This window comes from Triturus cristatus, chromosome 5_2 (assembly GCF_964204655.1).
Source record: "Triturus cristatus chromosome 5_2, aTriCri1.1, whole genome shotgun sequence".
Taxonomy (NCBI): domain Eukaryota; kingdom Metazoa; phylum Chordata; class Amphibia; order Caudata; family Salamandridae; genus Triturus; species Triturus cristatus.
Window position 1 is genome coordinate 910371429 of NC_140588.1, and position 288358 is coordinate 910659786.

A 288358-nucleotide genomic window follows, 5' to 3' on the forward strand; every position below is an offset into this window, starting at 1 on the left:
TACCCATAGATATCTTGGCGCTGAATAACAGATGTTTATTGCTACCCAACTCATTTTATCAACCTCAGATGGATGAAAGGCAGGACCCGCTGGGATTTGAACCTCTGACCATGAGGTAGAACACAGACCCCTGCAGTGGACGCATTAGTCCACTGAGCCACCAGACCCGGCATGTACACAGTACAAGGGTACAGAGTAGAAAAGCATATGGAAGGAGCTAATCAGGACAGCGCTATTTGGTGTGGAGCAGCTGTTAAACTAAAGGCATCTGAAAGGCTCAGATACAATGGTCAGGCCTGTAGAGAGGGCATGGGCGAGGGGAGGGGCCAGGTTTCAGGTGGGGGCTAGTAGAGCGAGCAGAGAATCAGAGGGCGGGAATAACCTGAAGATTGGGCCAGTGGGCAGAGTCAGGTGTGGCCAGAAAGAGCAAAACTTCCCAATTTTTAGTATTTGTTTGGCATTTCATTGCCCAGTTACAGCTTATTACGTTATTTAATTCAACTAATGGATACACGTGTTTATTTAAGGTTTAATATGAGTTATTGACATTAAAATACATTCACAAAGTGAAATATATTCCCAATCACAGAAATGTTCCAAATAGGTTTAAAAGTGGATTCACAAGCCATTTGTCTCTGTGGCATGCAGTTTCTGTCATCAGTACTTCTCATCCATTTTTCCGCAAGAACAGTTAAAACATGAATGGGAAAATATCCTACTTTGCAAATGTTTTCCACATAATTATGGCCCTGCCATATTTGACACATAATACATCATCTTCTGCTAAATATGACAATTTTAACAAAACATTGTAGCTCAACTTTGCCCTCTTTGCCAGCCGATATCTCTGCTTAATGCAGGTGGAAATTATTTTGCCAAACTACTGCTTGCTGTGCTAATTTCCCTTTTTAGAACAACTGGAGGCCTAGAAGCAGCATTGCTTCATTTCAGGTCATGAGAACTGGACACACCAATTTAGCATTGACACTACTTACTGTGTATGTAGAGAAGCTGTCACAGTAGGTCTCTCTCTTAGACGGGGACACAAAAGCAGCCCTGGCAATTTTTTTCAGACCAGCACTCTACAGAACCCGATCAATCATCAACCATCAATCAATGGCCCTACTTCGTGCAAATTTGCTGCATTCTTAAATATCTTCAGTTAGCTGAAAGTAATAACAAGGATGCAAGGCAAAGCTGCCAAGACTTTAATCCATAAAACATTCAAGGTCACGCACAAAGCTACTTCAAAACAGGATCAAGATGGCTCCATATGCGAAGCCCACCACCCGCATTCATTTTAATGGTCGTCTTACGGCCCTTATTCCCATCCACCGTGGCACTAGACAGGGGTGCCCACTCTCCTCCCTACTATTTGCACTCGTGGTGGAGCCCCTGGCTATTGCTATATGTCGTGATGAAGATATACAGGGTATTCCCATGGGTGGTTATGAGCACAAAGCCTCCCTCTACGCGGATGATCTCCTCTTATCCCTGTCCTCCCCACCGACCTCCCTTTCTGCAGTGGCGACACTCCTGGGGTCCTTTGAAGCCACCTCCGGCTATTGGATCAACCTTGCCAAATCCCACGCCCTTAATCTTACGCTTTCGGCCTCGGAAGTCCGGGAACTGCAGGGTTCGATTCCGGTGCAGTGGACCGATGTGTCAATTTGGTGCCTGGACCTGACTCCTACACTTTCGTCCTGGACTTCATCTAATTGGCCCAGGTATAGGAAATCCATACGGGAGGAAATGCGTAGATGGAAAGGCCTTTCGCTGGCGTGGCTAGGTTGAATTAACACCATTAAAATGTCTCTCCTTCCTAAAATTCTCAATATTTTCCAAACCCTTTCAACCCCTATACCACAAGCGGATATCCTGGTCCTGCAACGGGACTTTACCAAATTCATATGGGGGAACTCTCGCCTTCGCTTCTCTAATAAGATCCTTATGCTTCCCAGATCCCGGCATGGTATGGCCTGCCCTAATCTGCTAGAATACTATTGGGCCTGTCACCTTTGGTTTATCTCAGAATGGATAGTTCGTGAAAGCGAGAAGCATTGGTTCCATTTGGACCGGGCGTTATCTTGTAGACCCTTGTGGGATTTGGCTTGGCTCCCACGTGGAGCTCATCCCTGCAGTGCATATATAGCTATCCCTACGAGAACGGTCTTGGAGATTTGGGATAAGCTGGCAATATCCCGGTGTCTCACGATGTTCCCCTCCCCTAACAATCCTCTAACGCGTAACCCTATGTTTCCCCCTGCTCTACAACCTCAGGCGTTTGATGCGTGGACAGTTGAGGAACGTCGAGTCATCAAGGACTTTTTTCAGGGCTCTGCCCTCCATACATTTGAACACTGCAGACAAGCCATTCACCTCTCGGAAGGAATGCGTATGCAATACTATCAGTTGCGGCATTGGCTTAGCTCCCCGACATATGTCCAGGAGGCTACTCGACAACTCACCCCCTTTGAATCTCTGGTTTGTAGGTTTGAGGGATCAAAGGGGTTGATCTCTAAAACCTATTCTGTTTTACAACATTCTCAACAATCTACGCCCCATGGCTACCAGACGCGTTGGGCCTCAGACCTCGATGACGACATCCCCCTCCCCCAGAGGGGTGGGCCTGCTTGTGGAGGGACATCCCTAAGGTGTACCGCAGTACACCGCAATGCGAATCAGCATACAAACTGATCACACACTGGTACTATACCCCCACTCGCCTTCATCAGATGTTCCGGATCTCCCCTCCGCTTTGCTGGCGGTGCCAGAGCAAGAGGGGGGGCTTTCTGCATATCTGGTGGTCCTGCCCGGGTCTCACTCTATTTTGGAAGGAGGTCCTCAGTCGTATCAAGGAAGTGGTGGGTTTCCCGGTTCCATCTAACCCTTTGCTGGTGATTTTGGGCATTAAACCCGGCATCTTGAAAGCCATGTCTAACGCGGACTGGCATCTGATCCTCCACCTACTAGGAGTGGCTAGGCAGTCCATCTCCTTATGTTGGAAGAAGCCCCCCCCCCCCCCCCCCCAATTGCAACTTGGTTTCTTCGACTGTGGGATTTCCTGGCCTTGGAATTACTTACAGCCCGTTTTAACCACACGGACAAACGCATTTGGCAGCCTCACTAAGACTGAGCATTCCCGACTGGTGCCCCCCCAAACTGCGCGCCCTGCAGCTGTTCGATGATCCCTTGGAACGTCCCACTTGAATTTGCAGGCGGGCCTCTCTTGCCCCTGTAAACCTTTGCGGCCCCCAATTTGGGATCTAATTCCCCACAGCGCATTCAACATCCACCCCTCCCCCTGGGACGGTAGCTCCTTTTGATTGTTTCCTTTTTCTTTTTATGTGATTTCGTCTTTTAAGATCCCTTTCTCTTCTTTCTTTTTGTTGTGTGTTCCTGTTCCTATTCACAATGGAGATGCCCACTAGTATTTCCACAGTGCATGGTATTTCCTCTCCATGATGAGAAGGCCTCATCGTTGATAAGGCTAAGCCTACCAGGTCTCTACTGTATGTCCAGCTGTGGTGCTGTGGCACTCTTCCACAAGGTGTTCATACTCTTGAATGAACTGTGTACCTTAGCTTCTATCATATATTTTCCCTAAGCACTGGGACTGTTACGCTGTTTGCGACCTAGGAGGATATCGCGCTTTATGTTGCCCCAGCCTACTATATTTTGTAGGGACGGGCTTGCTGTTCCTTTCTTTTTTCTTTTACACAGTCTGACCTCTATATTTGGTGGGTTGATTTTATATTGATGTATCAATGTGCGGCTTGGACATTGATGTTATTTCACCGCTTTTCTCATTGGGACATGTGCCTCCTATTTGCTTGGCCTTTGTTTTTCTTGTCGTCTTGTTTTCAATAAACAGACGTTACACAAAAAAAAAAACAGGATCAACCGATATGCACCCATCAATCAAGGACAATTCACTTCACAAAGAAAAGAGAGAAGTCCTATTTGTTAAAAAATAAATCACTACGGGGACAAGAAAAGCAGCAGCAAACAGGAGCAAAAGAATAACCCTGCCACTCTCCAACTAAGCTGAATTCAATCTGTTTTGAAAAACTATATGAACATACACCTTTTCACAAACAACTAAAATGTGACACACCCCCTACTAGAAATAAGAGGAAAACAAAAACTTCAGAACCTTTGGATAGAATCGCTAACCAGCCATAGCAAGCGTTGGGAAAGCACACCTGGTTTATAATTAGGCCTATTTACAATATGGCAACACTTGCACAGTCCCCCAACATAACTAATCAAATCAGTTTTTATTATATGGTTAATAAAAGCTATTAACAGTTAAATACCAAGCAATCCAAAACAATAATGAATTAACAACCATTTTACAATATTGCTAATTGATTAACAAATTGTGGTGATGTGCAATTTTATCTGAAAGGTCAAATGTAAACACTTGTTCGGGTTAAAACATTCCTTCAGTGCAAGTGAGCATGATATAATATTGAGATGCCTGAAGGATAGAAGTAGAAATGTATATCTTTCTGTTACAAAAGCCATGACAGCAACAAATAACATGAGCCAGTGATTCTTTCCAGTAGGGGCAAAAGCGGCAGTTCGTGGAGTTGCAGATGTACTTCCATCGTTGCTTGATCTCACCCACAAAAAAGACAGGCCAAATCTTAGTCACGTACGATCAGGTTTTGTTAGTGCAAGCCTAGCTTATTTTTAATGGCAGCAATGGTCGAGTTGGACGCAATAAGGAGGGTTTCCTGACTGGCTTATGTCATGTTATGTTAAAAGTACTTATTAAGCGCACGTGGTTTCATGGCGCTGAGGATAATAGGAGAGGCGGCATCGACAGGACATTGGCTTACGCATAGGCTTGAGAAAACAACATGGTCTTGAGTAGTTTTCTGAACTGGACATAGGAGGGGGTAGACCTCAGTTCCATAGGAAGTGAATTACAGAATTGTGGGGCCAGGACCGCGAATCTGAGACCCCCGTGTTTTTTACGTTTAAATGCTGGGGTAGTCAGTAGGTTCAGGTAAGAGGAGAACAGCTCCGGGGATGGGCTGTAACACTGAATCCTTGCTTGAAGAAATAAAGACTGGACCAGTGCCAGCAAGGGCTTTAAAAATAGTGCAGCTCAGCTTCAAGGCACAGCGCTTAGCCACCGGAAGCCAATAAAGACTCTTCATTAATGGGGCTCACGAGATAGTGTCTGGGTTGACAATAAATTAGCCTGGCCGCTTGGTTTTGTACCAGCTGCAGGCGATGTAATTGATATGTTATGTTTATTTACTCTTGTATAGCGCATATACACAGACAGGTCTCTTAGCGCTCTGGAAGAAGGAGAAAACATGATCAAAGAGGCGGACAAGGGCTTCAGGTACTGGAAGGACTTTAAGCCATGTCTAAAGCTTCTCTAAAAAGGAAGGTTTTAGTGGTTTCCGGAAAGGGAGAAGTCTGGGTTCTTTCCGGAGATCAACGGGCAACTGATTCCGAAGTTGTGGCAGAAGGACCGAAAAAGCTCTCCCTCCTTTGGCTGTGGTGTTAAAGCGTGGGCAGCTCAGCCGGCCGGCTTCCGCTGAGCGCAGCGGCGCGCCCTGGCACATATTTGAGTAAGCGTTCTTTTATGTACCCTGGGGCTTGTCCGTAAAGAGCTTTGTGGTTAATGCAAAAACCCCTTAAACTTTGCTCTTTGCTTAATGGGCAGCCAGTGCAATTCGCTCAGCAGGGGAGTGGTATGAGTTCTTCTGGGCAGCCTGAAGATGAGCCTGGCTGCGTCATTCAACACTATCTGCAGTTTGTTAGTGAGTTTCTGGGGTAGCCCAACATAAAGCGCGTTGCCATAGTCAAGTCAATAGTTGCTGCTACTATCGTTTTCATTGTCGAGACCGAAAGAAGAGGGACCAGTTTCCTCAGCTGTCTAAGAAGACCTATACATGTTCCGACCACAGAATTAACTTGAATGGTCATAGAAAGCTCCGATTCGATCTTGATACCCAGACTTTTCACCACTGGTACTGGGTTAGGGGTGACCCCTAGCTCCTGGGGCCAGAACTGATCGCTCCAGGGGTTGTTTTTAGTTGAAATGGCTAAGATTTCTGTCTTGTCTGGATTGATTTTTAAGGAATTAGCAGTCATCCAGTTAACTGTGAACCTGAGTATGCTCAGGTCTGACTGTTGGCGTGGCCCGAGTTATCGATCCTTAGGATGAGTTGGGTGTCGTCCGCGTAGTTGAATACTCGGCAGTCCATTTTGGCTAGCGCAGCCACCAGAGGCTGTAGGTATATATTAAAGAGGAGGGGGGGGCAGTGCGGAGCCTTGAGGGACCCCACATGAGATGTTACCCTTTTCCGAAACCTGCTCGCCCAGTTGGATCCTCTGCATTCATCCTGATAGAAAGGATTCTAGCCATTTGTGGACCTGTCCTTGAATGCCCAAGTCCGCCAGCCGGGTGAGTAGTTTTAGGTGGCAGACCGTATCAAACGCCGCTGACAGGTCTAATAAGATCAGGGCGCTCGATTCTTTGTTGTCGCCCTTAATCCTGAGTTCGTCCAGAACTGATAGCATAACCAGCTTCGTACTATGATGGGCTCTGAAGCCTGCCTGGTGGGCATGGAGAAGCTCGTGTTTCTCCAGGAATGCTGAAATGGTCATCAAGACGTGTTTCTCCATAACCTTCGCCAGGAAGGATATGCTGGGATGCCAACATATAACAAGTTGGCATAATCGGTTCGGGAGATTGCCAGGGCAAAAATGACCAGGGTCAAGGCCTCAGTGGTCAAAAATCTGCTGATCTTTCAGATTCTGCATAGATGGGAAAAAACAAGCAGATACCACTGAGCCGATTTGAGCTTTCATGGACAGATCAATGCTAATAATGATTCCTAAGCTTTTGACAGAGTCTGCTGGGCGTGGAGGACTGCCCAGAGATGGAGGCCAAAAGTTGGAGTTCCATGGGTTAGCAGTTCCTCCGGTGAGACTCAACTCAGTTTTATCGGGGTTCAGCTTCAGTTGATTTGCATGCATACATTTGCTAATGAAGCTCATGATAGATGGAAATTGAGCACTGAGAAGGTGGAAGAATCGATGTTGAATACCAACTGGAGGTCATCTGCGTAATTAAAGGTTTCAACTATTTTTGTACACAGAGACCAAATTAAGGGTAGTAAATATAAATTAAAGAGAAGGGGTGAAAGGGAAGAGCCCTGAGGAACTCCACAATTCAATCTTATTATTTTGGCAGAAATGTTGGCAATGCGGACATGCCTGCGATCGGTTACTGAGAAATAAAGAAATCTATTGCAAGGCCAGACCCTGGATCCCAGCACTGCTGACACGGTCGATCAAGAGACCATGATCGACCGTGTCAAAAGCGGCAGACAGGTCCAGGAGGACCAGGGCCTGGGTAAGGCCTTTATTGGTCTCCCTCCTAAGTTCATCCATGACTGTCAGTACGACTGACTCCGTGGAATGAGCGGGTCTAAAACCTGCCTGGTGAGGGTCAAGGAAGTGGGAGTGTTCAATGAATGAGCTAAGGCAGTTTGTGACGTGAGCCTCCAAGATTTTACCTAGATAAGGAAGGAGGGAGATGGGGTGGTAGTTACCAAGGATCAAAGGATCAGTGTGAGAAGTTGGCCTGGCATATGCTGGTCACTAGTTGTAGTGGCAACCTTGCACCAGTCCAATTCGACTCTTATGGTAGATAGGTTTAAGACAACCTTTTAAAGAAAGCTATCCTAGTCGTAGCTGTGGAGAGCAGCCTTCAGGCTAAGTCTCAGAGGAATGTAAAGCAGCTTGTTTTACCTTATAATCTCTTGAATTACCAAATGAAAGGACACCACACAGGTATATATATCAAATATATATGTATTTATTTCTAGACACACTCTACTAATCTCTTTATGAGATTAGAAGTCAGGAACACATTCAAATATCAACGTTTCACAATAAGTTAAGCACAAATATGGCTGGGGCCCTAGGGGTGTACCAGACCATATACTAAAAAAGAAGTTTAGGAAAGTCAACTTGCAAGGGGACAAGGCCTAGGGCCTGTAGAATCACTGGGGCTTCACTAATCCACCCAAGGCACGTAAGTAAACGACCCACGAGAGATGCATGCAGTGTGAGAACACAGCCGCGGGTTCCCTATTGGTTTCAATGGAGCAAGTCGCGGTTGGATTTTTAAAGTTTAAGGGTTCTTCTAGGAAGTCTACAAGCAAGTCACTTACAAGGTTCATAGTTCGAGAGCCAACACCCACAGGAGCACCGAAGTGCACGAGTTACCTCACCCAGGGAAGCCGGGTGCATAGGTGTCTTTTGGTGTCAGGTCGCGTCATCGTTTTCTATGGAAGCTGAAGACGCTTTGCTGCTTGTGAAGACTGAAGAAGTGTCCAGTGGAATCCAAGGCTGGATTCAAGATGAAGAAGACCTGAAAGCAGAAGGGTCAGTGTTCACAGTCACTTGCCAGTGACCCGGGGCCAGGAAGATGGATGCCCACGGAAGTCGGGTGATTTCAGGTGATGAAGGGTGTTTTGACTCTTCATCCACGAGGTCCAGGAGGCATCGACGATGACCAGGAGCTGGATTCGGAGTGTCTCATGAAGTCTGCAGCTTACTGAGGTGTCGGCAACCGGATTGGAGCCAACAAGCCTTGGCAACAGCAAATCTCGTGGTAATCAAAGAAAGTCAGCGGTGCAGACCAGCAAGGTCTGAGGGATTCACCCAGCGAGGGTAAGTCAGGGCAGGCCTGGAGCAACCAGGGAAGCCCTTTGATTTGACAAAGAAGTCTTCAGGGGACCCACAAGCCAGCTGGCAAGGGATCGCGAAGACGCCTCATGAGGATTTGCTTCACAGGAGCCCACGGTCACTCGGGACGAGGTAGGCCTCTGATTTTCGAGGGAAATCCTGCTGGAGGCTTGGACCACACGTGGTCCAATGCACAAGTTCGTAGAACGTCGTGAAGGGGTTGCACTCGACAATAGTGCACGGTACCCAGGTATTGTTGTTCCTCGTCACTCTTGGGGTCCACTCGCCTCAGCTCTGCTGGGGACTCACAATGGCCGTCGAGAAGTCAGGAAATCCACTTCTGGGGCTGCAGGGACTTCGGACTCCAGCGGGAGCGGGAACGTTTGTGACCGTTGATCCAAAGTTTTGGTGCCTGCCAAGCAGGGGGAAAAAACAATAGGGGTATACCAAAATAACCCTTTTTATACTTGGGTAAAGGACATAATCTTACACAATCACAAGTGGTATAAAGGAATCAATACTAGAAAATTTCTGAGTAGAGCACATTTAATTGCCCTCTCCACAATTATTATTTTTGATGAATTATAATAATAAATCATCTTTATTCGGTTATACACAGACAATTATAACCATAAAAGAACATACAAAAATTCATATCTTGCTTAATATAGAGTTACATTCTAATATTTAAAATAACAGGGGATATTTCAGCCAAGATTTGTTCTATGGTTATAAATACATTTTAAAAACGTGGCCACAGTTTTTGTGATCAGTGTGGTATTGAGAAATTGTAGGTGCAGCATAGCAGGACGACATCTTTTAAAACCAAGAGATCTTAACAAAGGAATCAGCCATAAAGTGCGATGTTCAGCATAAAACTTACAAAACAGAACAGTATGCATGGTTGTTTGTTCTGAAATATCATCACATGGACATACTGCTGATGCCTCTTTCCAAGAGTTACGTTTGGGAAAAGCCACAAGTTTATGGAAGATATTCAATCTAAAGCGTGTCAACAGGAAACGCTCAAATCGGAAATCCACATATGTCAGGTATGGCTCAATAAACAGAGTGGTTGCAACAGTCAAGGAGTGTTGGACAGAAGGCTTTCTTATCTCCTTGGTTATCCGTAGTTCTTCCAAATGCGAGAGAGCTCTAATTTTTAATTCTTTTTTAGAGATTTCAGACATAGATTCAGGATTATCATAGTATTTGGGACAACCTAAATCAGTAAAGAATCTTTTTATAAATGTAAGCCACTCGATTTTGCTCACATTCTCCAAAGACATTACGTCTGTTACAATCGCCTTTGTAACTAGATTTCTTGTTGATAACCAGATACGGCGCCATAGTAAGAGGGGTTGGATTTTTGCCAAATCCTCGATGTGGGCCATGCCTAATTCAGCATGGCATGAGAAGGTGGACACACGTTTCGGAGTCATCAAAAGAAATCGTATGAAAATATTCTCTGCAACTTGCAGAGCATGTGTGTTTTTATGGCCCCACAAACCAGCCCCATAGAGTGCTGTTGACTGGCACTTCGCCACATATATGCGTAATAATTCTACGGGAGGTCTTTTCCCCAATTTTTGGGCGAATTTTATAAGGGCCATAATAGCTCGCAGAAGATGATGTTTTCTAGCATCAATTGCAGCTTTCCAATTGAGCTTTTCATCAATCATAACTCCGAGATACGGGTATTGAATAGTAAACTCCAACCTCTCTTTGTCTAAGAAGATGGACTTACCCCGCCTTCTATCTTTCCCTGCCACCATCACGTAGGTTTTTTTGATGTTTATTTTAAGGTCCAAGTTACCCATGAACTTAGAGTACCTATCTAGCGATTTTTGCAACTCTCGCGGAGTACGCGCTATGATTACTGCGTCATCCGCGTAGAGAAGCGCTTGGATGAGGCGATCTTTTATGCGAGGAAGGTCCTGAGCCCCTTGCAACATCTCCACCTCCAGGCCATTTGTGTAGAGAGAGAAAAGGAAGGGGGCCAGGACACAACCCTGCCTCACCCCACGTTCCACCCCAAAAGACTCGGATACCTCGCCCCGGGCCCCGAAACGGACCCGGAACGAGGCACCCGAGTATAGTGCACGTAGGAGATTCACCAGGGCCAAGTCAATGCCTAAGGCAGTAAGAACGGACCATAACTTGGAATGGGAAACACAGTCAAATGCCGCAGAAAGGTCGACATATACCATGTAGAGTTTACTTTCTTTAGCTGATACATATTTTCCCACCAATAGGCTTAAATTTAGGGCCTGCTCTGTAGTGCCAAAGCCCTCCCGGAAGCCAAACTGTAAGTCCGATAAAATATTATGGTCTTCCGCCCACTCTTGCAGTCGCTGTAACACCACCCTCCCCAATACTTTGCCAAGTGAGTCCAACAATGATATTGGCCGATAACACGACACATCGTTTCTATTCCCTTTTTTGAAGACCGGAATCATAATCGATTGGGACCACGTTTCAAGTAGACCACATTGCATGGTGGCATCGAAGACCACCTTTAGAATTGGGGCCCAGAGATCGAGTTTAAACTTAAAGAAATCGATCGGTATTCCATCTGGGCCGGGGGCTTTCCCACTTTTACTTGCCCGGACAGCTTTTATGATTTCCTGGAGATCAAAATTTAGGGCAATCGGAAGTAACGTTTCTGGGAGGATAACGTTTTCTGCCTCTAGTATATCAGGGACTTGCGTTTTCCTGAATACTTTTGAGAAATGATTTACCCATGTTGGGCCATCGATTGCTACCTCAATTGTTGGTTGATCACAACTATCTGACAGGAAAGGAGTCTTTACTACCCTCCAGAACAATGCCCCATTTCTAGATCGTGAGCTTTCTTGTAACTGGTCCCATAAAGATTGTTTTATTTTCTGCTTCCTTGTTTTGCAGGCTAAACGGTATGACCTCCTTAGCCTGCGGATCTCATCTTGATCTTTTTCAGGGTTAGTTAGGGCAGTTTTTAAAAGTTTGTTGGCTGCCGTGCATTCATGATTAAACCATCCTTTTTTCTGATTTGGTTTTCCTTTATTTTTGCGTATTAGTAGGTTTTTTGCTACTTCCAAGATTATACCGAAATTGTACAACACTTCCTCTTGGCTGATGTCACCATCTAAGCACTTCACAATGGCGGGATATGTTGCTTGGATCACCTTCGTGGTTATGACTTCCGGATCTATCTTCCCCCACCCTATAGTAAAACCATTCGTTTTTGCAAGATGGATGTTATTCTGGGCGAGGGCAGTCATCAAGGAATATGGTTTGAGTTTTCCCTTTTCAGTGATCAGGTTAAAAGCCAAGGCTGCGTGGTCACTTAATGCGGTGACTAATAATCTGAAATTCTGAGCTCTGCTTACCAAATGTGTTGAGATCAGGAAATAATCGATCGTTGTAGCCCAACCCCTGCCCAAATAAGTCGCCTGGGGCTGTTCCGAAGAGATATCGAGTTTGTTTAAGATCACTAAATCCAATTCCGACAATATTTCATTCATAAGGTCACCCTTCCTTGTATGACTGAAATGGATCACCTGATTATCGGTTTCATCAGCTACCCCACATATACTACTGTTTTTCACACCACAAGGGTGGAGATTAAAATCCCCACCCCAAACAATGCTCGGAACATCCGTTCCTTGGACTTTACTTGTTAGATTTGAGAGTTTGTTACGTAAAGATCCAAGCAGTTCTAGGCTCTCACACTCCAAGAGGTTATCATAAATATTTACCAAGTATGTTACCCGCCTTCTCGTAAATGAGAGTTTCAATAATTGGTAATTAGGGTGTAGGCTAAGACTAGCTACTTTGAGTCCAGGAATTGTGTTTTTTATATACACCGTCAGACCCCCTTTTGCCCTACCACGCGGACCTGCTGTTGCCGCTGAAAAATATGTTTTGTAGCCCATCAGATGTAGTTCGTTGACGGACCACGTCTCTTGCAAGCAGATTATCTGTAGGTCTTGGACAGAGTCTATTAGGGTCCCGTCTGCTATTTTGGAACTTAGACCCGCAATGTTCCATGACATTATCTTTATTATGTTGTCCACGTTATTTATATCTGGGCTATCATTCGTATGGACTACTTTCATAGCCAGGGAGTTATCTCGGACTTTGTTCGCTACACCCCCCTGTGGCTTAATTATTTTACTGGGAGTATTCCTCATTATGATAGCATCAGCGCTTCTTGGCAATGGTGAATTAGTTGGTAAGGGAGAAGGACCCAGTTTTGTCTTGTGGGACACTGCATTTTTTACTTGAACAGTGTTACTCATAGGGGTGTGATTTGGTACTGGGGAGTTTTGTAAATGAACAAGTGGTGTTCTGAGTCAATCTACATCTTCCAGACCATAAAGAACCGCATAAGAATTAGAGGTAGGGATATTAAATCTCTGGTTAGGCTGGGAATGATTATTCCAATATGCCTGATTTGGGGGCTGAGGAGACTTGTAGCTGTTAAATGGTACCCTTCTAATCGGAAACCTATTTAGTGGCTGGAAACATGAAGAAAGGTTACGAACAGCCGGGTGGGGAAGACGATTATCTACTTCCCTCCAATTGGGTTGAAGATCGTTTATTCTAAAAGGTTTAGGGCGAGAGATCAATTCTCTTGGGTAGAAGTAGTTTACGAAGTGCGTAGTAATCGTGTCCTCCCCCCTGGAATCAAACCAATCTCCTATGCACCTAACCGCTCTGTAGTCTCTAAAATTTATAATTATGGCGTCCCCCTTCTTATCTTTTGGCCTCGTGCCTACCCAGCAGGTGCGTCTAACCATCAATATTTCTCCATTTATGTGAGCTGGGAGGGGTCTATTCTGATTCAGCCAATGAATGGTCTTATTTTTCAGAGCGTAGAAATCCTCCCTTACCCCCTCCGATAGTTCAGGAACCCCAGTCATAATAATCGTGTACGGAGCAGATTCTGGGGGAAGATCCACTCTGTTGTTTATTGGAATATATTGTGGCTTAAGTGACCATTCATCCTTCTCATGAAGCTCAGTTGCCTTTTTTCTCATGTGCTCTAGACCCAGAGGATTTGTTGTGTTTTTACATTTTTGTTCTTCTATAATTACTATGGGATCAGATTTAGGATTATTGGTCGCTGAAACCGCGCGCTCTTCCCCTTGTGTGGTGCACGATGTTGTAGGAATGTCACTAGTCACGAGTCGCGACACCTCTAAAGTGGAAGAGGGAGCTTGATCATTGACACTACTTATCACCTTAGTATTTAGAAGATCTGATAATACTAGGTTATTTTTTCCCATTTGTGAACTTAGATCGTCCAGGTGCAAACTTATTAGTCTAGTTCTTTCTAGAAGGGTCAATAAGAGAGATTTAACCATAGTCTCTATTTTTTCTAATAAATCTGACAACATGGCCTCGGTGGAAGGTAAACCTGAAGCATTAGAATGTGAGGGAAGGGTAAGTGGTGCCGTGGAGACTATATGATTCGATTTATGGATTGAGGGTTGAACCTTGTTCTTTTTGACTATAAGTGTCCTAGTGAGTAACCCTCGTCTCTTTCTCACTGAGCATCGTTTTACCCTCGGGGGGGAAGAAATGACCAAGTTCGGGGATGCTGATAATCCCGACAAGGTTGGGCTACTAGTGATCTCAGGGATAGATATCAGAGAGGGTGTGTTGACCACGCTCACTACCTCGCTCATTCCATGGGTCATACAGGGGGCAGAAATTAAAGTACCCTTGTTCGGCACCTCTGGCGAAACAGCATTACCAATTTTTCCCAATGAGGAGCGTTTACCTGCTAGCAAATCTAAGGATAAGCGCTTTTCTGTGTCCGCTATTTCCTTCTCCAGCACTGTCGATACGCGCTTAAAAAATTGATCAATGGTGCCAGACACAAGACCTTTGGAAGTATTAACTGTTACAACTCGTGATTTGTCTGCGTTTGATGCCATGATTATACGTTTTAACAACAAACAGTAGGGATATAATTAGAACAAATATCCTGAAATAGGCTACTGGTTAAACAACAACATGGAAGAATTGAAGACAACTACCGTTATAAATAGTCTCACCATTAGATGGCAAATGTTAGGGTAGGGGCCCGGCCCGTCCTCAATCGTCCTCGGACGGCCTTAGACGGCCCGCCCTTAGCCCGGGCTTCACCCCGGACTACGCCCCGCACGCGTCCCGCTTACGCGAGACAAGGTAGGAAATATAAAGACTATGATGGAGGCGGGAGTAGAGGCTGGGGGAGGAGCAGGAAGAGGAGCCAGGTGCAGGTCGTCAGAGGTCCCAAGTGCACCCTGGTCCTCGCAGTCCCGTGAGGAAAGATAAAAATGCAAAGTTAAAAGCCCCGGGCCAGTCCCGTCTTCAATCAGCGTAACTGTCCTCGATGATGGCCTTTCTATCAGTAGAAGGCTGTCTCCATCCGAATCTCCAGCGTTTAATTCCTCTGCCTGCGAGCGGCTCCCGCGAAGCGGGGGCCGCGAGGCTTGATAAAGTGGCCGGGGGAGGAGCGGGAAGAGGAGCCAGGTGCAGGTCGTCAGAGGTCCCAAGTGCACCCTGGTCCTCGCAGTCCCGTGAGGAAAGATAAAAATGCAAAGTTAAAAGCCCCGGGCCAGTCCCGTCTTCAATCAGCGTAACTGTCCTCGATGATGGCCTTTCTATCAGTAGAAGGCTGTCTCCATCCGAATCTCCAGCGTTTAATTCCTCTGCCTGCGAGCGGCTCCCGCGAAGCGGGGGCCGCGAGGCTTGATAAAGTGGCCGGGGGAGGAGCGGGAAGAGGAGCCAGGTGCAGGTCGTCAGAGGTCCCAAGTGCACCCTGGTCCTCGCAGTCCCGTGAGGAAAGATAAAAATGCAAAGTTAAAAGCCCCGGGCCAGTCCCGTCTTCAATCAGCGTAACTGTCCTCGATGATGGCCTTTCTATCAGTAGAAGGCTGTCTCCATCCGAATCTCCAGCGTTTAATTCCTCTGCCTGCGAGCGGCTCCCCGATGATGAATTATATCGACACACATTTATACTCTGCATAAAGTGACACTTCGTATGGAGGAGTCAGTGGAAATATAATGATCGTTTATAACTGTATGATGGTACACTAGAATGATTTGTATTAGTTGACTATTTTTAGTGTACTACTTGGACTACCTCTTAGTGGTCCTTCCAGACTTGTAAGGAGGATACTAGTGAGAATAATTTTCTTAGGGTTACTGTGTTATACACTGATGTCTTGTTTTTTGTTTATGTACAGAATGTTGTGATTGATGCCATGTTTTTTTGTATGTATATATGCTTTTGTATTCTTGAGTAGGTGCTATTTTATGAAGAGTATAAATGTGTGTTGATATAATTCATCAAGAATAATAATTGTGGAGAGGGCAATTAAATGTGCTCTACTCAGAAATTTTCTAGTATTGATTCCTTTATACCACTTGTGATTGTGTAAGATTATGCCAAGCAGGGGAGTCACTCCTTGACTCCAAGGGAGATTCTTCTGTCTTCCAAAGGTAGTGGAACATCGAAGGGCCAGGATTCTTCTTGTGGAGCGTCGTCCAGGTATATCTGATTTGCAATGGTAAGGTTTCCCTATCTTATACTAAAGGAAAGGGAGGGACTAGCTCTATGACCACTCCTCTAGGAGGGTCAGGGGGGTGGGTGGTTACACCCACTTCCCTTTTTCCAGTTTCGCGCCAGAGCAGGGGCAGGTAGCCCCTGAACCGGTTTGAGCTGGCATATGCACAGAGGAGCCTACTGCTCCTCCAGTGCAGAACTTCAAAGCACTCTAAGAGTGCACCCACCCAGCTCCAATACACTAAATCCTGTCTGGAAGGTGGTGACACCTCCCTGTGACAGGATGCCTATTGTTGGGCCTCCTCCACTGCGAGTTTCAGTCGGCAGCAGGAGGGCAGCCCAGTGTCTGTGCTGGTGGCATCCATTTTGTGATGCCAGGGCTCTTTCAGATTTCTACTGTGTTTCCACAGTGGGTACATGTCGTCCCCTCTAGAAGGGTGGGATCATACTCCCACACCAGTTACTGGTGTGGGGGTATGATTCCAAGTTGTTTGACACCAAACACGACATGTTTTGATGCAGTCATTCCAAACTTAGCATTTACTGGGAGGTTATAATGCACTTAAGAGTATATGGTTTAACCGCATCCACAGACAGCCACAGGGAATAGACCCTGCCAGTTGCAGAGGGGCCCTGCTCAGGCAAAGGCACCCCTCACATTGTAAACAAAGCACCCTGCCCTCAGGATTGATAGGGCCTGTCTTAGGGGTGACTGATAGGTTTATATGTGTGAGTATGGTGAGATATAGGAAACTATACCTCAGTGAGAAGTGCTAACACTACCTCACCCAGGCTGCAGTAGCAGGCCTGTGGTTTCAGATTTAGTCTGCTTCCCAGGGGTGGCATAATACATACTGCAGCCCCTGGTAGGCCTGTGAAGTACCTATGCCCTTGGTACCTAAGGCACCATATACTAGGGGCTCATAAGGTACCACAGTATCCAATCACTAGTGCATCTAATATGCACACGAGTCATTTAAGGGAGTAAGCAGATAGGCTGGGGTCCTGGATAGCAGGATCCCAGCCAGACTAGTAAAAAACCATTCTAACACCAGGAAAAAAGTGGGGGCAACCATGCAGTCAGATTCCACCTTCCTACAGTCAGCATTGGGTTTCTTCAATATCGGGACAATTTCTGCGCTTTTGAAGATGTCGGGGACAATGCCTAGTTTAAGAGAATTATTCAGAAAAGAGAGGGCTGGGTCTGGACAAGTGAGGAAGGCTGCCTGTAGGATGTGAGAAGGGCAGCAGTCCGTGGGGGATCTAACTTTCTAAAGAAGCTTAAAAAATTCATCTCTAGAGATTGGAGGGATTTGTTCAATAAGAGAAGAGTTTTTACAACTGGTGGGGGGGTCGTAAGAAGAACTGAGGGTAGGGATGCTAGCTTTAATGACGGCAATTCACTCGATAAAGTAGGAGTTGAGGGAGTCACATAAGGATTGTGAGGGGACAGATTTTGCCATAACTCTGTCCAGTTGTGTAAATTCATCAACTATGGAGAAAATGTCCTTGGATTTATTAGCCGAGTTTGTGATTTTTGAGGAGAAGTAAGCTACTTTGGTCTGAAGGATAGCGTTTTTGTAATCTTTAAGCTGAATTATGTAGATGGCTTTTTTTCCCGAAGAATAATCACGTCTCCAGCTGCGTTCAGCTTGCCTTAAGGCTAGTTTCTTGGCTTTAAGGTCATCAGAGAACCAACGTTGGGCATCATGACGTTGTTTAATCGTAATTTTCTTAACTGGGGCGATGCTGTCACTGGCGGATTCAAGCCACAGCTTAATGCTGTTTTCCTGATTGAGGAGTGATTCGTGTGAGGTGGGCATTGTGGCCTTTAATAGTGATCAGAAGTCATCAATGCTGGCCCGATTCCAGTTTCTATCTAGGTGATTTTCTAACTGGACGGTTTTATTTGGGCAAGCCCAGGCCAAAGTGAATGTAATAAGATGATGATCTGACCATGTACATGGGGAGACTTATAACTTGGATATTTCCAGGTTGGATGTCCAAACTTGATCTAGGATATACCCTTTTATGTGGGTGGCAGCGTTCACATGCTGGGTACAGTTCATCCCCAGTAAGAGGTCTGTTAGTTCTATGGAACTAGCGCTTTCTTGTGGGTCGTTTGGCCAATAGTTGAAATCTCCAATTATGATAATTCTAGCATGATTGATGACCAGTAGGGAGATTATTTCACCTAGGAGTTGGGGGAAAGAGGGCATGTGGTGCGGGGGTCGATAGAATAAGGTGCAGATAAAAGAGGACTGAGGTGATTCAAATTTCAGTATGGGACTGTCGACTGATGGTATGCCTGTAATCCCTAATGAGGAAAACTGGAGTCTTTGATGGATGATGGCAGCAACCCCTCCCCCGATCTTGCCCAGGGGACGATTGGCATGGAGGATATAGTAGCCAGAGGGTATTGCGGCTAAAATATCAGGAACCGACTCAGCGGTGAGCCATGTTTCAGAAAGAAGGAGGATATCAGGTTACTCAGAGTCTATGAGCTGGAAGATCTCTAGCTGATGTTTCACCATTGAGCGAGTGCTTAGGTAGCTAATAGCAAGACTCCCTGCCTCATATGTCTCTGGAGCAGATGGAGCAGATGAACTCTTAGCATGGATAAAGGACTCCCTGCGACTAAGTTGGTGAGAGAGCTCTGGATAGGTGTCCTGTGGGCCAAGATCCCTACTTTGTCAGCGATAGCCCTGGTCCCGGGGTTGATAGGCCAATTGACTTGTAGCTGTTTCAATTCAGAGGCAGAGTACGTTAAAAAATTGGCACAATGTATGGCCCCTGGCCCCGGTCGGTTGCGGAAGGGCGCAGATGGGCTTGCCTTTGGCGCGCTGGCGGTGCGCCCGCTGCGCGCATTCGTTACGTGACGAGATTAGCATGCCAATGCTTAAAATATGGCAACACTGATAGGGCATGATGATACATGAAGCATGTGTAACTACAAGACCGGCTTATAACATGGCAGCAAAAGGAGAGCCCATTCACAAGGAGTGTGGGAGGACTAAAAACCAGGCTGATAGCCAGTGGTCGCAATCATACGGGCTACCTGCTGACTGCAGTCGCACTGGGCGAATTCAGGCTCAGGCCAGAGGATGATCCCATAGCGGCAACATAAACGGTCCGCAACCTGGGTGTTATGGTGGACAAGGACCTTCAGATGCAATCTCAGGCCAATAAAACAATCAGCACCTGCTTTGCCCTGTTGAGAGCTCTTCGCCAAATTCTCCCTCTTCTGCCCAGTGAGGCCAGACCCCTGGTGGTTAGAAGTATAATTCTGAGCAGACTGGACTATTGCAACTCCCTGTATTTTGGTGCCCCTCAATACATCCTGCAGGGGCTGCAAAGAGTCCAGTCCATGGCAGCCAAATTAGCTCTTAATAGACAGCGTGGCTCCTCCGCCACCCTGGCTCTGAGGGACCTTCATTAGCTGCTCATCAGAGACAGAATCAGCTTCAAGTCTCTTTGTATGGTACATAGAGCATTGCATAACACAGGCCCGATAGCCTTGCGAGAGAGATTCTCCTGGTATGAGCCTAAAAGACTCCTTCGGTCTACTGGTCAACGCTTGGTTTCTATCGCTAGAGTAAAATTGGCCAGGATGGGAGGCAGAGCCTTTGGCACAGCAGCAGCATGTCTTTGGCACACGCTACCCCAAAACATCAGCCAAGTTGACTCCCTGCTGGGCTTCAGGAAGAACCTTAAGACCTGGCTATTTGCCAGGAATAGGTAGCAATATTCCTGATTAATAGCTCAGCCGTTTTCTGCTGCTCCAGTTCATCATGGTCTCTAAGCGCCAGGATACCCGTTGGGTGACAGCTGCGCTATACAAGAAGTCTATACAATACAATACAATACTCATAGCATCGAGGTTGGCAGCGTTCACCAACATCTGAAACATGGGCTGAAAGAAAGCATAGTTATACTTTGTCCCTTAAAACTTGGCATTATTAAACGTACCTGCAGGTAAAGTGGCAGTGAAGATTCTCCGGGTGATTACAGGCTACAGTGAAGATTCTCCAGGTCTGCGGGCTGCGAGGACGTCGTCACCACCGACACGGGAAGCTCCCCAAAAGGTCCTTTAAAAGTCAGCTATAAAAGCGGTAGTTACAGCTGACATTTAAAGGGCATGTGCTTCCCGCCGGGTGCAGTCTGTGATGTCACAGAGGCAGGCCAATCAGAGGCAGGCAGTAAACAGAGAAGATGGCCGCAGGAGCCAAAGTAGTGAATATGTATTGAATACGTATTCACTATGTATGCTCCTGCGGCCATCTTCTCTGTTTACTTCCAGGAAGGAACTGGCATACTGGCATATGGCAACAAAGTTTGCGGGCCGCCAATAAAGGCCAGCCAGGCCGCTGGCAGCCCGTGGGCCGTCCTATGAGTACCCGTGGCGTAGAGGACTCTACACCTTTCTTAATATGGCTTTGATTTTACTTAATTTCCTTCCCTTCTTTTTCATTTTTACCTCTGTTTCTATCTGTTTTTGATATAGGTCCCCACAGAAGAGGAACCTGTTCGTTGATGACGTACTGACTGCGGATGGTGTAATTAGAAAGGGATGGTGAACGGACTCTACTATATAGATATGTAACACCCTTTTTTTCAAGTGGTTAGTAGTGGTTTTAGATCGTGAAGAAATGCCACGATCATTTTTGACAATATAGGGCATGAAACATGTCGATCGTCACTTGCACTTAAATACTTGACGAGAGTATTAGCGTCTCCATATTCGAGTATTACCTTTTTTTAATCAGGACATGGAACCCACAAATTAAAGTTAGTTCGAGAGCCTTGTCAAAATTCCCCGGAATGCCTGGTTCTGTTTGATCCAACTGTATTCTATACATAGAGCCTATCCTACCCCTGACACAATAAACAGGTTTTTTGGAGGTGCTGATGCCACCTGCCCCGTTGTCAGTTGATAAATGCAGATCTTCTGCACATGCTATAGGTCTGTTACACTAATATGGAATGGAAAGACATAACAGACTGATTATCACACTGCACAGAGAGGATACTCCTGTCAACATGGGAGGTATTCATTTTGGGGATGTATCGTAGGGACAAGAAATATAAAGTCGCACCTTGATTTATCGATCTGGGGTTAACATTGGCAAAACAACTAATTACTCGCAGATGGAAATCTCCCGATTTCCCCCCCACCCCACATGCTGCGGCTTGGCTCTGCTCATTCACTAACTGGGCACAGGCAGAAAGTACTGCCCTACATAGAGAGGACAATCTGGGTCTACGGAAATATCCCATTGCCACACACTGGGACACTCTCATGACTGACGTACACACTGAAATACTTGCTGCCTCCACAGCTCACAGCGCCTATTCTGATGGAGACGACAAAACACAAGATGGGGACCTCAACGCACCTCTTGCTAATGCAGCCATCATCTCACATACCACTACTAGCTGTACCCTGCCCTCATTAGGCATTTAAACCAATTGTGGTAGCCAAACACATGGGAGCCTACATTCACCTAAATGAACATATACATAATGAATGTAGCATTAGAGAGATTAGATCTGTCAGCTGAGCAAATGCATTTTAAGTAGCTGTATAAAAAGTTAATGTTATATTATGTTGTTTGAAGCAAATACTGTTTGGATCTGTAATTACAAGTGGGTGACACCTGGACCATTTTGGTAGAGACCACTAATGGTAACTTTTTCATGCACTCCAGTGTTATACTGTTGAAGCATAAGTATTAGTGTTGCTGGTAACTTTGCATGTAAAGCTTTCATCTGGCAAATGGCAATATACTATACAAATGATGCTAACACAGTATGTATCATGACTCCGCTTATATGTATTGGAAAAATTAATAAAGCAGATGTAAACAAAAATTAAATGGGACTAGCAAGGAAAAAAAAGTGATATGTACTTTTCTTCTGCTTAACATGCTGTTCCTACTACTTGTTGTAAAACCTTCTTGTTAAAGAGAGTAATGCAATTACATCATATAACAACCTTTAAGTTAATTTGTATAATAAATCCCAGATTCACCAGTCACCAAACTAATCAAACATAACCCTATTCACATACTGATACATTTACATAAACCCAACCAGTGATAAACACCCCCAGACATATTGGCTTTGTCAAAGTTCATTTAAGCATGTTTTACCTTTAGGCATTCTCCTTAATAATTATATTAATAGCCACTAAAGGGGATGTTAAACCATCATATGTTTATTGTGCACAGGGGTCCGAAGGGTCTAATAATAGTGCTTAGCAGGCCTTATTAAACCATCATTTACTATCTGTTTGAGCTTAAAAGCATACTTGAAAATGAAAGTGTTACAGCAGTTTCTTCAAAGAAGAACCTCCAGGCCCCTAAAGATGCTCATCACTATTTGCAGAATCGCGCAGGGTTCCATAGGTCTCTTGTCATCTTCACCCTCCAAATGGAGCCACTTGGCGCTCTACTCATACATAACAGCATCAAGATTTACCAATATGCAAATGATGCACAACTCTACTTGAAAGTCTCCTCAGCATCAGACATCCAATGACTCAAACACTACCTGCCCATAATCCAGCCCTTGATGTCCAGCACCTGCCTGAAGCTCAATCCAACCAAGACAGGATTTCTGTTAATTTGCCAAGAACAACAAGCAAGAAATAGTACAAACCTGACTAATGACAAGAACCTAGATGGCTTTGAGCCCCAGCTTTCACCAAATGCCTAGTCACTTGGATTCACCCTGGACACCAACCTCAAGGAACACATTACCAAAAAACAAAGCTGACCTGGTACCAGCTCTCTCTTCTAAAGAAAGTGAAACTGTTTCTTTTTAGATTGAGACTTCAGAACTGCTGTTCAAGCCATTGTATTCTTGCAACTGGATGGAGATAACACCAAGCCCCATGGCCTTCAAAATTCCACAATGGCACCCCTTAAGCGCATTCTACAGGCCACATGCCTCATCCAGGGCCTGAAGAAATATGATCACAATCTCCCCATCACCACATCCTGATTGAACTCCATTGGCTCCTCTTGCTGATCTGCACAATATTAAAAAACAGTGGTTTCATTTACAAAGCCATAATGACCAGCACCCCCCTCATCTTGCATAATAGCTCAACATCCATCCCAGTTCTCGTCACACCGATAGCCAGGACTCCATCAGATTGCAGACTAAGAAGTGCAAAAAATAAAACAAAAGACAGTAGGCCTTCTCTATCTATGCACACAGGATCTGGAACAACATCCTCATATCCATTAAGACAGCTCCAACACTGCTCCAATTTAGGAAAAAGTTGAAGGCTCACCTCTTTAAAGAACACTATATCACATTAACCATTCACTACCCAGCCTGACTAGATTCATGCGGTAGAAATACAATACATATATATAATGTACTATTGTTCTTCAGTATGGTGAGCTCTTTTTTTCCAGCTAGGTATGTTTCTTCAAATAGGTTTTCCTTATGAGAATTCCCAGTACATCTATAGAATGCTTATTTGTTGGAAGGTGGTTTACTAGTAGTTGCAGGTAGATACCTACAGCTAGCAGTTACACTACAATCACAAATAAGGGCCAGTCAAATTTCAATAAATCATTCCTTGAGAACATGGCAGCAACCTAGGGAGGCTCCGGGCTCCGAGGACACCTTCTAATTAATCCGCAGACTTATCCGGCTGCTCCCTCTCTGCAACTTGCAGCCAGAGACACCGGAGATCCAGGGGAGGACGCCCATCCCGGGCTAAGGCAGATTCAACCTCCCAGGCGGCGCAGACGACGAGCGCGCAAAGTGGGGCCTACCCCGGAGCGGTGAGCCGGGGTGTAAAGTGCCGGCAGGGCTGATCGCGGAGACCCAAAGTGACGGGCGGAGGAGAGCGCAGGATACAGAGGCGTGGGGGAGGACGTGAGGGGCCACCTCCCCACCGGCAGTAATCTGGCAGTGGTGCAAGCCCAGAGGCGGGGACACAATAGTGGAGGACAGCGCAGCGAGGGCGGTGATGAGCTGAGTACCGCTCCGGGGGCGCGCTGCGTCTCCCGTGGCACTGTGAGGAGAAGTGGTGAAGAGTAGGTGCGGGTGCGTGCCCCGCTGTGCCGATACCACGTACGGAGCACACGCCGCCAAGAGACGGTGAAGTGGTGGCGGAGCGAACGTCCCGAAGTACACCCATAGACTACGGCATCACTCCATAACTGCTAGAACGGCAGGACGCGGTGCACGGCGCCATCTTACCTGGACTGTCCTCAACTAAGTTCGGCAGCCCGAGGATCCTTGCGGAGAACAGCCTGAACATGTGCTCCGCCCGGCCCGAGGCGGATTAACGGATGCAGGTGGCGTGAGCGTTTCTCCAGCAGGGGACCTCCTGCGGTGCGGTGAGCCGGGGGTGGAGCGACGGCGGGGATTGCTGCGGGGACTCGTAGTGCAAGGTGGAAGGGGACGAGCGGTGCTGAACACTCGAGGAGGACGGGAGACCTTTCCCCCCCCCCCCCGCCGGCAGACACACAGCAGTGGTACTGCTAACAAAGCAGGAATTAAGCAAAGGGGGAACAACGATAACAGGCTGAAGTTCGTTTATCGAGCGGGGTGCGACTCCCGCGGCTATCCGCAAGGGGGCGGTAAGGTGCCATTGCCGTCGCGTGCCCCCCTATGCCACCACCGCAGACAAGGTTTTAGGAGACAAGGGTACCCCGATATGTGAACCTGGGGTGATAATGAAGAGTTAAGAACAATGGTTCAAGGATGTTGTGGGGTGGTCGACGGCGTTTCGAACCCAATTATTGGGGTTCATCTTCAGGACAGTGGTGAGCATGTATTTTGAAGTTAAACTGCCCGGCTTCAAAGGTTAATTATTTGAAAACAAGCAGCTTGGCAGTACATAGATCCGCCTGGAGAATGTAGTCCCAACAGCTGCAGGACGTCTCTGACTGCTCGGCCTCAGGCTCCCATTCACTGCCCTGTCGCCCCTCTAAAGAAAATTACATTCTCCAGGCGGATCTATGTACTGCCAAGCTGCTTGTTTTCAAATAATTAACCTTTGAAGCCCCTGCCTCCCACTTTGGAGACTCTAGGAACTTTACGGGCAGTTTAACTTCAAAATACATGCTCACCACTGTCCTGAAGATGAACCCCAATAATTGGGTTCGAAACGCCGTCGACCACCCCACAACATGAATTCCTTATAACTTGTAAAGATCAATTATGGAATTCAACTACTATATTGTTGTCAATGCGATGTCTTTTTAAAACTACTATCACTATTTCACACCACGCTTTTCTTATTTTGTGAGCATTCTAAAATTGATTTTGTTTAAATAAATACCTGCTATCTTTTGACCTACATGACCCTTTACGTACTTTATCTCCTGCTCCCTACGGAATTGATTTCACTTATCTTAAAAAACAAGTGACCCTGCCTGGGTCACCTTTTCTATTGGACCCTTTTGGGCCACCACCGCAGACAAGGCGGCGCCACCAAGTGTGAGACTGGTAAATCAACCTTATAGAAATACGCCTTTGAAAGAGCGGCGTTGCCCCTGCGTGTCTGGCAAGGCACCACTGCGTGGGGAAGAGGCTGGTAGACTTGAGCCATCCTTCGATAAGAAGAGGAAATACGAACCGCCAAACCTGCGGACCTCTTAGGACGTGGGGGCAGGGGGAGACACGTAGACGGCGCCAGCCATTGGGAAATTTGACCTGCGCGCTGAGGGAGGAACGGGGGCGAGAAACCCGACAGGCCGCGGGGGCTATAAGAGACCTCTGGCAGGCGGCGGTGATTACCGCCCCTAACCTCCAAATTAGCGCACGTACCTTCCCAACGCAAAGATGAGCGGCAGACATGCAAAAGGGTCGAACCAGACGAAGCTGGAAAAGTACGCATATGCAAAGGCGCTGCCGGATCACGCGGATCAAGATGTGACACCGGGTCCCACCACAGACACCGCTGAAGCCAAGGACGTGACGCTGCAGGATATTATGACTACACTAAATAAAGTACACACGTCCCTGGACTCACGCATTTGGTCGCTATCAGCAGAATTCTCCTTAATCAGGGCTGACCTCAACAAAATGTCCACCAGAGTGTCAGAGGTAGAGGTCACGGCGACAACCCTCACAAACGACACAGATATCCTTAAGAAGCAAATGCAACAGCTTACAGCGGATAACAAACTGCTGGCCGCCAAACTGGAGGACCAGGAAGGACGATCGAGGCGAAATAACATACGCCTTGTAGGCGTACCGGAATGGTCAGGTGGTCCAGCTCTTGACCTGTTTGTTGAGGACCTTATTACAAACCATCTCCGCCCGCGAGGCCTATCTAACTATTTCTCTGCGGAAAGAGCACGTAGAGTCCCGGGAGGCAAGCCCACGCCAGGGGCCACTCCGCGCCCTATCCTGGCCCGCATTTTCAACTACCGAGATAGAGACACAATATTGCAGGCCGCACGAACTGCTCCTCCTCTACGACTCGACAACGCTACTATTAACATATTCCCAGATTATACTGCAGCGGTCACAAAGCAGCGTTGCGGCTTTCTTGATATAAAAAAGACCCTCCGTGAACGCGGGATCAAGTATTCAATGCTGTTCCCCACGAAACTGAGGGTGGAGGCAGAAGGTAAAACATGGTTTTTCCTGTCTCCAGAAGCCGCCAAGGAGTGGTTGGAGGGTTCGCGCAAAGCCCCACGTTCGGATCGCCGGAGGGAAGACCAAGATCGCCGAGAGGGAACTGACAGGCAAGAACAACTGGAATAGCCGGCTCTACGGGGGAGACACCTTGCTTAAGGGAGTGCAGAAGGAATGAACGGAGGTGATAGGGCGAACAAGACAGAGACATGCAATATAACGGAGGCCTTGAATCCGGCCAGTCTTGTTGCCCGAAACGACGATGCTGTAGCTGCACTACAAACTGCGCTTAAGGGCTTGAGAGGATGCTCGTCGGGATGGGGACGGCCCATTGGAAAGGGTCTAGGCCCTTCAATCACTTAATTGCGCTGGCCATCAAAGAGGGAGAAGAGCCGCTATGGATAAAGAGGGACAATAGGTGTCTACGGACAGCGTACGATTGCTCTCACCCCCAAGTTATGGTAATGGGAAGGGACATGAAGCACTCTGCCCTGTTGGGGTGGCGGGTAGTTGTAAGTCCGTCAAGCAGGGAGGCAGGGAGGAGGGTGGGGGGTAAGGGATGGTTAACACAGTTTTGGATGTTATTGGTTAATACTTTGTTGAGAGTAGTGGCTACAAACTGGTTTATAAGGGTTGGTTACAGGAAATGCATGCGATCTACATCCTTGACTACACGCTTTAATTGGGACAGGACTTCTTAATGAAGATCATTCACAGGCTGAGTCCATGGCGTCCCCAGTGTCCCTAATTACTCCTCTGTCATTGGTCACGTGGAATGTCCGTGGGTTGGGGGATAAGATCAAAAGAGGTCTTGTCCTACAGTATCTGAAACGATGTGCACCGGCGGTGGCCCTCCTACAGGAGACACACTTAACGGGAGCAACCTGTAAGGCGCTGGACCGGTGGGGGTTTAAAATGATTGTACACTCCGAGTTCTCCTCTGGATCACGCGGGGTGGGTATATTGGTGAGAAAACAGTTTCCGCTGATAGTTAATCAAAAATGGACAGATGACCAAGGCCGCTTTGCGGCTATATCATGTCAGTGGGAGGGGAGATCCTTTAATGTGATGTCGGTATATATCCCTCCGGCACTCCATGCAGTGGCCCTCCCGGCCTTCAGTAGGTTTCTGCTCGACCTCCCAGAGGGGGAAATTATAATTGGGGGGGTGACTTTAATGTAGCAATCAGCGGTACTCTTGACCAATATCCTTCCAAACCTCTCACCAACACAGTATCCCACATAGAGAGTTTCCTAGAAGCCCTTGGTCTTATGGATGTCTGGAGATGCCGTCACCCCACGACACGCCAGTTCACGTACCAGTCGGGAGTGCACAATAGTCTATCTAGGATAGACTATTTTTTGACAACTGCATTTAGCTTACAAAATGTAGTGGACATAGACATTAGGCCCAGGGGGATATCGGATCATTCCCCAGTGATACTGACATACACATGCTGTCACACGATTAGACGGCGCATTTATCCCATACATCCAGGTTATCTACACAACCCCAAAATCTTTAAAGACCTCCACACAGCAACGCAACACTATTTTAAAGAAAATGAAGTATCGGTCCAGTCTCCAATCACCCTCTGGGAGGCCTATAAAACGTTTCTTCGTGGGCAAGCTATTTCCTCCATAGTAGGTCATAAACGCGAAAAGCGACAAGATGTACTGGACATAGAATTGAGACTGCATCAGGCTGAAGAAAGTCACGCTAAAAACCCGACGGCGGAAACATCCCACTCCCTGTGTATTATGCAGCGAGAGTATAGAGAAAACTTAAAAGAGATGACGCGGTCCAGATTGAAGGCCACGCTCCATAAGATATATGAAATTGGGGATAAGGCGGGTAAGCTTTTGGCCTGGCTGGACAAAAAAGAGCGAGCACGGAACTGGATAGCACAGATAAAAACTCAAGAAGGAGTAACAGTTTCAGACCCTCAAGCTATAGTAAGAGAGTTGGCAACTCACTTCACCCAGGTCTATGCGTCCTCTGCTACGAATACGATTGAGGAGTCGCAAGCTTACCTTAAAGACATCAAGATGCCCACGTTAACATCAGAAGCATACCACACGCTGGAAGCTGACATTACGACAGAAGAACTACAGTTAGCGATCGGCTCCCTGCAGCCAGGGAAGGCGATGGGGCCGAACGGCATACCCATCGAACATTATAAAAGAATGGCGGCAGTGATCTCCCCATACCTACTCAATATGTATCTCCCGCGGGACCAAAGAACAGCCACCATAGTGGCGATTCCTAAACCTGGGAAACCTCCTGAGGAATGTACCTCATATCGCCCAATATCATTGCTTAACACTGAAGCGAAAATACTCGCTAAACTCTTGGCGACTCGGTTAATCCCGCATATGATGGCCCTAATACACCCAGATCAATCAGGATTTATGCCAGGTCGTAACATGGCTCTTAACCTGCGACGCCTTCACGGGGTGATAGCCCGTGTACCCTATATCCAAGAACCAGCTGTGATACTTTCGTTGGATGCATGTATGGCATTCGATATGGTGGAGTGGCCCTTCCTGTTTGCGGTCCTTCGGCATCTGGGCTTTGGCCCTAAATTCTGGGCTTGGGTGCACCTGCTATACTCGAAACCTTTGGCACATGTCACAGCAAATGGTCATATGTCAGAGGACTTCCCGCTAGGGCGCGGAACCCGCCAAGGCTGCCCCCTATCCCCACTACTATTCGCACTTGTGTTGGAGCCAATGGCGGTGGTGATTCGGTGGGAACCGACTATCCGGGGACTTAAGTGGGCTGCGGGATGGTAAGACCGCATATCCTTATATGCTGACAACGTTTTGCTTTACCTGGCCTCCCCCAGGCGTTCAATCTTAGTGCTACTGAATGTCTGTGAGAATTATGGGCGAGTGTCTGGCTACACTATTAATTGGTCCAAGTCGGTAATGTTTGTGCTCTCTGGCCCGGCACCGCATCTTCCTAAAGATTACGATTGTCTAATCGCAACAGAGTGCTTCAAGTACTTGGGTATTTATATTACGCCTAGACCTGATGAATTCCTTAAAAAAAATCTTATACCCCCCTTGGAACGTCTAAAACGAGATACAGCGCACTGGCGCGCTTTGCCCTTATCGCTGCTGGGTAGGGCAGCACTCCTTAAAATAATGGTGCTGCCACGGTTTCTATATGCCTTAGAAAATACCCCATTTCCGGTACCAGCGAGATATTTTAAAACAATAACGGCAGAGGTCTCAAGTCTGCTGTGTAAGAACAAGCCAGCGCGTATTGCAATGGATAAACTGGTGAGGGGTTGGTATGATGGAGGAATAGCACTCCCAAATATACAAATTTATTACTGGGCAGCACAGTTAAAAATAATAAACCAATGGCTTCACGCCCCGCAATCGGACCCGGCATTCCAGGCGGACAGATGCGCGCTGGGAGAGGGGGGCGTTATGGCAGCCCTATACAACAAAAAAACGATCTAACCCATTGATAGGACCGACGGCGCATACAGTGGCCATATGGTACCTGGCACAAAGGAAACTGGGATGGAACGGGGTCATAACACAGCTCACCCCACTCTGGGACACACAGCGACTTAGGAGACTTAGGAAAAGTAAGGGATTCAATAGTTGGGACGCAATAGGCATTTCCACGGTAGGCGACCTCTGGGCTAAAGGTGGGGGGGGGGGTGATTGCGTTTGAGCGCCTACAGGAGCAATACGAACTGGCACCCTCTGAGCAATTTAGATACATGCAGATTAAACATACCCTACAGGCGGCACCGCATTGCCGGAGGCCTCACCCCTAGAGGAGAGGCTGCTGCCTGACTATATGCCCAAAAAGGCCACTTCCTTTACGTACCGGAAATTAATTAATAACCTACCTGATCCGACGCAAGCACTGAGGGCCAAGTGGTCTGCAGACCTTGGGGATCTCGACGAGATAGACTGGCAGACGGCACTATCATCGCCACGAGAAGTTGCAATACCCTCAAGATTAAGATTAATACAGTTAAAGATATTGCACCGGGTGTATTACACTAGGTTAACCCTACACAAAATAGGGAGGACACAACATCAGTATTGCCTGTGAGAATGTGGGGATGAGGGAACATTTTACCACACATTATGGCACTGTCCGAAGATCATGCCATACTGGACGGCAGTGATGAGAACCATATCTCAAACGGGGGGGGAGTCAGTAGTGCCAGAGCCTAAAAGATGTTTGTTAAAAATGAACCATCCAGCGCAGGACTGGGCAACTTTGGGAATGATGATCGCGACGCGAAACATAGCCAGACTATGGGGGTCCAGATACTTGCCGACACTCGCGGAATGGTGTACGGATATGGATGAGGCCATGTTCGCAGAGAAAGCAGTGTATGTCAATCGAGGCTGTCCTCGGAAATGGGAGAAGGTGTGGGGGGCCTGCAACAAGTATAGGGGCTTTATATGTGACCCCCCTGAGTTACCAAGTGAGGACATCTCAGATTGAAACGGGGAAGAAATGTAAAGAATTGTGTGGAATTATTAATGTGATCTATTATGTACTGATTGTAGTAGGGATGGGTATGCAATCTGAGAGAGCTGAACCAACCAAATGCAATAAGTGTTACAGATGTATGACTTTGCTATGCCATAACCTTAATAAAAATTAAAAAAAATCATTCCTTGCTCAACCCTTGATAGCTTGGCTCACAAGCAGTCAGGTTTAACTTAGGAGACAGATGTGTAAAGCATTTAATAACAACAACAAAACAGTAAATAAGTCAGACACAGCTCGTAATAAAATTCCAACACCAATTTATAAAAATAGGAAACATTTTTATGCTTTAAATGATACCAAAATGACAGAGATCCAATGTGGGGAACCAGAGATATGAATTTTTAAAGATTAAAACCAAAACTAGAATTTAGAACCTCGCTCAAGGGGGTTACAAAAAGTCGTGCTTGACCGGAACAAAGTCAAGAGTTCATGCTGCTTGCGATGCCACACCTTTACACTTACTTACAGAAGTGTCTCTTGATGCAGGAGAGTGGTCCACAGTACAAGCCAAGGATTTAGAAGCTTTGGTTTGCCTCTTGGGGTCTGGGACTACAACTGCCACAATGCACCTCGTCAATCCAAGTAAAATCCAGGAGGTGAAGCTTGTCAGCTGAAGCTGTGTTTGGTTGATGTTTGAGGTCGCCCTTCCAGCACTTTTCTACCTGTTGCTGATCGGGGGGTCCACTTCTTATTCTTTAAGACAGGCAAAGGCATTTTGTTGTGAAGCCTTGTGAGTGCCGCAGGTGCAGTCCTTATGAGTGCAATCCTCTCTTGTGCAGTCCAAGGGTCCAGCAAGGCATGTCGTCTTCTCCAGATGTTTTTGTTGGGTCTTTGAGGGTCCACAACACTAGCCAGAGGTCTAGAAGCTCTGATTTGCCTATAAGAGGTTTGGGACAACTAATCCCTCTAAGAGGTTTGGGACTACAATTCCCACAATGCACCTGGCCAAATCGTTTAAAGTACAGGTGATGCTGGTCAGCTGTGCTTGTCTTGATGGCATTGATGCAGGTGACATCTTGAAGCTCTTTTGTACCTGTTGCTTTCAAGGATTGACTAGTTTCAAAAGGAATAAGGATTGCAAAGTCTTCTTTTGTGACTGCAACAGGTGCAGTCCTTATGAATGCAGTCCTCCTGTGGTGCAGACCAGGGGTTCAGCAGGGCAGCCCTTCTTCTTGAGATTTCCAGGCAGAGATCTGAGTTACTCAGCAGCTCTCCTATATTTATCCAGGCTTCTGTGCTTGCAAGCAGGGTTGCACCCCTGACCAATACAGTGCCAGCCTCAATGATGACCTCTTCTCCTGAAGTGTGGCAAATTCTTGTTCCAGAAAGCACTGTTCAATAAAATACAAAATGGAGAAAATCTCTCCTGGAGCTCAAGGTCTGATTACCACCAACCTGCTAACTTTTCCTAACACCCCCCTTCTAGTCCCTCTGCTAATTTAATTACAGGGGCTCGCATCAGGCAGTTTGGAGTAGGCCTGGTTCCTGTCCTCACTGTCTTGCTCCCTGTAAAGACCAGTTTGGCTACCCAGCCCCCTTCCTGCATTTTGCTCTGCTGCCACAGATCTCTTCCCACCAGATGTCTCCTTTGTTTCAGCTCAGGCCACTTCACACCTAATCAAGAGCACTTGGCTTGTGGAAAGTGCCTTTTTAGGGGCACACCGGTGCAGGGTTCACCCTTAAGTTTATCCACAGGTCCTTAGACTAACAAAGAAGAGATTGGCACTGAAGCTGGATTTCAAAATAACAAGTTTATTAATCACTCATGAGTGGGACTACATCAACACAACACCCTCAGGCGCTGTAGGAGGTAGTACATGGAATACAGAAACCATGGGTCTTTTATTCACAGTTTGTTGCAGAGTAAGCATGTAGTTACAAATAGAAGGTACAGGCCTACACAGGAATAGATACTCACAAACCTGGGCAGATGAATATCACTTAAGTCAGCAAAGTGGGAGGGGAAACAGAACTGCTTACATCAATAGGATATGATAGTTACATTCTCAAACATGTGCATTCTAGCAGCTACAGGCCTTTCTGAGCTCATACATTGCTCTGCCTCAGTACAGAAGGAGTTAACTAAGGTTGATGAGTCAAGCAGAATAGAAAAGCAGGCAACAGTGAAGACGGCAGAAGCACAAGGCTAACAAAATGGATGCTGCATACAAGATGGCTTCAGCTCATGCCAACAGCAATTATTTTTGATTTCCACAGTGTGGTAAATATTTTATTACCGGGACTGAATTTAATACGGAATCTAAATAAAACAGCTCAGTGAAATAAGAGGCAGAATCCGTGGTATAAGAGGTTTCTGAATCGGCTTTATTCAAAATGGCCGACTCGAGTCGCGGCCTTCATGTTCCGTCACCACGGGGGTTCAGGAAGTGAAGTACAATATTTTATTGACAGTCAATCGTTTTTATAGAATGTACATTACAATGAAACAAATGCAGAAGGCGTAACAATTGATAAGAAAAGTGACAATTTACATGCGTAACCAAAAATGGGCGTAATGAGGAGTAAAAAGAAACATAATTGGTTATGAGGTTATATGATGTCATATATAGGTGGATCTATAAGATAATACTTGGCATAGATGCGCGCGCAGCTGCATGACGTGTGATTGACGTGCAGCTAGGGGGTGACGGGGACTTGACATTTAGCTCTACATGTGGAGACAAGAAGTCTGGGGGGTCACGTCAACCTAATCCCAAATCATATCTAACATCCTATGTTTAAAGAACTATGTTATCCACGAAGGAAGGACTCTCGGACAGAAACTATTCTATACTGACTGTGTGTGCGTGTACAAGCGTCTAAGTGTCTATATGAGATGCAAGAGGCAGAAACTTTCCATGGTAACGGGGCTATGAATCACTTGCATGAGGACAGAGAGGCCGACCCCTTTGCTCGGTAGCTGAAGGAAATGTTTACCTAAACTACTAGACAGGAATGCATCGGCTGAGGAGCGAAGTAGATAATTCGAAGGTGAAATACGGTTTCTTGGCAGGCAGGCGAAACCGGCCGAGGCAGGCACCGTTAGCCGCACAGGGAGTAGGACAAAGTTCATGGATACAGATGCGAGCTCAAGCTGAAGCTGTCAAAGGCAGAGAAAAAGGAAAGGCTTGATGGTAGAATCAGGGCCTACTCGCCTGAACTGCAAAATGGAGTAACTGAGCCATATAAAGTCGGTGGCCTTTCATACTTAGGAATCGAATATCCAACCCATTCATGGCGGATCTGACAGAGGACATGTTGACGGTGGACGCACATGTGTTTGCGTCTTAGAAACTGGAACTGGAGGGAACATACATGTACTTGTAACATGCACATAGAACCGTTGGGGTCCAAGATAGGGGACATAACTGATCAGGAAAATCCATATTTCCACATTCCCTCCTTGTCCCCTACTTGCCCATCAAGAGACATCAATCTTCATTAATCCATCGATTAGTTCATGGAGCATCATTTCTTCTTCTTTCTTCTTCCGGGATCTTGAGTGAAAACCTTGATGTGGAATACACGATGTGGCACACAGGCCACAAATCGCTGGTCCACATTGCAGGCATAAGCAGCAACTGAATAGTATAAGAAGGCCAATACCTAGGAAGGATAGAACTCTCCATCCCCAGGCTGATATCACACTCCAAAACCACCCGGACCAAGTCCAAGTGCCTGGACTCTCGTGTATCTGGCTCACAATCTTATGAAGGCGCGTTATAGCTTTATATACAGATGGCGAATTTTCTGGTATGAATACGCAGCAGCTTGATCCGATGACCCTACAAGCTCCGCCCCTATCGGCCAGGATGACGTCAAGGACAAGACGATTTTGAAGAACAACAATCCTCATTGCAGATTGCTCCTCTGTCAAGTTGCCTAGGGCGGCAATAGTTTCATTCACTACAGCTTCAAGGGTTCTAGTTAATCTACGTATCAGCTTACTATTAGTAACAGTACCTATATAGGGAAAGATGCCTTTATTAAAATCTACATACTTGTCCCATGCCGTCTCAGTGTAATCGACAATTGGGAGATCTCTCCGCTCTCTATTGTGTACTAAATGAATATTTCTGTAATAATCAGGAGGAGCTAGGAAAACAGGTGGCAAAAGGAATGCAATGTAGCAGGTACCATCCCAATCTAGAGGTAAACGCATATATGCAGTCTGACCACATACAAAGTAGGAATGGCGAGAAGCTCTAAATGAAGATTTGCCTTGATCACTGAATTCTACTATAGTAGTGCATTTACTATGGCCCATATGTATGGAACCACTTTTTCTTACACATAATTCACCCTTTACTGGGAATACTGACATGGTGGGCAAAATTAGTTCAACTTCGGATTCGACATTCAGAATCATGAGATTAGGTGTAAAATTACCTAATCCATATACTTCATTTTCTAGATCAGTTCCTGTTCTTTTGGGGCGACCCTCCTTGTCAGGGTAGCAGACCTTGAGTAAAACTAGGTTCAGGTTTCCCCATACCCAATGATCTTGGTAAACTGCTGTGTCTGAGTCTATGGAATTGATTAAACTAAACCATGCTCCACAGGAGCCATTATGTGTAAATGGATGTGGAAAGAAAGGCAAAACTCCCTTAAAATTCTGATAGGGAGGGAGTCGGCCACACACCCAACAATTAGTGGCATTACTAGTCTGATGGGAATGATGCAACATACTAATGAAAGTGTTATTGCGCAGCGCAAGTCTATAGGACAATTCATGCGGGGGTAGGTCACTAAAAGAATGTTCATCAGTTATATTAAAAACATGTTTAGAAATAGGATAATATATATGCAACAATATACTTGCAGTGATTATTATAAAACTCAAGAAAAACAAAATTAATAACGTCACTATACAGTGGCTACGCAGTAATTTACAATACGCATGTCGTTTCAACATTTTTCGCGATTTTCCATGATTCAGGTCTAAGGGATACATGTCGGAGACAGATTCAACCGCTTCACCTTGGAGAGGACTTAAACAATCAAATCGTCCGACGGTTTGGGCCTAAGTTTTAATTTATAGAGTTCTTTACTGGTAGCCTCAGCCAAAGGTAGTTTTGAGTCAATAGGTGAGGACACACGAGGTGGGCTGTTTACATCTGAAGGAAGTCCATGAAATTTCTTGATATGACTTGAATGTACCCATCCTTTCCTGCCCTCGATCTTCACGGCTGTCCTTGTGGTCAGCAAGACCAACTTGGGTGTCTTCCACCTGGGCTCCAGCTGAGTCTTTCGGTCGAAATTTCTCACAAGCACAAGGTCCCCCGGAACTACGTCATGGGGTTTCACCTCAGTATTGTCGGGAAAGGCTGCAGCTACCTGTGAACGACAAGATTGTAGTGCAGACATCAAGGAAGCCAGGTAATCTGTCAGCATATTACAGTCAACATCAGTTATTTTACGTGGTATAGGCGTCCCCCACATATTTGGTGGTCTTCCAAAGATCACCTCATAAGGGGATAGCCCTGTTCGAGAGTGTGCTACCATTCTCATGTAAAAGAGTGCAACTGGTAAGGCTACTACCCAATCAACCCCTTTTTCCCTACATATTTTGGACAATCTGATTTTCAGAGTTTGATTATGTCGTTCCACGAGACCTGCTGCCTCGGGGTGTCGGACACAATGAAACTTCCACTGATATCCTAGCAAGAGTGAAACATGTTTCATCAGTTCGGATGAGAAGGGCTGGCCGTTATCTGAATAGACAAAACGTGGTAACCCGTACCGTGGGAAGAATTCTCGAACTAGCTGTTTGGCAGTAGTCGAGGCAGTGTAATCTGATACTGGGTAGGCTTCGGTCCAACGGGAAAGAGCACAGACAACTACGAGAACATATTTGAATCCTCGACATCGTTCCATCTGGATATAATCCATCTGGAGGACTTCAAAAGGGTGATCAGGAGGATGAAATCCACCCTGTTCTACGGGAATGCTTTTTCCTGGGTTAAACTGACAACATATCATACAGGTACGGACTTTTTGCTTAGCTGCTGCTCGTAAATGTTTGTTGAACCAAATGTGTTGAATGCTGTCTAGCATAGCTTTCTCCCCTAAGTGTGCCGGACTATGAATTGTAGTTATGATAGCCTGGACCATAGAATCAGGAAGGAACCATACAGATTTCTCCTTCGTCATCCATCCCTGGTCCGTTTGGATCCCTCCTAATTCCGTCCATTTCTTTATTTCGTCTGCGGTAGCATGTGTCTGTATGTCAATTATGTCAAGTGCGGGATCCTTAATCGTCATACAATGTGTTGGTGTCGGAACTATTGGCTTTGTCATGTCGGATGTGCGAGTCTGAGCAGTCTGTTTAGCTGTTCTGTCAGCTAAATCATTGCCTTGAGAAATGGTATCAGTGACTTTCGTATGTGCTTTGCATTTCATAATCGATATAGCAGTGGGCAGATGAATTGCGTCTAACAGAGCATGAATGAGGGACCCGTGCTGAATGTGGGTGCCATGAGAAGTTAAATAACCTCTCTCTCGCCAAAGCACCCCGAAGTCATGTACAACTCCGAATGCATAACGTGAATCAGTGTATATGTTAACTTTCTTACTTGTGGCTTGAATACAGACTTGTGTCAGAGCAATAAGTTCTGCTGCTTGAGCTGACAAAGTATCTATACAGTTTGTTTCGATGACTTCAGTATCTGTCGTGACTGCATACGCGGCCACTAAATCTCCTGTACCTGTCCTCATACATGATCCATCTACATACAACGTCAGGTCTGGATCTAACAATGGAACGTCTGTCAAGTCTTGTCTGGGTTTCGTTGTTATTGTAATAACTTCAACACAATCATGAGCTAGTGGGTCTGTTCCTATTACAGGTAAAAGTGTGGCAGGATTCAATGTATTACAACGTCGGATTTCTATATGTGGCTGAAACAATGTCAGTTCATACCCTGTAAGTCTTGCTATGGTCAAGTGTTGTGTTTGCGTTCGGTTCACAAGAACCTCTACTGCGTGTGGTACTTGTACTGTCAACGGATGTCCTAACACTATGGCATCGCTTTGTCTTATTGCTAAAGCTGTTGCTGCCACTGATTTCAGGCATGCAGGCAAAGCCTGAGCTACGGGATCTAATGTACTAGAGAAATAAGCACATGGCTTGCGTGATCCTGCTTGTTCCTGAGTGAGCACTGACAAAGCAGTACCTTCACGTTCTGTAACAAAGAGTGTAAAATGTTTATAGTAACATGGTGTCGCTAAAACAGGTGCTTGACATAGAGCTTTCTTCAAGCTTTCAAAAGCTAGTGTATGTTCCTGAGTCCAAGGGAGGACAGCCGATGTGGCCGCCTCCTGTGTTGTCAACTGAATGAGTGGTTTTGCTAGAAATGCATACTGAGGGATCCACTGCCTACAATATGAAGTGAGGCCTATAAAAGCCCGCACCTCCTTTTGTGTCTTGGGTGTTGGCATGTTAGCTATTAACTGAATGCGATCGGGTGTGAGCTGCCTTCCCTCCTTGGACAGCGAGTGACCAAGATAAACAACTCGCTGTACACAGAATTGCAGCTTAGAAGGGGATACCTTGTGCCCCTTTTCGGCTAGAAATTGTAAAACCGTCAGTGATGCTTTTTCACATTCTGGTTCGCTTCGGGCGGTGATCAGCAGATCATCGACATATTGAAGCAAGGCGGTGTTAACTGGCATGTGTATACTGTCAAGTTCTCGTTTCAGTGCTTGGCTATAGATGCTGGGGCTTTCTGTGAATCCTTGAGGAGCGCGGGTGAATTTAAAGCTTCGTCCATTTAAACTGAATCCGAACAGATATTGGCTCTCCGGATCTATTGGGACGCTGAAAAAGGCATTCTTGAGATCAATTACTGTAAAGAATGTAGCTTGTGAATCAATGGCTGTCAGTAATGATGAGATATCGGGGACCACAGGAAACTGTGGCACAATGCATTTGTTTAGTTCGCGCAGATCAATAACCAGTCGATATACTGGCGGGGCCATTGGATCAGTTCGTTTAAGAATCGGAATTATCGGGGAATTACATACATTGGAGTCGGTTTCCACAACCACTCCTTGGGCAATGAGCTCATCAATGATTTTCAGTAAAGCCATTACAGCATCTGGTGGTAACTTGTATTGTCGCATTCGTGGTAATACCACTCCTGCCTTCAGTGTGACTCGATATGGTGTAATGTTCATGCAACCAACATCAGTAGGGCCTTGTGCCCATAAATGTGCGGGTAAAGTCTGTAATCGGTGATCCATGTCTCTGGATACATAGTGACCTTTGAAATCTCGTAAAAACAATCTTACTCCTTCCGGAGAACAACATATAATAGCCCCTAGGGCTTTCAATGTCTTTATACCTAACAAGTTTTCTGGGCATGATTTGGTAAGCAATAAATCTGTAGTTCGTGTCAAGGGACCAATCGTAAGTGGAAGTGGCTGTGATACTTCATTAACAATAGGTTTTCCTGAAAAACCAAGGGAAACATTTTGAGAGCCTGAGAGGGGTGCCCCTGGAACTTCACTACGTTTTATTGTTGTTCGACTTGCCCCTGTATCAAGTAAGAATTTTCTGTCTTGACCTAATAATTCACTGTGCACATAAGGTCCTTCTTGATCTACTGGGATTTCAATAAGGGGTAAGCCAACTTCCCTCTCTAGGCTTTTTCATGCGTAATGCTGATACTCAGGATATTCATACTGTGCGGTCTGATACATTTGTCGTGTTGTTGTTTGTGTGGCAGCAACAGGCAACGGTGGTGCAGCTGGCACAAACTGTATTGGCTGTTGTGCGGCTGGCATGGCCTGTGCATGCCGCGGAGCTCCTTGTTCATTCTGATCTTGTCTGAGTGGCCGTGGTCTTTCTTTTGCAATACCTACAGCTATATTACGCTTCAGGACTGGACAATCGTGTACATAATGACCTAGTTGTTTGCAGTAATTGCATGTTCCTTTTATAGGAACTGCTGAATCTCCGGAATGTGTCACACCCTTTTTGTGACCATCCGCTGGTACTGTCTGGGAAACTAGCATTTTCATTTTAGTGTCCTTCATACGTCTTTGTTCGTGTTCTTGTTCATCTCTAATTCTATTGTGATGATACTGTAACATTTGCAACATTTGTGACGGAGTGTTACCCTGCCATGTACTCTCGAATTTCAATACTCTATTCTTCACTTGAGGCAAGGAATTTTCCACTAATTTTGTCACGAATAAATGTGGATATGACTCACTATTTGCTTTTATCCCACTATTTATACCAAAGCATTTTTCAAATCGGGCATAGAAATCACTGGTATCTTCATCTTGTTTCTGTTTACAGGCTGAGATTGCACCCCAATCTTCCTTTTTCGTAGCTAATAAACGTGGCAGTACCTGTACTAGCAAACCTGGTAGTGCTTTAACTTTATCCCCAAGCCCTGAACCTGCAGTTCGACCTCTTTCTTCGGTTTCTAATGCTGTCCAGTCTATCTTTTGGTCCCCCACTTCCCACTCTTTTTCCTTAAGTTTTTCATAAATGCCAGCAGGCATTAGCACCTTTAATATCGTCATAATGTCAGGATAGGTATACTCTCCCATCAGTAACATGTCTTTAATTTCTCGGTGGAAACCCGCTGGATCCTTGTCGTGACTGGGTACCACCTTTTTCATTTCCAACAATTCCATTTTAGATATGGGTGTATATACAAATACACGGTGAAACTGATTATCCTCGCCTTTTATTGGGTGCACTTCTCGTAAAGGATTCTGTCTATCCATGTAATACGGCGTTCTTTCCTTGTGAGGCAGCGAGAAAGGATCTGGGCTTACAAAAAGAATGTACTGCTTTCTGGATACGAGTATTTCTTTGATTAACTTATTACCTGAACCTTTCCATCTATTCGTGAGTAATTCAGTTAATATGTCAGGTAAAGGACCAGGATCGGAATGTTGGTTCTTATATAATATAAGAAGTTGCTGAATCATGTAAATTCCAGCTAAACGCTGTTCATCTGGACTGAGGTTCAAAAACGTATGTGCTACTGTGTCATCACCGTATTTTCCGGGACTATCAATCCAATGAACGGCGGACCTAGCTAATTCTTGCTCATCCATAGAATCGAGGAGGTGGTAACCCCTTCGTTCTCGCAGTATTTTGTCAGCAGCTTGAAACGAATGTTCGGGAGACTTCAGATTTATGATAGGTGTCGGATAAGTTCTGTTATTATCTGGACATATCGAATGAATCGGATCAGTAAAACATCTAGTATTATTGCAGGACCTTCCTCTACCTACATAGGCTATGGTATCTGACTGTCTTACGGGATCCCCTGATTCGGGCACCTTGTTTTGTTCAAACTCGTCTGTCTCTAATCTCTCTTCATGTATACGTTCTATTTCCTTCCTTATTTTTCGACACATGGCTACTATACTTCCTTGTTTATCATGTCTTCCGTCTGATATATTCTGACTCCATCTCGTAAGAGTTTGCATTATTTCCGGGTCCACCCCCGGTCGGTCTTGATTTCTGATCACACAATTTACGAGAAAACGTAGCAATTCCCCCTGTATCTCCACTTTCTGATATTCCATAGCTCTGTTAATGCATTCAGGATCTCTCCCTGTTTGGACAAAATGATATATGTTATCCAGGTGCATAGCCATTCCTGGTAGCTTCCCTAAAAACCCTGCAGCTCTTCTGATACGTAATGATGCCATGACCATTTCATCCTCTTTGCCGGGCACCGGGTCATATCTACAATCTACTAAAAGGTCCTTAAGCATGCGAGTATTTATAAGTTTGGGCGTACGTGTATGTACTGGTTCTTGAAAAGTAAGTTTACTTATTCGGGGTGGCGTAGAATAAATGCTAGTAGCACCTCCGGTAGCCCCATCTGGGGTACTGGGCGCGAAAGGATTAGTTGAACGTGCTACAGCAACTACAGGTGTGGACACAACTATAGAATCGGCTGCGGAGACAGATGCGGAAACAGATGTGCTTGCCGAAGCTTGTGTCGGAGTTTGTTGTTGCACAGAGACAGATACCTGATCTTGACGTTGAGCCCCCCCAGCAGACGGTCTATGTGGTGCGGGGTTAGCATACTCGGGAGCTGCGTCATCTAAATACGAGGAAAGAAAAACATCTTCTGCGGTTCTGGGATGTCTTTTAGGATGTACTTTTATTGGAAACAATGGGGGTGGCAAGTCTTTTGGTATCTCCGTAGTAGCCTTAGGTAATCCTTCGGCCAGAAGGGGATACATACCTTTCATAAGGGCATTTCTTTGCCTATCGGTTTGCTCTGCTTTTACTCGTGTACCCTCTTCAATCAATAAACTTTCTCGGACTTTATTTGCACTTTCTTTGCTTCTTTCTTCCTGTCTTAGCGCTTTCTCGGTACGTCTATGCGATTCTTTACGCCATAACTCAACAGCGTCTTTCTGTGACTGTCTAGCTTTCCTCTTCCACAACTCTTCTTCCACTTTCATAATACATTCTGCATCCCAGGTCCCAGCTACGGGCCATCTCTGACTTTCTGGTAATTCTTTGGTGTAGTCCACCCATAAATCAAGAAATAATATGGCATCTAAGCCATGTTTGTGATACATGAAGTGCCCTGGATTGTCCCTAGGAGGAATAGGAACTGCTTCTTCAAGTACCCCTTTTCTAGTAGTGATCTGTCTTAACTTCGAAAAGAGCGGCATATTGACAACTGATCTGATACTTGAACTTGAACACACTTAGTACAAAAAGTACAACAATGAACAATCATTCATACCACAATATGCAAGACGTTTAACACTTTAAACATTAAACATTTAAACATTTTTCTTTAACCTTTAAAATGACCAACAATGATGATCGTCTGCATAACTAATCACCAAGCAGAATTCTTGACAATAACTAGATACTTCGGAATACTTGATATACTGCTAAACAGTACAGATACACTGCTAAAACAGTGCAGACCGGATTTGTGTACCCAAATCCGTCTTGACCGGCACAACCTAAGTGCACGTCAGAACGCCTCCCCAGCAATGGTACTCACCGGGTAGCTCGGAACGGAAGGCCTCGAAATGGGACTGGACTGGACTCGACACTGCGGACATCGAACTCTCTCTGGACGTCGGGACTTCGAAATCTGGTGGGCCTCTGTATACCTCGGATCTTGCTCTCTCTGCTAGGCTCTGGTCGGGATACTTCGCACTTCTCACCGCCTCGTCTGGGTTGATCGCAGCCTCAGTCGCCCCCGCTTGACCGGAGGGAGCTACAGGAAATCCTGCTGGTACGCGTTATGGTCCGTCCAGCTGTGGCAGGAGACCGGGCCTGCAACGCACCACCGGCGCGTGAGATGAGAAAGTGTCCCTGTTCGGGCGCCAATCATGTGGTAAATATTTTATTACCGGGACTGAATTTAATACGGAATCTAAATAAAACAGCTCAGTGAAATAAGAGGCAGAATCCGTGGTATAAGAGGTTTCTGAATGGGCTTTATTCAAAATGGCCGACTCGAGTCGCGGCCTTCATGTTCCGTCACCACGGGGGTTCAGGAAGTGAAGTACAATATTTTATTGACAGTCAATCGTTTTTATAGAATGTACATTACAATGAAACAAATGCAGAAGGCGTAACAATTGATAAGAAAAGTGACAATTTACATGCGTAACCAAAAATGGGCGTAATGAGGAGTAAAAAGAAACATAATTGGTTATGAGGTTATATGATGTCATATATAGGTGGATCTATAAGATAATACTTGGCATAGATGCGCGCGCAGCTGCATGACGTGTGATTGACGTGCAGCTAGGGGGTGACGGGGACTTGACATTTAGCTCTACATGTGGAGACAAGAAGTCTGGGGGGTCACGTCAACCTAATCCCAAATCATATCTAACATCCTATGTTTAAAGAACTATGTTATCCACGAAGGAAGGACTCTCGGACAGAAACTATTCTATACTGACTGTGTGTGCGTGTACAAGCGTCTAAGTGTCTATATGAGATGCAAGAGGCAGAAACTTTCCATGGTAACGGGGCTATGAATCACTTGCATGAGGACAGAGAGGCCGACCCCTTTGCTCGGTAGCTGAAGGAAATGTTTACCTAAACTACTAGACAGGAATGCATCGGCTGAGGAGCGAAGTAGATAATTCGAAGGTGAAATACGGTTTCTTGGCAGGCAGGCGAAACCGGCCGAGGCAGGCACCGTTAGCCGCACAGGGAGTAGGACAAAGTTCATGGATACAGATGCGAGCTCAAGCTGAAGCTGTCAAAGGCAGAGAAAAAGGAAAGGCTTGATGGCAGAATCAGGGCCTACTCGCCTGAACTGCAAAATGGAGTAACTGAGCCATATAAAGTCGGTGGCCTTTCATACTTAGGAATCGAATATCCAACCCATTCATGGCGGATCTGACAGAGGACATGTTGACGGTGGACGCACATGTGTTTGCGTCTTAGAAACTGGAACTGGAGGGAACATACATGTACTTGTAACATGCACATAGAACCGTTGGGGTCCAAGATAGGGGACATAACTGATCAGGAAAATCCATATTTCCACAACAGGCTCAGCCTGTCAAAAACTGGCCAATTAGAAGAGGCTGCTACAGGGCTGAATTCAGGCACAACAGAAAAGCACATTCTACAACTTTTTTTTCTATAACAGTTATAATAAATTCAACCTTGGCAAGTTTCTGGATTTATTGCAACTATCATTTTCATACTTCGAAGCATTAATTTAGCTCACTCCTGTCAATAAATAGTTAGACTTTATTACATTTCAATACATCCTTCCTATGTTAGCCTATGGAGCTAATGCACTACAATGAGGAAAAACGAAATTGGCAGCTTTCCCCTTACCCAGGGCTTATAAAAAACATTTTATAATGTCCCTGCTTATTTTAACGTAGCACCCTACCCTTGGGGTAGATTGGGTAGACCTTACAGGTGACTGCTGTGTAAAAATATGATAGTTTAAGACTTTGGAAGTACCTTTAATACCAGAGTCGAATTTGAACATCATTTTATTTTAAAAGCAGACTGCAAGGCAGGGATGGCTTGTATAATGACAGCAGGCATCACAACAGTGCACACTTAAGTGCATTAAATCTACTGGGCCTCTAAACCTACATGCCCTACCATATGGTAGGGACTTACAGGTAGGTTGTCAGTACTAATTGTAATTATACCCAATTACCATGTTATTTATATTCTTTGCACCTGCGGATTCTTGGGACAGTTGCCCCTTACAGTAGCAGTTAATTTTGTGGTGCACTAATACTTTGGTCGACACCAGTACATTAAACAACAGTTGAAGGACAGAATGCAGAACAATGGCTGAAGAGGGGTGAAATCCCGAAACCGGTCCTAGGATGCTTGTTTCCAGTCCAGGGACTGTTCCCATGAGGCACAGGGTCAAGACTGATTTGCATATGGCTGGGTTCAAACTGGTGAGCAAAAAAAGGATGGATTTAGGCCCAGATCTCTGTACTGGGGTGAATGTATGACTTTGTTCTACATTCTGTCCATCAACTGTTGTTTTTGCATATTTCTCCCCGAGTGGGAAGGGTATGCCCGGATGTGGGTCCCGTGCTCTCCATGCCACTGGAATCAGGCTATCCTGGCTGAAGAGGGGTGAAACCCCAAAACCGGTCCTAGGAGGCTGGTTTCCAGTCCAGGGAGGACCTGGCTTGGCAGTTTGGGCTGGACTGTTCCCATGAGGAACAGGGTCAAGAGTGATTTGCCTATGGCTGGGTACAAACTGGAACAGCATGTTGAGCAAAAAAACGATGGATTTAGGCCCAGATCTTTGTACTGGGGTGAATGCATGACATTGTTCTACATTCTGTCCATCAACTGTTGTTTTTGCTTTTATTATTAAATAGCTGGTAGATGATTTTGATGGGAGGTTGTTACCATACGTCTGTATGTGTTCTAGCCTAAAATATGGAAGGCAGTGAAAAACACCTATTGACAGCTTTTAACGCACAAAACTGGCAATGTGTTTTGAGGCAGCATGTCTATGAATCTAGATCTAAGGACCAGGTAAAGAGTCTCATCTTTGTAACAATGTACTCCACACCACAACGATGAGAAGATTGCTGTCAGCCTAATGCTTATCTGCCGGATCTATTACAATTTACTTAGCTCTACTTACATTATGATGTTTTTCATTTTTCTTTTTTTATTGCTTTGATACAGCCAGTTACTCGTCGTGAAGAAAGAAATGAAGGTATGTTTATTGTTTGACATAAGACATAACAATCGGATTTACAATAGCAGATGGGCATGTAATATATGTTACAAGCATTACAAAAAAATATAAGAGCGACAAATGCAATAGGATTTCGAAACTACATAACAGCAAATTTACCCCAATTACAAAGTTCCATCCTCGATTTCATCCCTAACTTATACTTCTTAATCTAATACATAAAAAATATATGTTAAGATGCAGAACAGCAAAGGCTATACACTAATTACAGATCTCGCTCAACTAAATCTATCACTGCCAAGCATTTCATGATATTCGCAGAGTATCCTTATTAGGTACTTTTCAAAATGAGCCACGCTGACCAAATATACACTTATACACAAAGTATATTAAAGGGTCATCAGTAGCAGAGACTTAATGTATATATACATCATGTTGTATTAAAGCATATGATCCATTTCTATTGAAGAATTAATATATTGGAACACCAAAGCATCAAATGCATTGTTACAGTTCAACCTCCAATTCATAGACACACAAATCACTGCTCACAGAGGTCCTGGCCTAGCTTGACATGAACACTTCGGTTGGAAAAATACCAAGGACAAACTTGAGATATAAAGTGTGTTATGCTTCTGGCTCAATATGAACAAGATATTGCTAAAACTTAGTATTTTACTTCAAGGAAAAAGAAATGGCTTTTATAGCGGATTACCTGTACCTGGCACCGGCGGCCTTATGTTTCTGGGACCAATATTCCTCACTGACTAGGTTACTAGCATCCAAGCTGATGGTGGCAGGGTTGGGCCAGAAGTGTTCAAACCCAATGTTAGAAATTGGGTTACTGGATGGCAGAGGTCAGATGTAAATTCCAGATGTGTGTGGCAGAGGCAGACTGGTGTAAGTAACAAAATGGCAACTTTCTAAAAGTGGCACTTTCAGACCTGGAATTTAAAAACCAACTTTACTAAAAGCTGGGTTTTTAAATAGTGAGTCCAGAGACACCAAACTTACTCTTCCTATCTTTTCCCAATTGTAAAGTGTTACAAGTCAGCTCCAGTGCTAACCCATGGAAGAGATAGGCCTTGCTGTAGTGAAATACGAATATTCTTTTTTTTTTTTACTACCAGGAATGTAAAACTGAAAAGTACATGTCCTAACGTTTAGATACATGCACCCTTCCCATGGGCCTACCTTAGGGGTAACTTATATGCAATAAAAGGGAAGACTTCGGCATGGCAAGCAGGTGAACTTGCCAGGTCGAAATGGCCATTTAAAACTGCACACACAGGCTCTGCAGTGAGAGGCCAAGATATGTTTGAAGGGCTACTTGTGGGTGGTACAGTCAGTGCTGCAGGTCGACTAGTAGCATTTGATTTACAGACCCTGGGCACATGTAGTGCACTAACTAGGGACGCATCAGTAAATCAAATATAATCATGGAGAAACTAAACGCCATTATATTTTAGACACAAAGCACACACATTTGTATACTTTATTTTCGGTCTGTGAACCATAAAAGAGCAGGTACAATATACATACCATACAAAAAACTGTTAGAAAAAGATAAAAGCCATCTAAAAACAGTATAAATTTGTATAGAAAAAAACACAGATAAAAGAATCAATCAATATTAAATCCATTAGTTAATTTCTAAAAACGACCTGCGTACCCACCACAAAGGTTAATAAATGCGAGACAGCAAATACAATTGGGAGTTGAGTTTTATTTTTCATAAATCTATAGGTCTTTTCACAGCACCTTGAGCCTAAGTCCTACAAAGGTGACCAACCATCTTTGCCTAGCCTTTTTGTAACCAGAACAGAAAAATAATACATGGAGTTCAGTCTCCTCTTCACTACTGCATGCAGGACACCGTAAGAGGGAACTACCAGTCCATTTGTTAGAAAATGCACGCAGGGGAAGAGACCCATGCCTAAACTGAATGCACATGTACTTTAGCACTGGTCAGCAGTGGAAAATGGCACAGAGTCCTAAAGCCAGCAACAACAAAGTTCAGCACACAGTCAAAAACAAGGGGTTAAAAAGCAAAAAGTCAGGGGAAACTACGTCAAAAGATGCCAGGTTTAACACCGCAGATCTGGGATAATAATTCTAAAATGATACACCCAGCTAATATCAGCTGAACCTGTCAGGCAAAAACATCCAACCCGTAACAACTCCCGTTCAGCCCACCCCAGTAGTGCACAGGGCTAAGAGCAATAATTCAGAAAGAGTTTGATGCCAAATTCAGTTTATAAAGATACTAAAGGGGTGCTACGGCCTAGCCTATGTAAAGTTCACAAGAAACTGTTTTCAATTGTTTGCAAATCCCTAAACTTTTTTATAGTGCCATAGTTCAGTGATGTACATAGAAACAGCTACTGTTTTTTGTCAGTACACGTCCAGTTTTATACTGAGTGGTTGGCTGCCAATCTTTTGCTTAAATCTCACTATGGCGTTAGTTGATTTCTTGTATGTGATTGAGGCCTTTTTTCGAGATGGAGGATTCATCCAGTTTCTTATCGAATTATATACCTAGGTAATTACAATTGCTAACACATTCAAGATATTGACGACTAAGTAAAAGTTGGCTTCTCATATTAGATGCTGGTTTTACTACTATGGTCTTAGGTTCAGCAACAATAATCGTCAGGTCTTTTCTTTTCAATACTGCACAAACTTCTCAATCCTATGGAGCATGGAATTTTCAGTCTGGGGGAACAGGACAGCATCGTCAGCCTAGAAAAAAGCTAGAAATCTTATTTCATAGCTTCAGGAAGTCAAGTGTGAACTTGGCCAAATAATCTTTGACGTCCTTTATAAACAGGCTGAATAAGAGTAGAGCTAAGACCCGTCGCAGCCGGCATGGCTCACGGGTGGGGGACGGGGGGTACGGGGAGGAATTAAATTAAACTTACCTTAAGGCTGGTTCACGCCTCTTCTCGGCTTCTGCTCTTCTACCTCCGACATGAACAGGAAGCAGACTGCCAGGCTCCCGCCACTAAGCCAATCACAACGCTTATGATTGGTCGGGACAGCACCCAGCCAGGGGATTATGGGATGGGCATTTTCAAGGGCAAAGTGCGCATGACTGGTTCAGGCAGCCTGAGCAGGCCAACCAAACAGTCTTTGCGCACTCAGGAGTGGGCACACCACTCCGAGCAGAGCAGCCCGCCCACCCGCAACACAAACATAAAATTGTAATAAGTAAGAGGTATTATCATTTTATGTTTCTGCTTCTCACACTGGGAGAAAGCAGTGTGGTGACACTTGTACGCCATAGCGGAGGAGCTGCCCCTGGCTAAGACACAGCCTTGTCGACACCAGTGGAAATATAAATGCCACAACTGGATTCACCCTATTTAAAAAAAAAAATATTTTATTGGTTTTGTTTGATTGTTACAGTGACAGCAACAAGCAGCGTTACATAAACTATGTAAAAGGTCCTTAGATCTCATACAGTAGGTCCATTCTATCGACAAGAACATTGCAATAACTTATTCAATGGACATGCAGATGTGACAGCTCCGATTAAATTGTACTAGGTCGATGCCAGTGTTTAGTGCTCAATCCTCTTAAGCAGTTTATACAATCATTGCTTTCAGAAGGTAACAGTGGGATCCTGGATCCGTATGGAGGACCATGTTAAGCTGCGCATTTAACAACCAGGGGGTGGAGGGCATAGAACTTGGAGCTGAGTTGGAGTGCCTCCACCTGTCAGTGCGTATCTGTGGGGGTGTTACCTGCTGTGCCTACTCCCCTTACTTTAACATAGACTCCCCATAAATATATATGGCGGAGGTATCAGAGTACCAATGTCTGGTGTAGCAGTGGCAGTTCTGGATATCGCAGAGTTTTTATGTACATGCGTGGTGCTACTCATCCTGGTCAGGTGTCGATCTAGTCTTGGTTGGCGGGTTTGCATGTTGTTGTAGTGCTAAAAGGATCACTTCCCAATGTGTGGTAATTGGTATTTTCCTAAGGCCTATGGTTTCTTCACGGTGAATTGATATGCCTTCCGCCCTAGCCCATGCGAGTGTAGAATGCCTCCAAGCTTGGAAGTGCGGGGGGTCAGGCACCCTCCATCGTTTTGTAATTAGCCGCTTGGCTGCTATTATTCCCAGGTCTAAGAATCTGGATGTAACCTTGGTGCTGCATGTCCTGCGGAATCTATGCAGCAAGTACAGTGGTCATTCAAAGGGGAGCTCCCTTTCAGTGCAGTGATGTAACGCTTGCCCTACCTCTCCCCAGTATGTACTAAGGCTGGTGCAGCTCCACATGAGTATCAGGTCTGCATCTAAAACAGAGCATCTAGGACAAGCAGAGTCGGTACGATGAAAATATATGTTGATTTTGGCTGGCGTGTAGTACGCTCTGTGTGTAATGTAAAATTGGATCTGTTGGAACCTCATATTCCTGGGGATCTGAACTGGGCTGGCCAGCACTTGCCCCAATTCTTTGTCCGAGAATTGCCTGCCTAGGTCTCCCTCCCATTTATGTCTGAGGGGGTCTAAATGGACTGCTGCATGTTGGCGTAGCGAGGCTGTGAACCAACATGTCAGGTGTCTGCCTTGCCCCACTACGTGCAAGTATTGTATAGTAAGGTGTGTGGGCATTTCACTAGCTAGGTTGCCCCGTAGCGCCGTGAGTGTGGCTAGTAAGGACCGATGGAGGAGGAATTGTCCTGCCGGGAGTCCGTCCCCTTCTATCAATGTCCCATAGGGAAGTAGAGCGCCTTCACGATAGAGCTCTCCCAGTGTCTGTACACCCGCCGCATGCCACTGTTGTAATTCTACAGCAGTAAGAGTTCCCTGTCCTTAAGGAGCACCCTCTAGGGGGAGAGCGGGGGCATAAGGCGTCGTTCTCCGGGTCATGAAGAGGCTCCTTTTGTTGCATCTGTGTGCTACGCCTAGCCATGGAGATTACGGAGGCCGTACGCGTGCACTGAGGTGAAAGAGCTGGAGAATGTGGAACAGCGTGAGCGGCGGGAGCGTGATTGCGGTATCTTTGCATTGGCGACCTGCCATCCACCGGGCCACCCACTGAAGTTGCGCTGCCAAGAAGTAGTACTCAAGACACAGTGCCGCCAGACCCCCCTGGTCAGTATGCAGATACAGTTTTTTAAATGTTACTCTGTGTCGACTGGAGCCCCATATGAAATCTCTGACCGCCCTCTCCAATGCAGCAAAAAAAGGGGCCGGTATTTGGACTGGCAGGTTGGTGAAATAGTTCAAGAATCTTGGTAGGGCCACCATTTTCACCAGTGCCATCCAACCCGTCACCGTCAGAGGAAGCGTACTCCAGAATTGCATCTAGGATTTGATGACAGTTACGGTCCTACCTAGGTTACCATCAAAAAGATCTGTCGGCTGCCGGTATATCCGGATTCCGAGGTAGCTGAAAGTGTCTGTGGTCCACCTTACCCTCACTCCATTGAGTATTAGACCCGGGTCAGGGACTCCTGCGCTCAAGGCGTAGAGATTTGATTTGCCAATATTTACCTTTAGTCTGGATATTGCTGCAAATTCCCATAGGAGTTGGGCCAAGTTGTCCGGCACGTTGTGAATATCGTAAAGGTAAATTAATAGGTCGTCCGTGTATAGTGACACCTTATGTATGCCATCGCCCAACAGTGTGCCCCGTGTGTATGTACTCTTATCGACTCCGCTAGTGGTTCCATTGCAAGCGCGAAGAGAAGGAGGGAAAGCGGGCAGTCTGGTCTCGTCCCTCGTCGCACTGAAATCACCTCTGAGATGTACGGGCCCGTTTTTACCCTTACCACCAGTTTTGTGTAAAGCAGTCGGACCATTTGCAGGAAGGTTGGGCCTAGTTTATACTTTTCTAGTGCAGAAAACATATAATTCCACTCAAGGGAGTCAAAAGCTTTCTCAAGATCAAGCACCAGGCAACCAGCCCTCGGCCATGTGTTTGTGGAGTATGTAGCTATTCGAAAGAAGCGGCGCAGGTTGAGTGAAGTGCTGTGAGCTGGCACAAAGCCAATTTGGTCTGCGTGCACCAGTGCCGGAACCACTTGTGCCAACTTGTCTGCTAATACCTTCGCGAGCAACTTCTGGTCGGTGTTGAGGAGGGTGAGGAGTCTGTAGGAGCCAATGTCAGTTGGGTCCCCGTCTGGTTTAGGCAGCAAAATCAGGTGCGCCTCACATAGCGAGGGGGGAAGCCGTTCCGCATCTACAGTGGCTGCATATAGGGCGAGCAGCTTTGGGCCTATCGACACCCGATACACCTTATAGTACTCTGCCGGGAGTCAGTCTAGTCCCGGGGTCTTCCCCGTGGCCAATGACGATATCGCTCCCTCAATCTCCTCGAGTGAGATTGTCTCATCTAGCATGTCGCTGTACGCCAACTCCATCTCAGGCAATTGTATGCGGTCTAAATAGGCTGTCAGGGCATGCGACTCGCTACTGCAGTGAGATTGATACAATTGGCTGTAATGCTGTGTGAGTGCCTTGTGGATGTCGCGTTGTGTGTGTACTAGTGATCCCGTGCTGGTGCGCAGTACTTCGATGGGTTTGCGGGCGTGCTCTTGGCGAATTAGCCAGCCTAAAAGTCACCCTGCTTTGTCTGCCGTGGGTGTGGGCTGTATCTGCTGTATAGTTGTGGTAGCGAAGACGTTCTAGTAATTCCGCATGCTGTGTGCGCAGTGGTTCCAGGCGTTGTTGCCCCTACCCTCCGTCCCAGTCTACCTCATATAGCAGCAGTTACTTTTCTATTCTGCTTAAGTCAGAGGAAAAGTGGTCTTTGTATGTTCCAGGCCATACCCATAAAATGCCCTCTTGTTGTGACCTTGAAGGTCTCCCATTCCACCAAAGCATTCTCTGCTGTGTTTTCATTGATCTTGAAATATGCGAGCAGGGCAGTGCCCAGTGAGGAACGGAATGCTGAGTCTTCTAGTGTGGCAGGTTGGAGTCTCCACATGGGGACAGGGGGGCGCTCAATATCCCAGGTTAATAGTTGAAGGGTTGTGGTCAGAGTGTGTCCGGCCTAAATATTCTACCTGGTGTACCAAGTAAAGGAGCGGTGGGGATCCCACTATTCTATCCAGGCGCACATGTAGGCCGTGCACCGCTGAATAATATGAGTAGACCCGATTGTTTGGGTTGATAGCGCGCCATATATTTATGAGTGCCCAGTGTGTCAGCCAATTTGTGAGAGCCTGCGCATTGGATGCCGTTGTGGTCTTGGACAGGAGCGGCAACGATCTATCTAGGTCTATGTTAAGTATGGATTTGAAGTTCCACCCAAGGAGCCAGGGCATTCCGCTCCACCCAGCTAATGTCTTCGTGAGATTCTCCAAAAAGGTTGACTGGCCTACGTTCGGGGCGTAAATGGAACCGAGGAGTATTGGTTGGCCATGAAGACGGCCACGGACTAATGTGTATCTACCCTCAGGGTCGATTAGCACACGGTCACTTGTGAAAGGAATCCCAGCCCTTACCCAAATGAGGACTCCTCACGGAGGGGCCAAGTAACTTGTGCTATGTATTTGGCCGTTCCGTTTATTGTGCAAGCGTCCTAGCTCCACCTAGGACATGTGTGTTTTTTGGAGTAGCGCAATACCAGCGGATCTGCACTGCAAGTATGAGTAAATCAAGTACCTACGCGCCGGGGAGTGTATGCCTAGCACGTTCCACGTTACTACGTTGACTTGTACCATAATTCTTTCTTGGAATGATCAAATTGGCAACTGGAGGGCAAGCCATCATAGATTCTAATTGGTGTGAGTGTGCTCCAACTCAGTGCTTTCGATAACAATGCATGTCTATAAACTGAACTAGCATAACTATCTGGGGTGAATGGGCGAATTCCAACCGGGTATTCATCCAAACTGGAGTGCCTAACGTAAGGCTGCAACTGTGTCGCTAGTGTTTACGGGGTGGGCAAGTGTGATGCGTGTCTGGTGTGGGTTATGTCAACCCTCGGTGTTGTGCTCATGGCTGACCGTCACCACAGCCAATCCGTAGAGTCAGGTGAGCCTACGCACTGCGCGTTTCCTATTGCATGTTGCTGGGCGAGGGCTGACTGTGGCTGTGTGCAAAGGAGCACCGTTGCCCGTATAGGGTAAGTACCAATAGAGGAAAGGAAGAGAGAGGACAGTATTGAGTACAACATACGTGTTAAGAAGTCTGATACTTGCGTGGGCTTTCTCCCGACGCTGTGTGATAGTTTGTACAAAGTGAAATAATGTCATCTGCCGTCTGCGGTGTGACATCTGGTAATGGATACTCTTCTGGATCACCTAGTTTGGAGGGTGTGGAGGAGCCCGCATCAGAGGACCTAGAAGGACTCTGCTGGCATTCAGGGTTTTGTGGAGTAGTCCCTAGCGCAGCAGCAACATGAATCACCTCTTGTATTTCCATTCTACTTTGCTCCAGATTGGGAGCAGTGGCGGATGTTGTGGTGTGTGATTGAGGTCTGCCGCGTCCTCCCAGAGTCCGTCGCCTTCTGCTGGGCTTGCGCAGCTCTGTCTCCACGGAGGGTCTGACCCCTGACCATGTTCCCGATTCCTCCAACCAGTCCCGGCGTCGGCGGGCGAGTCAAAGAATCGTGTTTGTTCCTTTTGCAACTACTCGCAGCCGTGCAGGGAATATCAAAGCGTATTTTAGATTGAGTTCTCGGAGCTGCCTCTTCACAGCTGTGTATGCGCTCCTGTGTCGTTGCACTTGCGCTGTGTAATCCCGAAAAAACATGATCTGGTTACTTCCCAGTTCTATATCTGGCCTCTTGCGGGTCTCGCGTCATATCAAGTCTCTGTAATTGAGAACTTTGAACAGGAATGGACGCGGTCGGGCTCCTGGTAGGGGTTTCTATGCGGGGACCCGGTGTGCTCTTTCAACTACGAACTGGGAGGACAGGGTATCGGCCTCTGAACCAGCGCTCGGTGAAATCTTCCAAATGTCGTCCTTCATCCTCCGGGATTCCCACTACCCGAACATTGTTCCTGCATGAGCGTCCCTCTGCGTCCTCCACCCTGTCCTCCAGCTCATGCACTCGATCAATGAGGTACTGCAGGGCTGCGGTGTGACTTTGTGCAACGGGATTTTATTCTGTAGGTGTTTGTTCTTGCTGTTGCACTTTATCTCCTAACTTGTGATGGTCCGCTTGTAGAAGAGTGAAGTCCGAGGTCACCTTGTCAATTTTGGACTCCAACGACGAGAGAGTCTGATCAAGGGCGGATCCAATCTTCTCCACTGCCACTAGTATGGAGTCAAGTTTGGCGGCAAGTACTGTGTGAGGCATTTGCGGGGTTGTACCCCCCTCTGCTGTCCCCTTTTCAAATGCGCCATAGCGTGCATTGAGTTGTTGGGTGCTGGTGCGCAGGCAGCCCATGACTATTTGTTGTGCTGACGGCATTCGATTTGGTTCCGTATTGACAGGACCAACTGCCCGTGTTGTGACTTCACAGATGCAGCAGGCCCCTACTGTGGGTCGGTCGGCACCCAGGCAGGTGTTGCTTTTGTTGTTACAGTCGCTTCTGGCCTCAGAGTTGTTGTGTTATCAAGCGATTGAATGATGGAGAACTCTGTTTGGTAAGCCAATAACACCCTCTCTGCAGAGACCGTGGAGATCCATCGTGTGCAAGGCGAGTGTCTGTTTGATCTGTCTTCACGAAGGCCCCACACCGGTGCTACTACAGCCTGGGCCAACCCCAGTAAGCGGAATAGGAGAAAGGTGGAGGGGGGGCAGGAAAGGCCGCCCAAACCCTGCAACACGTCCCAATCACTCAAACTAGCAGCCTGCCACTGAGTGGGCGCCACGTGCCGAGTTCCGATGGCACAAAGGGTGGGCGGCGGGTACCGTCGCTCAGAAGTTGTTGTAGCATGGACTAGGCCTCATAGTGCCGCGCAGTGCCTGTAGGTGCTCACTGATTGCAGGCGGTTTCTTTTCATTTACGGTGCCAGCGCAGCTGCCCTGGGAAGGGGGGGGAAGCAATGCCCCCTCCAGTCGTCCCTGAGACCTGAAACGCAGCCCTGCCCGTTCCACAGCCCAGTCTGGTCACAGCCAAGTTAAGTCAGGAGGGGAGAAAAGGGGGAGGGCTGTTTCCTTTCTCCGCTTGGATCAACTCGCGTTGTGTCTGGCCCCAGGATACGTGGAAAGCGCCCTCTGCAGCAGATGAGCCTCTGCCGCCTGGGCCAGACCCGACCGCCGGGCTCCGCGTAGGGAAGCGTCTTCTTGAACTATCTCCTCCCTCAAAACCCTGCACCGGTGCTACTGCGGCCTGAGTCAACCTCCACAAACAGATCAGGTTTGAGGCGGGGCGAGAAAGACCGCCCGACTCTCGCGGCGCACCCCGCTCGCCACTCTTGCAATCCTGTCAGCAGTCAAACTCTATGCTTAGAGGGTAAGCGTCGGGCAACGCAACGTCCGGGCCCCATGATGGTGTGCAGTTCCCACGTGTGCTCACAGATAGGGGCGTTCACCTCCCCCCAAAATGGCTGCGCGATTGATCTGGTGGGGGGGGGGGGAGAGAACAGAGCCACCAGTCGGTATGAGGGCCCCCCTCCGCACCTCTATGCAGTGGGATGCTCTCACTGTTGCTGGCGACGCCCACTTCGGTCGAGCTGCCCCTACCGCCTGGGCCCGATCCGACCCCTGGAAGTAATGCAGGGCAAACTGTCATCCGGGCGGTCGCTTTCTTCCCCCCTCCTCCCCCCCAGGCCATGCGCCGGCACTGTCGTGGCCTGGGCCCAATCCGACCCCTGGGAGTAAGGCAGGGCAAACTGTTGCTGCCCCCCCCCCCTTCCCCCCCTCCCCCCAAGGCCCTGCGCCGGCACTATCGTGGCCTGGGCCAGTCTCCGCGAGCAGGGTAGGATAGAGGCGGGACGGGAAAGATCGTCCAACCCCCCGCAGTGCGCCCTACTCACCGGCCCTCTGATCTTGACAGCGGGTGGATGTCATGGGACGGGCTCCCTTGGCGCAAAGGATGGTGTCAGGCGCCGTCCACAAGGAGTCCACGCAGTGATGCCTGGGCCTCACGATGGCACGCTATTCCCTGGTGTGTGCACTGGTGGCGGGTGGCCACAATGGCTCACGTACGCCATGTTTGGCTGGTTAGCCATATTCCCCAACTGGATTCACCCTAGAAGCGATGATGGACTTGTAAGCTTGTTTTTGTGTGCAATCCTTTTATTGACTGCAACAGCACTTTATCCAATTCCTACAGGTTAGAGATAACTATAATTTAGATCTAATGGCCAGATCAAATACAGACTTAACATTTTTTAGTATTCTTTACTTAGGTCATGAATAACTGAACTGCATGGTCCACTGCCACTATTCCTTTGTGGCGAGCCAACTTGCTTGACACTCACAGCAGCTTGTGCATCAACCCAGCTTTGCACCCGGGTAAGAAAATTATTTTCTGTTCCTGAGTTTTCTGTGACACCATCCAAAGCTGGATGTATCTCAACCACCAAAGTCAGACACACAATTCGTTGTTTAAAGAGGTCCTGGTCTATTTTGTCATGAAAACTTTGTTTGGAGGAATACCAACAGCAAACTTGAGGCATAAAGTGTGTTGTGCTTCTGGCTCAATCCAATCAAGTTTCCTGGATACAACATATGTTATTTGATGTGATAAAGATTTGCCAATCAGGATTATCCAACATCGTACTTACTTCGGCTATATTCCAAAAAACAATCTTCATCCGAGTTGGAAACGATTCCCCTGTTTTCCCTCCAAGTGTAGATTTGCTTATTATCCGGTTGCTAAGGGGTGTAACTCCTGAGGTGTTGAGAACAAAGTTGAGAGAGTGTGGTGGATTCTTCCTATGCACTGTCCAGGGTAGCAGGAAGCCATGGCTAAACCTTTGGTTGTATGTCATCTCTTGTAGACTTGTTGAAGCTACTGCGATGATGTATTTTCACTGTTCTGTATCCTTGTGAATATGACCATATTTTTAGCTACTTCTCTGATATAAGTAGGTAGTTTATAGGAACCATCGGGACAATAATTTAAGGACAGGCTCTCTCCTCTATACCGGTCATGCACTCAATCATGTCCAACACTTTTTACACGTGGTGTATTTTAGGGGAAGGAAAAATCTAAATCATATCGATGCCCATGAGGCAAAGATGGTCTATATTGTTCATGATCAGTTTGGAAATCTTATGAAAAATAAACCCTACCTCCGTTGTCAGAAAATGATTTGAGTATGTCCCCGTTTTTTTTTAAAACAGATTTTTTTTGCATTTTGGTCAATTGTCAAGTCATATACAAACATTGTCGTTATTATCGTCCTTCACATCAACCCCTTATATCTATAGATATTACAAGTTACAGTGTAAGTCTGTTTGATTATAGCGCTGCTCTCGCGAGAGCTTTTGTAAAAGGGGGATTTGGAAGTGCAAACCAGTGCTTTCAGGCCGCCAACTACAGTGCATGTGCGCCCGCCAACTACAGTGCCTGTGCGCCGGGCGCGCGCACCATTTGGCAGCCTGCGTGATCATTTTGCGGCCGCTTTGATGTTCTCAGTGAGCCGCGCGGCCACTGAAAACATCAGAGCGGCTGCGAAAGGGCACACCATTTGCCACCCCCTCCCTTATCCCACTTCCTGCTTGTTTTTAACCCCTTCCATGCTGCGCAGATTCCGCCGCTGTGCTGACGGAATCTTGCGCGGGCGTGGTCATGACGGAACGGTTCCGTCATGAGCACAGCTCAACCGTGGCTCATGACGGAACCGTTCCGTCATGAGCACCGAAGGGGTTAATGCAGGTTTATACAGCGCAAACTCGTGCCGTAGGTACTGGAGCTCTTTAAATGAGCACAGATTACATTACACAAAGACACATTCAGGCACGGGGAGATTAAGTCATTATTATGGTGGCCAAATGCTTAACTTCTTTTTGCAGGCAGCACAAATGCTTACGTTTATTTTGCAGGCGGCAAAGAACAAAACAGCGGGACGGTAAAGCACAGTGCTTGCTTCCTTTTATTTTCCTTCATTTCACGGACTCTCCTGGTCCGTAATTTTTGTTGAATTTGGGGAAACACCAGCCAGCAGCTTTCATGTAACACGGCTGGTTTTTGATGCGTGTGCAGTTTTGTTTTGTTAGAGTGCTTTTTTTTTTGAATGCAGATTTATACAGCTCAAACTCGTGCGGTAGGTATTGGAGTGCTCTAAATGAGCACGGATTACGTTACACAAGAACACATTCAGGCACAGGGAGACTAAGTCATTACTATGGTGGCCAAATGCTTGCTTCATTTTGCAGGCGGCACAAATACTTAACTTTATTCTGCAGGCGGCACAGAACAAAACAGCGTGACGGTAAAGCACAGTGCTTGCTTCCTTTTATTTTCTGTTATTTCATGGACTTTCCTGGGTTCCTACTTTTTGTTGGATTTGGGAAACTACGCCATCACAGCTGATGTCAGCAGTGAGCTTCACGGACTCTCTTGGGTCCGTGCTTTTCGTTGGATTTGGGAAAACATGAAGTATTCTTTTTTCTCAACTTTAAAAAGGTAATTACATTTAGCGTGCATTTAAAAATATGCAAATGCGATGGGGATGTTGTCTTTTTACCCCTTACTTTAGCAGTAACCTATATATTTTTTTAGGAGCTTATCATCCTGCTGGTTGTTCAGTTGCATCTCACAGATGCTGCGAGCCATGAGATTACAATCTTTACTGCAAGGCTCAAAGCACTTAATTAGCTTGTCCTGGTTTCCTTTCCCAACTTGCAAACACATGCTAACACTTCACACTAAACCAGACTTTCGGTCTGAGTTTGTCCCTAAACAAATGTCAATAGATTATAATCTATCAGCACAGTTACAAAATAAAGGTGAACTCGAAGTTATTTTAACCAGAATTGAAAACGTATTGACCAAAACCACATTATTTTTTAAAAAACGATAGTACTTTTTTTGTGTGAGTGCGTTTGGGAATTTTATAAATTGGATATAACATGCTTCAGGGTCTATTTACACTTCACGCGCACTGGCTACCGGCATGCACGCACCTTCTACCGACGCAAGTACAGCACAATGGAGTCCAGGTACACTGGCGAAGTGGTTTTTGAAGTGAACGTTGTTTCTAATTTAATTAGTGCTACAGGCATTGAATAAAATGATGGAACACATTTTGGAGTCGGTCCCTGAGGAGTAGATTGTGTGTAATCGGTACATAGCGGGACGGTAAAACACAGTGCTTGCTTCCTTCCTTTCATTTTCCGTAATTTCACTGACTCTTCTGGGTCCGTACTTTTCCTTGTATTTGGGAAACTATACCATCACAGCTGATGTCAGCAGGGAGCGTGAAACTTGCTGATGTATTTTGGCAGTGAGATATCCGATGGAACACATTTTGGAGTCGGTCCCTGAGGAGTAGGTTGTGTGTAATGCAATAGGTCTCGCATTTATTGGAGTTTGAGCTATTGGCATTGTAAATGACAATGCCTTATATTTATGTTTTGGTTTTAAAATAAATAAATAAAAGGGATTGTTATTTACAATGCCAATAGCTTAAACTCGCGTAAATGCGAGACCTATTGCATTGCAAATGCTTGTTCTTTTTACTCAGTTAGGTGTCCCATCACTATGCCCTCCCCAGTGCCCTGGAGTGCTGGGCTCCCTGGTGGGGATTGTATCAATGGCGAAGATTCGCAGGAATCTGGCTCCGGGTCTCTCATGCCATCTATCAGTGCTTCCCAGGCCCTGGCCCTTTCAACTGTGCCTATCCCCCTATGCGCAGCCCTGAGTAGCACTCTTCTGTCGCATACCACTCAGGTTTTTAGTTCTTTTTTCCACCCTGCGATCTGGGGTCCCTTGGGCGCCTTCCAACACCCCGATATTTACTGTTTGACTAGGATAAAAGCCAGGTCCTGGAATCTGCCATTGACCCTCGTTTTGGGAGTGTGAGGGAACAGACTAAGGAGGCAGTGAGCCAGTGCGCAGGGACCCACTCTTTCAGTTACTTTCACCACTTCTGAGGTGAGCTCTTGCCAATAAGTGTGTAATGTTGGGCAGTCCCAAATCAAGTGAAGCATTCCCACCCCAAGTTCCTCGCAGTGTGGGCACCCCACATACTACCTGCGGAAGTATCAGCTGATGCGCTCCGGAGTGAGATATTTCCGGTAGAGGACATAGAAATAAGAAAATCTTCATCAGGCATTTCTCGAGATCTTGGGGTTCCTAGCTAGGGTGATCTCCCCGTCCCTATCCTCCATAGGGATATGCAGGTCTGTCGCCCATCGTTCCCTCAGTGTTGTCAATGGCTGTAGGGAGTAGTTGCTAATCGCTCTTTATAGACATGCGACTGCCTTGATTTTCCCTCCCACTGTGCCTATGTATCGACAAGTGGAGTGGTGTTTAGGTTCTGAGATACCCATCCCTCAGTGTCGTCTGATGGCCACTGTTATTGCTCTGTACAGCAGAAAGTGGCCCTGGGGAATGCCCCAGTGTGTCAGAAACTCTTCGAATGGGAGAAGCTTCCCCTCACGATACAGGTCCCCCTGCTTAGTCACTCTCGCCTGTATCCAGCCATCTAAGCACCTCCACTGTCCCCTGTGTGGCAGGATGTCTACCAGCACCAGTGGGAGGTCCGGTGAGAAAGGGACTCTGCTTTGTGTTTTCTGGAGACATCTTCCCCAGCAGCGCCGCATTACCTGTAGTTCACTTGTGCCCTACAGTGGGGTCCCGCCAATTTTCAAAAGTATCCGCAAGAGCACGTCTAGCTCAGGGATAAATGGCGCTATCCCTCTTCCCTGTGCCTGTCTTTCCGCCACCCATTGTGTGAACAACTGTAGTTGTCCCGCAAGGTAATTAGAGTATGTCCCTCTTGAATGTTAACTGTTTCACACGTTTGATATCATGAGGATACAAGTCTAATGAAAGGTATTGACAAAAACAGATTAAGCGTACATGATCTATTTAATTGATTTTTCATCATTCAGAAAGACGAGTGTGATGAAATTACTACCTTGGAATCTCGCTCTTGTTGCACAGTTATTACTTACTCACTTATAATAGGAGCATAAACGAGATCTAATAGGAGTGAAGGTGGTATTTGCAGATGTCAGCAGTGGATTTCCATCTGATGTTGATACAGTAGTGGCTGAGAAATGTGGGGCAGCGACCACCATGGGGTTCTCTTCGGCTACTGATCGGATTAGCAGCTTTGGTGATGCCTTGTGTTTTTGCGCTCCCTTAGCTTTGCCTTTTGCAGTTTTCTGATCTCTTAGCCAGTTTTCTTTGCCATAACTGTATGTAGAGGATACGATGGTGTACCATTCTCAGAGGTAAAGGTCTTTGTGAGAAAAGATTTGTTTGTCAGCTGGTCTGGTTGTTTTCTGCAAATAGGTCTTCAATGAGTATACAACAGCATCAGACTTCTTTTTTAGGATTGTTAAAACTATTTGTTCCCTTTCTGGGACCATCTTTAGTGCCTAATTTAAGTTCAGTGCTCTCAGCTTATGTTCACGCTCTGCCTTATTTATATAGGTTGTTATAATGCTACCATGTCCACTATCAAGATAACAGTGTCCACAGCTCTTGATATTTGGACTTTATCCCTATGGCCAAAACATTTGATTGCTAGACACGCATCAGTTGGAGTTGTCCAACTGGATGACATTGAACCAGCCCCAGAGTTAAAAATTGGTTAGCAGATGGGGCCATCTTTTTGTCTTATAGCAGAAAGCAGTTTGGTTGACAAATAGGAGCATCTGGTATAGGGTAACATCACCAGCCTTGACAGCACTTGTAAGATCGAGGTAAGTAAAGGAGAAATGAGACTGGTACCAGTCAGAGATTCCTCAAACGACAGTATGGAACAGAGTTTTTTTTCAGTGCCTACAGAGATTCCAAGATTAGATTATCTTGATCTCTTATATGAAAGGAGATTTGCAGGCCAGATTTATAACTGACGGGGACACTCAGAAACTCTAATTCCTCAAAGTACTGCTGCTGGCTGTTTCCAGCCATTGACGTTATCTTGGCAATATTCATGTGCATTCTCCTTGGCAGGTCCAGTAACTAATGGTCCGTCTTGGCAGCACAGGGATATGGAGGTGAAAGAATTTATAATCCACGATCATTCAGGAGCTTGTGAGAGGGGATCAACTAGAACTGGACTAGATGGTTTGATTTGCAAGTTTCCTATTTTTGATAATATGGAGGCATCACCCTGCTTGATAGTCTGCTTATAGAGCTGTACAATTGAATGAGCTAAATTTTCAATCTTTTTTTTTTGTATTTAATGTCAGGGTCAATATTATTGGAACTGGAGCTTTTACACGTGCTGCTGCCCAAACAATATGTGCTAATCCTAATTCTCCTAAACTGCAACAGTTAATCCTCTAACTGCAATACAGCTCTTATTGGGGGCTCCCCACCTTCCAATACAGCCCCTTTCAGTAGTTCAGGTTTAGCCTCAATGTGGAAGAATCAATTTTGGTTGTGATTTAGGCCTCAATTTTGCTTTGAGTGCTAAAAATGGTCCCAAATATTTTAGGACTGGGTCTTTTTTGTGGCCCACGTGCAATTTTCCTTTGTGCTTTTGAGGCACTAGGCATTCTTGGCAGTGTGGCAAAGTGATTGTTGTAAATTCTCGTTGACCTCTGCAGAAAGACTGTTCTTCTGTGAAGGTTGGGACTCTTCTCCACAAGTTTACTTTCTGCACATTTTACAATGCTAAATACTCTCGGTACTTGGTTGTCTCGATACTCTTAGTGGTCCTGCTCTCTGTGCTACACCAATCTGCTCTAGAGCCAATATAACTATCCACAGTAGCCAATCAGCATAAGCCAGGCAAGGGCAGATTTGCTTGATGTTATATGGGCTGTATAAGATATGACCAGGTTGATGGCTCACAGACCCCGTTTGACACTCCTTCAGCAATTACCATCCACTTGCCCAGACAGTGACCAGAACTAAGGCAAAGAAGTTATGCTGGTTCCAGGGTAATTACAACAGAAGATGATAGAGCCAATGTAAATCCCAGTTACTTGTGAGGTGGAAGCACAGAGCAGTGTCTGCAAATCAGGCAAGTATTCAATCAATTGCAAACTTTATTCGATATGTAAAAACAATATCATAAAAGTACACACAAATAAATTTAAAAGAGAATCAATAAAAAATCAGTAGTAAAATACCACAAAGGGTCATAAAAAGATTAAAAAGAGTACACTGGGGGTAATCACAATTGTTTAGCAGCTATCACAGAGTCATTTGGAGTGAAGGTACACAACAAACATTGAATCATATATCGTCTAAGGCTGCATTGATGCCCTCACTCTCACAATCACTTTTAAGTAAGAGGAGACAGCGGCCATAGTTAAAGGAGTGTCCAATGTTTTTAGTTTATAAAAAGCCGCTCTACAGGATTGTAGTCCCCATGATTTGAGCAGAGGTTTCAAAAGGGTAGCCCTCAGCAGTTGATAGTACCTACAGAATAAAATACAGTGAATATTGGATTGTGTTGACAAACCATCACAAGGGCATTTCTCCAGGTCGCTGGACCAACAATTTTGATTGGGAAATGTTAATAATCTGAAGAAGGTATCAGTGCGGAAACGAGTCACGAGCATACGGGTAAAAGGTGATGGTATTAAGGATAGGTATTGCTGAATCCCTTCAGTTGTAGTGGAATGTTGGTAATCCACTACTGTGCTCTTACATTTTTCGGATGACCAACGACAACTAGTCAGATGACTTAAGACTAGTCGTTTTAATGTAACTCTCGATATTTTGTTCAGAGTTGAGGGTTCAGAAAAAAATTCGGGATGCCCTAAGTCGGAAGACAAGTTTCTTACATAATTCAGCCACTTGATGTTATTAACCTCATTCAGTCTAAGACAATCTGTGATAATTTCCCTGTTAAAAAGTGTCTCTTGGTTGGTCCAGACTTTGTGCCATAAGATGATAGGGGAAGAGTTTATGATGTCCGCAATATGCGCGAGGCCAAGTTCATTGTGCACCACGTAGGTTGATGTACCACGTGGGACGGCCAGGAGGTATCGCAAAAATAATTTCTCGGAACGTTGAATTTGATCAGCGTGCTCGATTCCCCAGATCTCAGATCCATAGTGCCAGTCGAGATACACTTGGCCCGATAGATCTGTAATAAGGGGTTAATCGGACATCCCCCCAGCTTTTTGGAGAAGTGGGTCAGCGCACCTGTGCCTTTAGAAAACGCAATGCCCCTAGCTTGGGCAGCAGCCCGCCAGGTGCCCCTCATATCGAAAATAATGCCCAGATATGGAAACCTGTCAGTACTATCCAATTTCCTGCCTTTTAAAAAGATTGAACATTGTTTTTTTCCGATCCCTAGGCCGCAAGACATGGTTAAGGTTTTAGAGGCATTAACATTTAAACCTCTCCGTGACATAAAATCAGTAAATTCATCAACTGCCCTTTGTAGCCCTATGCGGGTCTGTGACATTATTGCTGCGTCATCCGCATAAAGAAGTATGGGTATAGGTTTGCCATTAATAGTAGGGTAGTCGTGGTAAGTTCTGTTTAGATAGTGGCCGACAGAATTTATATAGAGGGTGAAAAGTAAGGGGGCTAATATACATCCCTGTCTTACACCTCTCCTAATATAAAACCTGTCAGAGCATTCTCCACTTCTACCGTATCCGACACGGGCTGATGCTCCCCTGTAAAGCTCTTTAATGAATGCAAGAATGGAAGGTTCTAATCCAATCTCTACAAGAGATTCCCAGAGCAGCTCATGGTCAACGCAGTCAAATGCGGAGCGGAGATCTACAAAGGTTACGAAAACGTTTCCCTTTTTTGCCTGGGTGTATTTGGCAATTATGAGGGTCAAATTCAGGCCTTGCTCGATGGTACCTTTGCCTTGTCTGAAACCATATTGTAGATTGGAGATGATGTCTTGGTCGCTTATCCAATCATGGATTCTATTTAAAATAATTCTCCCTGCGACCTTCATTAGGGAATCGAGCAATGAGATTGGGCGGTAATTAGAGGGATTATTCCCGTCGCCTTTTTTGAAAATCGGGACTACGACCGCCTCAGGCCAGGTGGAAATGAAGCCTGTGGCATTCAGGGAATTCAGAACATTAGTAAGCAAAGGAGCCCACAAGTCCGGTTGTGATTTAAAAACATCTATTGGTACACAGTCCGGACCCGTGGCCTTCCCAGAAGGGCTTTCTTTTAGTGCCACGAGTACCTCTCCACAGTCAAAAAAGATGTTCAGGGGAAAAAGACTAGAAATGTGTGACTGTCTGGGGATTAGGGTGACTTTCCCGCGCGCTCATCTGTTCTATGGAATCTGATGGATTATATAAAGTGCTAAAATCTTTAACCCAGGTTTCGGCTGTTATGGCTAAATCCATTTTTGGGAGCTGGGAGCATCGCAAGAAAGGTGCATTAACTGCCCTCCAAAAGGCGGTATTATCCCTTTTAGTAGAGGCATCCTGCAGGGCTTGCCAGGCCTCTGATTTCAGCTGGTTTTTCCTGGCCAATCGGACTGCACAATAGTTATGTCTGGCTTGCCGTAATTCTATCTGAATTCTCGGATTAGATTTTAGGGCAGTTTTTAAAGATTTCAGAGCTTTAGTGCAAGTCCTATCAAACCAGCCTTGACTGCACGATGAAGTTTTCCTAGGAGCTCGTGCAAGTAATCTTTTGATCTCCAACGAGATTATGGAGAACGAATGGCTGATTGCCTGGGGATTTTCTGTTGTTGACAAGCATATCTGTATGTGCTCGTAGGTGTTCTTGACCAGTGAGTTATGAAAGGCAGAGGGGACTACTTTGTCAACCACAACCACAAACCACCTGGACGTCAGATCGTCTCAGGTTGTGGCTCCTTACTGGAACCCCTATGCAAATATGTGGATTTCTTTTGGAAACCATTGGCGGAGAAAACTGAAGCATATCTAAGGGATACGATGCAAACTATTAATTTGATTGATCAACTACCCTTTGATCCTAGTGGGCAACTACTTGTGACCTGCGACATAGTGTCCTTATACACTAGCATCCCCCAGGAACCGGCTCTGACGATCATGAGTGAAGCTCTGAATGCACGACCATCACCAATGAGAGTACCTACAGAGTTGATTATCTCTCTACTGACGATTGCCATGAAGAAAAATTTCTTCTTCTTCCAAGGCGTAGTTATGGGAGCAGCCTTCGCCCCAGATTTGGCAATCATTTATATGGACCACTTTGAACGATTGTTTATTTTTAATAACAATCCTTTCCCTGATAAGATCACCCTATGGAAATACTTAAATATAACAGCCATCACCCACGCGGTCTGAGAGACAATCTACCGTTTGGTCAATTTTTGAGGATTCGCAGATATTGTACTAAAAAAGAGGACTACATGGCTGAATCTGAAGATTTAAGTAACAGACTGTTAACAAGAGGATACCCGAGGAGATTGGTGAAAAAAGCACGAAAAAGGGCATGGTTTAACCCTCGAGAGACATTACTAACACCTAAAGATAAACAAGACATGACTTTACAGAGAATGATTTGTGTCACTACTTTCTCCACAAGAAGCAATGCAGTTAAGAAAGTGATTAACAAGCATTGGAATTTGGTAGCGGATGATATTGACCAACCGAATCCACCAATGCACTCCTTCAGGAAAGCTAGGAGCATTAAGGATCATGTAGTCCATTCCTTTCTGGAAATGACAGCAAAACCCACTATTCAAGAACTTTGGAATCTCCCACCAGTAATTGGGCACTTCAAGTGTGGACAATGTAAGGCTTGTGAAACTACTGATACAATGAAAGTATTTGTCTATAAGGAACACTCAATCACTTTAAATTCATTAACCAATTGCAATTCGGTCAATGTGATTTATGGCATAATTTGCCCCTGTGGCCTACTGTACATTGGGCAAACACAACAGAAAGTTAAATCTAGAATTCTGCAACACCACAGCAGGATTCGCTGTACTGTAGTTGGGGCCCCTTTGGTTGAGCATTGTACTTTGAAGAATCATAAGCCTGATGACTTGAAATGGTTGGTGCTTGAGAAAGTGAGGTTGGGACCCAGAGGTGGTAATCTGCCTGCCATTCTCAATATGAGAGAATGCAAGTGGATGATACGCTTGGATACGATAACAAATGGGCTGAATGAATTGGATGGCAGCAACGCACAACTAGCGATTCTTCGAACCTAAGCTTCACTCTCTCTGTGAGATATTCTTTTGTGTGCCATCCCCTTTGGATGCAAAAAAACATGTTTTCCTCCCTGTTGTTTATGACTATTTATGAATGTTTGGGTTCATTGCTGATTTGAATATTCATGTATGGGTCTTCGTAACTGACTTTTTTCAACCTTCAGTGGTGAAGACGCTGCTTCTTTGGTCCTTGTCGGATAACAATTATTGTATATTGTCTTTACTATCGGTCTATGGCATTTCGATCGTTTAAACATGCAGTTGTGACTATTATACCATGCTCTCAAAATGATGTCTCTCTCTAATGCAATGGTTAAACTATGTTGTATTCCTGATCTAGCTCTTCAGCTGACCTGTAACATCTGAACAACGTGTCATCAATTATGGGAATCTGTACACATGATGTATTTTTCCTTTTTGTATCCATCGAATCAGTTATGTATGCTTAATGTCACTGAATGATAATCCAGGATGCAATGCATTAGCCTATTATGTGTTTTAATTGCATTTGTTATTTATACGCAAGGCATTGGCCCTTTCTAAACATCTGTCGAAGGAATCAATATGTTCTATGAATTTAGAATCCCCTTGGGTCTTATCCTTCTTTTCATTCAAATAACTGTGATTACTGTGAAACACTACGTCACAGTCTTTTTTTCATTTCACTACCTGTACCGGCATCTAGCGCCAGCACGGTAACGGGGGTCACGTGTTTTCCCGCGTCTCACTTTTAAGGCAACGGTGAGATCGCGCTCTTCTCTCTTTTTCCGTGAACCATCCGTCAAGCGTTAGCAGTCAACGAGGGTGAGTTCCGCTCAGTGGAAGCTTTGCATGTTATGCCCCTGGGGCTCACGCAGGGTGTCCCCTCGAGGCCTTCATTTTTATCCTGAATGTCTTGGCCATCTCCATCGCGCAGCCACTACATATGCAACTAGACTCCGAACTTTGCGGCTGTCTACCTTAAAAAATTTTCACTGTTGAGATCTACCAATTGTTTATATTGGAAAGTGCCAGCGTTATAATTATCCTGACCATGGCGCTATACCGCACACCAATGTGTTTATGTGAGTCCGTTTTTAGCAGCACCCCGCAATATTTTCACTTGGGAGCACTAGCGCTTCATTTTCATCACGGCGCAACACTCGCACGGTCATCTCGATGACCCGGGGCATTTATTGGGCGTTGCCTTGGCTAATTTCACCATCTAAGTACCACGTGAGATTTTCCAAAACTCACTTTTGATTTTTTAAATCGTTGCAGGGTCCGCAACTGGTTTTTAATCCTCCTCTCCTATGTTTAGATTTATTCCCCCACGGGGACACAGCGGAGGCCTTGCCCCGCTCTTTCGTCCAGGCATGAATAACACTGCCTACAGCTCCGTCCAGGTTGATTTCGGACGGCATTAGGAAGAATCGACAGAGGATTTTTCGCTCTGAGGCTGAGTAAGTTTTTGCCTTTCTACCTCCGACCAGATTGATCTCTTAGATGCTAGAGACCGTTTTTAACTATTACCCTAATTTCTTTAGGTGGCCATCACTCTCTCCACCCATACCGTGAGGAGGTCTTGCTACCCCTATACCTTTGACGACAGTTGGCGTCTCTGAATTCTGTTCTTTGGGAGACATGGTAATCCTTTGCAATTTACATTTTATTCTCTCCCCAGACCTATTGAGACCAATTTAGTCTTACACTCGATTTGTTTGGGTTTTTTATAGGTGCCCTCCTCTTTTCCACTCGCACCCCAGTCCTGAGGAAGACCCCACTTTGTAAGGTCCTATTGAATACCTACACGAACTAAGAGGTCGAAACGTCGACACAACATCATTGCCAGTATCATCACCAGTACATGATGCACTGTGATCTTGTTCATACATGGCATTCTTCTAATTTGTTTGTATTATACTTTATGATTGGATCTGTATATAACATTTGGCAGTGATTCAATAATGCCGATCAATTTGATTGTTATTTAGTAGGTTTACTATTGTATTCACTTTCTCTTTAAATCTCCACACTCAATCACTTCCCCCCCCTTCCCTCCATTCCGGGGCACTGCCACTATTTGTTGAAAAGACTTTGATTGATTAGCCCTACTAAGTATATATGTACTTCAGGTCAGAGTGATTAAATAACACTTGAACCTATTTCAGTTGTTTTGTCTAAATGATTCTCTGATATGTATATTGTATGATTTCATTTTGTGCTGGGACCAGTTTATCTATACAGTGGTAGTTCCCAGCTTAAGTGGCGGGGTATAAGAGTGGTTCTTCCTTACATTGGGATTAACATGCAGGGTTAATTTTAAAGTCACCGCAATAGGATAGTGGTCGCTAATAGCAGTATCAAGGGTCTCCCAATCGAGTATAATCCCTGAATACCTTGAGGATATCAGGGTATAATAGATTGTGGTGTGACAGCCTCTCCCATTATAAGTTGGTTTAAAGCACTTTGGTGGAAGACACAACTCATTTACACAAGATAAATTAAAATGAGATGCTAGCCCGTTTAAGAGGTCTCCTAATTTAGTGTGAAAAATATGGGTAGAGGGATAGTCGCTAGCGGTATCCATTCCACAGGTGCCTTTGTTACTCAAAGGGCACAAGGGGCAGTTGAAGTCGCCCACCCAAATAATCAGCATATCAGTTTTAAGCTGGTTCTCTATTTTTATTAGGTCAGCCTTTAACCCATTGAGAACCAAATCATAACGGGGACTTGGGATGTTATTATAAAGATTAACCAAAATGATATTATTAGAGGGTCCACCTGTTAGAGTAATATTCTGATAGTTTTCGGTCCCTGTAAAATGTGCTGGTTTTAATCTGCATTCCACGGAAATGTAGGTCGAGAGCCCCCCCCTTACTTCTGCCATGTGGACTAGGAGAAGCTGGGGTATGTAAGGTCCTGTACCCTGAAAGATGAAGTTCAGTGATAGTCCAGGTTTCCTGCAAGCAAATGATACTGTGTCGGGAAACAATTTGAACCCATAGGGGGTCAGTCAGTTTGTCAAGTAGACCTGCCACGTTCCAAGACAATAGGCTGTCTCCCGGTGAGGGTTTTTTTTTTTTAACAGATGTTACCGTTCACAGTGTCATTCAAGATCTCAGAGATTTCCTGAGATGGAGGGAGAATTAATGGAGGTGAAATATCCCTCGTTGGAAATTGGGTTGGAAAGGAGTTGGATGTTAAGCTACCAATTGGACTATCAGATTCAGGGGGTGAAGAGTGGCAATCGGTGGCATGAGTTGACTTCGTCTCGAGCTCACCGAGGTTCGTGGTGTTTTTCTTTGGGTTAAGATGATCAGTGTCCAAGATGATCTGCAAGGGACTCGTGTTTGAAGAATTACCGACCACAATCTCAAGATTTGAGAGTCAGTCTAAATCATCCAGACCGGAAAGAGTGGCAAATCGATTGAAGGTGGGAAGAGTGAAGTGGTGAGCCTCTGTTTGAGTCCTGGTTAATAAATGTGATTTTGAGGGATTTAGCAAGAGGGAGCGGGGGTAGAAGTAGCTTAAGTTGTGCGTCGAGATACCCGCGCCCCTTCTCGCGGTATACCAGTCCACTGTATGAGGTAGTGCCCTACGGTCCCTAAAGTTAATAATGATGACGTCTCCCTGAATATCCTTAGGTCTAGATCCCAACCAGCTCAATCTTCTCACATGGAGTATTTTGCCGTTAATATCGGCGGGAAGTGGCCTGTTTTGACTCAACCAATGTACTACCTTATTTTTGAGTTCCTGATGTCTCTCTATTTTACCCGGGGCACGCTCCGGGACACCAGTGAGTATCACTACATAGGGAGCTGCTTCTGGGGGCAGGTCGATGTGGTAAGTCGTTCCCGTCCTATTAATCGAGGGTGGCTGCGAATGGACGTTGTTGCAAAGGGGCTCTACAGGGTTATAAGGTTGATCTCCTCTGGCGTCCCTTTCACCTGTAATTCTTTTCTCTGCTATGGGCATAGGAGCATATGTGTTCTCCGTACTAACCGATGGAATTGCCTGGTTGGCTTTTTGAATGGGCGAAGGAGGCCCAGCAACGGGGATGGGATTTTTTTAACAGACGAGCGTTCAGTTCCCTATTTGATGCAATAATTAGGGCATTTGATGCTTCCAAAGATGTTAACTGTGCTGCAATGTTTTTGACCCTCTCCACCAGAGGTAAAAGTAAGGATTTTACGAGGTGCTCTATGTCGGCCAATGAGTTAGAAGAAAGCGATGTAAGTGGCTGTGTGCAGGCTTCTGCAGACTTTGCGGGTGTGGAAACCAACGGGGTTTGTGAAATAACTTTGAGAGACTCAGTATGGGCATCTTTCCTCCCTTTTTTCTGGCGCAAAGATTTTTTTACTGGGGGCTTGGGAGCGATAGGTTTGTTTCTTACTGCCTTTCTCGTTTTATTTTCTACAGTATGAATTGGAATCAAATCCTCGGAGGAAGTGTCCGTTATTAATTGTGTATTTGGAGTGTGTGTGTTATTAACCTTTGAGGTAGCCGGTATATCTATTAAATCATGTAACTGCGGGGAGGAGCCGGCGTCCTGTACAAGGTCATGGCCCGTACTAGGGATCGGGGGTGAATGCGGCCTAAGGACGAGCGCTTGTGATAAATAGGGTCCAAAGACAGACGGCGCTCTGTAATGGCTATTTCTTGCTCTAGCACAGTGGCAGCTCTGGTGATAAAATGGTCTAATGTCCCCCTGACAGAGCCCCCCACCAGGGATTGCCGCAGCCTACGTTTACTTAGGCGAGTAGCCATAATATGGCGGGGGTAGTTAATACGCAATGGGCACAAAACAAAAATTAAACACTACTACTGATATATAACAAATAACGAAGAACAAACAAATTAGTAAAAGTGTGTCCAGCCCCGAATACGCATAAGAGGATCAAATATAACCTCTCTCAGGAGAGTCTTGTGAGGCCTCAACAACCAGCAGCAAGGGGGGGGTGGCCCAGCCCGGCCTTAGTCGGCCGTAGACGGCCCGCCCTTTGCCCGGGCTTAGCCCGGCGCGGTCCCGCGACGCGGGGGCTCTCCTCTGATTTGAAGCGCCTCCGGGCGCAGAAGAGGCGTGGGCGGCTTCCTGCCGCTATGGACTGTGGGTGATGTAGTGCACACTGCGACCGCGCAGATTTTCTTATGCGGCGGCAGTGGCAGAGAAGGTAGGCGCCGGGACAAACAGACCAGGAGCACGAAGCAAATGTGGCCCAGGCAGACGACAACAGCACACAGAGCCCCCGCTCCACCGGGGCTCTCCTCTGATTTGAAGCGCCTCCGGGCGCGGAAGAGGCGTGGGCGGCTTCCTGCCGCTATGGACTGTGGGTGATGTAGTGCACACTGCGGCTGCGCGGATTTTCTTATGCGGCGGCAGTTGCAGAGAAGGTAGGCGCCGGGACAAACAGACCAGGAGCACGAAGCAAATGTGGCCCAGGCAGACGACAACAGCACACAGAGCCCAGAGCACAGAGGGCAAGTAAACAATCCAAGAGCTAAAACAGTATGGCCACATTCATTTGGTGGTTGTTGGGAAACCAATAGGCTGGGCCTGCAGGTGAACCTACGAGCTTCACAGAGTGTCACATGACCTCACCACCAGCCCATACAAACCCCTCCTCCTGCGCATCTCAGCCTGGAAATCAAGTGAAATGGCAGAGAGGGCAAGGACAAATTCCTCATTTGGGCCAGTACCACATGACCCATTTGCCCACCCTTCTACTGGATCTATCCTTTGGGGTCCAAGTCCACCTTCCTAAATTCAGCCTGCGACACACCTTCAGGTAAGAGGAGCACCTTTTACTCCTTCTCGTAATCTGGCCTTAATCCAGGTCTGTTTGCAAAATATATCAGAGTAATACGTTACTTTGTGATTTCTGGAAACACTCAATGGCCCATTTGAACTCTAATCCTATTATCTCTGTTCTCGGTGCTCAGAAACGACAGTTTTTGCTTGCTGAAATCTGCAAAAATTCTTCCCCCCCCCCCCCCAACTGCTGCCACTATTTTTTTCCTGACTTAAATTCTGCCCTCTCCCTTTCTCCTCTCCGCCCCATGTGCTCCTGCACCTCCCCCCCCACCACCACTTACTGGCTCTGTTCCACTTTGTTTGCACTATTTTCTAACGTTGTAGCTTCTGTTTTCTTCCTTCTGCTCTGCTCTCTCCTCCCCACTCATCTCATGTAAGCCCTCACTTAACCCCCTAACAACCATCACTTACTGACTGCTTCCCTTTTTGCAGTCTGTTGTTTATGCCTCCCTCTCTGCCCCTCCCCCCTCCTATCCCACTTCACTCTTCCTGTGTGATGCTGCACTCCCCGTTATTCCGCCCCCCCCCATCCCAATTACTAGCTCGGATATCCTTTGTCTTCCCTGCCTTTCTCCTTTGCAGCCTCTTGTTTCAACCTTCCACTTTCCCCTCACTCTCTCTTCCTCTACAGTCATCCCCATCACCGCCTACTGGCTCTGCTCCGCTATGTTTACTCTGCTTTTCCCCCTTGAAGCCTATTCTTTCTGCCTTCCACTCTGCACTCTTCGTACCCTCTCCCTCTCCACTCACCCCTGTGTGATTCTAAGTGCCTTTGGCTTCCCCTGCGGTCTCTGCCCCCTGACACTCCACTAATCCCATCGTCCCTGCTGACTATCAGTGTCTGCTGATTAGCCCAATAGCTGTGTAATCCTCAAGAGTACAATCACAGGACCCCATAAGCATCTGCTGAGTAACTACAGAAGGGAGATCAGCTTTAGATCAGCTTTTTGTAACAAAATGTGGTTCTACTAACTGAAAACAGTGAATTTTGTGCAAAACTGCCTGCTCTGTGTTAGCTAAGGTTTTCAGCTGCAAAAACCAGTCTTCCTCCCTCCCGCCTTTCCCCTCCTCGTCAATTTCCCAAAATGTTCTTCCAGACACAGGTGTGGATTAGAATTAGGAACACAACCCTCCTCCAGTTGCACTCACTTGTTGGTTGCTGGGCAACCACTACGCTGGGCCTGTAGGTGAGCCTAAGGGACTGAGAAAGGATCATGTGACCTCACCACCAGCACAAACAACCCATCTTCCCAGGGTGTTTTAGCCCCGACATCGAGGCAAAGGGGGGAGAAGACAAGGGTGACTTCACTGTTTGGCTTGGTATTCAGGCCCAACAACTAATATGCACACACGCTCTAAAAAACTAACACATACCAATCCCAGGAAACAAGGTCACACCAACCTATCTTCAACCACCTAACAAAATCCTCCTCTACAAAACACTTCTACATACAGTCATACCCCTACATCCACACAAGGGCCCCTTTACTTCGACACACCCCACAATTCTGGGCTAAATCCAAATTCAGTATATTTATCATCACTACACCACTGCCCCAAACAGTATATATTCATCCTAACCGCAATCTCACAACCCACTCCCTCTTCTCACTAAATCCTTTACTAACCCCTGCCAATTCCAAATATTGTCCATACCAACCCTCACATACCGTATCATACCACTGTTCCCTACACAACTCACCCTCTTCTTTTCACTCAAAACCCAAGACAAGACTCTTTCAAGACTCCTCTCCACCAATAAGCCTACTGCTTCTCCCTTCTCACCTACAACTAACCCTTCTGACCAGTTTATCCCCCCTTTCACTCCTCATAGTCTCTCCTTTAACACTCAACCCACCCCCCTCACCTTCAACCTCCACAGCACCCCAATACCTCACATTCAAAACCTACACCTCAAGTCACTACAGCAATAACATACCATTTTAACCAACCACCATGCACCCAAAACACCCACACAACCTTTCTCTGCAAAACATTCCAGACATTAACAAACTCCCATCAATCACAGAACAGCAACATACATGCACTATGCCCCCATTTATGTACATATGGAAATCGCTGCAGTGCCTTTTTCGGGGGTAGTTAGCAGTATATAAAAACAATTTACAATGGCATAAAACAGAAATAAATTGCTTTGCTATTTTTTACCGGGTTTAACACCATACCAGCTTGGCTTGCTAGCCTTTTAGAGCTCATTCACTTGATAGTCACCTCAATAAAACAAGGTAGTGCATTATGATGGCACAGCGTAGGCCCCGACAGAGGCCAGTCAGGAGGCCAGTCAGGAAGGCACATACATAGTCCATGGGCCAAATCCTCTGCAAGACTCAATGCAGTGGCTCGATGCGACACCACTGCCGAGTCAAATCAAAATAAGCTTTATTCGATTGTGAGAAAATCATAACAGCACAATAAAATATCATTACAACAACAATTCATAGGTAAAACGAGTTGATAGAAATTCATTTACTCAGAATTTATAAAATTTCCATAAAGATAAAACTTTGTTAAAACTGACAGAACCCCAATATAAATTAGAGAAACATTTAGCTAAGCATTTGTTGTCTTTGACTCAGGACCATTTTCAGGAAAATTGCCGTCCTGTTGACAGAATGCACATTGTCTAGTTGTTGTAAAGCCAAAAGTGCAGGTAGACATTGGCGAAGCCCAAACAGTTTTAATACGGGTACTAAACACAGTCTTCTAGCAAAATAATAAAACCTACAAAAAATGAATAACATGTATCGTAGGTTGTTTAGAAGTATTATCACAGGGGCACAGTTGGAGGTCGTGAGACCAGTCATTCACTTTAGGGAAAGTGACTAATCTATTGAAGACACCCAGTCGAAATCGAGTTAATAGGAACCTATCATAAGCTTCTGCCACACAGGTAAGGTAGGGTTGAATATTAAAAGTGATTAAGATCATCTGATTGTGTAGGACAGTGGGTTTTGATATCTCAGATGACAGTCTGGCGATGTCGAACAGTGACAGGCCCGCCTTCTTTAAGTCCTTCCTGGTGATTTCCCCGATATAGCTAGGATTGGTAAAATACTCTGAGTATCCAAGGTCTTTCAAAAAGTTTCAGACATATCGTATACATGGTATCCTCGTGGCCCCATTCAATTTCAGGACATCCAAAAGGATGTCTCTGTTTAATTGTGCCTCTTCTTTAGTCCAGAGTCTGTGCCATAACAGCACAGACTCAAGTTGAATTAAATCAGAAATAAAAGGGAGGCCCAACTCCGCATGACATATACATGCTGAGGTACCATTAGGGACAGATAAAATATATTTTAAAAATGAGTTTTCTACTCTTTGGATGGGGAGCAGATCAACTGGCCCCCAGTCCCGTAAACTGCCCCTGAAACGCATTTTGCTTTATAGATCTTAATAAGCTCCTCAGGTGGTCTTTTACCTAGTTTTTTGGCGAAGGAACTAAGGGCGGCTGTGGTGCGTAGTAGTGCCAGTTTTTTCGCAGCCACTGCTTGCGTCCATTAATCATTATGGGCAAAAAGAATGCCCAGGTATGCAAAATTCTTGGAAACCCCGATCTTTTGCCCTGCCACAAACATATCTTTGTGTTTTTTAATGCCGTTGCCACAGTGCATTATAAAAGTTTTACAAGAGTTAACTCTTAACCCTAAATCTCTCAAAGTTTGTTAAGCTATCCAGCACCCTCTGAAGTCCTACTTGAGTACGGGACATAAGCACCGCATCGACTGCATACAAGAGGGCTGGGATAGGTCGCCTTGCCACTTGGTGGAAGTCATAATTATCATTTAAAAGAGCCTCCCTCAATCCGTTTATATACATGTTAAAAAGAAACGGGGCCAGGACACAACCTTGCCTAACACCACTTTTTATAGGAAAGGGGGCTGAACGTTCACACTTTACACCACAGCGCACTCGTGCATTGGCATTACAATAAAAATTTTCAAGAAAATAAATAATCTGAATATCAACCCCCATTACTTCTAAAATTGACCACAGTCACAAGTCGCACCATGCTCTGCGGGCACACCCCGCAACCACCTCCACTGCACGCTTGCATCTCTACATCTAGACCCCCCCCAAACACCGCTGATCCCTCCTGAACTACTGATGGTGGTGGGGGGGTATGGGGCTCACCCGAGCAGACAACCGGAGGCACACAGGAGTAGCAGTGGTAACGCATGACCCCAAGCAGCGGAATACTGCAACAGGTTGCTAGCAAAGTGAGGCTGACAGCAGCATAGCACAGCCACAATATTTGGAAAGCCAAGTTACAACCTCTGATAGTGGCAGGGTGTAGCAAATAGGTGCAAAAGCTCCGTCTGCAATTCGAAGGGGCAGAAGCGTCAAGGGTAAGAACAGGTGTCAGGATAGGGCTGTAAGTGGGGTCCAAACTGCAGGCACGAGCATGCTCAGCTGCTCCTTTGTGCTCACGTCATGTCACAAGCAACTAGCATGGGAGGAGGAGCAACAACTGCTTGGTAAGTGGTGCATCTTGAAAAAATATTTACCTATAGGTATAAATATTGTTCACCTATAGAATGCTAATGTATGAAGAACTGTGCTCCCTAACTGAAGATTCTTGTGACGGTTACCCTCGACTTGCTGAAGCTGGGAATATTTATGCACTAGTCTGTGGAGTTTTGGATGCTGCAAATATTTTAATCTGTGTTTACTTTGTTGGTGTTCAAAGACAATTTAAGTAAAAAACAAACCTCTAAAGATACGAATAAATCAAAATGGGTAGAGTTATAACAGTATAAACCTTGTGAAGAAAAAATATGCATTCAATGCTTTACAGAATAAGCAACACAATAAGTAATTCAGTATAAATTATATTTTAATCGTAATTCCATAATTTACATTTATGCTCAAATTGATTTTATAATTCATGGGTGATTTAAATGCACAAAAGAACACTAGAAAGAAACGTGTTCCAACAGACCATTCAAAATAAATTAAAAACTTGCAAAAATATATTTTCAAGATAGACCAGATTATACAATTTGAATTTCTACTATGTAAATATTTACAAGAACAATCCCAGTCAAGAGAGTAATCTCTGCAGGCAGTTGATAGCCATTCAGGGAACAGCAGATATTAGGCGATCGAAGGGAGCAGTTGCTGCTTGAGCGTTGAGGTGAGATGTCACGATGCAAGGGCACATTTCGTTTTAAATGAGTTCAAGGAATGTAGTATCCATACCTTTGTTGTACTGCACCCACTTGCCAAAATGCTTACAAGGCATTTGTCCACCTGTTAGAGGGGTCATTCCACAGGAATAGAGTAGGGCCATGCTTGATCAATGTATATACTGCAAAGTCTTGAAGTCAGTCGACCATAATGGGTGCAATCCTTAAACAGTATAAAAAAAGTGAACAGCACCTATGAGGTATTCGTCATACATGTTCAAGTCTGTCCGCAGATGCAGTGGCTCTCACGTAAAATAGTTATGATTAATTTAATACTGATGGGCCCTTCTGTGTGATCTTGACAATGTGAGCAACCTCAATCCATTAGAGAGGACTGAGGGAGGCTAGGGCAAGAGGGCCTAGGGAGGCCAGGGAAAACAGCCCTCTCACATGCCTTATGACTGGAATAATATTCTTCAAGAGAAGTCAGCGGCACAGAGCGTTGTTAACCACTGACAAATATTGGTGAAGTTAGGTACTCATTACAATATGAGGTCTGAAGCCACAGTGTAGATGTACAGTGGACATGCATAGACCATCTCTCATTCAGAGACACAATTCCATAGCTTGCAAACAATACAAGCTTGATGCTAACTCATTCCATAGGAAAAGGTAAACCGAGCCATGGAGGTTCCACTTACAGGAAGAAACAGAATGCGCCGATTTGCTTGCGAGTAGTAAAACACATTGGGTCTGATTCACATAGATATTTGCAAGTGTAGGTTTAGATAACATGACCAAATAGCCAAAAATCACATTTGGAATTCATAAAAGTTGATTTTACTCTCGTAAGAAGCTGTATTTACACAAACATTTTTATGTCAGTAAAGTTTGTGTACACCCACTAATGTGGGCAAATGCATAAATGTTTACCAGAAGTTCACTTGTAAACTTACAAGCGTCACTGCTTGGGAACCTGTGACAGACAGATGGAGATTTTTAGGTATAATTTCAGGAAGTGTGGGTAAATTTCCAAAAAGAGAATGTAGCCCATACCCAGCAAAAAAAACTTGGTGTAGATTGACTGTTTTCATTTTACAAATTGGGCTCATTTTTGGCTGTTTACTTAGCTCGTCAATATGTATATATATCAGCAAAGTTAAAGGCTCAAAATACCAGACTTTAGTTATCAGAACTATAAATTGTGTAAGAATGTTGAACCAGTAAGTAGGAATCTTAGTAAAAAGAATGTGTTGGCCAAAACACACGTATATCAATCTCAGTACAAATTACTTCACTGAATTTCCTCAATTCAGAAGCTGCGTTACTAAGTATGTTTATAGTATTCATGACAAAAATACTAACACGTCAAACAGCCTAAAAAGGACAGAATATTTACGGTGTGTGCAAAAAATATTACTGGTCGGTGTCTGCTGCACTTTTTCTGCGATCCTACTATGTTCAGAGGAAGGGTGTGCCTGTGCACGTTTCTCTCTTAACAGGCAGCACTAACCCGTAGAATCTGTACAAGGCTAACCAGAGTCTGTTGTGTAACCCTGCAGACAGTGAAAACCTTCTCCACAATTTATGAGCACTGCTGTGTTTAGCTGCGTTATCGGAATGGATGGGATGTCCCGAATCAGCCCGCGTTGTCACACCAAGCAAAATGCAGGAGAGCGGGCTCCGGTCACCTTTCAGTGATCTGGAATCAGCCTCCTGTCCCCACATATTGAATCAAAAACATTGGAGATATGGGTATGTGACACAAGACGTCCCAGCTACTGAACAAGATGGCACCTTCAAGTTAAAGTATACTAAGCAAACAGGTTTTGAGAATCCAAAAATATTTTATGTCTACATTACCAATAACAAACAAATGAGCCAATGCAGATATCAAATTAATCAGAAACTATTTTTGTAGATTTAGCCACCGGCTCAGGGCCCATGTCACAAGTGCTTTATCCTGCACGCAGAATCCAGCAGTCACAGAGAGCTAAGTTAGTTCGATTTAACTAACATATAGAACCACTACTATAGACGGTCAGCAAAATATGAGGACCAGAAATGTGGTTAAGCTACCAGGTCCCTAGTCCTCGTTTTCTTTCTGCTATATAATGCAACATATAATCTATAAGAAAACAATCTAATGACAAACAATCACTTGAAAAAGACTGCTTTCAGACACTGCCTCGCATGCTTTAAACCCGTTTTAGAAGACGTCTGATTTGGTTACGTGTGAATGTTCAAATAGAAGCCACAGAATGACAATTTCTTGTGCAGTAGGTGAATCCCTACGTGGAAAAAAATGCAAATGCATGAATTAGATTTATAGTTATCTTGTAATAACTTGAAAAACAAATAATCGTATCCGATTAAGCATCACATGGTTTGCCTGTTGATGTGTGGTGTGTGCTGAAGTTGAGGGACTAATAACCTTAAGAGACTGGGGTTCATCTTCCATATATGGGCGGCAAGGATTGGCTCATCTGGAAAAGGCTGCGCCCTTCACAAACAATTTACATTGCTAGTAATATCCATACACATGTGGGGTCCTATACAAGAAAGAACCCACAGTACAATCCTGGTAGCCAATGCAGCTCACACATGCACTGCCCAAGGTTTCCCCGGAGGAGCTGGAATATATTAATATAACATGACAGATCCCAGGAATCCTTCCCAATAACTTTTCTGAACCTTCAATTCTTTGCGTGGAGTAACAGAAGATGCAGATGGAACACAATACATCAGAAAAGGCAGTTAAAAGAAGACCCGACTGCACATATAAACTAGATGATGCCTCATACCGCTGCTTAAGATTCATCTTCAATGATGAACTCAAAACATTTATCGTACACTAAACCATAAGACTTTCTTTCCAATATGTTAGACTTCTTCTCCCTCTTGAACATTCAAGAGTTCCATGAGTCACATATGCAAGCATATTTATCACTCCATCTCCATTTTAGAATTTCTCAAATAACGTCAAGGTCTTTCATAAAGGATTCAGAAATTAAATTAACAGGACTTCCTAGCTGTGTTTGAAAGTGGGCTTTGGAGAGTGATGTTCTAAGACTGCGGTTGAGAAAAGACTTCGTAAACTGGCATGGATTCTTTAAAAAGCCACTGCTCCCTTCACACAAACCTCACTGTTGCATCATATAGAAGACGATTGGTTTATTTTAGCCTATTCAGTGACTGATCATTAATTAATTTAGCGATCTGAAATGAAGAATGCAACCAGATAGTTTACGTTTAAATAAAAAACAGAAGATCCTATAGGAATTTGAGCCAGGAGTGCACCAAGTAAAAGCAGACTTTTGCAATGCTGTGGGGATACCATTCAGGAGATAAGTTTACAACGAAAGGACGCACCAGAACATTTGGTCAGAAGTTCTCCAATGCAATGCCCTAGAGGTTGAACCTTGGAGGATGGTTCAGCTGCACATGCTACACAGGGCCACCTTTCATTTCAAAGAACAGGTCTCCCTGTCAAGTACGAAGATAGAAACAAATACCAACCCAGTATTCCCCTTGATAAGCAGATAACGTTGCATAACAGCAGGCTATTCAACCACTTGGTGGTATATACACTATTAGTTTATAATGCCGGAACATCACCTGTATCAGACAATGTTGCAAATTCAGCATTTTACCTTTAGGGAGTAAATTAAACTGAACCAAATGTATTTAAAGAGGTAATTAAAATTATGTTCCAATATTCATGGATGTAAACATTAAGAAATATACTTTTGGAATGGATCTTTCAGAGTTTGGACTTCCACACCCAGAAATAAATGCTAATTGATTAAAAATGAGAACGGGCAGCTCCGAGACTGTTCATTCCCTTATCCTAGAAAGGCATCTCCATCTATCAGCCATGGTTCGGATTATTCAGTAGCACTCCATATCCACACTGGATTCAGCTTTCAGTGCCTGGCATGTTCTTTGGGAAGGCACATTTGCACCTGTGCAGCTTCTCTCCCAAGGATTAATTTGCATTAGTGCCAATACGTTCTGTTGTAAAGGAGCAATGTTTACAGTCATTATTAATACAGGCCAATATGTGTTTGCAATATACCTCAATATTACAGTTGCTGCATGGATTCTTTTTGTAGTGATAGCCAAATGTAAAGGGCAAACCAAATATTAAATAAAAAAATAACATGACTTAAATACAAACTTCCACCACCGTTTTCTGTGACTAATTTGTTGAGCAACTGAACCTACACCCCTTTTCAGATACTCTTAATCATTGTCCGAGCCATTGGGCGGCAAAAAAACCAATGCATCATTGAAAGTATGCCCATAAGCTCGGAGCCGGTACACGCCGTACATCATGACATGCATGTGGTTTGGGGATATTCCAGTAAAAGAGACAGCCATGTCCGAGCAGCATCCTTCCACCACTTCCTGCGGACTTTTCTCCATTGCCTCTCTGATAAGAGTTCCAACAGATTTCGTGTTGAAGATATCCTTGCCTTCAGAATCCTCTGCATTTTCTGCAAATATTCCACCATATTTCAAACACACTGCTAGCTGCTTATCTTCCGGCAGCTTCCATATCATTCCTGGTTGTTCAGGACACTTCTCGGAGTCTTTCAAGACACTATAAAGCCGGCTTAAAGATTCTATACTCAAAACAATACCTCCTTTCATATCCACATACTCAAGTTCTCCAGATTTGATAGTATGGCCTATATAGAAAGGTTGTGCTGGATCCTTTTTTAATAAAAAATACTTCAAATTTTCAATAACAGCAAAAGTCGTGGGGTTCGCCATAAAAAACCAGTTGTAGCTATCTTTGTAATTTTCATACGCATATTGGTAGGCTTTTCGCATCATTTTCCAATCGTCGGCTGTCCCCAGGGAAACTGAGTCGAACACCTTCATGGTTTCGGAACTGAAGAAGTCTGCCTTGTCACAGTGTTTGCTCCAGGTTTCCCTGACCGCTGCCCACTGACTGAGATCTTTAGGTTTTACAAGGATGAGGCAATAAACGCGGATGCTGTGAGTGAGGTCAAGGCGCTCTTCTTCAGACAGCTTCAGAACTTCTTCCTTGTTGGGTGCTTGAATGTGGTGGTGCTCATGGTGTGTTCTGGTTTCCTGACCTGTCTTTATATGCCCCAGCATGGTCACCACAGCACAGAAAATGCCTCCAAGCATGAGACCTTTGACAAAAGAGCTGCTTTCGGAAAGCATTTTTCCTAAAAAGATACAAACAGGATACGGATTAGTTAACTCTCTGTAAGCATTTGGACTGCAAAAGAATACAATTCTCTACAAAGACTAATGACCCATTAGATTTTTTATTATTGAAGGGAAGATTACTGGTGCAGTAGGCCACATTCTAAAAATACTCTGGCTGCAAAGCGGCTTATGTTTTTAATTGTTTTATTGAAGTCAGAGAGCTGTAAACAAGAAAACAAATTTACGAATACATTGATTGGAAAGTTCAGGTGTACTGGTCACTCAGCTATACAATGCTCAATGACTTGAGAGTGGGCTGCCTGAGAGCCGCAGGGTTTCAACATATATCTAGCATTTTAGATCAAGGCACCTAAGCTAACAAACTCATGTTACTGCCTACTAGATCCGAAGATGAGCCAATCAGAAAATAATCTGCAGGATTTATGAAGCGCTATTATAATCCATGAGTGAGAATTGTGGAAACAAGATCTGCTAATTAAAACCCTCTTTATAAGGGAGTCGATAAGGTAGCACACTCTGTACGCTGCACTCCGTGTGGAAATACAGCATAAATTGGATAATAGTGACAACTGTTACTGGCATCTCTCAGAAACCACATCAGCATGTCAGACCCTGTTCAGGAAGCCACAGAACAGGCAGGGGCTACTGGGTCCCAACCCTGGTGGCCGAGGAAGTTTGCCACTGGGGTCTATCCTACTTATGAATCTGCAAACTGAGTCAAGTACGATGATTTCCACACTAGACTCTAAGGGTGCGAGGGAGAGCAGTCACAGGCTTCTCAAGGAGATAGTGTGGGGACAAGAGTTAACAAGTCGACATCCAAATAGACAAAATCCCATAATATCCAGCCCAGTGCTTACCTTTCATTGAAAAAGAAAAGTACTTTAATCGCACTGCAGAACCGAATACTACACAATCCGAAGAGTCAGTTATACAGGGTTGCCATAAATTGTGTTCCAACAGTGATGCCCTACACCCACACGATTTCCTGGTAACCATGCTTCCTCCTGTTATGGTTGAAACCTTGCTTTTGCTGCCCAATAAACTATGCCATTGTTTCGCAGACTGTGGGTCGCGAGCTGCTTTTTGGCGGGTTGCGAAAGTCAAAATTAAAAATAAAGATGCCTTTGAATTTTGCGTTTAACTTGTCTCCTTTGCCGTGATTCAAAGAGAGGTAATGCTGCTTTATTCTATTAACACGGGGATTGGTGATTACTTTTCTTTCTCTGGCTGCAAAGTGAGAGGAGTTTTTAAATTGAATTATGTGGACATGTAGTATGTTGTTTTTTTGCAATACACAACAAAATATAAATATCTGTAAATATACTGTATGCATCCAGCAGTTAGGAAAGCGAAAATGAAGCACTTTGTTTTGTAATTCCGAAGTGTGCTGAAAACCGAGATTTCAATAGGATCAAAACAAATCAAGACACTTACTTGGTGATGCACAAATGATAACTTTTCACAGAAACTCGATTTCCACACAGTATAATTTGTGTGCTATATAGATTTATTAGCAAAACTATGTCCGTGCACATTTAGTGCACATTTTAATGGAAAATGCGCTGTCTGTAAATGACAATGGGCGACCAAACGATGCTCGTGTTAAATTCAAAAACTTGGCCAGCGTCAGGTCCATTAAAGGTAGGTGGGCCTCAAACGTTTATTGTTCTAAAAGAGGGTCATAATTCTAGAATGTTTGGGAACCACTGAACTATTGTATTAGGCAGTATTTAGGCTCAGGTGAGGAAATATTATCATAGCTTCTGAAGCATCTCCGTTCAATGCTTTTTGCATTCCTTTTAGCACACTGTCTGTGCAAACTTACGTGCTTCAGTCCCTCATCCCTAGGTTAAGGCTAAGCCCTGCGGTTTACCTGCTGGCCATTTGTGCCATTCCGGTCTGGATTTTCTTCTGTCCTCACAGTGAGGACTCTTCTTTTGCGGGGACCCCAGCCACAGCCTTGCTCAGTACATGGTTTGTGGGACAACCTTTGTGACGTGGAACTCTGTGTTCGTACTGGCCTCTGGCAGTGGCAGCTACAGAGAAGCACTCACCATTGGTAGTTGTGGCCTACTGACTGGATCCCTCACAGTGGTGTCTAAGGCGGTTGCAGCCGTCAGTCTGAACAATGCTCTGGGCATTGGCAGTGACTGGGCTCTCCTACACTCGTTGACAGCAGCAAGCTGCTGAGCAACATGAGAAAACAAGCTCTAATACAATCTTGATACAGCTCATTCATGACTCTGCAGAGAGATCAGAGGAACCACTTCACAGCATGGGTCACTTGAGGCTCACTCTCTTGGCCGTCCGCTTTCTCTAGGTGCTCCAAATGCCAGAAAGCAGCTCAGCTGCTTCTCCTTCTGGACAGTCTCTTTTAGCAAGGCCACACATGCTTCTTCTCTTCCTCAGTAGGCAAGCTTCTAGAGTCGTTCGAGACACCCTCAGCTCCTCCAGCAGAAAGTATTAACTTCAGGTAATATCCCTGTAGCATGTTCTTCTGGAAGAAATCACAGACTAGGTATCCAAATGATCACAATAAGTTTATTGTGTAAACATGACCCACGACCACCTGCTAACAGCTCTCCAGCAGGTTCTCAAATATTGCCCACATCAACATTCTCCACAAGGGAATACTATAGCCTTATAGCCCGTCGTAGCGGGCTATACTGGCTATTAAAGGCCCGCTGCAGCGTTAAAGGCCCGAGGCGAGGGACTTTAACAAGGCAGCGGGACTTTAATAGCGGTATAGCCCTGCTACGAAGGGCTATAAGGCTATTAGAACATTCTGCCACTAGAGGGCAGAATGTTCTAACAAATTAAACAAAGGCTTCTCAAAGCTCGAGGGGATTTAAATCCCCTTGAGGTTCGAGAGGCTTTTGTAAAACATTGGAATGTTGCTCTGCGAGCCTTTACCAGCCCGTAGAAGCAGAGAGCACTCCATTGTCTACAATGGAGCTCCCAACATTCCAATGTTCTAATACAACATAGAACATTTTTTCAAAGATTCCTTAAAGAAAACGTAACTAAGAATACATTGCCACATATTACACCCCCCCCCCAAATCCTTAATACAAAACAAAATAAAATTAGAAATTAAATAAAAACCAAAAATGTATATCAAGAATGTTCAATCAATAGTACACGTAATCTCTGGAGTGAATAGGAGCAGATCTTACTCTTGAGCTACTTCTGATCAAATTGTCTCCACCACTACCAGGAATAGTACTAGATGGTAGTACAACCCTTTCAGCGTTCTTTCCAAAATCACCTCTGTCAGAGTTATTACAATTTTCATGAGTCTGCCCAATAACATTGTGACAAGAATGTGTTAATGTATCTAGATCAAACCAATCATGTCTTTCACACCCTTTAGAGAAACCAACTTTTTGTAAAATGATTTTAGCTTGTTCGTCAGTTACCTTCACTAAAGCTTTACTATTCCACCATCCTCTGTTCTGTACTAAAACTGCAGTTTTATTAATTTTCAAAACTTTAACAGGTTCAGAGAACTTGGACTGTCCTTTACAAACTTTTTTTTTTTTTAATCAAAGCCCAATCTCCAATGTTTAATGTTCCTTCTTTTACATGCATTCTTCTAGCATAATTCCGTTTATAACTATTCTGTTTCTCTTTGACGTGTTCCCTCAGAACATGTAAGTCAATATTATGATAACGATCAGCTTTGTTCAATAACCAAGTCGGACTAATGGCAGAAATTGGTTTCCGTCCTCTCAACAAAACAAAAGGAGCGACATCTGTGGTACTCTGTGGAGTGATATTGTAATTCCAAACTTTAAAATGTAAATAATCCACAACATTTAGTTTGTTGGCAACTGCTGTTTGAACTCCAGCTTTAATTAATCTATTGGCCCTTTCCACAAGTCCATTAGAAGCTGGACTTTATAATGGTACCCTAACATGATTAACATCATGTTTACTAAGAAAATTAGTAAACTCCTCAGAAATAAAATGGGACCCATTATCAGTAACTACTTCCTTAACTCTACCTTCAACACTGAACAGATGTTTCAAAAATAAAACTACTGAAGAAGAATCAGCACAACGTACAAAAGAAAAATATAACCAGTTTGAATAGTAGTCAATGGCTACGACTAGAAATCTTTTGTTACATCCAAAAACGGACCTGTGAAATCAAGACCAATTTTTTCCCAAGCGTTGTTTGGCCAAGTGACAGGACATAAAGGAGCTGTTGAAGTTCTCCAATGCTTGTCAGAGCATAAACACTCCGCACATGTTTCCACATATCTCTTAACCTGTCCATCAATTCCTGGCCACCAATAAATCTGTTTGATTTTCTTCACTGTAGCTGATATTCCTAAATGTCCTTCATGTGCTAATGAAACAATCTTAGATCTGAGGCCGACAGGAGGAACAAATAAATCTTGTCTTACCAAAATATCATTAACTAGGGATAATTCTGTTGCAACCTGAGCAAAACATCTTAAATCCATGGACATACATCTATTACTTGGCCAACCATCGATGAGAAATTTCTTTACTTGAACCAAACAATCATCTTTGGCACCACATTCCAACCATTCATTTTCTGATATTTTAAACTGTTCATTAATGTCATTAACAGTGAATACATACTCCACATCTTCCCATTCTGCTTTTCTACCATTATCAACACCATCTCCAGCTACGGGTAACCTTGATAAGCAATCAGCTCTAATGTTCTTTCCACATGGAATATACTTTATCTCAAAATTAAATTCCTGTAATCTAGCTAATAACCTTATAAGTCTTGAAGAGGCCTTATTTGAACAACTATCCCCTAACATATGTGATCAGTATGCAGCTCGAATTTTGTTCCCCAAATGTACATTTTGAATTTCTCAGATGCCCAAGAGCATGCCAGTGCTTCATGCTCAATTGTACTATAGTTCTTTTCAGCAACATTTAATGTGCGTGAAGCAAAAGCGATAGTGAACTCCTGACTTACAAACATTTGGCTAAGAACAGCACCCAAACCTTTAGCACGGGCATCAACAGTAATTATGCATTTTGCTCCTTGTGTAAATGGTTGAATAGCTGAAGTAATTAATCTTTTCACAGATTCAAAAACTTGACATTCAACAGACCAAACATATTTGCCATTTTTTTTAAAAAGATCCCTCAAAGGTTGGACAACGACCGCATATCCGTGAACATAGTATTCACTTAAACCTAAAAAAGCCCTAAGTGAATCTTTGTCATTGGGAACACTAGCATCATTAATTCCTTTCAACAAGGAAACCTTCGGTTTTATACCTTCTGCTGAAATATTATGTCCTAAATAATTAACTTCTTGTGCTAAAAATTTACATTTGTTAATGTTTACTGTCATGCCATGCAAACTTAATTTCCTCAAAACATCCTCTAATAATGTAACATGTTGTTCCAAACCCTCTGTGTGCACTAAAATGTCATCCTGGAAAGTTTGTATACCTTCCTGATCACCAAAAATTTCATCCATTAAAGGTTGAAATACACTTGCTGCGGATGCCAATCCAAAAGGCATCCGCTTGTACATGTATACACCAAAAGATGTTACGAAAGTGGTGAGGTGCTGGGAACTTTCAGATAAAGGTATCTGATGATACGCAGAGCGTAAATCAATAGTAGAAAAGAACTTACTTCCACCTATTCTAGCCAACATTTCATGGATTCTTGGAAGGGGATGGCAATCTACAAGGATGTTTCGATTTAGGACTCTTAAGTCCGCACACAAGCGTATATCGCCAGAGCTTTTGCGTGCGACGACCGCAGCAGAAATCCATTCAGAGGATTCCACTTGCTTAATTAATCCTTAAGAACACATATCATTAAGTAATCTTTTAAGATCTTTCCTGGCAGACAGCGGAACGGGTCTAACCTTTTGTACGACAGGAATAGCGTTACTTTTTAATTTAATAGTGTGTTCGAAATTCTTTATAAGACCAACTTTATTTGAAAATACTTCAGGAAATTTACCTAGTAATTTCTGAGCAAAACGATCATCCAAAATAGTGTCCTGGACTGCAAGAACAGGCATTTCACCAATAGTGACAGGTTCATCATGTCCTGGTCTTAGTATGATACCTAATTTAGCTTGATCTTGCCATCCCAAAATGTCACGTCCGTTGACTGCCACGTAAAGTTTTGTATAAATATTCCTTCATATGAACAAAATACTATCATCAAAATAACCCTTCATTATTATATCAAATTCACCAAAAGCCTTAGGGTTAATGGTAGTATGCTTCAATAACTTTCCTGACCAAAATTTGTAAAATGTTTTTTCAGCTAGAATTGTTATGGGAGACCCTGAGTCAGCCATGACATCTAAATCGATAGCCACAATTCTTACATCACACAAGGGACCTTTACAACGTTTCTCAGAATTCCCCAACGCATTGACTTCAACTGACGATAGAGATACATTGCTAATGGCTTCAGATAATATATCATTTTCAACATGAAGTTGACGGACTTTAACTTTTGTTTTGCTAGCATGACAAACATTACAAAAGTGTCCAATTCTTTTGCAATTGTTGCATCGCCTACCTTGAGCAGGACAATTAGGAAAATTACCCAAATGAAACTTAGAACCACATCTATAGCACGTTCCCCCAACTCTTTTGTCACTGCTTTTTTTAACAATATTCTTATGTGAGCCAAAGTGTACATTTGTTTCATTATCACCAGATGTCATATCTACAATGGCCACATTAGAAGTGTCTGTAGGTGTCATAGCAGATTCAGATAAAATTTTTGAAGAGACAACAGAACGTTCAATACTTCTGGCTATGTCCATGACTTCATCTAGGGAAGGATTCTTACAAGTTAATATGCGTTCCTGAATTTTCTTGTTGAAACAATTGAAAACCAACTGATCCCGAAGATCAGTATCTAAATAATCTCCAAAAACGCACTTAGAGGCTAAAACACGCAATACAGCAAGATAGTCTCCAATAGATTCCTCAGAAGATTGTTTACGTTTGAAGAATTTATGTCTCTCCATCATTACCGACGGTTCATCCACATATTGTTTAGCAATTCGTGCTAATGCCTCTTTAAATACATCCCAAGATTCTTCACGTGAAGGTGCAAGAACTATAGGCAAATGATCAAAAACTTTTTGCCCAGCGTTGCCCAAATGGTTAAATAATAATGCTTTTTTACGTGATGCTGAATATTTGGTAGCATCTATGGCTTCAAGATAGTTCTCAAAAATTCTAAACCATTTATGCCAAGGTTTAATAGGTTTGCCACGCAATTCTAAAAATGGAGGTGGCTGCATAACATTGTTACTGCTACTAGAAGCCATGACACATTTCAAGGTAAGTATAAAATAACAAATAAAAATGTACACTTCAATTATGAGCACAAATGCAATACCTTGTATGAAGATTTTTGTATCTGGTTCTTTGAATATATATCACCTTTGTTCATGTAGCCATTAAATAAAGCATTACTAAAAAAAAAAATGTGTTCAATAGCGGTTACTCGTGTAACACCGCGTTATTTCAATGTTATTCCTGTTGCTGGGTTACCAATATAAATTACCCAACAAAATGAAGGCACGTACGGTCAAATTGTGTGAGAGTCAATTCCGCTTCCGTGACAAATGGAGATCTTTTTCCATCAGAGCGCGCACATCAGCTTTCGAAGGATGCAGGCAACGGAACGCCGCTTGAATGATGCGCTGAAACTGCAGATGCAACGGTGATGCAAGGTACTATACAATGCTCATCAGTAGAAGCATCTAAGTGCACGTTTGAAAAGGCAATCACTAAATTATTTAAATCAAATTGTTTACACGCACAGGATTGTTGCTCAGATTAACGCTCAAGCTTTTTACCTTCCGCGCGAACATCCAAAGTATGCGCTTGGTAAAATTAAGCTATATGCGCAACGGTAAAGTATGTTACCCTGGAAATCCAAATCTTCACTTAGTTCAGCAATAAATATCCAATCCCCTTTTCCTTCTTTATAGTGACTGTTAAAAAGTCAATACAATAATAAATAAATCAGACGTCGGTGGGTCCAAATTCAATCCAAAATCGTCGCCATAAAATGTAGCATGTTCTTCTGGAAGAAGTCACAGACGAGGTATCCAAATGATCACAATAAGTTTATTGTGTAAACAGGACCCACGACCACCTGCTAACAGCTCTCCAGCAGGTTCTCAAATAATGCCCACATAAACATTCTGCACAAGGGAATACTACAACATAGAACATTAGTTTTCAAAGATTCCTTACAGAAAACGTAACTAAGAATACATTACCACATATTACAAACGCTCACCTCTGGGAGGCTGGTCGTCCGGCAGACTCCAGCCATGAAAGCACAGCAGGTCTTAGAGTACTTGGTGGAGCACTCCCTTGCTTGGTCAAGAAGAACTTGGGACTGCAACAAAGTGCCACTTTTATACACATTTTGCAGACCGCATGTGGATTAACTGAGTAAGATTTCAGAACAGTTTAAGTAGATTTTCTTTACAATGTCACTTCTAGACTGCGCTCCTGACAGCCCTTGAGAAAAGGGATGGATCAAAAACAAGCATTGGCATGGCAAATAGGTCTCGCCTTTGGGACCGTATAAGTGTTTAGCCATGCAACAGTTGCATAACTAAATACTTAAAAAGGTCCCAAAAGCGAGACCTATTGGCTATGCCAAGCGGCCGTGCGGCCGCGAAAGTGATCGCATCAAACATCAAAGCGGCCGTGAAAGTGAAAGTAATCGCAATAAAGCGCGGCGCGCGCGCCCGCGCACATACACCGTAGCTCTAGGCTGGCCTGGTAGCACTTTTTGGAGCCCTCTCAATAAGTCTCGCCAGACCAGCGCATGCGCTGGGTCAGGCGAGACCCAACCAGGTGGCAAAGGGATAGTCTCCAAGCTGGACTATACAAAAGATAGGGACAATGATGTGCGAGTACTGTGCACCTGGCTGTCACCAGCCTTCCTGAAGCAGTAATTGGAGTCAGACTCACTTTGACCAACAGAAACCACAGTCCCACCTCTTACCTCATCATCTACTAAATAGCAATGATTTGAAATAACTAATCAGCAGTACTAAGCTAACAAGGACCTCATGGAATTTTTAAAAGGTAGCTTTTTCTCCATCCTCTTCACTTCAATGTCTGTCTCAACTCACCTGCCACAGGAATAAAGGCAATATGCTTCTACTGTCCGAGGGAAGCTTCCTCATCCTCTATGTTGCGTCATTGTATCCCAGGGGTATCTAAAATTGATCCCATTGGTCCCAATACTCCACCTCACACCGCACACAGTGTTACTACCATTCATGTAACACATGCCCACTGCACATACAATATGCACACAGGGCATGAGTGCAAGGTTCTAGGTTTCACATCTCAGCTAAATTTTACATGAGGGTGTCAGTGGTACACATTCTCACTGACATAGGAATAAGGCCTCGTCACAATACGGATTAATAAAAAACAGTACATTGCCGCTGCTACTTTATGCGATACCCCAATTGCATGGACAAGAGTCTGTGGCTTACTAGGAGCGCATGCCTGGTGTATCCCTCGAGGTCAAAGAATAGGACCGGGCCATCACTCTGTCAGGGACAGGCTTATGCCTCTACAAACGCGATACACAAGTGGGATGCCATGGAAATAAAAAAAAAGTCTGGATACCAATTTCACTTGCAGTCGGACACTTAAAGAGGAGTACGCACCAAATTGTGATATTCAGGACACAACCCAAGTTATTATCATTATTATTTTATCATGAATCTCCATGAGATAATTGCCTGCTACCTAAGAGGCATGACTGCCAAGGATAATGATGCCAAGCAGCACACTAGAGAATGACATGTCAACATGCTTGTTCAGAGCAACATGGGGTTTGAAGGCTAATTCAGAGGCATTAGTCAAAAACTATCTGCTGTTGAATAATGCATGTGTCAAGCAAAGCCAATTTTACATCACAATGAGGACACTGATATTTCCAGGAGTAAAAGCAGAGTCTTGCATTGATTATCTTGTGCAGGTGCCTTCTTTCTTAGTAGGGAAGAAAATAGGGCTGCTATAACCCATGTATCTCTTAACTCTTTAGTAGAAAGCAGACACCTGCACACCCTCCTCAGTGAGTCTATCACTATTGACCAACGTTGGGGAGGGCATAGATGTTTTTTTTTTTAACCAGGTGGGGGCACAGCAGAATCGCTTCAGCTTTAACCCCTTGCCAATATGTGATGTCAGCACGCCGCGAGGTGCACCGACGTTACAGATTCCCCACCGAGGAGTATGGAGCGGAGTGTTCTCTCCCACTCTGGTGTTTTTTAATTTTTTTATTTAGCCCCTAATGCCGCCCTACGTCTCAGGGAGGCATCGTTGAAAAGGAGAGGGCTCTCCCCTTTCCAATGATGGCTCACTTATATTGGATTTTGCTTGTGGGTAGCAGTCGCGCCATGCCCCACAAACAGGAAACTCATCATGCCACAGGGACTGCTGTTTTGGTGTCATCCCTTGTGGTGTACATGCCAACTCCCCTAGAGACACCTTTTAAAAATAAAAATAGTATGTTTGCCCCTACTCCTCCAGGTGAAATAACTTTTTTTTTTTTTTTAATTAGGTCTACCTCATATAAAACCAAGGCGACATAATAGAAATTATGCAAGGACGCATCTGTACACACCTGGTCATCAGAAATTTAACGTATTAGTCCTACACACAATTAGCCCTCTGCATCAGATCCACTCTCGGCCCTCAAATCACTATCCTTCTGGAACATAGCCAGCAATTGTGCCCTCAACATGATGGCATCGGCTGCCCCTTCATCAGTCCGAGACATTCTCATGTGGTTTTCCTCTGCCAAACCCCACTCCAAAAGATCTTGCAACCAATGATCCAGTAGGGGGACCTTTGTACCCATCTATCCAATGGCCACCCATAATGTTACCAATAAGAGGACAAGCTGGGCAAGTCAGTAAGGAATTTTACGACCTTTAGGGTGCAGCACCACTTCCAACAAACAAGCCAGTGCCATCAATGGTATACTAAACACAGTGGCAGCCTCGATGCATGGCACCACTTGGCCCCAAAAACCCAGAACTTGTTCACATTCCCATGAATGAAAGTGACCCCATTTACACCACATCGACATCACTTAGCTCCTCTAGCAGGATCTAGTTTATTCAGACAATACAAAGTGACATAAGTACAGTGTAAAAAAACAAAAATGAAGCATCTTAGATCTGTTTTTACAAGATATGGTACACACAAGGCCCAACGCACTCTCCCAATCCGAAATCGTGTGCCCAGAACTTTTTCCCAGGCCCCACGTGCTGTGAATTGTTAGGGTTGCATATCACCCCTACGAGCCTTATAAAAGAGGGTAATCAGGTGGCATCCCTCCCCCATCCAAAAAGACCATCCAGCATCCCCGAGGGCCCAGGCGCCCCTGGGAAGTCTGTCCAGAGCTCCTTTGCCAAACTTTCCAATTTAGCATAGTGCAAGAAGTGGCTGGTCCAACCCCAAAACAGTTCTAACCCTCCGGGAATGTAATAAAGATGTCTCCGGGGTATATATCACACGCAAACAGGCATCTACCCTCCACTGCTGCATGGACAGGTCTAAATCTATAGTCGGAAAGGGAGCCAGGTCCCAGTTGTAGCTCCTCACTGAAGGAGGCTCGATGGACAATCTTCTGGACTACCTTCTCCTAAAGTTCCGCCGTGTGCCGAATCAAATACGGAAACCGATGATCCGATCTGCCCCTTCGCATCAACAACTGAGGCAAAGTGTTGCCACCAAACTCCGTTCCCAGGAGCCGTTTTTCACAATTCTCAGACTCCGTGAGCCACCTAGCAACATGCTGTAAGTGTGTGGCATGATAGTAAAGCTGCATATTCGAGACTGCTAATGACCAAACCTCCAAATCCTTATTGAGAATTGCCAGACCCACCCTGCTACGTTTACCTGCCCATGTGATGTTCACCAACAGGCTATCCAGCTTGTGGAAAAAAATGATCCTGCAGAGAGTTCTGTAAGAGGTACAGGCAGCGCAGAAGAAATACTATTTTTGTTATAGCTGCCTGCCCCATCACTGAGAGGTGAAGGTTATTCCAGAACTTAATGGTATACTCTAGTCCAGTCAGCACACTATCCACATTTTTGCAATGATGTTGTGCCTTAGTATTGTTAAACCAGATCCCCAAGTATCGAAATCTTTCCAGCTCCCACTGGAGAGCCACATCTGGCAGTTGGTCCAACTGTTTCCCAACTAAACCGCCTAATGGGAACAAAAGTACCGTATGGATATTGAACCTAAGACCCGAGACCTCCCCAAAGGAGCGTTTTAACTGCATCTGGAGTGGGACATATACGCATACACCAGTGCATCATCCGCATGTAGTGATACAGTATGGGTAATGTCTCCCATGCTAACCTCAGGATTCTAGTTCAGCATCTAGCAGAAGAGCAAGAGTCTCTATCGCTAAGGAAAATAAGAGTGGTAAGAGAGGGCACCCCTTACATATACCCCTCCCTACTGGCCAAGCTTCAGACATGTAGACGCATCAGTGTACAAAAGTTGAATCCACGCACAGAAGTTGGGGCCAAACCCCATGTCCCGCAAGACTGTCATTAGATAGGACCATTCTATATCGAACATCTTTTCAAGGTCAAGAGAGACTGGAGCCATCTCTCCCTCCCCTTCCAAGGCGCTGTGTAGTACATGGGCCAACCTACCAAGATTCTGTGTGGAGCTACGCTCTGGCATGAAGCCACATTGGTCCTCACTGACCAGCTCCCGAACCACACCTCGTAACCAGGTTGTCATTATCTTGGATAGCACTTCAAGATCTGTATTTAACATAGTAAGAGGCATCTAAGCAGAAGGGTCATCAGAGTCCCCCCAGGCTTTAGCATTAAACACTTTATGCCCTCTCGCATAGTTGTTGGGAGAAGACGTTTCTTCTTTGCCACAATATAGACCTCCAGTAGTTTCTCCTTGAGCGTAGAAGAGAAGGTGTGATAAAACTCTGCCGGAAACCCATCTCCCCCCAGACCCCTGGACCTATTAGGTGCATTGGCACCCAATTCTTCCACAGTGAGGTCCCCCTCCAACTCCTCCGCAACCTCGCTCATTAACTGATGCAGTCCTACTCCAGCTAAAACCCTATCTATCACCCCAAAGTTTATGTTGGCCCAGCTCTATACACCAATTTGAAATGATCCAGTAGGACCGATAGAATTTCCTGACGACGAGTCTGCTAACGACCCCCTGCATCCCATATCGACAGAATAGGGGGCGCCTCCGCTTCCCGCCGGAGCACCCACGGCAGAAGCTTTGCAGATTTTTGCCCTCCCTGTGTGGGATTTCAGTGCAGGTTTATTCAAGGTATCCCAGAGAGAGTGTCTCTCCCTGTGAACCGCCAATGTCACTGTGCAGACACCGGCTTCCTGTTTCTGAAGGTCAGCTAGCCGGTCCTCCCTGTCCTCAGATCTGCTATGAGGCGCCTACGCACACCACAGTCCCAATGCCTTACCCTCACCCTAGAGCCTTTAAGGCTTCCCACTCGAATGCCCTGGTGTCTATGGTCCCTCAATTCTCAGCGAAATAATGCTCCAACGCAGTCCGCAAGTCCTCTTTGCAGGTCATGTCCATGAGAAGATCAGAGAGCATTCGCCACGTTCACGTGTCGCCCTAGACCAATATCAGGAACGTCGGGGCGGAATCAGAGAGGAATCGTGCCATGTGGGACACTGTCAAGGCTCGAAAAATCGTTACATTTTTACTAGACCTGCAGGTCTAGTAACCTACAAAATCTACTAGACCTATCTGAAATGCACTTGACCTCTGTCTGTGAAAACAAGCAAATGTGACAAGATAACAAGATTTAAAAGGCATTTTTATTACTCATTTACTTTGTGAGCAATAAAGATTCCTTCAAAGCTTGCTCTCGTCACATTTCCTCTGCTTTCAGAGAGAGGTCAAAAGTCCGTTTATTTTCCTATGCGCCAGAAAGGGCGAGTAGGATCTGAAAATAGCTCGCCCTAATTAAATCTGGCTCGCATATGCGAGCGGGAGAAGGGATTTTTCGAGCCCTGACTGTTTTATGCGGACATGATCTAAACCTCCCACCAAGAGCCGATCTGACCGGCTGTATTACGGGTTTGGGAATGACATGTATATTTGCGACCTCTTTGGTGCAGCAACCGCCATCCATCCAGCAGGCCCAGATCATGCATCACCCTCCACAGCTGACTCATCATTAGAGGTTTGGTGGACAGCCATCCCCTGCCCCATCCAAGACACAACTGAAATCTCTTGCCCAGATAACGGGTGTGCCTGCACTGTCCACCAACATGTTGTGCAACCCTCCAAAGGAATTCGTACCCTATGGGTTTAATAATGTGATCTCCGTCCCATCCAATGCGCCACTGTTGGAAAGTGGATTATTGGTAGGGGCAAATGTAGGTCTGCCACTGGCAATAAGGCCACTAACACAGTATAGGGCTCAGAATAGGTCTTAGAAAATGATTCCTATGCTCAACCCTTGGTAACGTGGATGCGAGCAGGCAGGCTTAACTTCAAAGACAGGTATGTAAAGCATTTAAAAACACCAATTTAAGACACAACACCTAATAAAAATCCAACACCAATTTATAAAAATAGGAAATATTTTTATCTTTAAAATGACACCAAAACGACAAAAATCCAATGTAGGAAACCGGAGATATGAATTTTTAAAGATTTATCACCTTATAGCACCTAGCAACTTATAGCACCATATTGGGATATCTGGTCAGATAGACCGATTCAAAATAGAAGTTTCAGGCCGACCGCGATGGAGCCCTGAGCGGCTACCCCTCGCGGTAGGTCCCGGTCACAGTTTTTACCTTTGGACTTCGAAACTTTTCTGGAGCTTTTTCTCGCAGGGTCTCTCAATGCTCTTCACCAGGCCGGGTTCGGTGAGGGTTCGCCGGCCTCAGATTTCTTCTGCTCCAGGTCAAACTCTGGAAGTTGGACCTACGGAGCTTTCAGCCGGACGAACCTGGATGGCTTGGCTGGCTCCCGGTTGAAAGCAGGCGGCATGGCTGGCCATGTTGAGTCGGCCCCCCTATGGAGCTTTTTTTCCAAAGTTGCTTAAAGTTCTCCAAACTTCTGGAACTTCTTCCTGGAGTTCCCCTAAGTGTCTCAAACTCACTCCAAGGGTCTGGAAGCTTCAAGATGGTCCTTGAAAGTTGAGGACTTCAGTTCCCACAATCCACTTGGAAAAAACCCTTACAAATCCACTGGTAGTTCTCCAGGTTGAGGATCCTTGGTGGTGATGTTCCAGGTGAGCTCTGTTAACCTGTAGCTTGCAGGGAGTCCACTCTTTAGCTCTTTTACAACAAGGTAATCCACAGGGCTGTAGTTTCAGCTGGTGCATTCTTCAGAGGGCAGGCCTTAGAATTTGTACCCAAACTTCTCGGCTTGGCAACGTCTTGATTTCTTAAGTTTCAAGCAGATCTGAGAGAGTCTGCCCCTCTCAGATACTTATTCCAAGTTCTCTGGGTCAAGCAGGAGGTCACTCCTGACCAATGGGAGCAGGACAACTCCCCAAAGATATGACCACATTCTGTAGAGTGTGGCATTATTTTGTCCCAGAGTGCACCAAATCCCCCAAATTCATAATGGCTGATTTTCCAGCAGGGAGGTAAGAGCTGGCTAAACACACCTCTAGGATGGCTACTTTCCATAGCTTCTCCCCCCTGCATCTGCTCATTCCTTCCATAAGCCTAGCTCTGGCTTTGGGTCAAAAGAGTGAAGTTGTAAATGACACGGAGGCCTCCCCTTCCCTTTGAAGACTATGGTTTACGACTCCTCCCCCTGCTCTGGCATTCCTGTGTAGCATCACCCTGCCCTCCCAGCAGAGCTGGTTAGCCCTGGGGGCTCTTTATCAACTCTTCAAAGCAGCCTGGCTAATCCACTTAACTCTGACCAATCAGGGCAGACCAATGGAAGGCTGAATCTGGACTTACAAACAAGAAAGTCTTATAACTTTTTGTCTGTACATTTTAGGTAAATTCAACAATATGATATTGTTGGATTCATGACTACCATTCTGGGAAGTCTTTGAATGGAAGTTCTATCATTCTCCTAGCAGGAGTTATTAATTAATAACTTCTTGCCATGTTAACCTGTATGGCACGGCATTTGCAATTGGATAAATGGCTTGGACCATTTTCCCAGCACTAGGGCTTATAAAAACATATTTTATTAGTACTTCGCTTATATCTACAGGACCCCTACCCCATGGAACAACTAGGGGAGACTTTAGGGGCTCTGAATCTGTAGAAATATTGCAGAGCCTCCCTCCACAGTGCTCTTGGCAACAAAATCGTATTTGGGCAGCACTTTATCACAATGTAGAGAGTGAAATGTGAAATTTTACTAAACCCAGTGAATATAAAACTCATTTTATAAGGGTCCACCTTATATATACCTGAACCCCACCCTGGGACACCTAGGGGAGACCCTGGGGGTTCCTAATATGCTAAAACATTGTAGGTTATCCATTTTTAAGTGCCCCAAACACAAAAGTCGAGTTTGGACACAATTTACTTTTTAAAAGCAGTCCTGCCACCCAGGGCTTCTTTTAAACTGACCTCAGGCTTCAGCAGTGCACACACGCAAGTGCAGAAAAAGCTGCTGGCCTCTAAACTGCCATGCCCTATTGTGGACTAGGGAATTCTAGGTAGTTTTAATCCCCTTCCCTATTATTTAATGGGGTCTGATAGGGTAGGTCATGCCAATCACAGGGGTACCCCATACCATAGTGTACCCTAGTGTATGTAGGTGTTTTCACTGTATTCCAAATGTGCGTCTTTCAGCATAGCACTGGCCCTGGGTCAGTCAGAGTCAGTTACCACCAGTACCATTCACCAAAAAGTTGGGGGTTGCCCAGGGCACATGATGACTTTGCAACAGCCACCAAATGGGCACTCTCCTAGCATAGGAAAAGTAGGAGGGAGAGAATAATTGACCCTCCACCTTTTTTGCAAGTTCTGTTTCTCCTCACCCATAAGATGTGTTTCCTGGAGACAAGCTATATGGATCTTCGGACGCCTAAGGAATGAGTGGAACCTGTGATGTTTAGTGTACTCTCGCAGCCCTCAGACATTCCATGTGACAATATTAAATTGATCAGCCATCAGCACAGTAGGCAAGACTCCCCCCCCCCCCCCCCACCCAACTCCTACCACCTCAAATATTCAACCCAAATCCCACCACAGAATAAATTGTCTGCACCATTGAAAGATCCACTCTGTCACAAAAAACATCCCCAAACAGGGTGTTCCATAAATAACCCCTTCACCCCGGATAATGCAGCGCATCAACAAAACCTCACACAGCAAATCCAACTGTGTTCTTGCTGTTAGGACCCACAACCTAACACTACCCCCTGCCCCCCACCATGGCCTACCACAAACGCAGAGATTCTACCCACTAAGACATGACCCAGTCACAAAATACCATGCCTTCAAGAAAAAATTTAAACAACCACATGTATAATATGTTCTCAGAAGAAACAAAGTACAGTACATGCCAATAAAAACACACCACTCAGTCCAACAGTCCAAGAATGTAAGCTTCCAACCCCGACACTGTACATGCAATGGAAAAACAAAATCTGCCAAGGATCCTGTGTACTGTTAGACGACATCAGTAGACCGCTATGCAGAGGATAAGACCACTTTAAGGGCCACCTCTTGCCGCAGACTCAGCTCTGTTGGTGTCTAATTTTCCTCCTGCACTTAAGAAGCACCCCCGACTCTGCAAGGCCAAATGGGCCAAGGCAAGGGTCCCATCCTCCTTGATGCCACCCTGGAAGGCTCATCGTGGTCAGGGGACTTCCGTTGCTTAGATATAGACCACCCGTCAGATCTCTCTGCATCGTCCAATCTCCAAGTTCCAGTCTTGCAGGATGCAGTTTGTTCCTTGGGCACCCTATCTCAGACTTACAGCAAGTGCCAAACATCATCCACGTGATCAAAAAAATTTGATTTGGCCCCCAAGATTACTCTCAGCCTGGCTGGGTACAACATAGCGAAGGCCCTTCGCACAGAACTTGGCCTAAACCTCAAGGAATGTTTTCCGGGCGCACTGCACCTTGTTGGTATAATACGGCTAAATGGAGATTCTCTGGCTTTCATAAAAGTCAGCACCAGAGTCCCTGGCCGCACCGAGGATACAATCTCTATCCTTGTAGTTTAAAATGCGGGCAGTGATGGCCCGCGCAGGAGCCCTAGGACACGGCCGTGCCACCAGCACACATGGCGCCCTCTTAACTCAGTAACAGCAGTGAGGACGCGATCATGTGATATGAAGAACCAATTAGGAAGCGTAGAACAAGAGTTAAATAGAAGCGATTTAAAGAAGCGCTTGGTGGACATTACTGACCCCGACACTCGTATTCTCGAGGCGACCTCATTATTTTCAAGGTGAGACGTGAAACGCCAGCCAGCAGGGTGGAGGCTTATGAGCTAGAAGTCCAGATGTAGTGTAAACACGGGACAGCCTCTTAATATTTTAATGTTTCTTATTTTTGAAGCTGCCCGCTGAAGAAGAAGAACGGTTAGCCTCACAGCATAGCGGCATCAACATACAAATTCCAATAATTTTAACATGTGGGATACGAGCAAAGATTAAGATAAGGTAAAATATAGTGAGTCAGCTATTGTAGTTATAAAAATTACGGTATAGAGCATTTGGACAAAATAGATGACGATAAGAGGATGTACATTCACCTTAGACTCGTGAGGTGCAGAGCTTACTAAATAAATAGGAGCGTCACATCCACAAATGGGCAGAAGATTCACTGTTGTAACAAAAAATCTGAGCCACGGGCACGCATTGAACTAATTTAATAACAAGGTGAGAAAGAGATACTTGGGTTCAGAGGGGAAGGGATAATGTGCGATCATACCAAGACACATTAAGGGCACATAGAGTTGCATAGAAGTAATAGTAGCGACACAGCCTGACAATAGGTCTGTTTTATGTATTTTGTTATCTGCATTAGTGAAAGTGCAACAATAAACAGGAACAAGAACGATTGGACATAAAAGATTTTATCAAACTAGTAAAAGTCCCAAGAAACAAGGTACTTTTTATAAACAGCCATACCTAGGGAAATTATGTGTCATGAAATATAGAGCTAACATGTGAGGGGTCTTCCTTATGAATAGACAATGAGGGGTTGAGTGTTTGTTAAATTTAGGGGGGGAGGGAGGGTTAAACCCATAAACAGCTGGTTAGTAAAAGGGGCAATCGCAAATACATCTGCCCAAAGTCAAAAAGGGCTTACCATTGCTTGTAGAGATCGTAGAGATCATAGACATTCCCAATAAAACATGAGACAGAGCATGTTTCAGAATTGTTGTGATAAATTTAAAATGTACAAATCTGTTCACTGATTATATACATTTGTTTTACTTAGGGGAGAAAAAAGTAATTGACATAAGACAGAGACAAAAACATTGTGTCTTGATAAAGATGGTATGATCAATTTGAAGCCATCGAAACGAGTCAACGCTGTTGAAAGCACAATCTAAGGACTGACACAAACGGGTTAAATACTGATTGGATCAATGTATTGACTGGAGTGTTTTTTTAGTCCAATTTGATGTGCACCTGTATTTGACAAGAGTTGTGTCTTACATTTGTGTTTGTCTCTATTATGCTGGTCATAATTGTAAATTGTTGATAAATTAATTTCCCCGTGATTGATATGTACTGTATGCTTTTTTAAAAAAGGAAGAATTTGTTTTATTGTGTTGCAATTGTGAAGCTTTATGCGGTTTTAATTTTTGTGTAATGGAATGTGAATTTGATAAAAAAAAGATTATAATAAAATACCTTTATAACTTATTGGATATTGCATTCAATATTCTAATGTATTGTCAACTACTGTATTCAAACATTTGAACTGCTGGTCAAGGGAATTTTTCTTGATTTGGTTATAAGTACCTCATTTCCCTTGAGAGCTTTAAGGGGTCCCTCTCTGTTTTTTACCGCCCTCTTAATGGTGAACTTGGAGGATAAGCCAATGGGCTGCAGATTGCCCCGTATCCAAGACTCTACGAGCTGCTCTGCATTTGCACCCTCAGCTCACTCCAGGAACCCCAGTAGGCGTACATTATTGTAGTGGGCCTCCCCTATGATTCTTCCAACCTAGTTTCCAGGACCCTGGACCACGAGGTAACCACAGCCACCTGCTTCATCAAGGTGGCCACCTCAGTATGAAGGTCAGCGATGGAGCCCTCAGCCATTCAGACTTTCTCAGAAACCATACAAACGTCAGTGAGCAAAGATTTACCTGATAGGCCACGGTTTCTATCTGGTTCTCCATGGCAACCCTAGAGCTATGAATGGCCTCCAACAGTTCCTGGTCTCCCCCCCCCCCCCCCGACCCGAGGCACGTCTCGTAGTGCACTGCAAGACTGGGCCAGAGTCGTATAATGCGCCATCATGTTTCCCCGAGTAGCCCCTGCCTGCTTATTCCTCCCCATGTGTACTGACGTACCGGGACCTCAAGGCGCACTCGCAAGCCTCACCAGCAGTAGTCCCAGAGGTCTCCTGCGTGCTCCGCAGGGTAAGATAGTTCAGCCATCAGCTGTCCAGCGTGCCCCTCGGCCATAAGGTGGCAAGCCAGGCCCAGGAGTCCAATACCAGCCAGGCCCTGTCCATCGCAGTACGGATTCAGCAGGCCTCCCCCCAGGCCCTAGACAGGAACATCCGCTGTCTGGGCAGCACTCCCCAACAGCAGAGTGGCCAGCCCAGCCCTAAGGCAGCACAGTTGAAACAATTAAAGTTGCATTTTGTTCTTTATGAAATGGTCAGGGGTTTGGCCCTACTGGCATACAGGCTGACACCCTTTGACCCCCAATGTATTTCTATAATGTGTTTTCCCTGGGTGGCCGATGGCAATTCAGTGTCAAACACACCTTAAAAAACAAAAAATGTTTTTAGGGGGTCAGCCCTTCTACCCCCCTTTGGGCCCAAGTTTATTTTTGGGGAAATGTGTGTTGCACCCTCCCCTCCCTGGGGGAAAACACACGGAGTGTGTCAGCACTGTGAATTTTCACTAGGGGTACAACTGTGCACAAAGTAGCAGGGTGTGGTAAATATTTCATTACCGGTACTATTTTTTATGCGGTAAAGTCTAGTAAGAATAACTCAGTAAATATAAGAGGCAGAATCCGTGGTATTAGAGGTTCTAAAAGGCTTTATTCCTCTACAAAGGAAATACAATTCGAACTGCAGGCTTCACATTCCATCACCATGAGGGTTCAGGAAGGAAGGCAATACATTATTGACAGGTAATCACTTTTATAAGAAATGCATTATAATGGAACAGATGCAGGAGGCGTGACAGTTGATAAGATAGACAAAATATGCATACGTAACCAAAAAGGCGGACATATAGGCGTAACTTAGAAAACGTCATTATACATGATGTCACAAGTGGGTGTATCCATAAGAGAATCCTGCAATGTCAGCAGAAATATTTGGCAGAGATGCGCGCGCAGCCGCATGACGTGTGATTGACGTGCAACTAGAGGGTGAAGGGGACTTGACATTTAGCTCTACATGTGGAGACAGAAGTCTGAGGGGTCATGTCAACCTAATCCCAAATCATATCTAATATCTTATGTTTAAAGATCTGTATTATCCAAAAGGAAAGGTCTCTCGGACGGAATCTTATTCTATACTGACTGTTAGTGCGTGTACGAGCGTCTAAGTGTCTACATGAGATGCGAGGGGGCAGGAATCTTCCATGGTAACAGGGGCTATGAATTACTTGCATGAGGACAGTGAGGCCTGGCCCCTTGCACGGCAGCTGGAGGAATGTTTACCTAAACTACTAGACAGGAATGCATCGGATGAGGAGCGGAGCAGATAATCTTGAAGGTGAAATACAGTTTTTGGCAGGCAACAGGCTGGATCAGGCACCGTTAGCCGCGCAGGGAGTAGGACAAAGTTCATGGATACAGATGCAGGCTCGGACTGGAGCTTTCAGAGGCAGAAGGCAGGGAAAGGCTTGATGGCAGAATTCAGGGCCTACTCGCCTGAGTCTGTAAAATGTGGAAAGTGAACCACATAAAGTCGGTGGCCTTTCATACTTAGGAATGGCATATCTGACCCATTCATGGCGGATCTGAAAGAGGACATGTTGACGGTGGAAGCACATGTATTTGCGTCTTCAAAACTGGAACTGGAGGGAACATACATGTACTTATAGCATGCACATGGAGCCGTTGGGGTCTACGATAGGGGACATAACTGATCACAAAATTCATATTTCCTCATTCCCTCCTTGTCCCCTACGGACCCTCAGGAGATATCGATCTTCATCAATCCATCGATTTGTTCATATAGCATCATTTGTTCTTCTTTCTTCTTCCGGGATCTTGAACGAAAACTTGGCTGCGGGATACACGATGTGGCACACAGACCACAAATCGCTGGCCCACATTGTAGACATAAGCAGCAACTGAATAGTATGAGAAAGCCAATACCTAGGAAGGATAGGATCCTCCATCCCCAGGCTGACAACACGCTCCAGAACCAACCGGACCAAGTCCAGGTGCCTGGACTCTGGTGTATCTGGCTCACAATCTTATGAAGGCGAGTTATGGCTTTATATACTGACGGCGAATTTTCTGGTATGAAAACACAGCAACTTGATCCGATGACCCTACAAGCTCCGCCCCTATCGGCCAGGATGACGTCAAGGACAAGACGATTTTGAAGCACAACAATGCGCATAGCAGACTGCTCTTCTGTTAAATTGCCTAAGGCGGAAGTAGTCTCGTTTACTACTGCTTCAAGGGTTCTAGTTAATCTACGTATCAGTTTACTATTAGTGACTGTTCCTATATAAGGAAAGAAACCTTTATTGAAATCTGTGTATTGCTCCCATGCCGTTTCAGTGTAATCGACAATCGGGAGATCTCTCTGTTGTCCATTGTGTACTAAATGGGTATTTCTGTGATAATCAGGAGGAGCTAGGAAAACAGGTGGCAGAAGGAATGCTATGTAACAGGTACCATTCCAATCTAGAGGTAGACGTATATATGCGGTCTGGCCACATATGAAGTAGGAATGACGGGAAGCTCTAAATGTAGATTTGCCTTGATCACTGAATTTTATCACAGTGGTGCATTTACTATGGCCCATGTGTATGGAACCATTCTTTCTTACACATAATTCCCCTTTAACTGGGAATACTGACATAGCGGGCAAGATTGGTGTGGCTTCGGATTCAACATTCAGGATCATGAGGTTAAGTGTAAAATTACCTAATCCATATACTTCATTTTCTAGATCAGTTCCTGTTCTTTTGGGAAGTCCCTCCTTGTTAGGGTAGCAGACTTTAAGCAAAACTAGGTTCAGGTTTCCCCATACCCAGTTGTCTTGATAAACTACTGAATTTGAATCTAGGGAATTAATCAAACTAAACCATGCTCCACAGGAGCCATTGTGTGTGAACGGATATGGAAAGAGGGGCAAAACTCCCTTATAGTTCTGATAGGGAGGGAGTCGGCCACATATCCAACAATTTGTAGCATTGCTGGTCTGATGGGAATGATGTAACATACTAATAAAAGTGTTGTTGCGCAGCGCAAATCTATAAGACAACTCATGCGGAGGTAATTCGCTAAAAGAATGTTCAGCAGTAACATTGTAAGCATGTTTAGAAATAGGGTAATACATGTGAAGCAATATACTAGTTACAATGATCAAAAAACTTAGAAAAAACAGAATTAATAGTGTTACTGTGCAATGACTACGAAGTGATTTACAATACGCATGCTTTTTAAGCTGCATCTGTTGATTTCTTTCTCTATTCCGGTCTAGAGGATACATGTCAGAGACAAAGTCAACCGATTCACCTTGGAGAGGACTTAAACAATCAAATTGTCTGACTTGCTAGACCTCAATTTTAGTTTGTACAGTTCTGGTTTTGACTGCTCAACCAAGGGGAGCTTTGAGTCGGTCTGTGAGGGAATGCAGGGCTGAGTGTTCACACTGGACGGTAGTCCATAAAATTTCTTGATATGACTCGAGTGCAACCACCCTTTACGTCCCTCGATCTTCACGGCTGTCCTTGTTGTTAGTAGAACGAGTTTAGGCGATTTCCACCTAGGCTCCAGTTGGGTCTTTCGGTCGAAATTCCGTACCAGAACCAGGTCACCTGGAACCACGTCATGGGGCTTCACCTCAGTGTTTTTTTTTTTTTTTGTTTTTTTTTTTTTTGTTTGAAACCGTTTATTGCAGTTTATAGAAGTTACAGGTATGGGCCTACAACCACCCGGCCGGCCGCTAGAGCATCAAAAACATATTACATACATACAGCAAAAAATTCTCAGCGGTGCACGGTAGGAAAACAGGAGTGATCGATGGTGCAGGTCTCCAAGCTCCATGCCCACAGTACGGTTCCATTTCTAAATACAAAACAACATAAACAAACCACAACCGCAAGGCAACCCTCGATCCAAAGTGACAACACGTGCTCCATAAGTGGGGGATCCACACCAGCAGCAAAATTCTGAAGAGGGGGACGGGAGTAGATCAGGGACTGGGGGACCGCGCGCCCGCGGCCAAGGGAGGGGCGCCATCTAAGGAGACGGAGCCGGCGAGGCCGCCGGTAGCAGCGGCGGCTCACAAATACCCCCGCGGTAGGCGTTCCAGGGGCCCCAGAGTTTCATCCACGCCCCAGGCTTACCCCTCGCCACATACACCACCTTTTCACGAAACATACACCAATCCATATGCTCTTTCCAGGCCGACACCGCAGGGGGCCTCTGGGATCCCCACAATTGGGCAATATCACGCTTGGCTATCATGTATCCCAGAGTCACCCACCGCGCCTGCGGGACCGAGTAGTCATTTGGTTCCCAGACATTCAGCAAGCATCTCCTCGCTTCAGGCAGCAGCGTGACACGCGTAACCATTCGTAGAACCTCATGCACACCACGCCAGAATCGCTCCACCTTCGGGCACTCCCACAGTATATGCATGAAAGTCGCCAACGCACCACAGCCACGCTTACACATTCCATCACCAGCAAAACCCATACGTAAAAGCCTTGGCCCCGTCACGTAGACCCGGTGAAGGATCTTGAGCTGGACGAAACGAAGGCGAGCCGGGATGGCCACCTCTTTCGGAGAGGCCACCGCGGAAATCCAATCCTCGTCGTCCAGCTCCAGCCCGTCGGCAACCCACGCCTCGCGGAGACTGGTCAGCAGACACGATCTATCGTTAATCAATTCACCTCAGTGTTATCGGGAAAAGCTGCAGCTACCTGTGAACGACAAGATTGTAGTGCAGACATCAAGGAAGCCAGGTAATCTGTCAGCATATTACAGTCAATATCAGTGATTTTGCGAGGTATAGGCGTCCCCCACATATTTGGTGGTCTACCGAAGATCACCTCGTACGGGGATAGCCCTGTTCGAGAATGTGCTACCATTCTCATGTAAAAGAGTGCAACTGGTAAGGCTACTATCCAATCGACACCTTTTTCTCTACATATTTTGGACAACCTAATTTTCAGAGTCTGATTATGGCGTTCCACGAGACCTGCTGCCTCGGGATGTCGGACACAGTGGAATTTCCATTGGTAGCCTAACAAAAGGGAAACGTGTTTCATTAGTTCGGATGAGAATGGCTGGCCGTTATCTGAGTAGACAACACGTGGTAAACCATACCGTGGGAAGAATTCTCGAACTAACTGTTTGGCAGTAGTCGGGGCAGTGTAATCTGAAACCGGGTGGGCTTCTGTCCAACGGGAAAGAGCACAGACAACTACGAGAACATATTTGAATCCTCGACATCGTTCCATCTGGATATAATCCATCTGGAGGACTTCAAAAGCATGATCGGGAGGTTGAAATCCACCCTGCTCTACGGGGATGCTTTTACCTGGATTAAACTGACAACATATCATACAGGTACGTACTTTCTGTTTGGCTGCTGCTCGTAAGTGTTTGTTGAACCAAATGTGTTGAATACTATCTAGCATAGCTTTTTCTCCTAGGTGCGCTGGACTATGTATTGTGTTAATGATGACTTGAACCATGGAGTCAGGAAGAAACCATATAGATTTTTCCTTCGTCATCCATCCTTGATCCGTTTGGATCCCTCCTAATTCAGTCCATTTCTTTATTTCTTCTGGTGTAGCATGTGTCTGTATGTCAATTATATCAAGGGCGGGATCCTTAACTGTCATGCAATGTGTTGGTGTCGGAACTATTGTCTTTGTCGCGTCAGTTGTATGAGTCTGGTTCTGAGCAGTCTGTTTAGCTGTTCTGGCAGCTAGGTCATTACCCTGAGAAATGATATCGGTAACTTTTGTATGAGCTTTGCATTTCATAATCGATATTGCAGTAGGTAGATGAATCGCGTCTAATAGGGCTTGAATGAGGGGTCCGTGTTGGATGTGGGCACCGTGAGAAGTTAAATAACCTCTCTCTCGCCACAGCACGCCGAAGTCATGGACGACTCCGAATGCATAACGTGAATCTGTGTATATGTTAACTTTCTTATCTTTGGCTTGAGTACAGGCTTGTGTCAGAGCGATGAGCTCTGCTGCTTGAGCTGACAAAGTGTTAATACAATTTGTTTCAATGACTTCAGTGTCTGTTGTGACTGCGTAAGCGGCCACTAACTCTCCTGTACTTGATCTCATACATGAACCATCTACATACAATGTCAGGTCTGGGTCTGATAAAGGGATATCTGTCAAGTCTTGTCTGGGTTTCGTCGTGATAGTAATGACTTCAATACAATCATGTGCTAATGGATCTGTTCCATTTACTGGCAAAAGTGTGGCAGGATTTAACGTATTACAACGTCTGATTTCTATGTGTGGCTGAAACAATGTTAATTCATAACCGGTGAGTCTCGCTATAGTCAAGTGTTGTGTTTGTGTGCGGTTCAAGAGAACCTCTACTGCGTGTGGTACTTGTACTGTCAATTGATGTCCTAACACTATGGCATCGCTTTGTCTGATTGCTAAAGCTGTTGCTGCCACTGATTTCAGGCACGCAGGAAGAGCCTGAGCTACTGGATCTAATGTACTAGAGAAATAAGCACATGGTTTGTGTGATCCTCCTTGTTCCTGAGTGAGTACTGACAAGGCAGTACCTTCGCGTTCTGTAACAAATAGTGTAAAAGGCTTACTGTAACATGGTGTTGCTAAAACAGGTGCTTGGCATAAAGCTTTCTTTAAGCTTTCAAAAGCATGTGTATGTTCTTGAGTCCAAGGGAGGACAGTCGATGTGGCTGCCTCCTGTGTCGTCAACTGGATGAGTGGTTTTGCTAGAAATGCATATTGAGGGATCCACTGCCTACAGTATGAAGTGAGGCCTATAAAAGCCCACACCTCCTTTTGTGTCTTGGGTGGTGGCATGTTAGCGATTAACTGGATGCGATCAGGTGTAAGCTGTCTTCCCTCCTTGGACAGCGAGTGCCCAAGGTAAACAACTCGCTGGACACAGAATTGCAGCTTAGAAGGGGACACCTTGTGCCCCTTGTCGGCCAGAAATTTTAAAACCGTCAGTGACGCTTTTTCACATTCAGGTTCGCTTCGGGCGGTGATCAGCAGATCATCGACATATTGAAGCAAGGCAGTGTTAACTGGCATGTGGATACTGTCAAGTTCTCGTTTCAGTGCTTGGCTATAGATGCTGGGGCTTTCTGTAAATCCTTGAGGTGCGCGTGTGAATTTAAAACTTCGTCCATTTAAACTGAATCCGAACAGATATTGACTTTCCGGATCTATTGGGACGCTAAAGAAAGCATTCTTGAGATCAATTACAGTGAAGAACGTTGCTTCTGAATCAATAGCAGTTAGTAATGAAGAGATATCTGGGACCACAGGGTATTGTGGTACAATACATTTATTTAATTCGCGCAGATCAATAACTAATCGATATACTGGTGGTGCTTTTGGATCCGTTCTTTTAAGAATCGGAATTATTGGGGAATTACATACATTGGAGTCGGTTTCAACAACCACTCCTTGTGTAATGAGCTCGTCAATGATTTGCAGCAAAGCCACAACAGCATCTGGTGGTAACTTGTATTGTCGCATTCGTGGTAGTACTACTCCTGTTTTTAGTGTGACTCGATATGGTGTAATGTTCATGCAACCAACATCAGTGGGGCCTTGTGCCCATAAATGCGTAGGTAAACTCTGCAGCCGGTGATCCATATCTCTGGACACGTAGTGACCTTTAAAGTCACGTAAAAATAGTCGTACTCCTTCCGGAGAACAACATATTATAGCTCCTAGAGCTTTCAATGTTTTTATACCTAACAAGTTTTCTGGACATGATTTAGTAAGCAATAAATCTGTAGTACGTGTCAATGGACCAACCGTGAGTGGAAGAGGTTGTGTTACGTCATTAATTATAGGTTTTCCTGAGAATCCAAGGGAAATATTTTGTGAGCCTGAGAGGGGTGCCCCTGGAACTTCACTGCGTCGTATAGTTGTTCTGCTTGCCCCTGTATCAAGTAAAAACGTTGTCTTCCCCTAATAGTTCACTATGTACATAAGGTCCCTCTTGATCTACAGGAACCTCAATAAGGGGTAAGCCAACTTCCCTCTCTAGGCTATTTCATGTGTATCGCTGATAATCGGGATAATCTGCTTGTGCATACTGATACATCTGTTGCGTTGTTGCTTGTGTGGCAGCAATAGGCTGCGCTTGTGGTGGTGCCACGGTCTGTTGTGGAGCTGTCTGTTGCGGAGCTAGTTGTTGCGGAGCTGACCTAGATTGTGCATGCTGAGGGATTTGTTGTTGATTCTGATCCTGTCTAGGGGGACGTGGTCTTTCCTGGGTTCTACCTGTGGCAATATTATGTTTCAGGACTGGACAATCGTGTATATAATGACCTTGTTGTTTACAATAGTTACATGTCCCTTTAACTGGACCTGTTGAATCACCCTTTTGATGACCATCAGCTGGAACTGACTGAGCAACAAGCATTTTCATTTTTGTATCTTTCATACGTCTTTGTTCATGTTCTTGTTCTTCTCTAATTCTATTGTGGTGATATTGTAACATTTGTAACATCTGTGACGGGGTGTTACCTTGCCAAGTACTTTCAAATTTCAATACTCTATTCTTAACTTGCGGTAGGGAATTTTCAACTAATTTTGTCACAAACAGATGTGGATATGACTCGCTACTTGCTTTTATGCCACTATTTATACCAAAACATTTTTCAAATCGGGAATAGAAATCACTAGTGTCTTCATCTTGCTTTTGTTTACAGGCTGAGATTGCACCCCAGTCCTCCTTTTTCGTAGTTAATAAGCGTGGCAGTACCTGCACTAGTAATCCTGGTAGTGCTGTAGTCTTTTCCCCAAGCCCTGCTCCTGCAGCTCGGGCCTTTTTCTTCGTTTTCTAATGCTGTCCAATCTATCTTTTGGTCTCCCACCTCCCATTCCTTTTCTTTGAGTTTCTCGTAAACACCGGCAGGCATCAACACTTTCAATATTTTCATAATGTCGGGGTAGGTATACTCTCCCATGAGTAACATGTCTTATCTCGCGGTGGAAACCTGCTGGATCCTTGTCATGGCTGGGTACTACTTTCTTCATTTCTAATAATTCAATTTTAGTTATAGGTGTGTACACAAACACGCGTGTAAAGTTATTACCTTCACCTCTGATTGGGTGTACTTCGCGTAACGGATTCAGTCTATCTATGTGATACATTTTTCTTCCCATAGTGGGAACTGGAACGTGTTCTGGGCACACGAAAGCTATATACTGGTTTCGAAATTCTAGAATTTCTTTAATTAAATCAGTACCTGACCCTCTCCATTTATTCGTGAGTAGTTCTGTCAATATGTCAGGTAAGGGTCCTGGATCGGAGTGTTGGCTTTTATATAATATAAGGAAGTGTTGAATCATGTATATACTAGCTAAACGCTGTTCGTCTGGGGCAAGATTCAGAAACGTGTGTGCTAGTGCATCATCACTGTATTTACTGGGACTGTCAGCCCATTGTACTGCTGACCTAGCTAATTCTTGTTCATCCATGGAATCGAGCATATGGTACCCCCTTCGGTCTCGGAGTAATTTATCAGCGGCTTGGAATAGGTGTTCAGGGGACCTTGCATTTAACATAGGGGTTTGAAAATGTCTATTACATTCTGGACGTATCGGACGTATCGGATCATTAAAGCTTCTAGCATTATTATGGGTCTTCCTCTACCTACATAAGCTATCGTTTCTAATTGTTCTGATTCTTGCTCCTCTTCTTCCTCTGATTCAATTCTATCTGCTTCTCGTCTTTCTTTATGTATTCGTTCTACTTCCTTGCGGATCTTTCGATACATGGCGATTATACACGCCTGTTTATCATGTTTCTCGTCTGATATGTTCTGACCCCATTTGGCAAGTTTTTGTATGGTATCATGATCTGCCCCAGGCCTGTCTTGGTTCCTGATCACGCAGTTTATGAAAAAACGTAATAGTTGTCTTTGGACATCCACTTTCTGGTATTCCATAGCTTCGTTAATGCTCTCTGGACCTCGCCCTGTTTGGACAAAGTGATATATATTGTCTAGGTGCTCAACCATTCCTGGTATCGTCATTAAATACAATGTAGCTCGTCGTATACGTAGTGATGATATTAGCAATCTGTCCTGTTTACCTGGCACTGGATCGTATCTACAATCCACAAGATGTTCTTTAAACATGTCGGATGTCGCTAGTTGGGGTGTACGTTGGAGTGCTAAATCTCTAAGGGTCTGTTTATTTCGCGGCGGTGTGGCAAACATGTCTGTCGTACCTCCTGTAGCACCATCTGAGGTGCTGGGCAAGAAAGGGTTCGTTGGACGTAAGATAGAAATTGTAGATGCGGGAAAAACAGTAGAAACGGACGGACCTGTGGGAATGGGCGTAGGAGTTTGTTGTTGCGGGGATAAAGACGGATGCTCTTGGTGTTGGACACCATCGGCAAGCGGTGTGTGTGGGGTGGAATTAGCATACTCGGGAGCTACGTCATCTAAATAGGAGGAAAGGAAAACGTCTTTTGCTGTTTTAGGATGTGTTTTGGGATGTGCTTTTATCGGGAGCAATGGAGGAGTCAAGTCTTTTGGTATTTCCAGGGTAGCCTTAGGTAATCCTTCGGCCAGAAGAGGATACATACCATTCATAAGAGTGTTTCTTTGTCTATCTACTTGTTCTGATTTTACTCGGGTACCTTCCTCAATTAATAGATTTTCTCGTGCTTTATTTGAATTCTCTCTACCTTTCTCTTCCTGTCTGAGCGCTTTTTCTGTACGTCTATATGATTCTTTACGCCATAATTCAATGGCATCTTTCTGTGACTGTCTGGCTTTCTTTTTCCATAATTCTTCTTCTACTCTCATGATGCAATCTGCATCCCAGGTCCCCGCTGCGGGCCATCTCTGACTTTCTGGTAAATCCTTGGTGTAGTCCACCCATAAATCAAGAAATAATACGGCATCTAGGCCATGCTTATGATACATAAAGTACCCTGGGGTGTCCCTAGGTGGGATGGGAACAGCTTCTTCGAGTACCCCTTTTCTAGTTTTGATCTGTCTTAATTTCGAAAAGAGCGGCATTTTTAGATCTGGTTACTTAATTTTGAACACACTTGATACAGTAAACACAATAATGAACAGTCATTCACACCACAATGTATAGAACGTATTAAAACATTTAACACTTAACAGTTTTAACGAACGATGATAACTAATAGAAAACTAGCTACTGACATAATACTGACACTAAATAATACTTAATTATATGCAAGACATTCTAGATATACTGCTAAACAGTACAGATACACTGCTGAAACAGTGCAGACCGGATTTGTGTACCCAAACCCGTCTTGACCGGCACAGACTATGTGCACGTTTAAATGCCTCCCCGGCAATGGTACTCACCGGGTAGCTCGGAACGGAAGGCCTCGGAAACTGAACTGAAACTGGACCGGACTGGACTCGACTCGACTGGACTCGGAACTTCGGAACCTGGTGGGCCTCTGTATACCTCGGATCTTGCTCTCTTAGCTAGGCTCTGGTCGGGATACTTCGCACTTCTCACCGCCTCGTCTGGGTGTTGATCGCAGCCTCAGTCACCCCCGCTTGGCCGGAGGGAGATACAGGAAATCCTGCAGGTACGCGTTTTTGTCCGTTCAGCTGTGGCAGGAGACCGGGCCTGCAACGCACCTCCGGCGCGTGAGATGAGAAAGTGTCCCTATTCGGGCGCCAATTTATGTGGTAAATATTTCATTACCGGTACTATTTTTTATGCGGTAAAGTCTAGTAAGAATAACTCAGTAAATATAAGAGGCAGAATCCGTGGTATTAGAGGTTCTAAAAGGCTTTATTCCTCTACAAAGGAAATACAATTCGAACTGCAGGCTTCACATTCCATCACCATGAGGGTTCAGGAAGGAAGGCAATACATTATTGACAGGTAATCACTTTTATAAGAAATGCATTATAATGGAACAGATGCAGGAGGCGTGACAGTTGATAAGATAGACAAAATATGCATACGTAACCAAAAAGGCGGACATATAGGCGTAACTTAGAAAACGTCATTATACATGATGTCACAAGTGGGTGTATCCATAAGAGAATCCTGCAATGTCAGCAGAAATATTTGGCAGAGATGCGCGCGCAGCCGCATGACGTGTGATTGACGTGCAACTAGAGGGTGAAGGGGACTTGACATTTAGCTCTACATGTGGAGACAGAAGTCTGAGGGGTCATGTCAACCTAATCCCAAATCATATCTAATATCTTATGTTTAAAGAACTGTATTATCCAAAAGGAAAGGTCTCTCGGACGGAATCTTATTCTATACTGACTGTTAGTGCGTGTACGAGCGTCTAAGTGTCTACATGAGATGCGAGGGGGCAGGAATCTTCCATGGTAACAGGGGCTATGAATTACTTGCATGAGGACAGTGAGGCCTGGCCCCTTGCACGGCAGCTGGAGGAATGTTTACCTAAACTACTAGACAGGAATGCATCGGATGAGGAGCGGAGCAGATAATCTTGAAGGTGAAATACAGTTTTTGGCAGGCAACAGGCTGGATCAGGCACCGTTAGCCGCGCAGGGAGTAGGACAAAGTTCATGGATACAGATGCAGGCTCGGACTGGAGCTTTCAGAGGCAGAAGGCAGGGAAAGGCTTGATGGCAGAATTCAGGGCCTACTCGCCTGAGTCTGTAAAATGTGGAAAGTGAACCACATAAAGTCGGTGGCCTTTCATACTTAGGAATGGCATATCTGACCCATTCATGGCGGATCTGAAAGAGGACATGTTGACGGTGGACGCACATGTATTTGCGTCTTCAAAACTGGAACTGGAGGGAACATACATGTACTTATAGCATGCACATGGAGCCGTTGGGGTCTACGATAGGGGACATAACTGATCACAAAATTCATATTTCCTCAAGGGGCTACTTTGTGAATGTGTGCTTCTTGAGACCATAGGTAGTATTAAAATATTTTCTGAAGGCAAAAAAATCTGACAATGGCCAAGCAGCTCCCAGAACAATAAAGTTTTGCATAAGCCATGACAAGACAAGCTTTGACAAATAGGACTAGCGATCACTACAAGCCTTTTGCCTTTGCAAATGGTTGTTTAGCCAGATTCTAGTTTTTTCCCCCTGTCTAACTCAGATACGTTTTTCGTTTGAGCCTAAGGGCAGCGCGCATGTGCTGCTCGCTCTGCGAGGCATGCTAAATTGAAGTATGGTCTTGAAGCCCCGCCCACTCTCCACCCATATTGGTCACTGGCTTATGCAATTGCCCTTCGTAAATGCTGGCTTCTGATTCATACATAGGCTTGTTAGTCCCTCCTTAGTACCGCCTTATCTTAACTTGTAACCTCCCACGAGGACTGGCCCTTTTACTTCAGTTGTTACACTTTCTGCTTTAAAAGTTGGTGAGAACTATTTTCTTTATTGCTCTTCCCCAATTCCACACAAGCCATCGGAGCACCCGCACGCTTGGTTTTAAACAGTGATCGTTTTATTTTAAATTACAGCGAGGTCCGCTTTATGGCGGCCGCGCTTATTTAATTATTTAATATACGGCGCGGTCCGCATTCACTTTAGCGCCTGCGCCTTTTTATTTACCAGCGCGGGCCGCTTACACTTTAGCGGCTGTGCCACAGAGCTTTTGAAATTACTTTCCCCCCCGAAACTTTGGGTGAAAGCACCATATGCGCTTTCACTATAATGGTGGCCACGTCCCTTTGTTCAGACGCTGCTCGCGGTAACCTGAATATGAGAGCAGTGTCTAAAAAAGGGGGCGTGGCCACCATTATAGTGGTCTCGCATTTGCAAGAGTTTGAGCTCTTGGTATTAAAAACAACAATGCCTTTTATAATTGTGTCCCTTTTAAAAACAAATAAATAAAAGCATTGTCATTTTCAATGTCAATAGCTTAAAACGCTCGCAAATGCGAGACCTATTGCACTGAAAATGCTTGTTTTAGTTGTCTCTCAACTAAAATTGCCACTGCTGCATGTCATTGCCATAATAAATTAACAGGGGCTGGAGTGTGCTCACTCCTTGGACATTGAAGTATGCTGTGGTATTAGGTATGTGGCAAGGTAAAGTAGTACTTTGTTTTGTTTGTATTTTTTAAGTGTCTTTGGAGAAGCTGCATCGATAAGCTAACTGCTTTTTAGCTTTTTTACTATTGCACGCATTTCACAGACACATAAACCCATCAATGGACTTAGAACTATATATCTGCCTTCTATGTAGCACAGTGTTTCAAAGGAAGTTTTTAACAGGTTTTAGAGAGTCAAAAGAGATGGCATCTTGGTGGATGACTGCTACCCAGGCCCCATCTTGGGTTGTGGAGGACAGCTCTGAGTCAGGATCACATACTGAGACAACATCTAAGGAAGAACAAAATGGAGCAGAATCTGTAAACAATTTAATTTTGCAGTCAGCAGAGTTCAATCCGATGACTAGTCTTACACTGATTCTGAGGAACATGGTCCTGGCACCTGCGATGTCCCTTCGCAAGCATAATCTGTGAATCAGAGAGCCAGAATCAGGGTAGAACAGCCTAGAGAGCAGACATGTGTGGCGACCAGCATAGACAGAATTGCTCCCTTATCAGCTCCCAATTTAGTGCAACTTCAAATTCCCCCATTCAAAGCAGACTCTGAATATACAATCAATACAGCAACGTTTTTGCCTAATGTCTACTTCCATCTCTTTTTAGATGTGGACTTCTTTGAGGAAATTGTGCATCAAACAAATCTGCGTGCCAAACAGTTTCTGAGGGAGCATGGCAGAGCTGAGGCCTCATTCTAGGACACACTGGTGGACTGCCAATTCATTTGCGAAGTTGAAAACAATTTGGGGCCCTAAGCTTGGGGATAATACACAAACCAAGTGTACCGTTCTACTGGTTTACCTACACTGATTGGGTAACATCCAGCTTTGCGCTGGTCATTAGCAGAGATCGGTTTCTGCTATTGCAGCGTATGCTGCATTTCAATGATAATTCTGCTATATTGTTCCAAGACCACCCAGACCATGACAAGTTGTCCAAAACTCCGCCTGTTGCATAACCTTTGTCTGTCAAGTTCCAGAGATTTAAACTCCTGGAAAGAACATAGCCATTGAGGAGTCCTTGATTCTTTACACAGGACAGCTGTTGTTTAAGCAGTACCATACAGAGCAAAAGAGCTGGTCATGGCTTCAAAATGTATATGCTCTGTGATAGCTCTACTGGTTATACATACAGCCTAAGAGTGTATACGGGGGAAGGATTCCACTCTAGATCCTGTAGGTTGGCCTTCCATGCTAGGAGTCAAAGCAAAGATTGTATGGGAGCATGTCCAACCACTCCTTCATGAAGGGTACTTTTATGTGGACAACTTCTTTACAGGAGTAGAGCTGTTCTGCGTGTTGAACAAAGCTGGCACTGTGACATGCGGTCCAGTTTATTGTCGCAGCAAAGGATTCCTGCAGGAGCTTGTTTGTAAGAAGCTCAAAAAATTCCAGAGTAGTGTATTGCATTCCAACAAACTACTCACAGTCAAATTCTCCAATCCATGATGAGAGCACTTCCCCATTCACAGTTGACCGAAGTTTACTAGCCCACCTTTATTATAACAAGTACATTGAAGGAGTGGATAAGAATGACCAGGTACAGCGCAAGTCGTAATACTCGCACATGGTATAAGAAGCTGTTTACTAAAGCACACAAAAAGAGATGGATTGATTGGCAATTACTTGGGGCAGCATCCTAGTCCATTATTATTATGCACACTATGCACCTCAGTTTGGAGCCAACAATATACAAATCAGTCTTGACCCCGCTCCAATGGGAGCAGTCCAGACCCAAGTGCCAATCCAGGTCTTACCTGAACCGAAATGGAAGCAACGCAGGACTCGTTTCGTCCTGAGTATGGGCTCATCGGCCAGGTATAGCTTGGTTCCAGTGACACAGTGTATACGGGACCCACATCTGGGCATCACCCGTCCCACATGGAGTGACATAATAAAGCATAAAAAAAGTGATGGATAGAATGCTTGAATTAATTCCAGTCACTGGTATTAACTCTGGGTCATACGATGGATTGGGACGTGGCCCAAGCGATTGCCAGTGGCAGAGATTAATTTAAGAATTTCATCCATCACCTTGTTGTTTATGCAAAGGAAGCTGTTTACCCACCTGATCTGCTACTTTGGTATGCGACGGGTACGCAATACCAAGCCGCGCGTTACGTCATCTAGGTATGGGGTCGTGTCCGCTGCGGGTTGTGTATGCGACAACTGCACGCTGCCAGGCCCTGTGTTACGTCAGACGTATAGTGCTGCGCTGGGTACGCCATTCCCTCATTTTTATTATGTCTCAAAACTATATCTACATAACTTTAAAGTGTATATGAGAGCAAGCGATAATCTAAAATATTTTAAACATTTGCATATTTCTAACTGTAATAAACGTATATAATGGTATTATTTTCTGAAAATCGCGTCGGTTGCAGCCTCCTTGCGCGCTCGCTGCGGGATTCCCATGTGACCTTAAAGAAAAACATTTGATTGGCTCACAACATTTCCCATTGTAACAGTGGGAGGACCCCACCCATTTTCGCCATTCTCTCTACAGCGTTTGATGAGACTCCTCTTCTGCTTACAGAGCTTTTTTGAAAACTTTTTGCTATGTACACATATCTGACAGTACACACAACATGCAGCTATCATCTCCATCTATATTCATGCTCTGTAAAGCAGCCTTCCACCTATGATAGCCATGCATCTAAAAGCTACATAACAGGACTTTTCCCCACTGCCAGAGGTAACATGGTTGCCTACGCTGTCCACATCACAATCTAATGTGGTACAGCCCAGGGGCAGTATCATGCATAGATAATGAACACACGGACACAGATAAATAGTGGAAGTGGGTACGGGCACGTGCGCTCGACTCCTTTTTATTACCAGGGTCACATATCCAGTGACGTCTGTGCTGGATGCGTGTGTGGTGAGTGTAAACCAGCCCTCAGGGAATGGTTGCTACTAGCATCAACTACAACAGTAATCATTGGATCACACACACAGAGATTCAACAATAAAAGGGTCAATAGTTAGTGCTGCAGTAAGGTAGAGACAGTAGATGTAAAATAATACAGAAAAGATTCTATCGTAAAAAAACCATAACTTGTGGTATACTGAGATACAGGCAGTAGATCTGAAATAATACACAAACAGATTGTATCATAAAGGGTCCAGCAGTTCTAGTGCACTCGGATAGCCACATCAAAAGCATTCAGCATGTGCACAGCCAGCGATGAAGCGTGCTGCGAAAGGGACGTACTAGCAGCAATGTCTGTTGCCATCAACACTGCATCATCTGCAATAGCGACTCGATCTCAATTGTGAACACTGCTGTCTGCAGTGTAGGACAGAGAGAGGGGTCAGCAAAGACCCACATCTACGTATGGTGGACTTGAGCTACACAGTTTGTCGTACGCAAAGCAAGAAAAAGCATGTGCGGAGCCTGCGATGATGCGTATGCATAGTGCGGACAGAGCGCACTGCAGCAATGTCTTTTCCTACAGAACTGCGCCATCTACAATACCGACTCGATCTGAATTGTGAACACTGCTGTCTGCAGTGTAAATTGAAGGCATTAGTCACACACACATCCATTAATACTTTTTCTCACTTCCTCTTCCCAAAATACAACAACATAAATTACAGAAAACTTTGCAATAAATAAATCAAAACAATTCGAATTGCGATTTCTACTGTCCACAGTGTAGACTATTCAGTGTTCCTTTGAACTTGCAAGATCAATTTCACCATTGTACTAAACATAGAACTCATCTAAAAAAAACTCTTAAAGCAAATATACTAAAAGAATATCCTGTATATTTCAAGACGTAGTTAGTTGCCTACTGAATTCTGTAATTAAACAATCACAACTCGATCTGAATTGTGAGCCCTGCTGACCGCAGTGTAAGCCAGAGGCAGTAGTCATTAACACCTCACAGCCATGTGCCGTTGGATTCGGATGCACGGAGTTGGTTGCACCTGGTCGGAGGGGGTACACAGAAATCATCACAGACTTTAACTTCTGACATCCTCAATCATATAATCAAGACCCCGTTTCAATGTTTGGACCTTCTGTACCGCGGTGTAATCCTCAGACTACAGTCAACCAAGCCCAATAATCATGTGCAGCAGTTAACTACGGAAGCACAGACACGGACTAATGCACCTCAACGGAAACAGTTCTGTGAAAAGCAAGCAGCAGTTAATATCGGACACCGTCCATTGTGGGATCAAGACACCGTTCCACTGTTAGGACCTAGAGTTGATTGCGCCTGTTTGAAGGGAGTACCTACATCTCCACTTTCAGATGCAGTTCTAACATCGTCCATTGTGGGATCAAGACACCGTTCCACTGTTGGGACCTAGAGTTGGTTGCAGCTGGTCGAAGGGAGTACCTTTCTCTCCACTCTCAGATGCAGTTCTTACATCGTCCATTGTGGGATCAAGACCCCGTTTCACTGTTCGGACCTGCTGTTCCACGGTGTACTCCAGCCACTACAGTCAGCCAAGCCAAATAATCATGTGCAGCAATTAGCTACGGAAGCACAGAGTCTGATGCACCTCAACGGAGGGAGCTCTCTGAAAACCCAGCAGCAGGTAATATCGGACATAGTCCATTCTGGGATCAAGACACCGTTCCACTGTTGGTACCTGTTGAACTACTTTGTTGGTAGTATACAGAGCACTCCACGGTGCTGGGCCTCAGGCTGGGCGCTGTCTGCCTATGTCGCGGTAGCCAGCGTTGATCTCAGGAGCCTTCCCAGCTCGCAGACCTCGGCCCAAAAAGCTTCCACTGGCACGTGGTGGGCCCTCTTTCACATACAACGGTGTCGAAAGGTAAACTGTGGGGCATATGTGCGTCGCAGCGGCCACAACGATTTCTGAGTACCAGCAGGCTGAGAGCATCATTCACGCAGCCACCTTCACTCACGAGGTCAACCTCGTGGCGGTGTAAGCTGCGCAGACCTGGCAGACACGTTCGCCATTCCGAAAGAGAACCACACCCAGAGAAACGTGCATTTTATTCATACCCCTACGCTAGCCTTGCGTACGCCGAGCCAGCCCACTACGCTAAAGATGTGGGAGGGCGGGGGGAGGGAGAATGGGCACGTACGCGCTATGTTTTCAAAATCTTCCCTACTGACTGTACTATTATGGTTCCGTCCACTTTCTACTTCACTCACTAGATCATCAGTGTATGTTCACATGTACATGTGTGCGCTCTGCATACTGAAGTCTGTCCGGCACACCCCCTCAACACTTTGCATTGTATACTTTTATAATCGAGAATCACTTGCCACCTTCGCACATACTTTGCTCCCATCTCTCCCCGCATTCTGCATTGTATAACAGAGGTGCTATGCCAGGTTTGCTTTGGGACATGGCTAGCCACGGCTCCCACAGTACGTAGTGTCGGATAGGTGTACATGTTTGTCATGTTGTATGCGATTATATAAGGTAGCACGTTTATTCACGAGCAGTGGTTTTTCTCATTTACATATCAATAACATGCACTCCTACGGAATGTGAGGTGGCATACCGTATGTCCTTACTGTTTCAAACCGAGTTACTTCCTGTAGCAATGTCTATTCCCACCCATACAAAATAACTCCCAAACTTTAACTCGGCCTGGAATCCCTACTTTGCAAACAGTTTTCATTAAACTAAGCAAACTAAAGTGCTTTTCTTCAGAACAGAAGTGTCCCTCACTCCTGCAAAATAAATGTATAGCCTTCAGATAGCACAAACTTCCAGTAAAATACAGTCCCTTTTAAATTCAAACCTCCCATCACACTTTGTGAATTATTACCCAATTTTCAACACATCTCACACTCAAGGTCTGGCACACTTTTTTTAATATGGTCTCCTCCGGCCTTCTCACAGTCTTTCAAACTGTTTTTGGTATAATACCACACTTCATTCATTCGATCCTCTCTGGAATAACAGGAACAGTGCCCAAAATTCTCGCTCTCTTTGCGGCCATCCTACTACTATTTTTGCTTGTAAAAAATGACTGCGCTCCCTGTGGTAACAAGCATCTCCGACAGAATACGCCTCTACGCGAAGCTACATCAATACCGTGAAAAAATGGAACACATTTTCGGCTGCCTGCCTCTATCTATTATCAGAGCCAGCTACAACATGACATTTATTTACACATATACAATCTGCATGCAACCCTCTTTCTATTGCAAAACTTGCCCATTCGACTGGCGAATGGATGTATGCCTTGCCAACATCCCAACAATCGCTCCCGATATCCAGCAGGTAATGGAGTATCTTGAAAACCATGAACTCGATTGTTCAGGCAGTAGAGCAATGGCGGATGCAATGCAGAAAGGTATCGTGGCTGAATGGGATTTCCGCGCAGCCGCGAAAGATCTACTGCAACGTACGACCTTTGACAACATCGCAGATTGCCTGACCATTCAAATTGCCGCTCCAACATTCGAGGAACATTACTGTTCCTTCGAAGATATGGATTGGATCACTTCCCTTTTCTCACACGATGGCAACAATGACCTCTTGGAACATTACGCATCTCAAGCCGCTGAAGAACTTCCGGACTGCAATCTCCAAGACTTGTAAGAAATTCACGTTCTTCTCAAGCCGCTGAAGAACTTCCGGACTGCAATCTCCAAGACTTGTAAGAAATTCACGTTCTTCTTGGGATTGATTTTTACCAACTTTGAGTTTTTCCTTTCAATTTTTTTTAATACACTTCAATTGAACTATTTTCATATAATAACTTTCTAAGTATGCTCAGGCATTTGAACTCTGTTTTCATTATTGCCCCTTACGTCTCCAGTCTAACCAGGGATGGGTGATGTATGGCATATCCAAATACGCTATTTACTTCCTAAATTAGCCTAAACCCAACATCCATTTTGAAACCATCTCTATTCTTTGTGCACACGTCTCTCTGCCTGCCTGTTATCCACGAAGCCCGTTCACACAAATTTACTCATCCTCAGCCTCTACTCGCGCGCTGGCGATCAACATCAAAAAACACAACACTGTTTAGGAACTGGTGGGCACAGTGTGCTAATCGTATCCTACCTTTATTTTCATTATAGAATTGAGTCATTTATGTCCAATAGCTATTGTTTATGTCACATGGAACTGTTACATGTAATGTGGAATTCACTAATGCAGCAGCTTCAGATTTGAATATAACAGAATCGGTTGGAGTTTGCCTCAACTCGGTGCCTTAGCTCTTTGCACAAGATTTTTTTTTTGAAAGAGCTGAAGACAATAATGTATCGTTTGACGAGAAGTGTACCTAATGTGCTTCTCAGAAGCACAATTTTGTGTTCCTCCTCAAAGTTCCGATGTGACTAGAACTATTACCAATTCTGACACGCACCAGATTGAATCTACCGTACAAGAGATTGCGGACTGTTCCACTGTTGATAATTTTGTGTTACAACAAAGGAGTACCAGGGTACCGAAGAAGTTTGATGATTACACTTTGCAATTTTTTGTTTTTCTTAAAGGATACATGTGCTACTCGTATCCTACCTTCATTTTCACTATAAAATTGAGTCATGCGAGTGGAATAGGTATTGTTTATGTCACATGGAACTGTAACATGTAATGTGGAATTCACTGATGCAGAAGCTTACGTTTGAATACAGTAGAAGCGGTTGGTATTTGCCTCAACTGAATGCCTTACCTCTTGCACCAGTGGATCCATTTATGGCACTTAAATAAAGACACTCTTTATCTAACTTTCAGACTCCATTGCTTTATTACACACAGCCACTTTCTTAGATACACCCGATTTCACCATTTCTCTTCTGTCGCATTACAACATTTACAGTATATTCTTCACGATTATTTCTTTATTCCTCCTTCCTATCACACACACACACACACACACACGCACGCACGCACACACGCACACACGCACACACACCCGATTTCACCATTGCTCTAATGTGACATTGCAACATTCTGCATTATATTCTTCACGATTATTTCTTTATTCCTGCTTCCTAAAACACTACATTCGAGTTTTCAGAAAGTAGAGGTGAGTAGTTCGCTTCCCACTCCCTGTATCGTATAAACGCATACTAACACTACTTACACAGATATGCTAAGGCGCCCAGTATCCTACAACGGCACTTTACAATAATCAGCTCACGGCTTACACTCACGGTTTCATCCCCGAGTCTTCAGACCAGTACCAGTGAGTAGTTTGCTTCCCACTCCCGCTATACTCTAAACCGGTGGTTCCCAAACTGTGCGCCGCGGCACCCTGGTGCGCCGTTAGAAGTAGCCAGGGGCGCCACGCACAGCTTGGGAAAGTGGAAAAGGTAGCAGGTTCGGAATAATATTTTTGCAATGTGGAAAGTTTGTAGATTGTCTTAGTGGCGCAGAATAACCCATTTGGGACTGTCGTGGGGGATTTAAGAAAGCCTCCCTGTCAGCGTCTACTCTGGATCACATCTCACTCACACACAGCTCTGGTGCGTCCGCCTCCCAGCAGGCACTAAAGAGCAGTGAATGAGTGTGAAAAGTACAGCACCGTGTCCCATTCACACTCAAACACTGCAGCTCTACTGCGGCTGCCTCCCACCAGGCTTACACTGCACCCCCCACCGTCCCCAGCCCTCTGATATTATAATACAGCTGCCCATGGACAGTGGTAACCAGCAAGCACAGATGAACCTGCATTCACTATTGAAGTGCTTTACAATGAGGAGCTCTAACTAGTGCCCCCTAGGACCCGCCTCGCAGATTCCCTGTGCGAGTCACAGTGCTCATGAATGCCGGATACTTTCTGCCTCAGAGAAGTGCACCACAGTCTGAAACCTCCACGCACTTCCATGCCTAAGGCCCCTTGTGTTCTCCCCAGGCCCCCTAGCTGCGGCGGTCCAGATTAAAGTGTCAGAGCGGCTACAGCTGAGCCATGTGTTTGGGGAGCCACTGCCGTCTGAAACTTCACTTGAGAGGAACCTATTGAGTTCTCCCCTCTTCTGTGCCATGTCTGCCATCCCCCCATGTCAGCTCCTACATTGAGGGCATTTGTTTGGCAGTGATGGCAATGCCAGAGAGAGTCCTCGACGGAGGCCCAGCGTCATTGAGAAACAAAGTTGCTAAATTACCAAATTCACTGTGGTAGGTGTGCAGATGTCCCTGTCGCCTTCGTGTTGTGCACAGTATCATATATCATGTATTTGGAGTGCGGGTTGCTGCTACTTGTACGTTTATGGCATGGCTTCGTGATTTCTGCGATTCGTGGGACTTATGGTGATATAGATATGGTTATGCTTTGGGTAATTCTTCTGTGTTATGCATTACCTAACTGCTTCCTATTTATGTCCTGATGTGTGATATATATTGTTTTCCTCACATTTCCAGTAGCCATTGGAGAGAGGGTCTCGCATATGAAAGGAGCATACATGAAGGGGATATCTCAAATGTAGAAGTAGTGCTGCACGGGGGGGTTGTCACAGCCGGTAGTGACACAGAGAGGAAGGGTACCTCTGACTTCAGGGATAAGGGTGCATTTGAGCACCTTTAGGGACTCAGACTAGGATGTGCATCAAAGCACCTTCAGGGACAGAGTAGCCGTGCATTCAAGCCTTTTCAAATCAAAGACAGTGTGTACCTTTGACCATTTCCTTATGGGCCATGGTGGTGCATCTAAGTATCTGTACGGATAAAACGGAGCATCTAGGCGCCTTTACAAGAGTGATGGGCCCCTAAGCATGTTTAGGGACATTGAGCTGAATAAAAACATCTTAGGCAAGAGGGTAAGTCCACACTTCAGAGCTACGTTGTGCTCTAGCTAGGTGGCTGCTCCCAAAATACCAACACAAACGTATAAACGGGGAGATGCACCAAAACAGATGGAGTGAAAAGGAGGTGAATATAAGCACTAACAGAGTCAAGAAAATCCCGGCATAGGTACAGAGAGATTAACACAGGCACCTGAAGACGCAGGAATGTTTCTATGCACTTAGTCACTTAACACCTAAAGTTTATTATTAAACAACTGCTTTCATTTTTATTTTGTTACAATATAATTATAATATGTTCATCGGCTTCATCCCAATTATTTTCATGGAGAAAAATGAAAGTACTTCTGAGTCCGGGCTTACATCCCCCCCCCCCCTCCCCCCTCCCGAAAAAAAGTGACATAATAGGGAGCCGTGGCCATTGGCCAAAATAGGTCAAGGGAGCCGCAGGTCAAAAAAGTTTGGGAACCACTGCTCTAAACGCATACCAACACCACCTGCACAGCTATCCTGCAGCGGCCATTATGCTACAGCGCCCAGACCACATCAGTTTACACCACTCAGCTCACGGTTTAGGTGCACGCTTTCATCCCCGAGTGCACCGGCACCTCACCTCAGCACCCTCTCACTCTCGGCAAAACAGCACTTTCACACCGGTAGGACTAAATACTTCCCACAGACGTTACAGTGCTCCTACCCTCCCCTTTCCTACTTTTTTTGCCCTTTTTCCCCCCTTACTCATTTCAACGGAATCACAAAATGGCGGGCAACACTTCCTAGTTGCAACCGCTCGCACCGCTCACAGCCAATAAGCAGCCAAGCTTATGCTCGTAACGCCTCAGCCAATCAGATGGCAGAATTCCCAAATATCGATATCTGTAAATTTTGATATTTCTCCATAACTAGTGAACAGATTTACACCAAATAAACAAAAGCGTGCTTTCTAGACTAGGACCCTTCTCCCTGACAAATTTGGGGCAAATCCGTTCACCTGTTCGACCTGTAGCCTTGTCTAAAATTTCCTATGGAGAAAACAAGTTTTGGGACCCCCCTTTTTGCTCGGACCCCCTTGACGAATCACCCCCAAACTTCCCACATAGGAACGGATATGAACAAATAATTAGTTTGGAAAATTTCATGAAGATTCATCAAACTACCCCAAAGTTATAAGCAAAACAAAAAATGCTCTTCCAATGGAAACTTGGTCCTAACTAGAACTACCCAATGGTGACTGCCAGTAGGATATATATATATATATATATATATATATATATATATATATATATATATATATATATATATATATATCTATATCTTAAGTGCGGTCTATTCCTTTGCTGAGCGAGGGAAATCTGAGCCTGATATATTATATTATATATGTTGTTTACCGCAATACCACCACAAAAAGACAGATGCCTTTCCTTGACTTACAGTTGACCATCATTGAAAGTCTTACTGCTGAAGAAGCAGTAGCCTCAACTTCATCTGCTGTTGAGGATGTACCACGGTCACATCTTGTCGTTGCAGAATCTACTCTAGGCAAGGAAAGAGACTGGAGACTCGCTTTTACTGTCCATAGTGTCCATCTCAGCAAGGCCTATGCTTTTCAAAATGCTTTACATAGTACCATACAAAAGTGAAGTATTGGGAAATTGACTGAGGTGTCCTAGTATAAACCTTTCAGTGGCTGTGCATGGATATATATATATATATATATGTATCCATGCACAGCCACTGAAAGGTTTATACTATGACACCTCAGTCAATTATGTGCAGTGAAGTGACTTTAATACACTAGTTATATGGCAAACAGAGTATCTACCTCATTCTGATGGCAGCTAAAGGTGTCAAGCGGCCCATAAGCAAGTCAAAGATTTCTCAGCTGGAGGAAACAATTTTAAAGTCTGCTTTTCTAGTGAAATAGTGGCACATGGAGGGTATATATATATAATATATATATATATATATATATATATATATATATATATATATATATATTCACTGAAAAAACCATAGGTTTCACACATGATAGTTAGCGGAAATTTTACTGATAAAAAACCAATGAAATTGCCCCGTTATAGTTAGTGCTGGCAACTATAACTCACGCGACCGCAATCCTCTGCTGATGCTAATACTGTATTTAGACACGTATTTGCCCATGTCTTCTTCCATACATTTTTAGCTATACATATATTACAAATATTTTTTTTTATAAAGACACATATGTCATCAGCAGAAGATTGCGGTCGCGTGAGTTATAGTTGCCAGCACTAACTATAACGGGGCAATTTCATTGGTTTTTTATCAGTAAAATTTCCGCTAACTATAACATGTGTGAAACCTATGGTTTTTTCAGTGAATTTGCAAGGTTTTTTAAGTGCTAATTCCTAACTATAACGTGTGTGAAACCTATGGTTTTTTCAGTGAATTTGTACGGTTTTTTAAATGCTAAGTTACTTTACGCCATTCGAGGCGTGCGCGCCCACTTAACGCAGTGCGTTCCGTGCACGGTTTTTATCAACTTTAATAAGCCCTGTACATTTGGTGGCCTTCGGCCACCAAAAGCACAGGGGGTGGGGTCAATGTGGATAGTGTTTTTTTTATTTCGATTTTATAATTTCATGTTGCCAAAATATCGTTTTTTTACTGATGTAATAAGCCCTGTACATTTGGTGGCCTACGGACACCAAAAGCACAGGGGGTGGGATAAGTGTGGATAGTGTTTTTTTTATTTATATTTTTTACCGTACGCTTACGGTAAGCGTACGGTAAGCGTACTCGGCGAAATTGCCGAAAAAAAAATAAAACCGTTTTTGCTCTTGGGGGATGTTTGGGGACTCCCTCAACATGACTATGTGGGAGGGAGTTGTCAAAACAGCCCCGTAACATGTTTTTGGGCATCATGTTTGATAAATAACACTCAGTGCGAGAGACAAAATGGCGGACGCCGCTTCCTGGTTTCGGCCGATTCGAATGTTTACTAAGATCTAAGAGCCAATCAGAATTGCGCTCGCGTACGGTAAGCGTACGGTAAGCGTACCGTAAGCGGGCTCAGATATATATATAGATTTAAAGGCTATTTTCTCAGAATCTACTGAACAGATTTACACCAAACCTACAAAAGGCACTTCCTTGACATAGGGACTACCTCTCTGCCAAATTTCTAGTAATTCTGTTCAGCCGTTCGGGCTGTAGCTCTGTCTAAAGGTCCTATGGAAAAATGCATGGGAAAAACGCGTTTTGGGACCCCCCTTTTATCTCAGCCCCCGCTTGACGAATCCCCCCGAGACTTTCAGGGTAGGAGCGGAGCGTAGCGCCCCACCTATTTTGAGAAATTCGCGAGGATTCATCGACCGGCGCCAAAGTTATTCAAAATAGAATGTTGCGGATTTCCTATGGAAAAGGGGTCCTAACTATAACTACCTACTGGCGACCGCCAGTAGGTAATATATATATATATATATATATATATATATATATATATATATATATACCCTATAGTGACTTTAATACACTAGTTATATGGCAAACAGAGTATCTACCTCATTCTGATGGCAGCTAAAGGTGTCAAGCGGCCCATAAGCAAGTCAAAGATTTCTCAGCTGGAGGAAACAATTTTAAAGTCTGCTTTTCTAGTGAAATAGTGGCACATGGAGGGTATATATATATATATATACCCTCCATGTGCCACTATTTCACTAGAAAAGCAGACTTTAAAATTGTTTCCTCCAGCTGAGAAATCTTTGACTTGCTTATGGGCCGCTTGACACCTTTAGCTGCCATCAGAATGAGGTAGATACTCTGTTTGCCATATAACTAGTGTATTAAAGTCACTCCACTGCACATAATGGTGAACGGAACATAGGCCACGATGTCACAGAATACCCTAACCAGCAAAACCTGAAGCCTTTAGTAGTTTTTGAAGTGCTCTTTAGGGAACTTAGGACAGTGTTTACCAGCATGTTTACCTTAGTTTCAAAGGTAGATAAGCTCACTCCAGTCAGTGAATCTAAGACTCAAGGCATCCTTGGCCAACCCCCTCAACTCACATCCACAAGCTGGAAAGATTTGGATTTAGTACAGTGAGTGCGCAAAAGCGGTAAAAAATAAACACCATCTTGAGCTTCCGGTAGCTGCCACGGAAGGCGTTAGTAACAGTTCACGTTGCAAGCATTTGGGATTAGTCAGGATTTTGAAGAGGAGAGAGACATGAACAGGTAGAAGAGCTTAGGCTAATTGTGTTTTCACAAGGATATCACATAGGTAGAAGGTAGATAGTCTAAAAGGTAGTAGAGATACGTATGCTGTCTCTTAATCTTTACCAAAGCACTCAACCCCATCGGCACCTCACTCAGCCCGATATTCAACTACTCCCTCACTCAACTAAGCAGATAACTCCAAACCATTCAAAATGCAGCAGCCAGGCTCCCCCTTCCACCACACACACACCCTGCACCTCAAAGAGCTTCACTGGCTCCACATCTACAGCTCTCTTGAAACTCCTGACACAAACACATCCAAAGTCTTAGACAACACTGGCCCAGCAAACCTCAAAACCACCTCAGATTTAAGAAACCTTCCAGACACCTCTGTGAACCCACACTGCTACTTGCACACATTCCACAACTATGCAGCACCACAACAGGCAGTAACAACCTCCTACCTTGCTCCGAAAGTCTGGAATGACTTAGTCTCACACATCTGCGCTGCATCTAAAATTCTTGCATTCTGCATGAAACTGAAGACTTGGTTCTTCAACTAGGTGAGTCCATGGATCATCTACGACTGCTCCTGTGTCTGCGTCAGGATACCCTCCGGGTGACAGCATGCTCTTGAATGGCAGCTGTGTGAAATTGGGCTGTTGACTGACTGGGGTATGAGCCCTGATCAAGCAGCAAAAACGTATCTTGTCAGAGGGAGGCACAAGCCAACCCTAAATTAATCTGTGATCAACCCTCTGGTAGCTTGGCACAAAGTAGTCAGGCTTAACTCAGAAGCAATGTGTAGAGTATCTGTGCAACACTTCAAACAGTAATCAAGTGAAAACACCACAAACAGGCTCCCAAACAGGGGTGTGGAATTTAATCAAATATCTACTTATCCATGGGGCAGGCTACTTCATAAATCCACTTGTCCTGTAACAAAATCCAATTGCCCCGTAACAAAATCCACTTGCCCCGTAAAAAAATCCACTTGCCCCATTGGTGCCATGTAGTTCAGCAACAGATTACGGCAGCAACCTCTTTATATAAGAGCTCTGATATAGCCTCTCTAATTATGCCAGGGATCATACCATATTAGTGTTTGAATACTTGCAATCCTCTTTTGTTGCCACATTTCCACAGTTCTACATACTGGGGCTGAAGGTAGTGGTAGCAAAAGACCCACAATTGATGGACGGAATGCAGAACAATTCAAAACATTCACCCCTAGTCAAGAGACCTGGGTTAAATCCTTCATTCTTTTGCTCATCATGCCACCCCAGTTTAGACCTGGTCATATGAAAATCAGTCTTGACCCTGTGCCTCATGGTAGCAATCCAGCCCGAACTGCCAAGCCAGGTCCTCCCTGGACTGTAAACAAGCATCCTAGGACTGGTTTCGGGGTTTCACCCCTCATCAGCCAGGATAGCTTGACTCCAGTGGCATGGAAAGCATGGGACCCACGTCTGGGCATACCCGTCCCACTCGGGGCAACAAATGCAAAAATAACAATTGATGGACAGAATGCAGAACAATGTCATACATTCACCCCAGTACAGAGATCTGGGTCTAAATCCATAGTTTGTTTGCTCAACATGCCATTCCAGTTTAGAGACAGCCATATACAAATCAGTCTAGACCCTGTGGCCAATGGGAACAGTCCAGCCCGAACTGCCAGGCCAGGTCCTCCCTGGACTGGAAACAAGTATCCTAAGATCGGTTTTGGGGTTTCACCACTCATCAGTCAGGATAGCTTGACTCCAGTGGCATGGAAAGCATGGGACCCACGTCTGGGCATACCCGTCCCATTCGGGGTAACAAATGCAAAAAGAACAATTGGTGGACAGAATGCAGAACAATGTAATATATTCACCCCAGTACAGAGGTCCATCGTGTTTTTGCTCACCATTCCATTCCAGTTTGGACCGAGCCATATGTAAATCATTCTAGACCCTGCGCCCAATGGGAACAGCCCAGCCAGAACTGCCAGGCCAGGTACTCCCTGGACTGGAAACAAGCATCCTATAAGGTTTTACCGAAGTCATGCCAAAACAAATCACACATTGACAAAACTAAAAAGCTGACCTCATATTTCAGACCTACTGGCTTTGCCAATGCTTGTTTATTTTTGTTTCCCATAATCTTATTGAAACTGGTTACACTGATTTTCCATTATGAATATTTTTGGGCAATACTAACATGCACCAACACATGTTACTAAATGATGCTGCAGAGAAATGGTACCTGAAATTTTTCAGTAGTTTAGCTAAATATTTTTTTTGGCCGGCTTTCATTTTTTTTTAATGAACATTTTATTATGAAAGCAAAGAATCATCAATCTTGCCTTCAAGCTGCTGCAAATGTTTACATAAAATCAGAGAGCATTTTGGGAGCATTATACATAGCTTAATATTGCTAAACTTTGAAAACGTGTGTACACATTTTTGTGCTGGAACCTCTGTCAGTAGAGCAGTCAGAGCTTACAACATTTACTTAAATCGCTCATCCTAATAATAAAGGCTTTCAATTAATGAACCATAAATACAAGTTTGAACAGCATTACCGTATAGACAAAAATATTACCTCAACTGCAGACAGTGCCCTTCCCTGATCCATAATGTGGTACTGCAAACTGGCAGCCAAAGAGTTTGTGCGGCAGGGGTTTGGGCCTACTTGTCCCAAGGACAAAATACACGTGAAAACGTGTTGCCCTGGACCCCAAACAATAGGTCCTGGGCGTTGGGCTATAGGAATTCCTCATCCCTGCTCCCAAACAAAGTAAGAAAAATAGAACTGTTGTTAATAAATTAAACAAGACCAAAACAACAAAAATCCAATTGGTAGATCCGGAGATATTCAGTTTGAAAGATTTTAGTGTAAATAGTGCCAAAAACAAAAGGGTACTAACTGTGGATATCCGATCGTGCCAGACCGGGACAAAGTTACAAGTCCAGACTGACTGCGATGAAGCGCGGGCCAGCTACAGGGACCCAGTTAGGCCCACTGAACACAGAACCTTAAAACTAGGGGTGGGCGGAACTGCTGGAGTTAGATGCAGTGGAATGCCATTACAATTCTGAGACAGGGCGGAGTGGGCATTTGGTGCCATTTTCTCAGTGCAAAATGCACCCTCACATCCAAAAATGGATGCGGGGATGCATTTTGAGCTAAGAAATAGAGCAGCCAAATACTTAATGCACTGCAGTGCATACCCATCGGAATCCATACATACTCTGCAGTTATTACTGCAGAGTATGTAAGTGCGCTGAGGGGTATGCACTGCAGTGCATACCAGTAGAGGCTGGTGAAATTTGAAAAAGGTGAGGCGTAAGATTAGATTAGTATGTACTGCATACAAACAAGCAAGGCCAACTATCCATAAGAAACCCCCTCCCACTTTGAAGAAGTTTTTTTAAAAATAGGTTATAATGGTACTTTTACCAGCACAATTTATTTAGGAAACAGAGACAGTAGGAAAGATGCCCAATACTGCTGGGCACAGAGTCAGGATCAGACTGGGATAGAAAAAAGGCCGGGACAACAAATTAAAAGTGGCCTGCCCCTGAATTAGATAGCTAAAAAGAGGCCCATGCTTCAAATTTGGGACAGATGCTAATTTGTGAAGACACATTGCATAAGTGTTTTGCAAGGTATGGAAGACTGCATGAATTCAAGCTTGCTAAAGGCAATGTTTTCTTCTTTTATCAGGGAAATTTACAGTACCCCCCAAACAGCCAGTACATGGGCCCACAAAAGCCCAAAGACTGACATGCCGGAGAAGCCCCTCGGGCACTCCCTAATTGCTCAACAGGCCAGCCGGAACCTGTACAGCTGAAGATAAAAGTAACTAGGGAAGGGAATGTGACTGGCACTGCAAGAAATAAGAAAATACAGTGAGAGGGTAATGGAGTATTGAATCCTGGCACTGTAGGGAAAATGTGAAGGGACAATGAGAAAAGGGAGTATCATTTTAATTGCACAAAACCCATGAAAGTGGCTAAATGAATTAAGTGTTTTTTTGCTGAAACATGCCTATAAACCACTGGTCACGAGTCCATACTCAGCATGGCCCACTCAGCCTTTCATGTTTCCAAGGCACATACGGTGACTCAGTGAGTGTCACAACTTGCTCCCTGCGTTCTCGGGTCCATCACCAGGGGGCTGAACTGTGGGACTCTACAGTGTTCTAATAAGCTTCCAGGTCCTCCTCTTCATGTATATACTGACTTCCAGCCACTTGGACACTATTTGGGAATGGACATCCATTCCCAATCCATGCCGGGTTTTGTGAAAGCCATCCTGCTCATTCCTGAAACTCATGCCTGAAACTCCTAGAATTCCCTGCTCACTGCTTCATCTCAACCCCTGCAGGCCAAGGATGGGTGGAGGAATTCAGCTCAACTGTGGCTGGTTGCTGCTAGCCTGCTCACACCTGCTGCATGTGATTACTGTGAGCTCTTCTGAGCCCCAGCTCCCTTCAGGCTAAGGTTGGTCATTGTAGCTGTTTTCCAGTGAGACAGATCCTGGTTTCCTGAGCTTTTGATATTCCTTGATTCCGGATCTATAGTTAATCCTTGTTCCTTGATTCCTGAGCTATAGCTATTCCTTGTGCCTGAATTAGAACTGTCTGCAGTGCAACCTTGTTTCCTGAGTTCCTGAGATATAGCTATTCCTTGTACCTGAATTAGCACTGCCTGCAGTGCTACCTTGTTTCCTGAGGTATAGTTATTCTTTGTTCCTGTTCCTGAGCTTCAGCTATTTCTTGTTCCTGATTTGCACTGCTTGCAGTGCTCTCCTGACTCCTTGTTTCCTGAGCTGTAGCTATTCCCTGTTCCTGAGCTAGCACTGCCTGCAGTGCTACCTTGACCCCTGAAGCTTAAGTAATTCCCTGTTCCTGAATCAGCACTGTCTGCAATGCTACCTTGACTCTTGAGCCTTAGCTCAATTCTTGTTCCTGCCCCAGCACTGCCTTCTATGCCACTTTGTTTTCTTGCATCCTTAACCTGCACTATTCTAGTATACCCTTGTAGACTCCCCTTCTGTATATCCCTTTCCAGTCCCTGCCTTTCTTCCCATTTCCTTGGTTACAGTTCTAGTTTGCTGTCTTTCTATTCTTCTGTCTTGCTTCTGTTACCTTGTATGTTTGTTACCTGCTTTCTGCCAAGTGTGCCCTGTGATTTCCTTCCTTTCGTGTTAAGCACTTCTCCTTGCTAGCTCCTGGTCTATTGTGCTTGTGTTTAGTTCTACCCCTTTGCTGTTACTGCCTTGCGTGTTCCTGTTTGATCACCAGGATCCGTGGGCCCAGCAGACGACCTAGAGGGTGTTTCTTGTTCACTGTGAGTATCGTCTTTGAGTTACAGTTATAACATCACCATAGGTATATGCTCCACTGACCCTGCCTTTGCACACATATCCTCTATGTGGGTATTTTCAGACAGTATCTGTAACAGCAATTGTGAGTGAGGAACTTCCTGAGCTTCAGTCTTACCGTGTGGAGCTCCCGAGTGCTTTACCCCACATTCCCTTTATTGTTAATGTTGTAATATATATATATATATATATATATATATATATATATATATATTCACTGAAAAAACCATAGGTTTCACACATGTTATAGTTAGCGGAAATTTTACTGATAAAAAACCAATGAAATTCCCCCGTTATAGTTAGTGCAGGCAACTATAACTCACGCGACCGCAATCCTCTGCTGATGACATATGTGTCTTTATGAAAAAAAAATATTTGTAATATATGTATAGCTAAAAATTTATGGAAGAAGACATGGGCAAAAAAGTGTCTAAATACAGTATTAGCATCAGCAGAGGATTGCGGTCGCGTGAGTTATAGTTGCCTGCACTAACTATAACGGGGGAATTTCATTGGTTTTTTTATCAGTAAAATTTCCGCTAACTATAACATGTGTGAAACCTATGGTTTTTTCAGTGAATTTGCAAGGTTTTTTAAATGCTAATTCCTAACTATAACGTGTGTGAAACCTATGGTTTTTTCAGTGAATTTGTACGGTTTTTAAAATGCTAAGTTACTTTACGCCATTCGTGGCGTGCGCGCCCACTTAACGCAGTTCGTTCCGTGCGCGCACCGTGAGCACGAGGTGCGCTTCGCGCACCGCGCGCCCACTTTACGCAGTTGGTGCCGTGCACGCACGGTGGGCACACGGTGCGCTACGCGCACCGCGTGCCCACGTTACGCTAAATGGGCCATGTACGCACGATGCGCTTCGCGCACCGTGCGCACATGGAGGACATATGATGCGCTTCGTTGTGAAAGGTAATATTTTAATTTTTCTCTGTTTAAAATAAGCCATGTACGAATGGTGCCCTTCGGGCGCTATTTGCACATGGGGTGGGGAGAGTGTGGATATTTTTTTTATTTCAGAATTTTCAACGTACGCGTACGGTAAGCGTAATCGGCGAAATTATCGAAAAAATGAAAATTCCGTTTTTGGCTTTAGGGGAACTTTGGGGACTCCCTCAACATGGCTAGGTGCTTAGGAGCTGTCTAAACAGCCCCTTTACATGTTTTTGCTCTTTGTTTTTTAACCCCCTCTCAGAGTGCGAGAGAGAAAATGGCGGCCGCCAATTCCTGGTTTCGACCGATTCGAATGTTTACTAAGATCTAACAGCCAATCAGAATCGCGCTCGCCACCGTACGCGTACGGTAAGCGCACCGTAAGCGCACCGTAAGCTGGCTCAGATATATATATTGATTTAAAGGCTATTTTCTCAGAATCTACTGAACAGATTTACACCAAACCGACAAAAGGCACTTCCTTGACCTGTAGACTAACTCTGTTCAGCCGTTCGGGCTGTAGCTGTGTCTAAAGGTCCTATGGAAAAATGCATGGGAAAAACGCGTTTTGGGACCCCCCTTTTATCTCAGCCCCCGCTTGACGAATCCCCCCCCGAGACTTTCAGGGTAGGAGCGGAGCGGAGCGCCCCATTAGTTTTGAAAATTTCGCGAGGATTCGTCGACCGGCGCCAAAGTTATTCAAAATAGAATGTTGCGGTTTTCCTATGGAAACAGGGTCCTAACTATAACTACCTACTGGCGACCGCCAGTAGGTAATATATATATATATACACACACACACACACATATACACATACGTCCGTCCTGGGTGTAGTTAGTCTGAATGCTAAATTGCCTTGTGAGTGCCCTTCCTTTCTGAGTCTTAGCCATCTTGTACAGGCTTCCCCTTTGGATCCCTTTTTCTTCTCTGACTCCTTGTGTGATCCTGGGCAGCGCTGTACTACTCTTTCTGTGCACTGTATGTTTTCTACCCAGTTCCGGGTCCTTGCCGAAGTCCCTGACTGTGTTCTCGACATAGTCCCGAACAGTGAGCACCCTTAAAAATTGTGGAACCCTTGCCATTTAAATATAGTAAAAGTGCGAAGTGATGCAGAACATAATTACAAGTTATTGTAGTCAGTGCAGAAACAACAGAACATTAATGACCCAACACAGAAAACGAACAATGGGCTACCACTAGCACCGAACGATGATGAAGGTGTTGACAGTGCCCATGACTTTTTAATTGGGGCACACTCAAAGACAGGTCTCGGGTGTCCGCTTTGCTTAAAAATACTGTAAAAGTCAGTGTCTGAAAGCGTAACACATACATGTATGTTGCCATCACCTGGAACAGAAAAAGTTCTTGACGGTGCTTCTGCTGAGAATTTTGCTCCTGGTTGCTTGGCTCACAGTTCTGTTATTTGAATACAGGCAGGAGAAGGACGAGGCGCAGACTGCTATTTAAAGTAGGCTCTGTGCTAGTTTTCTTTTTGTAGCTGGGACAAAAGGCCCAGTGGGAGCAACGTCAGGACGTTGCAGAGGCAGTTACAGTGATTGACTTGGGTGCAGCTTCGGAACGGGCTGCATCCAATGCGCCCGAGTTTCCTTCTACAGTGACGTCACAGGCTCAACTCTATGAATGAACTCTACCCTATATGTGAGGCACCCAGCCCCAGGGCTGTTCACAACAAAACCCAGCGTAAATATGTGAAGACTCACACCTGCGCACTTTGCCTTCTGAATGTGCCTGGTTGCCTGATCCTTCGAAGAGAGGGTAAGAATTAGATTGGACTTTGAATGCCGTGGCCCAGTGGGACGCACATATTGAATTATTGTTTTTTCTTTTTATTGTGCCAGAAGTTGACCTTGCCAGGCACCCAGGAAATAGGCAGGGCAAGCTCCTATGCCATTATCTACCGGCCGCTGCTGGTGCATACGCCTCTACACCCTTATATGCTCTGCAGTGACTACTCCAGAGCATGTAAGGCTGCCGAGAGTTATGCACCCCTGTGCAATGGTTTCTAAACAGGGCCGGAAGAGGGAGCAGTCCCTCTATGTCTAAAAACCACTGCAGATTAAACTTTAATCTGCAGTGTTTTTTAAACATAGAAGACTGCTCCTTCTTCCTGACCTGTTTGGAAACCACAGCAGTGCATATCCATTGGCGCCCTTACATACATTACTCTGCAGTAAAAACTAGAGAGTAAGGGCACCGTGGGGTATGCCCTGCAGTGCATGCATTCCCCTCAGCGCCCTTACATGCTCTGCAGTAATCACTACAGAGGTCGCTGGGGGGGGTATGCTATGCACTGCTGTGCAGTCAGTGGTTTCCAAACAGAGCTGGGAGAGGGAGCAGAACCCCCTATGTTTAAACACTGCTGATTAAACTTTAATCTGCAGTATTTTTTAAACATAGAGGGACTGCTCCCTCTTCCAGCCCGATTTAGAAACCAGCACTTCAAAAAATTTGCGCTGGCGGAACGGCTGAGTTTATCAGCAATTCCACGTTTCAAAAATAATGTGGAATTACAAAATTCCTCCAATGAAGCAAGCGGAATTAAACATTTTGCCCAGGCTTCTTAAATCATGGTTTGCTGCGCATTTGAGGATCGGAGTCAAAGATGCGTTGCGCAGCCAAAGCAATGCAATGGTTCAGCGATTTGAGAGCCTGCGCTGTAGTCGAGGATCCCACAGACAGGGCTCACAATGGAAAGTCCGGCTTAAAGTATGCGTCGCAAAGCCTGGGCGATGTGTTGGTTTCAGAGACCTGCAAGACTGTGATGTAAAGTCAGCTGTCTTTGTCAAGCCTGCCGTTGATGAGAGATGCGAGGGCCTGTGCCAAAGATGCATCGCGTAGCAGTGGTTCCGAACGCAAAGTGGGTCTTTGCGGTGAGTCCTATCCACGCAGCAGCTGAGATGCGTTGGTACTGCTAGAGGTTGCACTGCATAGCCGAGGAGATGAGTTGGCTCCGCTGGATCCACAGAGGCCAGCAGAGCACCTTAAGTCCACTTTCAAGGGTCCAGGAGAGGGGTGGCACCACTTGGCAGGGAAGACTGGCAGACCGCAGAGTCCAGGTGCAAGGAAGCCTGTTATGTCCCTGGGGCTTCAGATCAAGAGGCCAGGTAACTATCCCTTGGAGTTACTCTGGGTTTAAGAGTTGCAGGTCCAGTACTTCCCACCCAGCAAGAGGACAGCAGTTCCTTTAGAGCAGCATTCCAGAAGAGTGGCAGCCCTTTCAGCAGCACCGCAGTCCTTTTTCCTGGAAGAGTATCCACAGGTCCAGAAGTGTAGAAAAGTGGTTTTGTCTGAGGTCCAGTATATATACCAAGTTGTGCCTTTGAAGTGGTAATAGGCTTCTAGAGTCATGCCTCTGAAATGCACAAGTGTTCTTCCTTCCAGGCCCTGGAATATTATTATTTGTAAGCCACATTTGACCGATAGGGCCCGTTATACACGAGTATGTAGGTAGAATACACAAACATGGCATTGTTTCTGTAGCGGATGCATCAATAACAAAACAGTTTTAAATATTAATGCAAACGCATGCCATAGCCCCTTCTTATCCCCCTGCAAGCTCCCAGTGGCGTCGGATTATCGTCATGCATACACAGTATAATTAATATTGGATATTTTACCTCTGTTAGGGGGTGTTGTGTGTCTAGTGGTAGGGGGGTAGCAGAATACCTTGGTAATCGGCCCAACGCTTCCATATCTTCGCATATTTTTGTGGACACCCTCAATAAATGAATACTGGACGTTCGAGGCCCATTCAGAAATCTAGTACTTCCTTCCATACTCCTTTTGGTGGAGAGGTAGGTGCTTTCTAGTGGCGTGCTGTGTCTCTCTTAGCTATGTTGAAGCACAGGAAAAGAAGGTCGCGTTTATATTTATTGGCCCCGATTTCAGCCTTAATATGTAGACGAGCAAATTTGGGGGAGGATGGGAGCTCCCAGCCCAGAACCCCGGATAAGCATGAAAGTACTCTCTGCCAAAACCTGGCTAACATGCCACTTGACCAAACTGTGTGTAGGAATGCACTGTCCCCAGCATTGCTGCGCAGGCAGGTAGGAGAGGGCACCAGGTCGGACCGCCATAATTTATATTGTGTGAAATATGCCCTGTGTATGTATTTAAATTGGATAAGGTGTAGGTGGGTTGAAATGGCTGCGCTGCTAGAGGATTCCAGAGCCTCCTTCCAGTCATCATCTTCAAGTGGGCCAATTTCCATGTGCCATGTCTCTCGGAGGCCAGTCAATCAGTTGTGACTGTTTGTGACGAGGGTTTGATAAATGTTGGTGATTTTGTGGTCTCCCAGCTTGCCCATGAGTAGTTTGCCTTCCAGGGGACTGAATTCAGAGAGTATCCTCAGATCTTTGATATATGGGGCCAGGGCGTGTCTGAACTGCAAATATTTGTACAATTGCGTATGTGGCATTTGGAATTCGGTTTGCAGTTCTTGAAAGGATTTAAGTGTCGTCCCACGTAGGACTGTCCCTAAAGTGGAAATACCTATGTCATCCCAGTTCTGAAATACTTATTATGTGGCCATCTGAGTAAGAAGGCGACACACCACAGTGGGGTGTCCTGTGTTCGTCTACCCCACCATCCCATCCGTTTCAGTGATTGTATCCATACCCGAAAAAAAAAAAAAAAACTGTTGCGGTTGGTAATGCCCTGATCCCCGTCTCTCTAAATAGGAAAGTGTGGACAGGGGTGCATTAGCAGGCGTTCAACTGCATAGGTTGGATCGCCTCCATCGCCGTACCACCATTCATTTAGTATTTGCAGGTGAGATGTTGCATGATATGTCTGCTGCTGCGATGCCGCCGCAATATGTAGACTGATAACACGTGCGTAACGTCACTCAGCTGGTGCCCCCTCCTCATATGAACTGACTTAATATGGCGTTTATTTGCAAAACGCATGTATGGGTGATTTTGCAGCTGATATAGCAGACGAGGCAAAGACACAGTCTTAAAGATGGCCAATCGGCCAAAAAGGTTAAGGGGTAGATGGGACCACAATGTCACGTCTGCCTGCATTTGTTCCATAAATGGAGCCTAACTGTGCTGCCATGCCGCGGGGTGTGAGGCAGTCAGAAAGACACCCAGCTATTAAATGCCATTGGTGGCTATTGTAAGTCCCTTCGCCCATGCACCCACTACCTGCATGCCTGACAGCGGCCAACGTACGGACTTGGTGATGTTCATATAAAGTCCAGAAGTCTCTCCAAACACTACCATTATGCGGAGGAGTGGATTTATGGGGATCGGTTACGAAAATAAAACATCGTCTGCATGTAGTGCAATTTGGTCTGACACCTCTAGTGACCATTCGAACCCACACAACTGCGTGTCCATCTTCACCCATGCTGCCAGCTGCTCCATTGCCAATGCAAACAGATAACGCGATAGCAGGCAACCCTGGCGGGTGCCTTTATGGATAGGGAATTGTGAAGAGACTGAGCCCGCTAATTGCACCACAGCTTTAAGATTGGTATATAGTAGGCTCATGTACGTTAGGAACTTCGGCTCAAAATTTAGCCATCTCAGAAGCCCGAAAAATAATGCCCAGCTGACGGAGTCAAAAGCTTTGTCTAGATCTGTCAGGAGTAAGGCAGCTAGGACTCCCAAGAGATCAGCAGCATCTATGGCATTATGGGCTCATCTGATGTTGTGGTGTGCAGCTCGTCGAGGCATAAAGCCAGCTTGGTCTGCATAAACCAATTCTGTTAAGTAGGGCAGCAGCCTATTGGCCAGCAGTTTGGCAAGCAACTTAGCCTCTAGGTTAAGGATGGAGATCAGGCGGCACGTGGAGTGGAGCCCAGGGGGACAACCCGGGTTCAGGAACACCACAACTTCAGTGTGCCTCCAGTCCGGCAGGAGCCTACCCTCCTGCACCGTGACCTGCAATGACCATTATCCCGCTGAGAAGGCCCAGGTGTTCGAGCCAGACTACCTCAACGACCTCGCTCTGCCTCCTCGCGCCAGAGGATGGCTGTCCCGCTATCCTGCTGCGGCCTGGGCATTTTCCCCATGGTAGTCTGGTGGGCTTTAAGCCACCCTGGGTGGGCATACTGAGGTATTTACTCCTTATACTCCATCCCGGGGATGTAGTGTTCCAGAAAGCCCCCCATATTATCTGGGAAAAAAGTGAAAAACAGAATGAGGTACAAGGCTTACTAATTCTGGCACTGGATTTAAGCTCCCAGGCAGTCTTTCTGCCCCCTTAGGGGGGAAGATAAGAGGGTTGCTCTATCGTCATGTCGCAGTGGTAGAAAGCCAACTAGGCACCACAGATTTGTGTCCAAAAAACAAATGGTGTGGGGCGTCGGCTAATCTTGGCAATGGGTCCTATTCCTGCACCCCTTATAGTCTTTCTGACACCCATATGGGGAAACGATTCCCAAATTAATCCAACATGTCCTCTCTTTTGCCACAGGGATAGCTATAATATTGGGGCAGAAAGACTGGGCTCCAGGAGTGGGTTGGGGGTGACAAAAAACAATCCTAGGTCCAAATTACACTTCAGATACACTTTCGCTATTTGCACCATAGTGCAACCTTATTTAGGTGCACCAACACAGACTGGACAGTGCAACCAATTACCATACAAACTGCTGCCCTAAAAGCAGGTGCTAACTTTGACACTTCACAACAGCCTCAAAGAGAGGAAATTGGGAAGTAGGTAGTAGCCGGTTGAAACAGTGGCTCTGTCTTTCACAGCAGGTAAGATGGCCTCTCTTTGAAAAGGGGAATATTTAGGGGTCCTTGGGACCATCGTGCCCTTGTGTTAAGAAAAATGAGTTCCTGCGATAAACTTATGGTACCTTAAGGTGATGGAGCAAATCAGTAGACGACTTCTCGGAGATAAAGATGACTTTACAGCCATCTGTGGCAACTGGTATTGGGCTACATGACCAGAGACTGCAGAGAAATGACATGATCCCCATGACTGACAGCACTAGGTTTATTTGACTGCTGACATGGATTGACTCTTAGTTAAAACAATATTAGATAACAGGGATGTTACACCAGACAGAGTGGAGAGGAAATACAATAGAAAAAGAAGGCTGAAGAGCACACGTTTTGAAATTAACATGTAATATAATTGACTATTTTGGTATTTGTTGCACTGTGTAACCTTTCAATAAAATGAATTAAAAAAAAATATTATTGTATATGAACATGTCTAGAATTTGTTTGTACTGTGCAGATCTTGAACTTATTAGCAGCAAGGTGCTCTCAAATATGTTTGGTAAAGCAAAATGATACATAAGGATGTAGCACGATTTGCCAAGATTCACACAGGGTTTGAACCAAGGTTTCTTGGTTACACATCTTGCACTTGGCCCACTGTATGGTTACATCCTTCTCTCTTCAGTTAGCACCAAAGGGCAATGCTTTGTGTTCAGTTATTTCATGTACCAATATTAGTACACAGTTCTATAAATACATTAATCACACCTTAAATCAAATGAACACCACACACACACACACACACACATACCTCACAAAAGCTGACGCCTCAAGTGGGCCTTAATGCCCCCCCCCCCCAACAACCGTAATAAATTACTTATGACATTCTGCACATCTACATATATGCTTTATGCCATGCCTTGTTTCATGTGTATTTATTATTTAGGAAAACAACAAAAACACACAAAGGATACTTACCCGAAACCAGAATGCAATCGGTTTAACTTGTGCAGTATGATAAAATCATATAAGAGAGGCCATTTGGAGATTTGTTTCCATGTGCAAGCTGATTCTAATATGCAACGGGTGAGATAGTAAACAGTGTTTTTAATCAGGTGAAGTAAGCTTTGATGCGAAACTAAACTGCAGTGAAGACCTACATCACGTAGGGTGTGTGGTTGGAAGGGTGTTGTTTTTGCTTGCTGCTTGTGTGGGAAGTTTTTTGATATTGTGCAAAAAGACCACAAGGTCTAGTTACCTTGTTATAGAACACAGTGCCTGCTGGTGTGGTGGGTGAGGGAATGTAAAAGAAGTGCAAATTAGAATTGTAGTGTGGACTGAAACATATAGGCAGCTACATGGCAAATGCCTAGCCACAAGGGCAGGCGGATTCTCAAAGTGCGTACATCAAAAAAGAAGGGGCACAGTAAAGAAGGCACAGTAATCAATCTGCTAAAATGCATGAGGAAGAAATGGAGTTGAATAATTAAAGGGATGCCAAAAAGGGCAAGAATTGTTGAGTAGCCATGAACAGTAATCATGCACTTTAAAAAATGTTTTTAAAAGGAATACTCGCTACAGCACAAATACAATCTAGGCTGGCAACCTCAGCAGAAACTACAGAATCTTGCAAAGGCCCAGAATCCATCTGCTTCTGCTAGGCCAAAGAAAACCAAAGTTTTGAGCAGGGGTTTGCACCTCACACCAGTCTCAGGCTTCCAAAGGCTGATGACCACCGGCCAGGCAAGCCCTAGCCAAGTCATGGCTCTGACTTTATCTAGGCTGGCACCATACACATAAGAGGGTGAGAGACAAAGCACTTTGTCGTTTGCTCTCATGACAGTGCAATAGCAAGGTGTTGGACCTGGCCCTTTTGGCAGGTTCACTCCTAAACTTTTTGCATTTATCCTGGCCTTTTTCCCTATGTAGTGTTAGTGGTTTTAGGCCTCAAGGCACTTTAGCACTGTGTCCCAGTGTAAAGTGTGTGCACTCTGTGTTACATTTAGTGAGACTGGCCTGTCCTCCCATAGGAATGCATGGGGAATATGTGTATCCATGGTAGTTCCTGATGTGAGAGGAGTGCAGGGGCGAGTTTGGTATGTGCGAACTTGTGAGAATAAATGCTGCGCAATGGTGTGCACAGATTTATTGTGACTGGTGGAGAAGTGCCACTTTTAGAAGTTGGCATTTCTGTGTGCTGTGAATTGCATGTCTGGCTTGTGATTGACAGGAGCTGAGAGGGCTGGGGAATTCCAGGAGCCAGGGTGAGTCTGCCCGGTGGTGAATGGAGAGATCTGCATGTAGATGGGAGGGAGGAGTTGCACCTGGGACCCGAATAGGGCTGGGCCTTCCCTCCACAATGCTGGCTCCACCTCCTGTGGTGCGTCTGATGTGCCTGGCCTGTCCTGTGAATAGAGAGGGGAGCTGAGCAAAACAAAGTGCTCCTGAACCAGTTGTATCTGGTTCTCCCCTTGCCCTACAGTTGCAGAACAAAGGAAAATGCTGTATAAAAGGGGCTGTGACCCCATGAAAATGTTCTTGCTTGTAGACTTAAATCTACCAGGGGAGTGCTGCTGCTGGGGCTCAGGGGAAGGCTTGCCTCCCTGGGCCCTGCCCTTGGATGCCTGGAGGACTTCTTTTTGGGACCCTTCTGCCTTGCTTTTATTCCAGGACCCTACAGAGACTTTGGCAGCCCTTTTGCGCCCTGGGAGTGCTGTGCTGTATTTCTTTTCCTACAGAAAAGCGTGTTGGCTGCGCAGCGATGTGCTGTAGCCCTTTTGGAGGGAATTCCCAGCGTAGAGATTCACCCTCCTTGTGAGCGCGGGTCCCCACCCCGCTTATTTTCATTTAATTAAGCAGGTGTCCACCCTGCGTCTGCGCTGTTCATTTTTATTAACTCGCGGGTGCCCACCCCGCTCATTTTGATAATTAATGCGCGGGTGCCCACCCCGCGACTTTGCCCTTATTTGGTTGAGCGGGTGCCCACCCCGCTTTCTATTTTTTTTGTGTGAAGAGGGAGCCTACCCCTCATTGTACCCAGTGTGAGGAAATCACCGCTGCGGCCCGAGCAGCACATCGAATCTCTTCCGGGCCGCTGCCCAGCACGACACAGAAGACAGGCAAGGCTGGGACTTCATGGGCGGGGCTTCCGAGACAGAAGTGAAGCCCCGAAGAAAGGATTCCGGCACCGGTGATGCTGCTGGCTCCCATGAGCGAGGGAGAGCCCCGCGGTGGCAGTCACCAGAGAGGAGAAGTCCCGGGTCCCAGGAGGGGGTCCGGGTGAAGAGTAACGCGAGCCGAGCCTTGCGGGCTCCACAATGAAGTCCCGTGTCCCGAGAGGGGGTCCGGGTGAAGGAGGTAGAAGCACCGGTCCCGCCTACTAGCGAGAGAACTCCGCGTCAGTGAGCCCAGTGAGTGAGGGCTGGGCGGGGGACACGGCCGCATTTCACTCCCGCTCCTACGAGGGGGCATATCTGGTTTTAAACGCCAGTGCGCTCTAAAAGGGGGCACAGTTGCTTTCTGAGCCTGCGTGGCTCCAACGTTTGGCTAATTGTTTTCAGAGCCCCGTGTGGCTCCTACGAAGGGGACACCTAATTGTTTACAGGGCCAGATGGGCCAGTGTCCTTTCCCCAGTGCTTGGGGACATGCTTCTTTCCAGAGCCAGATGGCTCCAACAGTGGGCACAGTTATTTCAAGGGCCAGTGAGAGCCCATGCCGCATTTTAACTTTTACAGCTGCCCAGCAAGTAGTGGGCAGCTGCACCGTTTAGGTCTTTCATTTTAAGGGACATGTTGAATCCAGGAGTGAGACGCACTCCTTCGCCCCATCTTTTCCTACACAGCTGCGCAGCACTTAGTGCCAGATGCTACGTTTAGGCCAGCGCAGATTGCGCACCCTTGGCTTTCGCTGCCTAGGCAGCAGCCCTGACTTTCTGGGCACAGGGCATTTGAGCCCCCCTTTGGGATGGCCAGTTGGCCAGGGAGATTGTTAGGTTTATAGGGCGCCAGGCCCTACTGTGATTTTGGGTGCTAGGAAATGTGATCCATGTAGAATGAATTACGCACCTGTGTTCTATACCTCTAAATATGGTTCCTATGATTAGGAGGTTGTTTTGCAACTAATGTGTTTATGCTAGTGAGATTATGTCCCACTGTGTGATTTACGCCCCTAATGTAGTTATAATTGGGCGCTCAGGGTCTAATGCGTTTAGACTTGGGAGATGACGGCCTCATGTGTTTATGATGGGGAGGTTGGCGCAGAATGTAATGTGCGCCTGATGTGATACTGAGCCTAATGTAGTTTATGTTACAGGCTGATGCTAAGTACAGTGGTTACCAGTAGTTACTGGTTGTGTTCTATGTTTATGTTAAGTTCTACATTTACTAAGTTCACTTTGTGATGGTTCTGACAGTGGTCCAGGGGGCCCTGTCATGTGTAAATAATCCCTTATAGATATGACCCAGTGCCAGGTGCCACCCTGTATAATAGGTGCTTACTATTCTAATGTGTTATGATAATACAAAGGCTATTTTTATATATAACCTTGTGTGGAGTTTCTTTTGTGGTGGGCCTGGGATGTTGCTGTGTGCGTGCGCACATGCTTTACACCTTGCCTCCGTGATAAGCCTGACTGCTCGTGCCAAGCTACTAACTTCCTTACGCTGACTAGATTGGTGGTTTCTGCCTGGCTTTGGCGCAAGCCTTAGCCAACCAGCAATCCCATTTCTAAGACAAGGTGTTCTACCTCCTGTTACCCTCACCCCTTCATGCAAACCAAATATTGCTTTGAGACAAAAGGCGTAGCCTGATCAGTAAGATTTGAGGGGACTGGTGGGTGCAATTTATTTTGTTCAACGATCACGCTGGCATAAAATGTTAAATACATTATATAATAAGCAGGGCGCAAGGGAGGGATTTAAGGGGTAGTAGAAAGGGAAAGGAATGCAGATTGGTAGGTGTATGGAGAGCGAAAACAAAATATTTTACAAAATACCCACATTTTTTGACAACTTTCAAAACAGAGAAAGTGTGTGCTCTTTTGTCTGTGTATATGTAAAATTCCTGGTGAAATCCGATAGATACCTCACCATACATGACAAAGCACCTGTACCCAACTATTTATCAGAAAATACATTTATTAAGGAGGTGTAACACCCAAAACACCCCACCCTCCCCCCATTAAGCTGTGCCCCTTTTCTTAAATAATGAAGTACCTTGCTCTCTCTCTCTGTCTAGGATTTTCTGCCAGGCAACCTCCACTTTCATTACTAGCAGTGGATGACATTTCAAGGTAAAAGACAAAAGGAGTGAAAGGAGACTTACACCACTCTCACCTAAGGTAGAAGCATGGCACAGCTTTGGTAATTACGGTTTTGGTTGATTTTAGTGCAGCTGGTCTCACCCGTGAGCCTTGCGTCATTGTGTGTTCAATGTGTTTACCTTACGGCGCTTTGTGCAACTGAATCCTGCTCCTGCCCGAAAGCACCTGTAACTCCCGGAACTGACGGTCTTGTTTTACACCACTTAACTTTCGTTTGAACTACAGGTCAGCCATTGTCTGGGGAAATCGTGAGCGCGAGAACCGTGACAGTGTGAAACAAGCAGAGATCAGCTGATCCTGTAAAAGAGGGCAGGAAGTGCAGCGGCCTATCACATTAAATCCAGGATAATGTAATTTTGGCTGTAAGGAGCTCAGCTACTTGGGGCAGCATTCCGTATTCCAGTTAGATGTGATAGGGTGCCATGCTTCGGTGCGCTAACACCATCGCTAGCCCCCGGCACAGAATGACTCACCAGAGGATTGGCACCGCTCAGAGAATTGGCACCGTTCGCTGCTCCCACCACTCCCGTCCTTCCTCCGAAACTGACGGTCTGGCAGCCAGTGCCACTGCTGCCGTGCGCAGCCTCACTCCTCACACTTCCGTACTGCAAGCAGCCTAGCTACCTACTGCTTCCGGGTCCGCCTCCATAGGCAGCAGCAGGGGCGAGTGTTCGGTGTGGCAGATGGCACGTGCCACACATCGTATTCAACAATTGTGACGCTTTACCTAAACTATTTAAAATGCCCCCACATAACCTTCTGTGGGCGATAACCCATTGAAATTTCGCGAATTATAAACTTGGAGAAGTGTCCACATTGGCCCTCTTAATTGTCACAATGGACAATTATCAGCATGACCGCGGATTCCCAAAGTATCGTGTATCAGCTGAGGTCTATTGACAGACTCGCCTGCACCTTTGTTTGGTCTCTACGTGCAAGACTCTGTCCCGCCCTTGTTACTCAGTGGACCTGGGCCAATCAGGATGGTCGCTGGGATGACGCAGCCTCGAGGTGCTTCTGTGCGATGCCTCACTCTACTGGAGTATAACTTTCCGGTCTCCATCCCTGCCTCTAGCTCTTGCAAACTGTAGGTCACGCCTTCGAGGCGCGTTTTCTTCGTTTACTGCATGGACTGCCCCTTTTCCTAGAAATTAAACCACCATTTGTTTACGTTTTGCTGTTTTGTAACAACCGAATGTGCAATTTAGGGATTCATGTGCTAAACTGAAATTATCACCCTGCTTGCTGCTCTGATCATTCCGAACCGATTTAGACAGCTTTAATTTTTTTTTGTTAAAACAAGGGCAAACCGTATGTTCATGTAAACATGGGTATCAAGTTCAAAATTAAAATAAAAAAATTAAAATCACTTTATTTGGAAGGATTTCTATCCATAAAGGTAACAACAAATCTCAATCAACATTTCATTCAATTTTAAACACACTAAATGGTATAAAAAATTTAAAATGACAAGTCATATCAATTAAAATAAGATAAAGTTCCATGGGCCTTTCCAAGTATATCACGGAGTCTACAGGATAGACCAGTTTAGTTTTCCAGATAATTAATTCGCAAGATGTACATAGAACGACAGTTTATCAAAGTAGTAAAGTGCTACATGTCCTAACTGGATGCTTTAAAAATCATCCTTGGAACAAGTGTTCACATGGAACCAATTTCTAAAGATAAATAATAATTGCACGGATCTAACTGTGTAGAATCAATCTTTTATACCAATATTGTTTTTTCCATTGTCATTAACATTTAATAGATGGTTGAAAAAAGAAATTGAAAAACAGCCAGTATTTTGTGAATAGCTATGATTCAGTCGAACCGAGCTTTCTTAGCAAGATATATGTATGTAAGTCAGAACTGCTTTTATGGTACCCCCACTTTTTGATGGTGTTATTCTGTTTTCTGAATGTCTGACTGGGATCCTGCTAATCAGGACCCAGTCACTGTGCTTCTTCGCTACATTTGACAGTGGTCAGTACTTTGGTACCTTCCCAATTGGCTACTGGTGAACCCAGGTAAGTCCCTAGTATATGGTACTTAGGTACCCAGGGCATAGGTACACAAGGGGCAGGGTCGGATTGAGAACACAATTAGGCCTGGGCACTGAAAGAAAAAGTGGTCCACATTTGTTGATAATGAGCTTTCATGAAACATTGCTTAGTATCTGGAGTAATTTGGGGGGAAATCTCTGATAAATTAGGCGTTCTAAGCTCGTGGGGTCGGTAGACACACCACTAAACATACCATTATTCTACTGCAACTGACCCGTCGCTCTCTTCACCTAATCTCCACGCCTATACATTTCTCTACTTTGGGTGCCGGAATGTGTTAGTCACCTATTGGCCCCTTAGTCTGTGCTTCCCCCAACGATCCCTGAATATCCTGTATTATATCAAGCCCTGGGTCAGAAAACCATCTGCATCCATTGTGTCTGTTCACCTTCAAGGAACCAAGGGTCTTCTTCTTTTGGTTTTCACTCAGGGGCCTCTTGCAAACGATGTCTTTGGGGATTGCATACTACTTCGTACTTGATGTCTTTTCTTTTGTGGTACGACTTGATCTGAATCTCCAAAAGCTGTAGTAATTCACTGAAATGCCATTCATTCTCTCTATACCCCTTTCTTACTTACTGTGGGCACCTTTCTCGTTCTTCGTATCACTTTTTGCAGCTATCCTAGTTCTTCCCTTTTCTCTCATACTCTACTTTTCCTCTCCTTGGTGTCTGTTAGACCTGTCAGCCCTTTGGGTGGTCCCTCCTCATCATTATTTATTTTGTCCCACTTTTGCCTCAACCCCTGTTTGAATTTTTCCTTTTTGGGAACCACCAGACTTTTTAGTGTTGCTGCAGATTCAGGGAGCCATTTTAGCTACCCCTGAAACTTCTGTCTGAGGGCCTGGAGCACAAAATGGTGGCCACCTGTGACATCACCAGCATCCACTGGAACCTACTAGCACCTTCCAGAACATTCCAGAACCCTGTGACAGTTGGAGGCGGTTTAGAATGTTGGGAAGCTAAGACAGTTGGAGCTGGCAGTTGGCACCTGACTGGTGAAGAGAGAGCAGCAGAAACCTGAAGGAGGAAGGAGTGAGGCAGCAGGGGTGGAAACTTGTGCCTGGAGTGGGGTCCATAAACCCACCCGTGATACTAGTCCCTACTGACTGAGCCCAGCCTGGAGCCCTGTGTGGGAAGAAGCAAGAAAAACCATCTTAAGGACCTGGACAGCAGGAACATGCCTTAGAAGTCAAGGAAGCAAGTACCTGACCTGTTTATTGGTTTCCCTGGAGTCCAACGTCGAGAAGCCTAGAGACCTGGGGCCGGAGGTGAAGAAGCGGCGCTGACTGGAAAGCAGACGTCGTACCCGGAGCCACCAGAGGTTGAGCGAGGGCGCCGACGGAGGTCGTGGAGAGTACCAGAGGTCGAGGAAGAAGACACCTGAGGTCAAGTGAGCGGCGTCGACGGGGGAGTGAAGTCCGCCCTCCGGAGTCGCCGGAGACCGAGGTGAAGTGTGCCGGAGGTCGGGAGTGGAGATCGCACTCCGGAGTCGCCGGAACCTGAGAGAATCGTGCCGGAGGTCGGGAGTGGAGGTCGCACTCCGGAGTCGCCGGAAACCTGAGGAGAGGAGCACCGGAGGTCGGGAGTGAGGATCGCACTCCGGAGCCGCCGGAAGTCGACATCGAGCCAAGGCCGGCCGACGTCATCGAAACAGAGGTCGCCATCGGACCGGAGCCGCCGGAAGTCGACATCGAGCCAAGGCCGGCCGACGTCATCGAAACAGAGGTCGCCATCGGACCGGAGCCGCCTGAAGTCGACATCGAGCCAAGACTGCCCGACGCCATCGAATCGGAGGTCGAGATCGAGCCGAGGCCGCCGACATCGAACCGGAGCCGCCTACCGGCGTCGTCAAGAACTGACATTGTGCCGAGGCCGCAGACATCGAACCGGAACCGCCTCACGGCGTCGACACGACTCCAGCGGCGTCGGAGCTTCAGAAAAAGGGCATTAAGTGGAATAGAGGGCGCCAAAGGCCCTGTGGAAACCTAAGAGACTACTCTAGGGGTTAGAGAGGTGATGGAACCAGCTGGACTGTGCCAGGGGTGAGCTGAGACTAATTTAGAGGGGTTGTGTAGAGTGAGAGAGCCAGGTCTCTGGTATTCCCCCCTTGATCTACCTCAGTTTAGGCCTCAGCCTTGTCCAAGCCAGGGAGTAGACACCCTCAAGCCTTCCACATCCCCACAAGCTGTGCCTGGGCCAAATTAGCCCATCGTAATCTCAAATGTGATCTGATTCTATGAGTGTCACTGTCAGCTTTTAATTATTTATTGGGGGCACTGTATTTATTGTATTTAACCTATTTATTGCTTCACTGTATTTATTGGTCCACAGTATTTATTGATGCACAATATTTATTGGTTTGCAGTATTTATTGCCTCAGAATATTTAATTGCCTGTATGTATTGCACTTATATTTATGCCTTTATTATTTATGATCACCCCTATTTATTGAATCATTAAGACAGTATTTATTTGACCTGCACTATTTAAAAAGCCTTGTATATTGTGATTGTGTTAATATTTATCTAATCAGCAACTAAGAGAAAAAGAAGATAAAGAAAGATATTTTCATAATTTTTACGGTGTAGAGTCGTTTTTGGAACGGATGCACGCATGGTTATTGTATGGGTATGTCGTATGCTTAGCACGGTGCCTGATTCCTGACCACTCGAGCCAAGCTACCACTGTATGTCCTGGAAGTACCCCGTTACCACCAACCCTTACCGGTGTGGGAGCGGAGTAATTTCCAACATAATTGGTGTTCAGTGGTGGGATAGAGCTGTGCCTACGTATACTCAACAATAACTGTGGGTAGTCCATAGGCCTACACCGGGAGTTTTCTCAAAGCGGCCTTCCTAATTGTGGGTTTTTGTTTTTTCCAAATTTACTCTGGTGGTGGGAGGAGGTATTGTATAAGGTACCCCCCTGCATAGTTACTGCAAATAACTGTCCTCTGACCTGAGTGGGCAAGATGGAGTTTGTACTGGAGAATTTAGAAACGTACACTGTGGCCCAACTCAGGGAGTTTTGCCAGCGGGAGGGGGTGTATTGTCCCCCAGGAGCAAAGAAGGGTGCACTCCAAACCAGCTTAAGGGCTTGGGGGGAGGCACGCCGAGAAAGCAAGGCTGAGGAGGAGGACAGGGAGAGAGAGCCCGATAGCGAGGGAGCTGGTTTGTACCAACCTGAGGTGGGGAACCTGTCAGCGGGGCCCAGGACACTTTCCAGGAAGGGCAGCAGTGCCTCTAGCGGTGGCTTGTCGGAAGTGGAGTTAACAGACCGAAGGGAGAAAAGACAGCTCACATGGGATTTAGCAAGGCTGGAGAAGGAGAAGGAGGAACAGAGGATGGCTCATGAGATAAGGCTGAAAGAGATAGATCTTCAGATCCTGAGAATCGGGGCACACCCTGTACCTAACGGTGGCAGCGAAGAACGAGAGTACACCAGGGAACCCAAACCCTACCTGCCAAAGGACATAGTAGCTGGCTATGGAGTGGGCGACGATATTGCCAAGTGGCTAGCGGCCTATGAGGTCTCGTTAAGGGCCCATGGGGTTCCAGAGAAGTACTGGGGAGGGGGATTGTACAAGTACATGCCTCCAGCTGGTAGGGATGCATTATTGGCCCTCGAGGAGGATGAGCAGACCCACTACCCCACCATGAAACTGGCGCTCATAAGAAAGTTTGGACTAACACCCGAAAAGTACAGACAGAAGTTCAGGGGTAGTCACAAACTGGGCACACAGAATTGGGTGGACTTCCTGGACTATGCAAAGAAGGCACTAGAGGGTTGGATTCAGGGCAGTGAAGTGAGGAACTACGAGGGGTTGTTTGATCTAGTACTGAAGGAACACCTGCTCGAGAAATGTTTCCCTGAACTGCGTCAACACCTGGTGGATAGCAAGCTGACCAGTCCCCGGAAGCTTGCTGAGGAGGCGGACATTTGGGCTAGTACCCGGGTGTCCACAAGGGGGACTTGAGGGGATACTCAAAAGGCCGGACAGGGCGCCCCCCAGAAGAAAGAGGGAGGGGAAAAGAAAAAGGAGTTCTCCAAAGGCCCCCAAAATAACTTCCAAGGGAAGGGAACAGGATTCACCCCTAGGGCTAACCCACCCAGAAACCCTAATCCTGGCCAGAGTCAGCAGCCAAGGGTTGTCCATTGCTACGAGTGCGGTGGCGTTGGACACTATAAAGGAGATCCGAAGTGCCTGAAACGACCACCCCCTCCCATTGGAGGAAAGACCCCCGGAGTAGCTAGTGTAGTGCTCGGGGAGGAGATGCCCTTAACTAAGGGAAGGGAGTGGGCGGGTGTCACTTTAGTGTCCCTGGGAGAACGGGAGATGGTTCCTAAGATCCAGGTGCCCGCAAATACCGTAAAGTATGGGCAGTGGGTCACCATCAACGGCCAAAGAGGGGAGGCTCTGAGAGACACAGGAGCCAGTATGACTATGGTGCGTAGCCAACTGGTGTCTCCAGAGCAGGTAATTCCCGATGTACTCCACCCAGCCGCGATGGCTGACGGCAGAACAGGCCACTATCCAGTGGCCGAGGTTCCCTTTGAATGGGGGGGGGTTGCAGGTTCACTTCGAGATGCCGTAAGCCCTGCCGTGCCAGTCGATTGTCTGCTGGGGAATGACATGGAGCACAACGCTTGGAAGGAGGTGGAATACCGGACTCACACTGAGATGCTGGGTACAACTGATTGGGCCTGTGTGAGCACAAGGTCCGCGACTACCCGAAGAGGGAGTTCATTTCGGCTGGAGCCTGGAACAAAGGCCCAGCCAGCTGCCAGTCAAGGGAAGAACCGAGGACAGGAGGAGCCTGCCTCGGCGTCCACACCCCGTAGGACGGATAGGCCACCGGAGGTGGTGGACCAGGAGTCTGCGGTGGGGGACGTTACCAAACTGGAGGACCTACCCATCCCGGCCGAGTGGCACGTGGAGGGGGGCCCGTCCAGGGAGGAATTCTGCCAGGGCCAGAGGGAGTGCCCTACCCTTGAGGGGCTGAGGCGACAGGCCGAAGCCCAGACAGCAGGGAACGTTGAAGGGAACTACAGTGTTTACTGGGAGGATGGCCTCCTCTACAGTGAACCCAAGGCACCCCTCCACGGATCGTCACGAGCCTTGGTAGTCCCTCAACGTTATCGAGCCTTCCTTCTGGAGTTGGCTCACGAGATACCATTGGCAGGACACCTGGGGCAAGACAAGACCTTCGCCCGTCTTGTCCCACACTTTTATTGGCCTCAGATGAAAGTGTCGTCCGATACCTACTGCCGGACATGTGTGTCTTGCCAAGCCAGTGGGAAAACAGGGGTGAAGCTGAAAGCTCCCCTGGAACCACTTCCTGTCGTTAGCACCCCCTTTGAAAGGGTGGGCATCGACATTGTGGGTCCATTAGATCCGCCGACTACAGCTGGTCACAGGTTTATCCTGGTTCTGGTGGATCATGCCACACGGTACCCAGAGGCAATACCTCTGAGGACCATAACAGCACCTGTTGTGGCAAGGGCCCTGATGGGAATCTTTACCCGAGTGGGTTTTCCCAAGGAAGTTGTGTCCGACAGGGGGACCAACTTCATGTCAGCGTACATGCGGGCCATGTGGAAGGAGTGTGGAGTGACCTACCGGTTCACCACTCCTTACCACCCCCAGACCAATGGTCTGGTGGAGAGGTTTAACAAAACCTTGAAGGGCATGATCAGAAGTCTGCCTGAAAGCCTGCGGAGGAAATGGGACGTCCTCCTACCCTGTTTACTCTTTTCTTACAGGGAAGTGCCACAGAAGGGAGTGGGCTTCAGCCCCTTCGAGCTTCTGTATGGGCACCCTGTACGTGGACCTCTCAACCTGGTGAGAGACGGATGGGAAAGAACTCCCAGAAAGCTTCCCCAGGATGTGGTGAGCTACATGCTGGCCTTCCGGAGCCAAATGGCTAAGTTGTGGAAGCAAGCTTCTGACAACTTGGAAGCCAGCCAAGCATTGATGAAGGCGTGGTATGACCACAATGCTCACCCGGTGGAGTTGGAGCCTGGCCAGAAGGTGTGGGTGATCGAACCAGGAGAGCTTAGTGCCCTCCAGGATCGCTGGTCAGGACCCTTTGAGGTGTTGGAGAAGAAGGGTAAGGCTACCTACTTGGTGGACCTGAAGACCCCTCGTCAGCCCCTGCGGGTGCTGCATGCCAACCGCCTCAAACCCCACCACGAGAGGCCCGAAGTCATCTTGATGAAGGTGACTGACGGAGGAGAGGACGTGGAAAGCGAGCCTCTCCCTGATTTGTTTGCGTCTCAAGAAAAGGATGGGTCGGTGGAGGGAGTGATTCTCTCCCCATCTCTAACTCCTGAACAGCAGGAGGACTGTCGCCAGGTCCTGGGGCAGTACTCTTCGTTGTTCTCCCTTGTCCCGGGTAGGACTCACCTGTGCGTCCATGACGTGGACACAGGAGACAGCCCACCTGTGAAGTCCAAGATCTACCGGATGTCAGACAAGGTGAAGGCCAGCATTCATAGTGAAGTCACTAAGATGCTGGAGCTAGGAGTGATCGAACCTTCTAGCAGCCCCTGGTCCAGTCCGGTGGTACTAGTACCAAAAGCTGCACCACCGGGTGCCCAACCGGAACTGAGGTTCTGTGTGGACTACCGGGGACTGAATTCAGTGACCAAAACTGATGCTCATCCGATCCCTAGGGCGGATGAATTGATTGACCGGCTGGGAGCTGCCCAATATCTAAGTACCTTTGACCTTACTTCTGGGTACTGGCAGATCTCTTTGACTGATGGAGCAAGGGAAAGGTCAGCATTCTCCACGCCCAATGGCCACTACCAGTTCTGTGTGATGCCCTTTGGGCTCAAGAACGCACCTGCCACGTTTCAGCGCCTGGTAAACCAGATCCTCACCGGAATGGAGAGTTTCTCTGCTGCTTATCTGGATGACATAGCCGTCTTCAGTAACAGCTGGGAGGATCACTTGCGTCACCTGCAAGCTGTTCTCCAGGCCCTGAGTCAAGCTGGATTGACGATGAAGGCCAGCAAGTGCCAGATCGGGCAGGGGTCGGTAGTGTACCTTGGACACTTGGTGGGTAGGGAAGCGGTGCAACCCCTCCAGGCGACGATCGAGGCCATCATGGCCTGGGAACCCCCCAAGACTCAGACTGAGGTCCGAGCATTTTTGGGCCTCACGGGATACTACCGCCGCTTCGTGAAGGGGTACGGTACCATCGTAGCCCCCCTCACGGAGCTCACGTCCAAGAAACAACCTCGACGGGTAGTCTGGACGGAGGCTTGTCAGCAGGCCTTTGTGAGATTGAAGAAAGCCATGTGCGAGGCCCCGGTCTTAAGGGCCCCAGACTTTTCCAAGGAGTTCATTGTCCAGACAGATGCATCAGAACATGGCATTGGGGCAGTGTTATCGCAACTCAACGAAGAGGGTCTGGATCAACCCGTGGTCTTCCTATCCCGGAGACTACTTCCCAGGGAACAGAAGTGGAGTGCAATAGAGCGTGAAGCCTTTGCAGTGGTATGGGCTCTGAAGAAGTTGCGGCCATACTTGTTTGGCTCGCACTTCCTGGTTCAGACCGACCACAGACCCCTTCGTTGGCTGATGCAAATGAAGGGGGAGAATCCCAAGTTGTTGTGGTGGTCTATTTCCCTACAGGGAATGGACTTTCAGGTGGAACATCGGCCTGGAGTGGACCACGCCAATGCAGACAGTCTCTCAAGGTATTTCCGCCTTATTGATGAGAACTCCCAAGGGGTTGGGTAGCTCTCCCCACTTTCAGCTGGGGGGGACGCGTGTTAGACCTGTCAGCCCTTTGGGTGGTCCCTCCTCATCATTATTTATTTTGTCCCACTTTTGCCTCAACCCCTGTTTGAATTTTTCCTTTTTGGGTACCACCAGACTTTTTAGTTTTGCTGCAGATTCAGGGAGCCATTTTAGCTACCCCTGAAACTTCTGTCTGAGGGCCTGGAGCACAAAATGGTGGCCACCTGTGACATCACCAGCATCCACTGGAACCTACTAGCACCTTCCAGAACATTCCAGAACCCTGTGACAGTTGGAGGCGGTTTAGAATGTTGGGAAGCTAAGACAGTTGGAGCTGGCAGTTGGCACCTGACTGGTGAAGAGAGAGCAGCAGAAACCTGAAGGAGGAAGGAGTGAGGCAGCAGGGGTGGAAACTTGTGCCTGGAGTGGGGTCCATAAACCCACCCGTGATACTAGTCCCTACTGACTGAGCCCAGCCTGGAGCCCTGTGTGGGAAGAAGCAAGAAAAACCATCTTAAGGACCTGGACAGCAGGAACAGGCCTTAGAAGTCAAGGAAGCAAGTACCTGACCTGTTTATTGGTTTCCCTGGAGTCCAACGTCGAGAAGCCTAGAGACCTGGGGCCGGAGGTGAAGAAGCAGCGCTGACTGGAAAGCAGACGTCGTACCCGGAGCCACCAGAGGTTGAGCGAGGGCGCCGACGGAGGTCGTGGAGAGTACCAGAGGTCGAGGAAGAAGACACCTGAGGTCAAGTGAGCGGCGTCGACGGGGGAGTGAAGTCCGCCCTCCGGAGTCGCCGGAGACCGAGGTGAAGTGTGCCGGAGGTCGGGAGTGGAGATCGCACTCCGGAGTCGCCGGAACCTGAGAGAATCGTGCCGGAGGTCAGGAGTGGAGGTCGCACTCCGGAGTCGCCGGAAACCTGAGGAGAGGAGCACCGGAGGTCGGGAGTGAGGATCGCACTCCGGAGCCGCCGGAAGTCGACATCGAGCCAAGGCCGGCCAACGTCATCGAAACAGAGGTCGCCATCGGACCGGAGCCGCCCGAAGTCGACATCGAGCCAAGACTGCCCGACGCCATCGAATCGGAGGTCGAGATCGAGCCGAGGCCGCCGACATCGAACCGGAGCCGCCTACCGGCGTCGTCAAGAACTGACATTGTGCCGAGGCCGCCGACATCGAACCGGAACCGCCTCACGGCGTCGACACGACTCCAGCGGCGTCGGAGCTTCAGAAAAAGGGCAGTAAGTGGAATAGAGGGCGCCAAAGGCCCTGTGGAAACCTAAGAGACTACTCTAGGGGTTAGAGAGGTGATGGAACCAGCTGGACTGTGCCAGGGGTGAGCTGAGACTAATTTAGAGGGGTTGTGTAGAGTGAGAGAGCCAGGTCTCTGGTATTCCCCCCTTGATCTACCTCAGTTTAGGCCTCAGCCTTGTCCAAGCCAGGGAGTAGACACCCTCAAGCCTTCCACATCCCCACAAGCTGTGCCTGGGCCAAATTAGCCCATCGTAATCTCAAATGTGATCTGATTCTATGAGTGTCACTGTCAGCTTTTAATTATTTATTGGGGGCACTGTATTTATTGTATTTAACCTATTTATTGCTTCACTGTATTTATTGGTCCACAGTATTTATTGATGCACAATATTTATTGGTTTGCAGTATTTATTGCCTCAGAATATTTAATTGCCTGTATGTATTGCACTTATATTTATGCCTTTATTATTTATGATCACCCCTATTTATTGAATCATTAAGACAGTATTTATTTGACCTGCACTATTTAAAAAGCCTTGTATATTGTGATTGTGTTAATATTTATCTAATCAGCAACTAAGAGAAAAAGAAGAAAAAGAAAGATATTTTCATAATTTTTACAGTGTAGAGTTGTTTTTGGAACGGATGCACGCATGGTTATTGTATGGGTATGTCGTATGCTTAGCACGGTGCCTGATTCCTGACCACTCGAGCCAAGCTACCACTGTATGTCCTGGAAGTACCCCGTTACCACCAACCCTTACCGGTGTGGGAGCGGAGTAATTTCCAACAGTGTCTCATTGTACCTATGTGCATCACTCACTCTAACATTTCACCTCTCTCTTTTCCTTTCTTTCTCTCTGTCTACAAATCCCCCTTGCCCTCCCACGCCTGACTCCCCTGTGTTTTTTTAAAAAAGTTATTTGTATATTTCAGGCCCTTATTCCTTATATCTCTCCTTTAAGTTTTATTCCATTTCTCTGTCTTGCAAACCTTTTCTTTTTCTCCTGTCTTGCTCTCTCCTATACCGCTATCAGCCTCTTTCACATCCCTCTGCCTCATGAATTTATTTGTACTGTACTTAATGCTATATTCTTATGTGCCCTTTATTGCTTCGCTGCAGACAGTAATAACAGAAACTCCGCATGTGCCTGGAGGCAGCGTTTAAACCAAAGGAGAATCCACAGGTGGAATTTCCTTTAACATTCCCTCCTTATGATGAAGGTTTTTTTTTTGTTCCATATTTATGGTACCCATTTGGAAACGTCTTCTGTCATTAGCACACCCCCGTTTGTTCAGTGGTGCTGTCACTGTGTGCCAATTTGAAGGAGGTTTTAACATCGGTGATTAGCACACCACTTTATTAAACGTTCAGTTTCAGAGTGCTGATTTGAAGATGTCTTGGTGATTGGCACACCACTTTATTGGCTGAGGTTCAGTAATTTGTTCATTTACTTTACGCGTAATTTCTTCAAAGTCAATATTTTTCAGTGCTAATTCATTATTTACTGTAATTAAACGGTGACTTTGGTACTTGAATTTTTATTAAAAAAATGTATGCTTTGTTTTTAAATTTAGTTTCATCTCTACCTGAAGGGATTATTGAGTGAATAACTTCACCACACTGGTCAATCTCCCACGTGTCAGTACTATTATAGAGAGATATCATTTTGGTTTAAGAGAACAAAAGAAAGATAACTCTGTTAAAAAGTTTGTAACGGAGTTAAGGAAACTAGCGTCCGCTTGCAAATTTGGTAGAGCTGTAGAGGAAAGAATAAGAGATCAATTTGTGCTAAAGTGTGCTCATGATAAAATTAGAGAGGTGTTATGGTTGAAAGATGAAACTCCCTTAGATGAAGTATTGGCAATTGCTAGATGTGTTGAACACATGATGAAATGTGTAGATGATTTGAGCAAAGCAAAAAACAAGTCAAATGAGTTTGCTACTAATGTTGAGGAAGTAGTATGTCAAGTTAAAAATAAGACTTCTGTAGACCTAAATAATAGAAAACCTCCTCTTGGCGCAGAAGGTAACTGTTCGCAAGACAACAGGGTAATCTACTTTAGATGTGGTACGTTAGGTCATAGAGCGAATGCTTCCCTCTGTCCAGCTTTGCAGGTCATTTGCAATGCCTGCGGGAGAAAAGGTCACTTAGCAAAATGTTGTAAGAGTAAGGTAAGAGAAGGGAACAACCTTAAGTTAAAGACATTTTATATCAAGTAGATGATGTTAAGGCAAAACATCTGTCTCATGTTGTCATGATCGAGGGAATTGAACTTGAAATGAAGTTTGATTCATGCTCACTCCTCACTATGATTAGCAAAGATACATTTGATGTTCATTTTAGAGACAGAGTAACACTTTTAAAAACTGATGTATCACCTGTTGGTTATGGAGGTTTGCTGATAAACATGCTGGGGTATTTCATGGCATGTAGTGAAATGAGTGGATGAATAACTGCTGGTTAGGTTTATGTTGCCAGGAGAGGTGACGCACTTTTAGGATGGCCACACCAACGGTTACTTGGTCTTCTTCGTAATCTGAATGCTGTTCCGCAAGTTCTAGTCCTGGAGGTGGATAATCCCTTGGCAGTTCTAGGTGAACAGTTTGCTGATGTGTTTCAAGATAAGTTGGGGTGTCTTAACCCCTTCCATGCGTTGGCCGTCCGAACCCCGCCCACTAAATAAATCCCCAGCACCGCGGCGGAATTTGCACTGCGGTCAAGGTGTTAAAGGGTATAAACATCACATAAAAGTGAAAGAGGGTGCCATTCCCATTGTTGCCAAAGTAAGGAGAATACAGTTGAATGAACAAGCCAGTGTGCAGAAGGAGATTGAACGTCTGATTGACATGGGTGTTATTGAGTCTGTTGAGGCAACTGAGTGGTTAGCTCCGATTGTCGTTGCTAAAAAAGCTAGTGGCGAGATTCAACTTTGTATTGATTTGCGTTCTCTCGATAAGGAACTAGTTGTGGATAGATTTCCTCTCCCCAACATTGATGAGATTATCAGCACCCTGGCAGGTGCTAGGTACTTCACTACACTAGATTTAGCTTCCGCCTACCATCAGGTAGAGTTAGATAAGGTATAGCAAGATTTGACAGCATTTGTGGCACCCATGGGAACATTTAAATTTCTAAGAATGCCATTTGGGCTTGTATCAGCAGCCTCAGTATTTCAGCGTATCATAACGAATGTGGTATCTGGTGTAAAATGTTATCAAGGTGATTTGTTAATCTATGGGAGTACAAAGGCAGAACATCTTTCAAGGCTCTATGCTGTGTTGGAGAGACTGAGGAAAGCTGGATTAACTCTCAAGAAGGATAAACGTAAGTTCTGTGTATTGGAAGCTAATTATCTGGGACATTGCATTACAGGGTAGGTGTTTTCCCAAAAACAGAGTTAGTTGACACCATTGTGAAATTGCACGAACCTTGTAACAAGGAGGAGGAGTTGGTGTCCTTTTTGGGAATGGTCGAATATTATTGTAAATTCATTCCTGGTTATGCGAACATGACAAAGTTTTAGGAGGTTGACTTGTAAAAATGTGCAAGAGAATTTGTTTATATCAAGGAAGATTTGAAGAAAGCACCTTGTTTACAGGCCTTTATACCAGGTGATGAAACTCATATCTTGACTGACGCCAGTGCAAAGGGCATTGGAGCTGTGTTGCTTCAGAAGAGTTGTGGTGTGGAACGACTAATAGCTTGTGCCTCGATGTGTTTGAGAGGCTCACAGTTAAATTACTCTGTAATTGAGAAAGAGGCCTTGGCGATCTTTTAGGCTTTGAGAAAGTTGATTTGGGGTACAAAGGTTAAAGTACTTTCAGACCATAAGTCCTTAAAGGAGGTTTTTTCTAAAAAAGGACTTGATTCAATTTCGTCAAGGGTTAGGAAGTGGATCATTTTACTTCAAGAGTATGACTTTGAAGTTGATTATATTTCTGGTGTGATCAATTATTCTGCAGAGTGTTTATCACGTTTGGTAGATGCCAAAGAGATCGATCTGGAAGAGGAGAGTCTTGTGGATGAAGTTATAAATGTCTTTGAGGTGACGATGGGTTCCGTTGATGAGATGGAATGGAAAACTGAGATAGTTCAAGACTCTGAAATCTCTAAAGTGATTGAGTTGTTATTAGGGAAAAACAAACAACTTGAAAAACATTGGTCTATGGTATGTGAGGAGTTATCGGTGATGTAGCGCCTAAAGGTTTTGAAAATTGTAGGGGTGCATCATATTCACTGTTAGTTGGCACCCGCATATAATGAATTTATCTTTAGTTATGCTGTGCGAAATGCATTAAGAAATGTATCAGCTATGTCGCAATGTAGAGGCGTTAGTAGACGTGAAAATATATTGTGAATGTATTTAGCAAAACGCATAACGATTAGTTCCTGTTTAATGCAATGTATTAGGCTAAACGTGTAACCTGATTGAATTAACTCATGTATGTCGTTTATCCACGTATATGAAAGTAAAAGCACTAATGTTAGAATGTAATTTAATAGTGTGTTTAACCTAGTAGAGGCCCGAATTCACATATATCGTTGAGAAGAAAGGCCTGGTATTTCTTATGTTAGCTGAATGCGGTAGGCCGCAAGTGATTTATTCTAGTAGAGGTTTTGGGCTGCAGTAAATCGTAGAGTTAAAAGATGCAAAGTATTTCTCCATCCCATGATCTCACCACAGGTGCAAGGACAGTTGGTTCATTAGTAAAAAGGTCTTTGTCTAACAGTTGAATTATGGAGGAAGCCAGACATGGGAGTGCATTGGAATGTGCCAATCGCAACTCCTAGTGCCGACGGTGTCTGGGACTCAAGGCCAAGCTGATGGATGATGGAAGATGGACAGAGCTGGATGGAAAATTACTGGAAGAAGACCTGGTCGAGGAGGTGTGCCGGAGGGCGTGTTCTGTGATTTGGGGTTTCGTATTAGGGACAGCGCCCCGAGGGTTGAGCAGAGAAGAGGTAGGCCAGGAGCTAGAAGGAGCGTTTTAGATCAAGCTCTCTAAGTGAAGACATCTTAGGAAGATCACTTCTGACACCTTTTCACGATTTCTTGGGTCTTAAGGGAATGGTAAGCAGGGATGTCATCTAGGATAGAGTAGGGACAGAAATGCTTTGGTTTAATGATTCCTAATATCGACATTAGCTTGGTAGTTATCTACCTCATGCTTTTAGAAGCTGTACTTTTGTTTATATTCAGTTGAATGCGGATTCTTCGTAGAGTGGCATTTGTATTAGTACCCATTTACCTGTTGAGTCTTGTGCTAAGGTGCTTATATCTGCAGATGTTTTTCTTGATAATAAAATCCCGAGAAAAATAGAAATTGAGTTTCGAATCTTCAATTATGTCAAATTGCGGAAGGTATTCTTTGATAATTGTGTTTGCTCCCTCCACGCTATTGGGCAAGTAAAAAGGTCCAGTCGACCAGAGTGGGTTCTTGAGATAAATGGAAACAAGAAAATTGGGCCCCAGCAGTTGGTAGCAGGGTCGGATGGTTACTTCCGATAGCGAGGGACGATTAGATTAAGATAAGTGATCCTTGAGACCCATAGACGATAAGTGATGGTGAATCATCAGATGGTGAGCAGCAGATGATGGCGGATGATGAACATAGACGGCGAGTAGCAGCGCGGCAGGAGGCAGCAGTTCGTGGAGTGAGTATGAACAGGATGAGATGTTGTAGATTGCGGTGTTGATTTGTTGTGTGATGTCTTGCGGAGTTAGAGTGAATGTTGAGTGATTGTGAGATCAGGCTGTGAGCGCACGCAGCCCGGGAATTGTGGTGTAGAAGACACCCGTGGTAGATTTTGTTGACCACCCAAAGGAGATCGTGAGGTACCATCGATCACCTGGACCGAGATAGTGGGACCGAATGTGTGAGTGCATGACAACTCGACGCTGGTCGTGGGTTGTTGTAAGCAGATTTGAGTATTTGTAACCTCTCAGAGGCGAACTTTCTGCCCAGACGGGGACAGACAGTTGCCAACCGAGGTCAACAATTTCGAGAGACTGTGGACGTACAGTCAGAGGCTGTGGACGGACAGCCAGAGAAATAACTTGCTTGGGACAAACGGTTATTTCAGTGTATGAATGGGACGAGTGCAGGCGTGAGACGTAAACAGTCAAGGAAAGGGAACTACTGCGAACGAAGAAAGGTGACGTCAGAGAGTGTCGCGCTGTGATAGGCTGGTTGGTGTTAGTCGCGCTGTTATTGGATGGTTCGACATCAAGAGGTAAACAGCGTGTGAGATCGAATTTTGTCAATCATGAAGTGTTTTAAGGTTTTTCGAGAATTGTGTAGAGGTGATAAACATGTGGTTACTCGAGAGGGAGAAGAAGCCCCTCCCGAGGATACTCCAGCACATTACATGGCAAAGAATGTGGGATTGCATACGATAATTTGGCTTGAGAATTGGCATAAAATGACTCAAAGTGAAGGGGAATTAGCATTCCCGAGGTATGGCTCGTTCAGGCTAGCAGTGTTGTACCAGTTGAAATCTGTGATGGCGGGTTACGACCTTTGCCAAGGCCAACACAGTTCGAAGCACTACATGCGTGGATTAGAGCAGCGCATGATAGGGATAGAGGAAGGAATCAGGAAAGGGTGAAAAGTCGATCAGGGCTTTCCAGGATGCCAGATGGGATGCAGCGGAGAAAAGGTAGAGAGTACAAGCGATAGAGGGAGATAGACTGTATCCCTTATTGATCACATCGGAGGGGGTAAAGAACGTAAAGCCAGAAGAAGAGGATGATAGTGATATAGATGATGACCTATTGGAAAGATTGTTGGCAGAGAGACCACCTCCGTATAATCCAGAGGTCCCAGAAGGGACATTGATTCAGATAGAAGAGACTAGAGGAGTAACAATCCACCCAGAGATGAGAGTAAAAGGAAGACTCTCGATAGGAACAGAGGGTACAAGGAGCCCGTCCGAGGCAAGCGTAAAAGTCGAGAGAGATGTGAGGTTACCGGATGCTTTCAAGGTACCGGTTACTATTGGACCTATTGTTTCGATTTACCACACAGATTCAGAGGAGGCTGCGAACCCAGAGCGGACAGCCGAGGGAGTAAGGAGAGAGGTCGCAGGAAGTGACCTAGTGGGTGCGAGGGCTCGGACTCCGGACCCTATAGAATGGACTACACCCTTGCCAGCCATGTCAGATTCATCTGGGGATCAAAGAGAGCAGAGACCAGAGAGGTCGAGGTCCCTGATAGAGTTGAGATCAGATTTAAGATCATGGGTACCACCAGTGAGAAACCAAAGCCCAAGAGTGATGACAGCAGAGAGAGAACGGGTCGTTTTCAGGGATCGATCCGCTCCAATGGGTATACCAGAGGAGAATAGGTCGCAGGACCAAGAATGCGAGGACAGCGGTAGGGAAGGGGCAGCCTGCCGAGAAATACTGAGAGGAGCCCTGAAAAGGGGAATGATGATAGACGTAGTAAGGTTAAAAGCGGAAGTGGATGAGATAGTAGGCGGAAGCTTACCCATCGAGAGAATATTAATATATGGACCAGACGAATTACTCTTCGTAGCGAAGGATGTGACTCGGAAGGCACGAGTTGCACATGAGAAATTGTCAGAATTGGCTAGGCGATATGAGGTGGACTTGTCCAAAACGAAAACATTGCAAGGAGGTCATAGGTTGCAGTACAGTGACCAGGAACTGGAGGAGAAAAGGGTTGCAGGATTGAGGTCCCACATTAGAGACCTGATCACATCCATGCGTGCATGGATGATGCTTGAAAAGTGGGAAGAAAGGTGGGCCAAGAAGAAAAGCTCTAGGGGAACTACAGGTGAGACCCCACCTCCGGGTGGAGGGGCGAGGGGGATAGGGAACTTCCCTTTGAGCCAAGTGCAGAATGGAGGATACGTGCATGTGCCCTGGAGTAGGGGCGATTTGGCGGCGTTTACCAATGATTTTCCCAGGCTTAGGGAGAAGCCCGTAGAGTGGTATAAGCAGGTTGATCGCTTTGTTAAGATCTCAAAGGTATTGTGGACCGATTTTTTTAATTTTTTTATTTTTTTATTAGAAACCGTTAGCACACAATAAAAGACAGACAAGGGCCTACAACCACCAGGGCCGGCCGCTATAGAGCCCGAGGGCCCGCAGTGTAACGCCACACATTCAAATGAACCAGAGGCAAAGCGCCCGGCAGTTCGTAAGCACATATAACAGGCCGTGGCTATAGGCCAGGAGCAATTGAAAACAACAGTTTCATTTTTTATTGAATATAAAACACACTCAAGGCAATGAGAGTCCGAAATAGCAGCGTGCTCTTCCCATGACGGGGAATAACATACAGTGTCCAAAGCAGTGCTTGTCCGGAAGCGGTAGAGGGGGGCAATGGGAAAACAAAGCATGGAGCACACCTCACACCCTCCCGCAGAATGCGTGGCTAGGGGGTCAAAGCAATGTCGACCTCTAATGACAGAGGCGGGGTGCAGATACGTCCTCGATATAAATTCCACGGACCCCATACCCTAGTCGATTTCCCTGGCTAACCTCTCGCAACATACACCGTCTTTTCCCTAAACATACACCAGTCCATATTCTCCTTCCATACCTCGATCGTGGGCGGCCTCGGGGAGCCCCATAACTGTGCAATGTTACGCTTAGCCACCATGTACCCCAAGGTCACCCACTGCGTCTGTGCCGCATTACAATCATTCGGTTCCCAAACATTCAACAAACACCTCCTAGCCTCTGGCAACAGGGCAACGCGCGTGACCTCCTCCATAACGGTGTGGACACCGTTCCAAAATCGCACAACCTCCGAACATTCCCACAAGATATGAAGAAAGGTGCCCGGTAGGCCACATCCACGCTTACACAGTCCATCCATCGAATAACCCATACGCAGCAAACCGGGCCCCGTGACATACACTCTATGAAGGATCTTCAGCTGTACAAACCGTAAGCGGGCCGGGATCGCCACCTCTTTCGGGGAGGCCACCGCCGATACCCAGTCCTCATCATCCAGTTCCAAGCCATCGCCCGTCCATGCCTCCCTCAGACGGAGCAGCAAGTCCGCACGATCATTAATGAGTTTCTTATAAATCAGGGAAATAGTGCTGTCGGGCACGTAGCCATCCAACACTCTATCCTCCAGTGGGGAATACTCGGGGATAGCAGCAGCGTCCGGAAAAACCGAACACAGCGCATGGTAGACTTGAGCATACCGGAAGTACTCTCTATCGTTTAAGTTATATTCAATCTTGAGCATTTCAAACGTTTTGAAAGATCCCTTCGCCCACAGATCACCCACCTTACATATACCAATCATATCCCATTTCTCAAAGCCTTTCGATCTCCACAAACAGCCCAACCGCCCAGAGGCATACAACGGCGTCGCCCGAGTCAAGCGATCCCTCCACCCCATCGCAGCATTCGCCGCGTGCCACACACGTACCGCCACCCGCGTGGGTCCCGTCAACCGCGTGTCCGGGGTCACCGAGTACAGCGCCCTATTATAGTCCCCACCCGGGAGCAGGAATTTATCCACCTCGAAGGCCGGGTTTAAGGCAGGACCATATATCCCGTGGTTCACTGCCGCCAACTGAGACGCCCAATAGTATCGTTTAATATCGGGGAGGGCGACCCCCCCATCGTACCAAGGGAGCGTCAACTTGGCGAGAGCAATCCGCGGCCGCCCGTCCCAAAACAGTTGGCGCTGAAGACCCTCCACCTCCCGGAAATAACGGGCCGGCACGACATCAAGAGTATTTTGCAAAGCGTACAAAAAGCGAGGCAGCGACATCATTTTAAACAATGCCGCCCGTCCGAGCGGCGAAAGCGGAAGTCGTCGCCATTTGTGGACCGATTTGAATACTTTATTTGATATTGTAGTTCAGGGAGATTTGTGGGAAGCATGCAAGATTGCCATTGATTGGCCAACTTACGAGCCTGAGAGAAATGCACTCACGAATGGCCCGTCACCGGCAGTAATGAGGATGTATGAGCGAGTGATCGCCTGGTTGAAGGAGAAAGTTTCACCCCAAGATATCGATTGGGTAAAGATAGACAGGACAGTGCAGGAACCTAAGGAGACGGTACATGAATTTTATGAGAGACTCTTGCAGGCTTTTAAGCAGTACAGTGGCCTAGATGCGTTGGACACGAAAGATATGGGACAGTTTGTTTCAAAGTTTGTGTTGGGATTGAGGCCAGAGGTTAGTCTCATCATACAGCAGCATTTGATTTGTTGGCAGAATAAGCCTGTTGACGAGATTTTACGGTACGCCAGGTACTGTGCCGATGAGATTGAATCCAAGCACAGAAAGTTGAAAGATAACTTGATGCTTGTTCAGATGCAAACCGCTCAGGGACAGCCTAATGGGGGAGCGTTGGTAAGGAGACAGGGGAATTATCAGGCGGGAAATCAGAATGTTCAGGGGCAGGGAAGGCCAAGACCAATAGACCCTTGGACAGGGATGGATGTGGCGACATTGAAAAAGACTACAGCATGTCATCAGTGTCACCAGGTTGGACACTGGAGACGCGAACGTCCCCTGAACCCATGGAATCAGATACAGCCGGAAGGAGAAGTAGTTCAGGTCCTGGGGCGGAGGCGGTACAGACAGTAACTAGACCTAGGACGATAAAAGGGGGGACTGGTGTTCCGCAGGTGCAGGTTCCCCAGCCACCCAGAATACAGAATGTACAGCAGGGAGCTCGCACTTATTTGCAGATGCCGATGTTTGAAGTGAGTGAGGGAAACGATATAAGCCTGTTGGCACGATTAGGGTCAAAAAGAGACAAGGATTGCATGCTTAGAGCCATTCTAGAGGTAGATCAGACAGGACCCTTTGTAGAAGCAGACCTTGACGGTCACCCTACAACCTTTTTGGTTGATACGGGAGCTACCAGATCGACTATAAGGTCGGCAGTGGTTCCAGGGTTAGCCCTTTCTGGACAAAGTATCCAGGTTGTTGGAGTGGCAAATAAGAAACTGAGTAGTCCACTGACGGAGCCAATTCCAATCAGGATAGGAAATTTCAGTGATCGACACCAGTTTGTGGTGTGCGACTCTAGTCCGGTTTGCCTGTTAGGAAGAGATCTATTGTGCAAGCTCAACTGTACGATCTACTGTACCCCAAAAGAGTGGAGGTACAGACGAGAGACGATGACGCGACCTTTAAGGTTGCAAATCAGCGTGTGTGTGTGGAAATGTACCCAGCATTAACGGTGGAGGAGCTTCCACTTGATCTGAGGGACTCAGTGTCTATTGAAGTATGGGACCTTAGTGGTGAGGAGATTGGTTTAGTCAAGGGAGTAGACCCAGTGAAAATCCAGATTAAACCAAATGTAGAATTTCCGAGGACACCCCAGTATAAGTTATCTCCTGAAACTATTGCAGGGATTAAACCTGTGATTGAGTCTATGATCAGGCAGGGAATACTGATGGAGATTATGGGTAGCCCATGTAATTCGCCCATTATGGGACTGCAGAAGCCAAGCGGGAAATTTAGGATTGTGCAGGATTTGCGAAAGATAAACGAAATAGTTGTTCCATGTTGTCCAGTGGTACCAAATCCATCTGTGATTCTATTTCAGATCCCATGTGAAGCTGAATGGTTCACAGTGATTGACTTGTGTCAAGCGTTTTTTTCGATTCCTCTGCATAAGGTCAGCCGATTTCTTTTTGCGTTTCGGCTGGAAAATCGTGTGTTAACGTGGAGTCGTATCCCACAGGGGTATACAGAGAGCCCATCTATCTTTAATCAGATCTCGAAGAAGAATCTCGAAGGTCTTGTGTTGCCACAAAACTCTGTTTTAGTGCAATACATTGATGATCTGCTTGTTGCGTCGGAGACGGAAGACGCTTGCAGAATTGACACCGTTGCTCTGTTGAATTACTTGGGAGAGAATGGGCACAAGGTGTCTCCAAACAAGCTGCAATACTGTTTGAGCGAGGTACAGTATTTGGGGCACCGAATTGAGAAAGGCAAGAGAAAGGTGTCTCCAGATCGTATTGATGCGATTTTGAGAATGCCGATTCCCTCGATGCAGAGGGAAGTCAGAATGTTTTTGGGAATGGTGGGCTATTGCCGCCAGGGGATCCCAAACTTTGAAGCGAAGCCGTTACAGCGGCTGACACGAAAGGATGTGAGTGATCCGGTACCATGGGATGACGACTGTTTAAGGTCATTTCTGAGGCTGAGAGAAGCTTTATGCAGCGCTCCAGCTTTGGGAATGCCAGATTATAACAAGGCATTCGCCTTATTCTGTTGCGAAAAGGAAGGTTGCGCATTAGCAGTGTTGACTCAGAGTCACGGAGGAGTCCTGTAATAATTAAAGTGAAGCCGAGGGTGAAGAATAACTGCCACTTTATTCAGGCCATCCGCTCTCGCTCTGGCGAGCGGTATGTCAACATTCTAAGGTCAGCTCCAGGTGATACCAAGGTGAGTGGGAAGGAGGGGGGTGGGCAGAAGGTACCAAGGTGGGAGTAAAAGGGGAAGATACAACACATCTCCTTACCCAACATAACAGATAATAGAAGCAGGGTGGAACATTACATAGCTACTCTGTCCCCACTCCATACATGACCGTCCTCCAACTCCACCACATTTTTCCCCTTGTTCTTAATCTTTTGTGGAAGGAAAAATTTACTCTGTCCCACTTGTACCCTTGTGGGTTTCTTTATCGCTACAGGATTGTGAGAAGTTGGCCTGGTATATGATGTTCACTAGTTAAAGTGACCACCTTGTACCATGCCAAGCAACCCTTATGGTGTGGTTGTAAGTCAACCTGTTCGGACTAGCTGCCCTAGTGGTAGCGTAGGCTAAGCAGTCTTTGAGGCTAAACTCGTGAAACGTGTTAAGCAAGCTGTTTTACCAAATGCAACCCCCTTTTATACCAATGAAAGGACACCACACAGATATATATTCAAAATATATATGTATTTATTTCTCAAAGTAACCCCTAGTCTCTTTATGAGCACAGGAGCACAAATCGTCAAACAAGATTACAGCAGAATACACAGAAGTTGCACTTTATATGGATAGGCCCTGGTGGCCGCTCCAACCATATACTAAAATAGTGGTATAAGTACCACGAACAGAAAAGGGAAAAGGCCTACGGCCTCTAGAATCGCTGGGCCTACAAGGAGCTAACTTCAGTTAGTGACCAGGAGGTCCACGGGTTGCGTGTGCAGAGCAAATAGTCACACGCGAGCTCCCATAGGTTTTCAATGGGTGCGTAAAAAGTACAAAGTTACTGCAAAAAGGATCTTCCGGATGGACTATGAACTTAAGATTCGAAACACAGACACTAGAGATGATACTCTACACTTGGGCACCAGAGTGCCAGCTTTACCTCACCCACAGGAAGCGGGTGCATAGGCGTCGAAGTGCGTCGGGTTTCTTCTATCTGTTCAATGGAGCCTGTAGACAAAGATGCTGCAGGCGGTCGCCCCGGAAGAGATGCGGTGGATCCAAGAGTGGATCGGAGATGTTGAAGACCTGTAAGCAGAGGGGACAGTGTTCACAGTCACTAGCCAGTGACCAGCGTGGCACCAGGTGGGTACCAGGCGATGTCGGGTGCAAACAGGAAGGAAGGTGTAGCTTGTCTCTGCAGCCACGTGGTCCCTGAAGGTCGACGACGTCCAGGAGTCGGGTCACGAGCTGTCCCACGCAGGCTCTCACTGTCGGCGACTTGATCAAAGCAAACAAGCCTTGGCAAAAGCAATTGTTGTAGGAGATGAAATAAGCTGATGGTTCTGACCAGCAAGGTCAGAGGGACTGCTCCTTTGGAGGGGAGCAAGGGCCAGTCTGGAGCAACCAGACCAGCGGTGTATTTCTTGAAGTTCGTCGCCAAGATGGCCACTGGCCAGCGGGCCAGCAACCGGTTAGGCGCGTCGAGTGGCAAAATGCAGAAGGGCCCCACGCAGATCGTGGAGATGCTGGAGGGCTCACCTTTGGTGCAGATGCTGCTCGAGGGTTGGGCTTCTCAGATCCCAAAGCACAACTTGGAGGGAGCCTCGGTTGTTGCACTTGCAGCTTGTCGTGGCCTTTTCAAGATGGCTGGCTCCACGTGTCTCGGTGCCTCCACGGGTCTCCTCTTTTCAGGGACTGTGGATCGGGCGGTGAGAGGTCTGGAGGTCCAGGTCTTGTCAGTCTCTGGGCTCGGGCTCCGGCGGGAGGCGGCGGCAAAGCAGACGTTGATTCGCTGGATGGTGCTTGCGTTAGCAAGGTGGTCACTCCCTGACCACAGGGGAGATTGGCTTCAGTCCTCTGTGCGGCAGAGCGTCGAAGTTCCCGTCTTCTTCTTAGTTTCAAGTTGATTCCAGGATGTCTGAAGTCTTAGGACACAGCTCCTACCTTTAAGCGGATTCTAGGGGCTGGACTACCTGCTAGGTCCCTCCCTAAGGGTGGGACCAGGAAGGGGGGTGGTTACACCCCCAATCCTTTGTCCAGCTCGCCCCAGGCCCGGGACTAGTGTGCCCCAGGACCGGTTTGGACTGGCATATGCACCGAGGCTCCTTGTGAGCCTCAGGCATGTCTGGTTTCTTTCAAGCCCTACCTGACCAATACACAAAATCCTGTCTGGGGTGGTGCACGCACCTCCCCTGGCAGGAAACCCTTTGTCCACACCTCCCAAGTTGGAAGGACTCCCAGCAGCAGGAGGGCAGACTTGTGTCTGTGGTGGCAGCATCCATTTTGTGGAGCTGAGGCTATGTCTGATTTTACCCGGGTTTCAGGCACTGTACATGTCGTGTCCCTCTAGAAGGGTGGAATGCTAACCCCGTCGCCAGAATTGGCGAGGGGTTAGTATTCCAATTCGTATGACACCTTACTCGACATGTTTTGATAAAGCCAAACCAAAGATAGCATTTAACCGCGAGGTTCATAATGCACTTAAGAGTATATGGTATGACGATATCTGGAAACAGTAGAAGGACGTTGTTCCAACCACTGCAGACAGGCTCAGCTCATGCCAGAGCACCATCTCACATGGAACCAAGCACTCTGCCTTCAGGATTGTTAAGGCCTGCCATAGGAGTGACTTATAGGTTAACATGTGTCCCATTTAAGGTTAGGTATAGGTATACTACACCTAAGTAAGAGGTGGTTACACCAACTTACCCCAGCTGAGTGATCAGCCAGTTGTGTCAAATTTGTTAGGCCAAGCCAGGGGTGGCACAATACATGCTTCAGCCCCTGGTAGGCCTTGGGTACACCTATGCCCTGGGTACCTATGGTACACTGTACAGGGGCTGATAAGGTGATCCCTCCCAATTGGGTATGTACCTAGGGTACATGGAGTCCATTTTACAGAGAGAGCAGATAGCCTGAGAGCCTGAATGGCAGGATCTCAGGCCAACTAAGTCGAAAAACCAGCTAGACACTAGGCAAAAATTTGGGGGTAACCATAGTCAGATATCCACCTTCCTACAAGGATCATTGGCATTAGATTTTAAATTCTTCACACCATGTTTCTTGTCATACCATCCTTTGTAGCGGGATTGATGTTGCTGAACTTTGATCTGACTTTCTGATCTGTCATAGACAACGGTCTTACCCCCATCTAGCCAGAGGGGGAACAGCTTTGTGCCAGGTTCTCTCCCTCTCAAAACCACAAAAGGAGAGATACCAGTCACTAAGTTTGGTGCCGTGTGGTAGGCCCACAAACAGTCTCTCAGGGAATTGTCTACGTTGAACCCATTAGACATTGCCAGTTGGATATGTTCTTTAATCATACGGTTCATCCTCTCCACTAACCCATTAGCTTTGGGACAGTAAAGCGCCGTTTTCTCATGCTTGATGTTAAGGTTCTTTAAAAAAGTTATCATTTCCTCCGATGTAAATTGCACCCAATTGTCGGTCACTAACATAGATGGTACCACTTCAAAGGAAAACACTGACTTTAAGAAAGCAATGAGGTTCTTGGTCGTTGTGGAAGGAGTGAATTTGACATTGACCCACTGGGAAGTGTAGTCCACCAAAACAAACATGAACCTTCTTTGTGGACCTAAAGCATCCATGGGGCCAATTATGTCCATGGCCAATTTTGTCCAAGGAATAGTTGGTACCTCCACTGGGGCAAGAGGAACCCTATGTGTTGTCTTTACCTTGTCACTTTTGGCACAGTTATAGCAGTCCTTTACCTTCAATTCTACCCTTGAATCCATCTTTGGGAACCAGAAACTGTTCCTTACTTTACTTTTTGTGAAACTCCTCCCTAAGTAGCCTTCGTGGGCAAGGTCTATTATCCTGTCTCTGAGAGCTTCAGGTGGCACAATTTTGGAATTGCGGTAAATTTTGTTTTCATGAATGGTAAGCTTGTTTCTAACTTCCCAGAATCCCTTTAAACCCTCCATGACATCGCAACATTTGTCAGGCCAACCATTTATGATGAGACCTTTAAGTGCCTTCATATTGGAATCCTTCTCCATTTCCATATTCCATTCCTCCTTGGAGAAAGAAGGTAGGAGGATTGAAAGAATGGGAGTATCCAAAGGGTCTGCCTCAATGTTTCCTGTTATAGGAGATCTGGATAAATAGTCTGCAAGAACGTTGTCCTGACCAGGAAGATACTCAATGCGAAGGCTAAATTTCTCTAGCCCTAGAACCCATTTAACTATTCTGGGGGACTCACAAAGTACTTTCTTGGATGAAAATATGTGCGTTAGTGGTTTGTGATCCGTGCGGACTGTAAATGTACTGCCCCAAAGGAAAAACTTAAAATGGTTAATGGCCCAGTAGCAGGCCAAAGCTTCCCTTTCAATTACGGAATAATTCCGTTCAGGTTGGCTTAAAGTGCGGGAGGCAAAAGCTATGATAGTTTCTCCACCTTCCCCCTTCTGAGTCAGTGTGGCCCCAAGACCTTTGTTGGATGCATCAGTACATAAGATGGTTCTCTTCCTATGGTCAAAAGGGCCCAGTGCACGTGAGCCAATGATTTATTTTTTTAAGTTGGTTACGGAATCAGAGTGTGTCTTTTCCCATTTGAATTCGCTATTCTTTTTTTAGCAGTTCTCGTAAGGACTCACATTTTTCTGAAAATCTGGGAATGAACTTGGCCATATACTCAACTAAGCCTAAAAATGATTTAAGCTCCTCCTTGTTCGTTGGGAAAGGAGCGTTTTCCACTGCCTGAACTAGACTAAGTTTAGGTTTTATCCCTTCAAAGGAAAGATTGTGACCCAAATAATCCACTTCAGTGACTTTGATCTTGCATTTTTCTCTTTTCACAGTTAGCCCAGCATTCGTCAGCCTGGTACATACTTTCCTAAATATGGAGTCATGTTCTTCTTCATCAGCTCCGTAGACTAAAACATCATCTTGGAAACACATGCTGTTCGGAATTCCTTCCAGTACCCTTTGCATCATTTTTTGGAAGACAGCCGCCGCCGAGGCAAGGCCGAAGGGCATCCTTCCGAACATGTATGTGCCAAAAGGGGTGGAAAATGCCGTTAGTGGCCTAGAATCCGGGTGAAGATCTACTTGATGATAGGCCATGGAAAGGTCTATGACCGAAAAAAACTTAGCCTTACCCATGGTACTCAACATTTCATCGATGTTAGGAAGAGGGAAACGTTCAACCCAAATGTTTTCATTAAGGCTGCGTAAATCAATGCAAAGGCGAATGCCCTGTCCATTGGCCTTGGAAGCTATAATGATGGGAGATAACCACTCCGATGCGTCAATGGGATGAATGACGACTAAGTGGCATAGTTTGTCAAGTTCATCTTTCAATGGCTGTCTTAAGAGTAAAGGAACTTGGCGAGTTTTATGTACCACAGGTTTTGCCCCTTGTCTAATTTTTATTTTATGCTGGTAGTGTTTCAACAACCCCAGATCATTAGAGAAAAGGTGGGGAAATTCGTTACAGAGGGGGGACTTCCCCATAGCTTCTTTGACTAATTTGACCTGTTCCTTGCTATTGGGGTCAAGAATAATACAGAGTTCTCTCTGGTGACGCCACCCTAGGAGATTAGATCCTGAGCTGACAAGGTAAACCTTACCCACCGTGGACCTCCCTTTAAAATATATTTGTGTCTCCATCATTCCCACTAACGGAATAGGGTCTTTGGTATAGCCATGGGGTGTAATATCAGGTGTAGAAATAACCATACTAGGATCCCCTTTGATTTTCCTGAAATCTTCCACATTTAACAAGGTAAATGGAGAGCAGGAGTCTGCGAACATTTCAATAGATTCGTTATTGATTAAAATATTGCATTTTGGATATTCAGTGAAATTTCTTCCAACAGAACTCTTTACTTGGAACACAAATCTAAGCTGGTCTTCACTGGGTTCACTGATGGCTTTGACTTGGCTGGAGTCGCTGTCCCTGCACACTCTAGCTAAATGTCCTCTTCTGTTGCACTTCTTACAATGAGCATTACGAGCTGTGCATGTAGGATTGTTAGCTAGGTGAATACTACTCCCACATCTGTAGCATTTGAGGTCAGAGTGTTCTCTTGGGAACTTAATGGATGACTCTCCTTTATGTCTGACTTTCGAAAAATTCTTATTTGACGCATCAACCTGAACCGCTGCTACCACTTCCTCAGATATTTTGATTTCCTTCATACACTTAGCAGTGTGCTCGATAGACTGAGCTATGGAAACAGCTTCTTCCAGCGATGGATTTTTTGACAGCAATTTCTCTTGGATCTTACTATTGCTTGTGCACCTGACCAATTGGTCACGTATTAACGAGTCATTAAGATCCCCAAAATCACACCTTTGAGTTAGACCTCTCAAGTCTGCAATGTAGTTTTTTACAGACTCAATTTTTCCTTGTGACCTACTGAAAAACTTGTGACGTTCTAGGACCACATTTATTTTGTCCCCAAAATGATTTCCTAACTTTAGCATAGTTATATCATACACATCTAGGTCATCTTCTTCATCCAACTCAGGTTCTGGGAGAGTTTCGTACACTTTGCGACCATGAACACCAATATTGTGTAAGAGAATGTACTGTTTCCGTAGAGCAGAAAACCTTTCCCCACCCATGGCAATCAAATAGGACTCAAAAAGCTTGGTCCATTCCTTCCAATGAATATCAGGATCTCCACAATCATTAAGAAATGAAGGAGGTTGACATATTCCTGGAGTACCCATTCTATTTGAAAAGTAGATTAGGTTTGCAAGTAACGTAGATCTAAAAATGAGTGAAGAACAAAGGAAGTCCAAGCACACAGGTAAGTAGGAAGAATTTGCTCACCACAGTTAGTTCAATGCAGATATGGCTCAGCGCAAAGTTAACGTAATTCTTTCACCGCCAATTCCTGGATAAAATTGCAATAATCGTGTATATTAGGCCAGAAATCACAGAATGCGAGAGTTCCTATAATGCTAGGCCCAAAAATAGTTCAATACTGGCAGAAAATTGTGAATATAGATAACATTCACCACAAGTTCCAATAATAAAAGTAGTTTGCGCTATAAGAATGCCGCATCTCAGAGTGTAAGTTCAAGTAACGCCATACAAACAAGAGAAATGGCAGAGTGTTTAATATAGAAGAACCACAAAAACTGCGTGGCAACTCTAGCCCCAGCTGGACAAGGTGAGGTAATTTACTCTTACCCCAACCTCTTTGTAGACAGCAGACGGAGAGAAAATGCCCAGATATGAAGGATACTTGAAAGCAGGCGAGTTGAATGCGCCTCAACAATGGCAGAAGTCTTGATCACGACGTGCTGCTTAAATAAAGTTGCTGCAGCGACCACCACCCGCTGGTGGCGAGCGCCGGCATCCGCAACTCACAACACACGTAACGGAATACCTTCACAGAAGCAGGTCCCGACGGAGCAACGATCACTTCTTGCCTGCTTGTGGGCATGAAGAGGCGTCCCCAGCCGCGTCTGCAGTCTGTCCCAGGGCCCAGCCACGATCAACTCCGCCCGCTTGTGGGCGTGAAGAGGCGTCGACAGCTGCAACTTCAGTCCGTCCCCCAAGGCAACCACGATCAACTCCGCCCGCTTGTGGGCGTGAGAAGGCGTCGACAACAGCGTCTTCGGTCCGTCCCAGGAAGCTGTCAGCAACGCGGAAGCTTCGCCACGGACCAGCTGCCAAAAGGAAGCTGCAAATGGAATGAAGAGATCTAACTCTCGGAGATTCCTCACTGCCGACAAATGATGAAGGGCTCAGCACCCAAAAACGGCATAACAGGAACTTGTCCAAAAGGTGAGGGAAGCGACCTGGAGTACTTTAGATCGCATAAGACACCACCCTACGCCGGGCACACTCCTCTCCAGAACTACTTGAAAGTAGATAAAATGCACAGCTGATCAATGTCCATATCCGAGAGCAACACAAAGGGGAAATGACCTGTCCTGCCCCCCTCACAGGATCGTCGCCAGTGTAATAATTAAAGTGAAGCCGAGGGTGAAGAATAACTGCCACTTTATTCAGGCCATCCGCTCTCGCTCTGGCGAGCGGTATGTCAACATTCTAAGGTCAGCTCCAGGAGATACCAAGGTGAGTGGGAAGCAGGGGGGTGGGCGGAAGGTACCAAGGTGGGAGTAAAAGGGGAAGATACAACAAGTCCGTAGACCAGTTGCCTATTTTTCAGCTACTTTAGATCCAGTAGCTTCTGCGTTGCCCGGATGTCTCAGATCCGTTGCTGCAACAGGTGTAAGTATCGAAATATGTGAGAGCATTGTGATGGGTCATCCGCTTACTGTTCATGTGCCACATTCTGTTGAGTTGTTGATGACTAGGACTAAAACACAGCACCTCACAAATAATAGGTTTACTCGTTATGAGCAAGTCATCCTTGCTGCAGACAATGTGACGCTGAATAGGTGTTCTGTTTTAAATCCTGCTATATTGTTGCCTATTCCAAAGGTAGATGATGATAAACATTGTGAGGACCATGATTGTCTCGATGTGACGGAACTATGCACCAAACCGAGACCTGACATTGTCGATGAACCGCTCCCAGTTTCAGATGAGATTTTCTTTGTGGACGGTTCATGTTTAAGAGACAGTGTTGGTCGACTGAGAGCAGCGTTTGCTGTGTGTACCATCACAGGGGTGGTTGAAGCCGCTTGTCTCGAAGGAGTACACTCCGCACAGGTGGCTGAGCTTATTGCCTTGACCCGTGCCTGTTTGGCCACTGATAAGATCCGTGTAACGATTTACACAGACAGCCAATATGGGTTTGGTGTAGTTCACGATTTCGGACAGCTATGGTCCCAGAGAGGATTTATGACATCTTCTGGTTCACCCATCAGAAATGGGGATTATGTACGACAATTGCTGGAAGCATTGCAAAGCCCAGATGAAATTGCTGTTGTTAAATGTTCTGCACACACTAAAGGAACCGATTTCGTGTCATTGGGTAATAATTACGCAGATGAAGTTGCTCGATTTTGTGCAGAGCAGGGGTGTAATTATACTGAGAATCATGTTGTGGAAAGTGAAGAGAAAACAGATTACACTGTGATGTTAGCTATGGCAGACTCATGGGAGGAACTGAAGCAGTTGCAAGATGGAGTCTCTGATCAGGAGCGGGACAGCTGGATACGAGCGTGATGTGAGAAAGGAGATGTGGATATATGGGTTTCGAATGATGGACGCGCTGTGTTACCGGAATGTTTGTTGAGTCCCATGGCGAGACTGATACATGGTGCTGTACATCTTGGCAGTGATGCAATGATGCGAGTGTTTCGCCAAACGTGGTACAATCCGAAGTTTCGGACGGTAGCTGAGGCTGTGTGCCAGAGGTGTATTACATGTCAACAGATGAATGTAGGAAAGAGGACCGCTGTGACGTTGAGTCACATAGGTAGGTCAGGTGGACCTTTCAATAGAATGCAGCTGGATTTTATTGAAATGCCGAAGTGTAATGGGTTGAGGTACATATTAGTCATAGTATGTGTCTTCTCCAGGTGGGTGGAGGCTTACCCGACACGTAGGTGTGACACACTCACCGTAGCTAAGTTATTATTGAGAGAACTAATCCCGAGGTACGGTTTTCCGACCTCTTTTGAATCATATAGAGGAATGCATTTCCACAGTGAAATCATGAAGCTGCTTTGTGCTGCCTTAAATGTAGACCAAAGATTGCACTGCAGCTACCGACCAGAGGCTTCTGGGATTGTGGAGCAAGTTAATGGAACTTTGAAAGCCCGAATGGCGAAAGTATGCTCTTCGACATCTTTGAAATGGCCAGACGCATTACCTTTAGTTCTCATGAGTCTCCGGAGTGTCCCTCATAGGAGGACTGGATTGTCACCCCACGAGATCATAATGGGGAGGGCGATGCGCTTGGCAGCAATACCTGCTACTGCTTTGATTAACATCACTGATGACATGATTTTGGACTATTGTAAAGGCCTGGCTGACGTGGTCCGTTCTGTGTCTCAGCAGGTGCAGACAGGAACGGTTCCAGCCGCAAGCGACCTGTGCCACGACTTGTGCCCAGGGGACTGGGTATTGGTGCGCAAACACGTGAGGAAGAGTTGCCTGGATGCTAGTTGGCGTGGGCCGTACCAGATAATCCTGGTTACGAATACAGCAGTGAAGTGTGGGGGACTGCCGAACTGGGTACACGCCTCCCATACCCGTAGAGTTACAGCACCCTTGGAAGAAACAGCCCCTCTCGAGAACGAAAACCCAGTTGAGGTGGCAGAGCCATCTGAGAGGGCAAGTCAAGCTGTAGGGGTTGCTGACGCAGCTGGTTGTGTACTAAACCAAGCCGAAAGGGAACGTGAAAGTAACACTGAAACGGACCCGGAAGAAGGAGAAAAAGCTGCAGTGGGCAGTACCGAGTCGGATTCTGCTGAAGGGGAAAGCAGTGCACAGGGTACCAGTAGGGAGCATGGAGGTGCCACGGAAGCAGAAAGGGTTTGGCCCGTGAGTCAGAGACGGGTAAATTCGAGATTGGCAACAAGAGCAGATCTCGCCCCAGTTTCGGAAGAATCTGAAGCAGAGCAAGATGACGTAGATCGACCCCAAGGTGCTTTGAGAAGATCAAGGTGAATAAGAGTGCCGTGCCAAAAGTACGCCTCACCAGAGTGGGCATACACAGTGACCGATTCCAAGTTTACTGAACACGGGAAGATTGAGATCGATCACACTGGTCAACAGTCTCCTGTTTCCGAGAGTGGAAGTGTTGTTGAAGATCCCAGGTTTGGAGATCGAAGGAGTACTGACTATCAATATTCCGAATCCACCATTCTTGAGTATCATCCGTGGTCTGATTCTGGAAACGCTGGACTTTCCAACCTTTGCAGTCATACCCGCTCCCCAAAAATTGACAACCCTTAAACTTGAAATACTGCAGGCGGTCCTGGAGCTGTTAGGACCGGCCGTTATTCTGGACTTATTGAAAAAAAAAAAAATTATCGTTGTATATAAGATTTGCAAAGAAGATAACCTAGGCCCGAGAGGAAGAAGAATAAACTTAGGGATTTTCCGTTGAGAGACGAAGAAGAGTTAGGGAAGTCTTCCTGATCAGAAGAGCCGAGAAATTGGTTCCCTGGTTCAAGAGAGCAGCTGAAGGGAACTTGCTGGATGAGAAAGAGACTTGTGTCAGCAGAGACTGTACTGAACATTGAGAACATTTCAGAGATGGGGAACCTGGGAATACACACCGTAGAGCCAAAATAGTGATAGGCACAATGTTAGGAGTAGTGATAGCCGTTATCTTTGCAGTAGTAGCGACTTCATACATGGTGGCCCATAGACAGGAGGGAGAGGTACAGGGAGCACCCACACCTACCACTCTAGGTCAGGGTGTTAAATGGTAGCGGCAATTTCAGTCGATAACCCTTCAAGTATTGCCCGGCGGTAATCGCCTCTCATACCACTCGATAATTTACCAATGAAAGAGGCAGGCGCCGGAGACTGGAAGGCAGGAAACAAAGTTTTATTCCGTCGGAGCAGAACACATCAGATCAGACAGCAAGGTATCGTCACGAGGTGCTCTAACTGCATCTCTGAGGCCTGGCCTCTTATACACAGGTTTATTGCTTTATTACACATGGTACATTCTTATTGAGACTTTGATGTACGGAAAGGCATCCTTGGAACCCCCACTTCAAGCTCGTTCCCACACATATCTACAGTAGAAGTCCCCACCCCATCTACAGTAGGAGATGGCTATCACGCAGCTGGACATTCCGCCAATTCCCGGGGGTGTGTGCAACCGGCCGGGTCTCAGGGGGTAGGGGCTTTGATCCACTGTAATCCCTTTGATGTGGGGTGTTTCCCTTACAGTAGGGGCAATAAACTTCATCCGCAGGGCTAGGTGATGGCCTGGGATCGGTTCGGACAATGGGGCGCAGAGGAAGGGGGTTATCAAAGAGAGGCATGACCATGTATGGGATGTCGGTCAGGCGTGGGATGTGGTTCCATGGCAGGGTCGCGCAGAATGAGAGGGTTTATGGCCCGTGTATGAGAGAGCGGGGGTGGCCGGCGCGCGGGGGATGCTCGCAGCGCCAGGGGAAAGCGCTGGCGATCGAGAATGAGCGGGGAGAGAGTGGGGCGCCTAAAATGGCGGCCGTGCATTCGCTGTGCGTGGCGCTGGGGAGAGGCAAGATGGCGCAGATAATGTTCAGTTACAAGCTAAATTTCCACAGTCCTCCCTTTTAACATATCTCGCCAGCTTGTCTAGTTCGGATCTATCCCCATAATACTTCGAACTTCCACCTCATACAGAGCTTTCATTCGCTCTGTTTCAAAGTCCAAAGTCTTAGGGCAGATGCAGTTCATAAAAAGCGAACATAAAGGTGGCAGACACTGAATCCCCAAGCAACATCCACATAGTATCACAATCGGTATTAGGATAAATGAAAACAGCCTCCATCACCAACTTTTAATAGTGTCCCAAAACCAACTCCCCAGTGACCATTCTTCTTGCTCTTGATGGACCTCTGCGGACAGTCTGTGGAGGTGTTCAATTGCTTTGTAGACTGAGGGTGAGTTATCCGGTACGTAGGTACAACAGCTGGACCCAATGATGCGGCATGCTCCTCCACGATCAGCCAGAACCACATCTAGAACGAGGCGGTTCTGAAGGGCCACTAAGCGGACGGCCTGGAGCTCGGCGGTGTTGTTGGCGAGGGCGCCAGCCGTAATGTTCATCGCCGTTTCGACTGCCTGGGTTAAGTGGCGGATGGCACGGCTGTTTGCCATTGGACCCCAGAGTGGAACAAGGCCTTTTACTGCGTCCATGAACTGTGCTCCGGCGGAGTCGGCTTGCACAATGTCCTTGGCCCGTTTCTGTCGGTGATGGTTTGCTGGAGCCACATATGTCGGAGGAAGGACAAAGGCGATGTAGCAGGTGCCTCCCCAACCTTTCGGAAGCCAGGTGTAGGCCTTAGTACCACAGACGAAGTACATATTCGGGGAGGCAACAAAGGAGGGTGGGTCAACTGAGTCCAATGTTCGGGTGATGAGGCAGGAGCTGTGGCGCACCAGCTGCGCCCCCAGGCCTTCGAGGCACACAAATCCAGTGATGTTGATGACGGACAGGGCCACTGTTAGGGTGGCGGCCGTCCGTTTCCGGAGGTAAGAGAAGGTGGGTCTGGCTGGGTTGTTGAACACTTGCATTTCAACTCGTTCTTTGGCAGGGATGTCCATGTGAAAGGAAGTGTTCGATCTCAGAGGGCAGAAGAGGGCAGAAGTTCTTCCAGTTTTGTTCAGCCAGAACCCATGGTAGAAGTGTGACATGGTTCTGCCGGAAGTGGCATTGTCCTTGTAGCTTTCTTACAGGAGGATTAGCCAGGCGAGGCAGGAACCATGGACAGAAAAAGGTGAAGGGATGAAAGGGATAGAGTGTCCAGTGGCATGTGGTAGCAATCCACAGATCCAGCAATTAGTGGCGTTGGCAGCAAGATTGTGTTGGTGGAGCAACTGCACAAAAGAGTTATTCCAGAACTCCTTACGCCTTTCTCGGAGTTGGGGTGAAAGTGAGATCAGATGGTGTTCTTTCGTGGTGGTAGGTTGAACGGTGGTCAGCAATGTCTTATGAGCGGGTGTGCTCTCCTCCATGATCCAGAAGGTGACCACGAGGAGAAGGCAAAAGAGAAGGGTAATGAAAAGTGCAATAGTCTTTAAGCTGTGCATTCGGTCAGTCTTTGGGTTTTTGTAGTGGATCTTCGGACGTCCGGTTGCTTCCATCATCTTCATGTCGGGCGCTTCCATCACCTTCAAGAGACTCGGTAGCGGGCAGAACCACAGACTTTGTTTAGTTTCTCTCCTGGTGGCCTTTGAGGTGACTAGGCTACCGCTCTGAGAATTCCACTTAGCCTGTGGTCTGCTTAGCCGAAGTTCTCTCCTTTCGTCGCAAGTTATACCCTTCCTTGGATGGCACGGTGGGATCAGGATATCTTACTAACTCAAGTGTCTCTGTATCTGGGCAGGGGCTCAGGGATGGTCGGTCTTTGTCCAGAAGTTCTTCTTGGGCGGTGATGTTGTCCGTGGTTGTCAGGGTCGGCGATACCTTCTTGCAGTGGTGTGCATGCAGCCAATTGCGTTTCCCCTCCACTCGAAGAGCTGTTCGGGTGGTGATCAGGACTTGCAGGGGGCCCGTCCACCGGGGCTCCAGACTCTTGGTGCGCTGGAAGTTACGCACTAAGACGAAGTCACCGGGTTGGATGTCGTGTCCGGGGCCCCTGGAAACATCGGGAATGGTGTGCAGCACCTGCTGATGGATGACAGACAACGTTTTAGTTAGGTTATACAAATAGTCAGACATGAGGACGTCTGGGACGTCGTGGATGGATGTTGGCTTTGGAGCAGCCCAAAGGTTCATGGGCCGCCCGAAAACGACCTCGTAGGGGGTTAAGTGGTGTTTAGTGGGGGTGGAACGCATTGATAGCAATGCTAGCGGGAGAGCGTCTGGCCATCTCAGTCCTGTGGTGGCGACTATTTTTGCTATCTTAAGCTTCAATGTGGCGTTGTGTCGCTCAACCAAGCCTGCAGATTGGGGATGGAAGACCGCATGGAATTTCTGTTTTACACCCAACCCTTTTAAGATGAGTTGGATAACTTCGGCTACGAAGTGGGGGCCGTTGTCGCTCCACAAAATTCGACAAAGGCCGTATCGGGGGAAGAATTCCTTCAGTAGTACTTTTGCGGTAGTCATAGCGGTGTTGTCATGGGTTGGGTAGGCTTCTACCCACTTGCTGAAGGCACACACAACGACAAGTACATACTTCAAACCTTGGCACCTTTCTAACTGGACATAGTCCATTTGTAGGACTCCAAAGGGGTGATTGGGGACCCCAAACCCTCCCCGGGGTACAGCAGTTCCTTTCCCAGGGTTGTGTTGGAGGCATACTAGGCATTGTTGGACCAGACGTTTGGCTGAGTCTGGGATTTTGTCGTTGTGCCAGACTTTGGAGATGAGCTCGATCATGGGGGCAGACCCTATGTGTGCGGGGGAGTGTGCCATGGTCAGCATGGGGATCAAGTATGAATCTGGTAGCAACCATTTGTTCAAGTCTTTAGTTCGCCAGCAACCGTCATCGTCCTTCAATCCCACCCGGGCCCATTCAGTTAATTCGTGTGGTGTGCTGGCTAGTTGGATATCCCTGATTGTTTCCCTAGCATCCTTCCATTTCTCAGTTTGTGACCTGGTCACGTACATACGGGTCGTGGACCTATTCTCAGCTGTGGTTCGGGCAGTAATGTCAGCCAGTGCATTTCCTTGTCCTATAATGTCTGTCACCTTCTTGTGTGCCTGGCATTTGATCACAGCTAACCGTGTGGGGAGGAGGACTGCTTCGGTCAGGGCAGAGACTAGATCTCCATGCAGGATGGGTGTGCCATGAGAAGTCAAGAATCCCCTCTCTTTCCATAAGAGCCCAAAGTGGTGAACTACCCCGAAGGCGTACTGACTGTCTGTGTAAATGTTTGCGGTTGTCCCTGCTGCCAGGATGCAGGCTCGTGTGAGAGCAATTAGTTCTGCCGCCTGTGCGGATCGCTGTGTGATGCGGGCTGTCTCAACAACTGTTCGGGCTGTGGTGACTGCATAGGCAGCTGAGGTGGTGCCATCGGGGAGCTTGATGCATGAGCCATCTACCCACAGTTCTCCGTCAGGGTCCGGGAAGGCAGTATCCCGGAGGTCAACCCTACTCTTGGTTTGTTCGTCGGTGAGGGTCACGCAATCATGTATAGGGGACGCATTGGGGTCAGCATCAGGGAGAGGCAGTAGAGTAGCTGGATTCAGAGTGGTGCATCGTTTCAATGTGATGTGGGGTGCAAGCAGAGTCAGTTCATAACCAGTCAGTCGTGCGCTAGTCAGGTGTTGAGTCTTGGTTTGGTTCAGGAGGGTGTCAACCGCATGGGGTACCAATACTGTGAGGGGGTTTGAGAGCACGGTCCCCTCGCTTTGCCGGATAGAGATAGCCGCGGCGGCTACTGCTCGAAGGCAGGCGGGCAAAGCTCTGGCTACAGGGTCAAGAGTGGCAGAGAAGTAGGCACAAGGGCGTTGCTTAGGGCCTATGGACTGGGTTAGGACAGACAACGCACATCCCTCCCTTTCGTGGGTGTAGAGGGAGAAAGGTTTAGTGAAGTCTGGGGTTCCTAGGACTGGGGCCGAGCAGAGGGCGTCTCGTAATTCTTTGAAGGAGGATTGACATTCGGGTGTCCAGGGGAGGGGGAAGGGGACATCTTTAGCCAGCAGGGAAAGCAGAGGTTTTACGATAAGACTGAAATTTGGCAACCACTGTCGACAAAAGGAGGTGAGGCCTACTAGGGACCGCACTTGCTTCTGAGTTTTGGGAACAGGGGTTTCTAGGATGGTTTGAATTCGGTCAGGGGTAAGTTTCCTCCCGTCTTTGGATAGTAGGTGGCCTAGATACGTTACTTGGGGCTGGCAGAATTGCAATTTCTTTCTGGAGACCTTGTGACCGTTCTCCGCGAGGAAGCGGAGGAGGTGAATGGTGGCTGTGACGGCAAGTGGAGTGGTGTCGGCCGCCAAAAGAATGTCATCGACGTACTGTATCAACACCACTCCATCGGGTAGTTGGACTGCATCTAGTTGCCTCTTGAGGGCTTGGCTATAAATACTGGGACTCTCAGTGTAGCCTTGGGGTGCCCTGCAGAATCTGTACGAACGGGCTTTTAGAGTGAAGCCGAACAGGTAGCGGCTGTCTGGGTGGATGGGGATGGAAAAGAATGCGTTCTTGAGATCAATAACAGTAAAGGTGGTGGCAGTGGATGGAATCAGGGTGAGGATGGTGGTGATGTCTGAGACCACGGGGTACTGGGGTATGACTACTTTGTTAACCTCCCGCAAATCAACAATGAAACGGTAGGCTTTCTCATCTCCCTCGCCTTGCTTCTTTACAATGGGTAGGATAGGGCTGTTGCAAACATTACTGACTACTTCTTCTACCACTCCTGCCTCGACTAGGGACTCGATGATTTCCACCAATGCCTTCTCGCCTTCGGGTGATATCCGATACTGTGGAAGCTTTGGGAGCACTGCGTCCGGTCGGACGGTTATGTGTACCGGGTCGATCACCATGCGCCCTACATCTGAGTCGGTTTTAGCCCATAGATGTGAAGGTAATGTGTCGAGTAGGGACATGTCAGCATCGGTTATAGAGAGCATACGCCGTGTGTGACAGGGTCTGGACAGATCTGGGTTATCGTGTAGGATGACTCGAACTCCGTCTGGGGAGCATCTGATGGTAGCTCGAAAATGTTTTAGCAAATCAAGTCCCATAATAGCATAGGGGGTGTTGGAGGAGAGCAGAAAGGTCGTGTCAGTGGTGTTATCTTCTAAGTCAAAGGAGATTGGTGCTGATAAGGGGTTAGTGGAGGGCGTTCCATCGAAGCCTATTGAGGTTACATGTGAGCCAGACAAGGGTGCCCTAGGAATCAGTCGTTTGGATAACGCACTACGTGTCGCCCCAGTGTCTACCAGGAATGGAGATTTTGTGCCCAAGACCTTAGCAGTGACGTAAGGACCTTGCTGGTCAACACGGAGTTCGACTGGATCCCTCCCTTGCCCCTGGCGGTCCTATGCGAAGTCATGGGTGCTTTCATAGTCGGACTGTTGACACTGGTTTTGTCGGGGGCGATCAAAGGTGTTTGGTCTGCCTGGCCTGTCGTTGATGGCGTCGTTCGTGTACCCTCGTCCCTGTCCTCTATTTCTGGGGTCATATGCTGTGTCTCTGGGGTCCCTATTTTTGTTCATTTCCAGAAGGACCGGGCACTGGGATTTCCAGTGTCCGAACCCTCTACAGAACACACATTGATTCCCATCTAAGTCTCTCCGTCCGTTGTAGGGTGCAGGGGTATGGTCTCTAGGGGGTAGCTTTCTAGGGGCGGTTGGTTGGTAATTCCCTTTCGGGGGTTCTCTTCCTATGGTCACCCCTTGCAACTGTGCTATCATTACCCTCTCCTTTAGTTCCTTTTTCTTCCTTTCTGACGCCCTATCGTTCTCATTCTTTTGGTTTTCGTAGTATTGGGCCATCTGGAGGATAGCTGCGGGTTTGGAGGCTGCCCAACTACTCTCGCTGGTCTGCAGCTTCTGAGAAACTTCTTGTGATAGACCCTTCACATAATTCTGGACAAAGAGGTGATGTCCAGTTGCAGTGGTCATGTCCTGGCCACTATAATCGGAAAACACAGTCTCGAACCGAGAGAAGTATTCAGACACATCCTCCTGGGGTTTCTGGCGACAAGCCGTCACTATTGACCAATCTACCTTTCTTTCTGGGATTAGAGTCTTCAACTTAAGTACAATCTTGTCTGGGAGCTCTAATATGGCTTTCGGGGGTTTCTGTCCTGGTTCTCGCTGTTTATCTATGGTATCGAGTTGTACCCAGGTATATCCGAACGGCTCAGCGTGGTCAACTTTCCGGATTTGTTTCCACACATCAGCCGGCAGACATAATCCGAAGAACAAGTCGATATCTGCTAAAGTCATTATTGTTGAGCCTAAGGCTGTACCTAGTTCGGTGTAGAAGGCAGTCGGGTTCTTTCTTAAGTCGGGTAGAGTTTTTCTAAAGGTCAAAATATCTTGTCGGTCCCACGGCTGGTAGACCCAATTATATACAACCCTCCCCTTCGCATCTTGGTGGTTGATGTCGTCATGTGTTCCCTGACCTCGTGGGGGGACCCAGTAGGGGGCGGCCTCTTTGATGGGCATCATGGTATCAGTCCTTCCTTCCTGGGGCTTAGCCGCTATGGGGGTTTCTGTTTTGGTTGTCTGCCTGTGTTCTTTAAGGTGTCGATAGACCTCGAGTGTGCGAGTGAAGAGGTTCATCACATCGCCCTCTCCTTCTTCCCCAATGTCTACCTTCCTATATAGGGCCGCTAAGCCTTCGGGACCTTTATCGTGGTACCTATCCTCATATGCATTCAGGGCGTGATAACAAAGTCGTACGACAAAGTGTCGTCTGCGGCTGTCGGCATACGAGTTATACACGTCCGTTATATACTCCTCACTTTCCTTCCGCTCCACCAGTGTCCCTACTATCTTGTCAATTCCTGCTCGTTCATCCTTTGTTAATCGATTCATTCTGGTGGAATCTTTCTTTCTTATCTCAGGGTCATCCAACGTCGTTGCCGACGTTGTGTTCAGTACAAGAGGCTCGGCCGGCGCGGAGGCCGTGAGGACCGAGGCCCCTGTACTGCTTTCGCTCGTGTTTGGGGGTTGTGGGTGTTGCACTACCGATTGGGAGGGTGCGTATGGAGGGGGCATGTAAATGATTGGGGGACCTAATAGTAATTCGTCATTCGTTCGTTGCTTAGAGGACAACTCAGGGTAGAGCATAGAGGGGGTCCTAACAGCGTACTGGCCTGAGGTTTCGGGCTCCTGTCTTAGTTTAGTTTCCCTTCTCTCCTTTATTTCTTCTTCTAGCTTTCTAGCGGCAAGGTGAGCTGCCTTTCGTAATTCCTTTTCTGCTTTTACTTCTTCCCTCTTTTTCCGTTGCGTTGCTTCTTTGCGCCACATGCCGATACTGTCAAGCATAGTAGGCGTCGTCTTATTGCTACGCAGAGCCATTTCTAGCACTTCTATCTTATGGTCGTCGAAGGATCCCATCAGTGGCCACTGACTCTCGGGGTCCTTCTTTGTATATTTATGCCATAGCTTGGTATAAGCTACGGCGACTAGTCCATATTTAGTGAACATGTCCTTATTAGGGGTGCCTTCCAGTGGAGCCAGATGGTCCACCTCTAATAAGCGGTCCGGGCAGAACCAACTACCAATCAGTGGGGAGAAGATAGGCATGACGGGTTTCAATGGGGACAAAAGTCAGCACTACCTATCTTTTCACTGCTTGCAAAGACTAGACAGAATATCTCTATTCCTCGTTATTTGTAAGCAGAGAATACCTCCAAAGAACCAATATCGAACAACTAGTGTTCGGACAATCAATCAATCAATCAATGGGGAGATAAAGATAGGCACGACGGGTTACAACGGGGACAAAAGTCTGCGTTACCTACCCTTCACTATTTGCAAAGACTAGACAGAATATTTCTATTCTACGTTATTTGCAAACAGAGAATATCTCAAAGAGCACTATTCTTCAAAACAATCAATGTTCGGACAATCAATCAGTGGGGAGATAAAGATAGGCACGACGGGTTTCAACGGGGACAAAAGTCTGCGTTACCTACCCTTCACTATCTGCAAAGGGAGAGAGAGAGAGTATTTCTACTCCTCCCCGTTTGTAGACAGCGAATATCTCAAAGAGAACAATCAATGAGCACAATCAATGAGCAATACTAGTATTCCAAAACTTCAAACAATCAATCAATTATTTCGCAATTTGTCGTGTATCACGACCTTACCCGGACCGCGTGGACAGTTTCTCGTCTTCCGCCTCCAGCGCCCGATCGTCCTCTACTCTCCGTATTTGCCGCGGCACTCCTGATGGTTCCCAGTCAGGACCGTAGATCACTCGAGAGAGGTCTGCTCGGAACCAGTGAAGTTCGGATGATCGGCAGCCAGACGAGGGTCTATTGGGCAGGAGCTCTCCCGATCGTTGCAGTCGTTCACTCTGTCGTCAGGACCTCTCCCACTGGATCCACGTGTCTCTGATGGGCCCCACGTTGGGCGCCAATTGTTAAATGGTAGCGGCAATTTCAGTCGATAACCCTTCAAGTATTGCCCGGCGGTAATCGCCTCTCATACCACTCGATAATTTACCAATGAAAGAGGCAGGCGCCGGAGACTGGAAGGCAGGAAACAAAGTTTTATTCCGTCGGAGCAGAACACATCAGATCAGACAGCAAGGTATCGTCACGAGGTGCTCTAACTGCATCTCTGAGGCCTGGCCTCTTATACACAGGTTTATTGCTTTATTACACATGGTACATTCTTATTGAGACTTTGATGTACGGAAAGGCATCCTTGGAACCCCCACTTCAAGCTCGTTCCCACACATATCTACAGTAGAAGTCCCCACCCCATCTACAGTAGGAGATGGCTATCACGCAGCTGGACATTCCGCCAATTCCCGGGGGTGTGTGCAACCGGCCGGGTCTCAGGGGGTAGGGGCTTTGATCCACTGTAATCCCTTTGATGTGGGGTGTTTCCCTTACAGTAGGGGCAATAAACTTCATCCGCAGGGCTAGGTGATGGCCTGGGATCGGTTCGGACAATGGTGTCAAGAATTCCTGTCATACAAGGGAAACACGCCCTTATGTAAACAGGAGAGCTGTTACATAACTCAAGGGAAACACGCCCTTATGTAAACAGGAGAGCTGTTACATAACTCAAGGGAAACACGCCCTTATGTAAACAGGAGAGCTGTTACATAACTCAAGGGAAACACGCCCTTATGTAAACAGGAGAGCTGTTACATAACTCAAGGAAAACACGCCCTATAAAGGGAGGAACCGGGAGGTACAAGGCTGTCGGATATTGTGTTTACACCGACGTACCTGCTTCGTGAAGAGCAGTGTTCCGGAGTGGTGCTCCAGTAAGGCAAGAACGGAGGTAGGTCGAGTCGTTACTCCCTGGGCCGTGTCTTGCCCCATCGTCACCTGTGAAGGACCCGGAAGCTCTACCGGTCAACCATTGAGCTTCGCTTTTTGACTCGGCTGAGTCCAAGCGCAGTGGCGCTTTTGCTGGTTGGAGTCGTAACTCCCAGCCCGACCAGAGACACAGGGACTGCCAGCTGTAACGCACACCAGGAGGTGTTTGCCGCGTTACAGACTCGGAAGTCCACAGGATCGATCGAGCGGCTGCTCTCGGTTCAGTCTTCTTGCTTGTGATTGGGGTATCGGTGACGCATCACCAGGAGGTGACTCCGCGTCCCGGTGCAGTCTGAGGAAGAGGTTGAGCGGCTGCTCCCTTCAGGTAGAGACCCCGGCTGGGTGTTTCCCTGACTCCTCGATTCTCCCCAACACTCTTCGTGCCCCTCACAGCCTACCGATTGGCATTGTCGGCCATTTCATTTCTGCCCTCTGTTGGCATACGCCGGGATCGGCGTATATGCAGAGGACGGTTAGGACCATCCGTGCTGTGGGCTGGTAACGTACTTAGCCTGGAGGATTCCAGTGACTATAACTTTTGTTTGTTCTTTGTATTTTATTTGCCTTCATTAAAAGAACTAACCCTTCACAAGTGGTTGCGTCCTCATTGTCGTGTCTGTTAAACGATCCTGAGACGTTCAGGGCGTTACAAAATATCCGACCTTAATAACACTAACTGTCTCCCGGTCGATAACAGACATGGCAACACTTGATGATGTGCTGGCTGCTTTAGCGGCCATGCAAGTTGAAGTGGCTGCCTCTAGGCAAGAAACAGCCGATGTAAAAGCCAGACTGGATGCTATCCAATTGGACCCGCTCACGCCCAGCACCTCCCTCACGAACCAGACCCCTGCGGTAGTAGTGGAAATGCCGGTAGCCATCCCCTTGGCAACACCAGAGAGGTACAGTGGGGATCCTAACACAGTGCAGGTATTCCTCACACAAGTGGCGCTACATTTATCGTGCAAACCAAAGGCGTTCCCCACGAGTCAGGCTCGTGTGGCTTTCCTTATATCCTATTTGGCGGGAAACGCGGCACAATGGGCCGTACCTCTGGTGAGCAGGGACGACCCCCTCTTATGTGATTGGGGTGCTTTTCGCGAGGAATTCCTGAAGGTATTCGACAGAAGGGCTGACTCGTACACGGCGGACCGTGAAATGCGTGAGTTGAGACAGGGATCCAACGACCTGGTGCAGTATCTCAACGCGTTCCGAAGGCTGGTTGCGGAAACCAAGTGGCCTGTTGCTAAACAGACGGCGCTCTTCCATCAAGGGCTGTGCGATGAGCTCAAGGACGCCGTGGCTCATATTGACCCTCAACCCAAGACATGTGAGGGCCTTATCAACCTGGTATTACGGCTGGAACATAGGCTAAGTGAAAGAAAGGGGGATCATGGGAGAAAAGGAAAATCCCTTCCATCCTATGTGACGGTGGGAAGTCCTGAAACTTCCACCGCATCCAAGGGAGAACCCATGGACATCAGCGCAATACGAGCGAGCCTCACAGCCACGGAGAAAGAGTCACGCCGTAAACAAGGATTGTGCCTATATTGTGGCAAAAAAGGCCACTACGTACGTGAATGCCCTGCCAAACCGAAGACGTCACGTTATCGGGCCAACCGGTCGGTAACAGCCGTGGTGGACATACCGGCGGAAAACTAGAGGACTCCAAGACCAGAGAAGGGGCATCTCGGAGTCACTCATCCATCCCTTCACTTTCCAACTCGGTCACTAAGGGACAACGACACCTGTTTATCACGGTGCACATGGGAGTGCATGACCAGTGGATACCCGTTGTGGCCATGGTGGATTCAGGGGCCACTGGCATGTTTATGGACCACAACGAGCCATGCAGGCTAGGGCTAGTGCTTCTTCCCAAAGCAGTACCCGAAGACGTCTATGCGGTAGACGGAAGGCGATTGGTGACGGGGCCCATCGGACAGCACACGGGGGTCCTTCCGATGAGATATGGGAGGAACCATTTGGAACAAATCGATTTTAACATCATCCGAGCGCCCCAATATGGCGTCATATTGGGATTGCCGTGGCTACAGAAACACAACCCCTTTGTGGATTGGCCAACACATCGCATCGAAATGACGTCACCGTATTGCATCCTGCATTGTGGAATAAGAACGGAATCCCTTGACGCAGATGAGAGCGGGAGTCAGACGGTGGCTACCGCGGCAGAAAAAGATGTGGCTCTCCCCCAGGCTTATCACAGTTTTGAGGATGTATTTGATGAGGTGAAGGCGGAAGTGCTACCACCACATAGACAGTTTGACTGCCAGATCGACCTGGTGCCAGGGGCCAGCGTTCCCAGCGGCAGGCTGTATGCCCTGACGGAGCCTGAAAACGTGCATCTCCGGGGGTACCTGGATAAACTCCTCAAGCTAGGATTCATCCGCCCGTCCAAGTCTCCGGCCGCCTCGCCACTCTTCTTCATCCCGAAGGCTAATGGGGAGCTGAGAGCCTGTGTGGACTTTAGGGCATTGAATGCGATAACCATAAAAAATCGGTACCCCTTGCCTCTCATCAGTGTACTTCTGGAACAGGTCAAGAAAGCTCGTATCTACACCAAGTTGGATTTGAAAGGGGCATACCATCTGGTGCGCATGTGGGACGGAGACGAGTGGAAGACCGCCTTTAAGACCAGGTTCGGCCTTTTTGAGTACCTCGTCATGCCGTTCGGTCTGTGCAACGCCCCGGCAGCCTTTCAGTACTTTTTGAATGAGGTATTCAGAGAGGAGTTGGATATCTACGTGGTCGTATATATCGACGACATCCTCATCTATTCGTCCAGTGTGGAGGAGCACGTACACCACGTCAAAGCTGTGCTCCAAAAGCTGAGGGAAAACATGCTGTTTTGTAAACTCAGCAAGTGTGACTTCCACGTCACATCCGTGGAATTCCTCGGAGTGATGCTGAGTCCAGAGGGACAGGAGATGGCAGAACGAAAGATCAAGGCGGTGAAAGAATGGCCGGTGCCCCAAAGCGTGAAGGACGTCCAAAGTTTCATTGGCTTCGCCAACTTTTACAGGCGGTTTATAGATGGATTTTCAGGAGTGGTGGCCCCAATCACACAGCTACTGAGGAAGTCCAAGGAGTTTGTCTGGTCCCCTGAAGCGAACAAAGCCTTTGAGGCCCTGAAAAGCGCCTTTGGTAAGGCGCCGGTGTTGGCTCACCCCGATCCGGATCTCCCCTACGTGGTGGAAGCGGACGCGTCGGATGTGGCGCTGGGGGCTATCTTGTCCCAACGCAACCACGACACAGGGGTGCTTCATCCCGTTGCGTACATGTCCCGCAAACTCAACGACGCAGAACGCAACTACCATATTGCGGAGAAGGAGCTTCTCGCAATCAAGGACGCCTTCACCGAATGGAGGCATTGGTTGATGGGGGCAAGACATGTGGTATCGGTGTACACGGACCATCGGAACCTACAGTTCATGACGGCCACTAGACACCTTTCTCCCAGGCAGCTGCGGTGGATGATCTTCTTTGCGGGGTTCAACTTCCGCATCACATATCGGCCGGGGACGGAAAACCGGAAGGCGGACGCCCTGTCCCGTCAATCTGCAGTTAAGGAACCATTGCCTGCAACCGAGCGTTCCATCATTTCCCCGAGGATGGTATTGGGGGTTATCCAACCGGATACTTTCCTGAGGGGAATAAAGAGAGGGATCAGGTCATTCGCATGGCGGAGGTGGCTCCTCAGTCACAGAGAATGGCAGCTGAAGGACGGGATACCCCTGAAGGGCAGGTGCCTATTGATACCCACGCCTAGGCTAAGGAAACAAGCATTCATCTGGTGCCATGACTCTCCATGCGCAGGTCATTTGGGCTTTGAAAAAACGGTGGCTAGCATGGGACGGCATTTCTGGTGGCCAACCATGAGAGTGGATGTCAGGAGGTGGGGACAGGAGTGTCCTACGTGTGCTACCATGAAGGCCGACCATGGCCGAACCCAAGGGCTCTTACATCCACTTCCGACCCCGGATAGACCATGGGATAGCATATCACTGGACTTCGTGGTGGGCCTACCGGTAGACCAGGGGATGACGGCAATACTGGTGGTGGTGGATTACTTGACGAAAATGGGGCACTTCATCCCCTGCAAGAGAGTCCCTACGGCCGGGGAATTGGCGTCACTACTCCTAAAGAATGTGGTACGACTGCATGGATTACCTGGGGTGATCGTGTCGGACCGGGGGTCGCAGTTTACTGCGCAATTCTGGAAGACTTGGTGCACTGCGCTGCATGTTAAGACCACCCTGTCCACCAGCTACCACCCTCAAACGGACGGCCAAACCGAGCGCCTGAACCAAACGCTCAAACAGTATCTGCGATGTTTTGTGGACCAGGGCAGGGAAGAATGGGTCGACTTGCTATGGGTTGCAGAGATAGCCTATAACAACGCCACTCACAGCTCCACACAGTCATCTCCGTTCTATAGCAACTATGGCCAACATCCCAGGTTCTTGCCATTTCTACATCCGTTCAGAGAGGACAGGATTCCCGCCACAGCGGACAGGGTGGCACACATAAAAGACACGTTGATGCGCTCAAGGGCTGTCCTAATAGAGGCCAAGAGAAGATACAAGGCTGCGGCAGATAGGAAGAGAAGGCCCGGGCCACTGTACCGCACTGGAGACTACGTCTGGATATCCACAAGAAACATGAGGTTTCGAAAGAACAGTGTGTTCCATCCCAAGTACATGGGCCCCTATCGAATTACCAAGTGTATGGGTCCCGTGAACGTGAAGGTGTGCTTGCCCCAGTCATTGCGGATACACCCTGTCTTTCATGTATCATTGCTCAAACCAGCACCCTCCAAGCCGTCTGGGACACCTAGGCCGGTATGCGTGGAGTCGGAGGTGGAGTATGAAGTGTCGGGCATACGGGCGTCCAAATGGCGCAGGGGGAAGCTGTGGTACCTGGTTGCGTGGAAAGGCTATGGCCCGGAGGAGCATTCATGGGAACCGGCTGAAGGGGTTCATGCTCCGCGCTTGGTCTCCTTGTTCCATCGGCGTTTTCCTGCCAGCGCTGGACCCGTGGGGAGCCGCTGAGAGGGAGGATGTACTGTCAAGAATTCCTGTCATACAAGGGAAACACGCCCTTATGTAAACAGGAGAGCTGTTACATAACTCAAGGGAAACACGCCCTTATGTAAACAGGAGAGCTGTTACATAACTCAAGGGAAACACGCCCTTATGTAAACAGGAGAGCTGTTACATAACTCAAGGGAAACACGCCCTTATGTAAACAGGAGAGCTGTTACATAACTCAAGGAAAACACGCCCTATAAAGGGAGGAACCGGGAGGTACAAGGCTGTCGGATATTGTGTTTACACCGACGTACCTGCTTCGTGAAGAGCAGTGTTCCGGAGTGGTGCTCCAGTAAGGCAAGAACGGAGGTAGGTCGAGTCGTTACTCCCTGGGCCGTGTCTTGCCCCATCGTCACCTGTGAAGGACCCGGAAGCTCTACCGGTCAACCATTGAGCTTCGCTTTTTGACTCGGCTGAGTCTAAGCGCAGTGGCGCTTTTGCTGGTTGGAGTCGTAACTCCCAGCCCGACCAGAGACACAGGGACTGCCAGCTGTAACGCACACCAGGAGGTGTTTGCCGCGTTACAGACTCGGAAGTCCACAGGATCGATCGAGCGGCTGCTCTCGGTTCAGTCTTCTTGCTTGTGATTGGGGTATCGGTGACGCATCACCAGGAGGTGACTCCGCGTCCCGGTGCAGTCTGAGGAAGAGGTTGAGCGGCTGCTCCCTTCAGGTAGAGACCCCGGCTGGGTGTTTCCCTGACTCCTCGATTCTCCCCAACACTCTTCGTGCCCCTCACAGCCTACCGATTGGCATTGTCGGCCATTTCATTTCTGCCCTCTGTTGGCATACGCCGGGATCGGCGTATATGCAGAGGACGGTTAGGACCATCCGTGCTGTGGGCTGGTAACGTACTTAGCCTGGAGGATTCCAGTGACTATAACTTTTGTTTGTTCTTTGTATTTTATTTGCCTTCATTAAAAGAACTAACCCTTCACAAGTGGTTGCGTCCTCATTGTCGTGTCTGTTAAACGATCCTGAGACGTTCAGGGCGTTACAAATGGGGCGCAGAGGAAGGGGGTTATCAAAGAGAGGCATGACCATGTATGGGATGTCGGTCAGGCGTGGGATGTGGTTCCATGGCAGGGTCGCGCAGAATGAGAGGGTTTATGGCCCGTGTATGAGAGAGCGGGGGTGGCCGGCGCGCGGGGGATGCTCGCAGCGCCAGGGGAAAGCGCTGGCGATCGAGAATGAGCGGGGAGAGATTGGGGCGCCTAAAATGGCGGCCGTGCATTCGCTGTGCGTGGCGCTGGGGAGAGGCAAGATGGCGCAGATAATGTGCAGTTACAAGCTAAATTTCCACAAGGGAGGGGTCACTATTAGAGATCAGAGAGCTCAGACGCTCGAAGAGAGTTGTATGTTTCATATAGATTTGTCTAGGGATGATTTTAAACTTAATGCATATGCGAAGCTGTTGTATGAGTATGTGGACGCGATGGATGCGAAAGATTGTTATGTGTGCATGCAATTGCCTGCTTCAGTAGACGAGGGTATTAGGTACCATCATCTCCCACTGACATATGGGATTTCTTGCAGCCTATTGCTTAGTTTGTTTTATGAAAGGAAACAGTTTGAGTATTTCTTCTCAAATTATGATACAGTACTTCCTGAAGTTCCGGCATACAAGCATTTGAATAAGTATGATTATTACAAGACAGAGGATAGGCTTCGGAAGTATTTTAGACCAACTGTGAAGCTAGATACAGCTTATGCACATAGACATAATCTGACATGTTGGTTGTCCGAAACGGAAAAGAAGTTCATAGGTCAGATAGAGGATAGGTATAGAAAACTGACCCAGACACGGAATACAGGAGATAGTCCAGTGGACTGGACGGATGAGGAGAGATTGCCTAAATCTAAGGGAAGTTATGGACCGATTGCATTAGAGGAGGTACAGAAGGGGAAATTGTGTGTTGACCGTCCTCAAACTCCCAAGGAGAAGGTTCTAGTGGGGCATAGTACGTGTGAACATACCTTTACCATGGAGGACTCTGCTAAGAATTTCTTGCAAGGTTCGGTACAGGTGATTCCGACTGTGTATTATGTGTGTGGGAGAAACGCATATGTGATATTGCCTGCGAATTGGTATGGTACGTGTTATTTGGCAATCATCTTCCCCAAGATTTATCATACTGAAGACTTGAAGCTATTAGAGACGGGACGTCATTCCAAAGTGCGTAGAGCTGCAAATACAGGAATGGTGATTGGTGATATATTCGGAGTGACAATACCTAGTTTGGGTGTGGTCCTGAATGATGTGAAAATAAGAAGGTTGGCGACTGTGGTGGATGAATTGTCAATGAATTCGGCGAGGTCATTGTTGTTGGTGAATGGAGAAATGTTGTCGATACGGAATATGGTTTTGCAGAATCGACTTGCGTTAGACGTATTATTGGCAAAAGAGGGCGGAGTCTGTAAATTGCTGAAGGTCCAAGAATGTTGCACGTATATTCCAGACAACAGTAAGGACCTGGAGAAATACATTGTTAACATCACCACGATCCATAAGGAAATACTAGATTTGACGGAAGAGAATGTGTGGGAAAAGATTGGTCAAGGATTTTGTCGAGTGGGGACTTGGTTTGCGAACCTGGCAATGGGATTCCTGGGATTTGTGTTGAAGCCAATTATAACTGCAGTGGTATGTGTGATCTGTTTGTGGGGACTCTTAAGAGCTTGGGAGTGGTACAGAGGGAATTGGGCCGAAAGAGCCCTCAGAGCAAATGAGCAGAGAATGGCGAGATTGCAGGACCATCAATATCAGAATCTTAAAAGGATGGAAGGGATCCGACATGGTAGGATGGTAGCAACTGCAGTTTAGATCAGCTTTTATTCCAGGAGGAATGAGAATGATGGTGTGATGACAGTTGTCATCAAAGGGGGGAATGATGTAGCGCCTAAAGGTTTTGAAAATTGGAGGGGTGCATCATATTCACTGTTAGTTGGCACCCGCATATAATGAATGTATCTTTAGTTATGCTGCGCGAAATGCATTGAGAAATGTATCAGCTATGTCGCAATGTAGAGGCGTTAGGAGACGTGAAAATATATTGTGAATGTATTTATCAAAACGCATAACGATTAGTTCCTGTTTAATGCAATGTATTAGGCTAAACGTGTAACCTGATTGAATTAACTCATGTATGTCGTTTATCCACGTATATGAAAGTAAAAGCACTAATGTTAGAATGTAATTTAATAGTGTGTTTAACCTAGTAGAGGCCCGAATTCACATATATCGTTGAGAAGAAAGGCCTGGTATTTCTTATGTTAGCTGAATGCGGTAGGCCGCAAGTGATTTATTCTAGTAGAGGTTTTGGGCTGCAGTAAATCGTAGAGTTAAAAGATGCGAAGTATTTCTCCATCCCATGATCTCACCGCAGGTGCAAGGACAGTTGGTTTGTTAGTAAAAAGGTCTTTGTCTAACAGTTGAATTATGGAGGAAGCCAGACATGGGAGTGCATTGGAATGTGCCAATCGCAACTCCTAGTGCCGACGGTGTCTGGGACTCAAGGCCAAGCTGATGGACGATGGAAGATGGACAGAGCTGGATGGAAAATTACTGGAAGAAGACCTGGTCGAGGAGGTGTGCCGGAGGGCGTGTTCTGTGATTTGGGGTTTCGTATTAGGGACAGCGCCCCGAGGGTTGAGCAGAGAAGAGGTAGGCGAGGAGCTAGAAGGAGCGTTTGAGATCAAGCTCTCTAAGTGAAGACTTCTTAGGTCTTAAGGGAATGGTAAGCAGGGATGTCATCTAGGATAGAGTAGGGACAGAAATGCTTTGATTTAATGATTCCTAATATCGACATTAGCTTGGTAGTTATCTACCTCATGCTTTTAGAGGCTGTACTTTTGTTTATATTCAGTCGAATGCGGATTCTTCGTAGAGTGGCATTTGTATTAGTACCCATTTACCTGTTGAGCCTTGTGCTAAGGTGCTTATATCTACAGATGTTTTTCTTGATAATAAAATCCCGAGAGAAATAGAAATTGAGTTTCGAGTCTTCAATTATGTCAAATTGCGGAAGGTATTCTTTGATAATTGTGTTTGCTCCCTCCACGCTATTGGGCAAGTAAAAAGGTCCAGTCGACCAGAGTGGGTTCTTGAGATAAATGGAAACAAGAAAATTGGGCCCCAGCATCGGTGATGGATGACATGCTTGTTCTCGGAACTAAACTTATACCACCATTAGGCGTACGGAGAACACTACTCAATTTTGCACATGTTTGTCATCTAGGCATAGTAAAGACTAAAGAGTGTTTGAGGGTGTAATTCTGGTGGCTAGGGATGGATAAATAAGTTGAAAGGATGGTCAGAGATTGTTTAGAATGTTGCGTGCATGATAACATTTTGAAAAACAAGCAAATGTCCATGGTCTGCAGGAAGTTACCCAATCATCCCTGAGATGAAATTGCCATAGACATAGTTGGTCAGTTGCATGGTTTGAGTGATACTCCTTATTTGATTGTTGTCTTAGATCTTTATTCAAAATGGATCGGAGTAAGCTCTGTTAGAGATATTTCTTCTGCAAGTGTGATGACATTTTTAGAAGAAATCTTTAAGAGAGAAAGCTATCCCAATTTCCTTCTTTCAGATAATGGTCCTCAGTTTTGCTCAACAGAAATGCAGACATTTTAAAAAGAATGTGGTATAGTTCATAAGATGAGTTCAGTTTATCACCCAGAAACCAATGGGGCTGTGGAGAGGGTGAATAAAACTCTCAAAGAGAGCATTCAATTAGCAAGACCAAGTAATCTCAATTGGAAATCTGTTCTGCAAGACAGGATAACAGCCTATCATATGTATCCTCACTCGACCACGTGAGAACACCCTTTGAGTTGTTCAAAGGAGGGGCTTCCAACTCCAAGTTGTGCCCAGGTTGGATGGTGTTGAAAAAGGGTTGAAAAACAACAATATTGGTGATTGGAGGTGCAAAGAACTTGATCAACAGAAGGCAAGGAAACTGTGCTTTGATGAAAAGAAATGTGTACAAGCCAATGATATGACTGTGGGTGACTATGTCAAAATTAGGGCTCCTGTTGGTTGTCAACGATGGTCAAAGTATACAATAGTTAGAAGAGTTGTTAAATTATTTAAGAATGCTGTGAAGAGTGATGGTGGTAGGATTTGGAATAAGAGCAGGATTGTTGTGGTCAGATCCACTTCAAATTCAGCTTTTATGGAAATGGGTTGTAGTAGCAATTGTTATTCTAAAGATGGTGTTGATTCTTCTCAAACAAGGTCTAGTTCTTTGCCTGTCAATTTTAGAGAGAGGAGTCAAAGAGTGCGTAGACGACCTTTGTATATAAAAGACTATGTTTGTTAATTTCACTTAAATGTGTTCTCATTTTCTTTACAACTGATGTTTTATTATTCGACGTACTTGTAAGCCCTGTCTCAAGGGATGCCTTTTGTTATATTGTTAAGTTTCTTTTGTTGTAAAGAGGGAAGATGTGTGACATCATCCAAGGTTCCATGTGGAATCTTGGTATGCAAGGGGGTTGTGCAGGCGTCAGTTACTGGAAGCGGTTGATGGATGAGGTGAATAAACCTTGCCTTGGCACATGTCGTGTGCTGGACTTTTCATTTCTAATGTAGTGAACACCACAGATCTCCAGTGGTGCAACCGTGTAGGACCAAATATAGGGAAGGTAATGAACGCTAGTGAAAGCCAGATGTTATTGCGTAACAATAAGTGTTTGAACATTCTCTCTCTAAATAAAACATCTCATTCTGTTTTTAATTCCATCAAACAACTTCTTGGTGGCTTGTAAGCACTATGTGGTGATACAGGTAATTTAAATGGCAATGCCACTACAACTTGTCACTTGTCAGGAGTGCCTTTATTCTACATTCATCATCAGTGCCTCATCAAATATTATTAAATAAACTGTCATCATCAACTGTCAATATTAGAACCAAGACATCAATATTTGGTGTACGAGCCTATTATCCAGTCAGTACAAGGGAGAGGGAAAAGGTGGAGAAAGGGAGGCCGAGAAAAACAGGAGAGGGTCAGAAAGGGAATAAAAGACATACTGTGTGATTAAAACATGACACATCTCCCTTCTTGACAATGTTTTGAACCAATTTTCAAGTTAATCATCAAATAATATTTTCCTTGAAGAATCTCTAGACCTTGGAGCATTTCTCACATTGTTGGCTATAGTGTCATCATCACTTGCTGTTGTGCTATTAGAGCCTACAGAGCATTCCTCTGTCAGAAGTAGAATTAATTACCTTAGCTTGTGTCTTCAAACTATTTTCACTTACTCACACATTCTTCTCAATGAACAACTCACTATCCACCCGACTTTGTTCATCCATTTGATCATTTTCCGCATCACTTCTGCACTCCAAAGGCATTTTACTAATCCCATCAATATTGCACTTGTATTGTCTCTCCATACTCCAGCATTTGCCATCTTTGGTGATCACACTTCCGTTGTTGGTTTTGATTACCTTGATAGGTTTAGAGAATTTGCTCATGCTTTTACTCATTCTTCTACCCCCTCTTAGTCTCACAAAGTCACCCACAGTTATATTGCACGGGGTTACTTTGCGTGCTGCGTCATATTGTCTCTTTGAAGTGCACTGCCTGTTTCTGACCTTTCTTATGACAACAGTCATATCGTGCTCATTCATAACCTTGTGCTTAGAGAATTTGATTTTCAACCACCATGGACAGATCAGGGAGGTGGGTTGTCTTCCTTTCATCAGCACAAAGGGGGATACACCTGTGACAGTATGTGGTGTGATTCTATATGCCCACAACCTTTCACGAACAGATACAAAGAAAGGAATCTTTCCCACCACAACCAAGTGTATACTTTCCTTCAAGAAACGATTACATCGTTCCACCAAACTGTTGCATTTTGGTTCATATAAGGCTGTATGTACATGCCTTATCTTAGGGGTGCAGAGAATCTGTGACATCTCATTAGAAATGAACTGCACACCATTGTCAGTAAATTCTTTTCTCAGGGAAGCCTTCTCTACTAAATACTTCCATGAGAAATTCAATCAGAGCACAGGTATTTACACTTTTGACAAACTTTAACTCAGGCCACTTTGAATGATTTTATAAGGGCTATTACAAAGCTCACAGCTGGTAAGCCCACTAAAGGTCCCACAATGTCTAACCCCACCTTTTGCCATGCACACTCTGGCCATGGCGTTACTTACATAGGGGGTATCTTGGTCTGGCAATATTTGTCTGAAACCTTGCATACATCACCCTGTCTCACAAAGCATCCAGCATTAACATCCATCCATGGCCACTAGTAATGTCCACGCATTTGGTTTTTCAATGCAGTCATTCCTTTGTGCCCTTGGTGACACCATTTGAGGAGATGATTCCACAGTTTTACTGGAGGAATCCATTTGTCGTTACAAAACTACAATTCACCCTTCATAGACATCTCAGCTGCAACCTGTGCATAGGACTATAAAGGACCTACAAGACTTTTGATACCTGGTCCACCTTCCGCAAGGTATTTTTTTACCATGTTCAGTTAAACATCCTTAGCATATACACTAATTCAAATATCTTTGTTGTTCATGTCTGCATTTTTTCCACGTACATCATTTACACTAGCCACCTCATCAAAATCCTCATCCTCATTTATTTTCACATTCTCCTCTCGCTGTGGCATCTTGGACAGGAAACTTGCTGCTTGATTTATTCTGCTAGGCACATAACTAATATCAAAACTGTTCTCCTATAACGTGGAGCGCAACCTGGCAATGTGTGCAGTAGAATTTCTTCCACCACCAGGAGAAAAAATGGGTACAAGGGGCTTGTCAACTGTCAGAATAGCAAAACGATTTCCCCAAATAAAATGTCTAAAGTGGGTTGTAGCCCACACACAGGCTAATAACTCACGTTCAATTACGGAATACATGCGTTCCCATTTATTAAATGTCTTAGAGGCATACACATCCACCTGATCTCTGTGACAACACAGCCCCTAGTCCAAAAGCACTTGCATCCACTAATATCACACACTTCTTTCCTTCCGCAAAAGGTTGGAGAGCAGGTGCATTTACAATTTGTGACTTAATCAATTCAAATGCATTTTGCTGGTCAGTTTCCCACACAAAGTTTGCATAACAATTTACTCAATGGTTCCATCACAGTGGCATAGTCTTTCACAAATCTGTCATAGTACACACACAACCCAATAAAGGGCATCAATTTCTTTCTATCATTAGGTGCAGGTGCTTGTTTGATAGCATCCAGAAGATTGTCTTCTTTCACAAATCTCCCATAGAACTCAGTCAACCCGATAAAGGACATACATTTCTCTCTATCTGTAGGTGCGGGTGCTTGTTTGATAGCATCCACAAGATTTTCTTTGGGTACCACACCTTTGGCAGATATTGTATGTCCCAAGTAGTCCACCTGGGACTCAAACACAATTTACATTTATCAACACACAAAACAATACCTCTCTTGGACAGTCTCCTGCCAACCTCTTGAAGTACATTATAATGTTCCTCCTCCGATTTTGGCAAAGTTAGGTTATCATCCTCTAATACTTGACTCTTCATATCCGTGAACATATATAGCATGGCTCTCTGGAAAACCAAAGATGCTGATGACAGTCCGAAGGGCATCCTTTTGAACTGGTACCCATCACAGGGTATGATAAAAACCATCAAATACATAAACTTCTCTGCCAAGTTCTATTGATGGTAGGCACTATGCAAGTCTAAAGTAGAAAACACTGTGCCTCTATTGAACATCAAAATCAGATAATTAATTTTTGGCAAAGGATGCCCATCTACAATGATGTTTTTATTAAGTGCCCTCAAGTCTATGCACAACCTGGGTTTGCCAGTTTTTTCCGTGGCCAAAACCACAGGGGAAATCCACTTCGATGTTTCTATCCAAAGACATCCTCTTTCAGCATTTGATCCAAAAAATTTTGTAACAACTGTCTAACACTGAACGGTGCATTCTCACTTTTTGTTTGATAGATTCTGTACTACTCTTCAATTTTATTTCCTGTTCATTGTTCCTTGCAATGACCCAATTTTTCACTAAATACTTTAGGGAAGGAGTGAAGAACCGGGCTCATTCAGCCTGGCGGCGCAGGGTACGCCTGAAATCTTCTGAGTTCGCCTTCCAAATTACAGAGACACGGCACACTCTGTCTGGCATAGGAACTTCAATTTATTAGCTGCAGCTAGGTACAGTTGTCCTAGAAGTACATCAGTGGTAGGTTCTCAGGAGACTGCCACTTCAATCCGTGGCTCACAGTCTTTTGCACTTGAATCCCCTAAAGCAACAACCCCCACAATGTGCAATAAAAATACAACTCATCCACAAGAAAACATTCTTTGTACAAGATACAGGATAATGGGTAATAGAAATTCCTTCCCTAAGGTCGTGTTCTCTACCCGACCCTATAGGTCAGGTGGCATAGCCATTCCTTGGTTAAATTAATTTACAACAGGACGTGTTTGCGTGTTGAAGATGGTGATTCGTAAAACAACTGGAGAGGCCGAGAACGGTCACCAAGGGTCAATAGATGTTATTTGGGGGATTAGTTGCTTCGAGCCGGGTCTCAGAATGGACTTAGCTCAGGGAAACAGGAAAGGTCGTGTAATATGTGCAACAGTATAGAACGTGAAAGAAACGCTATGAAGGTTGAAGGGGCCTGAGTGAGGGCAACAGCGTAATGGTGTTACAAGCAAAGATGGGGCCGTATTTGAATTTCCTCAGGAGGAACATATATTTAGCTTGCAGCTGTTGTAGCACCAATACAGGATCCACTGCATTAGGATCAAGTTTAATGTTTAGTCTTCTTTGGTCCTTCCAACCAAGCACATTTGCTCCTTTTATTGGCCACATAAATCTTTTACTGGGCCACTCTTCCTTTGAACTTTATGGCCACAAAGTGACCTATGAAATCAATGTGTCGTCCGTTAAAAGTGACAGCTATTGTTTCTGATTGAAACAAAAGTGGCATTTTATTTTCAAATTTGGTTTCGAAATATGCCTGGGATATTATTGTGAATTGAGAACCAGAGTCTGCCATCAAAAACAATTGTGTACCCAGCACTTGCAGATTACACATAGGTGGTTTGATGGGCTCATCATCATCTTCCATATTTTCTACACTAACCATTAACACTACATTTCTCTCCTTGACCATGTCATCTTCACTTTCAATTTCTCTGAAAGATGTGCTTCCTGACACCTGTGCGACTTGATGTTTAAGTTGTTTTTTTACATCCCTGCAACTCTTTGAAAAGTGACCTTTTCTTCTGCATTTGTTGCACTCGTTGAGTACAGGACAGTTTCTTGAAGATGCTAAATGGTTGGGATCTCCACATCTAAAGCAGTCCGGTTTGTTGTCCTTGCGCCTACTTTTATAGCTCTTATTTTTCACATATTTTTCTGCAACTGCACCAACCTCATTCTCCTTTTGACCTTGTTGGGTTTCATTTACCACTTTAACTCAGTTCATGGACTGTTCTATAGCTTTCACTGAAGCCAGCACTTCTTCCATGGTGGGATCCCCCATGAGCCAGGAATGTTTGTGGATGAGTTTATTGTTAGTGTTAAACATGAGTTGATCAGGTATCATCTCATTTGTTGTGTTTCCAAAATTACATGCGTTTATTAAGCTTCTCAATGCAGTTAAACATTCATCAATAGATCCTCCTTCTTTCTGTCCCTTCGTATAGAAATGATATCTCTCAGGCATGGTGCTTATAGTAGGCTTAAAACGAAAATCTAGTCTCAAAAGAGCTTTATAAAATACATCTACGGCCTGATTTTCGTTTTCATTTTCAATTTTAGGCAAGGACCTGAAGACCTCTTGAAGTTCAGACCATAATGAGTACAATAGGATTTTTTTCCCCTATCAGCTGGCATTCTATTACCATCAATTGCCATCAAATAGCATAGAAACTCCTCCTTCCATCTTTTCCAAAGTATAGATGGTTCACCTTTTATTTACAAGAACTTTAACTGCATATTTTTACCTTATTTGCTTCCAGCAAAAGGAACTTAATCAGTTGTAGCACTATTTTAATGGAGCTTATACAACGTATGTGGTTTCTATGACCTTTCTTGAAAATGGCACTGAATTATAGCAATTTCCATACAGAAATGTTCAAACTTTTCATTGACATTGCCTAAGATGCCCGCCGATTAAGCTGAAATGCATAACATTTATTGAGAAGTACTGTAATACAAAATGGCCGCATATAATCACAAGCATTGGCATAGCCAATAGGTCTCGCTTTTGGGACCTTATAAGTATTTAGTTATGCAGCACAATATCCTTGTTGCAACAACATCGACTGTTGCATGGCTAAACACTCATAAGGTCCCAAAAGCGATACCTATTGGCTATGCCAATGCTTGTTTAAATTTGCTAACACTGTATGGGCTTTAGTTGCACTTGTCTATGTGAACATAGCCAGCGAAATAAAGGGACGCAAATAGTCACAACTGTACGGAGAACATACATCACGGTACATGTACACAAGAAATATAAGAACACAGAATGCTGCACAGAATTAGTGCAGTCAGTAGAGTCTGTTATTTCTACTGCATGTTAGTGCCTGGTGGACATGGCAGATAGGAGTTGACCTGCTGTGCAACATGGCTCAAAGTTTTTTTAAAGTGCTATGACACGTCCTACTTTGACCGTCTCATAGTGTTATTTATTTACTTTGTCATGTTCCACAGCATCTGAACTGCTGTGCAACAATGAAAAAAAATATTGACAACGCTAATAGATTTCGTATAGGCGAAACCTACTGGCTAAGGCAATACATGGGGTTGAGGGGGGGATATACAATTATTTTAGTATAGAGATATAAGTAGGTAGATGTTACATGCCCCCCGATATAATATTGTAGACAATATTTTTGGAAACAAATGTGTGATAATCATGCATGTTGTTGAAATTATGAACAGATGCCAGCTGGGAGCTCTCGTATCAGCTGTCATATTTTTTACTTTTGGTCAAATGTGAATACAATAGTGGACATTTGCTTATTTGTTTGGGGACATACAAATACATAATATATGAATGACCTGCAGTAAGTGAAGAAAATTTAAATATATCGCTATGCAATAAAAGGGTGCTGGTGGGGGTAAAGGCGTGACCCCACACTGTATGTTCTAAAGCGAGGGAGTGAGGCTGGCTACATTTTTTCAGCCTGCTGCACATTAGAACTATGATATCTGACAACAATGTCTCAACGTGGAATTCAATGGAAGGACAAGTTATTCAAAGGTGAGATGTATCTTAAAGTATCAGAGGAGTGAATCCATACAGAGAGGACAACAGGAGACCAAGTCCGTAGGAAAGAGTTGTATTTTCAACACATGATGAACATATTACTTCATATGTATATATCATATAGGTTAAAAGCACTGCGTGACACTTAGTGAAAGTGTAACCGAAAGAATACTGTGCACAAGTGCTCGTGGAGTTTGTGACGGCGCAAGTGACACATAAAGTGGTATATACAGCGGTGAAACGGCGCAACAGGGAGAACAATGGTACTTTGAATATGCCAAAGTTTACACAATAAATGTATGAGATTTTCAAAGAACAATAGAGCAAATGCCCATGTTTATAAATGCGCCAACAGTAACGCTGTTGAAGTCGACGGCGTTTCGGCCCGTAACACTCTAGGCCATCATCAGGACTGGTTACACATATTTTGAACAGTGCCAGGGTAAAGGAAAAACAATTCTCAAAAACTGGACCAAAGAGGGAGAAAAGGGGACAGTCGTGCAAAGGGTGGTGACCACGGCGACGTATTGCGGTCGTAGGTTAGAGTCTTCTGAGTGGCCATAGGTGCCGGTGCTCAGGAAGGCCAAGGAGCAGTGATCGGTTGAGTTGTGAAGGCGAAAGCGGGTATCACAGCGGCACAAGAGTGAAGTGGGCAGTGCCCGAATTGGCAGAAAAGTCCAGGCATAGGGTAACTAGAGACCGGGGCCAAAGAATGGTGAGCGGTGTGGTCGATTTATTTAAGTGCCAGATACCGGAGTGAAAAGATGGCTGGATTTGAGTACGGGACCGCGCGACGTGAGGGTAAAGGGGTTGGGATGGGAAGGAGTGCCTCGGTGGGGGAATAGTGGAAAGGCCGAGAGAAAACGAGAGGTGACAGCGGGCAACCCACAGGGAAAGAAGAGGGACAGAAAACTTACTCGCACGGAAAGGGTGAGCCGAGTAAATCGGCAAGGCAGGACCCCGTGTGGAGTCAGACAGGTCCGGGGAAGTCCAAACTAGACGGGCGGAGAAAGCAGGGGGTGAGGAGAAGGGCAAAGGGGACCGGTGGAAAGGAGACAAACAGGGAAAGAAAGGGGACAAAAATCTTACTCGCACGGGAAGGGCGAGCCGAGCTAAACGGCAAAGCTGGACCCCGTGTGGAGTCAGACGGGTCCGGGGTAATCCAAACTAGACGGGGACAAAGGGCAAGGGGTGAGGAGAAGGGCAAGGGGGAGGGAATTGAAAGTGATCGTGGGGAGAGGGACAAAGTGACGCGGCCGCTTGGCCATGAAAGTGGCCAGGAGCAGCAGCAGCCAGCGGGAGGAGCTGGACGCGCTCTGTGGTGGGGGAGGGGCGTGCATTGAGGCATGGGAGAGCGAGAGGAATGCTAGATGGCGGCTGCGTGCGTGAGAGTGAGAGGGGTGAAAAGCGCGTGCGAGATGCGCTCTGTGGTGGGGGAGGGGCGTGCGTTGAGGCATGGGAGAGCGATAGGAATGCCAGATGGCAGCTGCACGTGCACATAACCGCACGCTGGTGGCCGGCAAATGCCTTTGGTAGCACTTAAAAAACCCGCTTACTAAATGTCTCGCAGGGCAGCGCATGCGCTGGCTCAGGCGAGACCTAGAAACGAGGCTTGAAGAGCCGGATGACCCGCTTGTTTCATGTTCCTTTCCGTGATCCTTTCCAGACTCCTCCTATAAGGTGTCCCACAACTTGGGGAACTCCCTCTCAGGGGATCCCGGCTACCAGCTGTAGCTGGAATACACTCAGCGTGCTGAACACTCAATGCGCACAGTTGGTTCACTTCGGGCAGCTGTAGTCCAGCGCAGATGGCTCTCAAGGAGAGGTGCACAACATCCAGCTCGGATGGCTCTCAGGAGGCGATGCACACTGTCTTCTCCCTGCAAGTAGCACTTACAGGTCTCGTCGTTTGTTGACACAATTACGATGTGGTAATCCAGGTAATTTAAATGATGATGCCAATAAAACTTCGCATTTGTCAGGAGTGCCTTTATTCTTCATCCAAATTCAGTGCCTCATCAAATAATAACAAATCAACTGTCATTACCAACTGTCAACATTAGAAACCTCAAGACATTGCTGGAGCCCAAAGGTTCTCTCCTTGATGGTTCAGACCTTAAGATACACCCACTTACAAATAACACCATGGAGAATCCTCCAGGCTCCTGGGAGGTCAGATGGACTTTTTCCACGGTGTAGAGAATTATAGCCACCTACAAAGTAAGATCATCAAACATCAGAGACATTTAGGATTATGTTGAGTCAATGATGAGAGGTTGGGTTTAGTTTTAAAGGCTTTATTTATCTATATGGTTAGAATTTCATGTTTCTTTATTCAAATTAGAAAAATGCACAGAAATATAAAAGAAGGTTAGAAATTAGCAATCAAAACATGTGTTCCATAAAGAAACCCAAGAATCTAACTGAAGGACCTATTCTAAATAAGAACCCGTAAAGAGTTCTGCTGAAAGACAGCGATGAATAGAACGCCAAAATCTTCTTGAAGAGTAGTTCTGGAAACCCTGATGAGTTCCCTTAAGCTGCAGTAGCAACTTCAGAATAATGATCTGTGCAGTAGCATTGATCACAAAATGTAATAAAGTAGTCACCTCAAAGATCTCCATGAAGAAGCGTTTCGGCCATAAGGAGAAAATCCAGAAGCAAGACTAATGGATGGGTAAGAGGGAAAGTAGAGGTGTGTGAGAATGTCTAACTAGCTAGGAACACTCGTTATTATAACATTTCAACACATGCATCGGTTCATTATGATGCTCTCCCTTGATGTCTAATCAGAATAGTTCGCAAGGTGGTGTTGTCATTCATATGATGCGTCTTCTTCCGATTCCCAAAGTCCACTTTCTAGTCATCTGAATTGATACAGTCTACTGGTACAATTGTTAAATGAAGGAAGGTTCCCTTGAGATCCCTCTTACCTAAGCTAATGGCGCATTGTGAGTTTCACCACAGTAACAATGACTAGTCATCAATTGTGAAAACATATATCGAGTTAATTTTTAAGCAACATTTTAAGTCTATATCACTATTTATTCTATTTAGTTTCAATAACTTTATTATTCTGAATTGAAATGATCTAACATTGGGCGAGAGGAACTAAATGAACATAATACTAAAGCCAGCACATTTCTAAGATGAAATCATCGTAAAACTGTTGCACAGAACACTTTACTATGAGCAAAGGTCAAAAGGAAACTTCGGAACTAGTCGCTGCACAGGCTACAGTATAGCTGCTTGGTGCAGATTTTAAAAATACAGGCAATTTCAGTGAATCGTTTCTAATAGCATCTTTCACATCTGTGTTTGTCATTCTACAATATGTTTTTATTTTATTTACTTATTCTACCAAAGGATATTAACACATTTCATAAGCCATTGCAAAATATGTGTTTTACTCATGTTAAAATACGTTCTGAATTGCATTTCTAATGTGCTAAAATATGTTGATTTCTAAATATGTGGCTATTTCTCTCAAACTCCCTCCTTTTGATGATGTATATCATCCTAATAATAGTTGGTTTCACCTTCACAATCAAATCTCGTTTCATTTTGGAGGTATCCCGTCTCTTTCTCTTTACCCCCCATGTGTGTTGTAGTGTCTTCATGAAGTCATCGTTCATTATTCCCCTTTTACCTATGCCCTTTTTAAAACGTTTTTGTTGATAAGCATCATGTCTCTTGTGTAGTACATATTTAGTCAATTATAAGACATATAGGATTATTAAGCATAATCCGACAATTAGTATGGGCATTAATATTGCTTTTATTATCGCTTTGCCGGCTGTTGAGAACCAGTTGCCAATTCTATTTAAACCTTTCCCACACTTTGCATACAGAAAATTTTATATGTTCCCTGTGAATTCCTCTATCTGTCTCCGCTCGTCTGGGATATATGAACAGCAGTAAGTTAGCTTTCTCATGTGACAGAGCCACCTCCCCCACCCTTCCTTCTCAGCCAAAAGGATGTCTAATGCGAGACGGTCTTGCAAAACCATAGAGCTTATAGCAATTAATTCTGTGTTAATTAGTAATAATGCTCCAGATGTACTAGTGCCATTTTATACACTACTGTTGCTCGGTTTTGGTTCAGCTCATCATTTACTTTTATCCCCACAGGTGGTATCATTGCTCCAAATATGTCTCCCGTTAATGAAGCTCCGCTCCCTGCACTTCGCCTATATCTATTTGATGGTGTTAGTGTTAATGCTTCTCACCTACAGACATTATACATCTTTGGAATCTGTATATCCCATTCCCGCTACCGGTCCTAGGATGCTTGTTTCCGGTCCAGGGAGGACCTGGCTTGGCAGTTCGGGCTGGGCTGTTCCATTGAGGCACAAGGTCAGGACTGATTTGCATATGGCCAGGTCTAAACTGGGGTGGCATGGTGAGCAAAAGAATGATGGATTTAACCCAGATCTCTTGACTGGGGGTGGATGTTTTGATTTGTTCTGCATTCTGTCCATCAACTGTGTGTCTTTTCCTTCCCAATCTGCGGGTAAAAAAAGTAAGCATTTTGTTCAGAAACGTATTATACCCCGGGGATTTAATTCTCAGCTCCCTGTAAATTTACCAAGTTTCGATCATTTATTCAAAGGTGTGGTCACAACTACTAATCCCTACATGTCTAGTTGGTTTTTGTGTTTGTCTATCATAAAAGCAGACATTTCCCATAAGTTGGGCATCTAATCTAAGTTTCGGATACATTAGTTTTCTTCTAAATTTATTTTCCTAATTTTTCCATCCATTTTCTATTTAATCTCCCTTTTGAGCAGCATTCTTCTTCATGTTCATGTACCTTTCTTCTAACATCATAATATATGCCTTTTCTTCTGGATGTATTCTGCAGGTTAAATTTCTTTTGTAAGCTTCTACAGTATTCACTGGTAAATGTGGGAAGAAATAATACAAAGCTGTGTCCATTGTTTTTCTTTGCAGGTGTAAATTCATGCTTTACCTCAAAGGTACTTGTGACAGCACTAAATCATAATTGGAGTAGAAATATTCAAAGTGTTCCTGCCTATAAACTAATGAAAGCAGAATACTACATGAGTTTGCATGATAGCGGTAAGTGATAGTAGGTGACTTCTTCTGAAACGGCAGGTGGTCAAATGTGCACACACATAACAATCCTTAACATCTAAATCATTCGTATAGTCCTACACTTATCTAGAATAAACATTAGTAGAATAATCTTCTCCTTTAATATTTCTAAAGTGTGTAGTAAAAGGGTTGTTCCTGAAATTTTGTGCATAATCATCAGTAGTGTTTACACTAGGTGTTTCAGGTTCGGGGGGTCTAATAGAACCCTATTGATATCATAGTAAGTGTTACTACAAAATCACATGCAAAATGCATTTACAATGCCTTCTAAAGCAACACATCCCTCTCAGTCAGAAATATGAGAGTTTGAAAGCTAAGGCTTCTTTCTTTTCTTCTGGACAGGTCCCTATCAGACAATCCTTAACCCAACTCCATGTTGTTCTAGTATGTTATCCCTATTCTTCTGTAGCTTTATTTTCAGGGCCCAGGATAGTATTCAGTAAAATAAGTAACTAAAATAATGCTCTTTTGCAATGCAATAGGTCTCACATTTGCAAGAGTTTGAGCTATTAGCATTGTAAATGACAATGCCTTTTATTTGTGTTTTGAAAACCTGCAAGCGTGCATAAGCATGCACTTTGAACTTATAGTCCTTGCTTACGACAAGCAAGGCTGGCAGTTAAATAGGCGCAGTTACTGCCAGCCTCCCCTCTGGTAAGCGCCGACTATAAGTACAAAGTGCATGCTTGTTAAACATGGGGACTGGTCTTTACAAACTACTTTCACTTTGCAGTCATAGAAAGAAAAGTAAAGTTAATTGTGTGACAATCATGCTGGGGTACATGAAGTGTGAAAGGAAAGGCTGTTGGATGTCATTTTTTGCAACACCCAACAAATGTAAGTGCCAGTAAATGAGCTGTACACACTTTACTTGGTGATGCACATATAATACATATTCACTGAAACATGATTTGCACACATTATCATTAGTGTGCAATATAGTTTTATTAGTACTGTATGTCTGTGGAAATTTAGTGACCATTTCAATGGAAAATATGTTGTCTGTAATTGACAATGGGCTACCACATGACGCTTTAGTTACATTAAAAAATTGGCCACCTTAAGTCTATTAAATCTAGGTGGGTTGGCAAAGTTTGTATTACTAAAAAGTGGAATGCGGTTCTAAAAAGTTTGGGAATCACTAGTATAGACTGCATCCTAGGCTTTTGCTTTAACGAGTTTTATCCCAGTCATTTTCTATGGCATGTTTGTCCCTGCCTGCATTGTGGCTGTTCCTGCATGAGTCTTGAGTCAGTGATGGAGCTCAGAGTGATAAAATGCATCTTTTAGTGCAGTTGGTTTTAACATTCTGTGTTTGAGAATACCACTTTTAGAAAGTAGGTATTTTCTTGTCTAACCATCCAAGCCTGCCTCTGCTAGGTTGTGTATTCCTTGTCTGGAGTTTGAGTGACAGGGGCTGGGGGATTCCAGGAGACAGGGGGAGTCAGCACAGGGCTGAATAGAGAGATCTGCATGCAGATGGGTGGGAGGAGTTGCACCTGGGACCTGAATAGAGCTGTGCCTTCCCTCCACAATGCTGGCTCCACCTCCTGTGGCGCGTCTGATGTCTCTGCCCTGCACTGTGAAAGGAAAGAAGGAGTCATGTAAACAGAGTGCTCCATGACTGACCAGAAGTGGTTTGGACTAGGCAAAGGCCTCTCTGCCTTCAGAGAACAAAGAGAAACTGTGTATAAAAAGGGGGACCCAAACCCAAGAACTTTAGATCACTTTTGGGAAACAAGAAGAAACCTTTGCTGAGGAGAGGAACCAGAGAGACTGAGGAGAGACTATCCCTAAGCTTGAGGGCTTGAGAAAAGAGCTTGCCTCCTGCTGAAGTCTCAGGGACAACAGACTTCACCAACCAGCTCCCCAAGAGTTCTTTGGAAGTGCCTGCAGTTGTGCTGGGCTTTCTGAGGGACTGTGTGTCGCTAGGAGCTGGAAGCGCGACTCACGAGCAAGAAGCGTGACGCCGTACTGCCGCTTCACAACTCAAAAGCGCCTTGCATCGTCGGAGAAGAGGATCGACGTCGCATCAGATGCCGCCGCATCACCGGGAAGCGTGTCGCTGGGCCTGTCACGGCTCAGAAGAATCGTTGAGTTACGTAGGGCCACCGAAGCACCTCGCATCGCCAGAGAAGAGGATCGACATCACATCAGACACCGCCGCATCACCGGGAAGCATGTCGCAGGGCCTGTCGCGGCTCAGAAGTATCGTTGAGTCGCCGCACGGCCGTCGGGCGTGCACGCATTGTGTCGCATCAAGAAGAAGACGCCATCTTTGTCGCATTGTACCAGATCTTCATCGCATCACGGCGTTGCGTGCCGCAACGCCACGGAAGCGCAGTAAGAAACCGACGCATCACCTCCCCTCGCAGAGAAGATCCGACGCATCCCCTACGCATCAATAGGGACCCGACGCATCACCGTTCTTGCGTGTAAGGAACCAACGCATCACCTTCCCTGCAACACTTTAGTTGTATAGCGTTACGCATCCTAAGGTACATTAAACTCAAAGTGTCGCATTTTAACATTTAACGAGAACTAAGCTAAGTCTGCCATTTTAAGTACAGTATTGTGGATTTTTGTCATTTGTGGTCTTGTGATAAGTCTATATAAAGAATACTTATTTTTTATATACAATTTGTGTGGTGTCCATCTGTAGTAGTGTCACTTGATTACTGTATGTGCTCACAAATGCTTTACACACTGCCTCTGAGATAAGCCTGTCTGCTCGTGCCAAGCTACCAAGGGGGTGAGCAGGGGTTATTTTAGGAGTGTACCCCCTTACCCTGACTAGACGCAAGGGCCCCTATTTGGTCAAAGGTACTCTGCCAACTAGAGACCCCCAAATCTAACAGAGGGAAATTCTTGCGCATGAGCAGAAAGCACTAAAATGGCGTCTTTAAGACTCACATGCATGGCACCTGCTTAGCTGAATAGAAAACAAGCTATTTTGCTAATGCTAATGCGGGAAATTATTAATAAATTAAGGGGAATAGAGTAGAGATAGGTGGTATATAGTGAAACCATTTATTTTTTTAAGTAACATTTGTCTTTCTGACTTTATTATTAGTGCGCATTTGGGCCTCTCGTGTATGTCCGAAATAAGCTGAGTCACATGATAATCGCGCATGACTACTGAGAGTGGACCCGGAAGGATGACATAAGGGTCGGAAGAAGGACAAGGTCGCAGAATGTCCGAGCCTGGGAACCGGCAGTGAAAAGTTTAAATGAATGACTCTCCGTGTTAGATTTTCAACAATTGTTGCAGATGAAATGTGAATGCGGGTGCAAATAAAGTTTGTGAATAAAAATTAAGGGAATGGATCTATAGACAATGGGCTAACTGAAAAAGGTGAAATGTAAGCATGGTGTAATGATCTTCCCCCCTTGCCTGACCAATTAGAATTTGAATCTTTACGATATTGAAACTTTAGTGGGTGGTACTGAAGAACGAAAGGTATAATTGAGATAGTTTTAGTTAGTTAGGGGAGATGAAGTTTTGCTGAATGATGCAGAGGGGAGATGCTGTCGGTGTAGCGGGTGATGCTGATGCTGACAGAGATACTGTGAGATGCTGATGAAGAAACCGAATGCAGAGCTTTCTCTTCTAAATTAATTGGAGTTAGATAAGAAGATCGCGGAAGAATCTCAATGAGGATGAGAGTGTCAGAGAGGGGTGCAGCGCAATCGTCGGTTCTAGAGAGGTCAACTATCCTGTCCTGAATCCTGTCCTGCAGCCTTTGTTGCCTGAACTATCCTGGGGGACCCCTACCAGCCCCTTGGCCAGGGGGTTGGTCTTCACACCATTCTTGGTAATTAGAATTTTGTGTATTTGCTGATGCTCTTTTCTCTTTGTCATCTCCCTTTCTGTGCATAAGTCATTGCATGAGTCCGAAGTTTCTGATTGATGATTAATAGATTGAATTTCCTCTCCTAATGAGTGAAGGTGTCCGAGCTGTATTTTGGAAGTGGTTCACATGCAATTTAATTTAGTTAAAGACTTAAAACTTCCCTGAGTCTGTGGTTATTGACTTGAAGAATAGAAAAGTTAAGATATGTACATTATCACGATCAATTACTTCAACTAATGGTGCATTGACCAGAAGAAAGACCTTTTTGATCAGTGAAGGGTTAGTTAAGAATAATGAATAACGGATCCTGATTCTGCGATTACACATATAAAAAGACTTTGACTCCAGCGGTTTACTCAATTGTGTGTGTTTATGGGCCCAGGTGAGTATATAGTAGTGGAGTATCTGTTGTTGGTACGCCGCTGGATCAGTTTTCTGGTAGCAGAATAATGGGTATTAGTCTCTAGTTTGGTGATAAATATTGATTATTGATTTATGTTTAAGAAACAGAGTTAGCATCTCGTTTTATGTTGTCCAGAAATTCCCGGGGAATAAATAGCGGGTGGTGACAGAAGCCATACTGCAGTGAGGTTACTCGTCTGTTGGAATAGCACTGAGAAACTATGCAGGGCTGGCAGTGTTAAATTAGGGACTATTTCGTATAAAAGTTGAGTGGGAATGATAGCAGAGAGTTCGCTAGTGAAACTTTGGTCTTAATTTCCTAGTAAGGGTAACACTAAAGGAGTAGCAGGTTCTTCCAATCTTGAATGAAGGGTAAACACAGGTTTTACTCACAGTAAAAGAGGAGCAATTCTGAGACTCCAGAATAAGTTGAAATCTATCCTTTGTTTAGTGGAACAGGCAGAGTAGCGAATGTTTTTATGTTGTTATTAACGAAGAACTTAATGAAAAGTATTAAGAATTACGTTTTCGCATTACCTCGTAAGGGAAGGGTCAGTCGCCGGAGTTGCACTGACGCCACAGAGAGCCGTGCTGGGATTGGTTGAAACAGCAGGCGTGTGACAGAAGCAGCCTGTAGAGGAGGGGTCAGTAGTGAGGAGTAATACTGACGTCACAAAAGGCTGCGCTGGTATTGGTCAGAACACGAGCGTGAGCCTGAGTTTGATTGGATGATTATTTAGAAGCCGCGCTAGGATTGGTAGAAAGAGAAATTGTATGCAGGATTCCGATTTGACTGCTAGTGTGAGACGCACAGATAGAAGATTTTAAGGGTTTGCGGAATACAATTTTATATATCGTTCATCCAGAATGTATGGAGAAAAGAGAAAAAATGTCGCTAATGAAGAGAATTAAGAATTTCTTTAAGAAAGATAAGCCTGTATTGACTTTTAGTATCCAAGAGATTCTAAAACAGGAGCACTCTCAGAAGAGGTGATGACGAAATATCACCAAGTAATTACTTTTCTGAAAGGGAAAATCCTTCCTGAAGAAACAGATCGGGTGAAAATAGATAGAACAATTCAAGAGCCAAATGAGTCTGTACATGCGTATTATGAAAGGTTACTACAGGTGTTTAAGCAGTATAGTGGTTTTGAGAACATTGGTGATAAGGATATGGGACATTTTGTGTATCGGTTTGTGTATTGTTTGAAACCGGAGATTAATCAGATGATTCAGCAGCACATGTTGTGCTGGCAGAGCAAGACAATAGATGAGATTTTGAAGTATACAAAATATTGCGGGGATGATATTGAGGCCAGGCATAGAAAGCTAAAAGAGACAATGATGTGGGCACAAGTGAAATTGGCAGAACAGCAGGAAAGTACATTAAATACCCAGACTGATAGTCAGGGAAAAGAGCAGAATCAGAGTGATCATGTGGCGAATGGTGGTTAATTAAGAGGATGAATGAATAGAGAGGAAGCAAGAAAGATGTTTCCTTGTCATGGGTGCGGAAAGCTTGGACATTGGAAGAACGAGTGTAAGAGTATACAGAATAATAATGTGCCAAATCAAAATTTGAATCCACAGATGCAGAATGAAGTGATTATGAGTCAGCCGCAGCAGGTAGTTACTCCACAGTATTAGGTGCCACCAGCTCCTATGTCAAATTTTGTGAACCCACCAAAATTGAGTGCAGACGCCGGATTTCAAGGAGGAAGTGGTAAGAAAAATTCTGTAGTTTCACAATATCTTTTACAGAATAGTAGTGATGAAGAGGAGTACTTGCAATGACGGTGCCTGAGGGGGGAGGGAGAGGAGTGCGTACTTGGCGCATCCTTGCAGATAGATCATGTGAGAAGATGGCCTGATATATGCTGTCCACTAGTTCTAGTGGGCACCTTGTATCAGTCCAAACAACCCCTTATGGTGATAGGTTAAAGACCTTTATTGAAAGCTATCCTAGTGGTAGCTATGGAGAGCAGCCTTCAGGCTAAGTCTTGAAGGAATGTAAAGCAGCTTGTTTAACCAGTCTATAATCTCTTGAATGATCAAATGAAAGGACAACCACACCAGGTATATATTCAAAATATATGTATTTAGGTCAAAACACACCCCTCTAGTCTCTTTATGAGGCTGGAGTTCGAAGTACTTTGTTTACAAGTTAGCAATCAACAGTAAGAGCACAAATACACGTTTGGGCCCTAGGGGCGTACCAAACCATATACCAAAAAAGTGGTATAAGAACCACGACTGGAATAGACACAAGGCCTAGAGCCTGTAGAATCGCTGGGACCCCAAGGAACCATCCAAGGTAGTGACACAGGGGACCCACGGAGACTGTATTCAGTGTGTAAACACAACCGCGGGTTCCCGTTAGCTTCTATGGGCAATGTCACGGTTGGAAATTGAAAGATTAGGGATACTTAGAATCGAGTCAGGACCAAACCCTTTTGGACTGAAGGAGTACTGGGGCTAGCACCCACGGGAGCACCGGAGTACTCGAGTTACCTCACCCAGGGAAGCCGGGTGCCTAGGTGTCATTTGGTGTTGGGTTGCGTCGTTGATTGCAATGGAAGCCTGCAAAGAACTGTTGCTGCCATGAAGAGGAGAAGTGTCCGAAGAGATCCAAGCCTGGATCCGGGATGGAAGGAACCTGAAAGCAGAGGGGACAGACTCTGGGTCACTAGCCAGTGACCGAGTGCAGGATGGACCAATACCCACAGATGTTGGGTGCTTCAGGTCACTTGATGGGTGTCTTGACTCTTCAGCCTCGAGGTCTAGGAGGTGTCGACCACGTCCACAAGCCGGATTCAAGCTCTCCCACAAAGTCTGTCGAGTGCTGCGGTGTCGGCGACCAGAATTGACCCGACAAGCCTTTGCAACGGCAAGTCACTGGAATTCAGAGAAAGGACTGCGGTGCAGACCAGCAAGGTCTGAGGGACTCACCCAGCGAGAGTAAGTCAGGGCACGTCTGGAGCAATCAGGAAAGCCCAATTAGAAGAGGAGTTGCCTTCGTGGGGACCTGCTAGTCATCGGGCTAGTGATCGCGAAGGAGCCTCGAGCGGTCGCACTTGAAACTGGCCCATGGGTCACTCGGTGGAGTGGAGGCCAGCAATCTTCGGTGCAGGAGGTGCTCAAGGCTGGGGCTACTCGCAGCCCAAAGCACAACTTCGAGGAGGACCATGAAGATAGTGTTGCTGCAAAAGTTCACGGTGTCCAGGGGTCACGGTTCCACGTCACCCATGATAGCCACGGGCCTCAGCTTTGCTGTGGACTCAGGGTAGCCTCGGGGAAGTCTGGAAATCCACCTCTGGTGATGCAAAGACTTCAGCGTCCGGTGGGAGCTTCAGCGATGCAGACTGGTCAGTTGCTTCTTTGGTGCCTGCCAAGCAGGGGAGTCACTCCTTGACCCCAAGGGAGATTTCTTCAGTCTTCTAGTCAGGATAGAACATCGAAGGTCCAGGATATATGTTGCAAAGTTTCGTCCAGGGTAATCTAAAGTCGCAAGGACTGGGTTCCCATACTTATACTAAGTGTGGGGGTTGGACATACTCTAGGGACCCACCTACGGGAGGGTTTCGAAAGAGGGGTGGTTACACCCATTTCCTTTGTCCAGTTTCGCACCAGAGCAGGGGCAGGTAGCCCCTGCAACCGGTTTGAACTGGACTATGCACAGGGACACCAAGTGTGCCCCCAGTGCAGGACTTCAAAGCACCAGAGAGTGCTCCCGCCCAGCCCCAATACACATCTGCCTGTCTAGGGAGGACAGGAAACCTATTGTCCAGACCTCCCCTGTCGGAGTTTCGGTCAGCAGCAGGAGGCCAGACCCGTGTCTGTGGCAGAGGCATCCATTTTGTGATGCCAGGGCTCAGGAAAGTCCTACCGGCTTAGACCAGTGTGAACATGTCTCTCCCTCTAGAAGGGTGGAATGCTACCCCCGCTGCCAGAACTGGCGGGGGGGGGGGTAGTATTCCAAAGTGTTTGACACCAAACACGACATGTTTTGATGCAGCCATTCCAAAGTTAGCATTTACCGCGAGGTTATAATGCACTTAAGAGTATATGGTATGGCTGTATCACAGAACAGCAATAAGGAAGTATTTCCAAAAGCTGCAGAGGGGCTCAGCTCATATTTGGGCACCCTCTCACACAAAACCAAGCACTCTGCCTTCAGCATTGTCAAGGCCTCCCATAGGAGTGGCTTATAGGTTTATATGTGTCTGTATATATAGGTGGATATAGGTAACCTATATCACTGTAAGGGGTGCAAGCACACCCTTACCCAAACTGCAGTAACAGACCTTTGGTGCCATTTTGGAGTGCTTCCCAGGGGTGGCATAATACATGCTTCAGCCCCTGGTAGGCCTCTGAGGTACCTATGCCCTATGTACATAGTATACCATATACTAGGGGCTTATAAGGTACTCCAGAATCCAATTAGATATGTACCTAATGTACATGCAAACCATTTTAGAGAAGAAGCAGCTAGGCTGTGGTCCTGATTAGCAGGGCCACAGCCAGACTAAGGTTGAAAAACAGTGAAACACCAGCAAAAAGTGGGGGTACCCATGCGAAGCAGATCCTACTCTCTTACAGATCAGTCAGGTCCATTTATTGATGAGAAAGTGGAAGGAAATTATATCACTTTTTTATTGGATACTGGTGCTACCCTGTTTACTGTGAGAACAGCGGACATCCCAAACCTACCCCTCTCGGGAGAAAGAATCCAAGTAGTTGGAGTGTTGAATCAACAGATTAGGGCCCCAATCACAAAGCCAATGGAAGTACATATTGGAAATTTTAAAGACATGCATCGATTTGTAGTGTGTGATTCTAGCCCAGTAAATCTGTTAGCATGAGACCTGTTGTGCAAAATGAATGACACAATCTATTGTACACCGGATGGTGTCGCTTTCCAAACTCCTGATGAGGACGTTGTGTACAAAATGTTGTTAGCCAAACAAGGTACAGAGGTAGATGGCGGCACGTTTCTCCGGGGATGCGACGGCGTCTCCTGCGACGGCGACACTCTTCTCCCGTGATGCGACGACAACTGCTGCGGCGGCGACACGCTTCTTCGCCTTGAGTCGCGCTTCCAGCTCCCTGTGACATGCAGTCTCTCAGAAGGCCCAGCTCCACAGCAGGGACTTCAATTCCCAGCAAGGGAAGGCAGGGGAAAGCTGGTGGGTGAAGTCTGTTGTCCCTGAGACTTCAGCAGGACGAACGCTCTAGTTCAATCCCTTGGAGATCTTCCTACAAATTGATGAAAGTACTAAAAAGTACTTTCTCCTTTCTTTGGCAATCAGGTAACCACTGCAGGCCAATCCTCAAACAGCACACATCATCGGGATAGTCTCCTCCTGCAGTCTTTCTCTCTCTCTCTGGTTCCTTTCCTCATTAAAGGTTCTTCTTGTTTTCCCAGAAGTGATCTAAAGTCTTGAGGTCTGGGCCCCATTATTTATACTCATATTCTCTTTGTTCTCTGAAGGCAGAGAGATCAGGGCCTAGTCCAAACCAGTTCTGATAAGTCTTGGAGCACTTTGTTGATGCACCACAGGAGGTGGGGCCAGCATTGTGGAAGTCAGGCACAGCCCTATTCAGGTCCCAGGTGCAACTCCTCCCACCCATCCACATGCAGATAGCTCTATTCAGCCCTGTGGTCAGAGGCAGGCTTGGATAGTTAGGCAAGAAAATACCTACTTTCTAAAAGTGGTATTTTCAAACACAGAATGTTCAAACCAATTTCACTAAAAGATGTATTTTATCATTCTGAGTTCAGGCATACTAAACTTGAATTTCTACCATGTGACCTGGGTCAGTTAGGATTATAAGGTGTTATAATCAAACTGCCCATTCTGGCCTATGGGGAACAGGTAGCCTTGCAATAGTGAAAAACGAAAATGGCTATAATTCACTATTAGGACATGCCACACACACCAGGGCATGTCCTACCTTTTACTTACAATGCAGCCTGCCCTTGGGCTTACCTTAGGAGTGTCTGATATGAAGAGAAGGGGAGGTTTAGGGACTGGCAAGTGGGTGCACTTGGCCAGTCAACATGGCAGTACCAATAAATGGCATAATCAAGTCAAGGTTAGGAAAAGTGTGTGCATCCACATCACTGAAATGGCCAGAAGCATTGCCTCTTGTGTTGATGGGACTTCAAAGTATTCCTGACAGAAAGACAGGATTGAGTCCGCACAAAATCCTAATGGGAAGGGCAATGAGACAAGCATTTGTTCCTGGACATAAATTAATGAATATAACTGGTGATTTGATATTGGACTAGTGCAAAGGATTGGCTGACCTAGTACGTTCTGTTTCTCACTAGGTTGGAGAAGATGTAGTTGCCAGTCATCCAACGCAGGCGCATGATTTAAATCCAGGAGACTGGGTGGTAGTGAAGAAATACGCCAGAAAGTCATGCTTAGCACCCAGTTGGGATGAACCACGACAAGTCATACTGGTCACTACTACAGCAGTGAAGTGTGCAGGTTTACCCAATTGGATCCATGTGAGCCATACCAAAAGAGTTCCAGCCCCCACTGAGAAAGAACAGCAACTGATTGAACCAGTTGAGACTGCTGAAGGTTGTGAAGTCGGAGAATCTAGAGTAATAGATTCTGAAGTGATAGACGAAGAACAACCGAGCACAAGTCAGTGGGAATGGATACCAGTGATTGACACACCTGAAGTTGTTATTCAAACGAGAAGCAGAACCAGATTAGAGAGTCAGGAAGGTAGTTAAGACCAGATAGGTGTAGAAGAACACACTCAGGTAGAAGAGAACGAAACTAACAGAAACCTTGAGCAGGGCCAGACAGGGAGAGAAGAACACACTCAGGCAGAGTTGAACAGATCTATTCAAAGACCTGAGGAGGGACAGATAGGAGAAGAAGAACACGTTCAGGCAGAAGGAGAACAAATTGTAATAAGACCTGAACAGGACCAGTTAGGAGAAGAAGAACAAGTTTGGTTAGAAGAAAAAGATCAATTTGAACTGAGACCCGAACAGGACCAGATAGAGGAAGAAGAACAGGTTCAGGCGGATGACGTAAGGCCTGAACAGGAACAGGTAGAAAGTGATTCAGAAGAAGAAGTTCGGATTGTGCCTAAACACCCTGAAAATAAGAGAAATTTAGAAAAAGACGAGGATGGTGAGAGTGCAGTTCCAATTAAAAGGGTCGGAAAAGGTGACAACTGGCCAGGTGGAGTTAAAAGATAAAGATACTATCTGAGGAAAACAAGAGAAAGACCAGAGCTAGTGAATTAGGTTACTAGTCAAATTCAGTCAACACAGTAGATTGTGAGAAACCATCGAAGAAGTTCAAGACTGAGAAATCTGAACAACAAATACAAGGGTCCTGAGTGGACCTATGTAATTCTGTAAGAATTTGAAAATTTTGACTTAAGTGAAGAGTCTGAAGAAGTAGACGCTGCACAGATTGATGAAGGGAAAGTGAGGCCACCTTGAAAACAAAAATGTGAGATTCCTAGTGAAATAAAGAAAAGAAGAGAGATCTTCTTAGACTAAAATGGCTAAAACCGAAGTCACTGATCGACCAAAACAAAGTTTTAAACAAATATGCATATATAGCATTTTGTTAGTGTTCTCAATATGGCTATTACCAACAGTAGCTGTGCCTTATTTGATGATAACAAGTAAAAAGAATTATACAGTTACTAATGAAAGAGCAGATACAGTGAAAGGAGATAGAGTAGAATTAGAAGCATCAGATGAGACAGATTTCCATCACACAGTATTAGATAATGATACATCTTTAAATGTTTTCACAAAATTGTTATTTCAGTATATAGATACAATGGAGATTAGTGAGTGTTATGTCTGTATGAAATTACCAGCGTCAGTATCAGAGGGAGTCACATACCACCACTTACCTTTAACATATGGCATATAGTGTAGTGTGTTAGCAAGTCTGTTCTATGAAACCGGGAAGCTTCAGTATTATTAATCAAACTTATGAATCCAGTATTTAGTAGTCAAGATGCACAGTTTATGGGTGAAATCTTCTTAACAATGAAAACAATAGATATAGTAGCAGCACACAAGAATAATTTAACATGTATATTACGTGAAGAAGAGAATGTATTTTTGAATTTACTGGAAGAAAGGAGACAGGATTTCCAAACGAAAGCTGCTGAACAGAAAACTCATGTACCACCATGGGCTGAGAAAGGGGGAATTTATACAGCTGGTGTTTGACTTGACCCTTTTTGCAGGGTCATCCCTGAACTTTTTGCCTTCCTCCTGTATTTTTTCTGACCTGTAGTTGGCTGTTTTATGACTCTGGGCACTTGACCACGGCTGATCAGTGCTAAAGTGCATATGCTCTCTATTGTAAATTGATGTATGGATTAGTGACTCCATGATTGGATTATTTGATTTACTGGTCAGACCCTAGTACAGTGCACCATGGGTGCCCAGGGCTTGTAAATCAAATGCTGCTAGTGGGCTTGCAGCACTGGTTGTGCCACCAAAGCAGTCTGTAAAGTGTGTCTCAGGCTTGCCATTGCAGAGCCTATGTGCAGTCTGGTACTGCCATGTAGACTGGCCAAGCGCACCCACTTGCCAGTCCCTAAACCTTCCCTTCTCATCATATCAGACACCCCTAAGGTAGGCCCAAGGGCAGGCTGCATTGTAAGTAAAAGGTAGGACATGCCCTGGTGTGTGTGGCATGTCCTAATAGTGAATTATAGCCATTTTCATTTTTCACTATTGCAAGGCTAACTGTTCCCCATAGGCCAGAATGGGCAGTTTGATTATAACACCTTATAATCCTAACTGACCCAGGTAACATGGTAGAAATTCGAGTTTAGTATGCCTGAACTCAGAATGATAAAATACATCTTTTAGTGAAGTTGGTTTTAACATTCTGGGCCTCATGTAGGTAGCTAAATACCGGTCGGTAACGGCCGAAATTCGGTAAATATCCCGTTACCGACCGGTATTTAGGCATTTGAGATGTAGGAGGCATGATTTAAGGATTCGGTAATTTACCGAATCGGTAAGGGATCAGTACAATACCGAATCGGTAAAATACAGATTCGGTAAATTACCGAATCCTTAAATCATATGTAGGGAGCACTCAAGTGAGTGAAATTCAGTAGTAAGGATTCGGTATTTAACACCAACTACAGGTTGATGTTAAATAACGAATACCTTTCAAAAAGCTAAATTTGGCTGCTTTAAAAGTGCCATGTGGCAGACGTACATGCCCTTAGGGCATGTATGTGCGCCACATGTGCACACATGCACGAATCAGGGGTGCAACAGGGTGTCAATGTGACACCCTGCCACCCATGATTCTGCTTCCCCTATTACCGATTCGGTATTTACCGAATCGGTAATAGTAAATGGCTTCCCATTCATTCCTATGGGCCTCCAGGCCCATAGGAATGAATGGGAAGGGATGCATTATTACCGATTCGGTAAATACCGATTCATAAATACCGATATTTACAGAATCGGTAATAATTACCGATTGTTTACCTACATACTATTTACCGATTCATAAATACCGAATCGGTAAAATTCGGTATTTATGAATCGGTAAATAGTATGTTCCCTACATATGGCCCTCTGTGTTTAAAAATACCACTTTTAGAAAGTAGGAATGTTCTTGCCTAACTATCCAAGCCTGCCTCTGACCACAGGGCTGAATAGAGCTATCTGCATGTAGATGGGTGGGAGGAGTTGCACCTGGGACCTGAATAGGGCTGTGCCTGACTTCCACAATGCTGGCTCCACCTCCTGTGGTGCATCAACAAAGTGCTCCAAGACTTATCAGAACTGGTTTGGACTAGACCCAGACCTCTCTGCCTTCAGAGAACAAAGAGAATATGAGTATAAATACTGGGGCCCAGACCCCAAGACTTTAGATCACTTCTGGGAAAACAAAAAGAACCTTTAATGAGGAAAGGAACCAGAGAGAGAGAGACTGCAGGAGGAGACTATCCCTATGCTGTGTGCTGTTTGAGGATTGGCCTGCAGTGGTTACCTGATTGCCAAAGAAAGGAGAAAGGACTTTTTGCTACTTTCATCAACTTGTAAGAAGATCTCCAAGGGCTTAAACTAGAGCTTGCCTCTTGCTGAAGTCTCAGGGACAACAGACTTCACCCAACAGCTTTCCCCTGCCTTCCCTTGCTGGGAATTGAAGTCCCTGCTGTGGTGCTGGGCCTTCTGAGAGACTGCATGTCACAGGGAGCTGGAAGCGCGACTCAAGGCGAAGAAGCGTGTTGCCGCTGCAGCAGTTGTCATCGCATCACGGGAGAAGAGTGTCGCCGTCACAGCAGACACAGTTGCATCACCGGAGAAGCGTGCCGCCGCTGCCGCTGTCGCCATCGCATCATCCCAAGTGGCTCTCATCACCGGAGAAGCGTGTTGCCGTCGAAGCAGACGCCGTCACATCACCGGAGAAGCATGTCGCTGCCGCAGCAGCTGTCGTCGCATCGTTGAGGAAGCGTGCCGCCACTGTCGCATCGCATCACCAAGGCACCCCGCATCCATGGAGAAGAGTGTCGCCGTCGCACCAGATGCCGTTGCATCACCATAGAAGCGTGTTGTAGGGCCTGTCGCGGCTCAAGAAGATTCACTGAGTCGCCGCAATTCCATCGGGCGTGCACGCATTACCCCTTCGTTGTCGCAACATGAGAAGACGCCATCTTTGTTTCATTGCACCGGATCTTCATCGCATCACGGCATTGCTAGCCGCCTCACCACAGAAGCGCAGTAAGAAACCAATGCATCACCTTCCCACGCAGGGAAGAACCGACGCATCACCTCCCCTCTGGTAAAGAACTGACGCAACACCGTCCCCTACGCAGCAGTAGGGAACCAACGTATCACCTCCCCCAGAGTAAGGAACCGATGCATCCCTGTTCTTGCGTGTAAGGAACTGACGCATCACCTTCCCTGCAACTCTTTTGTTGTATAGCGTTATGCATCCAAAGGTACATTGAACGCAAAGTGTCGCATTTACCATCTTAAGAGAACTAAGCTATTTCTACCATTTTTAAGTACAGTATTGTGGATTTTTCTCATTTATGGTCTTGTGTTAGATCTATATAAAAGACACCTATTTTTATAATACAACCTATGTGGCGTCCCTTTGTAGTGTTGTCACTATATTACTGTATCTGTTCACAAATGCTTTACACACTGCCTCTGAGATAAGCCTGCCTTCTGGTGCCAAGCTACCAAAGAGGTGAGCAGGGTTTTTTTTTATAAGTGTACCCCCTTACCCTGACTAGACGCAAGGGTCCCTATTTGGTCAAAGGTACCTACCTCTGCCAACTAGAGACCCCCAAATCTAACAGCTGGCAAGGCTCATGCTGCGATGTCCCTGGACTTTGTGAAGAAAGGGAAAACCTGTCTCCATAGATTAAAGACAGATTATAATAACGTATTTATTGGTTCCAGTGAATGTGAACATAACTTCCTAATTTTGGGAAGTTGGGGACTAAAAGGGGGAACTGATCCAGTATTTCCTGGGGTTTACTACGTGTCTGGGAATAATGCTTAATATAAGTTACCTGCACGGTGGAATAAGAACTGCTATTTTGGGATAGTATTTCCGAAAATCTACCATGTAAAGAGAATCGCTGGAAGCAATGAAAACATTGATGAACTAACACGAAGAAAGAGAGCTAGTTTTTCAGAAATAGTAGGTGACATATTTGGTGCATTGATACCTTCAGTGGGAGTCATTTTGAATTCACACAGAATTTGTAAATTGTCGACAGTAGTTGATCGTCTCTCGACTGATACTGCTGGGGGTTTCTTGATGATTAATACCGAAATGGTTGCGTTTAGGTCTATGGTTTTACAAAACTGACTTGCGCTTAATATCTTATTAGCAAAAGACGGCAGAGTCTGGAAAATGCTGAGAGTGCTACATTGTACTTACAGCCCTGATAAGAGTAAGGAAATTAGAGGGTATATTAAGAATATTATAAAACTTTATGAAACTTTGAAACCACCGGAGCTTTACAGTGTATGGGAAAGACTAACCAAAAGTATTTCTTCAATAGGAACTTGGTTTTCTGATTTAGGGAAAAGTATTTTAGGTCAAATAATCCTTCCAGTAGTTGGAATAACAATAATATTTTTGCCAATAATGATTTGGTGTAAATGTTGCAGAAACAAAGGAAGAGTAAGAAAATATGAAGTGAATAGGAAGGGAAAGAAAAGAAAGAGAGAATACGAGGAGATCAAGATGGAGGAAATGAAAGGGAGAATGTATAAAAAGATGAGAGATTTAGAAAACAAAAATTTAAATGAGAAAGCGAAGGAGAAGAACGAGAATGAGAAGTGCTGAAAGTTGGTATCTGGTTTGGGATCGGTAATTTTGTGATGGCTCAAAATTCCATCAGAGAGGGGATTGATGGAGCAAGGACTCGTAGGAAAGAGACTTGCTCGTAAGCAATCCGCTAATTTAACAAACTAACATAATATTAATTACGTATTGTGTAACACTAATATGCACAGCAACACGCGGGTTAGAGAAGCTTGCCTATGTGTTTGCTAAACACTAATAACATGAACGTAGGACTAAAACAGCTTCAACTGGGAAATCTTTACTGCGCATGCGTCAACTGCATCTATGCAGTATGACGGAATAACGCTTGGAGGGAAATTCTTGCGCATGAGCAGAAAGCTCTAAAATGGCGTCTTAAAGATTCACGTGCACGAAACCTGCTTAGCTATTTTACTAATGCTAATGTGGGAAGTATTAATACATTAAGGGGAATAGAGTAGAGATGGGTGGTATGCAGTGAAACCATTTATTTTTTAAAGTAACATTTGACTTTCTGACTTTATTATTAGTGTGCATTTGGGCCTCTTGTGTATGTCCGAAATAAGCTGAGTCCCATGATAATCGCGCATGACTACTGAGAGTGGAGCCGGAAGGATGACATAAGGGTTGGAAGAAGGACAAGGTTGCAGAATGTCCGAGCCTGGGAACTGGTAGTGTAAAGTTTAAATGTATGACTGCATGTTAGATTTTCAACAATTGTTGCAGATGAAATGTGAATGCAGGTGGGAATAACGTTTGTGAATAAAAACTAAGGGGATGGATCTATAGACAATGGGCTAACTGAAAAAGGTGAAATGTAAGCATGGTGTGATGATCTTCCCCCCTTGCCTGACCAATTAGAATTCTATTTTTTACGATTTTGAAAGTTTAGTGGGTGGTACATGAAGAACAAAAGGTATAATTGAGATAGTTTTAGTTAGTTAGGGGAGATGAAGTTTTGCTGAATGCTGCAGAGGGGAGATGCTGTCGGTGTAGCGGGTGATGCTGATGCTGAGAGGGATGCTGTGAGATGCTGATGAAGAAGCCGGATGCAGAACTTTCTATTCTATATTAATTGTGGTTAGATAAGAAGATCGCAGAAGAATCTCGAGGAGGAAGAGAGTGTCAGAGAGGGGTGCAGCGCAATCGTCGGTTCTAAAGAGGTCAACTATCCTGTCCTGAAGCCTTTGCGCCTGAACTATCCTGGGGGACCCTTACCAGCCCTTTGGCCAGGGGTTGGTCTTCACACCATTCTTGGTAATTATAATATTTTGTATTTGCAAATGCTCTTTTCTCTCTGTCCTCTCCCTTTCTGTGCATACGTCATTGCATGAGTCCGAAGTTTGTGATTGATGATTAATTGATTGAATTTCCTCTCCTAATGAGTGAAGGTGTCTGAGCTGTATTTTGGAAGTGGTTCACATGCAATTTAATTTTTAAAGACTTAAAACTTCCCTGAGGCTGTGGTTATTTACTTAAAGAATAGAAAAGTTTAGAAAGCTTAGAAATGTCCCACTAAGGCACCACATCACCCCTCACTTACGCAGTCTACACTGGCTGCAGGTAGAACAGAATTCAAGGCACTGACTCTTGCCTACAGAGCAATTAACGATGTGGGCCTTCATTATTTATGGAAAATACTCCGTAAATCCCATCAGACAAGGAACCTAAGATCGAATAACCTTCAACTCCTCGTCACACCCCGCTTTGCTAATGCCAGACTAGGAGGACGGTCCTTCCCCGTCAGAACCACGACTCTGTGGAATTCCTTGCCTGAACACATCAAAAAGGCCAACTCAGAATTTACCTTCAGGAAATCCTTGAAGACTTGGCTCTTTAGTCTCCCATAGTACCCTGTGGCACTCAACATACTCACCCCTCCCCTTCTTGTCTCTGCTGCTAGCGCCGGGTCACCCCCGTTGGAGGTAGCCGTGCGCTCTACAAGCTACGAATAAATAAATAAAATAAAAGTTAAGATATGTACATTATCACGATCAATTAGTTCAACTAATGGTCCATTAATTACAAGAAAGAGGTTTTTGATCAGTGAAGGGATAGTTAGGAATAATGAATAACTGATCCTGGACCAACTTTGAGCCTGGAGTTAGGTGCAGTTTCGCTGTAGCTCATTCCTGGCATCTATCGGATACTCTGCTGTAGTCTTGTAAACATGGAAGCATATAATGTTGGATGAAAACGACACAAATTAAAAAAAAAATCGCATTGATTGTTAGATTTAATAGTCAGGGCCGCTAGAGTTATGTTTAAGTAGAAGACTGATTACGCGGAAGGTTTCACTCCGTTCTGCGTCAAGACAGGGCAAGTTATTCTGCACAATGCCGGGCATTCTGCTGAAGTATTATTTCGCAATGTTAACGCAGAGTGCTGTAACAAATGTGGTGCTTTTTTGTAACTTTTGACTTACATGAGCTAGTAATTTTTTTTTGTCGAAATCAGCAAATTATTCAGCAGATGGTAGTTTATGTGACAAGTACGGTAAATGGATAATTACGCGAGATACACATAATTCCGGTGGCCTTGATAAAAATGCTTCTTGTAAAATAGAACACTAAAATATGCGTATGGGGAATGCGAGAGCACTCCACATGTAAGTATTTTCTTTTCCGATTCCTTTCTAGTACTCGGTTCGGCGAGGCTGCTTGGGAAACTGTGCGTCAGAGTGCCTTCTGAATAACGTTTGTAGAGAGTCCTCCGTTAGTAAATACATTGATTGCCAGACGGTGCCACTACGGCAGCAAAGGGTTAAGCGGAGTTGTTTATCCGCACCGCTGGGGCCCACAGTCTCAGCTTTGTCGAGGCTTTCAGAAGTTCAACACTACAGTCCCCCATGCAGGCACGAGTCTGGCCCTTTAAATCATGCAGCTTCACTGGTAAACAGGGCTGTGCTTCCTGCAGACTGCACATGACAAAGCATGCCCTGATGCCCCCGTCTCCCTGCACACCCTAAGCTCACCCACCCCCTGGTGCCAGCACAGCCTGGCAGGCCTCGGACCCTGCACATCAGAGCCCTCCCCTGGTGCAAGCACAACCTAGCAGGCCTTGGACCCTGCCCACACCGAATCCAAGAGGCCCACCGGCAGGACCCAGGCCCGAGCCATGGCGGGGCCATCGCTGCTGCTGCCCCGGGCCCTGCGTGGCCCCGCCTGCTCCTCCGCCTGAGGACCCCCTCTGCCATCCTGCAGCACCCACAGGTAACCCCTGCTGCTTTGCAAGCGTGGGTGTAGCGCTTTGCACCAGCTGAGCTGCTTCAGAGCACTGGAGGGTGAGGGGAAGTTGGCAGTAGATGCGAGGATAAGCGGATGTCAGAAGAGAGAAAAGTTTGAGTGTAAAGTAGACACGCCCCCTTCCCTCTAATATACCTAGCAAACCTTCCTGACACTGGCTTTACGGTACTCTCTGCAAAACCAGAGGCACAACTAATTCAAATCATGCACACACGTCATATACTCATGTTTTCAACCCATGAAACCCTACCTGCATGTACCCATGTGTCCCAGCCGTGCACCTATTTGCATACATCCACGTGTCCCACCGTGCACCTACCTGCATGCACCTGTGTGTAGCGTCCGTGCACCTACCTGCATGTACCCACGTGTCCCACCCATGAAGCCCTACCTGTGACTGCACCCCCCGGCCGCCACCTGTGGTTCAAATTTATGGCGTGTCCCCTGCCTACAGGGAGCAGGAGACACACTGTGCACCCCAGGCGTAGCTCCACCCTCACTCCCGGGCGAGAGAGGTGCAACCCATGCACCCTATGCAGGGCCTTATCAGTAACTAGGAAGTGCCTTTGAGGAAAAACGGAAGACGGCCAATCAACAAAAGCCCCCCAGGCACCAGCTGCAGGGGCACCCAGCCGCTCACTCCTCATCATCATCCACACGGTTTAAAAAGTTGTTGAGAAGACAGCCATCCAATCGTTGGCCTCTCTGTAGAGCGCACAGAGCAATTGGTCACTATTCCAGTTGCCATTTTGTGTAATGTTTGCGCTGGAGGTACACAGCTGTCTAAAGGCTGATAAGGCAAAATAAAATACAGTGTTTATAGGTAAGTGGGTGCGTTGTGTGTTTGAGCGATTAAAACACTCTGAAGATCACTACAGCTTCCACATGTCCCACAATTTCAGAATTTAAAAAAATCAATAGTAATTATTTACAGCAAAATAATAGCTGTTTCTTATTTATCTTGAAGAGCTAATGATCATTGATAAAGCCAATAGTCCTGGCTGATTTTAGGTTGTCAGTTGTAAGCTCAGAGAGGAACCAAAATACCAATTGGTTGGGACACTATCAGTATCACAAAAATTTAGTTTACTTCTTTAAGTCACACCCTTAATTACATAGACCACCCCCGTTTCAGAGATCCCCGCCTTTTTGCATCCCATGTAAAGCCCTTGTCAGTGGCGTCAAGAAGGTTCCGCATGGGACTGGCTGCATCATTCTGTATTAGGCCGGTCCCTACACATTCTTCTGCTGTAGCTCGATTCTTGTACGTGAAGTCTTTTACAGCGCTTTGCAACCCTCTTAATCGGCTCTAGTTAGGGTGACCAACTGGCATGGGTGCAAATTCAGGACAGTGAGTGTAAAAATTCAGTACAAAGGGTCAAAATTCAGGACAAAAATTCAGGTCAGGAAGTCGAAATTCAGGACAAAAGGTACGTTTTACAGACACATCAGAGGAGGTTGCGCAAAAGTATATCAGTAAGTAAATAGACAACCACTTAGTACAAGTGAAAATAAGTTTATATTAGGTTGAGCCAATTGTGCACTTCATGGTTTTTCAGTAAGCGCAGCTTTGAGCAAATGTGCAGGTCTTTTTGTGGTAACAGAACCACCCCCACCTCACCTATCCAGCCTCCCAGGGAAACCTATGATGCCTGGACTGACCAGTCCGGCCTTGCTACCACCCTCCAATGGTGCCCCTAATCTCCACAAAGACCCTCTCTCATGTGTATTTATTTTCTTTTATAGTGCTACTCATCCCAAGTAAGTAGGACAGGGTGTTGGGTGTGTTACATCACACACATATTATATAGAGACAATGACTCATATAAATGTGAAAGTCAATGTATAGGAAATGTTACTTAAGATTAATGGGGGTTAGAAGGTGTCATCATTCTTTCATCCATCATTCAATCTTTCACCATTCATTCTGTCCTTCCATCTGTGTGCCCATCCATATCAATATTCAACCATGTGCAAACCTATCCATAATCCATCATTCCACTCATCCATCCCTCCATTCATCCTTTCACCCTATACATTCGTACACTCATCAATCCACTCTTCCACTCATCCATCCATTCACTCATCCATCTAGCCATTTAACTGTTCACCCATCCAGCCATTCTTTCACTTACTCATTCATCCACCCAGTCACACATCCTTCCACCCATTCACCCTTTGTCATCCATCCATCCTCCCTTTCTCTCTCCATACCCTTCACTTAGTCATCCACCCTTTCATCCACCTATCCATCTACTCATCCACTCATGAATCCATCCATTGGCCCTATCACTCATCCATCCTTTCACTCATCCATCCATCCTTTCTCTCATCCATCTACCCTTTCACTCCATCACTCATCCATCCACCCTTTTACTCCTTCACTCATCTATCCACCCCTTTGTCCATTTACCCTCCCTTGCACTCACTCATCCAGCCTTACATCCACCCTTTCACTCATCCATCCATCCTTTCACTTATCAATTCATCAATTCTCCCATCAGTTAACTCATCCATCCACCCATTCACTCACCTATCATCCACCGTTTCACTCATCCATCCATCCATCCACTCATCCATCCCTTTACCCGTCTATCTACCCTTCCACCCATACATCCATGTACTTACCTTCTCTCATCCATCCGTCCACTCAGTTATCCGTCCATTCTTTCTCTCATTATCCATTCATTCACCCTTTCATTCATCCATTCACCCTTTCACTAATCCATCCAGCCATCTACCCATCCCTTCACTTACTCACTTTTTCACATTAATTATGAGCTGAGCCTTTGTCTGCAGAGTTGCAGACAGAAGAGGCCCATCAAGTGCCTCACCCCTGCTGTAGTTCCTAAAGCAAGGGGTGGGGCGGGGGAGGGCTCACTATACCCCTGTACATAGGCAATCCAAAAAAGTGGAAGTCATGAGTCATGCATGAAGCACAGTGCCACTGTGACATGGTGCTGTTTTTAGGGCTTTAAGTGGGATGAAAAAACAGGGGGGTCCCTCCAAAGGGGGTGTTCGATGTACCTAAGGGCATAGCTTAAAACAACTAAGCTAAAAATCTGTGCTTAGCATAGTGTGCCGCCCGACTGGTAATTTGCTGCTTCTTTCATTGCATCCAGATATATAACACAAGTAGAGTTACACCTACAAGCCAGAACTATTGGCTTTGTCAATGGTTGTCAGTTGCATAAATTAAAAAGCAGCAACCATGGCTTTATTGAATATAACACTGAAAATGCGTCCGTTTTAAAATGTTTTTTTTTAACTTGTTTCACCGCCTTCTTTTCGTGAACCTGATTCTCGTGTAGCAGCATTGGCGTTTTTGTGCATTTCTTCCACCTGACTGAATGCCCTGCCCTAGACCGAGGCTGCAGGAGGCTCACCACATGCATTACGAGTACAGACTGTCCCATTGTCATTCTGTATGTGGCAATCAGCCCCATACAGAATGACAATGGGAGGATGGGGTTTGCCTTGTGCTCAGCGTGCTCAGAGGATGAGTGCGTGGCGTCCCCATCATGGAGGTGAGGCTTCTGGCAGGGGAACAGTTCTGTCCTCCCATGAGTGCAGTAGGTCCTGAGACCCAGGTGTTTGAACAGAAGGTTCTCCAAGACATCAGCCAGCTAGAACAAAACATGCACACTGTGGCCCATAGTAATATGAGCCTCAGAGATTGGCAGGCTTTAAAAAACATACAAAGCAATCAAACCATCACTATCAAGCCAGCCGATAAAGGCGGGGCGGCGGTAGTGATGGACATCCAAGATTATGACATTGAAGTGGCCAGGCTCTTGGGGAACCGCTGAAATTATAAACCTTTGGCGCGGGACCCTACTAATGAATTACAGGCAACTATCATCCAACTTGTGACGGAGGCTAAGGAAAAGAAATGGGTAACATATAAAGAAGCGGAATTTTTGATTAATATGAAACCGAGAATGCCGGCGTTCTATATTGTACCCAAAATTCATAAGACATAAAGACCCCCGCCTGGACGCCCAATAGTATCGGGCATTCAATCCTTATTAGAACCATTGTCACAGTTTGCGGACTTCTTCTTAAGGGAATGTGTCATCACCCAACCCTCGTATGTCCAAGATACCACCGATGTTTTAAGAATCCTAGAGGAGGTAACATACAATACTGTCAACCAATTTCTTGTCACCATAGACATAGAATCATTGTATACGAGTATCCCTCAGGCAGCCACGCTGGTGGCAGCAGCGCGTGCCCTGAGGGACTCTGAATGGTTCTATGATACTCCCCAAACCTTCGTCCTTCAATGCATAGAGATTGCACTGACACAAAATTTCTTCTCATGCAAAGAACAGATATACCTCCAGGTGTCCGGAACCTCGATGGGGGCTACTTTCGCCCCAAGTCTGGCCTGCATCTATGTGGGCCAGTTCGAGGCGTACCATATCCATCCTGACACCAATCTCTTCCAGAGGAACATTGTCCTCTGGAAGAGATATATAGACGATGTGCTATGCATATGGGAGGGATCGGAAGAGAGACTCAGTGAATTCCTAACCTGGTTGAATGGCCTTGATGACTGCTTAAAGTTCACTTGGGCGGTGAGCAGAACATCTGCAGTTTACCTGGACCTTGACATTCAGGCCGAGCATGACAAGCTCGTGACTAGGGTGCATCACAAATTAACGGACAAAAACTCCCTACTGCACTACAGATCATATCATCCCAGAGCCCTCCGGAATAACCTGCCTGTGGGACAGTTTCTAATGTATCGTCGTAACTGTTCCAACCTATGCCAATACTCTGAACAATCTATTGTGCTGGCCACTAAGTTGGAGAATCGAGCTTACCCTAAGAAAGTAATCAGACAGGCAAAAAAACGAGCATACAACACGCCCCGTGCTGCTCTCTTGGAAAGAACTCCCAAGAAAAGGGTGAATGTATTCCAGTGGTCACCACTTTTGGTCCTCTCTCTACCAAAATTAGGCAGATCATTCGGAGACATTGGCATTTGTTAAACACTACCAATATGCAAATGCCTCCACCTCGTTTTGCATTTAAACGATCGACAAACATTCGTGACCGGCTAGTACATACTAGACCTAAAACAGACCCACGGGAGACTAACATTCCGCAGGGGCATTACCCATGTGGGTGTTGTTCGGAGTGTGCGCCTACATCAGCCACAAAATGTGTTACTCTTGCAAACCATCAAATATGGTTCTTAAATAAATTTAGTAACTGTAACACACCCAACGTCATTTACAGATTGACTTGCCCCTGCGAGCTGCACTACATTGGCCTCACCACCAGGAAGGTTAAAATAAGGATTCAAGAACATCTCAGTACGTTACGCGCAGGCAAATTGAGCACAAAATTGGTGCAACACTTCCAGCTTCACAAACACACCCCTAAGGATGTACGTTGGGTAGTGTTAGAAAGAGTAATGGGGGACCAGTTTAACATGGAATCCAGATTGAGCAGCAGGGAAGCCCGCTGGATTTATCAGGAAGGTGCAGATCAAACTGGATTGAATGATTCCATTGAGTGGAATAAGGTCAATATATAATCCATCCATCACTAATGCCCACTCTGATATGGGCTCCGGACTATGTGTGGCTGGATGTCCATGGAACTGTGGGGCATTAAGCAATTTAGAAACATCATATTAAAATGACATACACACCCAGCCAATGTTTGAATGTATTTCCACATGTTTTATTGCCACCGCCTCGGAATATGAGTATTCATACATCAGCATTTATCCCCACGGGAGGGTTGGGTTTGGTAGTGTAACAATATTGATTGCAGCACGATCTTGACAAACAAATACCATATAGAGGGTCATTCGGGGGCACACACAATTGCCGGTAACGTTGAGTGTAACGTTATCGGCAAAAATGCTCACCCAACATCACAGATGACCAAAGTTACCCGTGGGGCAGAGCACCCAGGTGGTGATATGCCTCCACATACTGATCTTTGAATCGCCCTGTACACGAGGGGCACTTAAAATATTATACTATTGAATTGAGGAGTTCACCTTTCCAAGATGGCGCCATTGGGTGTCAAAGATAACACGGTAACTGCCGGTGAGAGGCGTGATCTCCGCAGCCCGGTCACGTGATGAGCGTGAGTACGCTCTTATTCACGGAAGACAACAGCCGCGTTGTTGCGGTGCTGAGTTATTGCCGGACACGGACGCAATAACGGTGAGTCCTGACACACGCTCTGTAAACGTGGGGCATTACTTTTAAGAGCGGGGCACTCGGTTGAGAATAGGAGGTGAACCCGCACTCTGTGACTCAATATCCTCTGAGTGCTAATCCAGGCCACGGGGTAATAAGGTGGGCAGGCTTTGATTGGATATGAGAAGCCTTTTTGAACGGGACAGGGCTACCCCGACCATATGCAGAGTAGTAGTCATACTTTAGGGGCTACACAGCAGCGAGGCAGATATGTAATAGGATTGTGACATTAGAGGGATAGCATTCCATGTTACGGGGAGTAGCAGGAACCCGTTATCTGTATTCCCAAAAATCTCATAATTCGTAACTTTTATTGTGTATTACAGACTCACGATAGGAGTCGAGTGGATGAGCCTTGAATGAGTGATCGCTGCCACACACACGAGTGCTCGAGGGTTAAGGTATGCCCATGGTGGGCAATATCCCGGTAAATACTATGGTGGACATACAGTTCGGAATGCAGTAGATACAGCACTAGGTCCTTTTGAACCGGACGCCAACTAATTTTGCTATGTGTTGTTTGTCTGTCTTTTGTCCTTAACAGATTTTTTTAATAGACTAAGCAAGGTTGCAGGGTGGAATGACGATACCCCAAGCCCTGAAGAAGTTGCCGTGAGTTTTTCCAAAAGGCAATGAAACCTGTTGGCATTTTTTTAACTATGAGTAGTCACACAGTAGAGAATAAATAGTGCAAGCCAGTGTGAACTAGCTCAATTTTGTGTATATACATGTGGGGTTTATCGTGGTGCACGGATCACTGCACAGTTTCTCTTTACTATACACCCTAGCCCTTTGGGTCATTACCCATTCTTTTGCTATATACTTTTTCCATACACATTCTTTTCTGAGGAGTGTTGGTAGCTGATGATGAGATCTTGAGGTAGCAGGCGAGTACCTTCCTGCTTTATCCTCCCTGGTGTTGCTACCGTGAGGCACCATCACTCCTTTCCTACACTTTTTCACCACATTTGGGTGTTAGTAGATATAAATTGTTGGACACAGGATAGCCTTCTCTTCTACCTCGTTTGAAATACTCTTGTCTTTCCCTTGATTGGTGAGTCTTACCTACAAGTAGCATAGATGATATAATCACTTGCTCTACAGTCTGTCTAAAATAGATGACAACTGCAATGGATGTATGAATCACAAGCTCACTAAGTGAACAGGTCCTTTATTGTATACAGATTTCTGAGTGGGGGATGACCTGTTCTCTGCCCCTTCAGCTCCTTATTGTGGTTTGAACAGTGATGTTCCCCAATGCCCAAAACTACGGACAAAAGGCGTCGTCACGGACAACGGACGTGAGATCCAAATTACGGACAGTCCGTGAAATTTACGGACGGTTGGTCACCCTAGCTCTAGTTGAGTCAAGCGGATCACGTTTCTCTGAAAGAAGTATATGCATTCTCTTTTTTTACAGAGCACAAAATGCAAAGCCAACCTGTTAAATGTATATAGATTTAGTCATTTTTTTGTAAAACGCAATTACACAGCCGGTCTGCTTTTAGTTATTTAGGCTCTGGTCTGCTTTTATTTATTTAGGCTCTCTCAATACAAAGAAGGGTGTTTGATGTATTTCTTCACTAGCTCTGATATATTGTACTGTTTTGATTAAATTCCTAATTAATTTTGTAACTGCACTAGATTGTACTGATTCTGTTTAGGGAAATGAATAACATCTCCAAAAATGCAACATGTTATTGGCTCGAAGGTCAGGACTGTCTGGAGTTTGTCAAACCTGGTATAGCTGACTTGGTGGGGTGTCACATAATTTTTTTTTAAAAAGTTTTTATAATTGCGAAGTTTGACTCTGTTTTCAATATCTATCAGATATACAATCTCCTCTTCATCAGGCCCTTAGGCTGGTATTAATGTATAGCAAGTTTACCAGATAGGCCATGTCGCCAGGGCCACCCTATTCAGGGCCATCTATTCCTTTTACAAAGCATTGTAGTTTGGAATCTATCTATCCTGCCAGAATAGAGAAATAAGGTTTTACATTTCAAGGATCGTATTTTGAATTAATCTTTGCAATCAAGACAACCGAGGAAAGTTTTTCAGAGCGTACATTGCCAGGATGAATATATTTATTTCACAAAACAGAAAGCGGCTGACACAAGAACGAGAAGTTTCTGAAAGTAAACAGTTCTTATCTGCATCCTGTTTGCCTTCTGCTCTTCATTTTGATCTACCTGCAATGGGTCACAAGGGGAGTGCCATGGGTCGCAAGAGGAGTGCCATGGGTCGCAAGGGGAGTGCCATTGGTAGCAAGGTGTGGCAGGCGCGATCCCTGGCGACTTCTAAATGATAGTACATGGCTGCATCCTTCCTCTTGGTACTTTTCATTGGCTTCTGCCTCTGCTGCAGTGACTCACTAGGAGCACCTGCCTCGCAGCTAGCACTGACTACTAGAGAAGAGCACAAGCCACCAACCTCTGGAGGGCCTAGGATGACTAGGTGTCCTGGATTCGCCAGGACAGTCCAGGTTATTCACCAGCTGTTCCATTAGATTTTGACAATTTTAGCACATGTCCTGGTTTTCAGAGAGGGTCGACTAAAGACATAGGGAGGCGCGTTTTTATGTGTTTCATGGGCAGTATGGCGGCTCGCTGCCTTGAGAGCTCTTGACTGGCACGGAGAATGGGGGGGCCCCCTCCATGTACTTTGCAGGGGGCCCCCCTCAAGTTTCGTTACGCCACTGTGCTGAAGGTTGTATGTGCACCAGCAGATATATTGTTGCTAGTTCCAGATACTCTGCAACCCTCTCCTCCAGTGGAAAGTGCACTGAAAGAGGATATGGAAAGTGCCAGTGCACAAATGGAAGCAAAAACTGAATGGGCAAACCATGCTCAGCGGTCACTGAAGACCATAATGTGGGCTACAAAACATAATTCACCATTTTCTATAAAGAAGCACGAACGAAAATATGAAACACATGGAAAGGGTTTTGAACGTAAAAATACATTGAGAACGGAGAGGATAGCAGGGGACAGGGTGAGCAGTGAAACGCTCGACCAAATTGACTAAACGACTGCGTGGAAACCTACCTCGAATGACACTTGAAGGTTGTCTACAGTTTCACTTTCAAATAATAATTTAATTTCTTTAATATTAATAGTTTCCTTGATTTGCTTCCGAACTATCATACAGCAGTGTGCAAAAGGACAGAACGCTAAGGTGGAATACAAATGTGAAGATTAAAGGGAGTTAGTGGCCATTTAAACTAAGTGATCCCCTGTAGCAAGTCAATGCAAAGATTCCGTGAAATTGTTTCATTTCCATGTTCTGGTTTTCGTTCTGTCAGGGACGCCAACCAAGCAGACCCGGCTTCAGGAATTGTTTTTTGGGCGGGTCAAGGATGCATTTGGGTGGGCCACTGCGGGCCAAATTTGTTGCTTATTGTGGTAGCCTACAAGCCCTAGATTCCATCATATCTACTTGCAAACAGTCACCATGATACAACGGATAGATTCTGTGTGTATACAGAGCATGTGGAGAGTTATTTGAAAGTAAGAGCAATGTCTGGACTTAAGTGCAAACCCTCAAATCTCAACAGGCCAGGCTTCAAAACAAGTGCTTCCAGGCCTGATTACCTACTTTTCTACCATATCTCTCCTGTGCACCTATCTCACAGCTGACCTTGGGCCCTAGCCCCATATCAGCCACCATCCAGCTCCACTTGCCTTATTCCCATTAAAAACATTAGTAAAATCACCTTCAAACTTAAAACATTGACTATACACCTTAACATGTTCCACAGTTGCCCTAATGACCTGACTGCTAATTAAATTAAACCAGAAAGGCCATGACAGGGCCGGCTTTAGCAAGTGCGAAAGTCTTTTTTGGTGCCCCACCAATTACCTCTTTCTCCGAAGATACCATTACTACCACCCTCCAACAGTGCCATTCATCTCTCCGTAGCCTCTCTCATATGCATTTCATTTGTTGTATAGCGCTACTCACATCAGTGTAGGGTGTCACAGTACTTTACACCACGCACACATTATATAGAGACAATATATCATACAAGTATGTAAATCAGTCTATAGGGAATGCCACATAAGCCAATGAGGATTACAAGGTGTAGGAATCACATGCCATCCATACTGGTGGGCAGTAAATTTAAAGAGGGTTTGGGCTGGTGAAGCACAGACTCAGGATTTAAAGCATACCACAGTGGTTGGGGGGTTGGTTTTACTAATAAAATTGTATGTCGGCCCAAACTCTTTTTACACAAGAATCTCTGTGACACAGGCAGTAACCCACTGAGCTATCCACATAAAATACAGCTTATCTGCATTTCAAAACTACCAACAGGCAAAGGATTGCTCTCCAGCAGGATCATTAACCCCAGTTATCGGGACATTTGTATTGTTGTCTTGCATCCATGGCCATGATAATGATAAAAACTATTTGAATGAATGTTAGAAGGCGACCTCAGGGGAGACAGGGAGGGTACCTGAGCACCCTGAGACCTACCCTCGGGGTATCGTAGCCGGGCACTGGCGGGAGACTCCTCAGGGGAAGAGTCTCGTGTCTAGGATCGTACACACTGCACCAAACGACAAAGAGACACCACACTGTATGTTCTTGGGAACAGATCTTTATCTAATCAGCTTCGTAGGATCTTTATGATCAACAAGGTGGATATTTACAAGTAGAGCACGGGCTCAAAGAGTCTCGGTAGGGATAGGAGGTAGCGGGACAGTCTTTGGGGATCCGGATCAATGCAGGGACGTACCCGGCGCACAGCTCACAATCCTCGAGCTGGGGGGTACGCTGTGGTCATTGGGGCCCAGCTGGACCGAGGGAGTCTTTCGGAGCCGTGAGTCACTCAGCAGGGCTCAAGCACTAGGTCGGAGGTCTTACGATCTTCAGGGGAGCCGCGAGTCACTCAGCAGGGCTCAAGCACAAGGTCGGAGGTCTTACGATCTTCAGGGGAGCCGCGAGTCACTCAGCAGGGCTCAAGCACAAGGTCGGAGGTCTTACGATCTTCAGGGGAGCCGCGAGTCACTCAGCAGGGCTCAGGTGTTCCAAGGTTGCAAGGGAGCCGCGACCACGTTAGCAGGGCTCTCGTCGTTCCAGAGTCGAATCTCCAGATAGTCCCAGAGCACCCCTTGTTATAGGTCGACTCCTCTTTGATGTCCGGAGTCTGTGTAGGCAGGGGTCGTAGCACCTGGGGGCCGCTTGTTGGAGTTTCCTGCCATGTCGTCCTTTGATCCTTTCAGGGCCGGGTCGGGAGGAGTCCCAGACACCCAGCAGGCATGGAGCCAGCCCTCAGGGAGGCCGGAGGGCCGATCGAAACCATCTCCCAAGGGGAGGTCAGAGGTGCGATGGAAACTGCTCCTCCCTCTCTCACTCTGTGGGAGCGCGAAGTCCTCCAGCCGGGGCGGCGCCTCTAGGCCTGGGTTGCGCTGGAGCCGGGCGGCCATCGTAGGTGTATGAAGTGGGCCCGCGGGCCCGGTGGTGCTGGAAAGATGGAGGGCACGGACGGGGAAGTCCGGGTCTGGTGTGTGTGGGTCCTGGCGGGAAGGACTGGCTAGGCTGTGTACTCGGGGCTGAATGAGGTGCACGGGTCAGGGGGTGTAGCTAGGGGTCAGGGATGGCCATGCCACGTGGCCGGGTCTAACAATGAAGCATAAACAACGTATGTGCCTAGCTGGGCCTGTGGATTTAAAAAATATAAACAAACAGTAACACATTCTCTTACCTACTCTGTTAGTCAAACTTTGTGTCACAGCCTGATCTGATACGCAGCTGCAGGGGTCAGGAAAGGTGAATAGGCATACACAAACTTATTTTCTCCAGCGCTGAACAGAAAAGGAAATATCCACATAGTAGGACGGTAGGCAAAAGTTACTCGTTGCCAAATAAAGAATGTGTCTCCTTTGCCATGCCCCTATTGTTCCTGCACGACACAGCTTACCCTTCAAAAAGGAGTTGGGTGATTGGGGAAGGCTGTAAGAAAGAGCCCATGCCAAATCACTCAACTTCCAGAACAGTAAGGAAAACGTTTGGAGTAACGTTTTAAATTAAGCGCCCTCACTGCGAGGGCCAAGGCTCATGTTTGGGGGGGCCTGGCCCACCCGGCTCCCCCTCAAGAACCGGGCCTGCCACCAAGTTACGGGATTACTGGTCTATCTAAGCAATCACAGGGCAGTTGAAAGCTGTAAGTAAGCCTTGTGCGAAACTACTATGCACCACGCACGGATTTGTAGCTACGGCCCCAGGTAGCAAAGTAAAGGATAAAATTATTACCCAGACAAGTTCATAGATATTTAGTCACCTGTAGTAACCAAAACTTCTTTTGTATAGCGATGTATTCTGCGGTTGTCTTGCTTCTGCATACTACTAATAACAAGTATTATATTTACTCAAAATAATGGTAGTCAAGTTATCAACCTCCAAAGGATGAAAGGATGATTCGGCATTTCCAGGACTCGCGTTTGTGAGCTGCATGCCAGAGACAGATGTCATCCGCGAGCGGAGTATTACGAGGCCCCTAAAGACTAGGGCTTTGCGCCAGCACATGCACCACTGCCAAGGAGCTAAACGTCGGTAGTTCATAAAACACACAGATACATTTAGCTGTTATTTAGAAATCTGAAGTATGTTTTCTCTTACACGCTCCATTTGTCCTGTGAGCTAGTGCACTGACCTCCTTCAGAAAATACATTCAGAGGGATCAAATAGATGATAACACAGCTCTGGCGTACAATGGGTGCGATTTTACAAAAATACCCTCCCACAACACTTTCGTTGTATTTTCAATTGTGCTCGCATGCTACAATTTATAAATTGTAAGGCGTTAAGGCTGCGCTGAAAACGAAAGCGCGAAAATGAGGACGCACTGGGACAAGACTGCACCGTTCCTGCAGTGAATAAATAAAGGAGTCCTCAAAATAAACAGATAAACAATGAAACAGCAAGGAGACATTAATCGGCCAGTGCTCCTCTGTCTTGAACGGAAGTGAGCTATCGGCACCCAGAACAGGATGCAGCAATTAAGAGGGGCACTGTAGGGAACCTATGGCGAGCAGCAGGCGGGCCTAAGGGGGGCTTGGGGGGGGTAGGCGACCGTAGGGAGTCCCCACCCCCGGGCAATTTGGGAGGGGGTGTGTGGGGGGGGGGGTTTGCGGGCCTCGCGCGGCCTTTTTCGAATTTGGGCTCCTTTGTAGCCCAAATGTAGCCCAAATATAGCCCAAATATAGCCCAGGTATAAATACTTTGGGCGCCTGCTCCCGGCCACCATTTTAGGTTTGGTGACCTGGTGGCCGGGAGCTAGGCTAGTGGCGTGTTTTTTGTCAAGGCTTTTTAGGGTGTTTTGTCAGGGCTTTTAGTGAGGAATTGTCTGGTTCAGCGATGGCAGCTCACGATTATCGAGTCCTTGAAGCCCTCCGGCTGCTATCCGAGGCGGGCCGGATGGACCTGGTTGTGGGGGAGGTCGCGGGGCCGGCGCGCCCTCTGCGGCAGGCCTCAGCGGGAGTTGCGGCAGCAGTGGCCGCTTGTACATCGCCGAAGCGCTCGAAGATGTCGGTGAGTGAGCGGGGCCGTTCGCCTGTGAGAAAGGCGGCCCCCGCTCGGTACGGCAAAGCGCGTCGATCGGAGTTGTCAGATGAAGCGGGGGAGGCGGATGTTGCGGATAATGCGGCTGGGTCCGGGGCGGGCTTAAATTTGTATGTGGCGCGTTCCTTGTCATCTCCCGCGGTGGGGGGTAAGCGCGGGCGCGGGCGCGGCTCGAAGAGACGCTCTTCGTCAGTGCCGGAGGTTCCTGCAATGAGCGTGAGGGAGGGGGGACGTGGAGTGTCTGAAGCAGGGACTGCCGGCTTGGGGCCGGCATTGTTTCAGGTGCATGTGGGAGTTTTGCCTGTCAGGCCAGCAGAGAGGGAAGCGGGTGATAGTTGTTTTTTCAACAGGGGTTTGGGTGGGCATGATGCTGGAGGGGAGTCTGCAGGGGAGCAGGTGCCAGGTAATTTGGTTTGTGAGGGGTCTCATGAGGCGCGCTTTGTAGATGAGAGGCACTGGGTTCGTAGAGAGGCAGAGCTCGGTAGCCCTTTGTTGTTCTCTCCAGGTTCTTCTGTGGGGGGCGCAGCTTTCTCTGTAGGGGCGAGCTCTCTAGGTGAGGGGGAATGGGCGCAGGTTGAAGGGTGGTGTTCGCAGCAGGATTTGAAGGAACATGGAGAGCAGCTGGTTCTTGGGAAGTCGCTATCTTCAGGTGGGGGGGCTGGCAATCATGCAGCGAGGAGGCTCAGGGGAGGGCTAGCAAAAGGGGGGGCAGGGGGAGGGCTGGTTTTTGGACGGAGGGGATTCAGATGGGGGGGGCCTGGAGGGAGAGGGTCTAGACATATTTCCTTCCTGGGCTGAAGGTGTTCGGGGCCTGGGTGGGGATGATGCACCGGGTTTGTCAGGTGTTCGGAGACAGGTGCAGGGTGTGGGAGGTACAGCGACGGTGGTTTATGGGGCGAGTGGTCGCGAGCGTGTAGGTTCGGGAGGTTCGCGGGTTCACGGTGAGGAGTTTGGCGAGGGTCCTGCGTCTGCTTTTGGGCATGCTATGTTGGAGTGGAGTGGGGATGAGGAAAGGATGGTGTCGCCATCTCATGTGAGGATGGGTCCAGTGGGTTTTGCTAGAGGTGACGCGTCGGGCGAGGGTTTTTTGAGTGGTCTTGGGCCACGAGGGTCGGTTAGTTTGCAGGGTCCCGGCACACCAGTCCAAATTTTCTCTTCGCAGGGGAAGAAGAGTAGCAGAGCAGCTGACTCGGTAGGGCGAGGTGCGGCCCATTATCGCCGAGGAGAAGGGAGGATGAGGCCTTGCGCGGCACATTCCGTACCGGCGGGGGATCCCGTCGCGGCCAGCTCACGAAGGTCCAGCGCGACCTCGCTGGCCCCAACGTCACGAAGGTCAAGGTGGATTGAGTTTTCTAATAAGATGGACAGTTATGTAACGCAACGAAGGGGGGAGGACCGGTGTGTACAGTCGGCTCCCCCGCAAGTTGGTTTTAAGGCCGTGGAGGCCGTGTGTGGTAATGCAGGGTCTGGTAAGGCCCGTGTGGTGGATTTTGCTGAGGACTATTCGCAGGTGGAAGAGCCAATCATGCTCGATTATGAGGAGGACAGCCCCGAGGAAGGGGAATTGCGGGGTCATGAGGAGGGGGGACACTCTCATGTTTCTTGTAGTTTTTTGCAGGTTTCAGGTGTGGCACCCATTAAGCAGTCTGTGGCGAGGAAATCTAAGGGAGAGCACGGCCCGTCGGGAAGGGCTCCTCCTACAAGGGATTCTTCTGAGAGGTCGGCGAGGCGGCCGGAGTCGGTCCGCACACCCTCTTTAGAGCCAGGTGAGAGCGCTAAAGCACAGGCCAAACCTATTATGGTGTCTGTGGGGTCTGGGGAGGACGGGGGAGGGGGTGTGTCGGAGGGGAGTTTATATAAAGGGAGGTATGTAAAAGATGCAGGGGTTGGCACGGGAACAGAAGGAGCGGTTCTAGGGGCCAAAGGGGAGAGTGGGATCATTACGGAGGCAGGGGATGTTAAGGAGAAACCACAGAGTAAAGAGTTGAAAATTAAAAAGCTTCCGTATATGGGGCTGACTCAGCCTTTAGGTGCCCACTTAATGTTGGCAACAAAGGAGCGTATATGGAAGGGCGAATATGTGGAGATTTTGAAGCTCTTACATAGGGAGGTGAGATCTAAAGAGGGCTCTAAGAAGGAGGAGTACGAATTGGCTAAGCGCCCTAAGGTGCCACTGACAATTGAAAATTGGACGGCGGCATTTTTAAGTTATGCCAGTGTGTATTGTGAGAAGTTCCCTGAGCGCTGCGTAGCCATATTTAAGTATATGGATGTAATAAGGAAGGCCCAGATTACAGGTACTGGTTACGCTTGGGCTCAGTATGACGAAGAGTTTAGGGCTCGTATGGCTTGGGATTCTGAGGCAAAATGGGGTGAGCTGGATAATGATTTGTGGCAACATACCATGGGGGCCGGGCCAGGGGGTAAGACTATTTTTACGGCTAGTGGTTTGCCTTTAGTTTACCGGCACTTTCAGGGAAAGCCCACCCGGGGTGGGGTGGGAGGCTCAGCCGCATCACAAACTGGAGTTGGGGCATGTTGGGTTTTTAACAAAGGCCTATGTACGCGGGAATATTGCAAATACCGACATGAGTGTTCCAAGTGCGGTAAGCGGCACCCTCTCGTCAACTGCTGGGGCGTTAGACCATCAGGCGGACAGCATGGGCAGCAGGCGGGCGCAGGGATGTCTAGCAATGCGCAGCAGTCACAGGGTGGACGGGGGGGGCAGGGGCGCACAGGGTTCTGGGCCAAAGGGCTCCTACGCCAATTAAATTGGCTCAGCTCGAGGAAGCATTGAAGGGCTACGGGGATTTGGTGGCAAAACAAACACTTTTGGATGGTTTTAGGTGGGGTTTTCATTTGGGGTACCACGGGCCCCGGCTGAGGAGATGGGCGGATAATTTGAAATCCGCATCAGAGCACAAATTGGTTGTGCGTGAGAAATTGAGTAAAGAAGTGCAAGAGGGGAGGATGGCAGGCCCTTTTGGAGAGTGGCCAGTTCATAATTTGATCATTTCCCCCATTGGTGTGGTGCCCAAAAAAGAGGTAGGGCAGTTTCGGCTGATTCAGCATTTGTCATGGCCAGAGGGGTCGTCAGTCAATGACTTTATTGATGAAGACGCGGCATCGGTGTCATATTCCTCAGTTGACGTCGCCATGTCACTTGTGGTGACCGCGGGCGCAGCTGCAGGCATGGCAAAGTGTGATATCAAGTCGGCTTTTAGGCTGCTCCCGGTTAATCCGGACGATTGGCCTTTGCTGGGTATACAATTTGAGGGTAAATGGTATGTAGACAAGGCACTACCGATGGGCTGTTCGGTGTCATGTGCACTGTTTGAACTGTTCAGCACTTTTTTACAGTGGTTTTTCACGAATCACACTGGTCACACCTCGGTCACACACTATTTGGATGATTTCTTTTTTGTGGGTTCCCCGGGCTCTGCGGAGTGCCAGCATGCCCTGGACTCTTTTCATGAGCTTATGGAAGAGCTGGGGGTGCCGTTGGCACTGGAAAAGACAATGGGGCCTGATACTGTCATGTCCTTTCTGGGTATTGAGCTCGACTCAGTTGCAATGCAGGCTCGTTTGCCTGAGGATAAGAAAAGCAAAATGTTGGAGCTGCTGGACACGATGTTAGCTAGGCGGAAAGTGACAGTGAAGGACATCCAGGTGTTGTTAGGCCATTTGAATTTTGCTTGCAGAGTTGTAAGGGCGGGGCGGACCTTTTGCAGGCGCCTGGGCCGGGCTTTGGCGGGTCAGCAGTTGCCTCACCATCATGTGCGTTTGTCGGCAGGTGTAAAGGAGGACCTGCGGATGTGGTCCTTTTTCTTGCATTCCTTTAACGGAGTACCACTGGCCAGGGATGAGGAGGTGCAGTGGGATGTACAAATGTTTTCGGACGCAGCAGGCAGTGATGGTTTTGTATTTACTGGCAAGGACGATGGTGTGCAGAGAAATGGCCTCAGGGTTGGAGGAATGGAGGGCGGAGCATTACCTTTTTGGAACTTTTTCCACTCCTGGTCGCCTTGACCATTTGGGGCAAGGAGCTGGAACATAAGAGGGTCCTGTTCCGTGTGGACAACATGGCAGTGGTGCAAATAGTCAACAGGCAGTCAGCAAGGGATGAGCAGGTTTTGAAATTGATGAGGGTGTTTGTGTTGGGCTGTTTGCGCTACGATATTTCATTCAGGGCTTTGCACGTGCCGGGTGTGGACAATGACATTGCGGATGCTTTGTCTCTTTCGCAGTGGGGCAGATTCCATGGGCTGGCCAAGGAGGCGGACAGGACACCGACCCCGATGCTGGAGCACCTCTGGTCCGTCGGCAACGTAGGGTATTTCAACTGGTGGTAGGTTCTTTGTCTGCTTCCACTCGTGCAGCGTATGCTTTGGCGTGGAAGGAATTTCTGTCCTCAGGAGCTTGTAGGCGGGAGGAGTCGTGGCGCAGTTCTGAAGATGTAGTTCAATTCATCCTGGACCTCATTGAGAAAGGTTTGTCTAGAGTCACTATTGCTGGGAAGCTGGCGGGGATTTCCTTTATGGGTAAGCTTTTTTGGGGTTATTCCCCCTCTGCGGGGGAAATAGGACGCAGGATGCTTGAGGGCTGGTCTAGGGAGCGGGGTGGAACCGTTATGTCCCGTTTACCTATTTCCTGGCAGACGTTAGCACGTTTGTTGACGGTTTTGCCTGCAGTTTGCAGGGACGATTTTGAGGCTTCATTGTTCGCTGCCCTTATGGTGTTCATGTTTTTTGGGGCTTTTCGGGTTTCTGAGCTCCTCGGGACCAAGGTAAAGCAGGGCATTTGTTGGCAGGACGTGTTCTTCACGGACACAGGTGTGAACATTTGGCTGTCCAGTTCTAAGACGGATCAGAGGGGTGTTGGAAAGGGGGTGTGGTTAGAAGCAGTTTCCCCCAGTTGTACTTGTCCGCTGCGTTTGGCGAAGCAATGGAAGATACTATCAGGAGGAGTTGGGGGCGACCGGGTTTTTAAACATGTGAATGGGTCACGCGTTACTGATTTTCAGCTGCGTATGGTTTTGCGCAAGGGGTTACGGCAGATTGGTTTGGACGGGGCCCAGTTTGGGACTCACTCTTTTAGGATTGGGGCAGCGACTGAAGCGCATAACAGGGGTTGGTCTCAGGGTGACATCATGCGCTTAGGGCGTTGGTCATCAGACTGTTTTCACAAATATGTAAGAGCAAAGGCAGCTGAGGCGCAGGCGTCACCTTCTTTAGTATGAGTCTCATTCTTGTTTTTCTTTTCAGGTTCGGTTCCTGGGCCCCACGCAAAGGAATTGATGGTGTGGATTGTGGGGCACTCCTTCGCCAAGTGGGCACATGTACAAGCGTGCAAAAGTTATTTTGGGGGAAGTTTGGGTTTTAATGGCAGCTTTTTTCGGGTGATCTGGAAAGGGAAAGGGGGAATGCTTTGGAGGGAGCTTATTCCATGTTTAAATAAAGCCATGGTGAGGGGACAATGCCCGGATATTCTTTTGATACATTTGGGGGAGAACGATCTTTGCAGTGTGAAAGGAGTGGTCTTATTGCGTGCCATCAAAAGGGATTTGGCTTTGTTGAAGGAGCGCTGGTCGGGTTGCCATGTGCTCTGGACGGAATTGGTCCCGCGGAGGGTGTGGAGAGGGGCTTTGAATCCGAGAGCTGTTGACAGGGATCGGAGGAAGGTGAATGCAGAGATTTCCAGGTGTTGCCGCGATTTGGGTTTCGGGAGAGTGACACACAAAGATATTCGTTTTGAGACGGTGGAGTTTTTTCGGGATGACGGGGTGCATTTGTCTAGGTTGAGCATGGACCTTTATTTGTTGGAAATCAGGGAGGTGTTGTCTCGGTGTTTGAACGTTCAGAATCTTGTTCGAGGAGTTTAAAGCTCTCTGTTGTTGGGGGGGCAGAAAGAGGGGTGGGTGGTGGTCGCTCCCCCCCCCCCCCCCTTTCTGGGTGGTGGGGGTTATGGTGAATTTTGGACAGTTTTACCGGAGGTTGGTGGAGTTATGTTGTTGAGTTGGGTTATCGACAGGGAAAGGATAGGTTGGTAAGTTTTGTTCGTTTCCACAGTTTGGGGGCCGATAGCTGTAAAGGGGCAGGCAGGGGAGTTTGGTTAACGGAAGGTTTGTATTTAGAGATTGTTGGGGGGGTTTATACAGGAATGTAATGTTTGATATTGTTGTAATGTTGTAATGTACGGGCGGGGGCGGGCTCAAGGGAATTTAGGGGAGGGGGCGGGGGGCGGGGTTAGGCATGTTATATTTAGTGAGGTCTAGTTTTGGAAGGGGTTCGGCCAAGGTTTTTATATTGTAATGTGCACCTGTTTCCAATAAAGCGGACTTTTACACACAGTACTTGGTCAGTGGCCTGCTTCCCCCCCCACCCCTCCCTCCCAAACATGGTGTTAGTCATTACAGAAGGTCTGCAGACAGCGCATGCGCTGTAGACTCGACCTAATAAACGTCTAATAGACACCGTTCAGTGTTTCACTCTTGAATCTTCTACTTATTCTCCCTACATTTTTGTACATTTTCCAAATGCCGTCTCTATTTCTTTTTTATGGCGGTTCTAATAATCCAGGATTATGCAGTCTTTCTATTCAGGACCCTGACATATTCCATAGTGCCGGTCAAAGGCTTCTGAATAAATCTTTGGGCGCCGGCACTTATTCTTTTACAAATTAAAAATTGATTGTGGTAGATGCATTCTAAGAGTGGTTCGCTTTTCTTACCATTTTAAATGACAAAATTACCTAAAAACAATATAGATTACTGATTTTGCATTTACCCGCCAGTAGATGGTGCTCCAAGCCTTATTACTACACTGCAGAGCCTGAAGGAAAATTCTTGTGTCTCGATGTAATGCTGTAGGTGAGTAATCCGCTCTCAGAGCTCCTTTCAGTCTGTTTATAAGCTCATTATTTGTAATTGTAAGTGCTTTTTGTTTGTTTCCTTGTGGAGATTATTCGTGGTATGTTTATGTTCTTGAGATCTCATGCATTTACTGTATTTTTCCAAAGGTGTAGATTCATTGCAATGGACTAGTAAATGAAGATGTGAGGGGTTATTGTGAGTGGTGAACATATGGGACTGTTAGTTGGATGTCCTGGATCGAGGAGGGGTGAGTTTGAAAGGATGCTTTTGAGTCTATAGAAGGCAGAAATGTTTGAGAGGAGTCAGAGAGTTGAGGGACAGGCTGAGGTTGAAAAAGAGCATTTATTTTCCACTCACCCAATAAGTATAAATCAATATATGTGTATAGAGACTTAACCACACTTCAAAACATGTTGCGATATGTAGACATACCCACACACATAAACATATTATAGTTAATAAATATTATGTACAACACACAAACCTCACTAAATATACACCCATATGTATAAACATGTAGTAATAATTAAATGGTCAGACATTCACGTGCATTGTGTATAAATATACATAGACTGTGTAAACATCTATTTAATTTTTTTTCTCTCTTCAATATCATGGTAGGCACTTTTGCAGGTCTAAAGGGGCACCAATCACAGCAAAGAACACTGCTTCAGTTCTCCTCCTGCGAACTGGGCTCACAATACTTTACCTGCAGCTATCCCTAAAGTTAAATGTGGGAAGGGTACCCCCCCCCTCCCGATTGCCGGAGCTAAGCGATGACCCCTCTACATTGGCCCTCACCAGGTCCGGACTGGCCGTAGCGGGCATCGGGCGTTTCCCCTGGAGACTGGGAGGATTGGGTCCGATCTTGCAGTGGTGGGGGTCATTTTTGTTTCTGGGGGCCGGTTTTGCAGTGTTGCTGCCATATCGGCCCTCAGTAACAGAACTAAGCAGCAGGGGGGCAGGTCCGTCAACATTGCCAGGGCTGCTTTGGGTTCCCAGTCCGGCTCTGTGCCTCACTATTGCTACTCCCCTATCTCAGCAATTTGTGATTCTCACCTTTCATTGCATTCATCCGCATGAACAATTTCTGATCAGTTAGTGCCATAAATGTAGTAGCAAACTTATATAGACTAACCTTCTCAAAGACCACAGTACAAAACATTCCTTCTCAATCCCTGCCCAGTTTTTTCTCTGAGAAGTAACCAGGGCCGGATTGGGAACCAAAACTGGCCCTGACAAAGTGCTCGGCCAGTCCCCCCGGGAGTTGGGGGTGCGGCCGAGCTCTTTGCCAGAGCCGGTTTTTGGCTGTTTTTGTTACAGGGTCAATTTTGCAGCTATGCTGCAAAAACGGCCCTGTTACAAAAACGGCCCCCAGGGGCCTAAAAACCGGCCCCCACCTGTGCGGTGCACCGGGGGATTGCCCAGTGCCCGCTAAGGCCAGCCCTGGAAGTAACTTACAATATTGGCCACCGGATTCTTGTTAACCTTATCAAAGAGTAGAGTCTGAATAGCTGATTGTAGTCATGGCCAATGGAGTAGCCTGAAATTAAAATACCCCCCACTATGAACCAAAGCTCTAATGTCACAAAGCTAACTAAGCAAGTCATCACAACCCTCCCCAGAAGAGCTTGCTTTTCTCTTCCATCCAAGCATCTATCCATTTATCCTTTCATCATTCCATCCACTTGTTCCTCTATCATTCAGTCTGTCACCATACCATCCATCCATCTGTCCATCCATATCCGAACCTATGCATCCATCTTCAAATACATCCATCCACCCTTTCACTCATCCAACTATCCTTTCACTCACTTATCCATCCCTCTTCCACTCATCCGTCCATCCATTCACCTTTTCACTCATTCATAGGTCCACCCAACCATCCAGCCATCCATCTACCTTCTCTTTCACTCATCCATTTATTCACTCATCCATCCTTACATCTATCCATCCGCTCATCCATCTATCCACTCTTTCATACATCCATCCATCTGTTTACCTTTTCACTCTTCCATGCATCCTGTCACTCACTCATCCATCCTTTTTCTCATCATCCATCCTTTTATCCTCCCTCCCTACCACTAATCCATCCTTACATCCATCCTTTCACTCATTCATCCATGCATCTATTTGTCTACCCTTCACTCACCTATACATCCACCCTCTCACTCACCCATCCATCCATCCATTCTTTCACTCACTCATCCTCCCACCCTTTCACGTTATGAGCCTTTGTCTGCCGAGCTGCAACCAATTGAAGCCCATCAAGAACCCCAGCCTTACAGTAGCTGCTAAAGCAGGGGGTTGATGACGCCCCTAGTCATGGGCCTTCAGTGCAGGTATATTGCATAATACTCTCTTCTGCTTTTGACTCTCTTTGGTCTAAATCATATCCCTGGGCTGCTTTATGGATGCCAGAGCTGTCAATGGGGCAACTATAGTCCTTTATTTAGTCACATAACTACTGTAATTTCTGGTGAGTGGTAAGAATCCAAAGGTCAAATCTTCCCATTACCCATCTAATGTCCATGGTAGAGCACAAATGACTTCCCCAACTGGCCCTTGGTATCCTTGATTGTCAGTTTCTACCGCTGTACCCTTACCAAGACCTGTTCAAGATGCTTGATGTGGTTCTCCCATGAATTACTAAACACAGCAATGGCATCCAGATAGGCCACACAGAACTCTTCTAGCCATGATAGAACATGGTTCTATCGGCAATGGAAAGTGTTAGGAGCATTATTAAACCCAAAGGGCATTACTGAAATAATCCCTCTAGAGTGGAAACGGCAATCTTCTCCTTGGCACTAGGGGGTCATTATGATAGCGGGCGGATTGCCACCGCCTGTATGGCGGTGGCGATCCGCCCGCCAAAACCGACCGCCCGCATGACTTTCCCCCCCGCCACATTACGATGGCAGGGGGGACCCCGGCGGACGGGAAGACCGTCCGCCAGTTTTACACCAGTAGGAAATCCACCGGATTGCGTACCGGGCGGAAAAGCCCAGGAATATGGTGGCAGTGCCTTGCAGGCACTGCCATCCATATTATAATCATTGCGGTGAACTGCCTTTCCATGGCGGACACTCCGCCATGGAAAGGCAGGCGGTTTTGTCTTTGGGGGCCCATTGCGTTCCCCCAGGGTGTTCAGAGGTGTGGGGGGTACACATGGGGGGTACCTATGGTACCCCCCTCTATTTGCATGCACAAGGTGACAGGCACCGCAGCACCACCCGCCGCAATGTTTAAAATACGGGATGCGCCTGCCAGTCCGGAGGGCACATCCTAATGCCACCTGCGGGACTGCCGCGACAATGGCGGGCGGTCCCATTTACCGATGCAGCCATCGTAATGCGCCCCCTAAGTGTTTAAGCCATTTGCCAGTAGACACTGATCAAATCAGAGGTGCTCATGTTTTTTATAGCACCCATCCATGCACAAGCTCTTCAGCTCTGGGGATTGGGTGTTCATCTGTCTTATTGACTTTGTTTGGACAGCAAACTGTGAGGCTGACCTAAAGATGGTAGGATCACTCAGTTAATCCCAGGTCCAACATCTTGGCCACTTCTACCCTGGTGGATTCTGAACTTAGTCAGGTATCCAATAAATCTTTCTTTTCAATGGCAGACTGTCTTCTGTGTGAGTGCCATAAATACAGGCAGGCCGTCAACCCTGGAGTCAGCGAGAAAAGACAAGAAAGTCACCCCAGTAGCTTTCCACACTCTCTCTGCTGCTCCAGCAACAAATTAGGAGCAAACTGTACTCGTTCCACAGATCCATCCTTTATGTCACTATGCAACAACTCAAGAAGTGACTCACTGTCTTCACCAAATTCCTCTGCCTTTGTCATGATATTCACTGTGTGATCTCTCCAGAGGTAAGGTGTAAGCAAATTCACATGGAACGCCCTCCTGGGTTATCTTGTGCTGCCTGTGTCCACCAAGTAGTTCACATCAGGAACCTTACCCGTTCCCTTGCATGATCCATGCCACTTATCCTCTAGAACTTTTAAACAAATGAACTTCGACATCAACATCTCCTGACCCTCCTAAAACCCAGTCAGCATCACTTCATCAGCTTGTAGCTTATTCGTTTTGAAATTTTCAATTGAGTTTTACAATGAGAGTACATCATCAGAATAAGAATATTAAAGCACTAACAAATTGGTAATAAATAGGCAAAAGAATCTGGAGAGGTAAAAAGTAGCAGTAGATACATGACGTTTGTTATTAAATAAAGCATATAAATATGATATATATAAATAAGTACATTGCGAATAAAGAAATAAATAATTGAATAGATAAAAGATAGAAAGTAAGAAAGAAAAAAGTAAAAGGGAAACAGTGGGCAAAAGTAAGGGAAGAAGAATGTAGGAAGAGTAAGAATTAATAAATATGTAAATGACATAAATAAGAAATAAATATAGTATATATTATACATTCATTAAATATATAAATAGTACAAAGATAGATATAAGTCAAGGGATATATAGGAAAACAGCAAAATAAACATATACAAATGTGTTATCATAGGCAAGTACTCACCTTGCAAAACGTTAAGACAAAGTAGATTGGGGAGAAAAGAGGATGTAAATATGAGAAAAGGAGAAGAGAATAAATGGGGGGAGAAATAGGAAAGCAGGGGAGGTAATAAGAAAAGAACATGGGAAGAATGGAAGAGGCAAAACAAATTATAAAACAGAGTAAACAAGGATGTAGGGCAATGAGTTAGTCTTCTTGATTGGGTGTATTGGGAGGAACGGAAGAGTTAGGAGGGTCAACAGCTTGTGTTTTTAGGAAAGGTGACCATTTCTGAAGAAATATGTCAGTTTGATCGTGAAGGTTATAAATTGTTTGTTCATGTGAAGCCGTTTGTATCATGGCTACCAACCATTCTTCCTGTGAGGGTGGTGAGGATGATTTCCAATGACGTAGAATACATATTTTAGTTGTGGCCAATGCAGTGTGGAAAAGACGATGTTGTGGTTTAGAGAGCTTTGGGGAATGGCGTGAATCATGTAAGAGAATATTGGCTGGACTGAGTGGCAAATGTAAGGGCATTATGGAGTGCAAGGTTGTACCAACATAATTCCAAAAAGATTGTATACTTGGACATTCACAAACAATGTGAGTTGTATCGCAACCAGAATTGGAGCATCTCCAGCAAGTAGTATGGGAGAGTAGACCAGCTTTATGCAATTTGACTAGCGACAAGTGGCAATCATGGAGTATTTTGAATAAACAGAATTTGAGCCTTGCTTCACGGTATCCTATATGCAGATTCTCCAAGCTGTTCCCATTCAGTGTCTGTATAAGAGGTTGATAAACGGGATTGCCGTTTACATTGAAGATTATGAGAGAGAGGTTGAGAAAAAAAAGATGAGATGTAAAGGATTTATAGAGACCAGAAGTCACTCCTTTAAGTTTCCCCCATGTAGTTAAATAGGATAATATTGTAAACGTGTGAAACGACTAAGAGGGTGGTCCCAAATGTTTCTTCAACACTGTTGGAGTTGAAGGTATTTGGAAGAATGTTGTGTAGGAAGATTACATTCCTCACTTAGTTGTGAGAATGATTTGAAGTCACCATTATGAAGAAGTTGGTCCGGTAAGTGAATGCCAGCTGCTTGCCACAAAGGCCAAGATAAAGTACGACCATTAATATGGATATCTGAGTTATTCCAGATGGGGGCCTGGCTAGGGATACGCAGGTTTGAATCTAATAAGCAATGTCCTCTTTGCCAGGATTTATGCATAGCGGATAAAATTGGGTTTTTAGAGTCAGAACGACTAGTACCACTACCATACAAAAGAGAGAGACCTGAGTCTGTGGCTAAAAGATGGCGTTCTATATGAACCCATTGTGGAGCATCTTTGATTCCTGGTAACAAATAAGAAAGTTGAGAGATGTGCAATGCGAGGGTATAGTGTTCAATGGATGGGAGGCCACTTCCTCCGTATAATTGGTGAGCCTTCAGCTTTGTCACGGCAAGACAAGGTTTAGTCGAACGCCAGATAAAGGTTTTAATCTTGGAATCTATTGATTGGAGCGTGGATAAGGGGATCTGGAGGGGAAGCATGCCCAAGATGTAGATGAACCATGGAAGAGTGACCATTTTAATAGTTTGGGCTCTGCCTCAAAGGGAAAGCCCCAAAGCCTTCGATTTGTCAAAATCATGCTGCATTTGAGAAATCAGAGGAGTTATATTATCTATAACCATACTTTCTAAACCTTTATTGACTCAAATGCCCAGATACTTAAGGCGCGAGGATTGCCAATGAAAAGGGAATCCGTGTATAGCTGATTTTGTATGTTCCATCAGAAATGGGTAATGCCTCACCCATGTCCCAATTAATTTTGTAACCCGAAAAAGAATTAAAATCATTGATGATTTGAAGAAGGGTTGGAAGAGATCTGGGGAGGTTTGTAAGAGTAAGTAGGATATCATCGGCATATAAGTACATTTTAGAGTGTCCAATTGGGAGGAGAATACCTACAATTTCATCAGTTTGGTGAATGGTAGCAGCTAATGGTTCCATAGCTAAGAGGAAAGGGAGGGGAGATAAAGGGCAACCTTGGCACGTCCCTCTCCGAATCGGGAATGTGTCAGGCTGCTCCTGGTGGGGCTTTATATGAACATTACATGGACTTTGTGACTTAACCAATAAACCTATAACTTGTTCTACGTGACCTGTCTACGAGACATCTTTCATTTTAACACTGGCGATGATTTGGAGGAACCTACATGTATGTTACTATGGATTATGAAACCTTAAGGACTTTCAAGTAAAAGGAACTCCAAGAGAAATTTTAAGTAAAAGGAACTTCAAGAGAAATTTCAAGTGAAAGGAACTTCAAGAGAAATTGCATATTTTGAAGTGGACACTCAAGAGCCCCACCAGTGACCACTCCATCGGTCGCCCTAATAAGTGAGTGCCAGTTCCTTTTGAATTTTCCTTTTCTGTACAAGAATCTCATGTTCAGCTGTTTTTCTACTGTCATGGAACGAGCTACTAATTTGGTGTGGCAGTGACAATTGGTTTTTGAGTTTTGTGATGGGTGCAGGGAAATTGGCAACTGTGACTTTCATGGCGTTTGACTTTCTACTACTGTGGAACCTGCTGTGTCTTCAATCATTTATGTGGAGTGAAAGTAGTAACTGATGCTTAGGATTGAGCACCAGCGATGGGTTCTGGAAAAAATTGACACCCTTGTGAGAAGTTACATTTGGGAAAAATAATAAGCAGAGGCTACTATTTCTTTTAAGCCGGTGAAGAGAGGCTGCTGAGGTGAATGCTGACAATGTGAGCCTCGACGCTCCAGAAAAAAGGGAGCGACGCGTTCTGGAGGAAATCGGCACCATACACGAACTTCAGTGCAGGTCTGAGTGCCCTGTTAATACTGCTTGTGGCACGTGAGGCTGCTGTGTTGTTTAAAGAGGGCACTAAATTGACCCTGACTGACATTTCAATTGAATTGGCAGCTCCAGCGTGTGCTGGGGAATTGGTAACAGTAAACTGTGAGTTTTAAGGAAAGAAAAGAAGAAGTTGGACTTTGAAACTTTGGGCGTTGGACAACCGCCGTGTTGCAGTTTAAAAGACTGAGGCCCGAGTTACAAACAGCGCGCGCAGCCTTACCTGATTGTCCTGCGATATTTTCAGGTATTTCCTATGACGCTCCAGGCTGCTCGCGGTGTGTACCTGCTTCTGGACTCCTGCATGCACGGGCGCGCTGTGAGCCATCCAGCACGGCGTGGCACTGCGTGCCGCCATCTTGTGGTTGGATAATGCCACAACCTACAAGTATGTATTGCGGTTTGAAAGCATGTGGAGACATTACATGAACAGCAAATTTAGATCATGTCACGTCGTGGGATTCTTTCTTTTTGTTCCATTCTGCACTTTGAGGGTAGAACTAGTTGAGGAATAGACAACGAAGGATTTCTCTTTATTTGCACTTTTGCACAATTGCAAGTTTGTGCTGTCTGGGAAAGTTGCTGGAGGACTTTTGCTTCACTTCAGTTATTTCAGGTACTTTCTCTTTTTCTCTATTCTTTGTGCGGGGAAGTACACAGTGCACAGTTGAGCAACTACATCAGCATGGAAGTACACAGTGCACAGTTGATGAGCAGTTCTTCACGCTGACTTATTGTTTTCGGCTCCTTTTCATTTTTTTTCTTTGTCGCATTTTTTTTGCATTGGAACACTCAGAACTCTGACGGTGGACTTGTTTAAATGGTTATGCCTCCTGGCGTATGGTAGTTCCACTTAACCATCGAGGATATTCTACTCGGGTGAGAGGTCGCTCACCGGCGAGTGCTCAGTTTAAATGTTTTACAGTTATAGTATGAGTATCTCTATTTTAGTCCTATATTCACTCAATTTTACAGTATATTTTTATTGTTTTCTGGGGTAGGCATTGCCCAAGTCCTGGATCATAGGGAGGTGAGTTCCCCTATTTTGGTCTTTTTTTTTTTTTTTTTTGTCCTCATACTCAGCCCATTAGGAACCACCCAGGCTTTGGAGAGAGAAAAGAGAGTAACACCTCCTCAGTACACTGGATTTGTAAACTTTATCAACGGACAAGCTTACCGGTGCTTCCTTTACTCAAACACTGGCCGAAGGCAATATCCACTGAGGGGCCCATTGCTCAGCCCGAAAGGTGATAGCAGCTCATCAGTCCCCTACATTTAGGGAAGAGGAAATCTGTCTAGGCAGGAAGTGCTGTCCAGTTCTTTAGGGATATCTATTACTTTTGACTTACCTTTGATTTTCTTTGGGTTAATACCCAACCTGGTTGGCCCACCTAGGAATCTGCTATTCTACTCCATCCTAATAGCAAGAAGAGAGATTTGTATCAAATGGAAAGACTCTAAACCTCCGGAATTCCTAGATTGGCAGGCTTCTCTCTTAAGGATATCCAAGATGGACCTTATAAGACCAGGAAGTAAGAAGAAGCAAGAATTTTGGAAACTTATGAAATGGAGATAGGGTTTTTTTTTTTTTTTCTTTTCCCCTGTCCAAGGATTACTTCGCCCTTCCTGCCTAGACAGAGTTCCCCTATTTTGGTCTTGCTTAATTTCTTAGGGAGGTGTGTTCCCCTATAGGGAGGTATTTTCCCCTATTACAGTGTTTTGAGTTTTGGAGTATCATAGGGAGGTGTATTTTTTCCCTATTACAATGTTCGGTGAGTCTTTGGGAGGTGTTTTCCCCTATAGGGAGGTGTTTTTCCCCTATTACAGTGTTTTTAATTTTGGAGTATCATAGGGAGGTGTATTTTCCCTATTACAATGTTCGGTGAGTCTTTGGGAGGTGTTTTCCCCTATAGGGAGGTGTTTTTCCCCTATTACAGTTTTCAGAGTTTTATAGGGAGGTGAGTTTCCCTATTACAATGTTCTGTGTGTCTAAGGGAGGTGTATTCCCCAATAGGGAGGTGTGATTCCCCTATTACGTTGTTTTAGTTTCAAAGGGAGGTGTATTCCCCTATAGGGTGGTGTGTTTACCCTAGTACTTTTAGTTTGTTGGTGGTGAGTACCCAGCTAATTAGTTTCCCTTGGGAGGGGATGGGGCTCATTCCTTCTTTTGCTAAAGATATTTTCTTGCGAGTATTTTCTGATTCGATGTATGTATTCTTGTTTATGTAAGCAAAGTTATTTTGTGCTCTCCTGACTTAATGCATTTATATCTTTTTGCTTAGTTTTCATAAGGAAGGGAGATGTGCTATAACCTATTGTTGTTAGTTGGTGCATCTTCCTTATTACTGTTCTGTCCCTTGCTGCTCAGCCATGAATGATGTCACTTGGAATGTTGAGTGTGTTGGACAGGAGGAGATGGCAGTTGGAAGAGATGGGCTGAGCAGCAGGGAGGCTGCTCCTGGTGGGGCTTTATATGAACATTACATGGACTTTGTGACTTAACCAATAAACCTATAACTTGTTCTACGTGACCTGTCTACGAGACATCTTTCATTTTAACAAAACCCACCACAGTTCACCTGAGCAGAAGGATAGTCATATAGTAAGCGTACCTTATGGAGAAGTGTGGCTCAATGATTAGAGCGGCAGACCCTGATGCAGAGGTCTAGCCCGGGACCTGGGTTCAATTCCCTGCCTCGGCGGGGTCTTGGGCTAAAAAATTCCACGGACCTGATAATTCTCGCCTCGGTGCCTATTCCAATCATGGAGTCCCACTCTGCAACTCTGGGCAATAGCTTGCTTAATCTCCACAACGGCCCCCACAACGCTAAGGATGCCTGGCCTCCACCTTGGGGGTGCCCGGGAGTGGACGCCTCCCAGGGAAAGCCAGGATGGGTTCCACAGCGGTATTCGTACAAGCGCCTTGAGACCCTTGCGGGTGAGTAGTGCGCTATACAAGTATCAAATTTACATTTAATTTAGCTATAAATTGATTACCCAATCCGAATCGTTCCATTACCGTGAAAAGCTAGTCCGACTCAATGCGATCAAATGATTTTTCTGAGTTAAGCGAAAAGGCTAGTGCATCATCTGAAAGATGTTTAGCCGACCACAGTGTATGGGCCAATGTGCGAAGACGAATCCCAGAGGAACGCCCCGGAACATAACCAACTTGAGTGTGGTGTATCAAGGAAGGTAATACTTTACGGAGGCGGGACGCTAGGATGCTAGCCAAAATTTTAATATCAGAATTTAATAATGAAATGGGACAATAACTACTGCATAACAGGGGATCTTTACCAGGATTGGGTAAGACAGCGATAATAGCTTTGTTGGAGAGAGGTCCTAATGAAGATACATTATTCACTTCTTGGAATGCAGCATGTAAGGTATCGATAACATTGTGTCCTGCCCATTGATAGAATTCAGCAGGGAATCCATCTTTCCCAGGAGCTTTATGATAAGGTAGGGCAGTGATAGCACTGGAAATCTCGTCTTTGGTGATTTCACTTTCATTGTAGAGCTCTACCATCATCAGAGAGACGGGGAAGGTCCACCTTTGTAAGAAAAGTAGACATCTTATCCAAGTCTATCTGATTACCTGGGGTATAGAGAGATTGGTAAAAGGAGGCAAATTCATTGACAATGGCTTGAGGTTTCGTAAGCATATCTCCTCGTGTCGTTCAAATGGCCGGGATAGCCATAGCTGCCTCTCTTTGGCGTAATTTTGCAGCTAATAATCTCCCGCCTTTTCCCCCTGTTCGTAGTGTCCCCCTTCATTTTCTGCAGAGCATATTCGGCTTTGGATATAAAAATGCTATTTAGGGCCATGCGAGCTTGTTCAAGTGATTTACGATTCTGCAATGTTGGGATTAGTGTGTACAAGCGAGAGTAATATTGAATGTCGCGTTCGAGTTCTGTTTGTCGCATAGCTTTCTGTTTGTTAACAAGTGCTGCATTAACGCATTAATTGACCCCAGATAGTGGCTCTACCTGCAGCACAAATAGTCCTGCTGGAGGTTACAGATCCCTGATTAGTGGAAAGATAGTCTTGAAGATGTGATTGTAATTGAGATTTACCCTTTGGAGATCTATGCCGTTGGATGTTCATGCGCCAAGGTTTACACCCTGGTCTAGAGAGTCCCACTTCAAGGGATAGAAGGCCGGGGGAGTGGTCAGACAAAACCGTTTCCAAGATGCGGGATTCCGTGACCAACTGAACTACTTTCTGTGATGTCCGAAAATAGTCCAAACGAGAGAATGTGCCATGAGTGAAAGAAAAGAAGGTGTGTTTCGTATCTGTTGGATGACTAAGACGCCAATGGTCAACTAATCCGTTATCCGATATTACGTCACCTAATAGAGCCCTATCTACAGCATTTCCCCTGTCTAATGGACCCGTTTTATCTAGAATGGGGTCTTGCGTCAGATTCCAATCCTCGCCAATTAGGTATTGTGATGCATTTATTTCTGTTAATAGATGGGACAACTGAAGGAAGAATGATTTTTTGGTACCTGTCGGGGCATAGACGGACCCCATGCAAATGTATGTGTCTCCAATTTGTAATTTAGCAAATACATAACGTCCATCAGGATCTGACTATGTTTTTGAGACAGTGACTGGAAGTGATTTGCGAATAAGGATTGCAACTCCACATTTGCAAATAGGGCCAGCGTCTGTGGATTCACCCTTTTGAATACTACTGTGAATGACCTTCCCCACCTAATCTCTGTATAGTTTATCAGATTCTAGCGTGTCTAGATGAGTTTCTTGTAGTAAGGCCACATCCACATGTTTGGACTGGAGATAAGAAAGCACTTTCTTCCGTTTAATGTAGTGGGTGAGACCATGAACATTCCATGTAATTGTACATAGAGGGTGTGTGTTCGTCATATTAAAGTAGTGTCAATATCAATAGGAGAAAAACAATAAAACAATATTCAATGTCCTTATCGAGGTGTGGAGAACAGAAAGTTAGAAAGAATATAATATAAGGAGGGAAGAAGAGATAGAAAAGAGAAACCCTGGCTCAGCGCACAGACACCAGTTTGTGGGTATATAAGAACAAACAAGGATGAAGAAAATAAGCCAGGCAGATAGTATAGCGTAGACAATGTAATAAGATGTTGTTTGTTTGTTGGGAGTATAAGAAGGAGAAGAAGGAGAGAAGGAGAGAAGGAGTGAGGGTATAATATGAGAGGAGAGAGTATAGATTAAACAAAGTTGGGGGTCCTAAACTGTCAACCGCTGGCCTGGGCTCACTGGAGCACCGCCACGGGGGAAGACCCCATCAGAGAAAATAAGGAATTAGTAGGGCGGGTAATAATATAAGATAAAAGCCCACGGTAACACATTGGTCAAGTTTCATAAATACAATTGAAGGTGGCATAAAGGTGAGTAAGAATAAAATGAGAATATAGGAAACAGAATAGGTCACAATAAGGAGAGAAAGATAGTAATAAAAATTACATACACTAATCTAAGAGAGTATACATTATGTATATAAATAGGCATGAAGTGGTATTAAGTTATTATAGGTGAAACATTATAAATACAAAATCGAATAATTAAATATCAGAATAAATATAGCAGAGTATGGCCTATGGTAATATGCTATAACCTATAATATTGATAGTAACAGATGAAAGGCTTATTAGAATAAAACAGTAAAAATATAAAGGATAAGAATACAATGTAGAATGGCAGAGTGAAAAAAGGTTCGAATATCATTGGCCTGTAATGGGATGTAGATTGTTCGTAATGTAGGTACTAATAAAGAAAAGAGCCTGAAAGTGGCGTGAAACATACTATTAACTAACATTATAAGTTTTAAATAGAATAATATAGAATACGATAATATACTGCAGTTGAAAGTAATATAATGCAATATACCATGTTGGAAATAACAGGGAACCGGTATGAGGGAAGAAAACAGTATAAATATAGAATTGCATAAATAGAAAGTAGAGTAATACAACTAACTATAATTCACATAACAGTATTTAAGCATCATTACATGCAAGAGCAAGCAAATTAGTTCTAGTATTAGTATTAATGAGGGAAGACCAAGAACAAATATGAGGCCTTCTATTAACTACAGCTAAGCATAGGAACAACAGATTGAGTAACAGAAATCTGTTCAGTCGGCATCTGAGGGAGTTTGAAGAAGGGACCTAGATTTGTCTCTATGCGGCTCTTATGTAAAAGTGAAACAGATTGCAGAGCTGAGTTTTTGTCTTCTTGGGAGTGGTTGGGTTTTTCCAGGTCCCTACCACGATGCCTGGAGTTACTAAGGTTTCGTCGTCTGTGATCTGGCAATTGCGGAGAGAAGGGAGAGGATGATTGAGATTGATCATGTTGCGAAGGTTGTACTTCCATGTCTTGTAGTTTCATACAGTCTAGAAATTTCTGTAGGTGTTCCGGGTCATAGAAATCTTTAGAATCTCAGTTTATGGTGATGCGAAAGTGCGCAGGCTCAAATAGTCCATATTTGATATCTAGTTGTCGCAGTTGAGGTCGCATGGAGAGAAATGTTTTTCGTCGTTCATTTGTTTCCTTAGAAAAATCAGCTGCCATGTGGATGAGATGACCCTCAAATGAAAAGGAGCCTTGTGAGTGAGCTGCAGCTAATAATTGGCTTGTTTGTTCATGACGAAGAAAACAGGCAATAATCGGTCTCGGTCGCGCTGCAGAGTCTTCATGTGGGGGACCGATTCTGTGAGCTCATTGGATTTCTAAAGGTGGGGTGAAAGAAATGCCAGTCAATTTTAGAAGGATACCACAAATAAATGCTCTGGTATTTTGGCATTCGATATGTTCCGGAAACCCGAAGAAGCGGATGTTGTCTCTTCTGCTGCGGTCTTCTAAATTGACAATTTTACTACGGAGGAATAGAAGATCTTGGTCTCTGTTTTGAAATGAGTCAAGGCGATTTTCCATTATCAGGATTCTAGAGTCAAGACCTTCAATTCTGGTATGAAAGCCTGCAATGTCTGCTCTAATTGACTTGGTCTCTTCAGCCAAAGATGTGATTGTGGTATCCATACCTTCTAGCCGGTGACTGACCCCAGAAATTTCATGTAGTATACGTTGCATGGTCTCCTCTGGTGCATGTTCAGTAGTAGGGGGTGGGACCTGAGGCAAGTTGGGTACAGAGGATGTATTTCCGTTTGTTAGCATGGTGTTGGAATGTTTGAAAACTTCTGTGAAGAGAAGGGGTCTTGCTTCCGTGTTTATTAGTAGAAATTCGAGTGTTACGTTTGATGGAAACTCTGAGGTAACTTGGAGATGGCGTATCATGGTATAAGATCATTATATACAGTGGATTTTAAGATCCTGAGATGAGCTTGATAAACTTGAGAGTGACGTCGACGTGATAAGATGAGTGTACTAGACGATAGGTGGCTGAAGTATAAAAGCTTGTTGTTGATATGCTAACTGAAATAATCACAAAGGCGATTCTTCTCCCGTTTATAGTTTATTAAAGTTGGTGGAAATCATTGCATAGCAGACAAATATAAGTAGGAAGACCTGTTTGTCAAAGACAACTGAATAAATGAAGAAGATGCTGGTAATAATAGTACAGCTGCTAACTACTTAGCCGATGTATGCAGAGATTAGTAATCCGTCTTTTACATTAATAGCCTGGACTCAGTTTATTATGAAAAACATGCGTGGAGGCAAAGAAAAGGTTCCATGAGAGTTGCTAAAATTCCCCCATCGCAAAAATAAATAATGTCAAAGGAATTGCATGCATTTTGGGAAGGAATGAAGAAATGACCTGTCAGGCACTGACATGTGGTAAAGTCAACACCGTTGGGAGAGCGCTGTGAAAATGAAAGTAGAACAAAGCTTCAAGCCTCAAAGGTAACGTGAGAGAGGGAGAGAAAATTGTTACTCACATCGTTGCTTGTCTCCTCCTGAAATCACAGACTTAGTATTATAGCATGTATAATTATACTAGAAAAAGTGCAGGAAGTCAAAAGGAGGGAGACAAGTTCAAAGGTGGTATATGCTGGGAAATGTTGGAAGACTCGCCTTCAGAATAGTTGTGAAAAGAAAGCGATGTGCTATGCTTCCAATTCTCAAGGAGAGCGCTGTTATGCAACAACAAAGGCTCATTCTCAGCTGGAGCAGGAGACACGGCCTCGGTGATTCATAAAAATGCTGCCACAACAATGACAGGAGGCGCGGCCTCAACAGGATGAAGAGGAGCCTCCTTAGCTGCAGGAGGAAGCGGGTTTGTGACGAAGATGATGAGGTGCGGCCCTGTCAGGGGAAAAGGGCACATCCTCAGGAATGCCGTTCAGTCAGCAACGGAAGGCGCGGCTTCCAATGCAGGGTCCGGCTTGAAGATATGAGGCGGCGTGGCTTCAGTAGTGCAAGGAAGCACGGCCCAGGTGGGGGTAATGTGCACGGCTCCCGGCGGCATGAAGGGCGCGGCCCTGTCAGGAAGAGGAGGTGCGGCCTAAAGAGATACGTCAGGTGTGGAGTGCGGGGCAGAACGGAGCCCGAGCAAGCTCCTCCCCAATGATTAATTCCGGAGAGCCGTCACCACCAGCCGCCAGGAAATCCCGTCAAACCTGCCTGCATGTCTTCCGATTGTGCCTGGGCGAGAAGAAGATGCAGGTAAGGGACTTATTCTCATCAGGGGCCCATCCCGCGATGGAGCTCGTACTTCAGGTGGCCATCTTCCTCCATGGCCAGACCACGCCCCTTGTAGCTTATTTGACTGTAAGGTTTTTCTTCGCTTGACTCATGTATTGTGCCATCACATAGTCTACTGCATCTTTCTAAAGTGACTCACAAGTGCATTCTCACCCTTTTCTGAGCAAGGTGACCAGTGCCCAAACATAAATTCAGAGGGACTGAACCCACTCCCTTTTGTGGAATTTACCTGTGAACGAATAAGGCACATAGTAGGAGAATATCGTACTTCCTCCTGAAGTACTTGGGCAGTGATCCCATCATACCTTTAAGGGTCTTAATGAAACTTTCCACCTAACCATTTGGTTGTGGGTGGCATGCTGTGGAGAAGTGTTAGATCACACTAGCTTGCTCCCACATCTCTCTCATATGTGAGGATATAAAGTTGGTTCCCCATTTGGAAATCACAGTGTTAGGAAATCCAGTCCAAGCCCTAGCTGCCACATTTGGAGTCATGTTTCTTAAAGGTACTTCTCCTGGATAATTGGTGGAATGGTTCACCACATCCAAGGTGCACTTATTGCTTGGTCCCAAGGAGTGATCAATGGACCATCAATGTCTATTCCCACCCCCTCAAATGGAATATCTACAAGTGGCAGTGGCATTAACATTGCCTTGGTCTTACCTCCTGATTTACCACTTAATTGGTAACTGCTAGAGGTTCTACAGCACCTCTCTACATTCTTGTGCTTGTGCTTTCCTGACTAGAAGAACAGAGAGTCCAACTTATCCTTGCTCTTCCTAATAGCTAAGTATCCTGCTAAGGGCACTTGATGGGACAGTCACAAAAATAAATTTCTGAATTGGTTGTAGTGGAACTACTAGTCTGTTGCTAGCTCCTGGGCAGGATTCACAGGCTCACTGAAAAGCATTCCATTCTCACAGGCAACATAATGCCTTCTGACTGCTCCCTTAATGATCTGTACCTGGGTTTCCTTCCAAAGTTCCACAAGCGTACAGCATTCAACATGTGCCTTGCAGAATACCTCGATTACAAAAGGTGTTCCTATAGTTCCTCAGAATTAGAGTAGAGTCAAAACGAAGGCTAAATCCAGTTTAGTACACCATGTGGACATGGATGGAAATCCATATGTTGGATTTTAATGCCCTCACACACCCTTTCAGGTGTCATGCTTCATCATATGGGCTGCTCCTTGTCGGGCCGGCGGTGCAATGCCCAATGGGCTCCCTTAAAAGGGGCACTTTGGCGGAGATCTTCTATCCAACTGCCGTATGGTGAAGTGCAGGGCCTGGATAATGTAGATATATGTTAGTGTGGTTAAAATAAGGTCAGGAGTGCCTGGTGAAAATTAATTTTATTCTGATGGCCTCCTACCCTAAATTAAAAGCGTGTAGACATGGCACTTATTTGAGTATAATGTCTCGTATTAAGGTGTCATGTCATTATAAGGAGTCGGTCAACATGTTTCTCGCCATGTGTAGGTATACTCGCAATTCGTCAGGACCTTTAGAAGAAAACTATCTACATTTGACAAACTAATAAAGTTAGGGTTATTTACAACCTAAATGTTATGTTCTAACACAATACCTGTTAATGTCAGGAGCTACCTGAAAAGAAAAAAAGGTATGGTAAAACATATACATGGGTACATATTGTATGGAACAATTAGTGAGAGAGCCTTCAGTGTGACACACACTCTTTAACTTGATTAAAAGTGGTGATGTGTCGCGAAATTCATCAGGACTTAAAGAACAAAGTAGTGGTGAATCCCCACGGTGAGCTAAAGTGACTACTCACCAGTGTGGAAATCCTGTTTAAAAGCAGCAGAAAATACACACATGTGTGACTCACCCTATTCAGTCATTGTCCAGACATCAACAGTGCTCGGTGGACTGTACATGAGTGTGAATTGATCAATGTTTAACTGAATCAGAAAAGGTTAGCATCAATCAATGGTACTCTCTAATCTGACGGTTTTATGTAAGGCAATAAAAAGTTAAGCAGACAAGAATGGTCTCTAAGGTAAAATGTTGAGTACTCATCGTCTTAATTACCCCTCCCCTTGCTATCTGGTGAGCAAAGAGGCAGCGATATGGCTGATTGCAAAAATGAGCTAATGTCTTGTAGAATAATGTTGAAATCATCACTGATTTAACAGTTCTTATGGTCGCTTGGCATCAACAAGATTATTCGTATATGTGTTTATGTATTATTTAAAAATGTCATATGGTAAAGATAAAAGAGGTTAGGTTTCTATATTACATAATGTAGTCTAGTGCACAACCTGGTGTGAGATCATTCAGCCCGTTTAAGTATAGGATCGCCGGTACAGATTATATACTAATTATGCTTCACATGAGTTGCTCACCAATCACCGTGTGACTGGTTTGCCAGGGTAAAATCCACGGATGATTCCCTTCTACTATGTTGCCGGGGGACTTATTTAAACAAAACAACCCTTTTACATTGCGTTACTATCAAAAGTAACAGAAACTGCTGATTAGCTAGATCTGCCCTCATACGGGTTGAAATGTCGTATTTGTCGTGTCCTGCACGGGTTATACAGGGAGTTAGTTACGTTTGTTGTCCGTTACTCACATTTCTCCTCCTCACGCAGCTCGCTATGACCTACCCTCTCCACCGAGTCCGGGAGGTGGCGTGGTGGAAAGAGGCGAAGGACTTATGCGAGAGGTTGTGTCATGTGACTGGGGGTGGGGTTTGGTGGCTGCACCCCTTGTCAAAGGGGGCTTATATGGCAGACATTTTGAAATGGTACTTATGATGCGTTGGTCCATGAAACTACTTAGAGGGATAGCGTAAAACTATAAACCAAATCACCGCAATGGGATCAAGGAATATACAACTCATGTAAAAAGCGTGGTGCGAGGTATTCTCAAGACTAAATGGCCGTAGGATATGTTGTCAGACACGTTGTTTATACATTGGTGTTTGGCAGACATATTGGAGTGGAGTGTACAATATGTTAGTTCACAAGATGAAAGAAAAATGGATCAATGATTAAAGAACGATGTCATAGTGATCTAGTGAGTAAATCCCATCGTATTAATACTAGTCAGTGTCTATAGTTCGGCCAATAATCGATGGAAGATTATATGTCGTACCAAATCAACATGTAAGGTGTAGGGAAAATCAATAATGTCTATTAGTGGAGGGTTGAACAAACGTGACCAATTCAATTCAGTGTGATCAATATCGAGTGGTGTTCATCACAGGACAGATTAGATCTTGATTGCACCCCAGGGAATATCGTCGTTAAGACCATTGTTATCAGTTGACAAGCGATGTATCCACTGCTGTTCTTTCGCAAAAAGACTCTGTTTAGTTATATTGGGATTCGCTTCTAGGATCAACCATTTAACTGAGTCTGGTGAGTGTTTGCGTTCAAGGAAGTGGGTACTTATTTTGGTGTTACTCTTGAGGCAACGAAAATTACTGCGATGTTCCGTGATGCGTAATTTAATAGGGCGAGTTGTCATCCCTATGTAGTAGAGGTTGCAGGGGCAAATTAAGAGATAACTGCAATTCGCAGTATTGCAGTTGGTATGTGCTCTCATTTCCCAGATAAAGGTATTATTCAGAGTTATAGTCTTGTGCGTAGATGTAAAGGTGCATGCACTGCATCCTCCACATGGGTAGTGTCCTTTAACCATGGGGAGTTGCCACAGTGTTCGCTGTGAAGTTTTTTCTTTGGGTTTAGGTCTAGTATTAATGAGCATGTCTTTGATATTTCTAGAGCGTCTGTATGCAAACCGGGGTAGTTCAATGTTCATAGAACCTGTATTGAGTATATTCCAGTGTTTTTTCAACACTTTGGTCAACTGGTTAGATGCTGGTGTAAACGTGGTAATACAAGTCAGTACCTCCGGATTGTTTTTAATTTTGTGTTCCAAGAGGCCCTCTCTGTGATTGTTCCGTGCCCGTTTTTTTGAAAGTGTAATACTCCTCTGATGGTATTTTCTTTCAGTCAAGTTTTTCTCAAGAATGGCTGCTTCACTTTTATATTCATCCAGTGTACAACAGTTCCTTCTTACTCTCAAAAATTGTCCGAAGGGCAGGTTTTCCTTGAGAGATTTAGGATGGTGACTATTGAAGTGAAGTAAGCTATTGCGGTCAGTAGCTTTCCTAAACATAGTGGTAGTAAGATCACCCTGTGTGATTTTAATAGTCAGATCCAGGAACGCTATCTGGGAGGGGGACGCCGTAATAGTGAAATTAAGGTAAGGATTTAGATTGTTAATCCATCCAAAGAAGTTACCATAACTGTTATGGTCTCCTGTCCAGAAGATCAGGATGTCGTCAATGAAACGTTTCCATAAAAGGATATGGTTCCGGTAGGGGTTAGTTTCATTGAAGATGTGTGTTTCCTCAAATGCTGCCATGTAGAGGCAGGCCACACTAGGAGCAAAGGTACTCCCCATGGAAGTACCTTGCGTCTGATGGTACAGTTGACCCTTGAATTCAAAAAAGTTTTCAGTCAGTGCCAGTGTAGCGCACTCCATGATGAATGAGGGTGGGGTAGGTGACCCCTCGAGGGATGAGTTCAAAACTTCCTCGATCACATCTAGAGTGGCCCTCTGTGGGATGTTAGTGTAGAGGGCTACGACATCTAGAGTGATGAGGAAGTTGATTGTGTTAGTGTTCTGAAACTGATCCAGTTGACGTAGTATATCCGTGGTGTCTTGGATGTATGATGGTATTAGTTTTACTAGAGGTTGGAGGAAATGATCACAAAATTGTGATAAAGGTTCAAGAATGGAATCAATCCCTGATACTATCGGGCGCCCTGGTATTGGTGTAGTCCCCTTGTGGATCTTTGGTAAGATGTAAAAGTAGGGAGTCCTAGGTTCTTTCTTGATAAGAAAGCAGTCCTCCTTCTTACTTAACCAACCTTGACTCTCTGCAGAGTCAACCAGACCCGTCATAGTCTTCTCGAGACGTTCAGTTGGATTCCGGGATATGGGTGTATAGTACTTCCTGTCCCCCAGTTGTCTTAGGCACTCCGTATCGTAGTCTGTAGTTGCCAATATGACTGTGGCACCGCCCTTATCAGCCTGTTTGATGGTAATAGTAGTGTCATTGGCAAGTGTTTCAATTGCCTGCATCTCTTGTTTAGTGATATTATTGAAATGCTTATTTTTTGTCATAGCTTTCACATCTTTGAGTACTGCTTGTTCGTGGGTCAAAACCTCATTGGGTACCATCCCACTCTGGGGAGTAAAGGAGGAAGGGTTGTGTAAACCCGAATCTTCATCAGGAGTGTATTCCTTCCCCTCAAAGAAAAATTTGAGGTGGATTTTACGGAAAAATTGGTGCAATTCACAAGTTTGTGAAAAGGGATCGACTCGGGGGGTAGGAACAAATCCTAGTCCTTTCTGGAGGATATCGTTTTCTGTCTTGGTTAATTGTCTAGATGACAAATTTACTACTAGGTTTGTTTTCTGTTGGCCTGGCTCCTGGTTTCCATTCCTGGTTGAGCAGGTTCTTCCCATTGTACTCTTTTTTCCTGTTGGGTACCTCTTTTTCGCCCTCGCCCTCTGCCCCAACCTCTGCCTAAAAAAGGCTGGCGCATGCCATGGGGTGCCAACTGAGGTGGATACTGAGGGCCAAACTGTGGAGGTCCTTGAGGAAACATTGGGTATTGCCAGAAAGGAGGTCCCTGGTAGAGTGGTGGTGGGTAGGTGTTATAACCCTGCCTACCTCTCTTACCTCTGTATTGATTGGGTCCCATATTTTCTGTACTAGAGTCGCTGTTATTCGATGAACTCCTCTTTGAAGAATTTGAGCTAGTAACAGATGAGTAGTTGGTATTGGCCGGGACATAATCAGCTTTAAGGTAAGGGTATGCCTTTTCTTTATCAAACCGTTTAATATCCTTTTGTAGCTTAACCACTTTCTGCTTCATGAGATATTCTTTATGTTCAGCAATCTCATTGTTAAGCTCCATCAGTTTAGTTTTAAAGGTGGGGCCTGAGTTGTTGTGTTTTAAGGTACTCTCGGTGGCTTGCATTCGAACGAGTAGTTCGTTAGCCAGCCTTTTAGCCGTGTTTACAATTAAAATGAGAAGATCTCTGGTGCACTTCCAGGATATTTGCGACCATTCAATTTTGAATTGGCCATCTTCCCAGAATATCCTAGGGAAGTTTTTTACTATAAGGCCATTTGGTGAGATATTTGCCCTAAAGTATTCAGCCATGAGTGCACCGTGTAAGGTAATCCTTACCCATTCTCTCCTCATGTCCGATAGTAATTGCCAATCTCCTGATTGGCTTCCAGTCGCGATCTCATTGTCAAAGCCCAGAATAGAGGGGGTCCGGAGTATTTCCGCTGCATGGTCCTCACCATAACTCAAGCCCTGGCCTTCCATAGGTATTTGGCTGGGGTTAAGTTGGGGGTGGTAAAATCCGTTCTCAGTAGAGAGGTAACCACTCCAATAAAGTGGTATATTGAATAGAGTATCCGGGGGATAGAACCGCTCTCACCCACCAGTAGAATGTCCCACGGGGTTAAGCCATGCAAGAACTAGAATACAAAAAGAGGGGCAAGAGAGGCCTTTTCCATTCACACGGGAATGGGAGGTCCAGTAGGAACAGGGGCCCCTAGTACAATGATTACAAAAGGTGTTCCTATAGTTCCTCAGAATTAGAGTAGAGTCAAAACGAAGGCTAAATCCAGTTTAGTACACCATGTGGACATGGATGGAAATCCATATGTTGGATTTTAATGCCCTCACACACCCTTTCAGGTGTCATGCTTCATCATATGGGCTGCTCCTCATCGGGCCGGCGGTGCAATGCCCAACGGGCTACCTTAAAAGGGGCACTTTGACGGAGATCTTCTATCCAACTGCCGTATGGTGAAGTGCGGGTGTGGGGCCTGGATAATGTAGATGTATGTTAGTGTGGTTAAAATAAGGTCAGGAGTGCCTGGTGAAAATTAATTTTATTCTGATGGCCTCCTACCCTAAATTAAAAGCGTGTAGACATGGCACTTATTTGAGTATAATGTCTCGTATTAAGGTGTCATGTAATTATAAGGAGTCGGTCAACATGTTTCTCGCCTTGAGTAGGTATACTCGCGATTCGTCAGGACCTTTAGAAAAAAACTATCTACATTTGATAAACTAATAAAGTTAGGGTTATTTACAACCTAAATGTTATGTTCTAACACAATACCTGTTAATGTCAGGAGCTACCTGAAAAGAAAAAAGGTATGGTAAAACATATACATGGGTACATATTGTATGGAACAATTAGTGAGAGAGCCTTCAGTGTGACTCACACTCTTTAACTTGATCAAAAGTGGTGATGTGTCGCAAAATTCATCAGGACTTAAAGAACAAAGTAGTGGTGAATCCCCACGGTGAGCTAAAGTGACTACTCACCAGTGTGGAAATCCTGTTTAAAAGCATCAGAAAATACACACATGTGTGACTCACCCTATTCAGTCATTGTCCAGACATCAACAGTGCTCGGTGGACTGTACATGAGTGTGAATTCATCAATGTTTAGGACTTTAATCAAGTTAAAGAGTGTGAGTCACACTGAAGGCTCTCTCACTAATTGTTCCATACAATATGTACCCATGTATATGTTTTACCATACCTTTTTTTCTTTTCAGGTAGCTCCTGACATTAACAGGTATTGTGTTAGAACATAACATTTAGGTTGTAAATAACCCTAACTTTATTAGTTTGTCAAATGTAGATAGTTTTTTTCTAAAGGTCCTGATACGAGACATTATACTCAAATAAGTGTCATGTCTACACGCTTTTAATTTAGGGTAGGAGGCCATCAGAATAAAATTAATTTTCACCAGGCACTCCTGACCTTATTTTAACCACACTAACATGCATCTACATTATCCAGGCCCCACACCCGCACTTCACCATACGGCAGTTGGATAGAAGATCTCCGCCAAAGTGCCCCTTTTAAGGGAGCCCGTTGGGCATTGCACCGCCGGCCCGACGAGGAGCAGCCTATATGATGAAGCATGACACCTGAAAGGGTGTGTGAGGGCATTAAAATCCAACATATGGATTTCCATCCATGTCCGCATGGTGTACTAAACTGGATTTAGCCTTCGTTTTGACTCTACTCTAATTCTGAGGAACTATAGAAACACCTTTTGTAATCATGGTACTAGGGGCCCCTGTTCCTACTGGACCTCCCATTCCTGTGTGAATGGAAAAGGCCTCTCTTGTCCCTCTTTTTGTATTCTAGTTCTTGCACGGCTTAACCCCGTGGGACATTCTACTGGTGGGTGAGAGCAGTTCTATCCCCCGGATACTCTATTCAATATACCACTTTATTGGAGTGGTTACCTCTCTACTGAGAACTGATTTTACCACCCCCAACTTAACCCCAGCCAAATACCTATGGAAGGCCAGGGCTTGAGTTATGGTGAGGACCATGCAGTGGAAATACTCCGGACCCCCTCTATTCTGGGCTTTGACAATGAGATCGCGACTGGAAGCCAATCAGGAGATTGGCAATTACTATCGGACATGAGGAGAGAATGGGTACGGATTACCTTACACGGTGCACTCATGACTGAATACTTTAGGGCAAAAATCTCACCAAATGGCCTTATAGTAAAAAACTTCCCAAGGATATTCTGGGAAGATGGCCAATTCAAAATTGAATGGTCGCAAATATCCTGGAAGTGCACCAGAGATCTTCTCATTTTAATTGTAAACACGGCTAAAAGGCTGGCTGACGAACTACTCGTTCGAATACAAGCCGCTGAGAGTACCTTAAAACACAACAACTCAGGCCCCACCTTCAAAACTAAACTGATGGAGCTTAACAATGAGATTGCTGAACATAAAGAATATCTCATGAAGCAGAAAGTGGTTAAGATACAAAAGGATATTAAACGGTTTGATAAAGAAAAGGCATACCCTTACCTTAAAGCTGATTATGTCCCGGCTGTAAGAAAGTGGGTTTCTGTTGCAGTAACCCCCCCTTTTTTGCCTAATAGCTGATGCACTTTTCCTTGTTGTGCCCTGGGCTCCTGCCAATCAGGTGCCCAGGGCCTGTGTTCCTTCCCTAAAAACTGCCTAACAGCCAAAACCCAAATTGGCGAACCCTGGCCACATGTCAGCCCCTGGTAAATGGTACCCTAGGTACCCAGGGCCTTGTGACCAGGGAAGGCCTCTAAGGGCTGCAGCACTCATTGTGCCACCCTTAGAGTCCCTGTACCCTAACACACACCCACTGCTCTTGCAGGCTGAGTGTCTGGATACAAGACAAAACAGAGAGTCGACATGGCACACATCCCTGTGTGCCATGCCCACTACCTACACTGCCCTGGCATACATCAGCCACCCCTCTAGCTGGGTGCCCTATGCCAGTGGTGTGGGCACAGAGGCAGGAGCCCTGTGCCCCTACAGTACCCAGGTCCATTCCTGGGTCCTGTAAGTGCAGTGCTGCCAGCTAAGAGTATATGGTGCTGGGAGCTTGTCAAACACGAACTCCACAGCATCATAATGGCAGCACTGAAGACTGAGAAGTTTGGTATCAAACTGCTCAGCACAATAAATCCACACTGATGCCAGTGTGTGATTTAATGTACAAAGCACCACAGAGGGCATCTTAGAGAGGCCCCCTGACACCTAAACCTACAATCCACGTCTGTTCTGAGGCTGCCTAGGCTGCCACACAGCAGACATGTTGCTGGACCCCTGGGTAGGAGAGCCCCTGCTCTCCTGGGTCTGCAACAATGCACATCCTGGGCGAGGTGCTAAATCTCCTCCCCCAGGATGGGCAGGGGGAAGCTTAAAAGGCATGCCGCCTCTGTGAGCTTCCCCAGGCCATGGCAACCCCCCACTCTGGCGGGAGGCTTGGCCGGAAACCCCAAATAAGGACAGGGGATGTGCCAGCCTGCCAACCCCACCCCTCAGGTGGGGGAGGCGAGGTGAAGCACATCTCCGGGCTCTCGCCATTTTGAAGATGGGAAGCCCTGCCCAATCAGGACTAGGCTCCTGCCCCCCTCCCACAGGAGAGAGGCAGGATAGGGGGTGTACCCACCCCAGGACAGGGACCCATTGGCCCCTGCCCTTCACCTACCTGTAACGCCCCTAAATCTAGTATTTAGGGACACCCTGAACCTTTCTTCCCCAGATCCCAGATTCAAAACTACAAAGAAGAGCAAGATGAAAGAAGACCTGCCCTGCAGCTGCTAAAAAGAGGAAGACACCAACTGCTTTGGCCCCAGCCCTACCGGCCTGTTGACCCTCGAACCTGCCCCTGCTCCAACCCGGCATCTCTTGTGGCCAGCAACCTCACAAACCCCGTAGGACCTGGCTACCTTTTGGCTCTAAGCCCCTGGGACTCCCATGAGTAGAGGCTCTACTCAAAACCTACCTCTAATCCCTGGCAGCAGCCCGGAACCGCGAACCCAGCACACTCTGCACCAGTCAAGCCTGGCCAGTGCCGGAGTGAACAAAGACCCTGAGGACGACCCCACGGCGACTGTGACCCCGAGTCCGGCACCCAAGGACCTCCCTCGACACTCCTGAAGAAGCCTGCAGCCTCAGAACAAGGTGCCCCCCCAACCGCGATCATCAGAGGGTAAGATTTCCCGACATCAAAAGGCACCCCTGCACGCGGCGCCCCACGGCCCCCTGTGCCCAATCCAGGGGTACCTACGTATCCTCCAACTACCCAACTTACCTCTCGAAGTGGTGGTGGCACCTGAAGAGTCCTCGTCCCCGAGCTTGCAGTCTTTTTCTAAACCGGAGATTTCCCATTGAAATCCATTGAGCGCCCGAAGGCTCAAAAGCACTGTGCACCCAGCGGCCCGAGTGGCCCTGGCAGTGAAAACTCTACACCTACCTACTTCCCCACTTGCCCTGAGTAAGTGACCAGGAGCCCAGCTCCCACAGCCGCGTGGCTTGCCAGTCAGCAGCCACCAACCAAGGCCCCCCTATCCCTCATAGGATAACATTGGGCCTAACTCTCTCTGCACCCGGCCGCCCTAGAGCCGCTGAGGGTGAACCAACTGTACCTACCTGACCCTGGGGGACCCCTGAGTCTATGCACAGAACCTCAACTCTGCCAGTCGAGTACTTACCCTTAAACCGCAAACTCTATTTTCCTCATAGGGTAACATTGACTGGCTTTTTCCTGAAATTTCTTCTGTGTGGACTTTTCAAATCTTAAAATATTCACCAAAAATCAGCCGAGTAACGAAAACGAAATTACTCACCTGCTCTTGGGTGAGCGCCCAGTGCTGGATCTTGGTGCCCAGCACTGACTCTGAAAAATACTTACAACTGTACTTACCCTTAACTCAATTTTCTTCCATAGGAAACCATTGACTGTTTTTCTGTGAAATTTCTTCTAAGTGTCGATTTCTGCAATCTTTAAATATTCTTCAAAAATCGTATGATATCTGACAACGTAATTACTTACCTGTTTTGGATAAAGGTCCCAGTACTGAGTCTAAGCACCCAGTACTGGATTACAAAAGTAACGAGAACATACTGTACCTGTAACCTGAATTTTCTTCCATAGGGAATCATTGACTGTTTTCTTTGAAATATTTTCTGTCAACTTTTAAAATAGCTATATATTGTTTAAAAATCATTACAGTAATTAAGTCGACTTTCATCACTTGATTCTGAGTACTGACCCAGGACTGAATCTAGGATCCAGTCCTGGAATTCCAAAAGTAATCTAAAAAGTAATCTGTAACAAATAACTTGAATTTATCATTGAGCTCAATGCATTGTTGTGTTTAAAATAGAGTTGCCTATTGCAACCACTTGTAACTGTTTACAAAAGCCAATTGCATATTGCAAAAGTATTTATATAAAGCATCTCATTCTGAGAAAGTATATTTTAATTCCAATTGTTGGTTCTAAAATAAAACAAGCATATATTTTTTTTTATATATAAACAATTGGCCTAGAGTTCAGTTATTGAGTGTGTGAGACCATTTGCTGACTGAGTGTGTACAACAAATGCTTTACACTGTCCTCTGATACTGCCTTACTGCTCGACCAAGCTACCACTTTAGAGAGTAAGGTTATATCTAACTTTAGCCTCTGTGAAACCTTTGGGGACTGTGGACTCTGTACACCCTGTACCTATTAAGGAACAGTATATACAGAGCCACTTTCTCCCACCGGCCAATACCAGCTACTCATATGATACTAGCTCAAATTCTACAAAGAGGAGTTCATCGAATAACAGCAACTCTAGTACAGAAAATATGGGAACCAATCAATACAGAGGTAAGAGAGGTAGGCAGGGTTATAACACCTACCCACCACCACTCTACCAGGGACCTCCTTTCTGGCAATACCCAATGTTTCCTCAAGGAACTCCACAGTTTGGCCCTCAGTATCCACCTCAGTTTGCACCCCAGGGCATGCGCCGGCCTTTTTTAGGTTGGGGCAGAGTGCGAGGGCGAAAAAGAGGTACCCAACAGGAAAAAAGAGTACAATGGGAAGAACCTGCTCAACCAGGAATGGAAACCAGGAGCCAGGCCAACAGAAAA

The 288358-nt window shown here is 45.7% G+C and overlaps 1 protein-coding gene and 1 long non-coding RNA gene across 2 annotated transcripts; one reads left to right on the forward strand and one right to left on the reverse strand.

Moving 5' to 3' along the window:
• Positions 1-79357: 79357 nt before the first annotated feature.
• LOC146829423 (C1GALT1-specific chaperone 1-like) lies at positions 79358-152392 on the reverse strand. The gene is made up of 2 exons (XM_085608114.1): positions 152248-152392; positions 79358-84871 (listed from the first exon to the last, which is right to left on the reverse strand). The coding sequence occupies exon 2, from the start codon at positions 84864-84866 to the stop codon at positions 83913-83915; it is 954 nt and encodes a 317-aa protein (XP_085464240.1). The 5' UTR covers positions 84867-84871; positions 152248-152392; the 3' UTR covers positions 79358-83912.
• Positions 152393-152418: 26 nt separating this feature from the next.
• On the forward strand, positions 152419-222568 carry LOC146829424 (uncharacterized). Its single transcript, XR_014962243.1, has 4 exons — positions 152419-152861; positions 218276-218500; positions 219098-219226; positions 222336-222568. It is a non-coding gene; the product is annotated as an uncharacterized LOC146829424 (long non-coding RNA).
• Positions 222569-288358: the final 65790 nt, after the last annotated feature.

What these genes read in the sequence shown, in the direction of transcription:
- LOC146829423 (XM_085608114.1), bottom strand. Translation starts at nt 84,866, where the DNA reads ATGCTTTCCGAAAGCAGCTCTTTTGTCAAAGGTCTCATGCTTGGAGGC.